The sequence below is a fragment of the Conger conger genome, chromosome 8, assembly GCF_963514075.1.
Source record: "Conger conger chromosome 8, fConCon1.1, whole genome shotgun sequence".
Taxonomy (NCBI): domain Eukaryota; kingdom Metazoa; phylum Chordata; class Actinopteri; order Anguilliformes; family Congridae; genus Conger; species Conger conger.
The window spans coordinates 45,186,852-45,475,209 of record NC_083767.1 but is presented as its reverse complement, the minus strand read 5'-3'; the positions used below and the strand labels follow the sequence as shown (position 1 = coordinate 45,475,209).

At 42.6% G+C, this 288,358-nt stretch overlaps 5 protein-coding genes across 14 annotated transcripts; 2 read left to right on the top strand and 3 right to left on the bottom strand.

Annotated features, from left to right (window-relative positions):
- Nucleotides 1-96,308: 96,308 nt before the first annotated feature.
- On the top strand, nt 96,309-145,543 carry atp2b1a (ATPase plasma membrane Ca2+ transporting 1a). Of its 6 annotated transcripts, none has more exons than XM_061253303.1 (22): nt 96,309-96,419; nt 107,315-107,756; nt 122,174-122,371; nt 123,357-123,614; nt 124,301-124,426; nt 126,380-126,544; nt 127,836-127,874; nt 129,615-129,767; nt 129,861-130,075; nt 130,439-130,681; nt 131,344-131,585; nt 132,087-132,324; nt 133,227-133,406; nt 133,506-133,593; nt 133,859-133,965; nt 134,430-134,621; nt 136,205-136,418; nt 137,346-137,557; nt 137,921-138,028; nt 138,784-138,972; nt 140,197-140,283; nt 142,868-145,543. In XM_061253303.1, the coding sequence occupies exons 2-22, from the start codon at nt 107,567-107,569 to the stop codon at nt 143,228-143,230; spliced, it is 3,807 nt and encodes a 1,268-aa protein (XP_061109287.1). In that variant the 5' UTR covers nt 96,309-96,419; nt 107,315-107,566; the 3' UTR covers nt 143,231-145,543. The 6 variants fall into 6 exon arrangements, with proteins under 6 accessions (XP_061109287.1, XP_061109286.1, XP_061109291.1 ...); XM_061253302.1 differs by lacking the exon at nt 96,309-96,419 and adding an exon at nt 96,434-96,733; XM_061253307.1 differs by lacking the exon at nt 96,309-96,419 and adding an exon at nt 96,434-96,733 and having other exon boundaries at nt 140,197-140,362; nt 142,868-143,049.
- A 1,678-nt stretch (nt 145,544-147,221) lies between these two features.
- On the top strand, nt 147,222-154,355 carry mest (mesoderm specific transcript). 5 transcript variants are annotated; one of them, XM_061252192.1, is made up of 12 exons: nt 147,222-147,482; nt 148,428-148,611; nt 149,045-149,124; nt 149,385-149,462; nt 149,843-149,979; nt 150,139-150,197; nt 150,492-150,532; nt 150,699-150,769; nt 151,258-151,359; nt 151,897-151,973; nt 152,771-152,834; nt 153,265-154,355. In XM_061252192.1, exons 2-12 carry the CDS (start codon nt 148,458-148,460, stop codon nt 153,380-153,382), a joined length of 981 nt encoding a protein of 326 aa, XP_061108176.1. In that variant the 5' UTR covers nt 147,222-147,482; nt 148,428-148,457; the 3' UTR covers nt 153,383-154,355. The 5 variants fall into 5 exon arrangements, with proteins under 5 accessions (XP_061108176.1, XP_061108177.1, XP_061108180.1 ...); XM_061252193.1 differs by having other exon boundaries at nt 147,478-147,508; XM_061252196.1 differs by lacking the exon at nt 147,222-147,482 and adding an exon at nt 147,710-147,731.
- A 109-nt stretch (nt 154,356-154,464) lies between these two features.
- Nucleotides 154,465-166,008, bottom strand: copg2 (COPI coat complex subunit gamma 2). Its single transcript, XM_061251559.1, has 23 exons — nt 165,872-166,008; nt 165,075-165,127; nt 164,547-164,627; nt 164,133-164,204; nt 163,885-163,964; nt 163,453-163,528; nt 163,246-163,338; nt 162,779-162,865; nt 162,407-162,564; nt 161,931-162,064; nt 161,523-161,590; nt 161,017-161,205; nt 160,508-160,603; nt 160,125-160,368; nt 159,487-159,562; nt 159,077-159,180; nt 158,744-158,869; nt 157,715-157,783; nt 157,142-157,453; nt 156,546-156,643; nt 156,287-156,425; nt 156,040-156,138; nt 154,465-155,050 (listed from the first exon to the last, which is right to left on the bottom strand). Exons 1-23 carry the CDS (start codon nt 165,906-165,908, stop codon nt 154,920-154,922), a joined length of 2,622 nt encoding a protein of 873 aa, XP_061107543.1. The 5' UTR covers nt 165,909-166,008; the 3' UTR covers nt 154,465-154,919.
- Nucleotides 166,009-167,502: 1,494 nt separating this feature from the next.
- Nucleotides 167,503-171,645, bottom strand: ucn3l (urocortin 3, like). Its single transcript, XM_061252975.1, has 2 exons — nt 171,509-171,645; nt 167,503-170,230 (listed from the first exon to the last, which is right to left on the bottom strand). Exon 2 carries the CDS (start codon nt 170,213-170,215, stop codon nt 169,772-169,774), a length of 444 nt encoding a protein of 147 aa, XP_061108959.1. The 5' UTR covers nt 170,216-170,230; nt 171,509-171,645; the 3' UTR covers nt 167,503-169,771.
- A 4,157-nt stretch (nt 171,646-175,802) lies between these two features.
- Nucleotides 175,803-264,302, bottom strand: col7a1l (collagen type VII alpha 1-like). Its single transcript, XM_061252619.1, has 110 exons — nt 264,159-264,302; nt 262,508-262,689; nt 253,271-253,451; nt 252,380-252,539; nt 251,059-251,152; nt 249,836-250,009; nt 249,034-249,197; nt 247,297-247,426; nt 246,695-246,811; nt 246,260-246,415; nt 244,465-244,581; nt 243,425-243,571; nt 241,869-241,988; nt 240,407-240,565; nt 239,854-239,973; nt 238,819-238,965; nt 237,273-237,410; nt 236,854-237,000; nt 235,883-236,002; nt 234,118-234,264; nt 232,940-233,134; nt 232,661-232,800; nt 230,993-231,116; nt 230,496-230,639; nt 229,359-229,546; nt 228,967-229,044; nt 228,691-228,708; nt 228,563-228,589; nt 228,395-228,463; nt 226,902-226,982; nt 226,775-226,801; nt 226,519-226,563; nt 226,213-226,281; nt 225,916-226,011; nt 225,764-225,790; nt 225,264-225,317; nt 223,940-224,011; nt 223,593-223,652; nt 223,180-223,215; nt 222,137-222,181; nt 221,828-221,863; nt 220,953-220,997; nt 218,437-218,472; nt 218,142-218,177; nt 218,005-218,037; nt 216,347-216,418; nt 215,503-215,562; nt 215,347-215,382; nt 215,180-215,260; nt 214,682-214,717; nt 214,190-214,234; nt 213,404-213,475; nt 213,190-213,225; nt 212,853-212,882; nt 212,462-212,503; nt 211,956-212,018; nt 211,810-211,848; nt 211,309-211,362; nt 210,832-210,864; nt 209,647-209,703; nt 209,353-209,397; nt 208,881-208,913; nt 208,752-208,778; nt 208,190-208,282; nt 207,793-207,855; nt 207,520-207,537; nt 207,406-207,432; nt 207,243-207,281; nt 207,108-207,143; nt 206,883-207,017; nt 206,481-206,567; nt 205,943-206,152; nt 205,081-205,185; nt 204,281-204,325; nt 203,465-203,527; nt 201,636-201,680; nt 201,500-201,550; nt 201,008-201,061; nt 200,777-200,830; nt 197,518-197,592; nt 196,833-196,886; nt 196,603-196,644; nt 195,828-196,484; nt 195,549-195,584; nt 194,996-195,022; nt 194,794-194,853; nt 193,898-194,023; nt 192,426-192,497; nt 192,250-192,285; nt 192,032-192,091; nt 191,744-191,788; nt 191,486-191,521; nt 190,831-190,866; nt 190,687-190,743; nt 190,212-190,283; nt 189,973-190,044; nt 189,831-189,866; nt 189,449-189,529; nt 189,226-189,279; nt 188,989-189,042; nt 188,311-188,373; nt 185,956-186,018; nt 184,960-185,076; nt 183,434-183,511; nt 182,543-182,596; nt 181,976-182,024; nt 180,616-180,819; nt 178,432-178,497; nt 177,933-178,118; nt 175,803-177,123 (listed from the first exon to the last, which is right to left on the bottom strand). Exons 2-110 carry the CDS (start codon nt 262,581-262,583, stop codon nt 177,110-177,112), a joined length of 9,063 nt encoding a protein of 3,020 aa, XP_061108603.1. The 5' UTR covers nt 262,584-262,689; nt 264,159-264,302; the 3' UTR covers nt 175,803-177,109.
- Nucleotides 264,303-288,358: the final 24,056 nt, after the last annotated feature.

Below are 288,358 nucleotides of genomic sequence, written 5' to 3'. Positions count from 1 at the left end.
AAAAAACAAAAAAAAAACATTTCAAGAGAATCAACAGTTCCATCGTAATTATTTGTTGAAAAATGCATCCGAAACGGGGACGGAAGTAAGCTATTGGGTTGATGGAGCTGGCATTCGTTATTACCCCAAGGAGCTTTAATGGCCCTATTTAAAGAATCCAGGCGTTGGCCCAGCTGTGAAAGTCACGCCTCTGATGCGGGAAGTAGAGCAGGGTGTAGACTGGTGAAACCGCCCCCCCCGCCCTCGTTAGCCTGTGCTGGGCTGCGTCCGAGCCTCCGCTCCTCACCGTGTCTATTTGGGCCGGCCTCCCCGCTGCTCCCGAGAGGAGCCGGTAACGTGGCCCAGTCGCCAGGGAGGCGTGCAGGTGAGGAGCCGCCAGACGCCCGACCCCGTACCGCCACTCAATTTAACTGTGTCAAGAGCACTCCGCCGCGGCCTGGAAACGCCAGCCTCGCAGGGACCCCGGGGCTGCTGATGGATAACTTGACCCACATACACCGTCCCACAGCTAATTCAAGGACTTTTCTGGTGATTTGCATTCACTGCCTTTGCTCTTTGCTCTTGCGGAATATAGGCCATCCATGCATCAATATGATGCTACGCCGCAGAGACAAGTGCAAACACGAGAGATTAATTACCGACGCGTTCTCACCGCCATATTTTTCTGTACTTGAGCATTGATCCAATTCATTATTAACCGAAACATAGAGCACAAATTGATTCGGGCTGTTGTGCCACGTTACACAGTTTGCCACACTGCACTCGATCAGGTCACCTTTAATGCTTTTGGAGACGCCCTGTGGCTTGTGTGCTTCAAGGACCCTGTAAAGCAGGTCTGGACTGTCAGTCCTATAACCTACATAACCACAATCCTGTAGCGCATCTTGATGGTAGCTATGCACTGTGTTTTCTTTTCTTTTTTTTTTCCCCACTTTGCCTTTTAGATCATATGGGTAATTAAAGTTTTTGTGATGCATGGGCAGCCTCTGTTAGTTCATGTCTGTATCGCTCCACCTGCCTGGAGCGAACAGTCTTACTCTGAACACATCCCATGTTCTGAGATGTGGCCACTGAAAATCCCGACTGCTGATTTCCTTGGTGAGTCAGATGAATTATTTTTGATTTACTTTCAAATGCGCCCAGGGGGAGGCGGCACGGATGGTGCAGTGGGTAGCACTGCCGCCTCACAGCAAGGAGGTCCTGGGTTCGAATCCCCGTCGGCCGGGGCCTCTCTGTGCGGAGTTTGCATGTTCTCCCCGTGTCTGCGTGGGTTTCCTCCGGGTACTCCGGTTTCCTCCCACAGTCCAAAGACATGCACGTTAGGCTGATTGGAGAGTCTAAATTGCCCGTAGGTATGAGTGTGTGAGTGAATGGTGTGTGTGCCCTGCGATGGACTGGCGACCTGTCCAGGGTGTATTCCTGCCTTTCGCCCAATGTATGCTGGGATAGGCTCCAGCCCCCCTGCGACCCTGATCAGGATAAGCGGGTTCAGATAATGGATGGATGGATGGATGCGCCCAGGGGGGGGGATCTACATTCATTTACATAATATTGGTGATTGTCACCCTGGATTAATGGTTTCATTTTTAAAAATTTGCGCGAAACTTTCCGACATTAGGTTAGCGTTAGACTCTGAATGCTTATTACTTGTGACTGGAGTGCTCTGAGTGAGTGCGGGCCATATGCCAACTCATCATTTGGGCAGCCAGTCATGCGGTTATGGACACGGGCTGCCTCTATCCAGATGTCATGGAAGTTAATGCATGAGCGATTATTTGAGTGACATTAGGGGAATTGTTTGAAGGCTACTTTGGAATTTCATTGGAACGTCTAATTCTGACTCGCGTGGTCGTTTGTTAAATGTCTGCCCGGAGGAAAAGGGCCTCCAATTCATCGCGGGGGTCAGACAAGGGCTCGGTTGCCATAGAAGTAAAACAAACTTGTGCCAGTTCTGTGAGCGAAAGGTTGCGCTCAGTGTGTAAATAAACAGTGTCATTCCTGCGATTTGGGTTTTTAGGCATTCGTCAGTCCGTTTAACCGTAGACACGAGTAAAGATGACCTTTATGAGATTTTCAGCCTCCCTGACTGCCTGCCCATTGGTGTTAAATGTGTGTACATAATGTCCCCAGAGCCAGACTAGCAACCATGCAATGCTCCGTAAACACACTGACGCTGGGACAAGACCTGGCACAGACAGAATATTTATTTTCTAATTCAAACAAAATGTGCTCTCTGGTAAACCTCTCTAGTGAGTTATTCATGGTGGCTGATATTTGGTCTGTGAGACTGGAATGTAAATAAGGACGTTTCTCTATTCCGATGCTGCAGGTTCTTTATAATATCGTTCCATTTAGTTAAGTTATATATTGAAAAAAAATAAAGTATAGAACTGAAAAAATTCAGTTCATAATGTTGTCCTGTTCAAACTGATGTCATTCATGCAGTATTGATGCATGGTACAGCTGCATTTCCCTCCTTCATTTTTAGTTTATTGACAGATGCTCTAGAATAAATGAGAAATGACAACATTTAAATTCTGTTTCATTTGTTCATATTGCTGCTCTAGAGCATCGTTCCTTTGAGCTGCCTGAAACAAGTATTTTTCCCGACCAACGTGTATTAACCTAACGATGTCCCTTCTGGCTTGATTTACATGCTGTGTATGCCCTATTGTTGATTATCAGTATTGAGACTAAGTTCTGAGAATAGTTACCATGGTGGCAGTAATCTGTGAGAGCTGAATATCCACATTGTTTTTTTTGATGTCGTTCGAGATGATCCTGCGCTGACCTAAAAAAAGGGACAATAGTCATGGGCAGGGGAAAGAGATTGTCGTCTGTGAGAGATGGGGTAGAGATTTAGAGAAATAGAGGTAATATGGATATCATTCACAGGATTGTTTTGCCAAAATAACTAAATGCATTGTCTGAGGTCGCTGCTTTAAATACAATCACTGATGTGAATATTCCAGTCACTGTGGGTACTGTCACGTACACCAGTTATTTGTTGTTGTATGGTCATTGTTCCAGTGAGCGTTGATGCGTTTCTGTGCATATTTATAAAAGTGTGATGTATTGATCTAGACTATATAAAGGATATTTAATGGGGCCTTTCTCTTAAACTGTGCTTATGCCTTCAGAAGATTTTCTCGAATGGAATAATCAGAGAGCAGTAACATAGCCAAAATGTTTTTATACTTTCCCAGATGTTTGTGGATGCAAATGCACACTATCAACAATATTCCCCTGAGCAGCATTATTATGACATACATATGAATATGTAGTATATGAATATGTAATCGCTGCTTTAATCAGACCCATGACCAAAAGACAGTGGGGGAGGGGAGCTGTGAATAAGCTGTCATCACCTCTGTCGCTGGCGCACAGCTAGCTAACCTTAATTCTCCACTGAGTGTTTTCTTCAAATACGAGATGAGCTCTTACAGATAGACACCTCACGTAAAAGTCTGTATGCTACGGGCTGCAAGGGCAACCGCATTTCATCAAAACTTTCACGGGAGTGAGTCTGTCAGAGAACGTTCCGTTAAATCAAACCCAAACAGGCTTTGAATGAACGTCATTAGTTTGCTGTGCCATTATGCAGAGTAATGTCCAATGCTTACGTGTGTGCTGTAAATGGGAACTTTTAGCATCTAGACATTAACGTGTCTCGCTAAAGGGTTCTGCATGTTTGCCCTGTGTAAGGCACATTCCCACCACCCACTGCTCAGTGTTTTATAATTCCAGTATTTCAACAACCTCACTCAACTGTGCCAGCTGAATAGCAGACGGTTAGACATTTATGAATGTTGATTTGAAAATGTATCCATTATTCACAGAATCCTGTCTAAGTCCTATTGCATGTTGAGGTGCTTACCTCAATGCAGTAACAAGCTCCAATATCTTTCTCCACTCAATAGCAGGTGAAATTGGACTGGCTGTTTCCAGATAACTGATCTCTGAAACGAAAAGATTTCAGTGCTGAGAATACTGTATGACCAGCAATTACTGCATTAATGATATAAATAACAATACTGGTACATTATACATTATAACATACACTACATAACTGCCCTTAACTTGATAGAGATTAGACCTTGTCATGTTGCATTGCCTTTTGCCTTACTGGCAAAGAAAAAAATCACTGAAAGTATTTGTTCTGAGGTTTCTTGGGGCATTGCGTCAGTTAACCGAGCTCCACTCTGGGGCTCTGTGACTCCAGGTACATATAGAGGCATATAAAATAACTCAAACGTGGTGACACATGCTAAGCGTGTGCTTATTTTATTATATAAGTAGGTTACACTTGTGCCAAGAGCTGTTTTTATGCGTTCAATTTTAAATCTCATCTGCAGTGGTTCTCTCTGTTTGAATGTGTCCACGGCCAATGTCATGGAAAGGTGGTGGTTAAGGTCTCAGTTGTCATGAAAACGGTACGCCTGTCGGAAGCTCAAAGAAAAGCGTGTATTCTCCTGCGTCCCGGCCGATGACTCATGAGGCAGCCAGAGATGGCTCTGGCCTTCACACTGTATGCGACGGTGCCCTTGACAAGCCGCTGATGAAAACCGACACGTCCGACTCACCGTGAGGAAGGGTGCAGATTCAGAACGTCTTGGCCCAGGAATGGGGAAATGGTGTTGATGTTCCCTGCAGTGGAATCCCCCCTGGAAATGGTACAGGTCCATAGCGTTCCAAGGCCTTTTTTGTAAATTGAAGGTTCTGCCGTTAACTTGAGTGGCTGTGGTAACTAGATGGCATCAGCTAAAGTTTGATACAATTTTTTTTTAAATTAGAATATAAATAATAGGATGTGGTTATGAATATTTGGTTATTTGCATTACTGTCCCCTTCCTGTCAGCTTTGACCAGTCTGGCCCTTCTCCCCCGATCTCTTTTTTTTTTTTTTTAGCTATTCTAACCACCCTGTCTGGCACCACTGATCAATCCCCGGTCAAATTTGCTTGGATCACATTTCTTCTCCATTCTGAAATTTTGTTTGAAAAACAGCTGAACCTCTTGACCATGTCTGCATGCTTTTATGCATTTAGTTGCTGCCACATGATTGGCTGATTAAATATTTGCATTAACAAGCTGGTGTACAGGTCTGCCTAATAAGGTGGTCAGTAAGTGTAACAACATAGAGGAAAAATATATATACCAATTTATCAATGAGGTGGCCCAACCCACTGTATGGTGTGATACTTGATGATACACAACACAGGAATACTCAACCCTCAGGTAATCAAAAATGTCATATTTTCTAAGATATAATTTAAAAATGTTTCACATGGCTCTGTTTGGTGCTGTGTATCCTAGCTACAACAGAACACAATAAACTCAAAATAGCTTTGTGACATTAAGTGAGTTTTCTTCCATTGTTTTGCTCCTAGTTTTTTTTTTTGTTTTGTTGCAGCAGCAGCAGTTAAATGGCTAGGACAATGCAAGGATGACGAATTGGAACATCGGTGATCAACCTGATTCATTTTCACTTGTGATTTTGTTTGGTACCGGCACCTGCACCTGCACCTATACAAAAGGCACCAGCCATTTTCTTATACTTATTTTCTGATGTTGATGGTATTTAGCTGCTGAGTTGGAGCATTCTGTATCCAGAGGGTATAGTGCGTATTGCGTTTTGCCAAAATGATAAATGACAATTTAAAAAACGCATTTTAAATCGTTAAATGCATGCAATTTAAATATTGGAAGCTTGTAAAACTCACTGTAAAAAGCTTGCCCTTGAATTTTTTTTATTTTTTTTTTTTATTAAAGAAAATTGGTGTTTCAGACACGCATGCACACATACATTCCGTCTGTCATTATAAACCACTGATTGAGAATATTAAAGTAAATATGAGGAAAGAAAAATTTCTAAATGTTCAGGGAATGATTCATCACAACTGCTCTACCTGTTAGGACAAAAATGTCTCCTTTAATTATTCTATTTATTATTAGCCTCACAGGCCTATTTCTGAAAAATGTTGTATTGTTCTATTACTAGGCTGAGCGGGGGGCTGGGATGTTGAGGTGTTACGGCTAAATCACTGTCTGAAACCTTAGCTTCCACCTTATAGGCAGAGTCATGACTGATGTGGCATTTAGTTTAGATTTTGTGTGGTTCTGTGCTTTAAAAGATCACTGCAGTCAAGTCAAATGCAGAACCATTTCTGTCCATCTTCTGTCATTCCAGACTGATTTGTTGGCACACAAAGTGCAAGTTTTATTATTGTGTTTATTTTGTTTTTCGCTTTTAAAATAAATATTGCCTTTGCATACATTTGGAAGCAGTAGCTGTGCATGACTCTTCATTAACATCCTCAGCCAGCCATACCGCATGAATCAAATCTCGTTATGAAATTAGCCTCGTTAACCTGGCGGTAATTACCGTCGGCGATGCGGTGCTGATCTTTGCTTTGCAGGGAGTGGGAGTGGTTGGGCAACTGGGGGCTCGACGTAACCCTATCTTTACACAAACAAACCGAGGCGAACGCACGCAGGCCTCGGAGGGAGATGGGCACGTGTCGCGTGAGGTGGAGCCCGAGTTGCCCTCTGTCCGGGCTCAGAATTCTCCGCTGCTCCTGCCGGCTGTCCCAGTTCAACAGTGCACCAGGCACTGGGGCCGCCGAGTCCCGATGCCCATCGCTGGAACTCCAATGTGTGATTCCCGTTACGTTTTCTGTGCGCGCGTGTTTGTCTTTATGTGACGCTCGTTTCCGTCTTGTGACATCTCGGAGCCCTGGGAGCTGTTTCCATGGCGATGGAACAGGGGAGACGTGCTGAGGATGAAGTTTATAAGAATGAGCAGTGCCTGTGTGCGCTTTTCAGCGCTTTCGGTCTGCTTACGTAACGCCACTCAACTACACTGCAAAAAGCAAAACGTTTCAATGCCAAGTATTTTAGTCTTCTATTGAGACTTTAAATCTTATTTCTTTTACTTTTTTGCTAAATAAGACAAACATATTGCCAATGAGGTAAGGCTGTATGACTCATTTCAAGACTTGCCAGTGGGGTAAGAAAATTTCACTTGTCAAGCAGTTGCTTAAAATAAGATCATTTTCTACTTGAGGGAATAAAAGGGATTTTTTCAGCGTAGCTGGCAGATGATTTTGATCTCTCTTCACTCTGTATTGTATTTTGGTAACAACGATAAAACCTGACATACAGCAAGAGGGCTCCAAGTTTGAATCCGGGCTTATATGTTGTTCTACCATTGATGTACTGTAGTAGGTACTCTTTATCAGCCTCAGCAAAAGTGTGACATATGTTGTATTAACTGAGGGGGGGGAAGAGAGTTAATATTAAATATATACATATTATGTACTGTACAACTTACAGACATGTGACTATGTGAGCACAGGAAGTAAACTGAGGAAAATATTAGACTGGCCCGTTTGACTTCCTGTGCTGTGCATTTGGAGGGATTAGATATGCTGACCTATGTCCCACTGGATCTACAGAGTGTCACAGCGTCAACTGATTTGCAGGTGCCATTGGGATATGTCCAATAGATAGAAAGGGCATTGCAGGGCAATGGGAAGTGCCAACAATGTTTTACTTACCTGATGGAAAAGTTGACTAGCGTGTCCTTCCATTGTTCAGTCCTGAAACTGTCGGTGTTGTGCAACCTCAGAAATATTATTCAATGGGGGGTGGGTGGGGGACTGTCCAATTAAGTGACATACAGGAGCTATATACACATAACATTAGATGAAGCTAGCAGTGATTTACTAGTCAATCAATAAATCAATGAGTCGGTCAGAACTGTTGGTTATCTCAGTAAATCCGCCCAGCACATATTGTTCAGACGGCACATTTGGGCTGTATCGCATGAGGTTTGGGAATTGTATGTCACCGAGCCCAGTCGGTACCGGCCTGTGAGATTGGTGAAGGCTAAATAAGACGCAAAGCAATCAATGACTTCCAAGGACAGCCATGCCAACACCCCCCTCCCCCCATCCCTGTGCTGTTGGAAAGGAAGAGAACCCCTGTGGTTATAGATTTTTCTCATTATATGTCATTTATGAACTGTGCAGTTTGACACAGGGAACACAGAGGAGTGTGTGTGCAATAGATTAATTTCTTTTTATAGCTTGGACAAGGGCACAAGTAAAGTAGATGAGAAAGTCAAATATTGTGTGTGTGCGTTTTAGCTGCGGTAGTATTAATTGGCTGATTAGGTTAAAGTAGGTTATTTATTTTGGCTAAAACATGAAAAGAGAACTAAAGACTTAAACAAGATATGGACCTGAAATGCTATGTAACTTTCCAGTGGAAATGACAAATATCTTCATGAATGAAAGTGCTTCCAAAATGAAAAGCAAATTTCCGCATTTTGTTGAGAAGAAAGAAAGAAAAAAAAAAGTCCTGATTTATTTGAATGATTGTCGTGGAAACGTGGTCACGGGCTACTGAAATAAAAGCCCTGGGACCATCTGTGGCCGCAGGGACACCTAAACGCTGGGCTGCTTTTAGAAAGTTGTGGTCATGTGATACAGGCCCGTGTCCTCAGCACAAACCATCTGTGCCCTCTCCTTTCGGGATGCCAGTGTGTGCCTTGGCACCCTTGGCTGGCTGATTTCACAGCGCTGTTCACAGGGAAGCGCTGCATCCCTCCATACCCACATCTGTTCACCACGCCACCGCGTTAGACGTCAGGTGACTGCCTGTCTCAGCAGCTTTTACTGTATATCGAGGTGACGTGGCTTCATCGATAAGAAGTCCCTCCAAAATCATTTGCCAGGGATCCAAGCTTAAACAAACAAAGCTTTAATCCTGGAGGTAGAACAATATCAAACTATGCAGTCATTTGTGAGCTATAGTCAGGGGCAGAGAGCGTACCGTGGTAAGAACACACTTCAGTTTTAGCAAGTCTGTCTGGTACCTGATTCTTTTTTACTGAGCTAATTGTGTCTAATGTGGTAGCGTTATACTGGTACACTTCACATTAAATCATTTTGACTGGAACAGAAAGGTTAAGAGATGGGATCTTGACTTTCAATATTGTAATATTCATTGCACATTGTAATCATCGTTTTAAGTGAAGTGCAGGATGGCTAAACCGCTGTACCACATTAGATGCAATTGAATAGAAAGGAACTTGCTGCTAATGGGTAATATATGTTTAAATTACGGCCATGTTAATTGCACTAATCAAATCATTTAATTTAAATTCAGGTTGTATGTTTTATTCATATTTTAACATGAGTCTCCTCTATTCCAATATTATTATTCAACATGTGCAGATGTAATTTGCAAGAACACAAGCACTCAATGGCAATTTTTACATTTATGTGACATTTAATTCAGTAGCTCATTTTTCACCAAATCCATTCCTTACCTACACACAGCCAAAGATATTCATAATATTCATTAAATATAATGACATTACTGTCGGAGGGTATACACTCACTGAGCACTTTATTCGGAACACTTGTACACCTGCTTATTCGTGATTATCTAATTAGCCAATCGATTCGCAGCAATGCGATGTATGAAATCATGCAGATACAGGTCAGGAACTTCAGTTAATGTTCACATCAACCGTCAGACCGTGGCATGATTGTTGATGCCAGACTGGTTTGAGTATTTCTGTAACAGTCTCTAGAACTTACTCTGAATGGTTTAAAAATTAAAAAAATATCCAGTGAGCAGCAGTTCTGCGGGCAGAAAAGTGTTGTTAATGAGAGAGGTCAGAGGAGAAGGGCCAGACTGGTCAAAGCTGACATAAAGGTGACAGTAACGCAAATAACCATGCATTACAAAAGTGGTATGCAGAAGAGTATCTCTGAACACTCAACGTGCCAAACCTGGATAGGCTACAGCAGTAGAAGAGTCAAAAAATAATTCTAATAAATACCTAATAAAGTGCTCACTGAGTGTATCTCTGGATTATAAGGTGGCATTTTTAACATTCTTGCTTATTTAGAAGTCTGGAAAGCCATAATAGGCTTGTTGAAGCATTGTCTAAACCTTTTTTCTTGAAAAATGTATTCCGAGCAACTTTCCCTTTTTTTGTTCTTGCAAAAGTTGAATTCTAATCTGATTCATGCATGCTGTGTGTTGAAATGAGAAGTGAAGTATTGACTTTTGCAGATTCGCTCTTCCCCATTTTACATGCAATAAATAGCAACACATTGGTAGCAGTAGCAGAGAGTAGATCTGCTTTTTTACATTTAAAAAAAAGTTTTTAAAAGTTACTTTATTCACTGTATTCTGACCTTATTGGAGCTACAGCCCCAACCCGCTGGGCTAAAGCCAGAATCTTCTAGTGGAAATCTAGGTTGAGAGGCACAACATAAATGGACTAGGTCAATCCGAATATAACTTTTAAGTTTTATAGAACTGGGTTTACCCAGATATAGCCTAGCTACTACACATCCTAGAAAAGCCAGGTTTTCACCCTTCTACTGCTCAGCAAATGCAGGAGATATGTGAGAATGAGATGTCATTCCTGGGCAAAATATCACTGGTACTCTCCCCTGCCACCTCCTAAACCCATGTGTCAAATAAATGCAAAATTTAGAATCAAAATGTACTTCTAAATTGCTGTACCCTTGGTTTTACGTCATGACTTGACATCCCGGAGAGAATGCCATTTACTCCTGATTGCTGAAGTAGTCCCTGGAGTGTTTCTTTTGTGAGTGTTTTTCTTTTGTCACGTCTGTGCCTGTCAAGGCCAGGCCTCAATGGCTCATATCGGTTTGTTTTCAAGGTGTCAGATTCAATTGGTCGATTAATGCCATGAACCAGGTACACCATCCCCCTAGTTTTGAATGACAAAAGGCCTGACAACTGTTTTTCATAAAATTTTTAAAAAAGTGTCTGTGTTGGGCGAGGGGGGGTGGTGGTTGAGATGTAGCTAAACAAATTATTTTTCCACTCTAGAACTGGCCGCTGAAAGATGCAGATAACTATCATTATTTTCCATCTCTCTTTGTCTCTCCCTCCCTTCCTCCCCCAGTTGCTATGCAAGATCATAACAAAGCCACTTTCCCTGCCAGTGTAGGGTAAAGTGTTCTGCTGAAACACTTCCTTAGCATCATCACAGGAAGGAAGATGGGACATGCCACTGCTGCCATTAGAAAACATACTGTTTGAGAACTTTGGGTGGCAAATTGCACAACAGAAACTGAGTGCGATTACTACTTAGGACACAAAGGCCATGACCTTGGTTAGTTGCTAGGTGCAATTACATCGGATTATGTTCTCTTGCATGGTTGCCTCGGAGGATTGGCAGTTCATGAAGCTAATGGGCAAGAAGGCCTTACTTGAAAGTATATAAAAATAGACAATTCGACAAAGCTGTGCAGGGAAGGCTGGCAACAATGCGTGTATTGCCAATCAACCATACATAGTGCAAAATGCATAAAAATTCAAAAACTAATGCTTACCACAAGCAATGCATTTTACTGGACTCTGTTTACTCTTTATGCAGCTACGACAATAGTATATGAAGAAAAAGAACATTTAACAATAACAATAAAATCCCATTTCATTGTTAGCCAGTTGTGGTCCAATGTAGAAACAATGAAGCCTTCCTTTACACATATTCTGTGGGACTGTTGCTCTGCTCTCTGTCTGAACAATTTGACCTTTACTCTGCTGACTGTGTGATTATGGAAGGCACATTCACTTAGTGCTACAGAACAGCACTCAAGTAGAGGAGAGTTTCCCTAGGCTGTTTTTCTTCTTTCAGCCTAACTCAAGACTTTAATGGCATATATACAGTATATATTATTAAACAAAGGGGGTTTCACAGGCTGTCCACAGCAGCATACTTAATTTGCATAATTAAGTTGCCTGGCCGCATGTGCAAGCAAGCATTTGAATAAAATATGAGGTTTTCTTGCTCTGTGGTGTTCAGACCTTCGTACTGTATCTTCCATTTGCTAACTGTAAGCAGAGGAGATCTCCAATGTTCTCACAACGTTAGAGAGGGGGTGTGAAAGCATTCTGCATTGGCTGAAAATGAGAGGTGAGCAGTACAAACTCATTGTAAATGCGAGAAATAAAAATATTTTCTAATGCTTACTCAAAATGGTTGGACTGAGAGTAGCTTCCATTTTATGGATGAATCAGCCTGAACCACCGAAGCCGTTCCTACAGTAAAATGGAAGACTAAGTGGTATAAATTGTTCTGGACTGGCAGTGTTGCTTTGACACATTATAATGTGGAGATGGAGTCTTAATGCCTGCACTGGGCTCTGCAGCTATACTGGCGAACAAATAATGAATTTTCAATGGATCCGAATTGAGTGAATATTTTATTTCTCCTCCTCTCGTTCACATTCGCAGAGTCTGGTAATTGCTGCTGGAGACCAAGGCGCCAGTTTAATTTAATTTCATGACTCATCTCAATATTCTCAAGGTCAGGCCTGACAAAGACAACTGAAAATAGATGATTGCATGTGTGCACTTGTAAGAAAATACATATATTATTCACAATGGGAAGGGCTGTTGAATACAGTAATGAAACTTGTTTTCAGTGGGCTGGATTTGTTAATGTGAATGTGACCTGTAGACCTTTAACTGCCTTTCCTTTGATGCTGTCTCACTTTGTGCTACTCTCACAGTTTAGTGGTAGAGCCTTGGTCTTGTGTTCCACCAATGCCCAACACCCTATGAAGTCCCTCTGCTGTATAATCATACCCTCTAATAGTAGGAAAATATGCTTTCTTTGAACCGCCAGAGAGAAGGTGAAAAAAGTGTTCTATACTCTTATCTCGGAAGCTTTACAGACAGTTCTTGCAAAAGAATGGTTGTTGCAAAAAGCCATCTTGACATGCTATCTCTGTGCTACAGGAACACAGCAGAGAGACAACAAAAATATCCCATCCCACAAGAAAAGTCGGTTCGCTATTATACAAGACGGTATGTTATCTGTTTTGTCAGGACATTTTAGTGAGGTGGGTACTCAAATGTCACAGATCTGCAATGATCAGAGATTACTGTTATGTGATAATTTCTGTATTTCATCAAAAAGTAGAAAATCTAAGATGCAGCTGACTAGTCCTTTATTTTAAATGTGGTCGCAACACAGTGGAATCTGCAAGGAAGTCAGAGAAACTGAGAGTGGAATGTAAACCTATGAATTCTGGGAGCTGTATATAAACCTATGAATTGCAGAACACTTTCATGACTCAATCATGTGCATTATATCTTAATGATATGGTTGGAATATAGCGTATATATAGCACTTAAAGCTTGAAGTTCTGGCTCCTGCTGGCCAATAATAAATATGCAGTAGGACCTAAATACCTACGGAATAAGTGTCAGCACACCGCACTTGAAGCAATTATGATGAAGAGGTGAAATATGCTTTTTCATTGTGTTCCTTTTTGTCTTCAACAGTGGTACAGTGTAGAGCATGCAGTATTTCAGGGTGAGAAGTTACACAGTGGGTTCAGTGAATTTCATAGTGTTGCTATGGGACTGATAAATTCAATTGATCTGTATTTAAATGGACAACGGGGAAATAATATATCAACGAGAAGGGTGCTGTGAAATTGTCAAATACCAACAAAAGTTACATTTATATTATTGCAATTCATCACATTTATTCTTTCTCATTGTATGAAATCTCAAGAGGCAAAAGCACAGATGTGTAGGGGTGAGTAAAGCTACTCAAAAATGTCCTATGTGACACAGGGTCAGATCCCTGGCCTTATGCAAGCTTCGTGCAAAGCACTGTAAAATCCCAGTAAGGTATCAGTCATTTTAACAGCCCATATATTCATATATACATGCAGTAAGGCCCATAAGTTTTTGGACAGTGACACCGTGGATGTTAATCTTCTCAATTTGAAGCTGGCAGTCTGCATTTCGGTGGACCATGTAGCGATTACAGCCCTTTACATCCAAATACTTACAGACATCACTGTATTCCCCCTTTGACAATATTTTTGTTCGTGCATCTGGTGTATTTGGAAGTGAATGCATGACTCTGGGGTAGTATACTGTGTGCTGGATTTCTATCAGTGCAGCATTAGTTAGCATTTTTCAGTAGCTGGAGATGTGACCCGGATTCCGGTTGGGTAAGAAAAAGTGAGGTGTTTTCTTTCTTTGCAGCTTATAATTGCCATCACTCTTTTGCAACTTGTTTTAGACTTTGATTTCCCTCTAAAAGCTTGTGCAGTTCAAGTTCAATTTGCCAGCCATGTAATAACACACTGAAGTCACAAGGACTCTGGGGATTGAACAGCACTTGTTATTTGACAGTGATTAGGGTAGAAGTGTGGAGAGCGTCTCTGTCTGACTGATGAGGAGGGCACGACCCCAGAGCTCCTGGAGTGGATACCCACAATAAGAGGCTTTATGTCTGCTGCTCTGAGAAACGGCCAACCCACCCCTACGCCCCCAGCCCATGTCCTGAGGTGTGTCAAGATGAGAGAGAGTTGGTGGGGGGAGGGGGGAGTCTGAGTCATACTGAGCCCCTGATTCATCTCTCTTTGTGGGCAATAGAGAGCTTGTGCAATACAATAACAGCTATACATAAAAGAGCACAAATTGCCTGGCTTGCGTTGAATCTTTTCCTTTCACTCTCTCTTTCACTCTTACCATTTCTTTTTGTTGCATCTATTCATTTATTCTGATTTATGTCTGAAAGAGTTTTTCATTATGTGGCATACACATCATTATAATGGCTGGCTTGCACAAAGTAAAAAATAATGTTAAAAACTATGATTACTTATTATTATACTATAAGCCTTGTCTGTAATTGCTTTAATAATTTGTTAATGAAAATTGAGCTGTTTAAAATGTCTTTTGATCATCCAGATATAATGCGGCGTTGACATTTTTGTGCCTGTTATGCACTAGGGCCTTCTGCACTACACAAAGATCAACATGCTGCTAAGTACTACATGCTACCTGAACATGCTCATTTAGCTGCAGAACATGCATCACCTGGGTACAGTATCTACCCCAGGCTAAGCTCAGCATCACAACGGCATGGAGTTTGTGAAGGGGCACAGAAAAAAAAGGACTCGAAGGCACAGACATGTGGAAGGAAGCGCTACAACCATGTGCTTGCACCAGTCAGCCCTGAACACAGTGTTCCCATGAGAGTTTCGTAAGGCTGCTGAATCCATAATTACATCAGATGCACATATCCTGAGAGGGGGTTTCATAATTAGTTCAAATGTGGACTGAAATAACCTTTTTCTAAATGGAACAATATTTAAAAAATCCCTCACCTTTATTCAATGTTTAAGTCCCAAGCCAATTCTGTTTTATTATATCATTGCAGATTTTGCTAAGGGATTATTAGCAGTCAGCGTCTGATTAAGCAATTACCATACTGTCGACAAGGATATTGCAAGGATACCACAAATTAGCATGTCAGCCAGTGGGTGAGATGCTTTCTATTATATGACATGGTATACAAAACGAGGGTGGCACAACATCTCTAATGAACATTCTGATTTTAATATGCAGCACTGGCAGCAATAGTAGTTTAATTAATTAATGATATATCTGGTCAAAAATGGAATTGTGATTTATGCTACATACCATACAGGAAAATATTTTATGCTGGAGAAAAGGTACTTATATATCATATCAATGAGAATTTTACTGTGTGGAAAGCAAGAAACAAATCCGGCTACTCCACTCACTTAAGCATTTTACCAGACATTGTTTTCCATTACAGGGAATGAAGAAATAAAAACACATCAAATGAAAAGCTTTTTTTCCTTTGCAGGTTCCCTGATTAATTAAAGTTAGGAGAAATGTGTGTATCGATGTTTTGGCATGGTAACCACTTCACTGTTTATGTTTTTGAATCATTTCAGTGCGTGAGGCTTGCTCAAAGAGTAACCGAAATAAATTCACACAGGTGACAATATTATCACATTTTGTTTTGTAGTCAAATAATACAGAATTGAATATTTCCCTCTTTCACACTGGTTGTAAGGTGGCTGTAGCAGCCGCAGCTGCTGCAGTGTGTCTCTGTCCAGGCTCTGTGGATTATAAAATGGTGCGTTTCATATCTAAATGGGATTTTTGGACCGATACCACTGAGAACATTGGGTCCTATTCCAGAGTGACGTAATCTGCGAGTGAAGACAGGATCAGTCCTGTTCGGACTGTTCGTGTTTTTCATCCTGGCCATTTGTCTCTCTCTCTCTGTTATGACTTTTTTTTTCATATAAATTTCTTAACTGTAAGAATAAACTCTATGTCTCCTGTATGGTTCTTCCCTCTGGGAGAGGATATTGTAGTTGGCAGCTGACTCGACTGATTAATGCCTCTATTCCTCCTCCCATCTCCCATTCTTCATAGTTTACTTCTCAATCCTCTCCTTAGTTCCCTCGGTTTTCATACATCCCTCTCTCCTTAGTCTCTGTTGTCGGCTCTCTCTGCCTCCCTCTCTCTCTTTCCCCCTCCCTCTCTCTCCTTCTCTCTCCCCTTCTCTCTCTCTCCCCCTCGCTCTCTCTTTCGCTCTTCCCTTCTGTCTGACTCTCCCTCTCTCTCTCTCTCTCTCTCTCTCTCTCTCTCTCTCTCTCCCCCCCCCCCTCTCTCTCTCAGACCTGCAGTAATCTCTTGGACAGTTTAACCCCAGGTCAATAGGACCTCGTCATCACTTTGATGGCATGCAATTAACAAATGTGCATGTGAATGGATATTAAGGGCTATAATGGTTTGGAATAAGGAGCTGCTAGCAAACGTACACACACTGCCATAATCTCTTATGCTATTTAAACTTAATTCCACAAGAAGCATAGCGACTTTACCCAAAGTCTGAATACATGCTTGGCCCTACACGGTTGCCCTGAGAATGAATGTCCCTGGGGCTTTATATTTACTCTGCAGTGAAAATGCACTTTGAGACACAGACTTAAAATCAATGATTGTCTCTGCCACTGGGGCTGCAAACTGTGGGCTGTGAGAAACGTGGAGCGAGAGAAATAAGACAAATCGAGCTCCCGAGCCTTGCAGTCACTGTAATTGAACATACGTCGAACAGTTCACAAGTGTAAACATAAATCAACAAATAAAAATCAATGAAACATAAAGGAGAGGTAAGCAGAGTTTTGAAACAAAACTATACCATTCTTTATTTGGTCTTATGTTGTGTCAATGGGACTGCAGGTCGTCTAAAATCAAACCAGAGGGCATTTTTGAAAGGGTGTTCACCTGGAAGGTTTGGTTTTGATAGCGATTTAATTACTTGTGGGAAACCTTTAACCTTAAACCTTATTTTCTAGTCTTATTAAGTCTTCTGCTGCTGTAGCCTATCCACTTAGAGGTTTTACACGTTGTGTGTTCAGAGAGGCTGTTCTGCATAGCACTGTATTTGTGTTACTGTCACCTTCCTGTCAGCTCTGACCAGTCTGGCCCTTCTCCTCTGACCTCTCTCATTAACAACACGTTTCACTGGATGTTTTTTGTTTTTCGCAGAATTCTCTGCAAACTCTAGAGACTATTGTGCGTGAAAATCCCAGAAGATCAGCAGTTCCTGAGATACTCAAACCACCCTGTCTGGCACCAACAATCATTCCACAGTCAAAGTCACTTAGATCACAGTTCTTTACCATTCTGAAATTTGGTCGTAAAAACAGATGAACCTCTTGACCACATCAGCATGCTTTTATGTATTCAGTTACTGCCACATGATTGGCTGGTTAAATATTTGCATTAACAAGCTGGTGTACAGGCCTACCTAATAATGTGGTCACTGAATGTATATTGAAGTGTTAGCTTAACTATTTATGTATGATTAGAATAAAGTATGTACTTTGGTACCCTATTGATATGGTATTTAGACCTGTCATTTAATACAACCGAAATATTGAAATCGTTCAACTTTTACATGAAATATGGGAAAGAACGCTAGAATTTAAAGAATAGGTGCACACACACACACGCGCACCTGCATTTACACATCTAAACACACACACACGCTTGCACTTACACATCTACACACACACAAGATGGCGCTGTCAGCCAACCTCATTCTGCGGTCTGGCACCTGATACCCAATAACGCCAAACCACCAGCGTGTAATAATTTATCTCTCTCTCTCTCTCTCTCTCTCTCTCTCTATTGATAGACCGCTCAGTTGTTCCATCTGAATACCACACCATCTGCCTGGGAATGATATAATTTCTGAGCCTCAGTCTTTGTTAATATTTTATGAGGAATCGTTGAGCTGCATTGGCTGCTTGTACACTAGGCTCAAGCTGATCGTCAGGTCTTTGTTCTAGTCCACTGGGTCCAGTTTCCAATCGTGCCACCTTAAAAAAAAAAAGGTGAGTATTTCTGTCACAATCATTGAGCCCTAAGAGATATGGTTGTTCTCATTATCGACGTCCTCCTCTTGAGCTGAATTATTGCTGGAAAACATGGGCCGTGGTCTTCAAGTACAAGCTCCCATGGAAAGAATTAAACGGATTCCACGCCAAACTAGGGGGAAAACACCTGAACCAAAGAAACGGAAGGCCCAGTGTATTATCAGATATGATTGGTCAAAGAGCAGTTAGAGCAGTTAGTCATCGATCAGACATGGTAAACGCATTAGAGCTATGGTTTGATTGGCTGAACTATGAGACACAATATTAGAGATGTTGTAATCGGGCGGAAGGTGGAGGTGCCAGTGGTGTGGCGGCACTCTGGGGCTGGCAGGGAACAGTGGGAGCCTTCTCCATTTCCACAGGCATTTCTGCTTCCTGTAGCGCACAAACACTCATATTTTTAGACCGTCTGGCCTACGTGGCCACTCTCAGAGCTGAGTGCTTCACATTTGTCATCGAAGGAATGTAGTGTGCCCTTACCGGGTCTGTGATGGTACTCGCACAAACTTTGTTTCTTTGGTTATTATTCATCGACAGTGTGAATCATGCACACTGGTTTTGCTCAAATCCGGCAGGACCGTAATATCCAATAAACTTTTTAGTAGAACTAAGCAGGCCCACCGTGATTGTCCCATATTGCGAACGGAGCTGTAAACTTATACTGCCACCAGTCTGCATTGCAGTGCTATCAGTCTATAAAAAATCCCCCATTAACCTACTTGAGGCAGAATGACATCACTGTTGCAGGATGGGTAAGCAAACACCTTGTTTACACCTTGTCGGCCAGCGGAGGATCGACTCCCCCTCTATAGCCGGGTCCTCCAAAGATTTCTTCCCATCGGGGAGTTTTTTCTTGCCACCGTTTGAGGGTTTTTCTCATTTGGGGGTATGTTTGCCTATTTTTCAATCTTCTTATTTTCTGTAAAGCATCTTTGTAACAGTCTTCTTGAAAAAGCTCTTTACAAATAAAATTGACCGGACTTGATGTTTGCTGTTTTTATGCAAATACGCTGAATCTGATTTAAAGCAGACTCTCCACATTTTCCTGTTCCCCCATGGGAGAATGTGAGAGATCGTTGTGGTTGTTGTGTCTGATTGCAAGTTGGAATACAGAGTGGGTGAATGTGGGACCATGGCCTATGTGGTTTGTGGTTGGACCACTGTTTACTTGACTGCTGTTGAAGCATATATTGTTGCTCTGGCTGGCAGTTGGAACAAGTCAATCTTACTGGTGGTGAGAACAACTGGTGCTGCAGCTGAAGATTAAAAGTGGTTGAGGTGCAGTAGTTGATGGTTGGAATAGCAGTTTCAGTCACCGTATGAAGCACCTGTGTGTCAGAGCTGCTCTGCTGTTTCTCAATATTGAGGTAGTTTAGTCATTTGGGTGTGTTTGTGTGATCATGTGTGTATTAGTGTGTGTGTGTGTGTGTGTGAGAGAGAGACAGAGAGAGAAAGAAATGCACACACACATACTGTACACATTCACCGTGTTATTATGAATAATATAAATACTGTGTGAACAATATTTATTACAGACAAATGGAAAAGATGAAAGTATTGCTATAATTGCCTTGTCTGGGCCACAAACCCCCAAAGACGTGGGAAATGACTCGCTCTTTCCTCAGTAAAATGTTTGGTATTCCAAACACCTCACCACACTTTAGCTGTATTAATAAATGATGCCAACTGAGTACATACTCAAACTGCTGGAAGCAACATTATCGCAACCTTTTCAATGAACACGGGCTATTCTGAAGTCCACCTCAGTCAAGTCTCCTGACTCTCATCTGAATGGTCCCAAGCCCATCTGTCAAGCTCTCCTCCTCCCTCTCCTTACTTCTTCTTCTAAATGTATTTTCCTTGATCGATGGAGGAAGGGTCAGTTGATGGAGAAGTGCGGACAAATGGGTCGAGCTCATTTCCCTCCACTCGCTATTAAGTATGGACTCATCGCACGATAGCATCACGATGACAAAATTATGCGGCCAGTTCTGTACAAACAAGACGTCAATCCTGATAAAAAATTAATAATTGCGGTAGATAAGGTGTGGGTCCACGGAATCATTTGTTTTAGTTACAGAGGAGGAAACGAAGTTAGGGTGTAACTCTTGGAAATCTTCTATTTTGATCACAAGCTAACATTAATGTCGACTTCTTCTTAAAAGAGGTGATGGTGGATGCCTCTATCATAAAAGTTGCATCATAAATGTAAAACAAGTTGCACAGTGTCTTTGCTGATCCAGAGTTTCCCAGTCACCAGCATGGTTTTGAACTCGGCCAATCAGATACTTCCAAGTCGGCAGGTTGTTTTAAACAAGGGGCCAGTCAACAGCCACCAGATCAGCTAGATATTTAAGACTCCTAGCCGATCATCTGCCTTTAAATCATCAGGGTATTTTGATATGCTGACCAATCAGCAACCTCCCCATCACCTGAATGCGTTAAGCTACTTAGCCAATCAGAGTTATCCAAGTCGGCAGTACATTTTAACCTTCAGCACTTACAAAGGCAGAAGGGACTTTCGAGGCTGTCGTCGGGGTATATTTTTAGCCGGAAACGGGGGCGGGGGGCATATTGGAATCCCCCTCGACTTGTTGAGGAGCAGAAACCCCCAAATGAATCAGTCCTAAATTTGTGAGCCGCTAAGTCCCCCAGCATTGTCCGTCGGACGAAGGCCTCAAGGATCGTACTGTATTTAGAGCGAGGAGACTTCCAGGGTAGGGTTACCAGATCTGTCGGTAATAAACAGTCGGAGAACTGGGAACGAGGGGGGAGACTGTGTCAGGAATGTGAGTGAATCGGTATCCGTTTGACAGATTCCCTGCCAGGGCACTGAACGTGGCCTCACAGTCCTCAGTGACGCTCCCGTAGGAGAGTATTCAGACATTCCGAATCCGTTACTTGGACCGTACGCACAGTCACAGCTTGGTGGGATGTTGTACAGTACGATCTGGCATGTCCAACCCCCCTGCACCCAACCTACAGTGCGTCATTTGGCAATGCCTCTGACGTGCATGTATAGAAAATGATAAAATGCATTTTCATTTTACAGAACTGCACTTATTCTTAACCTAGCCTGAGCTATGCGGTAGAATGTCCTTGCGTTTCAGAAAGGAGTGGACACATTCCCATACATGCAGCTGAATGCTGTATTGAAGGGCACACACGCACAATAATGGGAAGGAGGTTTTGTAGTGTAAATACTCAGTGACTGATGATCTGTAAATTCTGAAGAGATGCAAAGGCATACAGAATGTGCTGAACTGTACACGTATCGATGAGCTGTACTGAATAATTAAGTGTTGGAATGTACGCATATAGTCTCACAGAGGAAGCGCAGAACACCACCATATACTGTACTGACTCACAGAATGGATCATTTTGTGAAGTCTTAAAGGTTAGTCCGGCTATTTTAATACTGTATTGTTTCTTGCTGCCCTGGTTCCAATGCTTTCATTTCCTCCAATGTCTTAGCACAGGTCCCAACTCCCCAGACAAATGCTGTTCTGTGTGGAAAATAACATGCTCACTCTGGACTCTTTCTTTGTGAAGCCAGACCTCTATTTAACTAATATTATGTTTCCTAATGAGTCAGTTTTGCCACAGGAATAAAGCAGTGACCAAGTGAACAAAAATTTGATGAGCAATCCCGATTTTCCATGTTAGCAAATGGAAAAAGTGACTAACTTATAAGAGCAAAATATTGCCTGGAGAGGCATGTGTATTTTAGTTACATTTTTTCAATGAGCCACCATTCCTGAAAAACTATTATTTGGTTATGATTTGAGTAGTGACATGGAACAGAGGTTACAGCATAGCTACACAATACTCTGTCTTTGTGTTCACTGAGTTCAGCATACAGTCCACTGTCTGCCAGAGTGGCTGATTTGAATGTTTCTTTATTTTATTTCCTCTTGATCTTTGAGCTTTCAATCACGCACCAGTGGCTGTAGAATACCCTCAGGCCCTACATTAGAGAATTCCATCAGATGAAAGAATTTACCCTTCATGGAAAATACGCCAGGGGAAAGACTTTTGCCCCTCGCTAATTCTTTGGCTCTTTAGGCAATGCAATGTCAAGACTCAAATAAAAATACCAGGCATTTCAGTTTATTATAAAAAATATGATATAAATAATGTTATATAAATACATGTTCATGTACATTGCTTGTGTTATTATGATAATAATCCAACATGGATTTCAGCACTTTATCTTATAAAAATAAATGGCAATAGGACCCCAGAGATACTAACCTACGGACTGTTATGGACTGACCATCAACTGGATATATACCCAGGAACAGCATGAAATGCAAAATTATTGAAAGAGTCACACTTTCCGTTGACGATAAACTACAGATATTGACAGAGAGGAATGCTCTAATGAGATCGGGCTCAGTGCATGTTCGGCTGTTTACCGCAAAGTTGGACTCCAGCCAGGGTGGGTGGTGTTGGCCCAAGCTAAGCATGTTATTGGCTGGCACTGAAATTGGGCTCCCTGTCAGTCAGATCTGGCCAAAGTACAAGAAAAGGGTTTTGAAAATATTTAACTTGGATTAAGATTAATGCTTGCAGAAAGCACAAGCATTTTTGACTTCCAAATGACCCTCCATCCCTAATTGGGTATCCCAGGGGACCTACCTTTAAGCAGTAAACAATAGAATTTTTTGCCCTATTTTTTCCTTTGAAGCAGGCTAATACTGCAGCCAGCATATCCGATTGCATGTTCCAAGCATTAACAAATGGTTATGGATCTGTGGTTTATCATATCATTACTGTTACCATGCTGGAAATAGGAATATTTTATTCATGAACATGTAATTGTTATATATATATATATATATATATATATATATATCAGTACAGCTGAGCTGCAGGCAAGCTCCTGTTTTGTTAGGGGATTGTACAGATTGAAAATTGTGTAGGTGCACATTGCAGATAGATATATTGATTCCTGTATGTGAATCAAGATGTTTATATGTATGAATGGTTAGTGGTAATCCATATAAAATCCCAGCATGTGAAACATACCCTTCTCATTTTGGATACGGTTGGCCCTCTCTCACTAAGTGTCTGTTTACAGCTCAGAGCAGGTTTATCCACTCTGACTCAAATTGGCAAATGTTCTGTTCTTAATCCCAAGTTTCCTGGTCTATCACATCCCAGAAGAGGGATGTTGGCAAGTTGCTTCTCTGTTTGCTCGGGTCAGTGGAAAAATGCTTGCCTGCTGATCCACACAATTTGACAGGAAACTTCACACTTTGTCAGGAAACAGTGCTGCATCAGACCCGTTAACTGCAGAGGAGTCAATAGAACTGTTGATTTGAAATTTCTATTTTCACCTCTGAATGAGAATCGCAATTTTATACTCAGTTCTACACTCACTGAGCACTTTATTAGGAACTTAGGAAAAAATGTGATCTTAGTGACTTTGACTATGGAATGATTGTTGGTGGCAGAGAGGATGCTTTGAGTATCCCAGAAACTGCTGATCTCCTGGGATTTTCATGCATGCTAGTCTCTAGAGTTTGCAAAGAATGGAGCAAAACCCCAAAAAAATCCAGTGAGCAGCAGTTCTGCAGACAGAAACGCCTTGTCAATGAGATACATCAGAAGAGAATGGCCAGACTGGTCAAAGCTGACAGGATGGTGACAGTAACGCAAATAACATTAAGTTATAACATTACACATTACAACAGTGGTATGCACAAGATCATCTTTGAACACACACCACATCATAACTCTAAGTGGATAGGCTACAGCAGTAGAAGTAAAAAAAATAAGTCTAATAAATGCCTAATAAAGTGCTCACTGAGTGTATGTACAGATACTGACAATTAAAAAACATTGTTTTCTGAACCTGTGATTGTCTTCTGTGAATAGTCATATTGCAGAACTAAAAATACATAGCGCTGTAAAGAATAATAGTGTTTCTTGTGGGTTTTATGGTCTCTTTCTGTGGTGAAAAGACAGCTCTGTGCCCCAGCGCATTATTCATGTGCCATTAACTCCACAGTGTCCTGTTCTCATTCCAGTCTCTGCTCTGCAGGCACCGGAGACAGGGAAACAGACAGTCCACTTCTCTTCTTGTTATTAGGGAGAAAATGGCTGCTAGTTTGAGTTTTTCCTCCGGCGCGGCAGCGCTCTGCCCGAGTGACGCGAATGAAGGACTTACACCGCGTGTGTGTGACGTCGGTCGGAGGTTTCTATAGCGTTGTGTGATGTGAATAATCAGGCCACCACTTCATGTCTATAATGGAAGACGCGACTGCCAATGAATATCCTCGGGCTGTGGAATTCAGTTTTCTCCTCCATCACACAGTGGTACTGATCAACAAAGTGAGATATAGCAGATATTACTAGAGTGTGTCCCTCTGTCTGCAGAACAAACGGAAGCACTGTTCTCTGTTCTCCCTCGCTCGGGTGAAGAACAAAGAACAAGCACTCAGGGCCTGACCAAAAAGGAACACTGAAATCTTTTTGAAAGGTTTTTTTTTTTTCTTTCTTTCTTTATAGGTTGTTTTATTATTCTGAGGGAAGGCACAGCAGTGCAGTGAGTAGTAAGAAGGTACTGAGTTCAAATCCTGCCACAGTATACAGTACAATGGCAATCCAGGCCACATCGGGTTCTAACCTAACTGTAATTACCTTTGATTCAGAGATTCAATCCACACCTCTGGGGTCCCAAACATACACATAGTGAGCACTTTATTAGGTACTTATTTTTAGACTTATTTTTTAGACTTATTGTTCTTCTGTTGCTGTAGCCTATCCACTTAGAGGTTTGACGTGTTGTGTGTGTTCAGAGATACTCTTCTGCATACCACCAATACCATCACCTTCCCCTCAGCTCTGACCAGACTGTCCCTCCTCCTCTGACCTAATAAAGTGCTCAGTGAGTGCATATCCAATTCTAAACTCAGTCAGTAGTAACTACTCAAGACTTTAAAATGACTTGTCATTGCTCTTGGGCCATTGAATGCGTTGAACAGCCTACAATTAACCAACTGGCTATCTACCTTACTGAACTGTATCCAGATTTTATGAGAGTAGTAAACACACATTCTTCCATGTATTTTTCAGAAGGCATCGCTCCTGCCTTACTAAATAGAAAATACACTATTCAAAATACACACACACTCACACATACACACACAGACAGCCAGAGAGAGAGAGAGAAAGACATCAGCATATCTTTACCCCTCATTTCACCTTTTAATTGGTGAAAAATATTTTAAATATGCATATGCAAATCAGTTGAATATGTTAACATTTGCAATTGATTTTCTAATTTTGCATATGGAAAATGAAACAAATTCAATATTTTTTACACAGGATTAGCTACCATATGACTTATGTTTTCTCATGATAATCCAAACAATTAATTTAACATTCAGCTAAGCATAGTAATTAGAGATCATTCTTAGTCAGAATCTCCAAAAAATGTGGAAAGTACCCCTTTCTAGCAGTGGCCATGGTTTCTCACAAAAGGACATGTAACAGATTTGCATGAAACTTTGTGTGCGATTTGAACTCATCTGTGGTCACTGAAAAAATATAGTGCTGATTGGGGATGTTACAATTACAGAGTAAAATGCTAGTATTTAAACACTACATCTACTGCCATGAAAATACATGCATTCCTGATGTGAAGGGCATGGGGCCATTGGGGAACATCCGGTATGTTAAGATATCTGCATAGTGTTGGCTTCTAGTTTGTATATTGAGGTGACTCATGTTTAAATTACACAATGCTGTATGTTTATACTTCAAGCCATTTAAAAGTTGTATATCAGTATGAACAGTTTATCAGCTTTCATCTACACCGTTGAACCTAAGCAGCACAAAAGTGCAGTGCCTTTTATTCATCCTTTTTTGGCGACTTGTCCAAGTGATATAAGTCAGAGTTGTCAGTGAATAGGGGGTAGATGTTGATGCTCCTGTCAGACCCTGTTTCTTACGGCTGTTTTCTCTCACCTGCACCTGAACGCTCTGTTCTTCCCGCTGCCCCTGAATCGTTGACAGTGGGGTGTCTGCTTTCACGGTCCTTTGGAGCTGGAAACCTGGTTTTTACACAAGGCGGAAATGCAGCGTGCCTCTCGCCCTACTTCGCAGCCATGGCTGTTTGAACCGTGTTTAGATGTGGAACAAGCCGCCAGCGCTTGAGGGAGCTGCTCTGGATTTTAATATTAGATATTGGAGCAGCTCAGGAGGGTCCTTCTCCATCCGCGGCCTGGCCTGTCCACGTCCCCAACCTCCCTTACTGGGTCACCCCGCTGACTTCTCCTCCGTCTCAGAGACACAGCGAGCCGGGCCCTGGCTCTCTGAGGATCACACTGAAACAGACACGAGACTCTGAACCAACTGTCTGAGGAACGCCAGGCATAGGGTGGGAATTATTTCTGATTTAAAAATAATAATAATAATAGGATGTCGAGGGAGAGAGGAATGGACGCGAGGCCAAGACGAAAGTCACCCTGACCTGTATAAACAGATAAAAGTTTAAAAAAAAGTTTTGACACAGTAATAGGTTCTGTGTACATATGAATTAGCATCTCAGGAAAGCTGTAAACACCTATATGCTCAGTGCACCTGTGAGTGCACTGAATGTGTTTGAGCCATAATGGAAATCAATGGACTCCCAGTTCACCACATTCATTCCTTCCTCAATGGAAAGACAACTGCTGTGAGAGTCAGACTGTATTTTGGTGTTCCATTAATTTTCTCAGACTTGGCCGTTAAGAAAATCTGAAATATCAGATGTAGGTGTTCAGGAGAATTGTCATTTTACAGGTGTTGGAGAAATAAGTCAGTTCAGGTACATGTGTTATGATGAGGGACTCAGGTTAGTGTAAGGGGGAGAGCAATCAGTGCAGCCTCCAGGACACTGGACAGTCTCACTCTCTAAGGTACAGGGTCCTGCCCCTCATTATTTCATATAAGCACACCCCAGTAGGTGTGTGTACTGTGTGAACCTGTATTTACATTCAGGTTACAGGTCAAATTAGTCCGATAAACCTGTTTTCCTCCCTGCCACAAAATCCAAATCCTTTCATTAGGGAGAGGGCTAGGAGTTATTACTGCATGAGAGATGGGGTTCTAGTGGGCTGATACAATGTCAGTCAGGTGTGAGGAAGATGATTAACTGTCAACTCCTGCAAAATTGAAAGCATCTCAATGTTGTGACCGGCTCCACCTTTATATCACAACGAGCACCTTCCAAATGTAAGAGGTGAGAATTGTGATAGACTATGACTCAATATATTTAGACAGACAGCCTAAACAATACAACTGTACCACAATATTATCTGTAAATTAAGCTTTCAGTAGCACGGTTACACCAATGCAACATTTCAGCAAACAGTGAAAAAGTAAAGATCAGTACTGCCACAGTCAGCAGACACAGCTGACTATATTGCAAATAAACTGAACAACACAGCCCTCAGCCCACAGTTGATGTGTGCAGTGCAGATTTATTAAAATAAATCATGTTTGCATTGCATCTATGCCCTTTTGATCCAATTAACTGCTGACTTTGAAATCGATGTGGTTCATCTTGCAGTGGGACAATTTAGCATACAATTTACATTAACTGTACAAAGCCATAAATGTTATGGACCCTTCAGGAAAATAGTCATGTCTTGCTTGACATTCTGAATGACCAAAAATCTACCTTTGCTGTGTAATGATTTGAAAGCTATTTACATGTTGAACAATGATGGAACAGGCATTTTGTCCCATTATTTTTTTTGCCTCTTCTGATGCTTTGGGCAAAGAAATATTAATCTTGTAATAAGACTTAGATCTTCTCTCAAGTAGAAAATATGTGACCTGCTCAATCATATTGACCCCAAAACGCATTTTGCATTTTAAAGAGGAGAATGTAAGCTTTCTAATGATAACATTTCTCTACTTCATGTATCAAGGGTGTTGTGTCCCATTTCATTTTGAGTGCCACCAAACCATTTTTTAACATTTTTACATGAACATTGATATATGTGAAATTGGCCTTCGCGTATGACTGACTGTGATAGAGCGGCACATATTTGCTTGTTTTAAGGTACTGTAATGCTTAACAAGTGACATTACTCCCTTGGCAAATCACTAAATTAATCACACTTTCTCGCCACATTGGCAAACATTTTTGGCTTCAAGTATGTTAAGCGTAATTATAAGACTAAAATACTTGTTGAGACTGACTTATTTTTAGTTTTTTGCAGTCCAGCAGAGACAGTACAATGAAGAAGGTGCTTGTTATAGCCTCCACGTGGGTGCGGCAGCCATGTTTGACTCATTCACGCACACTGGCCAGGATATCTTTTTCCCTGCACTCAGATCAGTGGTTATAGTAGTTAAAGCGGACGCTAAATGGGACTGTAATCCTTAAGTACATGTCTAGTCGACACTAGCGACACGTCCCAGGCCCTGTGTGTGGTCTGGCCATCTGTCCCTCTCACTGGGGTGACCATCCTGTAGGGTGACATAGGATTCCATCCATCCATCCATCCATCGTCACCCGCTTATCCGGAGTCGGGTCGCGGGGGCAGTAGGCAAAGCCGGGTATTCCAGGCGTCCCTCTCCCCAGCAACGCATTCTAGCTCCTCCTGGGGGATCCCGAGGCGTTCCCTGGCCAGGAGAGATATATAATCTCTCCAGCGGGCTCTGGGTCTCCCTCGGGGTCTCCGCCCAGTTGGACGAGCCCGGAAAACCTCCAAAGGGAGGCGCCCGGGAGGCATCCTGATGAGATGCCCGAACCACCTCAATTGGCTCCTTTCGACGCGAAGGAGCAGCGGCTCTACTCCGAGCTCCCTCCGGATGTCCGAGCTCCTCACCCTATCTCTAAGGCTGAGCCCGGCCACCCTACGGAGGAAGCTCATTTCGGCCGCTTGTATACGCGATCTCGTTCTTTCGGTCACTACCCAAAGCTCGTGACCATAGGTGAGGGTTGGGACGTAGATCGACCAGTAAATCGAGAGCTTCGCCTTCCGGCTCAGCTCCTTCTTCACCACAACGGTCCGGTGCAACGCCCGCATTACTGCTGACTCTGCACCGATCCGCCTGTCGATCTCACGCTCCCTTCTACCTTCACTCGTGAACAAGACCCCGAGATACTTGAACTCCTTCACTTGGGGCAAAGACTCGTTCCCAACCCGGAGGGAGCAATCCACCGTTTTCCGGCAGAGAACCATGGCCTCGGACTTGGAGGTGCTGACTCTCATCCCGGCCGCTTCACACTCGGCTGCAAACCGCTCCAGTGCGTGCTGAAGGTCACGGTCCGATGAAGCCAGCAGAACCACATCATCCGCAAAAAGCAGAGATGCGATTCTGAGGTCACCAAACCGGACACTCTCCTGACCTCGGCTGCGCCTTGAGATCCTGTCCATGAATACCACAAACAGGACCGGTGACAAGGGGCAACCTTGGCGGAGTCCAACACCCACCGGAAACGTGCTTGACTTTGTGCCGAGAATGCGGACACAGCTCTCACTTTGGTTATACAGGGACCTGATGGCTCGTAACAACGGCCCCGGTACCCCATACTCCCGCAGTACACCCCACAGGGTTCCCCGGGGGACACGGTCGCAAGCCTTCTCCAAGTCCACAAAGCACATGTGGACTGGATGGGCAAACTCCCATGACCCCGCCAGCAACCCTGCCAAGGTAAAGAGCTGGTCCACTGTTCCACGGCCAGGACGGAAGCCACATTGCTCCTCCTGAATCCGAGGTTCGACCGTCGGTCGGAGCCTCCTTTCCAGTACCCTAGAGTAAGCTTTCCCAGGGAGGCTGAGGAGTGTGATACCCCGGTAATTGGAGCACACCCTCCGATCCCCCTTCTTGAAAATGGGGACCACCACCCCGGTCTGCCACTCTACAGGTACTGTCCCCGATCTCCACGCGACACTGAAGAGGCGTGTCAGCCAAGACAGCCCAACAATGTCCAGAGCCTTCAGCATCTCAGGGCGAATCTCATCTACACCCGGCGACTTGCCACTGAGGAGCTTTTTGACTACCTCAGCAACTTCCGCCAGGGATATAGGTGCAGATTCCCCCGAGTCTTCAGGCTCTGCCTCTTCCACAGAGGACGTGTTGTTCGGGTTCAGGAGCTCCTCGAAGTGCTCTTTCCACCGCCCGACAATATCCCCAGTCCGGGTCAGCAGTTCTCCTCCCCTGCTGAAAACAGCCTGAGACAAGCCCTGCTTTCCCTTTCTGAGTCGTCGGATGGTTTGCCAGAACTTCCTCGAGGCCAACCGAAAGTCCTTCTCCATAGCCTCCCCGAACTCCTCCCATACCCGGGTTTTTGCTTCAGCGACTGCCGAAGCTGCAGCCCTTCTGGCCACCCGGTACCTGTCTGCTGCTTCAGGGGACCCCCGGGCCAGCCAAGCCCGAAAGGCCTCCTTCTTCAGCTTGACGGCCTCCCTCACCGCTGGTGTCCACCAGCGGGTTCTTGGGTTGCCGCCCCGACAGGCACCGATGACCTTCTGACCACAGCTCCTGCTTGCCGCCTCTGCAATGGAGGCTTTGAACATGGCCCACTCGGACTCCATGTCCCCAGCTTCCCCCGGGATGCGTGAGAAGTTCTTCCGGAGGTGGGAGTTGAAGACCTCGCGAACAGGGGCCTCCGCCAGACGTTCCCAGTTCACCCTCACTACACGTTTGGGTTTACCGGGTCTGTCAGGCAGCCTCCCCGGCCACTTGATCCAACTCACCACCAGGTGGTGATCAGTTGACAGCTCTGCTCCTCTCTTCACCCGAGTGTCCAAGACATACGGCCGCAGGTCTGATGATACGACCACAAAGTCGATCATCGATCTTTGGCCTAAGGTGCTCTGGTACCAAGTACACTTATGAGCTACCCTATGCTCGAACATGGTGTTTGTTATCGACAATCCATGGCCAGCACAGAAGTCCAATAACAAAACACCGCTTGGGTTCAGATCAGGCAGGCCGTTCCTCCCAATCACCCCCCTCCAGGTTTCTCCGTCATTGCCCACGTGAGCGTTGAAGTCGCCCAGCAGAACTATGGAGTCTCTGGGTGGCACCCTTTCCAGGATGCCACCCAGTGACTCCAAGAAGGCCGGATACTCTGAACTGCCATTTGGTGCATACGCACAAATGACAGTCAGAGCCTTCCCCCCAGCGACACGTAGTCGCAGAGAAGCGACCCTCTCGTTCCCCGGGTGGAACTCCAACACAGTGGCGCTCAGCCGGTGGCTTGTGAGTATCCCCACACCCGCCCGGCGCCTCTCACCTTGAGCAACTCCAGAAAAGAACAGAGTCCAGCCCCTCTCCAGGAGTTTGGTTCCGGAACCAGTACTGTGCGTGGAGGTGAGCCCAACTATATCTAGTTGGTACCGCTCCGCCTCCCGCACTAGCTCAGGTTCCTTCCCCACCAGAGAGGTGACGTTCCACGTCCCCAGAACCAGTCTGCGACGCCGAGGATCAGCACGCCCGGATCCCCGCCTTTGCCTACTGCCCGTTGGGCAAAGCACCCGACTCCGATGCCGACCCCTGCAGGTGGTGAGCCCACAGGGCGGCGACCCCACGTGACCAGTTCGGGCTGTGCCCGGCCGGGCCCCATGGGATAAGGCCCGGCCACCAGACGCTCGCCGACGAGCTCCCCTCCCGGGTCTGGCTCCAGCAGGGGGCCCCGGTTTCCCTTTTCCGGGCGAGGTAACTGGGTCTTTGTGTGGCCGTGTCATGGGAGTCTTTGAATCGCTCTTAGTCCGGCCCCTCCCCCGGGACCAATTTGCCTTGGGAGACCCTACTGGGGGCTAACAGTACCCCCGACAACCTAGCTCCCAGGATCACCGGGACACACAAACCCCTCCACCACGTTAAGGTGGCGATTCCTCGGAGGGGGACATAGGATTGCAAAAAAAATAAAAAAAAAATAAAAAAAGTTTTTTTTTTGACATAGGATTGCAAAAAACAAAAATCACAACGCAAAAAAAAAAAAAAAAAGTCTTTCTTATATAGATAAGAATCTTATTTCTATTTCTTTTACTTTTTTACTAAATAAGACAAAAACATTTCCAGTGCGGTACTATAAAACTAATTTCAAGATATGCCAATGGAATAAGACGTTTTCACTTGTCGAGCAAACATAAAACAACCTAAAACATTTAGAATGCATCATGTTGGGTGACAAGTGCAACAGGAGTTTACATAGGTGAATGAAAAATCCCCCCCAAAAAAAGGTGAGCAATCACTTGCATGTGTCTGGTCTGTCTGGCTTTAGGTGAGGAAATAAGGTGATAAGGTGAGTCATGGGTTTACCTCCACATATCAGAGAGATCCAGTCCACTAGTAGTGCAGAAAATAAATGATCATGGTGTGTTGAAACAGAGGCAATGAATGTTACTGTGACATTTTTCTCTTTCAGATCTGAATAAACATCTGTGTCATCTCATTTCATTTTCTAGTTCAAAGAATCACAAAATGGGGCTTGAATTTCAATTGCATATAAATGATGCAGGATTCATTTATATACATCTTAGGGAACATTTACTGTTGGTTTCACACAGTATGTGATAGATGTATTATCAAACATGTTCAGTCTATCTGATGACATTATACTTTGTAATAATTCAGGACCTCACTGAAACACTTTTTTGTCAGAGAGGAAGATTATTACATAACAAACAACAAAAAAGATTAATAGCATCTGATTAATAATTAACAAGCAACAGAGAATGGAAACAGTATCTGTCTGTTGATTATATGAATGAATATTTAATATTTAAAGTTTGTTTAAATATTAAATACCTAAATTTAGCTTCTGTAATTATGATTCAAATGATGGTCATTTGTTTGGCTGGAATTGTCACATAAATCACTGAATGAAGCTTAGACACACTGTTATGCTGTACCAGTGTAAATATTAGCATAGGTCATTTAAGCTATCATCAGGATTAAAAAACCATCACATTATAACAGGCATGTACAGATCAATTTTGTGGGGGTTAGAAGTCAAGCATATTCTCCTTCACGTTGAAAAAAGTGTATTTTCTACATTATGGCACAGTGTATTTGTGTCATATTTTTTAAATTCATGTCATTTTATTATTAAATAATTTATCACACTCATCACATTTCACCATTGGACTTGTCCAGTGTATTAGCCCGCCATTATTTTGCGTGACTTGATGGAAATTTTCAGTGACTAACCATAGAGTTCAGTGCTCACCCTCACTGGGCCCAAGGCCATGGGATGTAATGACAGTGAGTGGGCTTCTGTCTGTCACCAGTCTATCCATCCAAGCCTGTCCGTCCATGACACGACTGGCGGTGCTGCCAGCCACATGCGTTTTCTAAAATGGCTGGCAGGTGTGTAAGCGGCGTCAAACAAAACACCCAAAGGCCTCCATTGTTGAAGAGTAAATTTACCTCTTCTGGCTGAGGAGCACCTGTCACATTCGTGTGGAGCTAGTGAAGGCCAGTCGCACATAATCACATTTTAAAGGCTGTCTTTTTTAATGACGCATAAACTCACCTACACAGCAGCTGGAAAATGAAAGATGAGCCCTCATGTCAAGGCACAGGCCCATTGTCCTGCTTCTAACCAGCAGAAACCATGAAGAACAAACACAGATGATTTTAATGCAGTCACATACTGTATAAAAGATGTACAGTATACTATATAACACTTTCATTCTCAGTTACTCAGCCTTGGTGAAAAATGAACTCATCTCTCTCTCTCTTCATAAAATATTAACATTAAAGGTGGGGCATAATGTGTCTCCCCTGGATCTTTAAAAACTAACATCTAAACCTTACCTGACCTGAGTTATTCATTAAAATCCCAACCTGCCCTGGTATACAATCAAACCCCTGACAAAAAATTTAATAAATAAATACATAAATGATACTCATCATGCGGGACATACATGCGAGGACCAACTCTGGCAGCATGATTGGGAACGGGGTGGGTGAGAGAGAGAGAAAGAATGAGTCAGCGAGTAAGAGAGACAGACAGAGAGAGAGAGAGAGAGAGAGAGAGAGAGAGAGAGAGCGCGCACAAGGAGCGATAGTGAGATGTATCCAGGGTGTGAAGAGGATCACAAAACCTTTGGTGGATTTCCTTTTGGCTTTCCAGCCATCTCGGAAAAAAGGGTTAGGGTTACCTCGCTAAGGTCATACTATTTATATGTAAGAGAAGCGCGTTTCATTAGACCGGCTCCATGCATTTTAATGAGTGGTGGATGCACACAGGCACGCAGGGCAAGACGTGACACGTCTCAGCGGAGCTTTCAGAATGCGTTTATGTGTTTCCTGCTGCAGACATCACAGATCGTAATTTCACTTTTTACCAGAGATCCCATCAGAGGGCTCGCTCAGTCCCACTTGGGGGGAGAACGAGATGAAGGTTCACAAAAAGACTCCCTTTTAGATGCCATTTTAGCTGCAATCTTCTTTGTCAAAGAAGTCCATGCTTTGAGATGGTTGAAATGTATAATCATAGTGTGAAACCTGGGGCAGGGTTGGCTAGGTCCAAATAGATCCGTATTGACACCCTCACACCCCACCTATTCTTCAGCTCTTGGTTGTATGTGAGTGGATGGATGAAGAGACCACATAGGAAGACTCTCTAAGCTTGTTTGACTGACATGCTGGGGATCCTCAGGTCACACATGTAAACAGGGCCTGTGTGACATGATGGCTCTTTCATGTATCTCTGGATAGCACTTTTCTATTAATAATGTACTCGCTATACGGTTGTAATATTAAATATTAATCCTTCTCTCTCTAGGGTGAGGGATTCAGACCTTCTCTGATATGTAGCATCTTTCAGCTGTTTTTACCTCTCCTCTGGATTCCAGAGCAAACCAGAAATAACATTTAAATATTTCTTAGATGAGTCTTTTTATCCTCCTCGACAAATGTTTGAAGAGTTTAGTGATTGCCTAAATTGACTTCACAAATTAGTAGTTGCATAGCAAAACCTAGCATCCTCAGAAGTCTACACCCTAGGATGCCATGCTGATAGAATCCAGTTCTTACAGATCCATGTCTTCCCCAGCCTGTGTTCAGTCAGGCTCTATTTGCCATCCTTAGAGAGGAACAACACTCACAGCTGGGTCTTTCCCGAGAGAATCTGCAAGTTTTGTACATAACAGTGGCAAATGTGTTAAAACAGCAGCGCCTCACGCAGGATTATAACTCTTGAGGGCTCCCAGGCTCGGAGCTCAATGCTGCATTTCTTTATTCGCCTCTAAGGAGGCATCTTGTTCACTCTTCAGCTCTTAACGCTTCCCAGGCAATAATTCGGATGAGAAGTATATTTCACTGCAAGCTCTATCTCTCTCCGGGGGCCTGTGAGAACACAAACACGAGATAAGAAACTCAGCCCAAGAGGAGACATAAAATGCCATGAAAAATCAAACAATACATTTCCCCCAGTTGCCTGGCATAAGAGGCTAGGTCCTGTTGTCAGAGTGATTTTTAAAAAGTAATTATTCATTTTTTTCAGAAGACAGTCAGAAGAATCAGGTCATAGTGTGTTCTGCATGAAGACTATATGCAAAATGGCCTAAATGTCATAATTTTTTATAGACATGAAAAGGAGCATCGATGCATAATACAGTATAATAAGATGCTATTTTTAGCTTTTCTGCCTCAGGTTGTAGAATCCCTTATTTATAAATAGCTGTGAATCATCGGATGCACACTGAGCTCCTAATGTTTGCAGTTACTGTTTCTTCTCTCCTGCAGAGAATGGACTGTGTTGGGTTTGTGAAGACTATTCTGGGGTGGTCTTCTGAGGGTCTTCTTACCGCTTTAGACCTGTGTAGTGCGCCATGTTTGTGTGGAGAACTCTGCGTGCTTTAAATGGACAGGGTTTGCCTTCCTTTGTGTCCTGGAACCCATGTGTGAGTTCTGCCTGTGCTGGCCCTCCAGAAATGTAAACTGCTTCATGATGACAAATTTATCCTCTGAGGAAATAAAGGTTAGCATAAAAACATGTGGATTACAGTACCTCTGTCCCACTGCTATTCCTTTGAGGGATCCCGTTTTATTTATCCCGAGAGAGAAGGGAAATTGCTAATGTGATGCTGGACTAATGAGCTTTTAACTGGGTATATACTGTGAGCCTCTCCCCACTGTTGCCATTACTCTCCCTCATTCTTCCTCTCTATTTCTTGGTCATGAATACATGGATGAGTTGGTGTGCAGCTGTGCCAGGGAGATAAGTGTTCCATAGACATGATGACGGCTTTGGCAGGATAACTGCCTGCCATACATATTGCAACTTTATATACTGCAGTTACATAATTGGAAGTGTAGAGCAAGAGAGAGAGAGAGAGAGAGAGAGAATTAATTTATAATGGTGGCCTCAGGCAGTAAGAGCAGTCGTCTGGCAGTCAGAGGGTTGCCAGTTCGATCCCCCGTCCGGGCTGTGTCGAAGTGTCCCTGAGCAAGACACCTAACCCCTAAATGTTCCTGACGAGCTGGTCGGTGCCTTGCATGGCAGCCAATCGCCGTTGGTGTGTGAGTGTGTGTATGAATGGGTGAATGAGAAGCATCAATTGTACAGCGCTTTGGATAAAGGCGCTATATAAATTCCAACCATTTACCATTTACCTCCTGTAGTTGGAGCTGGGAATGAGGTTGAGAATTGATGCAGGAAGAGAAGAAGATCTACAGCCCAAGCGGTGGGACCAAATGTAAGAGTCTCCACTCTCAGCGTGACAGGGATCAGCACCCAGTGGCTGGGAAATGCCAAGCAGGTCATAGCCGGATCCATTAGGAATAAACATTCAACTTTGAGGGGTGGAAAGATGGAAAGAGGGCATGAGAGACAGAGGGAGAGAGTATGAGTGTGTGTGTATGTGCATGTGTGTGAGAAAGAGAGAGGGAGAGAGTGTGTAAGAGAAAGAGAGAGGGAGATAGAGCGAAAGAGAGTGTGAGTGCGTGAGAGAGAGATAGAGAGATGTCAGAGCGTCAGTCTGACAGCATTAAGGAAAATAATGGTCTCTAACCAGCTGCCAACTATAACATCCTCTCCCAGACTCAAGAATAGTACAGGACACCTAGAGTTTATTCTTACAGTTAAGCTATTTATAATAATGTGAGGACATTTTACTTGGTGATTTATTCACAAGGGAAATAGGAGAGTCTCCATGCTTAAAGTTCTGATTCTGGCTTTGTTAAAGTTTGGCACTGCTGAAAGATTACTACCCCTGAAAGTCAGACCTCCTGTCCCCATTACCCAAAATGACTGCCCATAACTTCCATGCAACCATGAAAGCCAAGTTTTTATACGTCCATTTTTGACAGTGATGCAAATTTGTCACCCTAAACGACTGAAACTTGCTTGTCAATCGTGTGATACATGAAGATACTGGTGGTAAAATAACGCAAGTACATTCAACCAAATATATTTTGCTGTAATGAAACTAGGATATGCTCTGACAATTGTTTTTGTAATTAAATTGTTTGCATCAATGTGTACCCAGATCATCTTTCTAATAGGCAGATTTTATTGGTTTAGTTGGTTGCAAGGACGGCTGAAAGGACCTTTTACAGACAGCCATCGGGTAGGTCAGATGTATGGTATAGTATCACCTTGATTTTCTTCATTAATGTAACATCGTGTGGCAGTTAAAATTTCCCTCGGGATCAATAAAGTATCTATCTATCTATCTATCTATCTATCTATCTGTTATGAGAAGCCTGTGGGATTTTGTTTGTTTATTTGTTTGTTTGTTTTATTCTTGGATGAGGGACTCTTATCTGACAATTCAAAGCTCAGAAGGTTAAACCTTTTTAATATGAAGACTGCTCGCTGACTTCATCACGGCGAGGCTGTGATGTCACTGTGCTTTCATTGCCGTCAGAGTCCCTTTCCATTTACCTGCCCGTGTCTGCGTCTGCCTTTGACCGCAGTAAGAATGTTCGATTCTGCCAAGGAGAAACCATGGCAACAATACAACCCGGTGTTGATGTTTCCTTTCATTAAATATAACCTTCCATACAATTGTACAACAAGTTGTTCCAGGCCTTCTCAGCAGATTTCTATAAATACGCTCTTTTTTTCCTGGTAATGACAGCTCCTGAGGCTTTGATGGGAGGAGGGAGGAGGGAAAACGCAGAGGTTTCTGTGGGCTGCAGGGCTGTCACCCGGGTCATTTTCATTGGCAGATGAATTAGAAAAATCAGCGAGGCATATTAAATGGGGTTTAAGTGTTCATTATGGGTTCGTTTAATTTGTATGGGGAAGGGCATTATTAGACTGAGAAAGTGCAATAATGTCTAATTCATTTTTCTTATTTTGTTTGTTTTGTTAGGCTGAATAAAAAGATCTTCACTCTGCATTGGATGATGTTAGAGAAAAGCATGAGCTCCAAAATCAAAAGCTGAGACTGGAAAGCGGGTAGATTTATTGCTAGATCATGGGCAAATCACAAACTAAACCTAAAACTTTGACAAAATTTCAGCCTCACCAATTCCTGCCTGATGTTAAATAAATATGTCAAATATATCAAATTAAAATGTGATTGTATCATTGGACAATCATATGAATCCAGCAGCAAATAGCCATCGTCTATTCACTTCACAAGCCAAAAGCCCTTCTGTGCAGAACAAGGGAGGGGCCACCTGCGGAGCTGTTACCTTGCCAACAAGGCCGGAAACACCTGACATTATAGACAGTCCAGCCACAGTATATTGAAACGCACCCTGAACAGGCTGTCCAAAGGGAAATTGCCCCTTCGAGAGCTCCAGGGAGCTGCATGTAGCAGGAGCAGGCCTAGAATCTGGAAGGGGGGAGACAGACTGCCTTGCCACGGTCTCCCCGTCTCCAGTCTTGCTAAAGGCCAGGTCGTCTCCCCGCCGCCTGTGACACACTGCAGCAAAATGCTTCAGCCAATCAGCATTGGGCACACAATGGAGAGTCATTCCTCATTCCCCTGACTCCTGTGTTCCGCATCTCATTAGCGTCTCTGATACTGTCAGGCACATTACCAGTGATAGTATCTAATTAATGACCTTGTGTGGTAACATAGTGTGCATGCTGAGATATGTACAACAAGCCTATAGCTTTAATCAGAGCGGAAAAAACCATCAATCCTTCCATAAAGAACTGAATTTGACTGGGGTAAATATGAATAAAAACTATATCTGAAAGTTGATCCGACATGGCGTGGTCATCACTCAGTCTTATCAGTGACATAATTCCAAATCTTATAATACATATATTCTGTAGTTTATTCTGATTGAAACATTTGTTCTCTGTATGTCCATTGTCACACACTTAAGAGAAATCTCCTCGAACAAGGCACAAAGTAGGTCAAGGTTTTCTTATCACGTATCCCTGTTTTACAATTTTTTTTCAAGAATGTATTTTTGTGCTTTTGTCACGGTCACACTTATCAAGGGAGGTGAAATCATGATCATTTTAAGGTCTGTGAAATAATTTCCACTTAGAATGGTCTTCTAGCCTTAATTTAAGCACTAGATTTGCACACCCTCTTTTGGTGAGGCATTAAGCCGAAGTCCTGACACACCGTGGTCATTAAAGATCCCATGACACACTTTCTCAAAGAGTACAGGGCTCCCCTGTGTCCTGGCTAAATTCCCAACCTGGCTTTTTCAACCTGCCACCTAATCATCCCTTGATTTAATTGGCAAAAAAAAATGTTTCCACGCCTCAGCTGATGTGTGGACAGAATTCTGGCGTGAAATGGCTGTCTTGCATCACCCGGGTGGGTGCTGCACATTGCTGGTGGTTTAGGCGAGTTTCCCCCTCATCACTGTAAAAGCGCTTTGAGTGTGAGAAAAGCGCTATATAAATGCAAATACCTTTCCAACTATGTACTATCATTTTCTCCAGAGATTATTTATGGTATCTGTTGCAGGCTGTGGACCTCAACGAAGGCTCACTGAAGACTACCAATGAGACCTTGCTGCGGACTTAGTTTGCCCCAGTCGCCTGGGCAACTATTCCAATTGTCCTGATACTCATTTTGTCCTCAGCACCCTGAACATAGCTTTCTCATCAGTCTGACATGAAGCCTATTAGCCAAATTATGTTACTGCCTTGGTTAGAAAGTAATGGCTTGATTGTTAGTTTTATCTCAATTATGAATGCAATATAATTGAAGCAACAAAGCAAGACTCTCAGTCCAGAATAGTCACAGGGACTAAATGCCCTATGTTCAATGACGGCTGTCATGTGTGATGTTGGCAGGGAACCATTAAAATCCCTTAGGTGTCATTAGACTACTGGGAGAAAAGGCCGTCTGTGGATACTAGCATCTGAAAGATAAGAGTCAACAAAGACAAAGCAGGCTGGGTTACTGATTCCGTCCTTAAGGTCGAGGTCTTCTCCCATTTGAGTTCTTCGCATTCCACAGGTAGACACGGCCTTTTTGTGTTTTAAAAGCTGGCAGCTTTTGTGAAAGACCTATACGTGTTCCTGGGGGTGGGGGGGTGTGTGCAGGGATTGGTGCAAGGCTTTATTTAGCTCATGATGACCTTCTTGCAAGGCCGAGAAAGGCTTGGAGGTCCTTGAGGAAACTGATAACTCGACTGAATCAACATGGCCGTGCCCTACGGCAAACACGCCGTATCAGAGTGCACCGGTTTAAGACAGAGGCCACCGGCCTGAAGCTTTCAAGGGTTTCCAGACCTTCAGGTGATCCCCTGTTGTTCACGTACACATGAAGAAGGATGAGGATTGGGCAATGGTTGCCACCTTTCTTTAAAAAAACTGACAAAGTCAACGTGGGGTAGAGTCAGCCTTCCTGTGGTTCCGCAATGCGGGTTTACTGTATATGTGACAGTGGACGCGTGGTTGGTGTGGCTTCAAAAAGTGCACAGATATTTACTGTATATTTAAGCAGTTCTAATTTGCTGAAATGTTTTTTTTTTTTGCGGGGGGGTGCATTTTTTAATGAGATCATGTTCAATACAGCTCCCTGCTTCTCTCCGTATTTTAAGGGGAAGCATTCAGCAATGGAACACGCCGAATAAGAAAGCATAAAAGACGAAAATGAAAAGAATTCTCCACTTGAATAATTTCCACTTGAAAATCCATATTGAGCAAGCCACCGGCTTGTAGGGCAAACTGAAATCTGTGCTTTTACATGGTGTGTGGAGTGCATACGAGTTTGATTTAAATACATTTCTCACTTTCTCACATGTTAAGCTGCATTTCGTTCATTTCTGAAGATCCACACAATATCGACTGCAGACACACATTGGTCCTACCATTGCATGGGGGTTTGCACCTGGAGGTGTTTCCATGGTGATTGGACTATCTGTGTCAGACATGTCCCCTGGAGTCTCACATCCAACGGTTATGCTCTCATATGGCTGTCTTTAGACCTCTTTTTTCATTTATTGGATTTCATTTTTCCATTTTTCCACTTGGCGAAACATTCATCCACTTGTGTATTTTCTGTTGCTGTGGTTCTTTTGTGATCATAATGTGTCATCACTTAACGTTTTCTGTCTTTATATGGCAAATTTATATACCGCACGACCATTGCCTCCCTTAACCCATTGTTTGTAATTGCTCCCTCCCATACCCCATTTACTTATCATCAAGTCACACTGCCAGCTCTGCGCTTACCTACCATTACACAGTCCTTACTGTACTTACCATTACCCAGTCCTTACTGTACTTACCATTACCCAGTCCTTACTGTACTTACCATTACCCAGTCCTTACTGTACCTACTGTGACCTAGTCCGCAGTCCACTGTGCTTTTTACCCTTAGAAATCACAGCTGTCTTTGTAGTAATCTTAATTATTCACTTTTAGTTGCATTGTTCAATGTAGCATATGTTGCTCATCGTGTAGGAGAGGAGGAGGGGATGTTAAGAAACTGTGCTTTTTACTCTTTAGAAATCACAGCTGTCTTTGTAGTAATCGTGATCATTTGCTTTTAGTTACATTGTGCAATGCAGTCTCCATACATTGCTCAGCTAACATTCCTCTGCATATTCTTCAACTCAATTTGTTCAAAGTGTGATTCAAACCCGTAATTATCATGTCCAGGGATCATTGCAGTAATCATTTTACCGTGTCCAGTCTCACATACTATGTGTGTTGTATGGCGTACGTAGAGGAGAGCTTCTCTTAGAAGCTGAAACCATTACACAACACAGACATGTGACTGTCGTGACAAATGACAGGCACAGGTCACTCTCCGTGTCTTTAAATACACCAGGCGGGGACGGTTTGACATTTCCAGACCGTGGTATTCCCCTCCCGCGTTTACATCCCCGGCTGGGGCCTCCGCGGGTCCCCCCATGGGCTGATCAGGTCACGTGGTTCTCCATAAGGATGAGCTGTCCTTCTGTCCACTCGCACTCAAACCTGACACATGCCCTCCTCAGCTCGGGTTCCCCGAGGCCCTACATGGTCACACTTCTGGTCTGGGTTCATACTGTACGTTCCTCTTCTTCACTATCCTGTCCGTTCATTCATGAGCTGGTCCGGTGGAATTGAAGCGTTTATTTTTGTGCCTTTAGGATGAAGTTGATTGCTAATTACAGCAGTGACTTCTGCTGCACAGTCCTGTGTACTTCCATTATAGAGTTAGATGGACCTGTGAACCGGTAACTATTTCCTTAAATGTTCTCCATTGCTCTACCCTGTAACTGTTTAATTTGAGACTTCTTCAGCATAGCAGACGTATTGAAATATGTGGTGCTTAGGAGGGGAAATCAGGCCATGTGAAGCGTGATCAACACATTCTGCACACAGATTCAACATTAAAATGAGCTGACACCAAACACAGCCCAAGTGCTACGGCTCAAGACGTATTGAATGAATTCAGCAGCAATGGAATAACTTAACGAATGTTTTTTTTCAAGGCTCCCTGAAATTTTCACAAATAAATGTGGAATCCAGCTCTCAACTACAGCAGCTTCAATGGGTCAGTCTGCAGTCTGTTTTTAAAAAAAATGTGATTCATTCACATCACTTTGTCTTCCATTAATAGATCCTTCATATTTTTATATTAAATGATTAAATATTAAAGTGGGCTTGGGAGTTTTTCCACTTGGGTATTTCCCCCTTAATTTCCAGACCAACGGTGGCCAAAAATGGGTCTCAGCTGCACTGATCACATGACGTCTTGAGATGTTCTGTCGTCCTTTCGCATATACTGCCGAGCATACCAGAACCTAAAGTCACAGCCCCCAGAGGCGTGTGAGTCATGTATTCATGCCAGCGGGTAAACTTATACAGCTTTGATATATCCATTTTGATATTTGCCTTTTCTATGGCAGTGACCCAAATACATGCAATTGAAAGATCAGCACTGATCAAATTATAATACGCTGTATGTATTTTTTGGCGAAGGAACTTCTATCTCATTATTTGAATCATCCAAGCTGCAAGCTGAAGACTATATTAATATCTGTTGACTGACGGAAGAACATTTAAAATATCAACAAACGTCCGGTGGAAACATGAAAAGAACTGTATGTGCCCAAGCTATGACTGCTCACACATAAACTATGAATTAAGAGTTCTCTGCCAGTCAGTAATCTATTATTATTTAAAAATATAAAACCACGGTTCATATATCAAAGAGTTATTATGAGTGGTTGACCACATAAATGTAATTCACATTCATGAATGAGTGCTTTGAGTTCAGTCCTGCTCAGCTGCTTTCCAGTAGGGAAGAGAAGGATCGCAAGCGGAAATCATTGGCATTCTCACCTCTGTTTTGGCGGTTGGGGTGGGCTGTTGTGGGGGTTTCCAGGGGGAACTTCCCCAGAAGATCACCTGTCAGAGAGCTGAGGACATAACATGTTCCAGTGGTCTGGGATAGATCATGATAGGCCACTGCCGTTTGATCTGTGCTAGTTCATCTTTAAGTGTCTCTTTATAGACTAGTGGCTAGCTTTTCAGCCTGTGGACTGGTAATTCTGAGTCAAAGTCTTGTCCTCACACATTGTAAGGTCAAGAATATCATGCATTTCATTAAGACTAACTGGACCGGCGACCATGTTGCTAGGGACGACAAACCAGTGTTTGGGAGCCATTGTCATAGCCTACATGAAGAATAATTTATCTGCGTTTTCAGTGGAGCCACCAGCCGCTTGGTGTTGCCGAATGCCTGCACTGTTTTCACAGCTGATGTCACCAGAGAGCAGGTGTCTGGCCAATCAGAGGGGCAGCTACTGAGTGACAGGCAGGGCTCCCTGGGACTCTCAGCTACAGTCATCTCTGGCTTGAGTCTGTTCCCAAGATTCAGTTTCACACTGTGGGCTACTTAGTCACTGGACTCACCAAAGTCAAAGTGTGAATGAATGGTAATTTAAATCCATAAAAAGAATAGTGATCTAAATATAAAACTGTACATTTCATTGGGTAAATGTAAAACCAGCTATATGCTATTACTATATTTAAAATGTAACTTTTTTCATTATTGCCCTAAAGCGCAATCCATGACTCCTCAGGCTGTAGATGACAGCACACAATGGCAGATAAGAATTCATCATCAAGCTTTCTGTAATGTATTCAAAATGGGAATGTACTATATACTGGCAGGATGATGCAAACGGGCCAAAAATAGACTTGAGGATGATTATGCTAGCCTGTGTGTGTGTGTGTGTTTGTGTATGTGTGCGAATATTTCTTCCTCTATACACTGTATAAAAATGGCTGTAATTCCTACATGGATTACCCAATATGGATGTAAATACCCTCTAATTAGAGCTGATAGTCTGCACTTTAATTAACCTCATATTCATTGTGTAAATGCAATGTGCCGTAGTACAGAAGCAAATCAACGACATACTATATACTGTATAACATTTTTTTAAAACTTATTTTTATTTTATTCTCTGCAATTCATACATCTAGATAAGCAATACAGCAATGCAGATAAGGAGTCATGTATGATGAGGTTTGTAAATGACTGAATATACTGCTCTACAAATGGTTTGTATGCTGTCTTTCATTCATAGTTGAAGTGATGAGGTTGATGACATTTCATATTTATTGTTTTTATTATAATAATATGCTTTTGTAAATGGCAATATTAGCAATGGAAGTATTGTGGTGTTCAATGGGCCAGTAGTTTAGAAAATATTTTGTAAAACAAACAAAAAACTTTTAATAAAGCATTGATTTAAAGAAATTGCATCACACTTAAGTCCAGATGCTTGCATGTATGAGTGTACTGCATTTCATGTTCACGTTTGATATTAAACACATACTTATCTATGAGTCCTGTCTTTCTCCAATGAATGTCAAGAATTAATCTGATTATTTTATCTTGTTCAATGCATTATGAATGTATAACTGTATAACGTCTGCAGAGATTATCTTAAGTCCCTTCAACTTTGTCAAAGAAAAAAGCCACTTATCTCAAATAGGTAGTTTTAAAGGTCCTCTTGTGCCACATGTCTTGTGTGTTTTCCCAGAAATGCAATTAACTTCAGTCAGTGTGACAGGGCAATCTCTTCACGGTCTAGTATTTGCAATAGAAAAACACGACTGTATTATCAGACTTGTCTCCTTTATACCACACACCGTCTACGTCCTTCGTGACAGAATTGTCTTTTTTTATTCCCATAAGTGTCGACCTAAAAGTGAAAATAATGACAGAGGAGTTCTCTGCAATGTTATCTCGCCAGAACAGCATGTCAGATGCTGGGAAATACGAAACAAGATGTGGTAATGTACTCTTGCGGATACTGTGCTAGTTCCCTCGCTGCGATGCTGGGTCACTTTGCGAGAACATGCGTTGTCTCAAGATGTTGAGGGGTTACCCGACTGAAGGTCGTTATGCGAACATATGCAACGCATTTGAAAATGCGACTGAGCACCCAACCGTTGCAGGCCTTTTTCTCCGAAAGGATAAAGGAGTGGTGATTATATCAGCTCTCTGCATACCACCGAAGCCCACTGGCCAGCAGGCACATCTCCGGACAAACCCACAGTCACCTCCACCCTGCGCTGACTCTTTCCTGCAAGTCCTCAAACCTACAAAAATAGCAGGCTTAACTCAGATACGGAATTCGGCTGCTAGGCACTACTAAATATCATCACTGCCTATCGCTTATCTGTTTTTGCAACCGTCAGAAGGCAACGACTTGTGATATTAAAAAGGTTGCATTTGGCAGTCTGCTTAGGCTTACCCACTTAGTGGTGAAATGCGTTTTGTCTGCTGCGCTTGCAGTTCCATCCTCCAGTGGTGTGCCCCCTTGTCTTTAGTTCACCACCAGCCAGGCATGTTGGGTCTGTGCCTAGGCAGGATTACCGCTGAAAAGCAGGCTCTGAACCTCTCAAAGGCCCAGGTTTAAATGTGATGCTGCTATAATAACACATTCTTTTCAAAATCCTGTTGTGTTACCTGAATGTCTGCGTTCTCCAGTCTGTGCTCTCTGAAAGGTGTGGAGCTCCATTCAGTGCTAAGTAGCAGATTGTCAGTTCATTCTCACAGGACAGATGGGTGGAAAGCTTGAATGAACTGCTCTTTTCACAACATGGGTTCATTATTCGGTTATGCCGTCAGCGCCCCTGTTCTACCTCTCTACTGGACACTTGTATGTGTGTGTACCTACAGTCTTATGCAAGAATTTGGGCACCCCTGGTCAAAAAGCCTTTCCTTGAAATGGTACAATGTTAAACATGACACATTTCTTAAAATCTTTAAGCAAGATGACTTTTTATTAAAAAATGTAACAGTTTCAAAATGATTTTTTTTTTTAAGGAAAAAGCCCGTGTGCAACAGCCACTGCAGTTGGATGCTTTAGAAGATGTAAATCACCTGGGTCTGGGCCTTAGTAATCTACTTTTTTAAAAGTAACAGAGAATAATCCAAAATGGTTCCCAAATTTTACCACATGGCCCTTTTCCTTTTTTTAATTATAATTTACAAACAGTAAAAATGAAAATAAAAAGCAATCTTGCTTTAAAATGTGCAGAAAGGTCTCATGTTTACAGTTCAGGGTTGCTTCTGTTCACCAAGATATTAATTGTCAAGGGCTTTTTGACCAGGGGTGCCCACATTTTTGCATACGACTGTATGTGTTTGTGTTTGTGTAAGCTGGTGGGTGATATCCTGAAGGATGGCATGCTACACCTTTTTCAGTTGCAAAAAGCTAGCATAGGACACACATTTGCTTATGTGTAACCATGCAGTAAAAAGGGAAGGTCACTTCACAAATCTCCCCTCCCAGAAGAGAGCCTCTCCATCATCAAGACCCCTCCTCTGCCTCCTCCCCGCAGCGCTGGGTGCCATGTAATCCAGTAGTGCTTAGCCCCAGAGGTATGACCTTCAGGCTCACTGTGAACACACCTTGCACCGTCCATTCACTGCCTCATTGCATTATGGGTCATTGGAAGGGCAGGGCAAAATGAGTAACCCCTGAGAAAGATTTCTGGGTGGATGAGCTACAGTCTGTATGTGGAGTGGAAGGGCTGTTGTATTTTTTCATTCTCCTATAGAACTGGGTAATTGCTGTGGCTCTCTCACCATTGGACTTTGGATCTGTCCCTAGCTGATCATAATGTTTGCAGCTGGCATGTTAGAAACACCACACGTACAGCTCTCCAAACACTGGGATTCCACTGGGAGCTTCTCAACACATTGCTACTTGCATGGACACATGCCCAAGGGAAATAAAGGAAGCAAACTGCATGATAATATCAAAGCTCACCTCACAAAATGCCAGTTAAAACCCAGCTGCTGGGAAAAACTGGACCTTGACCTCGACTGGACCACAAATATCTCATAGAGTAAGAATAAGTTGTTTAGGCTGGACAAAAGAACCAACATAGGCAACAAACACACGTACCAGTACCACCAAGTCCCCCTGTCCCCACTGCAACAGATCTGCAGGCTGCTGATAGGCCAACAGTATCTAGCTGTCGTTACACCCAATTTGCTCAACTGCATGTCCTACAAAGAAACTGTAACCAACAACTGATCCCACATAAAAGCAAGGTTGCGTGCTTGTGTATATATTTCTGTTTGTATGTATTTGTGCGTGCGGCTCACCGGCTGCTAAAGTTAGTCCAGATGTCTCTTTTCTGCCAGCTCCTGCCTGCAGACTGTAAACACCTGATTAAATATTTACCCAGGATGGCTCAGATATGGGACAGTGATATTACCAGGTCACTGAATACTCACCTCCTCACATCGGTCACTCGGTCTATAAAGTTGCCTAAACATCTATGAGAATGTTCTGGACTGTTATGAGTGACCAGTGCAGTATTATTCATAACTCGGTAATAAACCATGCACCATGGGCTACCCTGAGGGCTCAATAAAATATCTCCAGTTATGAATTCTAACTTTTGAATGACAGGTTTAGGCCACAATGGGTACTTGAGGATGGTTTAATGCAGTGTTGGCATACATTTGTCGCATGTTTTTCTCCCTCTCCACCTCATTTGATGTGGAGTGTTCTCGCGCAAAATGGCAGCCATGCATCACCCAGGTGGGTGCTACACATTGGTGGTGGTTTCGCCCTCATCACTGAAAGCGTTTTGAGTTTCGGCGAGTTTCCCCCTCATCACTGAAAGCGTTTTGAGTGTCTAGAAAAGCGCTATATAAATGTAATGATCTATCTATCGATCTATGTTCATTTGTTTTTATTCATTTAAAGATACAAATCTTGGCGGCCTGTTGCGTAGTGGTTAAGGACACATAAGGTCGGTGGTTCTAATCCTGCTGTAGCCACAATAAGATCTGAAAAGCCGTTGGGCCCTTGAGCAAGGCCCTTAACCCTGCATTGCTCCAGGGGAGGACTGTCTGCTTAGTCTAATCAACTGTACGTCGCTCTGGATAAGAGCGTCTGCCAAATGCCAATAATGTAATGTAATGTAATGCTCTTTATTGTGAAGTCATCGTAGTCACATCTGATGTTGCATCGACTGTTTTCTTAATCCAAAATATCCCCATCAGCACTGTGTTTTAGTTACTATAACTGTGAGTCCGATGACAGCCCACTTCGTTATGAAACTGGACCCCTCTCAGCATTCCGGTCGGGGGTTCTAGGTCAGAAGCCGAAATGCTTGTGACGGAAAGGACCTCTATCCTCGGTCCTGTGTAACACAGGGTCACAGCTGCCTATGAGCTGAGTGACCTGTGTGAGTCCCAAACCGTTTCTGCACTTTTTAAAAAGAAAAATATAAAGGAAAGAGAGATACATAGAAGAATAGATATAGTATGTATAAAAGTGGAAAGATTTCTAAAATGTGTATCTGTACCATGTATATGTCTTAAGATAATACATTTAAATTATATGCAATTCAGACAGCCTAAAGTTAATATATATGACTTAAGATAACAAATTTGAAATTATATGCGATTCAGTCTAAAGTGAGCGCAAATCAAGTTTGATTGCCAATAAAGTGGATTATATTACTGTAAAAGTGTGTGATTTATGTCAGGATCAGGTGCTGTTGACATTTCACCTGTACTTGTTAGGTTGAATTCACTGCTCTGGATTATGGTGTCTACTGTATATATATCCATCGTACTTTTCATTTGCAATGCAGGTGCTCTTATTTAAGTGATGTTACTCATGCGTACTGTAATCAGCCGAAACCTGGTAGAACCTTACCTTTAAAAATTAATACGTGGAACTATTCTCAGCAGTAGAACAGTCAGGACTGGGCCCTACAACCCTCTGCTCACCAACCCATCTTCTGACCTGACAGCCAACAACGCATTTATTGGTTTCAAAAAGAACAGAAGATAATGTGGTATTTACACATTATTGATTTTCTATGTTAAATGTGAAGTCAGTTGTATGGTCATGAATGAATCCTCTTCTTCATTCAGCAATCACCCCTCTACCCCTGTGACTGTCAATTACACTGTGCTACAAAGCTGTATTCCCTGTTGCCGTGCAGAAAATTCCTGATAAAACTAGGAGGGCAAGGAGAGGGGGCTGAGAGGGGGAGGTCATTACTCTTTAATCAGAGGAGTCGTGGGGGGAGGTGGGGAGACTGTGATCTATCTCTTTTGGCTATGATATCCTAGCCCCATTGACCTGGGAGCCGAGATAAGCCAGCAAATGAGGCCTGTTTAAAAGAAGAATATGGAGGAGGGGGGTTGGGGTCATTATCTGAACAACTGTGACTAAGGGTTATTCTGCTGATTGAGTGATACACGGACCGTACCATCGCTTAGAAAGAGGAGGGGGGTCGGTTAAAAGAGAAAGCGGAGATAAACGCCGATGTTTTTCTATCATTTCCTGAGCCGCTTCTGGCTGCGATCCAGGACGATAGAACACACCGGGAGGCTGAAAATCCCACCGGCTGGCCCGGCCTCGCCTGCGGATGATGATGTCAGAGACAAAGCCCGGAGCTTAAAGAGGCTTTGCTGGGGTCAAAGGTGAAGAGGCATGCCTGAAAATGAGGATGATGTGGTTGATGATGATGATGTTAATGATAATGAGAAACAAGAATTAACAGTGTTTAAACATTATCCATGTTACTAATTCATTATTTCACTTCGCAGGGATGTCACTACTCTTGTCATGTCCAAATCTGCACCCTAGCCTACTACTGAGTACTGTTGCTGAGTCCACTGGATGAAAAAGTTGATAATTAGGCAGACATTTCTGTAAATGTAGTGTATGTTTTCCCTGGATCATATACTTATTTTAAAGGTTTCTCTGAGTGTGGCCATGTCCGAAACAGCCAACAAAAAATGGAAACAGATTTTTCCAGAAATGTCTTGGTTGTCCTTGCAATTCATGATTTCATTGACCATTGCAAGAACCTCAGGAACAGTCGATTTTAACAAATCTATAACATTAATGATTCACCAACATATTTCATCATAGGTATTTTATCCTTTTGGTATGCATCCTTCCTCGTACACCAAACCCACCACTGCTGTGTGTGGCCAAAGAGCTCTATTTTGGTCTCATCTGATGAAAACATCTGGTTTCCGTTGAAGTTCAAATTTGGTTCAACAAAATCCAGACACTTAATTTGGCTGATTAGCCTCAATTGAGGCTTTTTTCCTTCCAAAATGCCCTTGCATTTTCATGTGCCTTCTCAAACCATCAGCCTCATTGTGAGTGCGGGCAGAATGCCATGGGAGGCCAGAACGTACTTCCAAGAAGTAACAAAGAAATGCTGATTTATTATTTTTGGGTTATACTTATTATTATTTTATCTAATCATTAGGGATTATGACATATCTTTTCGGGGAGAATATGACTTACTTTTTCTGTCAGAAATTGTGTCATTATTTTTTATCACCAGTTGATACATCCTTCTGCGTTTATCTTTCTGCAGGTCCATCCACAGCAGTGACCTGAGGGTTGAGTGGATGGGTTAGTGCATGTCTCAATAGGTAAACAAGCTGCGCAACAGAGATACTGCAGACCTAGGGTCTCAGGCCGAACAGATTAACCGCTAATCACGCTGTTCCCAATGCTCTGACTGAGCATGAAGCTCCAGTTATCATGTTAGAGCCTTTCTTTATGATGTACTGACCCGGCGTATTCAGTGTATTTCTATTTTTAAACTTGGCGGAGGGGGGCTGAAGTCACATAATGGTGTATTAATTCTGCCCGCTTGTTCGTTCTGCTCAGAGGCGGTTGTCGGTTGAGTTTTGGATCACTCCAGAGGCTTAGAGCTTTTATGATGGAACATGTATCTCGTCAGCAGCCCCCTGGAATATTTAGCACAGCGATTATAACAATCACCATGAATAAACCCAAAAATAAAGGCACAAAAACACATTAATATTTGAAGTACATTGGTCTTATTTATTTTATATTTAGAGTTTTGAAGTGCTGTTTTTAAATTGTAATTGATGGAGTGACCCAATGTCATACTTTTGGTTACTACAGCAATGTCCTAAACAGAACCATTTAGTTATGTTTGTCCTGAAAATCCTCCTGAGAGCATTCATAAAAAACATATTTTTCTCACAAAAAAGGTCAGAAAAGAAGGTGAACAAAAACAAAGTGAACAAAGATAGAAGAGAGTTATTCTAACAGAGCAAGTGGTGGCATGGAAAAAAAACAAAAAAAAAACTCCATCTTGGAGAGGAGAATTCTGAGTTTGAGAGGTGAGATCACAAAAAAGATATTGAACGGAAGTCTGTAAGATGTGGTTCTGCAAGATTATACAAGATTGTCAAACCGCAGTAGTGTTGTTGCCCAGCAACTCCACATTTCCGCACCGACAAAAACAAGGCCATTTCATCACGCTACAGAGCGCTTTTTAACAATTGATGAAGGGGGGACAAGTGCTGCGGTTGTATTCTGAGCAGCTCGGAAAGACAGATAGAATGTAAACAGGCCACAGTTTACTGAGTACCAGTGTGATCCACTGACTGCTAGTGTCCTCCTGGTCACTGGCCCCCTAAACGACCTGTATCCCACTTCCATCTTTCCAGATTCTGTTTCAGAGCACCCCGGTAAGGATCACATTACCATGGACATTTACTTAAGGAATGGGCAGCATGCATCCAATATGGTGTCTACTGATCATTCCTATGGCAGGACCCCCACTGGAGAAATTCCCAAACATGCAGGAGGGGTGCCCCCACCCAGGATTTGATCCCCTAAGACTGCTGCTCCTCAGTGTTACCTCGCTGAACCGATGGTTGATAGGTACCAGAGGGCAGTGGAGTAACCCCTGAAGCTTGCAGACACTTTCTGTGTTGGGGCCTCCTGGACTTGAGTCTTTGTACCCTACCAACAAGCCCCCCCCCAGCCACCTCCATCAAAGGTATGAATAATAGATGAAGCCTTGCGTCACCATTTGTACTATAACAATGTTGGCATGTGCAGTCAGGCACTTGATCTGCTCTCCCAGTGACACCATGGAATATGTGGGATGGTGTTGGCTTTCACCAGGTAAAGATTCCTGAAATATTCATGATAATGAGGCAATGTTTCCACTGTCTCAGTCGACACCACCCTCGCCCTCTCTCCATCACCTGATACAAGGCGCATTTGCCGTGGCAGCCGGGTGGTGGAGAGGGCCAGGAAGTCTACAGGTGGGCAGGGCACTGGGTGGAGCCAATTCCAGCATATTTTCCATCTGCCGTGAAATGGGAGCAGTTCATTATAGCGGAGTGCTCTTCATACAGTGCTGACCCAGAAACTCTCCACACACACGCACACTCACACACACACTCACATGCACAGGGCAGTCTCCGGGGGGGGGGGGGTTGTCTGCCGATGACACAATCGTCTGCTGGACGGCTCACAATGACCGCATATTTCTTTCAAGCTCATCTTCGAGGTGCATATCCGGGTAATGAGGACCACAGTCTGCTCTGTGAAGAACAAGAATAGAGACTGCATCAAAGGGTATGGAGGAATGATCAGTTGTCCAGGATCCTCATTGCCCTTCAAGACATTCCTCTGTATTTCGCTTACCCCTGACTACAGCCAGTAGCCACAGCAACAGGGTTAATGTTCCTTATCTCTGATCTCCCGCAGTAACAGAAGTAACATTCCACCCCTGATTCCAGTAACAGGAACCCTGATGTATCCTCTTGCCTAAGTTCAAGTTCAGATCTCTTTCCCCGTCCACAAGAGAGTGCTTCAACAGCAGTTCAATAAATAATAATGTTTATGATACATGCGTAGTTCCGAAGCACTCAAGACCTCTGTGTCTTAAGATCAGTTTTTGCTATAATATAGCATGTTTTTTTTCCCACCCCTGTCTGTCTGACTGATCTCCTGATAAAGGAGCGCAACTCTTATTTGTTGCCATACTGACTGTAATATGTATGATATTAATCAATATGTAGCCTTGGTGACTGTTAATAAACAAATTAAATAATAAATGAGAAAGAAAACAAGGGGGTGGGGGTGGAGGGGGGTACAGTTAACAAGCATATAAAATAAAGTACAGCATGTTTGAAAGAGCATCCATATATTGACTTGACACCCATGTCTCGGAGAGGTTCTGTCATTTTAGATAATGTGGATTTCAGTTGAACCCAATTAGGAAGTGACTCTGTTTCCCTGCGATTCAGGGCTAGAACAACTTCCACAATTGTACTCCATTTTAGTAAGTATACCACTTCAAATTAAAATTTAAAAATGATCTTTTGAGGAACAATTGTCCAAACTTGGTGAAAATGACTAATCTTATAATGTATGCTTTGACTGTGTTTGTCAAGGTTTCATATCTGTTGCATGTGACAGATATAGCAGGAAGTTGTAACTGATTGAAATCACTCAGTACCCATGTTATGCATAGAGTACAATGTCAGATATTACTTGAATGCAGAACGACTCTTCTAAAATGGTTGTAGTGTTATATTGTGCAATACAGTTATACTAAAATGAGGGTAAACATATTCCTTACAAGTATTCCTTAAGAAAAATCATGCTGTGCAAATATTAAAAAATCGCCGGGCCAATAAATAGTTAAAGCCATAGACAGAAAACTAAAAATAACGCTCAGATAAACTAGTTTACCATCCTAGTCGTTAAAAAGTAATCTGCAGTCCATTGTAGCAGTTTGCTTCCCACAGTCATGGGATGCCCAACATGTCTGTGTGAATCAAACATGACCTCTTTCGACCACCAGAGCAGCTCACCGAGGCCAGTAGGTAAATTTTAACCAGAACAAGCTGCCTGATTGCACATCTCCAGTCAGTTTCCATGTCACAAACAAGAGTCATAATTCTAGAGACACATGCTGCCGTAGTGGAAAATCTGTTGAGTTTTCTTTTTAAGCACCTTTCAAAGGTCAGAGATGCTTTTTTACAGCTTATGGAAAAGTAATTGAAGCAGAAAAGCTCACCCTGAGATAAAGGTGTCTCTCCTTAAAAACTCATGTGGATGTTTGTGACCTTTAACCCTGATATGTGATACATTTCCAGCCCACAAAAAGTAGTAACACAATATATGAAAAGAGAGAACAAGTGAAGTGTTGAAGCAGGTCATTGCATTTTATTGCACACTTCATTTTTCTAGCTTAATAAATATCACTCAAATGATTTTGGTAAAATGAGGTGAAATTGTTTTCACACCACAAACTACAGCTATGAAAAGAGTGGAGTCAAGGGTAAAGCTTTCATATGTGACTTCAACACGCACCCAGTTGACCAATGGGGGTAGGAATGAAAACAGGGATGAAAACAGACCCCTAACTGTCTGGAACCTCCCATACCCTGGGCACCGCAATCACCAACTGCACATTGCCTTATGGAGCCACCAGCTGCATCTCACACTGGCGTGGTCCTGATTTGATCTGAGACAGTGGGGTTCATTTCGACCAGTGAAAGACACATCCAAGTTTGATATGGGAGATTTTCAAAGCCATATCATTATCTAACATTTGTCTAACGTGCATGTACTTGAGTGTGCATCCCTAACTGCATGAGAGCTGCAGCACAGAGCCTGTTAGGAGAGCCAGGTCTGCAGCACGAGGTCTGTTCTGTTTGGGATTACTCCGGGCTGTGGGCAGATTGATGGTGGACTTTGTGGATTTCTGTGGATTTGTGGAGAAATGATGATGAGGTGGCTGTTCCTGTCCCTCTCACTGCTGGTTTGGAGCACCCCATTGGGCTAATCTGCGCACATATGTCCTTAAAAGCTCTGCTGCTGTTTTCCTCTTAAATTATTAAGCTTCTTCGGAAGCTTTAAGCAACTGAGAAGGAGATTAGTGAGGTTATTTTGTGCCTCTGTTTGCGTGTGTGTGTGTGTGTGTGTGTGTGCATGGATGTGTGTGTGCGTGAGTGTGCGTGTGTGTGCGTGTTACTACTTGAAGGAATATGACAGCATGCTGATGAATGTATTTGTACACAAATATGTGTGTGCGAGTGATTAGTGTGTCTTGCATGTGTTGGCGTGTTGGGTCCAAGCCCTTCCCTATAATTGCTTTGATTGACAATGGTGGTGTGCGACATGTGTATGGTTGTATATTCCTTACTTCTGTCTAATAAATGTTTTTCATCTTCCAGCAGGGCTATACACACACGCAGGCACGAGCACACACACACATGCACAGACACACACGCGCACACACACTCATCGGCAATTGCCTGCCTGCCTGCCTGCCAGGAAACGCGATTATATTTCAGAAAATAGCTGGGAGCTGAAATGGCAGATCTGAAAATCCTGGGTTGCGTTAGATCCTGATGCATTCACACTGTGTCACTGCCACACTAATGGCATGTTCGGGGGTGGGGAGCTAATCAATATGCAAATCTATGTATATCTATCTCTTTACCAATCTATCTATAGGTATCCAATCTAAACATCTTCTATGGTTTTGTATGACTTTATACCGTACTGTATATACAGTATACTGTATATAGTCAGAAAATAAATGTATCATCCATGTTGTTTGTATGCCTTGCACAGTGTATATACTAACCCATTACAAGACATGTCACATAAAATTACTTTTACATAAAAAACCTCAGCCGCAGGCACAACTTCAAATGCTTGAACAAATGAAATGGTTATTAAGCTCTCCCACAAAAAAAAAAAAAAAAAGCATAGGAATCCTTTTCATTATTCCTGTCTGAGTGAAAAATCACAGACAGGGTATTAAATGAGCGGCGAAGATTGTACCAACAGATGACATCATCGCTGACAACCCTGTGTGTCATCTGTCCTCAGCTTTACCCAGAAAACGCACATGCATTCAACAGAGCAAGCCAATGACACTGTAATCCTACTCTGAGAGAGTGTGTGTCTGTAATCCTGCTGTTTGTGTGTGTGTATGTGTGTGTGTGTGTGTATGTGTGTGTGTGTGTGTCTGTGTGTGTGTGTTTGTACATGCACACTTGTGTGTCTGGCTTTCTATAATCCAAATCTGTAGGTATGTGTGGATGTAGCTGTCTGTAATGCTACAAATGTGTATGTTTGTTTGCATGTGTTTGATTCTGCACATATGTGCATATGTGTGTTCATGAAAGAGCGACATTGACAATTGCCGGAACATTTCGGTTATCTGAAGGCTGTAGTATAGTGGGGTGTGTGTGTGTGTGTGTGTGTGTGTAGAAAAGGGAGGTCACTTGTCTGTCCCTGGTCACTGTCCTGGTTTTGGGCTCGGGCCGAGGTGGATGTGACTGACAGAGACAGAGCCTGATCTCTCTTTTATGTTTTTCTCTGGGATGAGAACGGAGGTTGGGATGGGGTCCCGAATTTGAGATCCGCGCATTCCCTGTGCCAGCATCTCCTAGCTGGAGGATGGCTCCTACGGGTTGTAGCTCGTAGCAGTCGAATCGGTTTAGCGGTATCAACCGCGGTACCGCCAGGCGGCTATGGACCCCTATTTATAGGTAATCCTGTTTTAGCGAAAGCGTGCTTTCTCCTGTCCCTGAGACAGAGCTGTGAGCGTTAAACTCCAGCGTGCTCGCGTGCCAGGAGCCCGCCAGCTGAAGTACTGCTTTTATACTCCCCCAGAGCTCACCCCTGCTTCTTATGATATGGCAAAATATGGCTTTTTTATTGCTGATTGCTCATTTGTTTTTTGTTTTCAAAGGCAGCTGTCTTCCACACAACTACATGACATCAATGTGCATGATGTCATATAAGAAGCCAGCTATTGATTTGGCCTTACAAACTTGATTAACCAGATGACCCAAATCCCCAACTGCCCAAAAGCCCATCATAGCATACTACCCAGTGTCATACAGAGCATACAATTTCATACACCCAGAGCCCTAACCTTACAGAAATAAGAGAACCTGGATGACAATACAGGTATCAAAATGGAAACATGAAAAACCACTTCTCTAAAGCTCACACCTGCAGAAATACTGTAGAATGTGATTCCCACTGCATACAGTTCAATGGTGGAGTGCAAACATAAGTCTGACCTCACATCTAAGAGAGGAGCTCCAGTGCTATGTGTCTGCTTCACACCATGCCATTACAGCGCCTATCATCAGCAGGCCTCAGACCTGGGCCAAGGTAGGAGCAAACCTGCCTTTACCCAAATAAACGAATGTAGACGGTAAGTCAGCTTCTTCTTTCAAAATATAGGCCTGAGAGGCAGCAGGTATTTTCTGTGCTCAGCACAAAAAAGGATAAGGAAAAGTGACAGCTGAGAAGCAGATGAGGATTGCATAACATTCTGTTTTTGCCTTTCTGTGTTTCGTGACGCACCATAGTATCCCTGGCAAGGTGGAGTCTGGAGACACTTTTTCTGTCAAGCTGAAAATGTGTTAAAAACCCGGTACAGATGCTTTTGTCAGGGTTTGCAGTCAGTTACTGTGGCTAATTTGCTAGATCATCCTGTAACAAGACCCTGGGGCTCTTATATGACTATGAACATTTTTAGACTAGCCTCACAGTAGAACAATTAGGTCCCTACTGTACTTTTAATTCGACAAACATTAATGTTTTCACTTAGTTTTTTTATACAAGCTGTGAACCAGATTTTTTGTGTTCTACTGAATATGCCATATGACACAATAATTTCATCCAAATCGCATAAAATTTTTAAGCAATCCAGACTACAAGCTCAGTCCTATCCCCTGTCAGTAAGAGATGCTTTAGAGCTTGTAGCTTATACTCAGTGAAGCTCTCCTTTCATGCAGACATCCTCAAAGTTTTGTGGGCACACTTTATCTCTGTATCTGGGGTTTGTGATATTTATTCCTTTTGGGATTTTCCGCTATCAGCCTGTTTTGAAAAACGCTTTGCTGAACATTTTCTGGCAATGAATGACTCCATGAAGAGGAGCACTGGGGTGTGAAGGAAGTGCATGGATGTTGGAAAGTCCTAGTGGCAACTAATCGGAACTGAATTGGAAATTAAAACAGAGAAAGGTGACGATTGCAAACAATTATATTTAATATTTATTTGAAGAACAATAAAGAATAAAAAACATCCAGTGAGCAGCAGTTCTGTTGGCAGACACACGTTGTTAATGAGAGAGGTCAGAGGGGAAGGGTCAGACTGGACAAAGCTGACAGGAAGGTGACAGTAACACAAATAACACATTACAACAGTGGTATACATAAGAGCATCTCTGAACTCACCACGCATCAAACCTCCAAGTGGATAGCCTACGGCAGCAGAAGACTAATAAGTCTAAAAAATAGGTCTAATAAATACCTAATAAAGTGCTCATTGAGTGTGTGTGTGTATATATATTTATGTATATTGTTTTGGTCTCCATGGGCCAATAACTACAACCTTATCTGGGGATTAAACAGACTTTATATCGCTAGCCGACGCTAGACCACTGAACTCTTTGAGAACTGGAAGGGCTGTTGCTAAGATGCAAGATTACGTACAGCCATTGCAGTTCTCATACGTTTCAGTGGTTTGAATTTGAGGTTTACGACCTCGCGAACCGCCCCACCCACCTCCCCCCTTGGGGTTTAGCAGCTGCCTGTAAGGGTTTTCGGTTGCATTGATGAGCACAGGAAGATCGATTTCATTGACTGGAAACAGAAGACAGCTGAGCTCTGGTGGTGTTGTTCATACAGCTTGTTTAGAGACGCAAGACTTATTTTTCAAAGGAAATATTTCCTGCCGTTACCAGGCAGCAGTGGAATCTTATGCCTTGTGTGTAACAAGAAAATGCCGTAACAGTCCTCAGACTGACTCGTGGCTTCCAGGTTTCTGGTTTTATCTGCTGGGGAACTTTGGTTCTGTCCTCTATCAACACTACTGACTAATGTTGAGTGGAACAAAATGACATAGTATTTCCATTTTGCTTATCTTAGCGGCCAATATAGTCATTGCTCCTAATCCACAAGTGTTTCATAAGATCAAGATTAATATATATATTTACACACTGTATTTATAAACTGTACTGAATAAAAATGAAATGTGCTATTTTGTTAACTTAAATAGGAAGTACAAATAGGAAGTGCACTGCCCTGTATATGACTACCTTATAATCTCCTCTGTGTGATTTAGAAGGGTCACAATTACATCCAGACGTAGATTAATTTGAGCTGAGCACATGCATATTTACATTCTTTAAAATCTAAGTAAATGTATTGAGTGGAACTGGCACATATTGTAAGTTGACGTCTGCTTAGTTGGAAGACCCAGACCTGACACATCACACAAGTTGGGAAAATTTGGGAAGATTCTTGGGAAACAAAACTATGTGTCACTTCCTAGGAAGAATTCATTATTCTGGAGCCATAGCGTGCAACTCACACTGCCCTATAAGGTTATGAAGCTATAACCAGATCTCCAGGATACGCGGGCACCAACTGTTTCTAACAGCCTGCCGAAGTACCTCTTTTCTCGTTCTGTACCATGCTTCTGTTGTTCGCAGCTGTAGCTGTTGGCAGACGGATAAAATAAACCTTCATGTTCCTGCCACAGCTCAATGCATTTCTCATCCTCCACTGCTGCGCAGCATTTATTTTTGGCTCGGTGAAAACACCAAAGCCGTTCACGGTCCATTCACAGCTCATGTGAGGCACACGCGAGCAGTGTTTACAGTCGTATCATAAAATTCTTTGATTTAACTTTGCAATAAAACACTGCCAACTAGAGGAATTATGTCATACTTTGGTTGAGGTCTGACATTTTATTTGCATTTTAAAGTGATAGTTCGCAATACAAGTGAATGTTATTGGTTCAGTTTTGTACCTCAAGAAATATCTTTAGATAATATCTGCAGCTGTCCCCAGATTTGATTAGACTATCATAAAATCTAAATCAAAATGAATGCAATTTTATGGACAAGAACAGTTGCAACAATGGTTCTGTTTGGGGAAAATGCAAAAATAAAAATTAATGTTACTGTTGGAGGCTCTATGTGCGCTTACAACAATGTCCATAATGTTGTAACCTCTTGAATTGTCTTATGTTCATTAGGGAATTGTAAACAAGCTAAGGTGGCTGAGCAGAGCACAAGTAACATCATTATCAGGCCACTCCTGTATTACTTTGCTTTTCCTTCCAAATCTATCGCGGCAACCTTAAAACACACACACGTTCAGGTAATCAATCTCTCTATGTAGTACCATTGACAGTGCTAGGTGCTAATGAATGCGCAAGATACCCTTTCCATGGTTGCAAAATCCAATGCATAGTCCTCTTAATCCAGCTTCTGATGATGTAGCATGAGTAACTGCTCAGCCATTTTAGCTTACTGGCAAGTTTCTAATGAAAACAACATAATTCAAGAGAATATAATTACAGATACGGTTGTAACTGCATACATATACAGCCACCAGAGGTCTTGTTTTTGTAAAACATGCCATTTGTTTTCAAAGAACTGGACTGGACTGAAAGGAAGTGCAACCTGAGAAGCACGGAAAAAACCTTATCATAGACAGAGCTGTGCTGAATATTCAGATAAATCAGTATGCAAACTCTGTGGTATGCAAAACTAAACAAGGCAAGCATTTCACAATTATTACAGGAATTATCTTTCCAGAATCATTACAGACTGCAGTTTTAATCACGAAAACACATTAGAGCAGTTATTTTTTAAAAGCTTTCTTAACAACCAGTGCTGTTAATGTCTAACTAAATAGATAATGCTTCTCTCTCGTAAACAGGAGATGGTTGGCATTTATATAGTGCCTTTATCCAAAGCGCTGTACAACTGATGCTTCTCATTCACCCATTCATACACACACTCACACCAACGTCGATTGGCTGCCATGCAAGGCACCAACCAGCTCGTCTGGAGCATTTAGGGGTTAGGTGTCTTGCTCAGGGACACAGCCCGGGCGGGGGATCGAACCGACAACCCTCTAACTGCCAGACAACTGCTCTTACTGCCTGAGCCATGTCGCCCCTTGAGATGTCCCTTTTCTGTTATTTCTTGTTGAAAAGTCACCATTGGCTCAGTCGCCTCTCATTCTCCCTGAGTCTCATCAATGCTTTGCTTAGGGAGTGACTTTGCATTTGTGCCAGTCATGCAGGTGAAAATGTGCAGGAGCTGATCCTGTGGACCAACTGAAGAAACCATGAGCAGCATTTAGGCACTCATCAAGTCAAAAATCTGAACATGCTGTACATTGAACGATGTCATCATTAAACAGTTTCAACAAATTTAGAAGAGGGGAGGACACAATGGATGACATGGATCCACTAGGACTGAATGGTAGCAGCGCAGGAGGGTACGGGACAGAGAGGGTGAATGCGTTCTGTGGTGGGTAACATGTCCGCTAGGGAAGTCCGCTACAGGACCGAAGCAGCTGCTCCAAAGCTGTGCTAGCTAATAACAGCTGCAGTGCCTATGAAGATGTTCTCAGTCCTAACAGAGGAGACAGTGTTTACTGTAATGTAATGTTATTATGCTAATAACCAGTCTTGGCACAATTTAGGAAATTGAGCATTTCTGTGTTTGTTTGCCCCCCTTTTTGGTGACATGAGTTCAAGCTGTTTGTGTAGTCATGCAATTCCTTTTAGGCAGACAGGAACTTATTTTATTTTCTGCTTATGTATGAGAGCATACAAAGGGTCTCTCTCTCTCTCTCTCTCTCTCTCTCTCTCTCTCTCTCTCTCTCTCTCTCTCTCTCTGTATGCTGCATGTCTGTGTGCGTTTGTGTGTGCTTGTGTGCATGCATGTTTGTGTGTGTGCGTGCGTGTGTGTGTGCTGCGTCTGTGCGTGCATGCGTATTTGTAAATGCAGAATTGAGCTATTGTAATCAGCAGTGCTGGAGGAATCCAGCTGTGCACTCTCCTAAGAGAGAGGGTTTATTTAGTTATGTCACTGAGTACCGCCATGACACAGCTGTTCTGCTTTCTCTCAAAAAGCCACTTTTATTCTGCTGTGTTTCTGTAGTATCTAATTCCCCACAGGCCTCCAGCATTACTGGAAACTCCAACCCTCCATGATCAGCTGAGTGTGTGGATTCCAGCCTCTGGGGTCTGCTGGGCCATGCTATATTTGTCATTGAATAATCTAATAATCGTCTAATAATTCATTAGGATTATGATTATGTTCGTGAGTAGAGGGCAGATGGTAGAGATGCTGACACACATAGTTAAATTCCACATTTCTTTACAAGATCTGATTATATGGCTCTCCCTTTAATCATTTTGTTTGACAGTGCCTGTAGCCTGCGTTCTACCCTTTCTCTCCTGATAATAGCCATTCCTGTGTTCACACTAACAAGACCACAGTCACAGTGGTAAGATAATCTGCTTATAGGGCTGTTCACGATTTACCAGAGATCTATCATATCTGTAGGAGAATAATATACTGTCCTATACAGTCTTTGTCATGCATTCAGATTATTGGAATCCATAGTGTCTTGTGAGAAGAACTGTGTATTCAATACTGTGTCTTGAAATGAATCTCTTGAGCATAGCTTGTGTATAAAGGACTAATTATTTATTAATGCACATCCATTTCAGTTCAGTGGGTATGTATCTAATAGCTCCAGAAGGTCGATGGCTATTACTTTCACTGTCTATACAATGTTGCTACTTTTTCCTGCTTATTATACAATATTATTGCACCTACAGTAATAATATATAGAAAGCATTAGTCATAACTTTCTATTTTGTAATAATGCCTTCATTATTGGTTACAAGGTTACATATTCCTGCTTCAAACATGGTAATGATGTCACCCAATCAGTGCTCATGCCCATCACAGTGGCCAGTGTCTCTGACCAATGGGAATGGCATATGGTGAGAGGGGATCAGTGGGTGATGACATGTAGCTCTGTTATTGGACAGCAGTTACTCTGAGTCCTTCCTGGGCTGTGTGTTTATTTCTCACTGGAAAGAGGTCTGTGAAACACTGAAATCAGTTTCCCTGGGATGTTTTTAATACTGGCCCATGAGGCTTGTGGTACAGGTTTACAGCGGAAAATATTTATTTTCAGGATTGAGGAACCAAAAAAGCCACACTGCTCAGAGGAAAATAACCTTTTCATGTCATTCAATTTCAAATGTAATTTCCCACATTCGACCCCATAGCCAAAACAACATAATGTATCATTCATTTCTTTCCACTGCATACCCTGTAATTGGGAAAAAATCTAAATAAAAATGTTCACAATAAAAAAAGGATATTTACCCAAAGGAAGCATGGAAACAACATCAAACCAATAATTTATTGATTTTCAAATTACTGAGTTTTTTTCTCGCAGAAAATTGCAGGCTCCAGGTAACAGAAATGGCTCTGAAATAAATATTCTCAGAATGATTCCTGTCACTAAACATCATTCTCTGTGCCGTGACATTTCTCTTAATTGCTTTAAATATATTCTGCATGGGATTTGACACTCAAAACGTCTTTTTAATTGTGTCCGCTAGGTAGATATAGATTTAGCCAGTTTCTGTGGCCAGTCTCTATCTCAGTGAGCAGATGAAATTGGTTTCTGACCTGGCAGTGCTGGATTTATTGATCTCTGAGAAGCTGAACATCACGCCCAGCAGTCACACAGACATCTGATGGCTGTATCTTTTATAACTGTAATTCTTCAACAACAAAAAAAAAAAGTTACAAGTTTTCTTGGTTTTCACACACTTCAGAGAAAATAAATTGTACACTCTAATATGTCATTGTTCTTATACCAGTGAAATATTGATATTACAATAGAAGAAACTTAAAACATACTATAAATGACAATATATAACAGGCATATAGTAACTAATGTGAAACAGTTGTGTGATTGCGAATATATATATAATATGAGTATATACTATAATCATGGAGAAACTGTGTTCCACATTAATAAATTAAGATGTTATCTATGTACTGTTGCATAACTGATTCTGATATACTGATATACTCGATGATATAGCTTCTTCTGAACAAGAAACTCAGAACATAATGCCTCAGAACATAAAACCTCAAACTTGGTTTTATGCATTATTTAATCATAATGAACTTTATGAAAGGTACGCTGTAGCATGGATTTGAATTTATAGAGGGATTATTTTATAAATTTCATTCCATTAAATAAACATCCATTAATACAAAATACATATTTGTTGGCATGGCCACTGAAACAAGTATTATATTTATTACATTCATGATGGCTGTAATATATTTGCTATTAAGGTCACCCACTGCTGTAGATGTATAATTTCTGTATACTTGCATTTCTATTTTCAGCGAGCATTTATTCATCTACAGTGTGATATGACATATTGATTTATGTCCTATTTAGATGCACATAGGAGCAATTCATTAGCATTAACTATAAAAAAACATCATAAGTGTTTCACTGGATTACTAGGCATGCAGTTGGCAAGTCTATGTGTTTTTGAATTCTCACATCCAGGAAGCAAATTTTCAGGAAAACTGCTTTTTAAGAATGTTGTCTTCCATGCACAGAAATGAAAACATACGGCTATCTGGTCCCTGTTCTCTTAAATGAGCATATCGTTCTCTTATGGACAAGAGAGCAATGCTCGGGAGACTGTGAACACATATTTTCAAAAAATAAACACAGAACAAAAACACTTGTTCAGATGAGTGCTTACATATCAGCATGAGCAAAGTTGTTGTTTTTTTTTGCATCTGGTCTGTGCTGCAATTATTATTTCTCTTAGCGGTAAAATGAGCATTCGCCTCAGGGGTGAGATAAATAAACTGACACTCACATGCGGTTTGATAGCGAATGCTTTCATTTTGTTGAATATTTGGGGCTCGTTATGGTACTCCGCTGTACGCACACTGCCATGCCTAAACCCTGTTTTTGTTGAAGGGGTTACAGTATGCATAGAGGGCTCCAGGTGCTTATTGCTAACACCTTCAGGTCACGTGTGGTTCACGTCTGCTTGTCAGCATTATTTCACTTGCCACCTCACCACCTTCGTCCTCTTCGACACTTGGTCTCCAAGCTTTACCATGAGGGCTGTCACCAACCACCCCCACTGAATCCCTCTCATTGTTCCAATGTCAAACAGTTCACAAGGGCCCTTCCCTCAGAGCTGCCTCCTATACAGGTGGTCTTTTCCGTAGATCCATCACTACGATCCCTGCCTTTGTCTTGTACGAGTGGAGCTTCATAGTTCTGACACAGTACCAGTAGTGGCGTGTGGGTCTTATCATAAGGGAGGCACGCACCATATAGAAACCTAGTTTTAAAAGGTTGAAACTGAGCAGACATAGGCTGAAATCATATTAAAACATGAATCAAAATTGTACTGATGGGTATACAAATGAATAGTTTATTTTCTTTTTCCCTTGCTTCCTCTGACTAGCTGCCACTGTCTATACAAAAGTATTTCACTCTCATCCGCACTTTTTAGTCATTTCACTTTTAATTGTGGCCCTGCTTATTTTTTTTAAATGATTTTCTCATTAATATCTGGTGTATAGTTGATGGACACCAATGGCATTCAGCTACTTTTCAGTTTGTCATCCTTGTGACAGTACAATTGCCGTAGTTGCTTGATCGTCCCCATTTCTGTTCAATTCAATCAAGCGTTACTTGACCTGCATAAACTAAGGTGTTGCAGCAGTCATTTCTGTCAAAACAAACATGAAAAAGGTGCAGTAATCCAATTAGAGAAGTTTACACAGGTTAAATGAAGTCGTTGATGGACACCAATGGCGTTCAGCTACATTTGGGGTTGTGAAAGAACAATTGCTGTACCTGATTGCCCCTCAGTGTGTCCCAATTCTAAAAAAAAACCTGAAGAAAAGAGGATACATTTCTTGTATTGGGACGCCCCCCCTGCTGCTTCCTCCAGCATTGCTCTGTTCAGAGAGGAGAGCCATTGGCTGTGAAGAGAGCCACTGGCTGTGAAGAGAGACAGGCTCACTTAAGCAAGTCCTGCTGTTTGCTTACATTTAAAGTGCACTGATTCATCTCAGAAATGGATGGGCATAAAAATAGGAAAAATGGCAGTAAAATTATGATTATTATGTTGCATCTGGCACCAAATACAGACAAAACACAGTTTTCGTGACTCTGTTCAGATCCCTCAACAAAAATCGGCCATATGGATGACTGTCTAGAGCTATTTAAGGAGTCAAGCTTCTGTTTTTCATGTGGCTGATAGACTATAATTGTTCACAGCAAACTAACTTAGGGCCTTCTTGGCAATCTAAAAAAAGCCTACAGTGCCTGAGCGTTATTAGCATGAAACTAAGTCATCAAATTTAGTAATTCTTATATAAAAACACAGGTATCCACAGGAAAATAAGCTTTATTATCTGCAAATATAAGTCGGTTAATATTGTCCAATCCGTATGCATTTCAGCTAGATTTGTTTTATGTGACAATAAAATTTGATGATGGCACAAATATGGATTAATTCAAATATGAGCACAATGCACTTATGCTCTTAATTGACCTATGTCATCGCAGTACTTCCTGTTTTCACTGCCTTGCTGACTCAAAAAAAGCTGATTAGCAGAAAATAAAGAGTTCAAAGGTCTCTGACGATGAATATCCTCCCAGTTTCAATGACGTCAATGTACCCTTTTGAACATTTTGGCATTTCTCTGAAAGACATTTAAAACATGTCCTTTTTTCATAATTTCATAATTGTTGATAATCTTGTTAAAAACAAACCAGTTGACCCAACTTACTATAAGAGAATGTGAAAATGCACTTTTGAGGAAAAATAACAAAATTCTATTGTTGGAACCTCAGTGGCCTTGCCTTGGCACAATGAATAATGGGCCTTTCAAAAGTGTGTCCTATGGATGAGAAGAAACTTCTGTGTCACTGAAAAGTCCCCCATCGATTTGTTCTGATCAGTGACTGCTTCCCAAGAGAGTGCAGTCTGCCAGTGTGATTATCATGCTGTCTGGTGAACATTTCCATTTGTTCATGCTCTCTTTTGATTTGTTTTGTGGATGTCCCCCTAACATATTAATGTACCAATTCCATATTTGAGCCTTTTTTAGTCACAGTATATTTGCATGCTGCGACATTGCTGTTCAGCACTGACATTTCGGCAACGCAAGGGCAACATTATAAAGTATAATAAAGTAAATTATGCAAAATGCTCTTGGGGCTGTGAATTCAGTGAATTCATCTTTAGTGCAGTTGTTAGCGCAGCCATTTTTTCCCCGGAGACTGGAGTTAAAGCCTCCCTAGATCCCAGCCATTACATAAAGTAATAATTCACTGCATTTACAGTACTGTATGTAGTGCTTTTCTTACACTCAAAGCGCTTTACATGGATGAGGGGGAAACACAACCACCACCAATGTTTAGCACGCACCTGGGTGATGCACGGCAGCCATTTTGTACCGAAGTGCTCACCGCAAAATAAAGTAAAAATAATAAAATAAAGTAACTTCCAAACATTTTGTTTTCCCTCCAACTGTTCTTGTTTCCTGTCACATTACATTCTTATATCCTGTCACCCCTGGATTTCAATATGCCACTCTTCCAAACAGAACGGCTACTGTATCACTGACAAGTGTCATATTGTGTTAGATTTATTGCTTATCTTGCTAATTTCATGGAAATGTTCTCTCTCCGGTGTACTGATGCTGTTGTTTCCCATGAAGCATCACAGGAGACATCCTCTTGTCACCTTTAGCTGATATTCAGTAATCTAATTGATGTGAGCGTTATTGACTCATGCCAAATCTCTGTGTCAGGAGCCACTGTCCCTGGGTGCATTTTTCAGATTTTTGCAAGCTATATTGCTGTCATAGAGGAAGTGGTCTCTTTCAGGGGATGTAAAGATGACAGCACATGACAAATCGGGGTTTAACTTTCTCATAGCATTTATCTGTGGGACAACGCGGATGCTGTTTGAGTTGCCTCAAGGCCATTACAAAACAATCAGTATAGACAATGTGTAACAACGGTGTTTGTTCTCTAGCTGTGTGTTAAGAGAGGAAGAGTGTGTGTGTGTGTGTGTGTGTGTGTGTGTGTGTGTGTGTGTGAGAGAGAGAGAGAGAGAGAGAGAGAGAATGAGAAAGTATATTACGTGTGTGCGGATGTATGAAACCATAGTCTGTGTGTATTTTATGTACTGCATAGAAGTCCCATGAGTGTCACATATTGATCTAGAAAATGAACCAGGCTGGATTCTATTAATCAAATTTCTTGTCTCCATGGTGACCTCTACCAATCGAGCACAAGGTGTTCTACACCCTCTTCCCTTACAAGCAGTGTTAACAGATTATTTATTGTCCTATACCAATATCTACCACTGAAACATGCTTCATATTTATGTTAAGAAATGTGCTTTGACTCCTCCTGCTTTCAAATGTCCTTTGACTCACAATTAAAAGCTTTATAAATGCTACATAATGTCCACCTAAAGCAAGGAGTTGCCAAAAGGTTCACTTTTTAAAAATGAGTACTAAGTAATGAAAATATAAGCCTTTGTTGGAAAAAACAACATACCAGCACTGGTTTCTTCTAGCTAGCTAGTGTTATAACTAGCTAGTGCAAATCAAGATTCAGGAGCTGGAGTTGAAATGCTGCCTGTACACTGATTAAATTCCTGTTTGTTGGTGAAAGAGAATGTAAATATTGATTTTCCTGATGAAATTGTACAATTAATTTAATGCTGCATATAAGGTCATTGAATTTTAACGAACATAGCCATGAAGCAAGAATTAAGTGTAGAGCCTGAAGAAAAGTCCAACGAGCATTCTGAAGTGTGATACTCGATGCCAATGGCAGTAAGTCCGAAATACTATGGTTACTTCTATAATTACTGCGGGTCTAAACCTAAATCCTGTGCAAAAGCTTGGGCTGTGGAGACTGGACATAGAGGGATGACATTTGTCCTCATCCGTAAGATTGGGAAAGGGAGGGAAGATAAAGCCTCAAACAGAAAAGAGGCCAGTGACTTAAAGCTTAATAAGCCCCAAAGCTGGGGCATGTGTGCTTATGAAAAAAAATTAAATAGCCTAAGTAATGCCAGCTTACAGTAATATGAGAAATTTGCTGTATTTTTAAAATGTATTTTCAGATTTTTTTTTTTTGCACCCTATTTGGTCATTCCGGGATGTGTTGCTGTACTGCCACTGAAGAACAGATGGTGTCGTTTCAGCAGCACAGCGCTCTGTGACTGAGTTGGCATGATGCATCCTGTCTCGCCTGTGTGCTGAGATGGAGGTGACAGGACTGCGGGGTTGAGTCCGCACGAGCGAGCCCAACGCCAATTCCCATTCCCATTCCCACCCGCGCTTGATTCATGCAAGGGCATACCGTATAACCTTAACATAACACATAAATATAAAAAGCACAAGATGTGCCACACCTAGCCTGTCAAACCATTTACCCGGATCATGTCTTAATATACACTCACTGAGCACTTTATTAGGTGGACCCATATACCAGCTTGCTAATACAAATGTTTAATCAGCCAATCGTGTGGCAGCAACAAAATGAATAAACGTATTCAGATGTGGTCAAGTGGTTCGGCTGTTTTATCAGACCAAATTTCAGAATGGGGATGAAATGTGATCTAAGTGACTTTGACTATGGAATGATTGTCGGTGCCAGAAAGGGAGATTTGAGTATCTCAGAAGCTGCTTAACCCCTGGGATTTTCATGCACAGTCTGCAGAGAATGGTGTGGAAAACATAAAACATCCAGTGAGCAGCAGTCCTGCGGACAAAAACAATTGTTAATGACAGAGGTCAGAGGAGAAGTGCCAGACTGGTCGAGGCTGACAAGAAGGTGACTAACGCAAATAACCACACATTCCAACAGTGGCATGCAGAAGAGCACCTCTGAACACACAACACATCAAACATCTAAGCAGCAACAGACCTAAGAGGTCTTAAAAACAAGTCTAATAAATACCAAATAAAGTGATCACTGCCTACCTGAGGAAACTGTTCTTCTGTGGTGGGTGAATATAATGAGAGAATAGCTAGTTTCTCACCATGTTACTATGGTCCTCATTAGCACTCAGTTGTAACCTGTTGTTCTTTAGCCTAGTTTACATTTCTGTGGAATTTCTGTGGAATCCCTTGGGGAATAGTGGTATGTTGCAGAGATCAATGGCAGCTCTGGGCATAGAAAGGGGCAGGGGATTTGGGATCAATGTCAGCTTTGAGTACTGTCAAACCCTAATAATGGCAGCAGAGTGGAGGTGTAATATCAGCACAGTCATGGGGGACCCAGAATCCTCTCTGACATTTGCTCTCTTCAGCATAGAAGCAGTGGCATTTTTGGTGGTGCAGGGGGAGAGGCCTACATTGTAAATGGCAAAGTTTACAGAACTGAGTTCCATGTCAGGGAGATGCAACATTACAACTGAGAGGTGGGGAATTACGGTTGTCGGATTTCAAATTTCAGCATCACGCACAGCTGAAAATGTATATTCATGGGGTTCCCCTGGGAATTCAAGGCGGATTTTTGGGGTGTCCCCTGCCTGGCATTATCGCATATTTCTGGGAGATTGATTGAGATTCCAGGAGCTCATGTTGAAATCCAGGAGACTCCCAGACATTCCAGGAGACTTGAGATGACCACAAATCTAAAAGATTCAAATGACCTGTTACGGTCAAACAGTAAAAATAGTGTCAGTGAGAGAACAGGAAGCTTTGTTTTACTTTTAACCTTAAAGCACATAGTTGGCATCCACATACACCTCACACCTCACACTGGCACACAAAAAAAAAAAAAACATTCATATTTGCAGGCAGGAATCCAGCCTCTTTCGACTTGTGTATTTTAAGCACTTCCAACACAGAGGATATTTTTAGTCCAACTTCCTGACTGGTGTGACCTCTGTTTGCTTTTGACATTAGTGCCCCCCAAGTGACTCCCTTCACCAGGCATGTCCGTGCCCCTGCTCCCTCCCCAGGGTGTGACCTCACACAAACCTGCTGCCTAGTGTCACCATGTCCACTGCCCACCGTCCAGCTTGAACAGAAACCCGCCTGAGGTTAGCGCAGCTGGCACAAAACAGTTGTGCTTGTGAAATCCTTCTTTTGCTCTCTACTCCCCTGCTGTAAAATCCAGCTATGAGCTGGTCAGGATGGTCATAATCTGGTCTAGCTGTGTATGTGCTGATCAACGAGTATGGCCAAGCGGGTCATAAAACTGGTCTGGGTATGAGCTGGTCAACCACCTATTGCTGGTAGCTTGTCTGAGCTGGTAGCTGGTCAATATATTTTCAAAACATAGCTTGAGCTGGTCAAACCATGTCAAATTGGGAGCTGGTCTGAACTGGTGAACTAGCTAAACCATGCTGAGCTCGGCGCTGGGCTGAACTGGTCAACTAGTTACCGGCAGTTTCAAAACCTAGCTTGACCTATTTTCTTCCGCATGGTTGTCCGACTCTGTCTCCCTCATTCTAAGTCTTCATTATTTCTGTGACCATTACATCATGTCTCCATCTTTCTGTCTGCCACCTCTTGTCAGAATCATTACTGTGATCACTGGAGATCATGCTGTTGATTTTTCCTTATTCCACAGATGAGTTTGCGCCAAGAAAGATATAGCGTGCATGTGACAGAAATACAAATACAGCTGCCAGCCTACTTTCTGAGTAGAATCTGTGCAACAAGCCCCCTCAGCCCTCTGTCAGAGCTGTCCTTTAGGACAACAAAAAACCTCCAGAATATTCCATACCCAGCGGGCCTGTCCTACATAAGGCAAATTCATATTCCCAACGGCTGGAAATTCTACTGATGACATTGGAAAGGACTACATTTAAAATTGAACAGCTGAGGTGATTTGGCCACATGTCAATGGGGACCTGTGCAGACATTTTTAAAACCTAGGAGTCCATACCTTTAGTTTCAGCAGTAAATAAGTTATAGCTCCTCCACAGGGATAAATCAGGATGCAGTGGAGTGATGAAATATGATGGCAGCCCAGGAGGCACAGCTAAATTACATGATTTACTAGGAGAACAAGGTGCATCCCCTGGATCACATAAATCCCTGCTTGTTCTTTAATATTTAATCGTCAGGAATGTATCGTCTGTACCGCCTTCTCCTTTCGTACATAAATTGCTTTCCCATGCCTTTGATACAGATTACTTTCTTACACTGACTCTACTACATTAATGTGTTTGCTTGTGCAATCTGAATTCACAGTCCATGCTTGGTGCTGTGTCCCTGTTTATATTGGAAGAATTAGTAGTTTGTGCTGATGGTGTTCTCCCTCTCTGTACTATATTTGACCATGGTCTGTGCTTAGTGTTGTATATCTGCCTGTGCTGATGGTATGCTATATTATACCATTGTCTGTGATTAGTTGTATCACTGTCTGTATTAATGTTGTGCTATATTAGACCATTGTCTGCGCTTAGTGCTGTATCTCAGTTTGTGCTGGTGGTGTGCTATATTAGACCATGGTCTGTGCTTAGTGTTGTATCTCTGTCTGTGCAGATAGTTGTCTGCCACTTTGTGCTATCTCAGGCCATAGTTTTTACTGACAGTTTTTCTCTCTCTCTTGAGTTGAGCATGAACTCCTTCTCTTGATGCGTGTTGACTCACAGCTGGGGCTGTCTCTCACCGTGACACAAAGGTAATGATCGCTGTGATGCTGAGCTGAAGCAGCTGCTGCCCAGCAAACAGCTGGGGCAGAGAAAGAAGTTTCTCCCATCACCTTTGGAAAACAAGCAAACCAAAAAACCAACTATATTATCAGGCGAAGAAGACTCAGGCCCTCTGAATCTCGGTATAAACTGTCTCAGAGAAATGACCTGTCAGACTCCCGGCATTCTCGTTGTGGTATGCGGGGACACGGCAGAGCCCCAGTTCCCAGTGTCGTAAAGTTGCAGCGATGATGTGAAAATGGTGGGTGAGCAGTGGAGGGAGATGTATGGGAAGCAGAAGACTTGTCATGCTGCTTCCCATACATCTGAACTTCCAGCAAATTAACTACGATTGAGAGGACTGAAGAATAATATGCATATAGGCAGGATAGATTCAAATGCCCATAAATAACATAAAAGCAATAAATGATAGCATACTTGGATTGCATAAAATCCGTATCTTCATTCAAATTCAAAGGAAATACTCCATCTCCTGTGCTGTGCTCTTTGCATGCGGACTGTCAAGTAGCTCTTATATCCTGTGTTTATGCCTGCCTTTCAAGATGTGATATTGAGTACCAGGGCTTTACACAAATGCCAGACCCTGAGATGTCTCTGTTCCCCGACAGAAATAAGACCCCAGAAAGGCTGACATAGGATTTTGTATCCTTATAAACAGTGAAACAGCGAGATGGTGTGTTTAAATATTCATATGTATTGGTTCCACAGGCAAGGGAAATTTGCTTTCAGCGGTCTATTATTGACACAGCAGTTTAAATTTTAAATGCAAACAATGTCAACAGTAGGAGGTCTATTCCGTAGCATTGCCTTAAACTGCATATTGGCACTGTGTATTTGTGTTATTTTTTCACTTTTACAATTCATATCGTAATTACATTTGTGAGCCAAACACGAATTTCCATTTTTAACTAAAGCAGACAATAAAAAGTTGAATTGAATGAACTGAATTGCATCATAATTCGATTAAAACATGTTTGTTTTCAGCGCCTCCTCCACATCTCAGTACTTGTTAGAGTGTGCCATTTTGAAGACCCCAGAAGTAAAAGCACAGAAGCAGGGCAGAGCGGCGCTAATTTCAGACATGGTTTAAAAGCTTTCTGGGGCAGAAAATACAGGTTGTCAGCGCAAGAACTCGTAAAACCCTTGAACGGCTGCATCGGCAGGAGAGACATGCAGTCTGCTTTGGGGGACTGGAACTGGACCTGTTGGGATTTTTTCCTCTCGTGATTTTAATTTCTATTTTATAACAACCTTCAAAAAAGAATGTTTCACAAGTACAACCACAGAGCACACAGAGACACAATAACTTTGTATAAATAGAGTGCAATTTCATGTGATGCTCTCCCTTGTTTATGGAAGATAAGGTTAATGAACCATTATGTTCATATGTCACAATTCACAGTCCCAAAAGTGAATGACCCCTGGCTGGAATAGCAGCTTAACAGCAGGTCAATGAATGACGGTAGGACAAATAAATCTACTTGGCTTTGAAATAGTACAGCCTGCCAGCCCTGGGCTCATCCATAATTGTGCTCAGACAAGTGTCTAGTCTATACTGCTGATCTCACAACAGAGGTCAGTTCTTTTCCTGGATTTTGGGTTGGACTTCTTCTCTTGAATCTTCTCTGTTTCACTGCACTCTGTTTCCATTGCAAGACACATTCTAGGAATCTAGTGGAATGCCACACAGCCAATGGCGCGACAGTTCTCTAAGCAAAAGAGTGATGATGTCATCAGTTGTTATTCTAGTTAAATTCCGAACAGGTCAAGTGGACAGATTTGTCTCTTGTTCTATCTTTGCCTCCACACTTTGATAGCTCCTCTCTTATTGCTCTCATTTTTCAACCACTTCCTCTCTCCATTGGTGACTACGGTGACCACAGATGAGTCAGGCTGACCACACTTAACCCAGCATGTTCCGTTCTAATTACACTCCTGTTCTTTCGCTGTGTGCTGTTGGGCAGAGTTTTTCCACTGTAAACAAAATTAACAACATTTTTATAACAGATTAAGGTTGGAGCAATGTGTCATTGGAACAGTCAGAGAATATAGGTGCCACTGTGGCTTAAATGTTTCCTTTGATTCTGCAGCTTGAACACAGCTGAAGAGTGTAGTTTTTACACCTGTCTTTTATGTGCCTATCTGTGTATTTGTCACAGGTCCGGCTTTACTAAAGAGGGGAGAGAAAATGGCTGGAAGTGAAAACTTATTTTAACCTGGCATGTATTATGTACACACACACATGTATATGCTCACACATGCAAATGCACATCACACACACACACACACACACACGTGCACACACACACTCTGCCTCCTCCCTTTCAGCAGCCTGTAGTGGAAAAGTAAACCTTCTTGTGGGCATAATTTACACATTGATTATGTCTGCTCATGGTGTGACTCACCTGGGCATGAACGGTTAGCAGAAGACAGGCTGACAGAAATTCTGTGTTGAGAGATGAGGCCCTGCACGCCTCTTTCCAATCCTCTCTCTGAGGGGCATGAAGCCGTAAAAGTGGTGCCTGGTGGAGACAGCGTCTGTTTCCAATCCCCACTTTAACAGCTAAAGTGCTGCCTTGCTGCCCCATTTTACAGCAGCTCTTGTTTCCTTTCTATTGACGTTTTTCATCAAAGGACTTTAGTTGACTGTAAACTGTGTGTGTGTGTGTGTGTGTGTGTGTGTGTGTGTGTGTGTGTGTTTGGGTGCATGCATGCGTGTGTGAGAGAGAGTGAGAAAGAGAGAGAGAAATATACACTCAGTGAGCACTTTATTAGGTAGACCTGTACACCAGCTTGTTCATGCAAATATTTAATCAGCCAATCATGTGGCAGCAACTAAATGCATAAAGGCATGTAGACATGGTCAAGAGATTCAGCTGTTTTTCAGACCAAATGTCAGAATGGGAAAGAAATGTGATCTAAGTGAATGGTAAATGGTTGGCATTTATATAGCGCCTTTATCCAAAGCGCTGTACAATTGATGCTTCTCATTCACCCATTCATACACACACTCACACGCCAACGACGATTGGCTGCCATGCAAGGTACCAACCAGCTCGTCAGGAGCATTTGGGGGTGAGGTACCTTGCTCAGGGACACTTCGACACAGCCGGGGGATCGAACCGGCAACCCTCCGACTGCCAGACGACTGCTCTTACTGCCTGAGTCATGTCGCCCCCTGTGGAATTAACCATGGAATGATTTTTGGTGCCAGACAGGGTGGTTTCAGTATCTCAGAAACTGCTGATCTCCTGGGATTTTCACACACAACGGTCTCTAGAATTTGCAAAGAAATGCATTGTTGTCTAAAAAAGTGTAAATCTCTGTGCTCGTGCACAGACACATGTTAGTTCCGCAGTACTGAAAACTTACTGTGAAACTCACTCCTATTCTGCTGTTGAAAGTATAAAAGTGCTTTGAAAGCGGTTCAGGGCTTGTGGCACAGTCTGAATAAAACCTTTCATCTTTGTTTTTCTGTTTTGTTTCACCTCCTCTTTTTATACCTTTGAAAAATAACACTTGAATAACATCTATGAATAAGTAAGATCTATAGTATGAATATATTTCTCCTGGTTCAACTATTTATGAGTCTCTATGAAATTAGTCCAAAGTTGATGTGTACATTCCAGAATAAAATGACAAAATATGGGTTGAACATGGGTTGAACAGCCTGTTATTTTCATCAGAATTCTTACTGTACATTTTTATCTGTCAACCATTGTTTTAGCTATGCATAAAGAGGTAAGCGAAATGCTACATGGTGAAAATGCATTTTAACTGATGCAAATGATGTGGATACTGTCTTCACTGGTCTTGGCCAGTATGCCGAACAATGAGCCTGGGTGATAATAGCACATTTTGTCTATTCGCATGGCAGATATGCACGTGCACACACACACACACGCACACTCACACACGCCATATTTATTGCAGCCTGCCTTTGCCAAAAGAAACTCCTGCCCCCTCTCCCCCTCTCATGCTGTAGTATGATGTTTATTAATATCTTGGATGTTTATATTTTCAGCAGGGGGGTTATGTAATTTTAATGAGCTGGGCCTGGGTTTCTCTGTTATTTATAAAGTGTTTTGGGTTTAAGTGTATCACCAGCATCTCTGTAAGACCTCATCATATCCCATTTCACACCTGCCTTGATGAGCTGCGTTAATGCCTCTGATTTGCCATAATCAGAGCTAAGCTAATTTTAAATAGTTTAAAGTCTAAAGACTGTCTTTCTGCTTTTTTCCCCTTCTTTTTTCAATGTCAATGGCAGATAGGGTGGTTTGAGTATCTCAGAAACTGTTGATCTCCAAGGATTTCCACGCACACTAGTCTCTAGAGTTTGCAAAGGATGGTGCATTAAACAAAAACAAAAAAATGCCTTGTTAAAGAGAGAGATCAGAGAAGAATGGCCAGGTCAAAGTTGACAGGAAGGTGACAGTAACGCAAATAGCCACACATTACAACAGAGACCATCTCTGAACACACAACTCTAAGTGGATAGGCTACATCAGTATTCGTCTAATAAATACCTAATAAAGTGCTCACTGAGTGGATGCACACATATACATACACCCTCTTTCATACAAGCTCATACACACATTTAAACAAGCGCATACATGCGCCCCCCCATACACACAACTGTATGTGCGTGTTTGCCAATGTCAAGTTTGTACATGACCGCTGCTCTGATATCAGAGGATAGATGCAGTCTCACTCAAATCAATTCATTATAATGTAAAAGGATATTCTGTCATCAGCTTATAGGCTCAACAAACCCACACTACCATTGTGAAGCTATTGCATTACTAGAGAGCCATCCAGGAAAAATAGGTCAGAATTTTGAGAACCTCCAATCACATTGTGAAGGATTATAGCTGCATATCCCATGATGCCATGAAATATTGAAAAGTGACCTGGGCCGAAACAATGGTCCAATGGTCAGATTGGATCTTGTAGTATATTAGTAGAGACCAGAAAACTGTTCATTTCCTGCATCCTATTACTGTACATGTGTACATATCACTTTCTTATTGGCAGGTGAGATTCTGCCAACATCTGTAGCACATTGAATGAGGATGAGCCCACTCTTTGCTGACCCAAGTCATTATAAAATTGAGATGCACTATAGTGTAGTGTGTACAAGTCCTGATACATTAAAGTGGTACTTAAGCAGGATGAAGTGGCTGCCCACAAATTAATATTTCTTTCCACTGACAGGGACACGGTCCAGGGGAAGTCTGGCCTCTGTCAATAAGAAGATTTGGAGATTACACTGCCCCGTGAACATGACGACATCATCGTGGGCTTCTCCCCGCAAGCAGGCTGATTCTGTGCATGTATCTATCACAATCTAACTTGGTCTTCCAGTGACACATCTGTCCCACCTTAATCTGTTCAGCTACAGTGCACAGCCATGGCTACTGTATTGTAATGCATGGCACATATGGCAGTTTGGTCATGACATCACAATCAACTGCTCATTCTGTACGCTACCTCTTTCTTATCTTATGCAATAGAGTAGTCCCTTCTCTACAGTCGCCCATGCATATACTCACTATCAGTCAAGACAATCAAAGCCCAAAGGTGGTAGAATTGTGAAAGGATTGTACCTTTGACGGTAGTTCAAATGTCTAATCAGGGAAACCTTTGCAGCACCCCTCCCCAATTAGATTAATGGGTGCTGCATCATCATTTTATGACAGTGGGACCTCGCCCAGCTCCACTGTAGTGTCAGCAATTGCTGCTAAGGCTTACTGTGATCATCATCCAAAGGCAGGACCCATCCCAGCCAAAATAACATGTTCTCACAATGCTGCTGCCATGTAGTGGCAGTGTTATAACAGTGTGATAACTTAATAACCAGCTTAATAAAACCAGTGAGAATGTGTTGATGTTTTTTCTGCTATTAACCCTATGGGCTGGAAAAGTATTTTATTTGTATTTTACTTTGTGTTACTGTATATATTACTTAACTTTCCATTTCCTTTTACTGCGAACCCAGAGTTCAAACGAAGCATATACAAGTATTTTGATGTAAAGACTGATGCAAAATATATTAAATTACATACAGTATGTCAGTTCAAAGATGTTATACTGGGTCGACATTTGGTTGTCATCATGTGTTATTTTAAAATCATTTTGTATAATGCATTTATGTCTGTTTAAAATGATTCAGACCTTTTAGAAATTATGCAATAACAGCCATAATCATAACCATAATCATAATTAAACCAAGCATACATGAACAATGAAACAGGAAATATGCAGAATGTGGGTGGCCAATCAGGTTATGGAAGGAATACATTTTTGCCTTTCACATAATAGGTTTTTCAATCTTGAGAGAAAATGTGGTCTTTATAATTCGAGAAAATTCATGGAACAATAATTACATATATTATATGAAATATCTCTCTCCCTGTTTCTCTGTGTCCCTCCCCCTCCCTCTCTCTTGCTTTCTCTCTCTTGCTTTCTTTCTCTCCCCTCTCTCTTGCTATATCTCACACACACACACACACACACACACACACACACACACACACACACACATAGTACTGCTCCCTTGCTTTCACTCATCCTACCCATCAACATCTGTTAGGCAAGGAAGGACAACAGAGGTGGTGTCCACGTTTGGTAAAGAAACTGTCCATCACCATCCACAAAGCTTGCTGTCACCGCTGGCTAATAACACCACTCCGTTTGAAACTGTGGAACATGAATAAAGCAATTCAGGACAGTGCCACAGAGCCTCTGACAGTTGTCCCTATAGGGATGCTGAAAAGAGTAATTTTGACATCTGACAGAAAAGGAATATGATGCACACTCAAGACAAATATAAGAATTAGCTGCTTGTGGAGAGGAATATGTCACATATCTGTAGACCTTCTTCTGTGGTATTGCACTTCCATAAAGTGCTCATAGGATGCATGGAAAGCTGAGGCTCAGCTCAGAGAGACTGAGAGGTCTGCCACACTAAATCCTCTCATTTGTCTTTGCATGAAATGCAATACCTTAAACTCAGCCAAAGCATAGTTATTAACAGCTGCCGAACATGCTATAGAAACAGCCGATCATTACATGTATGCTATTAATGAAATAAAACATATTTTGGCTAGTATGTACCAACAATAACAGCAGCAGTGAGAAAAACTTTTTAAGTGGTACAAGAATTGTTGTCATCCATTTTCCTGTGTTTGCCAGGTGATGTATTTTTTCAGGAATTTGTTCAGCCGATGTGCGAGAGGTCATTGTCCCTCAGGCTCTAACCAGTGGCTCTGGCTTTTCCTGCCGAATAATCCATCCTGTCTCGCCCCCCTCCCCCCCCCCCCTGCCAGTGTGGGTGGCCGGTCGTCTGATGTTTGTCAAATGTGTGCACACAGTAAATTGTGGGGAAACAGTTTGCCTTATCTGCATGGAATTTTAATGGGGATTTTTTTTTGTTAGTTATTTCATTTGAATTTTGTTTCCTGATCTCCAAATTTGGAATGCCCGATCCTACACGTTTACATACCTCATCCCTACATGCTGTCGGTTCTGAAGTGCAGGCAAGACTCTTTATTCTGAAGCTGATACCAGTCAGTGCTTTATATTAACCTGGAGTCCATCAGCTGATCTGTGTGGTTTTTACACTTGATGAGTCGTCAATGGAGCAAGCAGCCGATTAAATAGATACCTGGGCCGAAACATGTCGACTAAAATTCTCCATAACTGTGATCGTATCCCTGTGGAAAAAACAGCTCAAGCTAGGTTCTGAAATTGCTGGTAGTAGGTTGACCAGTTCAGACCAGCTCTCAGCTTGATATGTTCTGACCAGCTCAAGCTATGTTTTGAAACAGCAGGTTGCTGGTTGACCAGCTACCAGCTCAGACAAGCTACCACCATTAGCTAGTTGACCAGCTCATTCCCAACTAGACCGGCTTTATAACCAGCTTGGCCATGCTGGCTAACCAGCACATACCCAGGAAGACCAGCTTATGACCAGCTTGGCTTGCTAAATTTTGAAGCTGGCATAGCTGGATTCCACAGCAGGGATGGCTAATTGTATACTTCCCGGCAAGACTCCTTGCCACTGGTTTGGTCAGGGCTTGATACCAAACTACAGCATGCATCACTACACTAGCATCAGTACTTCAGCAGGGAGGGCCACCAACCAGCTCCCTCTAATTTGAATGCTGTGAGAAATGCACCAACACTCTAGAGACTCTAGATATAAAGAACAAAAGGGATAGATAGAGAGAGAGAGAGAGAGAGAGATAAAAGCAAAAGAAAGGTGTTATGAAGAAGCCTGCAGGGAGGAGACTGCGAGAGGCGCAGAACCCCATGGAGTGGACACATCGCCATGCCAGCAAGCCAGCAGCCCAGCAACAGGACACCTCTGACTCTGACCTTTCGGCTAATCCTTCACTCTGCTGCTTGCTACCTCCCTTTTCATCTCCTCTTCTGGTGCTCTCCAACCGAGACTGAAAGGTTTGTCAGGGCAAGCTTTTATCAACACCTCACTCAGCCACCCTCCACTTCCCTGTCCTCGGGAGGAGTCCGATCATATCTCTGGCCTAGATTCAATCTGATGCCATTTGGCACAACCCAGGTTGCCAACACAAAGTCACACGTACATGGTATCTGACATATCTTCATAGACTGGTATACCCGGGAGTAAAATCCAGCTATGACCTGCTTGAAATATCAGCTACCAGCTGTTTCAAAACATAGCTTGAGCTGGTCAAACCATGTTGAGTATAGAGCTGTCAAGTCATGTTGAGTATGGAGCTGGTCTAACAGCCAACCAGCTATCAGCTGTTTTTTTTCAGCAGGGTAGTATATACTGTAAATGTTGCCTCTAAATCAACCAAAGCAACAGTGAAAAAACGAAAGTGTTTTTGAAACACAGTTTCAGTAGGTGTAGGGTGTGTGGCTGGGGGGAATAGCTTCAGCACGGTGTGCAGAAACCGAAGAGTAACCTAAAAGCAGATTTCATGTTCTGGCTTAAGCCGATTCAAAGAAGGGCACATCAATCTTACTGAGAGGCCACTAGCATCTCACATTGTGCTTAAACACAAGGGACTGAAGTGACTGCTTTATCTCTCTGGGGTGTAATGTGCATGCACATAATAAGTGAAGGAATAGTTGCCCTGGAATAAGCAGATAGACGCAACGGTAATGTATGGCATCATATGGTCTAGTAATGATGCAGGGCATTTGTTTCAGTTTTTTAGTATTCTCGTTGTTCTTCTTTTTTGTTTCTTGCATGCAGGTAAATTCGTTTTGTGTGTCCAGCGTTCACTAACGTCCTCCCTTTATTGAGAACTACAGGGGTGAGAAAAGTGTTCTGTGTCCAATCGCAACCTCAGGTTACTGTCACCATCAATTATTTCTGCCGTCGTCCATTATGAATGAACTGATATAATGTCCACTGTTTGGGGAAACCATTTTCCTTGTGTCTGGCGACTACAACCTTGCTCTGCATCTATGTGACCCCAGCAGGATAGGAGACATATTCAGGTGGTTTTTCCACTGTAGTATTACACAACCCTGTGGCTCTCTGGGCAGTTTGTTTCTGTATCAGAATTACAAGCCAGGCACATAATGAGGGGCAGCCTGTAGCATAGTGGCTAAGGCATGTGACTGGGAACCGGAAGGTTGGTGGCTCAAGCCCCTGGAGTCGCCACAGTAAGGTCTGCATAGCTGTTGGGCCCTTGAGCAAGGCCCGCTTGCCACACGGCGGCTGCCCACTACTCCTAGGATGGGTCAAATGCAGAGGACAAATTACCCCACAGGGTTCGATAAAGCATATCTTCTTCTTCTAATGCACAATGTGCTGCTTATGTCTGATTTGACTGTGGAACAGGGGGTGGATACAGGTGGAAAATGGGAATCATGTCTTTTTGCAATTGGTCTATGCTATTGGAACAAAAGCCCACTGACACATGCTAGCGAAAGGAGAGAAACGCGTCTGAAGGTAACCACTGGACCAGGGTCCCTGATCCCTCACAGACCCTTCTCTCATTACCAAAGAGTGTGATATACTGGATGGGATAGAGAGGGGAAGTTCACACATTCACAGGGCTCTCAGGGTGAGTGTGGAGATTGGGCTCAGGTACTGGCCTAACATTGGCACTTGTAGGGAGATTAACATTTGTCCTGAACCATGCGCGCAGCAGCTGTGACAGAGAGATATTTACTGAGAAATACTTTCTTCTGCAAGGGGGAGCTTTCCTAAATGTGTAACAAATGGAAGGAAAGGTAAACAAACCATCTTTTGCGGACTGTAGCTGCAATTAATTACCTAAACAACAGGACCAACACACAGTTGGCATCTAAAACATGTGGAAAAACGCTATGAAGGAATTAATAATTGCTATTAAATGACAGCTGTTCTGTCATAGTGTGTATGCGTGCGCGTGTGAGTGTATGTACGCGTGCACACGCTTGTCTGTAATTACTTTTCATTTTTCCCCAAACACACGCGCACACACACACACTGGGGAATGTTTGAATGTTTCATCTCAATGGCTGTGTGAGTTATCATCTATCTGACGTCTTTCTTTGGCTCCCCGCAGTTTTAAAACAGGGAATAAAGAGGGTTGTCTGTTTCCATGGTTTCACACATACTGATGTTCGAAGTAAAAATGAGTGAACAGTCTGCCTTTGAGGAAGACATTATTTAAAATATAGTTCTTACCAGTCTCAATACGTCACTGGAACAAGTGGCAATGTGCTGCAAATCCTATAGGATATGTCCTTGTAGAACATAAAACAGGAATCAGCTCATGATTATACAAATCTTTGCCAATACTTATCAAACCCCCCTAAATAAGGTTTCATCATAATCTGGAAAGGGTACCATTTGTACTTCACCCAGAATCCATTGGGCATCAGTCATGTTGCACAGACACAGTTTGATCAATAGAGCCCTCAGGCCTATCCTTAGATCCTGTTTCATCATATCACACACAGGAAGTGCACTAAGGGAAGTTGGCAAACAAGCTTCCCATAATTCCCTGGCCAGCAGCAGTGTCAGAAGCACTCACTGTATTGAGAACACAGGGAGAAGTGCCAAGAGGAGGCTACAGGGAAATTTAACCTGACAGGGTGTAAGTCATACCCCTGGCATGTGTACACTTAGCCCAATAAAAAGGTCCCGTCACTGCAGGTCAGTATTAAAAAAGCTGCAAGACCACAGATAACTCAGTAAAAAGTCTACCACACTCTACCACAGGTAAACAGTAAAAAGATACATCTAACAATAAAAAACAGGCAAGCTCTTTACGGGAAAGTGGGAAAAAACACAGGCATGCGGTGAAAAGGTTGACCCCAGTAAGCTATAAACCCAGCAACATAGAGAGGCAGGAACTCCCGCTGCCCTCAACTATTCCGCAACATTGCGGCAATGTTGTGACGTCTGAGGATGGTGTACATGTCCACACTGTCGTAAGAGTGTCCATTCTGCATAGCAATAACAGGAAAAGATTTCACTCACAGATTCTGCCTTTTGGATCTTCCATGGGTGCACTGGCTGAACACAGCAACCTGAGCTGATGTCCTCAGGGTGACAGGGGTCACCTTCTGCTGTCTTGTCATCAGTCATAGCATGGGGTTCATTTCATGTGTCCTCATTGTGTTCATTCCCCCAGACCTTGAGAAATTGTATTGCAATTTCTGGGATAGCCATTCTACTGAAGGAAAGAAAATTTAGGTTGATATTTTTCATATAAAATTAGAATTGAACTGGATTTTCTTTTGTACTATGAAGTGATTAACAATATTCTAGGTAAAAACAAATGAGACTTAAAGAAGTGTTCCAGTATGTAAAGGCCGGGGCAATACAGTACATTGACCTTTCATGATATATTAGGAATGGCAACATGAACTAAACTAAGATCACTTGGTGGCTATTTTTCATTATGACAGACAGGAGGTTCCTGCCTCCTTGTAGTTGTTAATTGAATGCATTTGATGTGAAAGGTTACTCAGTAAATGCAACCTCTCTATCTGTCTCTGCTGTACATTTTCATATCCATATTGCACAGATCAGGATAATAATAAAGCTCTTGTGATTATTTTGTGAACTTTCGAATGCATCGGTCCATGGATCTTATGTGTGTTGACCTTTGATTTGTCTTTCCTGTCTTTCACTCTTTCAGTACTGCCATACTTTGCAACACTGCAGCATGATGTATGCATTCCCATGGATCTTCTTATGGCTGTCTCCAGACACACTTGTTTACCACTGGTAGGCTACGGTTGTTTTGAGTTTTAAATGATTTCATGATAGCATGTAATCTGCAAATGTAAATTGATTCTGTCCAGACCGGTGTAGCTTGCTTTACTTACAACATGTTACATAAATTGATTTAAGAACGGAGAGTGAGAACAGGCAATTTCATGCATCGTAACCGTGCTCAGGTTTCCATTACTGCTGTGACTGTGTTGCAATTGTAGCTGTAATTGCATTGTGACAGCATTGCGACTGTAGTGGGATCTCAGTCAGAAACATTTCTAAAGTGGCGTAGGCTGCATTTTGACGTATGTTTAGCTGGTCTGTTGCCCCAACAGTTTTCTGCATTGTGTCGTAACTTGCTCCGTTCACAGTGCAACCCTCATATTAATATGAGCTGTGCCATTTTTGTGGGTACAATTAATTTAATTGTGTGTCCCTTAAATGGGTCAGTGAGGTACAAGGATGAATATGTGACTGTAAGCATGTGATGCGGAGGCAAAAACATATACACAGACGCATACATGAACATGAACGTACAGGAGTGTGGTGAGTCATTGGAATCAAACAGTCACCATTTATGGGGCCGTACAACAGAACTGAAACGTGCTAAAAAAAATTTGGGAGTTTTAGAACAATATACTGGTATTATTCATTCTTCTCCATGCACCTGACACACCTGATAGTAACTACATGAATGAAACTTTTCCAAGACTGAATAAGACTGTTAGATTTCCCTCACATGATTGGAGCATGCTCTTGGCCTCAGCTTGCCCCGAAGCTCCCCTGAGTTGCTACGATAACTGAGCAGGAATAATGGGACCTCTGCCTTATGGTGTGACTGACTCCTTACAGCGGCCATTACAGCTCAGAGTTTGGATGAGCTGTGTTTCTCCCTCAAGGCTGCATCAGCACACACTAACTCTCTGTGTCCACATCTAATAACGTTGGAGGCCAAGGCAGAAAATTAAGTGCAACATGAGCCGCTTCACAAAGATCAATCATCACCATCTGTAGCGTCCGGTGACTCTCCTGGGGCATTTCTAGAAGCAGAAACTTTGTATTTGTAATTTTAAAACAAACCTTGCAGTTATAGATACCGTCTGACCTATGGATAGGGACTTTGGTTAGACTTTTGCAATGGTATAGACCCACAATTCCTCTTTGTCAGAGCATTATCACTGAGAGTAGTGTCAGAAGAATAACACTGATGGCAATGTCCATAGAGTAGCACTGCGAACAGGGTCAAAAGTAACACTGAATTACAGAAACATTGAGGACACGGTCGATAGACTAGCACTGAAGACAGAGTCAGTAATGTGACACTAAGAGCAGGGTGAGTGCGGTAACACTGAAGGCACATAGCATTACTTTTCAAAGAACTAAATTCAGTTACACTGTCAGGAGTGTTAGTCCAGGAACACAGGGCTAATTCAGTATAATTATATATCGCACACAGTCTCATTAGGACACCATGGAGTGCAGATTCAGGACAGCAGTGCTGACTGGCAGTAGGCAGAATAGGTAACATTTCTCTTCCACTATACAGGCTGGCATGTGCTGAACTCCCTGACCAAAGAGGCCCAGTACATGAGGGCCATTACCTGTTTGGAGTCAGTGCCTTGGGACATGACCTGGTGCAGTCAGGAAGGAAAGGCCTGCTTTATTACCCCACTGGTCTTCCCCTCTGTGTTCTCCTGCCCCAGGGGGGGATGTGTTCTCTCTGAAAGGGAAGAGGCAGGGGTAAAGGCCACGTGCTTCCCACTGGAAGAGCAACACTTCCCTCAATAATGGACGTATGATTGGGAATATCGCTGCTGCCTCTTTGAGTGTCTTAGTTAAATGTGCGGGATGTGGGTGGAATCCTTCACTGTCATGGTGGATTGGTCAATGCCTGCCTCGGTGAATATTCTTTATTCCCCCCATTGGAAGTCATTTAAACTGCATACTGGGTTGTGGGGAGCTGAGCTCTACGTCTAAATGAAGGGCTAAAAGTGTTGGAAATTGCCTGTAATTATGCGAGTTACAGCCAATTAGCAAATATCTGCCCTGCCAAAATCAAACACCACACCCTTCATAGTAAAATGTTAGATCAACTCTTACGTACAGAATACATACACACACTGAGCACTTTATTAGGTATTTATGAGACTTATTGGTCTTCTGCTGCTGTAGCCTATCCAGGTTTGGCACGTTGTGAGTTCAGAGATGCTCTTCTGCATACCACTGTTGTAATGTGTGGTTCTATCCATTGCTGTCACCTTCCTATCAGCTTTGCCCAGTCTGACCCTTCTCCTCTGACCTCTCTCATTAATAAGACATTTTTGCCCACAGAACTGTTGCTCAGTGGATGTTTTTTGTTCTTCGCACCATTCTCTGCAAGCTCTAGAGACTGTTGTGCGTGAAACTCCCCGGAGATCAGCAGTTTCTGAGATACTCAAACCACTCTGTCTGGCACCAATAATCATTCCACGGTCAAAGTCACTTATACACTTACATTTCTTCACCATTCTGACATTTGGTATGAAAAACAGCTGCATCTCTTAAGCATGTTCAATATTTGCATTAACAAGCTGGTGTACAGGTCTACATAATAAAGTGCTCACTGAGTGTATAGTCGCTATTAGACTCTGTACATGTACTCGGTAAGAGTTGGATTAACACTGGACATTTTGCTGTGAAAATAGCTGAGCTGAGGGTAGTTGCATGTACCCAGGATGAGGGTCAATGAGGGCAAATATTGAGCGATAGTAAATGACTTGCCCTGGGTTCTGAACTAAGCACACACTTGCACTTGTGCTGTGCTGAGGTTAGCCAGAGCAGACAGAAAACTATAGGGTACTGCTGTTAACACTCAGGAAATTACACCAGCCAGGGTCCTTTCGGTCTGGTATTAAAGCCACACGTCAAAGTGGCCGACATTATGCACTTACTGTAGCATTGACTCACAATATCACAGCAAGAGCTTGTGCATACCCACAGACTGTTTACATGTTAAACACTCACATCCTGGAAAGTGGAGGGGAAAAAAATAATACAGAGTAAAGTGTGTAGCTCTATAAATACACATTCAAACACATGGAATGTACATGTTCCTTGCTTCAGGAGAGTGCCTGCTAGAAAAAATAAACCATATAATAGTGTGACTTTTTTAAAAAGTGAACCCAGAACATACACAATGGAAAAACACAGTAATTCATGTCCTTCATGTCTGCCCTCTTCGGGTGGGGTCAGGGTGCAGACGTGTCACTTTCACAGTGGTTACTTGAGGTGAATTATTGTTTGTGAGTGGAAACTTGGCCCGATAGCCATGTAGTAAGAACGTTTTTTGTCTATCCTCCCTCTCTGTCTCTAACTCTTTCTCTTTCTCTTTCACTCTCTTTCTCTCCCTCTCTTTCTTTCTCTTCTTTCTCTCTCTGTCTCTGTCCCTCTCTCTCTCTCTCTCTCTCTGTCTCTGTCCCCCCCCCTCTCTCTCTCTCTCTCTCTCTCTCTCACTCTCTCAGTACAACTGCACCTTTCATCAGATGGGCCGCTCTCACTTCTCATCCGAACCCCGGCCAGCTCCTGTGGTAAATTCCAGGAATAGCTGGAAACACAAACACACTTGGGTGGAGGACGGGTGATGTAGCGAGACAGAGCCCCCCCCCCCACTTCTCTGCTCTCTGAGGGGCCTTTGTGTGCTCTAAGACACTGCCAACCCTCAGTCTTTATTTTCACCAACGGTTTCTCCCCTGGAAAAGAGCAGGCGGGGGCTTCTCTTTGCCCTATGTCAGCAATGTATTAAAGTTTATTGTCAGCTTAATTTGGGAGTCTTACACCAGACAAACCCATGATTGCTCCATCTAGGATTTCTGGAAAAAGTGATTGCTATAATTATGTCAGTCTGATGATAGGTTTGGTATAATGAGTATATTTCATCAAGCTCATAGCCTAAATAACCCTTCACAGCGTAACATTGGTTGTACTATACTACACTGACATCAATCCTTCTTCATTTCTGCACTGCACGACCAGGCTGGGCCCCACTTAACTTTCACTACCCCTATGTTTTCCTCCTGAACTGCCACTCGGTGTTTCCACCTGCATGTCGGTGTCCGTTTGATTGTCACATGATGGAGGAAAGTTGCCCTGGTCTCACAAATGACTGCAACACAAGTACACACAACTATGACTTTGTGCTTGGGGCTTGTCTGTGTGGATACAGGGGGCGCGGTGTGAAGGGAAGGTGTGTGTGTATGCGTATGTGTGTGCGTGTGTGTGCAGGCACAAGTAGGTCTATTACTGCATGTGTTTCAGTTCCTAAAAACACTACAGGCTGTGGTGTGTGGCCTCTCAGCCTATGTCTGAGGGGAAGCTCTTTGCTCATGTGCTGAGACAGTGGAAAAATGTCAGAAACACTGTCACGCTGAAATGGTCATGACAAAAGGAAGCAATAACGCAACATGTACTGCCTGATAGGGCCGAATCGTCCTGACTCATTCAGCTAATGACTGATAACAGAGCCATTTCCACATGTGCACTTTCCACCAGCTCCGCATTCAGCTGCGAGTCACATGACCAGGAAAGTTAACTCTGTCAGGTGCTCTGTGTGTGACGCTTGTGTTTGTTATGCTTATTATTGGAACAATTTATGCTAAATTTGATGGTTTCTTGGTTTATTGCTTTCACAGATCAAATTTTAGGTGATATCTTAATTGTGCCCTGTGTTCACTATGATCAAACTTGCCTTTTTAAATTGTCTCCACTGTCATGTCAGCCAGGTTGACTGGTTATACATAACATTTAACATTTAACATATAACATTTTTCAGTTAGATTCACAATATGCAACCCAAATTTGATATTTGTACAGCGTATTATTTTCACAATTATGAAAATAACAATTTACTATATTAGAAATGCACAGTAAGAGAGCACATGAACAGATTTTTCTTTTACCCAGATGTATTCAATCCTTTCTTGGATTGTATGAAAGCAGTGCCTTGTAAAGGTCAGTGAATGGTGGTAATGCTCATTCCTAAGATAAGAAAGGAGCATTGTCTCAAGAGGGTCTATTATTTCCTGTTTATTATGTTGGCACCAATCCTTCATTGTTTTATTATGGGTTATGTAGTTGCTAACAGGCAGGTGGTAAAAATATACTTGATTTTAACACAGGTTTGTGGTCTCCAATATAATTTTCCACCTCAAGAGGATGCAGTCAATGAATCCACCACTTAGCCCAATTTCTTTTGATGCCACCTTCTTAATAAAGTGACTTCCACAGTGTCACAAAAAAGAATACCACAAAGAACAGATATATGTGAGACATAGAACATGATCAATCCTACTTAGGGGGCAATAACAGTGCAAACATGTCTGGGTGTCAACTCAGACTCCGGGATTTTTTTGCTTCCACTCAGTTTTGTAGGTTTATTTTGGTTTATTGTGTGCCTTGTTTCATCACAACTTGATATTGATAAGGCATAATTACGTGTGCTATTTTTAGTTTTTATGGATTCAGCTGATTGTGATGGACCTGTTGGCAACCTGAGTTCACAAGTGCATCAAGGTTCACAAGTGCATCATCATAGTAAGCTACAAAAAAGTAGTGCAGTCTCTAAACCAATTTAATGCTACAAATTATGATAGAAAAAGGAAAAATGACAAATAATAAATCAATACTTCAGGCTCCCTATCCAGCTAATTTATAAAATTAACATTTAGCAAGCACCATATCTTCCTCCACTTGTGTCCCACCAAACGGTGTTGCGGTTGCACACAGTCTAGTTTTTAAATGACCAAAACTGAGTTGTACATTCCTTAGATTTCTACCAGCAGGAGTTAACACGGTTATAATTGCTCTGCAGTACAGTTCTTGGCTGATCATATCCACCTGGACTTTAAGTACTTCTGTGTTACACACAGAAAGCACACATGCATATGCACACACACACACACACACACACACACACAGGCATGCACTCACATACATGCATGCACACCTACTAATGCGCACACACACACACACACACACACATACGCGTGGCATGCAAGACAAGCAGAGAGCCCAAAATAGATTACGGATAGAAGAACTAGATTGCAAGGTTGTGAGGGCTTCTCTCTACCATCAATCATCCTGCCAGGATAGGCGTGTCCAATGCCGTGGTGATAATGGGCGAAAATATAGCTCCCTGAAACCTCTTTTATTCAGCTACAGCCACTCTGAAGCTCAATGCCAAAGTGTGGGGTTGGCCCAGGACCCAGAATCCAACCATTCTGTTTCTCAGCACCAATACAGCATCCCATTAATCCCATATCCATTTCATCCCTACTTTTAAATATTGTACATCTAGACTCAGTGTGAATATATTTGTATGGATATATTCTGTAGGCACTGTTTGAGAGCATATACAGAATGTGTGTGCTAGGTGAGTCCAACCAAGCTATGAATTAGTTGGAAGTTTGGAAACATTAAAACTTACTGAAACCGTTTCACAAGGACTAAGATGGATTGTATGTCTAATTCAGTTAACAGCTACTGACCAAATGTACATACTCTGTATATGAGGACAGAATCAATATTTACTGGATGCAGTCCCAGCATAAACAAGAGGAAGCAAACAGTACTTTCCTGGTAATTAATGGGGAAAGAAAAACCCCTCTGCTAGAATGGACAGCTGTTGGCATCAATAACAATGAATTATGCATTGTGAGCTACTTTTGATTTACTTACTTAACCTTTACTGAACCATTGCTTGATGTTGCACAGCGCTGAAATCTCTGGGGAAGGCAGGCTTTTCTTTCCAAGATAAAGTAACCAGTAATAGTGTGACGGCTGCAATTTCAGATATGTGGAGAAGTTAAAGGATAGGTAGGCAGAGTAAAAAGCATGAATCCTCGTACTCTAGGTCTCCCTCAATTCAGATTTTGAAACATTTTTATGCTGTCTCGGAGATTGATCTCAAGGGATGAAACTGAGTAATGTGCTGCACAACAGTGCCCCAAAACCCTACTTTCCACTCTCTGAGAGCAGGCGAGGGAAGTAGTCCACCTGTATGAGTAAGAGTAGCTCATGTGACTGTAAAAATCCAGTTTCTTCTCTCTTTGCAATGACTCGATCATTCCGTTGTCTGTGTCATGACTAATATGCCCTGTGGTGTGTTTTCCCTTTCCTTAGCACGAGCAGAATGCTTACTGTGAAAGACAGCAGTGATAGTTGGTCAAGTGATTCAGGGTGACAGTAAATGCAATCAGCATGGTCATTGTTAGTGAAGTGATCCAGCGTGACAGCGACCACAATCAAGCTCATGCTTCTCCTGGGTACTATAACTTTTGACCTTTGATGCACAAATGCAAACATCGCAATGAATATCCATTCATTCAGTGCACATCAGGAATCACTCAGAATGTAAAATGAGATAAACACTTTCTGCATTGAAGGAAGAGGATAAAAGTAAATGATTAATTGCGTGTGGATAGTGCTAAATACTGAATGCATTGTCTTGTTGAAATAAGATGAAAACAACACTGCAAAAACCAAAAAAGGTATTAGTATTAGTCTTATATTATGACTGAAAAGCTCATTTCTATTACTTTTTGATATGCCCTGTGGTGTATATATATATGTGTGTATATATACACACGCATTTCAAGATTTGCCAATGGGACAAACAACATTTAACTTGTCAAGCAAGCAGTAACTTAAAACAAGAAATTTTTTACTGGAGAGAAAGAATTAACTAAACCCCTTTTTGTGTTGCGGACTCTGTTGGAATGCTCTGTGTGAATGCAGCAGATGGGCTATGTGGATGTGATATGTTAAAGGAGAGTGTGTGAATGCAGCAGGTTGGCTGTGTGGATGTGATATGTTAAAGGGGAGTGTGTGAGTGCAGCAGGTTGGCTGTGTGGATGTGATATTTTAAAGGGGAGTGTGTGAATGCAGCAGATTGGCTGTGTGGATGTGATATTTTAAAGGGGAGTGTGTGAATGCAGCAGATTGGCTGTGTGGATGTGATATTTTAAAGGGGAGTGTGTGAATGCAGCAGATTGGCTGTGTGGATGTGATATTTTAAAGGGGAGTGTGCCAGTAGTTCTCTTGGTATTTGAAAGACAGAGCTGCCGGCCTTGAGTGGAACCGATTCAGAAGTGGAAACTGGCACGGAGGAAACTGGGTTACCGTCTTCATCTTCAGCAGAAGGCCTGGAAGCCTGAGAGGAAATATTTGGCTTCTCCTGGAGGTCCAATGTCAACATATTTATTTTAAAATAAACACAAACTGAAAAGATCTGTCTTGGTGGACATCTAAGACTCCAGGGTTTTTCAATCCCAGCCAGAGATATGGCCTCGTGGAACAACAAAATCATTTCTTCCCTTTTGCATGTGTGTGTGTGTGTGCATGTGTTTCTGTGACTTTTTGTGTGTGTGAGTGTACACAGTATTTTTACACATGAAAAACTGTTGCTTTATTGGTGCCCTATTTGTCAGTGAGGTAAAGTATTGCAGAAGCTGGCCACTTAAAATGAGCACATTTAAGTTCAAATTACATGGACTTAAATAACATTAACCTTTGACTGTTTTATCATTCTGGAGGGGTAATCTAAAATCTTCACCCTGTTTGGTGGTGCAGTAATGTTAATTATGAAGCTCATTACGTGAAGGGAACAAGTCAGATGCACCTTGTGACTCCTAAAGAAGAACTGCTCTCTGTTTATCATCAACCGAGAGTCCTGTTTTCTTGGCTTGCAGGTCAGCTGTAAAAATAAGGTACAGCTGTACCTTACACTGTGATCTTTGAACATAGCTGACATAGCTACAAGGGCCTTCACTCAAGTAACATTCATGAAATGCACTAGAAATATTTTGAAAATCTTAAGCTTTATATAATAGATCAAACAGCAACTTAAATGCTAGTAACATACAATAGTTTCAAAACCTATGCTAAATCTGCTAAACCTCTAAGGTGCATGTCATATTTTACAACCGATGCCTTGAAATGATCGTGAGCGATCTATTTGGCCATCATAGTGATTTTAATATAAATAACCTTGATTACATTCTTAAATTATTTGCTTTAATTATGTGGCTTACCTCCTGGTGTAAATGAAAACTAAGACGCATGGGCGCATGCTAAGCTTGGTTTCACTTTCCTTTGTGCGTGCATCTGAACGCTCATTCTGAATACCTGAAGAATTCCTGCTAGTTTTACTTTTGTGTTTTGTGTTGTTTTACGACAACTATCATCTCCTGTCCTGTTCAGAGCCAGTCTGTGAGGCAACATTTATTCACATTTTATTTTGTTTTATATTTTGATAGTAACAATAACAGCAACACACCTATTCCTAGTAATCACGACAAATGAAACAATACATGCTTTTATATTTCAAAGCATACTATGTTTGACCATATCCTATAGCTATAACAATGATAATGGCCCTGAATGCTGATGAGGCAATATGATCGTGTAATAGTGTTTTTAATTGACAGTAATTACAGGTTGTGTTACTTAAGTACATTAATTATGAACATTCAAATTATGAATTTTAATCAATGTTCTACGGTTATACTTTATATATCAGTGTCATGTGAGGCACTTTTCATGTGAGTTGCTTTCAAATGAGATCATGATGAGAAGCATTTATGTATGGACTGCAGAGCCCACGCAAGCTAACTGAATTTTGTCTGAAGCATGGATACTGAAAATAAATTTCAATTTTTACAAAAAATGATATGAGTGTAAAGCCATACAATAATTAAAATGATGTTTATGTGCAAGACTTACAGTCATAGCCTACAGTGTGGTCCATAATTTCACACACAGTGGGGTGTGGAGAGGTGAGAAGTTCACAGGTATCAGTCAGCAACTGGAATGTCTGCTCTGCACAATATCCAACATAGACATATTGCCTCAAACGCTAGATGCATGGGTGCTCTAGGACAATCCCTTTGTAGAAAGAATTATCAAGGGAAACAACTGCACATTGGCTAGTGGGGGAGTCATAGAAATAATTCAATTCCCAACAATTGCTACAGGCTGCAATTGTATATACACATCCAGCTAAAATAAATAAATACATGAACGATTTAATAACGCTCTTAGTAGGTCACAAGTACTCAGAATGTAAATGAACAGAATGGCCGATTCAGTAGCCTACTTCTGGGAGCAAAGTAAAAAAGTGAAAAATCAAGAAAAAAAACTGGACGTCATGGAAAGAATGACGTCATGTTCAATTGGCCGTCGGGGAAGACGGGTGAAGACTGTGGGTGGGGTTTGCATAGTAAAACAAGGTTGAAGCGCGCTTGAGTATGCGCGTCGTATAAGCTTCACTGTAGCGCCAAACACAGTCGAGCACAACGACTAATTTCTATATAAATGACGTTAATACAGAAATCCGTGGGAGCCTCAGAGACAGTGTAGAAAGGGAGAGAATCCCCAACCGGCTATGCGATTGCTGACGTACGCGTTTCCTCCGGCAACTGGTATACTGGCCAAGCCAATTGGGATCCACATGGTCGCTCAAGCCCTTCCTCCGATCTGGAATCACATGTTGTAAACGACATTGTGTAGTGGGTGGGGTTTCACCGCAGATTGGAAGAGAGTGGTAGGTTGTTGAAGTCTTTGGTGAGACTGAGGGAAGGGGAACCAAGGCTACGGTTGGAGAGCGGTGTGAGTGTTACTTCCCTCTTTCTTTCTGTTTTTTTCACTAATATTTTTCAGCTAGACTGCTACGGAGGGCTCTGGTCCCTCCCAATACACACCCATTTTCTTTATTTGGGTTCCAAGCGGCTTTCAAACGCAAGTCAACTAGCAGACTTTTGAGCCACAGCTGAGTGCGTTTCCTGGGAATGAAGAGAGAACAACTGGGAAGTGTTTCTTTTTATGTTTGATGGGTGCTGAATGTAACGGGAGTGACTGGGCATTCGCTGCAAGCAAAACTACAATTTTAGCTAACCAGCTAAAGAGTGTGCAGAGCTCTTCAAGTAAGTGAACGACACGTTGGAAAGTTGGTGACTAGCTAGCCACATTGCATTTTGAAATCGGTTCGACTGCAAGCGCAGCAGTTCCGAAACGACTCGAGTTGAACAGCCGCATGGGCAGATGAGCTGGCTAGCTATATGTTTTTAGGGGACCGGCTCCCAAGTCAGAGCATGTGGAGCTAAACTATCGTGGCTAACATTAGCAGATCTCCTGTCGTTTGGTTTGGAAACGTGTTTGACGCCTCTCCTGTTTTCTCAGTCTAGTTAGAGGGTCATATTTCGACTTAAACACTAATGTTCTAATAATGTTAGCTATTGGGAAGAAAAGGAACGTGTTTTTATTTTTATTTTATTTATTTTTTGGCTCCAACTTGATCTGTCACATGCACATAGGAACCAAAGAAACGAGGTGATGCTATTTCTATAAATAACGAAGAAATCCGAAAACAAGAACAGCGTAATTCCCACCCTGCTTGCTAGCTAACGTTAACGTTCGCTAACATGACACCTAGCTATTAAATCGAGCTAGCTAAATACTAAGACTTTTGACTTGATGTTATTAATTCGATAAAAAAAGGAAAAAGAATCTTGACCTAGCTATCTCAAACGTCATTTGGCTTCCTGACTGGCTTAGCGAGTATGGGAATGTATTAACTGTTAGCTAGCTAGTATGTAACGTTGGGTAGTTGGCTAACGTTAGCTACACTGCTACGTATGAATGGTCACAGTCAGTAACTAACATTAACGAACTAGTAGTAGAATAAGCAGTAAGACTCGATCGCCAGAGCTAGCTAGCTCTAGATCACTGGTTAGTTTATGGTCTGGTTTTCTAACATCAGCTAGGCTGTGTATTGATTATGAAACTTGTATTTTGTAAGATTAACTATTTGGTCACGTTTCCCAAATATCCAACTAACGTTCACTTGGCTAACGTCAACATAGGCTAGCCCCAAATCCTGACGTGTTCTAACCTTTGCTAGGTCGCTAGCTATCAATTTAGTTAGATGGCTAGCTAACTGCAACGCTAACTTATCGTGCCGAATTAATCGCCATCATCAAGCGAGCTTATTGTTTCAGTTTTCATGACATCGAGAACATGCATGGGCTACCAAATGACTACCGTTGACATAACTAACCAGACATCGAACAGTGGGTTGACAAGCTAGCTACCACTAACACATTAACTTGGCTAGCGCACTTCAGCTGTCACGCTTGTTTTTCTAGCTGCGAGACTAGCGAGTTCGATGGAAATGCGCGTTGTAACTTACTAGTATGAGCAATTTTGGATAACTTATCTGGCCACGGTGCATAGTGTTAACCTGTTAAAGCTAGTGACAAGTGAGTTTATTCACTGGAAACTTAACTTACCTTATAGCTAGATATTCACTTAGTGTTCAGCAGATTGTATGGTTTCATCAATGACAATTAGCTAGCTAGCTAATTATAATTATAGCTAGTTAACGTTAGTCTTTTGATTGTCTACGGGAAAGCTCGTGTTTGTTAACATTAGTTAACGGTATCCACCCAGCTGGCTTGGTAGCAAGGTAACGATAGTTGGTTGACAAGATGGCTAATATACCGTGCCGTGTTAAGTTAGCAGGTGGTATGCACGTCAAAATCAATATCGTTTCATTCAGATGGTATACTAGATCACGGGCGATTCATTGGATTGCTAGATGGAATGTCGAACTCTTACCATTTTTAAATGTACCCTAACGTTATTTAAATTTAGATAGTTCGCTAACTCAGGCATATTTCGTGCTAACTGAAAAGCTAAAGGTGAAATCGCTCATTTTAATATCTCGGGATTTCCTACTGTCTGTCGTGAGCTTTTGTCCTATTCGTTTGTTTGCAATATGAGAAGCAACGCGCAGCATGACCTTGAGTAGAAATAGTCCGAAGGCTGTTTCCCTGTAATTATTAAATATAGCCACACAGGAAAAACAATCGTAGGGTGTCCTACAGAAGTACTGTTGATGTTCAGAAGGCTCAATCTGCGTATGAGTTGCTTGCTCGCGAGAATTTTTTCTCGAAGTGATGCCTTCAGCTGCCGGTGGTCCATCCTAATTTCGGTGTAATGCTTGTGAGGGTGCAAAGCTGTATCGTTTTTGAACTCATCGGCTTACCTCTGGTTTATAAATTGACTGAGTTGTGGATTCTATTGCACGGTGATTGAAGTGCATCAAAAAACATTTATAATGTAAGCTTGTCCTAGCTTATAAAGCTCCACGTATTTTAAATTATATAGTTGCTGTGTTTGTACTGGAGCCAGCGTGATTCAGCTAGTTGACAACAAGCCTGTGATGAGATCGACTATTTACACTTTGTGTGGTCCAACTGTGTGTAAAATGTCGAGTTAGACCCTTGCAATCAACGAATCCTTTTTTGAAATTAGCGCTAGCAAATGCTAAAATTGGTTTTAGACCTTGGGAAAAGCCTAATCTCCGTGTCATAAATGTCCGTTTATATTAGCAATTCTTTGACACTTACGCGGTTAGACTTGCTCTAAAAAGCGTTTGACAACAGCTCAATTGGGGCTTATACGGAAAGATGATGGGGGAATTTGCTTTAGTATGTGGATCATTTTGAGCAATAGGCAAATGCTAAAATTGGCTTTAGACCTTGGGAAAAGCCTAGTCTCCGTGGCAGGAATGTCAGTTTCTATCAGAGATTCTTCAACACTTGCATGCTTAGGCTTACTCTAAATGCATTTGACAACACCTCAATTGAGGCGTATACAGTAGAATGGTACAGTAATTTCCTTCAGTATGGTTCATTTTTATAGCTAAAAGAATTGTGCTGATGTACAGTGGAAAGATGATATTTCCTATTGTTGTAGTTGACTTCCTCTTCTTTGCTGCGGTAGGCTGCATATTCAATATCAGTGGTCCTTTTGGAAGACTAACTGTTAATGATTTACCCCATTCATTCGGCAGAATAACCCTTGACTGCAAGTCAGATGAGGTTCTGAGGCCTTTGGACTAGAAATAATTATGCACCTGCCCTGATCGCTCGGAAGCATGAACCCAGGCCAGGTTTACAGTTATCATAAGCTCTCTCTAGCATGATGCATTTATGCTTTTACTCTTGATGAGTAAGAAGAGCAAGATCATCAATTTCTAGATGGTCTGTTTCCAATATGGATCGTTGGATTCCATTACATTTCGTCAGGTGTTTCAGTTCCACTGGACAGAACGGCATTCAGTAATGTCAAGAGCTTACTTGGAAGTAATGCTTATTTGTGAGTGACACAGATCTTAAAGCAGTCTGTGGTCACACGAGATTTAGTTGGCACATGCATTTCCTTAACTTGACCTATATTGAGGTTTGTGGTACCTTTTAAGTTAAAGTGGTCAGCCACAGACAATGGCAGTAATCATGTCATTGCTGCAGAATTTCCAAACATGTATAACTTCCTAAAAAAATAACAGGAGAGGCTTTTCCTAACTTTTGCCACAGGATTTGTTTTTATATTAGTATAAGCCAGTTTTATTTTTTTGTCCAATTCAATCAGTTATTTTTCGACTGAGGCTGGGTGGAACATCTTTAACTCCATTAAATGCTGAACAAGACACAGCCCTGATCTAAGTAACCGATATTCATTATTTATCATATTTTAAAAAAATAAATTAATTAATAATAAAAAATAAAATAAATCAGATTTTCCAATGAACTTTTTTTTCTTCTGAACATTTAAGAATCTTCTGGCGAATACTTGTTCTCTCGAGTAAATGGTCCCACCCCTAATTGACATACTGGACCAAGCAGGGTTTGAATGCACCCCAAAGGCTAAGACCTACACAAATCATTGGGTTAAATTAGCAACAAATAGCGCCGATACAGGAAGTGAAAAATGAAGTAAATCTACTTCAGATAACACCCAAGCCAGTTGTAGTTTGCTTGCAAACTTGCATCAATAAAGGTACATTGTTAATTGCTAGAAGTAGCTACTTTGACTGTGTATCTCAATAATGGTGATGTGAATCACTTTTAGCCAGTTATAACGTACCTGCTGCCTGCATCTTAAAGCTTTCAAAACCTTCTGACAGCACAAACTCCATCGACTTAAGTTAGACTAATAAGCTAACCTTTGTTGCCACGCTAACTAGCTATGGCTAAACTAGGCGAGCAGCTGTTTTCTAACTAACGAGTGAACCCTTGTACCTGGCTATTGATTCTATTGTTACATATCATATAGAAAACCTATTTCATTTTGACAAACCATGTTGGTCAGCTAGCTAATCAACTGTCATGCACAGGGCCAATTTAAGATTCCAGATAGTGTCATTCACAGAAGGCCTACATTGGGAGATTTGCTTTGTTGTCTGTCACAGACACGAGACGGATGTAATCAAAGACGGTTGGTTGAAAGAGCTGAACAGTCATCCTTTGAATCTGACCAGTCTGTGCCTATGTGATGATAGGGGGGAGGTGGGGGTTACCCAGTTGGCAGCTGCTCGTGTTCGGTGGGCTGTGTTTCTAACTATTTCAGCACGTCACAAAGTAGCTAGTAACCTTAGCAGTTTACGGCTAACATTTCACAATTTTTAAACGCAAATAGCTTTATTGGCATGACAAAGGCATTTTTAATAAATAAAACTCTCTTTAACTCATATCACACTGCTGGCTTCTGGTCACTTCAGGTACCGTAGTAATTTAGAACTGTGATTAGGCTTGGATTGTTCAAATTTAATCACCCCCTAGCATCCAATCAGTATCGAGTATTAACCAAGACCGTTATAAAACCAAACCACAAGTGTTTCATCATTAGAAATATCAGTGAATGACGAGTGCTTCTTTGTCCGTTTACCCATTCTTCAAATGAAATCATTCTATGAAGAATTGTCCGGGTTGACTGCCTGTAGCGGAACGGGTCGACTGAAGCCAGGCTGAGGTCCCCCCCAGCAAGGCGAACTGGTGCACATGAAGCAGGACAGACTTACTGTATTTCCACTGATAACAGAGAGCAAAGAGATCTGAGTAGGTCGCAGCGCTCCTGCATTGTACCAGGCACTTTTACAAAGCGTGACTCGGGTCAGCCAAAATGGGGGAGGGGGTAGTCAGGGGGATGGACAACCACACAGGGTGCCTAAAAATACTCCCCCTGCCCCCTCCCCTGTAGCTCCGGAGCAGAGGGATCCCTGGGATTGCTGTCCTTGACTCACGCTGAGTAAGCTGGCATGTAGCAGGGTCACAACTGCCAGCCACCACTAGGAGGATTTCCTTTGATTTTAACACGGAGCAGCGAGCCTGCGATTAGCCCTCGCCCTGTTTCCATTCTGCTTGGATGCTGCATGGCTGCTATCGGTCCTGTTTATTGTCCAATCCTGTTCGCTAATATTAAGCTGTCTATCCTAAAAAACTGCTTTATTTTGGTTTTGCGTGGGGCCACGTATGCGCAGATATAAATGGCCTCCTTCATTGCGCTGCTGCCCCATGCCAGCTGCTTTCCCAGGGCACGTTAACACAATGATTTTCCACTGTTGTGACGCGTGACCTGCCTCGCAACCCGAAACTGTCACTCAGAGAACGCTGGCACTTCCCTGATCTTCGCCGCGCAGCTAGCGACTCTGGGAAAGCTGGCGGTTTGAGCCGTGTCAAGAGGGGCAGAGCGCTCCAGGGCACTTCTGGGGTTTGGAGCCATGTAGACGTAGCAGTTGGAAGAGGCAGGAGAGTTCTGGGAGTTTAGCCTTCAGCCTCATTGTGAGTTTAATGTGGTCCAGTCTGCAGGGTTTGGACAAATGCATTATGCTTCATATTTAAATATGGAAATGAATTCAACCTTTTTCTATGTTCCTTGCAGTTTTTTTTTATTATGCTGTGCTGTACTGTGTTTTTATACCGTGTTTGAGCTGCAACGTATTGGTAAGAATTCTGGTGAAATAGATTTCTGTCAGTGAAACGCACTTACACCTGCGTAACTAAAGGGTAAATAAGTTAAAATATATATACATTTTGGCACCATGTAGAATTGACGCTGATATTTTAATGGGCACACTTTGCAGTTTGCTAGACTGCTTGTAGTGTATGCGTCTGTAACAATGGCACAATGCACATATTGCATGCAGCTTTCTGTTGTAGGCAACCTTTTGAAATGGCACAGCTAGAAGGAACTTCCTGTAATCCTACCAGATGCCAGTGAATTTTAAATCTGTACTCAAATGACCTAATGTATTAACACCGATCCAGAAGAATCTGGAATTGGAATGTATTTTTCTTTCAAATGAATACCATATGGCCATTCATTTCTGAAATGAGTAGTGATATTTGTTGAGCCCTGCTTTCTCTGACCTTTGATGCAAAACAGTCCATTCTAACTGATGTTGTCCTCATCTCATATTTGTTGCTTCATCTAGGCCTATGTAACTGCTGTCAAAATATTGCCATGTCATTAATACTGAGTTTGAATGCAAGCTTGATGCAATCTAGTTACTTGGCATTGCTGAATTATTTTCAAATTTGGATAGGGCATTTGTTCTTTCTATTGATGAGAATGCGCAACTTGCATGGATGCTTTATCTTTCATTTTCTTTTGCTGCATAAATCTGTTTATTTTGTGTATCAATGTTTTGAAAACTGCCATGGTTTAGGCTAAACCCTAGATTATTAATAGCCATAACCATATTTATCAGAATATAATATGCTAATGGCTATGAATCTGCACGGATTATGGATTTCTTCTTCTGCTCAATTACACATGTGAAAATGGACTGCCGTACTGTGTGTAATCACACTTATCTCAATTTCCAAGTAGAAACGATGAAAAGGATTTTTAAGAACTTGAGTGGCATTAATCAGAAAGCCACGGCTCATTAGATTTATTGCGGTTTTTGAATGAACCACCGGGAAAGCGGGTTTTAATCATGCAGATAGCCATTTGAGTTATTGTGTAAACGTCACAACTCAACGCATTGGGGATGTTAAAATAATTTACTGGAACTGGGTGATTTAAATGGATTATATATTTTCTTTTGCTCGCCTAAACAAAATATACACTGTATTGAATAGTGTATATTTATATTGGCCTATAGCTTATTTTTTAATTAAAATAATAATAATAATAATTTTAGGTTAGAATTTTAATTAGAATACTTTTAATTAGAATGTGATAAAGATGGTGGTATCTCCCTCAGAGTAGGAAGTGTGCACTGTTTGCAGTAGTTTGGACCTGAACAGGATCCAAATAACTGTCAGTCAGTGGCTTTTTAGTTTTAATAGTGAGTCCATGTAAATGCATGCACTAATAACATGCATTTCTTTTAGTTTCACTTCACTTTATTTTCTGCTATCTTCATGTTTTGGCGTCCCCGTTCTGGGCGTCCCCACGCTATATTGTCAGTATGGTGTATGGTTCCCTGGTGTTTGTTCTATTGCATCAAACGGAGTCTGCCTTGCATAGAATGGCGGTGCTGTACTGTGAAGTCATGGTGAATGTGAGATGTAGAAATGGGGTAATTGAAAGGGGAAGGGCCGGTTCAGCGTGGGACGGGGGCGGCCCAGGGGGAGGCAGAGGGGTAGTTACTTAACGTGGTGTTACAGTGTGAGGTGTTTGTGAAGGCCTGAGGATCCTTTCGGGTGCTACAGATTACGGAATTAGATTACGGGAGCAGCTTTCCTCAGATAAGCGTGCGGCGAGCCTGTTCCTTTAACTGAGGCCCTGGTGCAGGAGTGCACTGAAGGTCAGACGCTTTTTAAAGGAGAAATGGCTCTTCTCACTATGGAAGTGACTCCACTGTGCAGGATGACGGATGTGCTACAGGAAGTCTGCGAAAAGCACTAGCCTATAAAGGCTGGCCCTCGCCTCCTGTTGCCATGGGGAGAGCAGTTTGGATGCTTCCTGTAAGTTTACTCCTCTGTCCTTATGGCAGAATTGGTAAAGAGTATTGGAGGTCATTTGCTCATCTTCTTTGTATCAAACATTCGTTCTCAGACCACAACAGTTTACTTGAATTTGGTCATGAATGCGTGTGAGCGTTTAGACGTCAGCACACTTCCTGTATGACGTCTGATCGCGTTGGCCGCCTTACAGGCCTGTTCTGAACATGAGGCCCAGAGAAAGCCTGCACCAAACCGCACCTAGTCATTTTACTGAAGTGAAGAACCAGCCCTGCTTTCATTGATGGCTGAATAAACTCGTTTGAGACAAGGCCTGCTGGTCTGTCCTCTCCTTATCGGTGGTCATTCAGTTCTGCTTCCTCAACTTCTGCTCTTCTCCATTTTAGAGCACACGTTCCTGAAACCGAGGAACCGATTTAACCAACACAATGGCCACTGTTTGCTGCCAAGCATCGCTTCAAGGCAGGATTATTGAGAAGTTTGCCAAATGTAAAAATGTTAAAATGTTTTCACTATTTAGATTATACTTTACAGGGTGTTGATTGCCGGTGGTTATTGATGGCGTAATTGCTTTAATAACAATAATTCATGTAGTTGTGAAGCTGCAGAGTGGATCTTCTGGCTCGGAGAATGTGCCATCCAGCGATGTGCCATGTTAGGCCATCGCTGGAATGCAGAACCGTGTTCCGCTCCAGATGGTGATGGGGGAAAGGATGCTGGGATATGGTTTCCCTTACGGATGCCGGTCAGTGGCCTGCAGTGAAGACTTGACTGATTTATCAATATGCAGTGTCACAGATACTTCAGCTGGGGATACCTGATACGGCATTTCTGTGGCTGATATCAGTAACCGATATCCACCTGGCCTTACTGGCTGATGGCGTTACTGCTCTGTTTTACACACGAAGAGCGGCCATGTTTCCCCGTTCATGGTAAGAGTAGATAAGCAGAAACTTAGAAAGGAAAAATCTGATGGTTTTCCAGTGGGTGTATGTTGCACCAGACCCTGATCTGAAATTCCAGATTAAAATGTATAATAAATTTGATTATTGAAATGCTGTGGACTGATTTATGAAATGCCATACATTCTGTCTTGTGCAGCCCTACTTCATGTAAATAAGTATTGTACTGGATGAAGAACAGTAGTTTGAGTCTGGTTTTACCAAGATAAAACTGAATAAACTCATGAAATATGTATTTCTAGGGTTATTGAAAGGTCAATTTATCCAGGTTACTAACACACCTGACAGTGTCATTTCCTGTTATTATGCCAAGAGGTTCTTCTCGCAGGGCTGTATCGATTGCTTTGTCCCTCCCTTGCATTTAGTTTTCTTTATAAAAATACCTCCTGTCCCGAATAGCAGTATCAATCAAGCATGCAATTCCCTTGAGTTGATGTCTTTAGGGCCCATACGATAATCGTGCGTAACGAGGTGCGTGTGTGTGTATGCGTTCACGCAGGCTTATGAGACAATTGAGAGAATGAGTGAGTGCAGTTGTGTGTGTGTGTGTGTGTGTGTATGTTTGTGAGCTAGCGAGAGCATGCGTGCGTGTATGTAAGCTATAGAGAGTGTGTGTTTGAGAGCTCGCGAGAGAGTATGTCTGTGTGTTTGTAAGAGATAGTGTGAGAGAGAGAGAGAGAGAGAGAGAGAGAGAGAGAGAGAGAGAGAGAGAGAGAGAGAGAGAGAGAGAGAGAGAGAGAGAGAGAGAGAGAGAGAGAGAGAGAGAGAGAGAGAGAGAGAGAGAGAGAGAGAGAGAGAGAGAGAGAGAGAGAGAGAGAGAGAGAGAGAGAGAGAGAGAGAGAAGGCGAGAGCAGGCGAGAGCGTGTGTGTCAGAACGTACCTCCTGCAGCCTTGGTGACACATCAGATGAGGCTCTGATGTATTGACTGCTGTCCTGTGTGGGAGGAATAATGGCTCTCCTCGGGGCTTGGGCGGAGGCAGTGCAGCGGCGTGCTTGATTAAGCCACATGTCTGCGATGACCTTTCGCCACCTCCGGGGTCTGAAATGCGCCAGGGCACAGGGCAAATCCATCCCTTTAATGCAAATCAACTGCCCTGAGAAAAGGGCACAGACTGCTCTGGGAACATAAGGGGGGGAAAATGAATGCGTTCGCAAGGAAACGAGCCGTACAGCTAGTGGCACCACGCAACCTAGATTTCAGGGAGGGAAGTTAATTTGCCTTTTCTTATTATGACTTCATGTCATCAACCTTTCAAATGTATATATGTTAAAAATTGACAGGCATCTGCGCACTCAAGACTCACCAGGGGCATATTTGCATGTCGCTCACGAGGATTGTCTGCTTTTTTTATTTTATTATTATCATTATTATTTTTTTTAATGCCTGTCTTGACTGAGTGGTTCCCACGCCGGTCCTCAAATAAGCGTTGATATTTTTCCCCTCAAAAGTGTAACATTTCATATTGGACTCTTGCCAGTGACCTGGGGTTCCTGCTTTCTATTTTGAGATGTAGATGTGCCTCCAGCTCCCTGTGTCTCCACCTGTGCTGTCAAGCCTGCTGTGGGTAGAGTGATTAACAGTGCACCGTGTAACTGTGTGATGCATCGTTTTGGTTCTTTATGTTGACGTTGAATCGGGGAGGCGCACAAACGCTGTCTTCAATGCCATCTGTGGGCCCGGGGCAATGCTTGTTAAGGTTCTAACAGGAAATGAAGTTAGTGTGATTGTAAGAGTAAATTAAGTTTTTCCTTGTGTAATTTACATTTTCTCTTCTGTTTTTCCAGACCTTTCCATGCTTTTTCTGGGGCCGTGGCGGACGTCTGACGCCATGAAAGAATAGGCCTGATGCTGTGCGAAGGAAATGGCTTTTAACTCACCCACCTTCCTCATCCTGGAATCGGACTTGGCTCCCCTCGACAGGATCTGAGCGGTTTATGGGAGATACCCGGTTTGGCCACTGAGGATTTTTTCGTTCTTCTCTCCGGTTGGGACACCCTTTCCCCCCTGTAACCCGCGCGGCGTACGGCAGAGGAGCCATGGCCAAGAACTCGTACAGCGGGGTGAAGAACTCCACGGCTGAGGCCAACCACGATGGAGACTTCGGCTGCTCCCTCAAAGACCTGCGCTCCCTCATGGAACTGCGGGCGACCGAGGGATTGCATAAAATACAGGAAACGGGAGGCGTTCAAGCGCTCTGTTCCAGATTGAAAACATCGCCTATAGAAGGTAATTGTGCCCTGCGTTATCCACTTGCAGCATCTGACGTTGTGCTTTCAGGTCCTTGAGCCATTGATTTTTGTGCGGCTTATTTTAGCCCTTTAAGATGTAAAATCATAAATATGTGATTACAATGTTCTTAACTGAACATTCTGATCCTGATGTAAAAATCACAATTGGTAACTGTAAGCAATAGTTGTAGAACGCTGGCCTAGAATTTTGGGGGTGAACAAAAAAAAACGACTCAAAAGTTTAAAATTCATCTTCACAGGGTTGCACTCAACTTAGTACTTCAAAGGCACATGTGTAACGGAGGCACTTGACAGATACTTGGGTGTAATATATATTCATTTTTATTTGTATGGCTAAATGTAGCTTTACTTAAGACATGTGAATAGGAGGCTTTGATGGGTAAATGTAGTAAGTGTTTATGGCTGAGTGGAAAGAAGAGCAGTGATGCTGTTCCACTCCGTCCTGGAGAAGACCAGCTGACTCTGTATCTGTCAGACCGTGTGTTCTCTGAGCTGTCTCCCTGGGGCCTATGCAGTGGTTATCTAAAGCCAAGAAGCATTCAAGCTCTGGTCACTGGTTAACAGCCGTGAGGTGGACCACTGCCCTTTTAATCACGGCTGGTTTAGCCACCTCTCAGCGTAGCCTTAGCCTTGGTCATCAGTCCTGGTACATTTGAGGGAAACTGACGGCGGAGGAGGCCATTTTGGCTCAAACGTGCTGTGAAACAAGTGGCAATCACTTTGCTTTAATTCTCAACCACACATTCATCTATCATCTATTCAGTCCGTTCGCCCATTTTCATTTATCGAATTGTCGCTTAGTGTTGTGGTGCATTGGGGCTGAGCTGCATGGAATGGGAAGCCATTGACACACACGTACACACGCATGCACAGATGGGCCATTCCCAGATGCCAGTTAATGTAGCCTAGATGATTTTTGGGGTATGGAAAGAAGGGGAAGTTCTTGGGATATCGGCTGGAAAGCAGGTGGCATGCCAACTCCGCCAAAACAGGGCCAGATTTGAGCGGCCATCTTGTGTTCTTTACTTTTTGAGATTAGTTCTGGTTTTTGCTGAACCAAGATCACAGGTAACAAATGTTCAGTTTACAGTGCGTGTGGACCAGCTACAAAATAGTTTAGCTCTTATTTTCTCAGGATGTAGATGCCTTTTCTTGCCTCATAGCCATCTTGTACTTAAAATAATCACAATCTTTTAGTGTCCTGTTGAATGACTGTGATGGCTGTTAGCCCTTTCTCTCTGTAATGGTCAAATGTTGTTACCATGGGAGTGGCTCCCTCCATCTTTCCATCTGGTCAACCACAAGCCAAAAGGGCAAATAATGCAGCTTCCTTCAAGTCCTCACCAAGGACAATGTTCACTTCAGTCAGTTCTGCTAGTAAAATATTCAAGCTCAGTTAACATTTGTGCTTGAGTCAAGTGCCCATTGAGTTACCTGAACTCCCTACATTTCTGGAACAATACCGCTTGATTGTAGGAGAAAACTGGAATATTTATGAACTTAAGAGTTGAAAGCAGCACGGGTGCTTGGGTCCAATGTGCTTTTATTTTGACCAAAGTCCAACACTCACCACTTTCGGTCTTGGCGAGTTGAATTTGATCGCTGAACTTGCCAACCTTTGAAGAAGGAAAAAGGAAGGGTTACATTAAATTGTAAGCCACAGTTCCAGGGAAAGCTGGTGACTGAATTCAGCCCTCGGACTAAAAGCTGCAGTTGGCCAGAGGGCCCGGGACCGTGTGCAGCAGGCAGCAGCTGGGCTGTTCAGCCCTGGACGGCTCCGTCTCCTGTGGGCTGTGACCCAGAGTGCTCTGGCCTGCGCGGGCGGGGGGGAAAGTTGAGGACAGAGTGACTGTACGTCTGGGTGTCGGACCTGACTGTGGAAAAGGAGGGCAGGCTTGTTCCTGCCGCAGTTTTACTCTCTCGCCGTACGGGCTGCGCTGGCACATTGTGTTTTATTGGGTCTTATTGCGCAGTGCTTCCCTAGAAATCTTGCTTCACAGGGTCCACCCCCTGCATCTGTGACTGGCTTCCCGTTTGAGTTCCTGTGCCATGTCCAGGGAATTCTGGTAGATGTCCTGTAATGTACATGTCCTGGCAGGTCTGTGACACCTCTGTGTCGTGATGGTGTAGGAGGCAGCAGGGCTGAAACTGCCGTTCGTTGTGGGGGACTGGATACAGAATTGGTGGGTTAATCTAAGCGTCGCCTGCCTCTGGTTGACACTGTCTTTGCGACTAGTGTACAGCAATTGAAAAATGGTATTGCATGCTGTGATTGGCAGCTGGGCACCACCTCTCTTGTTAGAGGTCTGTACTTCCATATAAGACTGCACAGGCACCCAAAGTCTCGAGCAGGAGATTTCAAAAACTTGAGGTGAAGATTCCACCACATTTCGCTTGCTAATGGAACAATGAAAATAAGATGAAGACAAATTGACTCTTCGCTCATCACTATACATTTAAAGACGAGTACATCAGTGTCTGGTTTTATTTCTTTTTTTTTTTTTTGTCCCTTCGGTTTCAGCTTACTAGCATGCTATGCCTGTGTGTTGCACTACAAATGTGTTTCATTTGAGTCTCTGAGGCTAACCTTGGTTAACATAATGACCTTGTGTAGCTAACCATATGGTGACCAGCATGACTGCTATCAGTTAGGCCAATGATCAGGCCTCAGCCAGAGTAATGCTATCAGCTGTATTTGATGGTTGTTTGGCTCTTTTTGTAATTGTATGCAAATGGCCCTGTGAGCATCTCCGGCATATGGCCAGCTGGGCTGTCCCGTTTCAGTAGTTACCCTCCAGTTGTCCCTGTAGACGCAATGATTCTGCAATCATTTTGCAATCAGTACAGATACGCGACTAATTATAAGGTGCTCATCAGCGCAAACCAATAAAATGATGCTGTTACAGATAAGAATGGCAGAAAGTACAACAGGGCCCTGAACAACATCAAGGGCAATGACATTGAATCGGCATTCTGCTGGTGTAATATACTCCGTTGGATTTTTTAAAATGGACTATATTTTAGTGTAACTCGTCTTTAGAACAGAAGAAACAGATTGCAGCAGAGCAGACGACATGGCTGAGGGTGGAACAGCTGTCAGAAAGCATAAGGGGAAAGTATTTGGGCGGAAATGATGGGAAAGCTTACATGATTCTATTTATGGATGGATGATCAAGGAGCAAATGCTTATTGAAGAAGTGGATTATCCAAAATGACATCTGTTTGATAGTTTTAATGGTGTTAATAGTTGTTCCCATGTGCATTCAAAGTTGTCAGTGTTTTCTTTTTGTACTCTGAGATAAAGCCTGTCTGTGTCTATGAAACACACCCTTAAGATAAACAGGAAGTGGGTATCTTGGGCAGTGCTATAGCGAGCAATTTACCATCAATCTGATAATGTAATACCCAAGACAATTCATCATTTAACCTATTAAGACGTGCTACTGGTTGAAGTTAATTTTATATATTGATGGAAAAGGAACAGGTCACTCAGCATCTGATACAAATCGGCAAAGATATGAAATTCAGCGAACTCAGACAAGCCAGCCCTGGCAGGATTCATGTTTGTGCTTTTCAGCGCGTTGTGATGGAAATGCTAAAAGGGATAAAATGTCAGCTTTACAAAGCGAGGCTGTGGAGCCAGAGAAACTGCATGATAAACCAAGCAGAAATCCGCAATACGAGAATGCAAAAATTGTTGAGTGGAGAAAATTAATTGTCGAGGAAGCAAACATTTATTTCTGTCTATTTCAAACAATGCATCTTTGCACTAGAAAAGCTGTTATGATGGCAAGATTAAAGAAAAACAAGCTTTTGATGACCCAATGCAAAATGGATGTCTGCTTACAACAGTAAGTGGCACTGTGTGACTGGCTTAAAGCTGTATAACCTGGATTGATACCAAGTGCCTATGAGTTCTTTATTGAATAGGCTTGAAAGATCAAGCCTCCACTGGTTAGGAATAGCTTAGCTTACCTACTGTTCATGTATTTCCATTGAGAAAGCCTTCAGTACTGCTAATGGATCGTAGCAAAGCTGCTTGCAACCAGAAGCAACAACTTTTCTTTCTGGTGATATTTTTGGCTTGGAACAATTCCTTGGGTAGATTTTTTTTTTTTTTTTAAAGCTTGATATATTTAGAATTCATCCATATGCAAGCTCCTTCTCTGTTCATTTAATTTCAGTTAAATTCCATTCTCTGCCTTCTGTCTGTGAGGCGTTCGAAATGTAATGTATACAGTATATAATGGTCTTTTCTCGTATAGAACTACCCTTCATTAGTACAGGAGAAATGACATAATTCTTTGTGGCTAGGACAGAAGATTACAAATGCTTGCTGCAGCACTGACAGTCGGTTGCTATACTGTACAGTAAATGCTTTATACGGCAGTCATCTCAGCTCATTTCCTGTAGGCTGAGGCCTGTCCCTTTTTCCTACATCTTTTTTTTTTTTTTTTTTTTTCCCTCTCTCCCAGGCGTGCACAAAGCGATCTAGCTTCCTCCATTTTACGTCTTCCCCATGCTTGTGTGGTGATGAGTGAAGGGAGCTGGGTCTGGTGAGAAGTGTCCGCTCGGAGCAGAGGAGACCGGCGTGGTCCCAAGCTCTGGCCCTGCTTTATTGCCCCTTCCTAGACTCTGTGCTTAATCTCTGCCCCAACCTTTACTGAACTCCTGTGGATGGGGATTTCCATTCTCATCCCAGATTTAACCCGCACCGTTTCTGCCGCAACTCCTGTGACATTAGCACACGAACTGCGCAAAACATGGCCATGTGTGTGCAATTTCCTGCAAAGCTACTGCAGTCGCTTTAAATGGCTGAAAAAAAGAAGAAGAAGTCCATTTTCATTTCAGGGGAATTCTTGCGAATTTTTGTTTTGAACCAAGTCCAGTCATTGGAGCAGTCTGCAGTATGCTGTGCTCAGTGAATAGAAGTATGTGTGGCTATGTTAGCCGTTTCTGTGTGTGGCTTACACATGTGGTGCTGTCTGCGTTGAAACCGTGACTGTGCTGATCAGTATTTAGCTTGTTACATTTCATGTGGCAGGGGTGTTTTACAGTGTGTGAGACGTGAGATGAGAGACTTGTTGAAACAAATGAAGAATCTTTTCTGCGGTCACAGGTTCATGCCTTAGGTATTAGAATCTCATGTCTGCGAGTAGTGTTTGGGTTTGTCCAGACTTGTCTTCACAAACCTGGTTTATCTTGCACTAATATAACCAGCTGGTTGACAATTCAATTAATATCATGCAGTATTTAAGGAGGAATTCACCAAACAAGACAAAAAAACAAGCTTCAAACAATGATAAAACCACAATGCCCTGCTTTTAGAGGGTGTGGATAAGATTATCCCTGATTATGTACATGGCAAGAACTCATTTTATTCCAAAAATAGCCATTTTTTGTGAACATCTATGAGAATGGACATGCCAATGTATCCTCACTCTAGCTTTTTTATTTTCACAACAGAGGCCTGTGCAGGAGGTAAAATGAATCAATACAATGGATCAAATAATTAGTCTGTTTATTGTGAAACGTAACTCTTGTGATAGCCCTATTTGCCAGTAAGCCTTTAGCACCTTCTAGGTGAAAGAAGTACAGGAATATCCGTATTGGTGGCCAGCCAATCTCCTGCCACACTGCATACCAAGATCTTGAACAGTGATCTGCGCTCGCTCTATCTGGGTGTTCATTTCCTCTTGCATTTGTGCAAAGTAGCCAAACCTGTCATGTACCACTCAAAACAAATAGATACTAGCCTGTATTCTTTTGTACCAATGTACAACAATGCATTCTATTGTATTTTCATAGTGTGCCTCAGAAGCAGGACAAGTTGTGAATGGCTGGCAGAGATATTTCCTGCATTCACGTATGGCTGCTCATGCCTTAGATGTACCATGCACTGTCTCCCTCTTGTATGGCGGTATCTGGTGCGCTGGTTTGGCTTGTTCTCCAGGCTCGTTATCTTTAAGACACAGTTATGCGTTTTGTATATCACAATCAGAAAATCAAATGTATTTGAGATTTTCATGTATTTGGTCTTGACTCCTTTTCACCATATGCTGTGTCTTGTGTGGTTGAGCGATGGTTGTGGCCTACATGTCCGCCATCTTCTATACATAACCAAAATTGCACAATCAAAATGATGCAAAAGGTATAAATGTTTAATTAGACGTTAGTGTTGTATTGGAGCATAGCTTTTAGCACTGACATTTATAGTGGCACAACACTCTCCTGCTGACAAAGCCCCACGTGGAAGTCCTGATTATCACTGGACTTTAATACTTTTTTATTAATCGGTTCCAGCTATCAGCATTGTGATACGGTTGCAGCTTGCAGGAATGAAAAACTGGAAGAATTTGCATTGCATAACCGCACGCAACCTTAGTGTTCTCGCATTGCATGTAGAATCGATGTTTCGACCTGTTCTGTGTATATGCTGTGTGCGACCTATGCCAGCTTGGTGTTCGGTTGCTCCTTCACTTTGGTTAAAACCTGCAGGTTGAATCTTGGCAGTTTCTTGAGGCTGTGCGTACATTTAAACCGCCTTCTCTCACCCTGCCTTCCTGACCCCTTTCAGAGAGCAGGGCTGGTAAAATGTCACCCCGCTGAGGGTTTCACTACCTGGGGGAGGGGGACATTTCTGTTCCTGATTTTCTCTTGATTTTTTTTTTTTTTTTTTTTTTTTTTTTTTAATACATTTTTGTCCACCCTGCACGTTGAGTGACAGGTGGAAGACCGGAGCTCCAGGAACACTGCTCTTAATGGCGTCTGCTGCGTAGAAAGGTCCCATCAGTACATTTCTGCTGAATGTCAGAGCCTTCAACGAGCTGCGCGGGGCCCCAGGGGCCGTGGATCTGAACCTTTCATCCAAAACCGCTGCATTGTACAATACTCTTTCAGCTCTGGATAAGATAAGCCGGTGCAGGGCACCATTGTTTCCCCGACAGTGCCGTACTGACGGTGTGCTTTTATGGCTCTGACGCGTTATAAATGAGCTAATTCAATTTTTGGTGTGTGTGAAGCGAAGCAGTCATTCAAGATTACACAGGCTTTAAAAAGCGAAAGGGATTTATAATTAGGTAATAAGTAGGCTATTTCTTAGATCGTAAGCAAATCCTGTGCTAATCTCAAGTGTTTTACAGTGCCTGAGATTTCAGCCATTAAGATCAGATTTGGTAACGTTTGACCTTTTCCATGCTGGTGTTCTTAACCCTTTATAGTCTGACTAAACTTTTTGAAATCCGGGCTATGTTTTGTATTTTGTCTCAATTTAAAGTAGTAGCATAGTTAAGCAGTATTGGCAGCAGATTTTTTTTTTTTTTTTTTTTTTTTTTTTCAACCAAAGGATCATTTACATTTGTTCCCCTATCCACCAACAATATACTTTGTAATTGGCAAGTTCCCAATTTAAAGAACAAATGTGCTTGAGGTTGTCCTGGACATATTAAGCTGATTTTCCTCACATTGACAGCATTAATATAATTGGGCAAAATGTTGCCCAAAATGGAGGGTAAACTATTCTTTCATTTCATTTTCCCAGAATGCATTGCAAGGATTTGCATAGTTTTAGGCATACATCATGGTAGACTAGTTTCAGTAAGCCGAACAGGAAAGCATGGAGAAATCTTATTTTATAGCTGACATTAATATACTTTTTGTTACTACTTCATTTATATATTAACGGAGTAAGAGTTGTGGGTCAGAGAGGCTAATTAATAAAGCTGTGCATTGTTCTGCTCATAATGAGAAACTAAGCATCATTAACTGGAGAAGGAATTCTGTTAAATAATTGTATAAAAAAGCTCCAGCCCCATGGTATCTGGAGAAACTTTAAAAAAAAGAAAATGGCCTGTAGACTGGGGCTCTGTAGTGAATGTAGAGAGCTCGTTGATTTACTGTGCATTTACTATAAGAATATGCCAGCCTACTCCCAGCCACTGAACTCTTTATCAGTGCTACTCTGCCCACAGTCTCTGTATAATACTTCTGTAAAATGACTTGTGTAGTTTATGCTGTTTTTCTCCCTGCATGCTGGGAGATGGATCATTCATCATCATCCTGCCATTGACATTAGTTGACTTCAACATTGCTCATGACATTGCATTGCACAAAACGAATGGTTACCGAAAGTGAAATGTTCTTGGTGTGAATATTTTCCATTAGGGATGATGCATGCACCCGGATTCACCAGTTTGGCTGGTGCCACACACACACACACACACACACACACACACACACACACACACACACACACACACACACACACCGGGCAGTGTCTTTATGATGACAATTACATTGACAGTCCCAGCTAAACTGTCCCAAGCAAAGGGGCCGGGTCACGGTATGCACACTGGAACCCTACAGGTTACCTACCCTTAGCGCAGTGGCAGTGATTTTGGTTTTAAATTAAATGTCATTATTCATTAAAATCATGCTGTTTGTGTTCCATGATGGAAACATGCCTCGGTCATTCACAGTCTTCATGTGTTGCATGAAATCTGCATTACTGAAATGAGCCGCACATTGGTAACGGCAGATCATTTCATTCTGTACGAAGGAAAAGGTGACTCACTTATGTGAATGCTAATGCTGTCGGTATTTAAAATGCTGGAATTGAGCCCAGCGTGATGCACACGCCCTTATTATAGTATAATGGTGTTGTGCAGAAAATTGAACGTGGTTGTGTGCTGACAGTTTCCCCTCCCCTTGCCGATGGTGCCGCGAGTCACGCCAAGCCAGGCCTCCCTGCATTTCTTCATGCACAGCTTGGAATGCCCAATCGTATTAATCGGGACTCGTTGCTGGAGCCTCCCCTGTGGATTTTGGGAGAGCACAAACAAGCACGCCTTCCCCTCCGAAGCACGCAATGTCAGCTGCTGCTTCTTAGCGCACCGCGGTTCCCGAGTCAGGCTTGCGCAGACGGTCACGGGCAATCGTAGGTGCGCGATATGAGACCCTCTTGTCCCACCCGGTCGAGGTCCTTCCATCTCCTGCTGCCTGTCGCTAACACTGCCCTTGTGTCCCCCCCGCTGACCACCTGTTCTTCAGAACAGCCAGGGGCCTGCTCTGCCAATAGAACATTGTTCTGTGGGTCAGAAATGTCCGTTCCCTGTGAATTTGAGTTCTAATGAAAAGAAAAAGTTTGGTTTTTTTATGTATATTTTCCACATTTTTATAATCTAAATCCATAAGTGATACTTAGTTCTATGTTCCGTGATTTTTGTTCTGGCTAGATGAAATCATTGGATGAGTAGGTTGAAGGTGTCGTCATTTGCCAGACCCTTGTGTCACCTGAGGCCAAGCAATAATGTATGTTTGTTAGTTTGCAGGTGTGTTTGGGATTACTTGCAGTGTTATAAGAGAACGTATCACTCTGTTTCCATAGCACGCTCAGACCGATGGAATTTCACCTTGCCACTGCACTGCATCTTGAACAACCTATTATTTACACGTGATTTAACTTTTTAATTAATTCCTTTTGTCCATTAATAGGGTTTTCAACGTCTCATCTTTCAAATAATGTTGAATTTCTGTATTGAGAATGTGAGGTTTAGCACTCTCAGTGGGCAGGACCATAGATGGGCCTGATGGTAAATTCATATAGTATTTTAGATTGTAGGGGTTTTCCATAATTAACATCTGTCATATTTCTGTCGATCAGAGTCACGCTGGCTCTGTTCAGTACTAAACTGACTCATTGGTATGTCAGTGTGTCTATTCAAAAATTGGTAATTGAGCCAAACCACTTTGGTTTTTGCCTAATTGCCCTGTGGCAAGGCACTCTACAGATACAATTTTTAGTGTTGTTACAATTGGAAAGCAGCTTTGAACCCCCTTTAAACACAAACTCACAGCGTGGTCATTGATGTGTGAAAAGGTTCATACAGGTTTTGAACTGTATCTTGTTTGTTAAACTAGTACGCAAAACGGCTGCATTTACAGGAAGTGATGCAAGCTCAGATGTGAACCTTTTCATACACCCTGTTATGCAATATGGTCCTCAAATGACCAGTAATAAATCCTATTGTACTGTGTGGTATAAAAAACATTTTTAGGATAAAATCACTTTTAGATTAAAAAAAAAAAAAAAAAAATCTATTTTTTTTTCTCCGTTGTTTTAAAATAGGCTGAATATCACATTCTTTTATTTTCTTGGGTCAACCAATGATAAAATTATTTTGATTGAACAAAGTCTAGTGTAACTGCATTTTAATGTATGAATGCAGAAATCAACAGGGTCAAGTGCCCTGTGGAATTTGACCCTTGATTTTTCCGTTTTCAGTGATGACCAAGTTTTGATAGGCTGTCTATGCAGAGAGGTTAATATCACTGGGGCCCCTTTCAGCGGGAATGTGGATGGAAACTGCCTTACTTTACCTCCATAATCCCTCTGTCCTGAACCCAGAGAGCCACAGATGACGGCTCTATTGCGGCATTATCTGCCTGCTCCTTATTTTCTGATGTCTCCTCCATCTTTTCATCCTCACACTGACCAGACTGCGCTCTAGTGCCGCACCCTGAGGGCAGACGTGACCGGTGGTAATAAATGTATATTGTTAATGATTTTATTATGAAATTTGTAACGGAAATGGGATGTGCTTAATAGTTTAGGCTTTGTGATCAGAACAAATTTTTGCTGCACATGCGCACAGTAATGAAAAAAAACAGATGATGATTTCAGTTTAATTACTCGTTGAGCCAGCTAGCAACAGTGAGACATCTCATTTTCGACTTCATTCACATTCAACTCTCTTTGAATCTCGCATGACTGTATTGGCTGTGTTTTAAAAAAATGTCACACACCGGAAGACAGTTGGCTCAAAAAAAGCAGTAATTGTTTTGTTGTGGTTCAAATCTGGGTCATCGGCCATTGTAGTCCATTGAAGACCTCTGAATATCTGCGTTTATAGAGCATAGTGTATTTTCCCCCCTGCATTTTGGCTTTTCTGTATATTAAACACATGATTCTGCATGTGACCACTGGTGACACTACAGACTGCCAGTGGCAGTAACCAATAGATAAACAGGGCTAACTGACACAGTTTCTGCACAGTCAGTGCTTTGACCTGACTCCGGCAGGATGTTTTATTTCCGCATTTTTGTTCTGATTACCGAACAGGACACTTTCACATCTAGATGTGTTTTTCCTTGATAAGCTTCCCCTTCAGGTTCATGAAAGGTCATGTTTTCAAGGTTTGGGGATAAGCAAACCAGTTGCTCGATAAGTCGCAGTCTGGCGAATGGCTTTAAATTTAATCAATGCAGTTTGTAAATTTAACTTGCGTTCGCATTGCGTGCGCCATACATCTCCTGAGTGTGGTTATTTTTTTTATTTCTTTGATAATCTGTTTATGTTCCCTCCGTAGAAAAGCCGTTTGACAAATTAAATGTTTTTTTTTTTTTTAACGTGAGCGTGTTCATTAGATCTTCTGGGAATCAAAGCAGACAGCGAGAAATGGCAGCATGGCCGCGCAGGATAAACCTGTGGCCTTTGGTTCAGAGATAAGAGCTGAATCATCAGTGTCATCTCCACGGGGAGGGAGGAGTGGCTGTAATCACTTTCAGCCTACGACATAGTTACTCTGCATCTCAGCCTATGACATACAGTTACTCTGCATCTCAGCCTATGCCTTCACCATACAGTTACTCTACATATAAGATATACCCTGCACCCCCGTTTACTCAACCCTCCCCTCCCCACACACACAAACACACGTTACTGTTAGAACCTCGACACAGGGCTGAGGGAGTATGAATTCTAGCCCCAATTTTCACAGCACATAGTCTGTAATATGCACGCTAGTACGTTACCATACATGTAGCCTGTTTCACTTCATTTTAATGCACATTAAGTTATATGAGTCATTTGTTGCTAAGCAGGAACATTTGTTTACATTTCTGTTAGATCTGAGTTCAGCAAAAGTTCCTTTTTTTGTCAGTGTGTACAAAGGATAATTTGAATTACTGTGTGCATACTTTGAAATGGAAATGAGATGGCAAAATAAATAATACAACGCAAAATTGCTAAAATGGCATCTGCAATACACAGGACATTTGAATGGTTCTGTTGAGGAGCGGCTGAATTTAACCCACACACTGCAATTTTCAGAGGTCCAGATGGGCCTATTTTTCAAGAGCGTATAAAGAGGCTCCTTTTGTGCTACTTTTAGTTCTTCTGGTGCAGCTGCCGTTGCCAATTTCTCCATGGCCCTGAGTGTGCTCTTCAGGATACAGACGCAGGAGTCGTGACTCTGCTGGCTCCGTGGCGCTGCCTGGTTCTGGCTGAAAGCGTGATTCTGTTCCTGAGAGGGGATGTCCGTGCTCTGCTGTACTGGCCTCAGCCCACTGCTGCCCGTGACATGGCCACTTATCCGTGTGTACAGGCTGCAGGAGCAGAACTCTACATTAGTGTTCGCAGTATTTGTTCCTAATATATTAAGCAGTCTGTAGGCATTGTAATGTATGCTGATTTATGGAAGGATTTATCTTTGTCAAGTGAAATGTATTTGAGGTTGTCATTTTTAAATAATAAAATATACTTCATCTACGAGTGCCTGTATTAAAATTCCATTTTGCAGATGGCTATATGACAAAATGCTGAATGCTAATAGTTAAATTGCTTCATAATGTTGTAATACCCCCCCAGTGCTAGAAATTCGGCTTGGCAGTGAGCCTGTGCAAACTAGTGTACAGAATCCAATAGAGCCTTGGACTCTGAGAGGCAGGGAGATTTACTATGGCAGCCACAAAGAGCCAAAATACACTACACAATCACTGAGCGCATTTACTTTTCTGGTTCCGATGCTTGTTTTCATCAAAATGAAAATGCACTGTGTGGTGTCTGGGATGGGAATTGTCGTCTGAAATGCCTTCACGGGTCGTTTAGGATGATGTGTGCCAGTAAATTGCTAGGCCTTTGGACTGTGAGGTTTAATTCCATTCTGATGCTGCCTGTGCCAGTGTTGGCAGGGCTGTTGCAGAGCAATGCATGGTTGGCCACAGGGATTGGTTGAGTTTCACCTAGCAGGTTTTCCCTGGCCTTGCGATTGAACTCCCCCAGCCGGATGAGTGCAGTTTTCCTGTGCTAGCTACAGCTGAAGTGTACTCCTGTACTGTAGCATACACTTCCCACAGGTGTGCTAGCTTCTGTTCTCCCAAGCCGACAGGGGACATTGCTGTAACACAACATGCACACGAATATAGACGACGTCCCATATTTGGGGAGTGCAAAAAAGAAGGACATTACAAATATTGGTTAGGCCTAAATTTAAAGCAATGGATAAATATGTGCAGTACATGTTCAGTCTGGATTGACTCCAAGAAGCCGTATATATGTGACTGTCATTGCTAACGGGTGCCATACAGTATATAATAATAAAGACTGCTGAGTGTGAACCGTGTTTCACGGGGGGCTTTCCCAGGTGTCTGTGCTGCCGCGTGCTGTTGTGTGCCTCTCACACAGCCCACTTGAGTATAACTAGGTGGTCCCACTCACACCTGGCTGAAGCCGCCACTTGAATCAGGATAACCATAGCATTTGGAGTGAGGGGCAGTCCTGCTTTCTGCACTTGGAGATAATCATTCGGTAATCCCTTTTGAGAGGACCTGTCCGCTCGGACGAGCCGGGCGCTGGAAGAGGGGCCTGGCGACGGGTGGGAGAGGCCGCGGTTGAGCGTGTGGCCTGTCGATGTTTGGAGTGCTTATTCTGCTGAAGTGCTTATCGCTCTCGCGGTGTCCGGCATTTTGCTTTTGAATGGGAAGCAAATGACAGGTGCCGGTCATGTAGTTGGGAACCTATTTCTGGGTCTTGAATAACACTACACCACTACAATCCACAGTGCAGCTTTTACGTGTCAGCCTGGGCAGCAGATTCATGGTGGGGCCCTATGGCAGCACACGCTGCTTTGGGCTTTGTGTGAACGCCCTGCTAATCCTGTTTTTCCCCCTATGCGTTTCCCCCGTTGGCAGTGGGAACACAAACCGCTGGCCCTGTTAGCATAGCGGTGGCGGGATTTGCATTCGCAGCATTAGCATTAGCGCAACAACAACCATCGGTGCTCATGTACTTGGGAATTAAGCTTCAGCTTTTTTAGGGAAGCTTGCTGACAGTAATGCACCTCTTTATCCTTTTTTTATTAAAGTATGTAGGCTATTCTTTCCTCTCTAAATGTCTGTTATAGGATGAAACCGAGTAAATTTTTCTGTGTGGCTGCTTACCCGTTCTGCTTTTTGGCAGTGTGGATTAAGCTTTTGTTCACAGAAGTTGATTAATCTCTGTATCTCTGAGTCTCTGTTGGGCAGCCCTGAGTCTTTAGTGTGAATGTACAAACGCACTGTAGATACGATTTCAAAATGAACAGCCACTAACGTGACCTCTTTTCTCCTTCTTCCTAGGTTTGAGTGGCCAGCCTGCAGACATCAGTAAAAGGAAAGAAGCATTTGGACAGAATCTTATACCTCCGAAAAAGCCAAAAACCTTTCTCCAATTAGTGTGGGAAGCATTGCAGGATGTAACACTAATTATTCTAGAAGTGGCAGCCATAGTTTCATTAGGCCTTTCTTTTTATAGACCTCCGGAGGCAGAGAGAGACCGTAAGCATCTTTTTGTGTCTTGTTTTGACTGAGATGTGATTCTTCACTATGCAATTTCATTTCAAGGATGTGGGCTAAGTTAGGCCTTCTGAATTGTATTTCATTGAATGAGTGTGCCTGGGACCAATGGAGCTATTGAATGGATGCATTCAGGCAGTAGATCAGTTCATGTATTCCACATTAGGTAGGCCTATCTGTATTTATCTGGCATTTCTGTTCTCTGAAATGTCACCCATTAATAGTGTGGATCTTTTATATCCACTTGTTCTGCCTACATTGCTTGATCTGTCAAATCTCTGCAAACATTATCATTTTTTGATGAAAGTATGACGTACTGTTCTTCAGTTTATTTAGTTCATAGCATTGAGGTAATGACTTGTAGTGTTTTCTCTGATCTAAAACGTTTTTGACGGTCAAATCACGGCACTGTTCTAATTGTGATTTATCTATTTTTTGGCTTACAAAATGTTGTTCCAAAAGTCCTTCACCAATTAGGGACATACAGTACACAAGTGCTCTACAGCCACTGTTGTAACCAATCGATTTGAATTATAATTACTTGAAAACACTTGTACTCCGCATGTCACATAAGTCAAGCTCACACAATAGAGTGTTGTGTCATGTATGTGAAACACACTAGTTGACCTGGGTACTGTGTCAGGGGTATACAAGACACCGTGGTAAATGCTTACTGTGTGCTTCTGTATGCTAGGCTACAGAGCAATCAGGGAATGTTATGATTGGTACAGACCTGGGTCAGATATGTAATCGTGTTGGATTCAAATACTTTTCTGCGCTGGATTGATCTTGCCTGGTGCGATTGAACCAACTAAGAGGACCAGTAGGTGGGGTTTTCCCTCTTTGAGAGCATTTCGTAGGTTCCCATACCCCAGACTAGCTCAGTAAACCCTGGGGAAGTATGTGGCCCAGGTCTGGTTGGGTACGGTCAGGCCGGGCCCTAACGCGCTGCTCTGGTCTGCTGCAGACTGCGGGAAGGCAGCTGGAGGCGTAGAGGACGAGGGGGAGTCGGAGGCGGGCTGGATCGAGGGCGTGGCCATCCTCCTGTCCGTCATCTGCGTGGTGATAGTGACGGCCTTCAACGACTGGAGCAAGGAGAAGCAGTTCCGCGGGCTGCAGAGCCGGATCGAACAGGAGCAGAAGTTTACCGTGGTCAGGGGGGGTCAGGTCATCCAGATCCCTGTGGCCGAGATCGTCGTCGGGGACATCGCCCAAATCAAATACGGTAGAGGCCCCGCTCCTTTCCCGTCGTTCAGCGCTCTGAGTGTTCTGCTTGAAGACCGTACACCAGGGATCATCGAGTCTGGCCCTAAAATCCAAATCCAACCCTGCCTTTATTTGCTTCTGTGCAATTAACTGAAAGATTTGCGCTACCAGTTGGTCAGACTGATTTCACACCTGATTCCCTGGTTAATGGAGGGTGCCAACCAGTAGTTCTCGGCCCCGGAGGACTTAATGACTTGATGATTCCTGCTGTGGGTGCTTTTTGTTTGTATTATTTAATAAATTGTTATGTCTTGTGTAGTTAATTAAAATATTTAAATGAGTGATTTGTACTGAAGTTCAGGTTAGTTTGGGGCTGGGTGGAGCACTGCTCTGTGAAGGTCTGGTTCTTGTGCTTTGGTTGGGCGATAAGAGTGTGTGTGTGTTTGTAAAGGGCTGGTTCCTGTGCGTTGGTTTTTCTATAAGAGTGTGTGTGCTTTCCATGGTCTGGTTCCTGTGTGAGTGTGAGTGTGAGTGTGAGTGTGAGTGTGAGTGTGAGTGTGAGTGTGAGTGTGAGTGTGAGTGTGAGTGTGAGTGTGAGTGTGAGGTTCCTGTACGCGCGTTGGTTCGGCTATAAGAGTGTGTTTGTTTGTAAAGGCCTGGTTTGTGTGCGTTGGTTCTTCTATAAGAGTGTTGTGTGCTTTCCAGGTGACCTCCTGCCGGCTGATGGTGTGCTGATTCAAGGCAACGATCTCAAAATCGATGAGAGCTCTCTCACAGGGGAGTCCGACCATGTCAAGAAGTTGCTGAATAAAGATCCCATGCTGTTATCCGGTAAGGAGCCTTTATTTACCAGGACACACAAGGATACTGTGTAATGTCCCCGTGTAGTTTCATTTTGCTCAGGGATATGGGAGCAAATAAATTTTGCAGTGCCACCTCTGACTAATCATACACCTTTGTAGTAGTCCTACCAAGCTGCTGAATCTGGTAGCCAAGATTGTGTGTATGTGAAATGTGTTACAAATGTGTTACATAGTGGGGTGTGTCTCAGACATCGGTTGGGAAATGTAGTACATTTCTTGGCAATAATTGTCATCAACTTAAACATGTGGCTAGGCAACCTGCTAAGCTGTGATAGCCAAGTCTGGCAAGTTACTGTGGTTATCTATGAAAAGTAAGGGGTTTGATAAGTAGCCATGAGACATTTTATTCGGACTCTAAACTCTGCCAACTGCATTATCATAATAGGCCTAACCTATGGATTAAAAATTGTATATAGAGCTTGCAAACCTTGCATTCACTACAATTCAGTTGTGGATGTCTCCGGCATGTGAATATCACAGTTAAAAACATCGCTTGGCGCTGCTGGGTGGCTGATTTGGTGAAGGCACCGTCTAATTTTTAGTGCATGGATGAGTCCAACGATCAAATTCCGATCGTACCACTGCCCATAGGGTGGTTCATAATTGGCCGTAGCATCACCCATGGTTAGCGAGGGTTTATTGAGCTGGGATCCACATCTCATCTTTCTCCAGTGATCCCTGCTGGTCGATCGGGTGCCTGCAAGTCTGTCTGTTACATCACACACAAAGAGTCTCACTCACCTCTACGCAAGCCCTGTTTGTGAGCTGTAGTGTGATGAGAAGTGGTGCCCGACATCACATGCTACAAAGGGGAGAACGTGCTTGTCGGACAGTAGCTGGAGATCAGGCTATGAGGGTTGATCTATTATTGGGTATTCCAAATTGGGAATATATGCTATACTCAGGGCCTGTCTTGGCCTCTCACTAATGATGATATTTTTGTCATAATTTGGTTGTGCTGAAGGCCCAAGGCTGCTGGCGTGATAAAGCATGGAGCTGCGGAAATTCAAGCTGCTCTCTCCCATTACAGTAATAATCAGTGCTTTGCACAGTGGGGAACCCCCTACAAATCTAATCAAGGGGGAACCAATTGAACAGCATCCTACAGAAATTACTAGCTTATCTCAGCCTATCAGGTTTCAGTTTTTTTTTTTAAACCACATTCATCCTGGGCCAGAAGCTTGTACTAGTTTTCCCTGGGGCTTTGAGGCATAACAGTTTGGCAGTCTGCGAGATAAAAAAAAATGTCATTCCACGTGTCTGGGCAACAAATTGTTCACCCCTATCCAGGAAACACAGACTTTGTGTGCCTCTGCTCTTGGCCCAAAATGTTGTCTTGTGTAGTCCTTCAGCATTTATTTGCTAAATTTTAAGTTGTAGCCACAGCCAGGCAGTGGCACTGCTTCTCTCTCAGACCTTGAAGCCATGTTTTGGACGGGCAATACTGCGGCTCTCTGGTTAATCCTGCTTTGCAGCACCTAGTTGATCCTGCGATAAAAGGCCTGTTCTAAGTCGGATCCCAGCCCGTAGAGATGCTCTCTGTGGAGAAGTGAGGGCTTAAGGGCTGATGTTTGCCTCCTAGCCTAAGAGGTCATGCCCGTCTGCCCATGGGTGTGGCGCCCTCCCGCTTGCCCTATGCCCAGATCTGTCACCCAAGGGGAGGAAGTTAACTGAGGCCTCTAATAAACAGATATAGACTAGCTGTCTTCTAAGACTGTTGAGTTCACTTTAAAAGGAAGTTGCAGGCATTATGTGGCTGTACTGGCTGCTTTGGGCTATTACTGTCCAGTCTCAACAATACCTCCTCATTATCTATTAGATCATATTGAAAGGGAGAAATTATGATTTTAACCTGACTGGAAATCTGAACTTGACATTTAACTTTTTAAGTAATGCTTCATCTTCTCTCCTCTGCCTCCAGGCACCCACGTCATGGAAGGTTCTGGAAAGATGGTGGTCACTGCTGTGGGGGTGAACTCTCAAACTGGAATAATCTTCACTTTACTGGGGGCTGGAGAAGACGATGACGACGATGAGGAAAAGGAGGAGAAGAAGAAGGAAAAAGAGAAAAAGAAAGAGAAGAAAAGTAAGTGTGAATGCCTTGGGCTGTTCTGTTTCTACCCACCCATTTGTTCCCACTTCAGTATCTTCAGCCAATCCAGAAAGTGATGGCAATGTTTCCTTAATTAGGCTGCAAGTATTTGAATATGAAGGCGTTTGCCTTCATAAAATTGTGGAGGATTTTAATGCTTTTGATCTCCAAATCATCTGCAAATCTTACCAAGTTTTATTTGCGACAAATTAAAATGTTTGTGTTTGTGGTCAGGCAGTTTGCCATGCAATCAGGCTGTTTTTCTGTTTGGAATATTGTGAAATTGGCTTTGTCCAGCTCTCGATGGGGAGGGGAGGGGGTGGAAATGAGGCCTGCTTGCTAATGAGAAGCGAGTGGAATGGTAATGTCTCAGTAATTATTATGAAGCGTTATCCGGGGATTGTGTAGGCAGAAATCAGTTTGTTTATGAAATGGCTCTTGCCTAATTCTTAACTAACCAGGCTTCCTTCCACGGTGTTCCATGATGCCTAAAGATGTTGATTGTGGAAAAGGGTCAGCTCTGTGTATATATAACTTGGTCTGTTCCTTAGCTTTAGACTGTAGTTGTTATAGTATGTTTGCTGTGAGGTTTGTTTGGGCTCATATTGGAATCCAGTGTCGATTTTCCTCTCGCTTGCACTGATGTTTTCGCTGCTGCTCACTCGTTTTAGCAGCAGTCGATGAGCTGACACTTGGACTCATTTTAGTGTCCCGCCTTACTCTACGTTAGAAAGGGAGATAATCTTCAGATGAACGCAAGCTGCAATTCTCATATTGCTGTGTCAAGTACTGAAAAAGCAGAACACATCCAAGTGTGATGAATGGGAATTGATTTAATTAAAGAGATGGAGGGGATGATATTTGCCAAGGCTTTCCTTATTTGCGGAGCCGTGTGTGTGTGTGTGTGTGTGTGTGTGTGTGTGTGTGTGTGTGTGTGTGTGTGTGTGTGTGTGTGTGTGTGTGTGTGTGTGTGTGTGTGTGTGTGTGTGTGTGTGTGTGTGTGTGTGGTCCTCACTCCGGTTGTTCTATACTTGTGGGGATGTGAAGTGGCCCCTGTGCTGAAAAGGGCCCTATGGCTGGAGCCCTCACAGCAGGCAGCTGTGCATACATCCGTTTGTGTTCTCCGAGACTCCAGGGCCTGACTCGTGCTCTGCTAACTGAAAATGGAACATTTACATAAGGGGAAAACGGCGTGAAATAACTGCAACTGCAGACACGTCCCTTGCATTATGATGACTAACCAATGAGGTGCTGAGTTCAGTCGTTCGGTTTCTTTCCCCCACAGATAAAAAACAGGATGGCTCTGCTGAAAACCGCAAAAAAGGTGAGCCCCCGCAGCTTCAGTGATGTCACTGTAGGATGTTTGCTTGGAGGAAACGGATTTGCATGTCTGACATGCATTAGCTTACCCATTACTGCAGCTAGCGGGTCTTTGAGGCAATTTGTGATTCAGTTGCAGTACCTCGATGAAGGGTAAACCGATTTAAAATCCTTAACCTTGTAGTCGTATCTGTTTCCAAACTCCTAGTCGCTCCCTAGGGTTTCCCCATGCGTCCGTGCTTTGCAAACGGCCCGGTGTGTTCGTGCAGCACAAAATGGCTCCGCCTTAGCAATGTATGTGTCCCGGCCATGTGCGTCAGTCCTAGAGAACTTGTAGCGCATAGGCTCCTGTGCATTGCAGCGGTGTTTACGCGTTACTGCACTGCGCATGGCCCTACGCGTTTCCCACTGCCCTGTACTGTAGCTCCACACGCTCCTGCTGCAACGATAGCCACACGCATTCCTGTAGTGCCTTTAGTCCTGAGCATTCCTGCTATAAATACACAATTCAGGAATTATGCATGGGGGAATATGCACTTCTGAATGGTTCTGTCCTGCGCACTCTTTTTTTTTTTTTTGTGTTTGTGATATGACCTTTGACCCCATACGCTGCAGTGCGTATGGCCATGTGTGTATTCCAGTGCATCCCTGCAGTGCACATGGGCTTGTCTGTTCCTGCAGCCTGTATAGCCTGTTGTGTAGGAAGGGAGCAGCAGGTGCTGGTGAATCCAGTTACGGTGATTAGTGAGATTATACATGGGGGAACAACAGCTGCTTCGCTCCCTCCTCTTACTCTCTAATGGCTTCCTGAGCTCAGGTATAAAGCCTGACTGAGAGATGTCGCTCTGGTAGGGATCATTGCTGGACCATCAGTGTACAGCCTTACTTAATGTGCCTCAGGTATAAAACCTCGCTGAGTGATTTAGCTGTTGTATAAAAGCCTGACTGAGAAGCTGTGGTATATTCAACACCTGAGTTACTCATCTTTGAGATGGACTTCAGGTGTAACACCAGTCTTTGTGAGGGAGTTCAGCTGCTTTACCTGTCTAAGATGGAGTAGGTTTAATTGTTTGAGAAGGAACTCCTGGGCTAAAGATTAAGCCAAGGCCTACAAAGCCCATAGCCGCGGTGGCCGTTTGTTCTCTGGATGGTTGAGTTTGAGCAGTGACAGAATGTGTGCTTGCTGACCAGGGCAGTGTGGTCCGTGGCACAGCAGCAATCCCAGGCACACATTCTCCACCCGAGCATTAATCCTCTGTCTGGGATTACAGACCATGTAAGTGCACAAAGCCAACCCCCCATCATACGCTCGACAATAAGAGCAGTTAACCGCTGTGGCAGACCACCGCTGATGGGAGAGAGGAATAAGTGTTACGTTTCAGTGCCGGGCTGACTGACTGCTGTTTGTGAGTGCTGGGCAAAGAATCAACCGTCTGACCTGCTGAGGGTTTTTGTTGCTATGGTTACTCAGTCACAGAAGCTGGTGGTCAGGTGGGAGGGGCCTTGGGCCTACAGCCTAATGTGACCCTGGGCGTTATAACATGGCTGTTCCAGTTTGGGTTTGAACATTTGTTTGAAAGCATTGCTTCTAAACGTAGCCTGGCTTCTGTGTGGCTGTGGCACACGTGGTGATGGTTTTGGTTGAAGAGATGGGGGGCGGTTAAACGCAAGCGGGCTTCCCCCCCCGTTCAGCACCGGCTCGGTCTGTCCTATCAGCACTGGCATGGTTCCCCTCTCTCCCCAGGTAAAGCTCAGGATGGAGCAGCTGTGGAGATGCAGCCTCTCAACAGCGAGGACGGGGGCGAGCGCGAGAAGAGGAAAGCCAACCTGCCAAAGAAGGAGAAGTCTGTTCTGCAGGGGAAACTCACCAAACTGGCGGTGCAGATAGGCAAAGCAGGTGAGTGGGGGAGACCAGTAACCTGCTCTTCAGGTCTATCCTGCCCTCGGGTGTAAGCGGCAATGTCATTTCCTGTTCCCGTCTTCGTTTCAGGTCTGGTAATGTCGGCCATCACGGTCATCATCCTGGTGGTCCTCTTTGTGGTCGACACCTTCTGGATCCAAGGCCTTCCGTGGGTGAAAGACTGCACCCCCATCTACATCCAGTTCTTTGTCAAGTTCTTCATCATCGGCGTCACAGTGCTGGTCGTGGCGGTGCCTGAGGGTCTTCCGCTCGCCGTCACCATCTCCTTGGCGTACTCCGTCAAAGTAGGTCGTCCCCCCCCACCACCACCACCACAGTGCCAGGCAGTCTTTCTGCAGCATTTCATTGGATCCCTCCTAATATCTGTGAGCCAATAGGGGACCCTGGAAAGAGGAGCTCATTGCATGTGTAACGAGCTAAATGAGGGAATGGAATTCAGCGGGCACAGAGCGCCAGCCCTACAGCTGTTGCTCCATTAACACAGTTGGGAGTTTTTTTTAATTATTGAAAATGATTATCACTGGTTTGGTTTGTAATTTCAAATTAGAAACTACAACAAACTGCCCTTTGGACTGTTTGAATGCTTGTTTAAACCATTTCCGCAGGAAAAGTGGTTGACATTCTGTTTTGGTTCGTGTTTCTCCCAGAAAATGATGAAGGATAACAATTTGGTGAGACATCTGGACGCCTGCGAAACCATGGGCAACGCCACCGCCATCTGCTCGGATAAAACCGGAACCCTGACCATGAACAGGATGACCGTGGTCCAAGCGTTCCTCGCCGAAAAGCACTACAGGAAGGTGCCGGAACCAGAGCTACTCCCAGGCAGCACCATGGACCTTCTGATCGTGGGGATCGGGGTCAACTGCGCGTACACCACGAAGATCATGGTGAGCCGGAGCCCGTCTGCCTGCCCTGAACACCAGCATCACTGCCTTTGTTTGTCTCACAGGAAACTGAATGTGGGTTTATGGGGGGAGGGGAGGACTCATTAAAAAAAAAAAAAAAATTCATAAAAAAATTCTAAATGTGTTTTCTCTGCAGATGCATTCATAGCAAACAATTTATACTCTACACCAGGGGTGTCCCATCCCACCTGTAAAGGGCTGGTGTGGGTACTGGTTTTTGTTTTAGCCCAGTGCTAATTAACTTCTCATGGTCTTCGACCAAGACCTTGAGAATTTGATGATTAGAAACAGGTGTACTGGGTAAAAACCAAGACCTGCACCCACACTGGCCCTTTGTACAGATACGACTGGACTCCCCTGTTCTAGTCTCACGAGCAAGACTGTCCATGGAAATAGAAAATGTCCCATGTCTGGTTTTTACTGTAAAGTCTAAAATATTAGAGAAACCAGCTCATCAATTTACTGTCCACCAAGTGTCATAATGCATAATTGTGCGATCTGTGTGTGAGGCTGAATATGTTGGGGTATATTTGGGAGTTCAAAAGCATCTTATCCCATTTGTACTGCCTGAACATGTATCTTTAATCTCAGTGTAAGCCGCGTTGAAGCGGCGCTGTGAATAATAACGCGCTTTTCTCTCCTAGTCACCGGAGAAGGAGGGCGGGCTGCCTCGGCAGGTGGGGAACAAAACTGAATGTGCCTTGCTGGGGTTCGCCTTGGATCTGAAGAGAGACTACCAGGCGATCCGCAATGAAATCCCTGAGGAGAAGCTCTACAAGGTCTACACCTTCAACTCCGTCAGGAAGTCCATGAGCACGGTGCTGAAGAACGCTGACGGAAGCTACCGGATGTTCAGCAAAGGGGCCTCTGAGATCCTGCTGAAGAAGTATGCAAATGCAGTCGCGTGTTCCACTATCCCCACCCCAGCGCCTGAAGCTTACATAATATTACATTACTGGCATTTGATCCAGAGCCACTTGTACTTTCCAGCTTCTTTTTTTTTTTCTTTTTTTTTTTTTTTTTTTCCTCTTCCCTCATCGTATCCATTTATACAGCTGGATATATGCTGAAATAGTTCAGATTAAGTACCTTACTCAAGAGTACAACAAACAGTGTCCTACCTGAGAATCGAACCGGCCTCTTCACAGTGCCTTCACAGAGCCATTCTGTTATGAGTAAACCTTATTGCACATAACTGTTAATATTTCGTCTTTATATGTTGTATTCAAGTTAATGGGACACTTGGAGGGAAAATGAAACTTGGAAAATGAAAGCCTTTAACATGAATGCGCACACAGACACATGCACCGCAGATGTAGTAAAGCTGTCTCCCTGGAGTTAGGTGGAAAGTCTCCCGCTCTGACGACCTGTCCTTTCTGCTCTCCAGGTGTTGTAAGATCCTGATGGCAAACGGTGAGTCCAAGGTGTTCCGACCGCGCGATCGGGACGACATGGTGAAGAAGGTGATCGAGCCCATGGCCTCCGAGGGCCTGAGGACCATCTGCCTGGCCTACCGGGACTTCCCCGTCTCCGAGGGGGAGCCTGACTGGGACAACGAGAACGACATCGTCACCAGCCTCACCTGCTTGTGCGTGGTGGGCATCGAGGACCCCGTGCGACCCGAGGTGAGGGGAGGAGCTGCTCCTTTTCAGATGGAGGACATTTTGTTTTTTTGAGAAGATGAGCTTGTGCACCAGGCTTTCCAGAAACCCCTGCCTAAGCTTAGTTTAAGCTTGACACAACATATCATACTAAGGGGTTTTTTGCGCTTGCCATAGTCATAGCTGCGGCAAAGGTTTTGTACGCCGAGTAGATTTCGACAGGAGTATTTTGGTTTTTTTTGTGGTCCGTTATGCATAACTATTCATCTGTTATACTTTTAGTCATCTTATTTATTTATTTAATCCACAACAGTGCTTTCTTTTTGTTGTAGAAGAATAGAACCTTTAGCAAGGCCCTGCGTGATTGCATGTTTCATTTGGTAACCTGTGGGGTGGATGTTTTCCACAGTCGGGGGAATTATCTTCTGTAGGAGGGATGTGGAGGTTATTATCCAGAGCCGATGAGTCTTGCTAGTTTTTGGCGGAGCATCCTCTTTCATGTGGAGATTGAGTCTTCAAAGCGCCCGATAAAGCCTGTTGTTTCTCTCTCTTGGTGGTTAATTAATTTTGATTATGCGTACATCTTCAGCGCTTTCTGCACTCGCCCTCCTCACTTGGGGAAAACAAGTGATTAAAGCAACCAAAGTTTGGCCTTCTGCGATCTCAGTTAATTCTGTTCGTCACAGTTTACGGACTTAACGATTCTTTGGAATTGAGGGCGATGTAACGACCTCACAGGATCCCAAAACAGAGGTACTCCTAGCTAGCCCGGCCGGTGGAGGAGGGAGCGTGGGGGGAATGTAGGCTCCAGGGAGCATGAAGGCAGGCGACGCGGTCCAGTGTTCCCGCTCCGGGGAATGTGGCTCTGGAGCGCCGCAGTGTCGTGTTACCCGCCAGTGACCGCTTCCCGCCCTCTCCCCACGCAGGTCCCAGATGCCATCAGGAAATGCCAGCGCGCCGGAATCACGGTGCGCATGGTCACCGGGGACAACATCAACACGGCCCGCGCCATCGCCACCAAGTGCGGCATCCTGCAGCCCGGGGACGACTTCCTGTGCATGGAGGGCAAGGAGTTCAACCGCAGGATCCGCAACGAGAAGGGAGAGGTGGGCCCAGCTGCCACGGGGGGGGGGCGGAGAACGGGGACGATTGGGGACCCCCGCTCCAGAGCCCAAATGACCTAACCCCTGCTCTTCTCCTTTCAGATCGAGCAGGAGCGCATTGATAAAATATGGCCCAAGCTCCGGGTGCTGGCCAGATCCTCTCCCACTGACAAGCACACACTAGTGAAAGGTACGGCTGCCATTTTGTCTTGAATTACTCGTTTTGGTGCCAAGTATTTGATGTTATTCTTGGAGTATATTGAACTCATTAAAAATGTGAGTGCCCTTCTGAAATGCGTGTGATACGCAAAGGGGGAAATTCTGGCTGAAATGTTTATTTTCGTCTGTATGAGGCTGAAATATAAGTGGTATCTGAATCAGTGTCTTAACTACAGCAGTAGGACTGAGTGGATGTATTACTGTGGTGGTTAAATGTGAGTCTCCCTCTCTGGCAGGTATTATCGATAGCACAGTCATAGAGCAGAGGCAAGTCGTGGCCGTTACGGGAGACGGCACTAACGACGGCCCTGCTTTGAAGAAAGCCGACGTGGGATTTGCCATGGTACGCGTGCGTCTCTTTACAGCCCCTGGACTGTTTTTCCTCGACCTGACCTTAAGTCCTGACCTTATGTTTATGCTTCTACTTCGTTTATACCAAGATGGGTTTCTAGGCAGAAGTGCAGTCTGTTTCTAAATGTTGAAAGATGCACTCTGTCTTACTGTAAATGCAATTAAAAATTATTATTTGTATTTGTTCAGCAAGTTTACAAACGTTTGCCGTTTGTTGCAGTTCAGCACATTGTGGGTGTGTGATAAAGGTTCATTTCAGGGCATTGCAGTTCTGCACTGCTGAGCATGTGGCCTCATTGGTAGTGGAAGTTTCATACAGTTGCTGTATGAAACTGAGCGAACGGAAACGGAGCGTTGCTGTGTGCAGGGCAATATCTGCCCTGTCATGGTAAGGATATTGTGTGCACTGTTGTGTGTATTGTGTTCTGCGTGGCTGACGCTAGTCTGCGCTCACAGGGCATCGCCGGCACAGATGTGGCGAAGGAGGCCTCGGACATCATCCTGACGGACGACAACTTCAGCAGCATCGTGAAGGCGGTGATGTGGGGGAGGAACGTGTACGACAGCATCTCCAAGTTCCTGCAGTTCCAGCTCACCGTCAACGTGGTGGCTGTGATCGTGGCCTTTACCGGAGCCTGCATCACACAGGTGAGAGTTCACCCGCAGCCAGAGGTCCCCATCCCTGCAGAAATACAACACTAGCGCTTTCACAAATTGCACCTGCTCCCTTTTTTTATCATTCAGCAGAGACATGGTAAACGGCCTGTTTGGAGTACCTTCTCCGTGGGTTTTTATTATGTCTGTTTTCACAGTTGAAAATACAGTAATAAACACACACTCATATGTGCATATGTATTCACTGAGCTGGGAAATGAGTGTCTCGCTCCAGTGGGAATTCAGCGCTTTACCCCTGGGTGAATTTACGCACAAAGCGCTTCCGTTGTGTGGAAGCACAGCGCCCTCTAGGGACCTTAGCTAGTAAGAGCCGAGATAATCCCAGGCATTTCGCACCGCGCTGCCAACATGCAGTTCACACGCTGGTACAGCACGTCCTGTTTGTGAGTGACATCAGCGCACTGGACTGTCCCTCTATAGCTGCTGTTGTGTGCAGGTGTAGTGAAGCTTGGATGTGCGTCTCTGCAGTTCTCACAGTGGCAGTGTGTGTATACAGTGCTGTGGGGAAGACTGTCTGTCTGCAGTTTTCACAGTGGCAGTGTGTGTATACCGTACTGTGGGGAAGACTGTCTGCAGTTCTCACAGTGGCAGTGTGTGTGTACAGTGCTGTGGGGAAGACTGTCTGCAGTTCTCCTCACAGTGGCAGTGTGTGTGTACAGTGCTGTGGGGAAGACTGTCTGCAGTTCTCCTCACAGTGGCAGTGTATATACAGTACTGTGGGGAAAACTGTCTGCAGGCCTTTGTGTACAGCAGTCGTATCTGTTCCTGGTTTTCATGCCAACTTCTGGCCTTCTTTTCTTTGATTAGCCCTAACATTCACACCATCTGACATTTAGTTGAGTTGATGAGTGCATGAATGACTGCCGAAGATTGTTCCTGTGTCTCTATATGAAATGCTTTACGGTGATCTAATGGCATAAACGCCCATTTAGCTCATTTAGCCAGGGTAATTAGTGAAAACAAAATCGACACTGGCCTTCCAGGACCCAAATTGCTCATCCCTGGTGTATAGGATAGTGAGGGTGGACTATGTTTGCATTATACTGAACTCTTTATAGGTGAGTGGGCTGGTCCTCCTTGGTACTCTGATTAACTGGTACTTTTTCATTTTATAAGGCCCTATTGAAATTGGTCTGTCTTATCTGGTTAAATATAAATTAAAAATTAAAAAAGAATAGTACCGGATGTACAGTGAGTCTGGGTTCTGGTCTGTAGGTCTCTCTACTCGAAGCAGGGCTAACCATTTAGCCAGGGTAACTGGTGGAAACAAAAATCAAGTATAAATAAAACTGCATACACCCTGGCCCTTCAGGACTGGAAATGCCCATCTCTTGTGTACAGGATAGTGAGGCTGGACTGTATGATTGCATTATTCATAGTGCGGGATGTTCAGTATATATGTACAATAGAATGAGTCTGGTCTGTATTTTTGCATTTCCAATAGTGCAGTGTGTATATATGTGCAGTATAATGAGACTGGTCGGTATGTGTACATTATTCATAGTGCAGTATGTATACATGTTCAGCATAACGAGACTGGGCTCTGGTCTGTGCAGGACTCTCCACTCAAAGCGGTGCAGATGCTGTGGGTGAACCTCATCATGGACACCTTCGCCTCTCTGGCCCTGGCCACCGAGCCCCCGACCGAGTCTCTGCTGCTGAGGAAGCCCTACGGCCGCAACAAGCCCCTCATCTCCCGCACCATGATGAAGAACATTCTGGGCCACGGAGTCTACCAGCTCACTGTTATCTTCACCCTGCTGTTCGCAGGTGAGGCCTCGCTGCGCTAACGGCTTGTTTATGCTTCAGCAACGTTGTTGCACTGACGGCACGTTGTTGAAGGACATTTTGCGTTTATAGTTCACTGACCGTGCATGTGGTTACTATGGCAACCTCGGGTCTTCTGACAGCTTCTCGTCAAACCTACCCCTTTACCTAGCTAGCTATGTAAACTGAAAATCTAAAGTCGACAAGTACAAGTAGTAGTAAACTAGCATTCTCGCCATGGCAACTGTTTGTCTTTGTTTCAGCCAACCAATCACCACTGCACAACAATTCTGACGGGTGCCTATGACCTTATTAAAATCTGCAGCTTATTAACACTTGGCAAAAGTGTTGTAGGCTTGACTAAGTCTTAGTTCCACAGATATGTTACTTGACACTTTAGTCCTGTTTTTGTCTTGTGTCACTGAAGCATAAATTGGCCTAAAGGGCTTTACTAACTACACCACTCCATAGCCAAAGCTGTTTCACAGCGTATGACAACAGCCACTCCCTGTGTCTTTATTTTCCGTAGGACCGTATGTAATAGATGCTTCACACGGGACATTTTCCCAGGAATGAAAAAAAAAAAACGGGCCCAGGTTTTGGCACAGGTTTTTGCGGGCTCTTTGTTGGCGGTGCGCGGTCAGTGACCCGTTCAGAATGGGAGGATGAAGGGGCGCTTTGTCTCCTCTGCTGACGGGCTGCTGGAATGCTACGCGCCCGTTTCACCCCGCTGCAGTCGCGCTGTCCGCCCACCGCTAGCCGCCATTAAATCCCTCTCCACAGAAATCATTCATCGGCCTACAGGCCGTGTTACCCATGTAGTATTTCAGTCTGTGGGAGTCCTGTCCCTGTCCATTGAAACGTGTCCAAACTTACGAGTGAGAGAGCGGTCAGCTGTAAAGTGATGCCGCTCCTCTCCTCTCTCCGCAGGGGAGAAGATCTTCGACATCGACAGCGGGAGGGACACCCCTCTGCACGCCCCCCCTTCCGAACACTACACCATCGTCTTCAACACCTTCGTCATGATGCAGCTCTTCAACGAGATCAACGCCCGCAAGATCCACGGCGAGAGGAACGTCTTCGAGGGCATCTTCAACAACCTCATCTTCTGCTCCATCGTGTTCGGGACCTTCATCATCCAGGTGGGACCTTTCACACGTTTGAGTTCTGAGGGCAGCGTGCCCTTCCTCCGAATACACACCGCGTGGGCCCTGTGTGGGAGGGCTGTGGCGAGGGACTGGAGCAGTGATGACCAATTACTGGCCACAGCGGTCCCAGAGTATGCAGGCTTTCATTCCAACCGATCAGTACACCAGCTGATTTATCTCATTAACATGCCTTTAACCAGAGAGGAGGGAACTAATGATCACATCAGCTGGTGTAGTGATGGGTTGGAAAAGCCTGAATTCTCTCGGTCCCGGCACGTGATTGGGCGATCCCTGGGTTAGAGGCGCGGCTGCATTGCTCTCATTCGCTAACTGGCGACGGTGACCTTTGCCTTCCAGATCGTGATCGTTCAGTTCGGAGGGAAGCCGTTCAGCTGCGTGGGCCTCACTGTGGACCAGTGGCTGTGGTGCGTCTTCCTGGGCTTCGGCTGTCTCCTGTGGGGGCAGGTGAGCACCATCGGAGCGACTGTCTGTGAAACATAGTGCCCAAGCTTCACGGTTCCTCTGCCGCTGAAATGAGACCAGAGGCTTACATTAAATGGTAGAAGTGCGCCCTCTTGTGGTGTGAATGCTGTGAATACATTTCGGCCTTAACCTTTTGTGCCGTTGTGGGGGATATCAGGTTATAAAGTGTTATTAAAGGGAGGTTGCGTCAGTCATCTCGGCAAGCGCATAAGCTCTTGACAGGAAATACGAGGTAAACAGTGTGCTTGGTCTCAGCCGGGCTTTGAAAGGCTACCAAAGAGGCTAATATTACTTTACACCCGTTATTTAATCCATTACCGAGCTGGCTGGACACCTGCTGCTGTCAGTGTGTGCTGTGCCCTTGCGCTCCATTCAGTCTATATCCGTCATAAAGGTTTCTGTGCTCCTCCTCTCGCAGGGTGCTCCGCTAACAGTTTTTTCGAAGGAGGACGTGTCCTCCTTAGATAGGAAATTTTGGAGCACAATAATATATTCCAATTATTTAATTTTTCAATTTTTATAATTTTTCCAGTTAGCACACGTGCATATTCAGGAGTAAATGCTCCTAAAATGGGAGTGCTGTCAAGCCCTGTGTACACCACTGGCCTGGAATTTGGCCTAGAGTTTGTACCCCAGCTAACACCAAACGTTCTCAAAATGTTGCTGCAATGTAGTTGCAAGGCTGTAGCACTGAAAAAAACACTCCAGTGAGTGCGCGCCTCTCCCCTCCCCGCCAGGTGATTTCGTCCATCCCCACCAGCCGGCTGAAGTTCCTGAAGACGGCGGGCCACGGCACGCAGAAGGAGGAGATCCCCGACGAGGAGCTGGAGGACATGGACGACCTGGAAGAGATCGACCACGCCGAGCGTGAGCTGCGTCGCGGTCAGATCCTCTGGTTCAGGGGGCTCAACCGGATCCAGACCCAGGTACGGTCACCCCCGCCACCCCCCCTCCCCTCCCCTCCCCGAGAGCGGCCTTACACTCGAACTCCTGGGCTTTCCTCTGACTCTACCTGCCCTCTCCTCTTCCAGCCCGACGTCTGGGGCCTCTTTTGTGCTGTAAGCCCTGTACCTGAGCTCTGTCTGCCCTGTCGCTGATAACCCCAGCAGGACCCGGTCCAGTACCCTCCACCCTCTCTCAGGCTGGGGCTTCCGGCTCCTGGGGCTGACTGGGGGAAAAGTTCAGATCAGAGCAGCCTATTCAGTTCAGACCGGCCATGCTAATCTAGCTATCTGGGCGTCTTGCTATTCCATTTCTGTGATCCTTGGGCAGGAGTAGGAAGGATGCTGATGGCATAATGCTATCAGTTGTAATGCGCTACTAATGCTAAGCTAATGCATGCTACAGTTAAAAGTAAAGGAACGTTCGCAGGGCCAGGAAAAATAACGTATATAATAATTTGGCTGTGAATTGCCAATATACAGCGTGTTCATCTTCTGTGTAGCAAAGAAGTCCCTTAGGTGCTGTGAACTGTCAGGAATCAGAATACGTTTGAATCAAGCTGTTAACGAACTGATTTGAGTAAAGTTGTCAAACCTAAATGTTGCTGTTAAACATTGTTTATGAAATAACTGGTAATCTGGCCTGGGAATCGCCGTTGCTATGTAGCCTCTCGACCTTCCATTTTCATAACCAACAAAAATTGAGAGCATTAAGTAAGTCTGTAGTTAGGGTAGTCTAGTGAGTTTCAATAGAATTGAATCACCTCAAAATTTGCTGTAATTGAAGGCTCTTAAATGACATTTATCTGTTTTTAATGAAATTTCCTGTATCACAGCTGTACCTGTGGGGAATTAAAGCACTGCAAGCTCATTCCTTAAGAGCTTTTCATTAATGGGATCCAGGTTTTTGACTTATTAATATTCAGTGCGAGTTGGTGATAAGAAACACGCCTCAGCACAATTTAATTCAAACTCGTTTAGCCTAAGTGACCCGTTTATCACACTGCACCAACGTCCGGCCTTACACCTCTCCGTCGCTGTGGCAGTGAGCCTGACTCGGTCCTCCGAGGCACTAGCAGGAGGTGGCGGTAGAACAGGCGGTCCAGGGTCCGGCCCCAGAGCCCCCCCTCCTCTTCTCTGTCCTCTAGCGTGTGTGGCCTTCCCTCTGTTCTCTCTCCGACGGCTGTCCTGCTCTCTGGTTCCTTGCAGATGGATGTAGTCAGTGCTTTCCAGAGCGGGACTTCCTTTCAGGGGGCCCTAAGGCGGCAGCCCTCCACCGCCAGCCAACAGCTCGATGTAACCAATGTTTCTAGCCCTACACATGTAGCCTATTCTCCTGCTGCTGCCGCCAACACCGCTGCTACCACTGTGGGGTGTGAGTGCGTGCTCCTTCGTGCATGACATTAACGTTTCCCGTTCCCACTCGCCTAACCTTCTCTCATTCTCTCCTAATGTTCCTCTGGTCAAAAAAGAGAAACTTACGCACATCTTCCATACCGCTGCTACACATTCCTGGTGTGTACTGTATCTTATACATGTGGGTTTTTAACAAGGTCACACGTCCTCCAGGTTTTTGTGAGTTTTCTTTTTCTGTGGTTTTTATTTGGCTTTGGCTGGTTTTTCGACGGCAGTGTTTGGGACCCCCGCGCCTGTTCTGCTGGCAGCTGCTACACTGTACCCCCCCGGCCCCCTGGCTTTCCTGGGTTTGTGGCAGCTAGCCTTACCAGTGTAAATTATTTGAGTATACGCCCATGTTCACTGCATTTAAACACACTGTGGGTCGCTCGGAGGTAAAACATGTTTATCCATCACTCCGTGTCTATTAACTTGTGTAAACGGTTTGTACCACAGGGACTGTACAGGCCATGGGCTGAATGGTCTGGGTGTCTTTTCTAGCAGATGATGTCACTTCCTTGCTGTGCGTTTACCCGAGAGACCTGCTTCAGCAAAGGCACACTAATCAGCTCTGACCTTCCTGAATGGATGAGCAATGTTCTGTCAGCGGTTCAACAGGAATGCACAAAGCTTTTCTCTCCTTTCCCGTTCATCAGTCTGATATCCATTCTCTGTTTTTGTCAGTATGTCCTCCATTATCTGTTGTAAGTAATGCAATCCATTGTTTGCTGCTGTCAGTAATGATATCCATGGTCTGCTTCTGTCATTACGACATCCATTCTCAACTGTCCATTCTCTGCATGTTCTCTGTGTGAATTTTCTCTGGTAATCTGCATATTATCAATTCTGCAATGTTTTCAGTGTGGCATACTCTACCTGTTGCTTTGTGTTTCATCTGTTGGTGTCAATGTGATATTTCTATCTGCTACTTTGTGTGTGTGTGTGTGTGTGTGTGTGTGTTTGTGTGTGTGTTACTGTCTTATCCAGTATCTTTATTTTCCAGTGTGAAGTCCAGTATCCGCTGTCATCTGTGTGATATTTATGGTCTGCGTTGGGTGTGATATCGATTCTCCATTTTCCCTTGTCTGTGATATCTGTTCTTTTCCAGCTCTGGTAAAGCCCGATAGGCCCGGTCTCTGGCTCAAAGCGGCTCAGGCCGGGTGCTTTGGGTCTAACTACGTCAGGCTACTGCAGCGTTACTGTGCAGTGTAGTTCTTAAACAGACTTTCACCAAGCCAGGCTTTCAGAAGACATTTTGCCTCAAGGAGGATACAGGCACTCAGCTAGCCAAAAATGATTCCAATTAATTCATGGTAGAAATATGGCAAAAAAAAAAAAGAATGTTCTAGAAAATGGTTCTAAATGTCTAGATATTTAAGACTTAAATATATGAACACATGCATGCACACACTAGATACAGACATTGAGGTAGCAGAGATATGCAGGCAATATGATCTGAAGACTTCATTAAATCCACTCTGCCTGCTTTTGGACTTGAGAATCACGAGTGTCCATACTACGAGCAATACGGGCGAAAGTGCTAAATAAACGCCACATGGAAAAAGCCATCTTAACTACGCTGTCCTTCTCCTTTAGGGTCTGTTCCTATGGAGTCATATTAACCATACAGGCTGATTTTCCTTTTGATTAACACCTTCTATTTACAGGTGCTGAGCAGGCGTTTTCCAGGTTGAAGGCTTTCACTTGTCCTGCAAACGTGCGCGTGGCATTGACACTGTACAGAAACAACCCCAAAACTGACTGAAACATGTTCCTCCTTAGATTCTGTGAATTGTGTCATGGGCTATACTCAAAGGTTTACAGCTATAGAAGCGAAGGTAGTTCTTGCTCTGCATGGGTCAGTCTCTGCTCAATGTGGGTTTTACTGAGCTGCGAAGCTTCGTGCTGCTTGGCTTTTTCCCCGTTTTGGTTTTTTTCCACAACATAACCAGTGACTGACCCCCCTTCCCCGACTCCGAGCATGGTGACCGGTTGACCTCATACGTTCCACTCGTCTTTTGTGAATCTGCTTTCTTTTTGTTTTTTTTTTGCATCTTGATTTTTGCACTTTGACTAACAGGACCGAGGGTAAGAGGTTTTGTGCTTCTGCTTTTTGCGAGATTAAAGGTTATCGGAAGGTTGCAGAGACGCTGAGTGTGCGTGTGCGTATAAAGGCCTGTGGTTGTGCGTTCGGTGTGACCCCTGTCGGAGGAAGACGTGGACTAATGCGTGCCGGTTTCGTCTCCCATGTCCTCGCTGGTCTGTGTGCTCGTTGCATACTGCACGTCTCACCAGGCTTCACGTGGCTCTGGTGCCCAAACTCACCGCAATTTCCCCACTAAACCAAGCCCATTTGTCCATAAATAGTTTTTTATTTTTTATTTTAAGTTTTGGTTCTTTTTAATGCAGTTTGTCTGAAGCGGAACCTGCCGCCAACCATGGTGTTAACTGTTTCTCTGTCACACCCCCCTCCCCCCCGGAACAGATCCGAGTGGTGAATGCATTCCGCAGTACCCTGTCCCCGTATGAGGGCCTGGAGAAGCCCGAGTCCCGGAGCTCCATCCACAACTTCATGACGCACCCGGAGTTCCGGATAGAGGACTCGGAGCCGCACATCCCCCTCATCGACGACACGGACGCCGAGGACGACGCCCCCACCAAGCGCAACTCCTCCTCGTCCCCGCGCGTGGCCACGCCCCCCACCCCGCCCTCGCCCAATAAGAACAATAACGCCGTGGACAGCAGTGGCGTGCACCTCTACCCGGAGACGGGCCAGTCCGGCAGCACCCCGCCCTCCCCGGCCCTCGCCCCGGCCAGCCCCCTGCACAGCCTGGAGACCTCACTTTGATCCGGCCGCGCCCTCACCCCGTGGAGCAGGGCCGGAGCCGGAGGGGAGGAGGCGGGCGGGCCGGAGAACCCTCCGGAAGCCCAGAAGTACTGGACTTGAAACGAGAAGCGGGCATTCGTCAGAATGTAGGGGTTTGATTTTGCTGTAACATTTTTATTTTTTATTTTGTTTTATTTTTTTTTTTGTAATTACCCTCCTTAAATAAAGAGGGCACTTTGTTTCATCCCTCTCTCCCTGATAAATATTTTCTGGCAGAAAGAGGAGGGATGTGTATAAACTTGGATTAAAAGTGACCGGTTTTTGTGTTGTGTTTTAATGAAGATGGGGGGGGGAGGGGCGTTTGTTCTCATGAAGACAGCGTCCGTCTCTCTGTCTGGATGGGTCGGGGTGTAGGTCTGTCTGTCCAGACCCTTGCTCATTGGAACACTTTAATTTCTTCTATATTGCCTGTTAATATTTTTTGAATTATTTATGGTCTCACAAAAGCAGGTCTGTTTACATGGTTTGTAGATACTTTTTTTTCATGCGTTTGTAGGTGAAAAGGCTGAGGTTTGAGGCAGAGGGAATTATGGGGGGAGGGGGGGATTGTATAAAAACGAACGATTAATTGTCTCAGATACTGCTGTATTTTCAGGAAAAAAAGGGTGTTTCTATTGAAACTGAACTATTTTGCCTGCAAGTTATATTTGTTAAATATTTGTAGATAAATAGATCCTTATAGCCAAATAGATGACACTACGGCTTGTTTGAGCAGAGGTGTTGTAGTCTGTTTGGGTGGGGTGGGGAGGGAGAGAACGGGGATACTGGCCTCTGTCCGTTTCACATTTCTATAAGTATGTCCTACTGCATTGCTTTAACACATTTTTCAACGTTTGGCCTGGAGCGGCGTTCGTGGGAGAACCTCCTTCTCATATTTTCGGTTGGTTGATTGAGGAGCTGGGCAGTAATTGTTTAAACCGTGATGCTGAGCTGCAGTGAAGTCCACCGCTGGAGCCTCCGTCTTGAAGGGCCCATCACTGGAGAAGCAGAGCTGTCAGCTGGCCATCTCCCTGAGAGATCATGAGACAATCCCTTATTTTTCTACTGCGAAGATGGAGAAACGCCTGCAGGCTTCCCAGTGAAATGGACCAGCTTTCACTCAGCAGTGGCGGCCTCTGCCCATGGACAGTAAAATCTAACGTTTGTTTACTCAGGCTTAGATTACGGATTAAGATGAAAATGGTTTAATTGAAACCCGAAAGAAAAAAAAGCATTTTAACCTCAGATTTGTCTCTAGGTAGTCATGTCGTCTTGGTCAAAAAAAGCGAGTGGATTATTTCCTTTTTTTTAATTTTTTTATTTTTTAGTAACTGAATACTTCCTTCAGAGTTGTGGGTTGTTGACATTTTCAGAAATCAAAAACAAAAGATGTTTGTATTTTTTTTTTTTTTTTTTTTCTTCTTCCTCTTGGTCCATAAGACATTGTTATAAAATACTGCTGCATAAAATTTGTAAAATTGTGACACCTGATATACTGGAAACACTAATTGATGTTAATTTTTGCAGAAGAATAGGTATACACTGGTATCACTGCACAGGGTACTTTATTTCATAATGCCTCCTGTTGGGAAACTTTGATACACACGACCATGTAAAATGTACCTTTGTATTTTTTATGGAAACGCAGATATTAACTTGCAGCCTACAGAACCAGAGCCTGGGTAAATCGACACAAATGCATCTTTTGGTGAGGTTAGGGACGGGAAGGGTTCTGCTAGTTCTGCTTAAAAATATATTTCTCAGGGTGGCAAATGGTATGAGTTGGGCTTTTATACAAGCCTGAACTGAAAATATAATTTTTTGTTTTTCTTGTGTGAATTGGGTTGTTCACCATGTCGGTCGCATTTGTTTATAACAACAGGTCAGTTGCTGATGGTGCTCCCCTTTGAACCTGGTGTTAAACAGGGTTCACGTAGGGGAACGAGTAGCATTGGGGCCTGGGTTTCAGTAGGCTTAACCACAAATTTATACTTGGATTCAACTGTGTTTTCCTTGTATTACAGATAAAAAGCAGCTTGAGTTTGCATAAGAATGAAACTGAGGGAAAAAAAGAATCCATAAAAGCTCTATTATTTAGCATCTTCCTCTAAAGGGAAAGAATGTTTATCCATCTGTTTTATGGATTATTATTTTTTTATCTAAGATTTGGAAATAAAGTACTTCATGTCTGTTTATCTTGAGCAATGTAAATGGTTATCGTGATTCGATTTACATTTGAAACTTGTCGAGTAATGTGTATGGTTTTTAAAAATAAAAAAAATAATATTTAGCCTATCCACAGGGCCGTGGGTTTTGTATTTGTGGCATTTTTTCTGAGTGCTTGGATGAACACGCCCTGAATGTGGTATTTGCTACTTACGGGACAACTTGCGCAAACTCCTTTGTAGAGGCATTTCAAGCCACTTCAAAGTGGGTTGCTTCATGGGGGTTCCTAGGTGCATTGTGAGCCTGTGCACGGCATGTATCATGTGTATACCCTCTTTCCGGTTAGTGTGAAAGGCTCTGCTATTTAGAAGAGGAAAGAACAGCCAGGAGAAAGACCCGTCTCTTAAAAATGGCTGAAATGGGTGCAATTATACCAATCTTTTTTTTATTATTTTTTTTATTCTACTTCCCTCTATTTTGGACTCTAGGAGGAATTTGGCAAATGGAACCTAAAATGGCATACTGTGAACTCCCCATCATTGAAATCTCTGTAGGATTGCCTGATTCTCAACACTGTCCAATGCAAGCTTTAGTGGTTTTGGTCTCTGTATTGCTCATGATTCTTTTCACACTTACCCAGTTCTAAATACACCAAAAACATTTAAACATGTACAAAAGGTGCTGTCACTTCTAACCGGTTAATATGATATGGATGAAAATACCCTCATATTAAAGCTGACAGTCTGCACTTGAAAGTGCAGAACCAAAATAACAAAAATGTGTCACTGTCCAATGAAATACGGTGCCTATTGTATGGTATAAAGAAATACAGATGCATGTATCTGGAATAACAAGAACTTGGTTTTATTTATCTTTGGTATAAATAGACATCCTGAATCCTCTTATTCATTCATTGTTTGCTATAGCTGTCCAACACGTTCAGCCAGTGACTACCTATAGGATGTCAGGTAGGTTGTCCTGTTGAATCAGTGGGTGTCAGTCTAGTGCAGTCTGTAAGTATTTGGACTGGTACAATTTCTGTTCTTTTGGCCCTGTACTCCAGCACATTGGATTCAAAATGCAACAATAATGAGGTTAGGACTTCAGACTCACCTTTAATTTGAGGGTATTTACATACACATTGGTTAAGCTGTAGGAATTGCATCATTTTTATACATAGTTCCTCCATTTTAGGGGACCAAAAGTAATTGGACAGCTGGCTTCTCAGTTGTTTCTGATTAGGCAAGTGTATTCAATTGCCTCCTTAGTAAAGGTATAAGGAAGCTTTCATTATCTGTCCAAATACTTAGGGAGGGCACTCTACCTGGCTGTATCATTGCCCTTGATTGTGAGGCAGTATTGCTCTGACTCAATGACCAGATGACTGGACAGGTCAGCAGTAGGACCGCAGAGTGAAAAGAGAGTGTGCCAGCCGTCAATGTTGTGAGGAATTTCAGTAATGAAACAGGTTTGGGATTAAGGTTTGGTTTTAAATACGGTTTGTTTTTCTACCTGTACACCCATGGTCCTCCTTGCAAGCTGCAAATTACTACCTATAAGAACAATAGTAAAAGTGATTTGAAAAAAACCATGCTCTCAGCATTTCAGTTCATACTGTATTACTTGTATTATTGTTTATTATTGCTTTAAAAGAGATTCAAGAAACATACTGTTATAAGATCTCCTGGCCCACAGAGGGCTCTTTCGCATTGCAAGTGCCCTTCACACTGGCACCGAATTTCTAGTCGACGGGGCCTAAGAATCCTATATTTCTTCGATACGTTAGTAGACACATACACCGTAGGCTATATATTTTGATAGATTTTTTGATAACGTTACGTTCCATTACCGAAACTCCTTTATGGTTGAAGTGGCAACGAGAGCGCTATCAGAAAAGAAATGGGACTCAAATGTGTGTATTCTGTTTATACTATTATAATATCTGGCAATCCTTCACCTCCGCGCCGTGCCTCACATGAAGAAAGATCCTTGTTGTACCTAGAAGTGCCCTGTATCTCTGTGGTGGCGTCTGCAGGAACTCCCCGGAATGACTCGCCGCCCATCCTGTGTAAGTACCTTATCGTAGCTAGCTAGGTAGGTTTATATTGAGTTCCCGAGCACATTTACATATTTCCTTCCATTTAATATATGAAATGGTATTATTATATTGTGTTCGTTACATGAATTCGGAATGTACTTGGACGGGAGCTAGTTAATTCTAATTTCACAGAACATGTTTCGTTTCAGTTATTAACGTTAGCTAGTTAGCTTCCATGGGACAAAGCTGAACTTAATCTGACAGGGACAATGCTGACAGGTTCTCCCAAGTGGTTTGCGTGCTGCTATTAGTAAACTAATGTGATTTGCATAGGGGTAGCCATGGTGGCAATTTTAAAACAGATTTTGCATTTTAACGATGAATACGTGCTCTTTTGCTTGCAACGTTAACCAACGTTAGGTTATATGTCAGGTCCTCGAGTAAACTATTTCTAAAAAATAAATAACCGTTAAGCTAGCTTGATAGCTAGTTGCTTGCTACGGAAATGACTTTCATAGCTGAATGCTGGATTTACTTGGCAGCAAACAAGCTATCCGTCCTTCATTGACACTGAGTTGTTGGTGTACTGTGTGGTATAATTCTGACTTTCTGTGTTAACTTGTAAAACACCCTGGTTACCTGAACTGAGCATTCCCCGGTAACAGATGTTGAAAATTATAAAGACTCAAAAGCAGTTTACTATATTGCGAGATTTACCGAGTTTTATGAGGCGATGCCTTTGCATAGGCATACGCTCAAAGTACTCGTTTAGGTGTGGACACCCTTTCTTTTTGTTTGCAATAATGTGCCAACTCTGAGTGTTTGGCTCTGGATGCAATTTTGGACGCCTCTGGCTTAAAACACCTGCTGATACATTTTCATGAAGACTAATTATAGCTGGGTGTGATTTCGGTATGCTATGTGGTACTGTGTTTCTGCCTGCTCTGAGAATGACCGCAGTTTCTCTGTGTGTAGAGGTAGGGGTGCAGCTCTTCTTCCTGTGGGATGAAGGAATGGTGGCTTCATGTGGGGTTGCTGTGCGTCCCGCTCATCGCCGTTTACTTGCACATCCCACCACCGCAGCTGTCCCCCACACTGAAAACCTGGAGCTCTTCCGGCTCCCTCTTCCGTTACAAAGGACACAAAATCTTCTACAAAGGTACAGATAACAGGCGTGAACATTGTGGCTGGTTTTCTTCCCTCGTCCTACCCAGGGTCAATATTAGCAGAATTATTTAGGCGCAAATGGAAACAGCGCTATTATGGTCAGCAGGTATAAAACTGTTGCTGCAACGATAAAAATCCAGCTATTCGCCTGGGTAATTGCATTAGTCACAATCACATGTATGGATTAAGTCTTGTAAGGATTTGAAAAGTGTTGTAATACTATCCCTGTACATCACTTTAATTTGATGTTACTGTGCTGTTATATTCCCAGGCATATTTTTTATATTCCTGCAGATATACGCTTTGTGTAACAGTATATGTGAGAAAGAAGACCACAGAATTAATACAGAATTTAGTTTTTACTGTACTTTTTCTAAAGTAGGTTATCAGAGAGTTTGATATCATTGGACATCTTTTTTTAACAGATTCAGCAGGAGCTCTTGGGAGCACAGATGTGGTCATACTCCTACACGGGTTCCCTACCTCCAGTTATGACTGGTACAAGGTAAGCACCACACTCACAGATGGCCTGAATCATTTGGTGGCACCTAGTGATAGACTGGAGAAAACCACACTCCACCGTGTAGAGAATAACATTTAATTTAATTGTTTCTGTGTATTTGCTGTAGTCGGATGCTTAGAAGCAAGAGTGTTTCTCTGTGAATAGCCAAAAATATAATTTCAAAAAAATATTTTTTCACAGTATGATGATGATAATGTAAGTGCTGGGGTCATGGTGACTGTTTCTGAATGCTGTGCACACAGATCTGGGAGCCTCTGAGTCAGCGCTTTAACAGAGTCATTGCCCTGGACTACTTGGGCTTCGGCTTCAGTGACAAACCCGTAAGATGGCTCGCTGCGTGTGCGTGCGTGCGTGCGTTGTGTGTGTGTGTGTGTGTGTGTGTGTGTGCGCGTGCGCGTGCGCGTATATGTGTGTGTGTGTGTGTGTGTGTGTGTGTGTGTTTGTGTATCTGGTGTGCCCTAGGTGGCATGTCTTTGCAGTCGCATGTGTTTATTTCACATGAACGAGTAAGCAAGCCCCAAGTCATTCTTCTTGCAAGTTAAGTGACCTTGTTGCAAGAAGAATCGGGAGACTCAGTTCTGATCAGGAATGAGCTGAACATTTCACAATGGGGTGAACAATGCTTTGTCATTTTTAATTGACTCATCGTTTGAGTTGTCACAGCTTGCCATATCAGGCTAATCCTTTTTTTGTCTCTCAGAGGCACCACCGATATTCCATATTTGAGCAGGCCAGCATTGTTGAGGCGTTAGTCTCTCACCTGGGCCTTCGACATCAAAGAGTTAACCTCCTGGCCCACGATTATGGAGACACCGTGGCTTTGGAACTTCTGTACAGGTGAGTGAGTGGCGTCAGTATGGCTGGTTTCCATGTCAACTCACTGCCCTTCAATCAGAGTCTGAGTCACTGACTGTTACTTATATTATATAACAAGTAAAGTAGTTTTAGTGTGGAGGAATTTCTTCACTACCTTGAACCTGTTCTTTCAATGTGCAGGCGTGACAACAACAGAACAGGACACCTCACCATCAACAGCCTCTGCTTGTCTAATGGAGGTATAATACGGCAAATGTGTAAATAGTTGATTTTGAAATTGTACAGATAATGACAAGTAGCAAGTATGTGTAGTATGAGGCAGGGGGGGGCCTGTCTGTTATTATTTCTGGTTTATCATCTGCAGATTCTAAAAACAATTTACATATGAATTTAATCAGTGCTTGTGAAATTGCTCTATTACTGATTAATACAGCAGACATGCTTGTATACTTTATTAGTAGCTGTCATTTTATTTTTTATTGTGTGCCGTCTCTGTCACTAATTAAGGCAGTGTGTTTGTTCTCTGCAAACAGGCTTATTTCCAGAAACAACCTATCCACGATTTCTGCAGAAGGTTTGTAAAAGGGGAATTTATCCTCATTAAAATTTCAGGATGTATCACAAATGCATATTTAATTGGCAACAGGAAAGATGTAACTTTAAGTTGTTGGCAGCTGGTAATGTAGCCTCCCTTGTAGCCGCAGAAGTGAACATTGCTCCTGTGTGGTTCTCGCACACAGCTGCTGAAAGACTCGGGTTTCCTCTCCTCCGTATTCACCAGACTCATCAACTTCATGCTCTTCTCCAGAGGGTGAGGTCCAGCTCTTCCACTGAAAACTGCACATCACTCTGAAATGGACAAGCTCACAAGTGTCACTGCTTTTCTGACTCATGAGCCCTGAACTCCCTCATCTCCTTTATCAACCATGAGCCAAAGGCCACAGTTTTATCTTGACAGAGATTATATGAGTTGAAGTTAGTTGTTCCATAATAGGGTATGCCTGTCTGTCTTAAGTCCATAAATGTATATGCCTTTCAATAAAGAATAATATTTTTTTAAACATGGAGGAAAAATGATGATTGGCTAGATATGCCTTGCACGTGGTATGTTTATTTAAATGTCTTGAATGGTGTTGGAGCCATCATTTTTCAGCTTGGGCTGACATGCCTCTGTAGCTGTGGTATGCAGACCTTACTCTGTGTATATATGGGACCTCGATCCCTGTGTAAACGGTCCTTCAGCAGGACTAACTGCCCTGAAGGCTGTAGTTAATGCGGCTGTGCTTGGCCCTGCGGCAGGATCGGGGAGGTCTTCGGCCCCTACACCCAGCCCACGGAGGCCGAGCTCTGGGACATGTGGATAGGAATCCGCTTCAACGACGGAAACCTGGTCATGGACAGGTAAGGGACCGAGGCCTTCTCCCTGTCCACTGCACAAACCAGAAAACAAGTCAAACAAGTTTTTTTTGTCCATTATTTAGACTTAAAATCTTATTTATATTACCTTTTTTGCTAAATAAAACGATTTCCCTTGTAATGTAAACTATGGCATTGACTGGCTGATTCAGATTCACCTTCACTGTGCTAAAAGTGTGGAGTCTATTACATCCATTATATATAAGTTTAACAGCACTGTTAACACAGTCCACTGCTGCTTTTCTGGGTAGCAGCCAATGTACTGTACCTGACAAATATTTGAACTCTAACCAAAGTACTCCAGTCAGTTAGTTTTTTCTTCCTGTGGATTAAACATTTTTTTGCTTCTAAATTATACATAACCTTGACCCTCGGTTATTGAAATGCATTTCAGAATGTTTGCAAGTTCAGTCATTGAGTGTTTATCCTATAGAGCCATTGAACATCACAACACTGAAATGATATGAAATGCATATTCCACTCTTGATAATGCTGATTGAAAGTGACAATTCTCTATCTCAGTATTCTGCAGTACATCAACCAGAGGCTGAAGCATAGGGAACGCTGGGTAGGCACACTCACCTCAACTTTCATTCCACGTGAGTATAGCGGCGATGTCGCCAATGACATCACACATTCCATTTCAGTGTTACAGGAGCAAGATGATGTAATACAGCAAATTCAGAAATTGTTTATCCCACAACTATTTTTTTAAATATTGTTTTTGAGTACCAAATCTGTGCTTATGTGAGGCTTATGAGTCCTTGGGAGCATAGCGGCTTTAACACGGGGCATCCAATTGGTCGGATTCATACCTCACACCCTGCAGTCACCATTCTGGAATTCATCCAGTCAAAAGGAGGGGACTCGTGAGTGGGCAAAATGCACAACTACGTTCTTCAAAAGCTTGGCATGGCAAAAACAAACGTGCCCAAATTATCACAGTTAAGCTGCATAATCCTGATTAATACTTAAAGAGGTTTATTTAAATTTGTATCAACACCTCAGTGGGGCAAGTAGAATAGGGTAGTGGTTTACCACTGGGATGTAGGAACCAGGAGTCTGTGTCAGCAGAACTGAGTCAGGGGTGTTTCACGATACTCCTGAAGAACTACTATCCATGTCTTTCTTTATGAATGGCTATGCTGAATGAAGCGCAAACTATACACAATTTCCACAATTACTACTTCTCAGTATGACCACAACAATAACAATGTCAAAGGTTATTTATATTAATTGGAATATTGTTGTTGATAATATAAGATTGGAATACAACAATCATGTGGAATGAAATAAATATGACCACCATGATATACATTATATATCATGGTGGTCATATTTAAAGTGTGAATTATGTAGAGAATAGTTATATGCATAACTTCCCCCTGTCTTTCAGTGCATATGATATACGGACCACTGGATCCAGTCAACCCACACCCCCAGTTCATCAGACTGTACCAGTGAGTGTGCGCTCCGTCAAAATCTTCTTCCCCAGGGCTTGCTTGCTGGCTTTGATTTCAACCTGCTTGTTCAGTCATTTCTAGCATTTTACTTTGACCAAAAATGTAGGGCTGGTTTCTTTCAATGTATTTTTGTTTAGCATTTATCCATGTTCAACAGTGGGATTTACATTGGTCAGCAATTATTTCAAGATGTAGCAACTGTGAAATAATTGCTTAAAATGTATGGCTTATTCAATGAGTACTGTGAGGAAAAAGTGTACCCAGCTCAACATACTGTATTTAACACAGTATGTAGCATTCACACAAGACCATTATAATGTAATGTAACATGGTAGAAATTACTAGCCCTGTCCACTACCCTTATCATTGGCAGCCTGTGTGGGTGTTATTAATTGAATGTGACCCCTGTACTCTTCCTTATTCCCAGGAAACTGGTGAAGAGGTCCACAATGTCTGTTCTGGACGAACACATAAGCCACTACCCCCAGCTGGAGGACCCCACGGGGTTCCTGAACTCCTATCTCAACTTCATCAACTCCTTCTGAGCTGAGCAGCTTTCCCTCGTCAAGATGGCCGTCTCTTCCAGCATCAAATCTTTCTTCCAATTTCTATTTCATAAGCACATGTCCATGCCCTCTGATTAGGACTGTCATCATTCATAAATCAATCATCATCAATCGTCATAAGCAATGCGAGCAACTCCCTTTGACTGACAGCGGGGTTTTTAAGTGCAATTTGCCAATCGGCTTGGTTTCTCCACATCATCGGACCTACAGTGCTCTGAACAGCTAAAGATGCCCTTTGAAAACCAAAACCCCAGGAAAAAAATGCATGTCTGTAGTATGCATACAGATGTAAAGTGTACCATTGCTGAGTTTTTCTTTTTTACATTACAGTAAATTTCATGAGCTTCAAGAATTTCCAATGAGGTGCTAAAAGTTCTCAGTTACCATTGTGTTGATGGGTGTTCCATTCAGTTAACATTACCTATAGAGGTGTTGATAGCAATATAAAGTATCTAGAGGTACAATTCCATTGACAGCGGTCTAGTTTAACAGTATTGTAAAGATCTGTGTATGAAATATGAAGCCAAATACTGATACCAGCTGAGCAGTGTCCAAAGGAGAATAATATCTCCCTCATTTCTTACCAGCAGAGGTGGAGTGTCCAGATGTCAGAGTAGAAGCCCTGCTATGTGTTTCTTCCACCTATGAACTCATGATTTCACTAATACCCAGAAAAGTCTCTGCCTCTATAACCATGACCTGGCAAGCAGTTCCACCTACTGACAACTGATATTTGTGTGGATAGTCACGCCACATACGAGAACGCTCACTGCTGTAACCTCATTATGGTATCAAGCTGGTCTTTCATCAACAGTTCTCTGTGGATTACCTTCCGGAACAATAATGTCACCTTTGCTGCCAGCTGTGCGTACTGTATCTGGTGAATAATGCACTGAATTACAAGCAAAAAAAAGAAAAGTATTTTATGGAAATAAAAATAGTTTTTCAAAAATGTTTGTTGAAACTATTTCAAATCTGAAGCCTACACTCCAGAAGATGCATAATCCAATTCCACATTCATACCCACAACAGAGTGGAATAATTCTCGTCTTGAAACACTGTACAGGAAAAAAGGATTTATTGAAGACAAACTGACAGAACTGGATTCAGTAATTGGTGCAGATAATTTCAGGAATAGCGCCATGATTAAATGAAAAATTACATTTTGCATGTAACATCCTGAACCAATAGCAGACTATATCAGAGAAAATAGAATGAAAAAGGTTACATATTTACCTCAAGTGATGTATTACTGCTGTGCACGTCATTCAGACAAAGTTAACTTGACATTAACATGGCAAAACTCAAGACAACTCGTGCAGTTAACAAAACCAAAGGCACACTTACACCTTGGTGATATTACAGCAGAATGGGTTTAAAAAATACAGATATTTTAAATAATTTCACTTTTCAATATTTGAATTCTAGAATGTGCGGCAGATGTTTATGAATATCATAACCACCTCTGAGGGGGTTTTTTACTGGCGTTTGGCCCGTTTTCCGGAATGTGCCAGATTTAACCGACGGAGGCGAGGATCACGTCCACGGCGGTCTCCTCTTTGCTCCGTACGGTCACCTGCATGGTCACGCCGTCAGCCAGGGCGAGGCGGGACCGCACCAGCACGTCATGACCGCCCCGGAACACACCTTCACAACGACATCACACATGTCAGTCTAGCTGAGGCACGACAAACCAGGAAGCCTGGTGGACATTACTGGCTAACAAATAGGACTCAAAGACCCAGAGTGCTTCTCTTCAGAGCCACAACAATGAGTTCAATAATGAATTAATGATTCCTTCAAGGGAATTGAAAGTTTCTTATAACCTGCGCATATAACATTTTCGCATTTAATATAGTGTGTAGCACTCACATACTGCACGCTACAACAAAACCAGGATCCTACAGTGCTTCTCAGGGAGCCCAAATGATTGGTTCAATAATGAATGAATGATTCCATTTGGCTTTAAGGGAGTTGAGTTCCTTTCACCCTGTTCTGTGTTAAGAACTGCCCTTCATAATGGCTGTGTGGTTTCTGCAGCAATTACGTCACCTCCCAGGTATAGCTTTGCCTCAGCTAAGAGTTGTTTATGCGGCTCATTTAATGGGTTGATGGGGAATGCGCATCCTTGTGAAACATTAACTGCGTCACATTAAGTAAACAGTGCAGAAAGTAAAGCGCATCACATTTCATTTCACTCTGTGAGAGGGAAACATGGCTAATAAAACAAAGGTGTAAAAAGGGGAAAAGAGTCAAAATCACTGGAAAACCGCTACCAATATGTGGCACGTTTTTCAAAGTGATCTGTGGATATGCTAATTGATCCAATCTTTGGGGGTGTAACTTGGTGTGCAGGTGTAACACTGGCTGCACGTGGAAGTCTTTTACTCTGGTTGCATAACTGAGATTATGCAACGTTTAATCAAAACTTTCAAGCCCATTTCAAAAACTCTTGGCTATCTTCACCTGATCTTTAATTGCAATACCACCATTAAATTACCTAGGAGGTCTGGCAGCAGTGATGGACTGAAGCAATACCATAATCTCTACGGTTGTCTCTTCAATGGACTTATGACAATGTGAGTTTACAGTACGCAGGTACGAAAGCAGAAAGCTGAGGGGCGAGCGGCTCTCACCTGCCAGGAACAGGACGTGGGAGTTCTTGTTTTCGGGGACCTTGTCTGAACGCTCGCAGGGCTGCATGCCCAGGAAGCTGATTATGTTACCCACGGCCTCTGTGGGGTGAGGACGCACGACAGTCAAAACATCACAGAACCGAGCAAACAAAAGTACCGCATGCAATTTACCCTCCTGAACACAGGGGAATAATGTCATTTCTCTCATTTCTTCACGTTCGTCAAATAAACCCGTAAGAAAAGTTACCGTCTAGAGTGCGGACGGAAGCGAGGGCGAACGTCTCCTCTTTCTCGAAGTCGTCTCCCACTTCGTCCCAGGCGGCGCCGAAGTTTGGCTTGAGAACCTTCTGGATGTGGTCTGCAACCGTCACCTCTAAGTCTTCCAGCTGGAAAGGGGCGCCAGAGAGCACACACCGTGGAGGGAATATAAGCAACGTTATGACAAAATCAAATGAATCAACCAATGAGCCTGGTCCCGTTAAAAACGTGAGAACAGGAAGACGTACCACATATTCGTCTTCGTAGCCGTCATCGTCTGGCTCTCCTGTGTTGGGGTCGCAGTCGCGCACTAAGTACTTCATCGTACAGCTGAACGTACAGGAGACTAAAGGACACAAGGAAAGAGAGGATTTCTCAGGGATATTTGAATATTCTTCAATAAAAATGATTCATATAATCAGACACCGAACACGTACAAAATGGCAATAAGCTAAGTTTTGATGCATTTCAGTACAAGTGCAAGTGGGAATGGGAGGGATGGGTAATGTGTGAATTACTATGGCTGTATTGTATTTTGTTGTTTGAAAAAAAAAAAAAAATAATGAAACAAAAAATTGATCACAAGAAAATGTTCATCAAAATATTAACGCATTTCTGTACAAGGGCAACTCCTGCAGAGGACAACACATTTCAAAGAGTCCTGAGAGCTCTGCGTCCCGTGAGCAGTGTGAGGGGATGCCTGAGGATGAGTGCGGAGCGCTCTGCCACAAAATGGCCGCCGTCGCATCACACAGGTATGCACTGGTGGCCATTGAGGCCTGATCACAGTAAAGCATGATAAAAGCGCTGTTTAAACGAGGCAGTATGATTGAGGAGTGATTACCGGCGGTGGGGTCGTCCTCGGGCAGCCGCACCAGGCTGTAGCAGGAGCCCGGCTGGCTGTAGGGCAGGCTGGCGGCAGGGACGTAGTGCACCACCTCGTAGGCCTCCGACGGCTCCATCTGCACCAGCACCTTCTGCAGCAGCTGGTCGTTGAGCGTGTTGGTGCAGTCGAACTGGAACACCATGTGGCCGGCGAACGTGTGCTTGATGCAGCGCACCACGTACTCCGTCTCAGCCTCCGTCAGCTGCACCGGCTCCGACGACTTGAACAGCGGCCCCAGGCCCTGGAACTCCGGGATGGCCGCCAGTTGTTCTGCGGAGCGGGCAGGAAGAGGGGGGTGAGAATGAGGGCCGTGAGACCAAAGGCTGGTCTTGTGAAAGTCAAAAATGTTTACCCGTGCTATTTTAGGTATTTTAATTTTTATTCACTGCACTATGTAAAGCATCTCTGCACGAAAGGTGCTGTACAAATAAAGGTTATTATTATTAAAAATGAAACACCCTTTTTTCTGCTGAATCTGCAATTTCTGAACATTGCGGTTTGCCCAAAGATGGCGGGGTGGTGGGGGCATACCTTGGTAAATGTCTTGCCGCGATGGTGCCAGTTTCTCTGGGAGCTTACTGGTGGCAATGGGTGCAATTTCTGAAACAAAGCAGAACAGATGGTATAAATCTCATGCTATTTTTGCATTTTTTAAATTACATTGTTCATATATTTTCACAAACATACAGTAGCTCACATGAAACTTTTACATACTTTCTTGTCTGAAGGTTGTAGGTTGAGATTTGAGAAATGAAATACACTTTGATTCTTTGGCTAGCTCAAGGCGGAAATGTCCTTGAATGGCCTCACACACAACACTGCAGTCTGCAGCAGGAATATGAGCAGCACATTCCACGGTCCGTGACTTGGGCGAAGGGGAAATAACTGGTTTAATCTTTCAGCCGTGGATAAAGCGTGCCCAAGGTTTGGCCTCACAGAAGCAAAATATTATTCATTCCATCAGCCCCATAAGAGCCATCTGCTTGATGTGTGACAACTCAAATACTTCAGCCAAGAAAAGCCCAGACAAATACATTATTCTGAAGCAGTGTGAAATGGGGAAAAAATATGACTAGTAATACATTTGCTTAATTAAAAAAACAAACACAGCTAGGGTTCTACAGCGTTCCCAATTTGAAATTTCATGTGTCAAAGATGCTAACTGAAAACTGCATAAAATAAAGTAAATAGTTTACCGCCACATTCCCCCCAATGTCAATGACACTGACATCAAGGCTCAAGCCTAGCTGCTCATAGCAGGCCTCAAAGTGGATATTAAAGGCCTAAAACAAGGTGCCAGACTAAGGAAGAGCAGACAGGGTTTCCAGGCTCCTATCATAAATATCTCCCAGTAGCCAGCTGAATAAAAGAGAAAAGCAACAGACTGGTAATAGAGGTGAACAATATGATCACTGGAGTCACAGCAGGCAGCTGATCTCATGGACACAAGTCCATTTGCAAATCGATTGGCTTTACAATTAGTGACACCATGAATTTCACTCTGGAAAGCACTAGGCAGACCACTGTGGATGTTCCGGCCTTTGTTGGTAAAGGAGTCACCTGTCTTTTGCTCTGTGATGGGCGTGGTTGCCAGGGGAACAGTCTTCATATCGAAGGGCTTCTCAGAAGGTTCCAGAGTGTACTGGTGGAGAGACTTTTCCAGACCAGGAACGGACACGGTCAAACCTGGGGGAACACGAAAACAGTCATCAATTTACAGACCGTCACTGTTCATTCTCTGAGAAATAAGACTAAAAGTAATATCTACCAAAATAAAAAAACCAAACAAACCCATCTGCTACAACTAACTAAGTTTCTTCCTGGAATTTAAATCCAGACACCATTGGGCACACTCAAGCATAATTAATTACTCTATGGTTCGAGTGGCTTTACCGTTAAAGATGTAGGCAGCATTCAGGGCCTTCTGTTTCTGCTGCAGGACGTTCATGTAGAAGGTGGCTCTGTCTCGGACCTCATCATCACTGTCCATCATGCACCTGGAGGGTACAGGAGCCTGGCTGTCAGTCACACCACTATACACCACTCATGTAACCAACAGCAACCACTCAGGATCAAAAGCCCAAAGTCCCACCCCAGAACTTGTTCTATAACAGACAATTATTTAAAAGTTGTTTTCGTTTTTTTCCATGCACTACAACAGTGCCAGGTGGTGTTACGCATGGTTGGAGCAGATATCCGGAGTCACTGTGGCCTGCAGGACCCGGAGTTGAGCAGTGCTGCTCTAAAGTGGCAGTATTGCCTTCTCACCCCCACCCCGAACCCCATGAGACCAGACCACGCACCTCTGCATCAGCACCAGCACACTGGGGAGCAGGTCATCGTTCTGCGCCCCAAACTTGGCCAGGGCGCTCACCGCAGCTGGGACGGGGAGAGGAAACGGGTGAGTGACAAGGAGCACGCTAATATTAAGTAGGACGCTGCCACTGTACCCTGAATTGGAACCATACCTTAACCGGAATTGCTTCAGTATCTAGCTGCATAAATAAAATAAATTAACACTATTGTCTAAAAAACATGCAAAAATGTTGCTCTGCGTAGGAGAGTCAGCAAAATGGCCTGTACAGACACTAATGTAATGTAATGTAATGCAATGTAATGAATTGTAATGTAGTAAATAACATGTACAAGATCATTTGCATGACTGCCATATATTTCTCATTGGAATGCAGTAATGTGGAACACTACACTACTACCGGTGACATCAATCCTACTCCACTGGGGCTGGGGCTGGGGCTAGGGCTAGGGCTAGGGCTAGGGCTAGGGTTAGGGCTAGGGCTAGGGCTAGGGCTAGGGCTAGGGCTAGGGCTAGGGCTAGGTAAGTAAGAAATCTTCATTTCCCAAATTGTCCCATATTAGGGCCTCTTGGGAAATAAAAGTTTAGGGCTAGGGCTAGGGCTAGGGTTAGGGCTGAGGTACTCACCAGCGCGTACAGCCTCGCTCTCCAGCACCACGCGGTTGAAGATGAAGCGGATGTACTTGGAGGGGCAGGGGGTGCGCGGGCCCTCCTTGCCCAGCAGGTGGAGGATCTTGGTGGCCAACACAGTGTGCTCACAGTCCTCGATGAACTCACACAGGTGGGCCAAACCAGTCTCCTTACTGTCAGGATTCTCCTCGATGATGCTGATGATGCAGTCCACGATGGCCCGCTTGTACTCGAACCCACCCTATCACACACACACACACACACACACACACACACACACACACACACACACAGGTTATTCTCCACAGTGACGCAGGCCACAAAAGGCTGCTTCTGTTCAAAACCGCAGCGATTATGTAGATGCCTGTACAGACACTCACATCATCCCTCAGCATGTTGGACAGGAAGTTCATCATGACGCTGTGCTTTCTGGGATACTTCTGGCAGAGGGCACTGATGGCCTGCACCACCACCACCTGCAAAACCAACAGTCAAAATCAGCATGCGTTTCTGCAAGCTCTTCATGTGAAAGCAAGTCAGCTAGACTAACCCTTTCAAGAGTATTCCACTGTTTTCAACTTACCTCCAGTGATTGTACATCAGCATTAGAATAAGAACATTCTAATCACATATTTGTGATTGTATTCCTTAAAGAGTTATGCAATTTACTGTGATCAAACCTCACAAAATATGCCAGATCTGTATTCCATCTCATAGTACTCTTGATTTCATCTCTGCTCAATTCCTTGAAGCCCTAGTTCAAGGTATAAACTGAGAATGCGCCACGTGTTTTCCAGAGTGCTGGTCAGACACCTCACACAGAGGTGTGAAAGCGATTCGCACTGGTGGGGACCGGGCTTGAACCGAACGGTCGGAGGGACGCGGTCACCTTGAACTCGTCGGAGATCTCGGACACGAAGGAGGAGATCTGCTTCATGAGGCGGTCCACGCTGCTCTCGCTGCCGGTCTTCAGCAGGGTGGTGATGGCCAGGGTGGCGATGCTGCGGTTGGAGTCTGTGATCAGGTTCTCCAGGTCCAGGTTACAGGCCGTCACTGCTGAAGGGTGCTTCATCGCCACCTGGTGGACACAGAACGTACAGCACAGACTCAGAAAACCAGGCAGGGGCACCTCGAGTAGAAGTCAAAGCAGTCATATTCCAATTGAATGTTAGAAAAGGTATTTTATGGCCTGTCCAACAGTACTGACTGATATTTGCCAGCTGAGGAACTTTTATGAAGAAAAGAAAACTTTAAAACCAAAACCTACAAACCCATACAAATTCTGAAAGTTGAAAATCATACAAAGTCATTGTTAAATATTGTGGTGGTGATCTGATTTCATATTCAGGTAAGAGACAGACACAGGAGCAGCTCTTTGGAGGCTCTGGGGCCCACCTTGTTGAGGGTCCTGACTGCAGCGTACCGCAGGGCTGCTTTGGGGGAGCTGCAGAACAGCTGAAGAACTGCAGAGAAACAAACAGAAACATATTTAATATTCACACACACGCTCCGTAAACATGGTGCACACTCAAAAGCTGCACAGGAGATTAAGTGATATTTGATGTTGGGGTTCTGGTCTAACCTGAGCCCCTCTCTCAGAGCCCCAGATGAGACGACTGGGGCAGGGGACTGGGGCAGGGGACTGGGGCAGGGGACTGGGGCAGGGGACTGGGGCAGGGGTCTGGGGCAGGGGTCTGGGGCAGGGGTCTGGGGCAGGGGTCTGGGGCAGGGGTCTGGGGCAGGGGTCTGGGGCAGGGGTCTGGGGCAGGGGTCTGGGGCAGGGGTCTGGGGCAGGGGACTCACCAGACACAGCAGGGGCCAGCTCGCGGGCAGTGCAGTTGGGCATGTGAACGATGGCAGAGGCCGCTTCGTAAACCACCATCTCGTGCTTGTTCCTCAGGCAGCCCTCGATGAAGTCAAACAGCGGGCTGTCATGTCTGGAGAGGGAGAGAGAGATTAGTTTCCAACTGTGGAAAATGGTGTTCCTCACTACAGTCTTTGACACTCTGAAAAGCACCAGGCACAGCAACAGGGGGCAAAGGAAAGCTAGCGATATAAAAAAAGGCTCATAACTTAACTGCACAAAAAGATCATAGACAGCCTCCACATTCCACAGAAGAAACATATTTTTTCAATTTGTAACAGAGGACTAGACGTGGCACACACAAATACACACGGGTAACACCCGCTATACAGACATACAGACATACAGACAGAACACAGACACACAGACAAACAGACACACAGACACACAGACACACAGATGACCGCGCACACACCCGCCCTCGGTCTCCTCCAGCAGTCTGCTGGCGATGCGGATCAGCATGCAGTAGGCAAAGGGAGACTTCAGGCCAGACTTGGTGAACTTGTTCAGCATCTTGGACACAGCCAGTCGGTCGTTCTTCCGCAGGTGATACAGCAGACCCAGGGCGTGGTACTGTCAGACAGATCACAAAAAAATGAATTATCTTACATTCATATGAGCACACAGATAACCATTTCTGAAGTGAATTGTTACTGGAGAAGATTTCATATCTAAAATTGCATTTAGTCTCTATTCTGGAGTCCGAATCCACTGCAGACATCTGTCACTCAGGTAAAGTTAAATACAAAAATCACTGTTATGACTGACAGCAGTTAGCCACACCCACCTGCACCATGATGTTGTCACTGGAAGCAGCTTCCTGTGCCTCGTTCACCCAACGCTTCACCACGTCATAGCTCATTTTCACCATGTGCTGCACACACACACACACACACACACACACACACACAGTTAGGCTTCCATAAACACACACTCCAGTGCTTACTTTACCCACAAACCCTTTCTCAAAGCTAGGGGTGATGACTGGTAACATTTAAACAACGAGACGTCATATTTTCACAAAGGTTACTTTACATAACTAATTTTAGACAAGCATCAACCCAAAATGTAAAGCCCTAGTTTCTTCACTGCAAAAATGGGTTCAATATATGGCTAAGGCTAGCACAAAAGCTAGCCACTACAGTATCCTTAATTAGCATTTACAAGTATTTTCTGAAATAAATTGTTACAGAAGGCAGTCTTTACGGTTATGACATGTGAGCTATGAAGCAGAGCTGGAATAAGCAGACTGACCAGTGAGGAGACCAGGGCAGAGCTGGACACACTGGGCACCTTGTCCACGATGGCCTGCTTCATGTAGCGCTCGATAGCCTGGAGCATGGTGGTCTACAAAGGGCAGAGTAAACACAGAACATACATTAACGTCTCTGTGATATGGTATGGGCTCGTCAGTGAATGACACTGGCAAACTGCACATGCGTGGAGAGGGACAGCACTCACGTCTGTGATCCTGCACAGGGCTCGGATGGCTGGGCCCCTGTACACATCCTCTTTGCCTGTCATGTCCTTGGTGAGGCTAAAGATGAAAACACACACATTCAATAAAGAAGAGACAGGATCTAAGCTACATAACACGTGTAAGTTAAATTAATTCTACACAAAATACAATCTTAAATCACATTCAGCAAAACAGGTTGACCCTAAAAATTCTCTTTAACCCTTTGAAGAGTATGCTTTTAGGAATGATTTTTTCAAAATTCCAACACCACTGCTTCTAGAACAATCACATTTTTGGACACATAGCTTAGAAGGCTAAATGCTACTGATATATTCAAGCCAATTTTAGCGTGCTGTTGGAATGCAAATACACTGGGCAAAATGAAAGGCCTGCATCTGTGAGCACTCAAACCGAAAGCTCTCCCTCATTCCTACCTGCTGGTCACAATGATGACATCCTCAGAGATGTTGGCCATTTCCTTTATAGTCAGGTAGCACATTCTCCTTAGTGTTTGCTGCAAAGAGACAACATGAAGTCACTGAATAATATGCCAACCCAGAGCATTCGGATCATGCCACGTTTCATGTTCAAACTGAGTTTCAGCTTTCAAATTCATAATAGAAAGCTCCTTCATGAGATTAATGTTATATATCTGCTAGGTAATTACAAAATATGGACTTACATCATTGGACTGGAACAGCCTAGTCATGGCAAAGAAAGCCTCCGTTGCCTCGGTGGTCCCAAAATGTTCCCCCTGCAAGGAACGATAGACAGGCTATAAACAGGCTATTCAGAACCAACCCTAGAGCTACAGATTCATCCCCCTCCCCTCTGAACTGCATACTCTACATCCATCCATGTAGACTCTAGATTACCTGCTAGTTTAATACCTGAACTGTTACCATCTCAACCTATAGACCAGCAGAGGATGGGCGTCCATTCGCCAGTTTTTAAATTAAACATGAAAGATAAGTAATTAAAAAATGCTACAATCTGAAATGTTCAATGGCAAAGTGTACAGGGATGAAATTTAATCTGGCCTGACAAAACAACTAGGTGAAAAAAATGCGCACACACGCCATAAAGTGCACCCTACCTGATTAAGGAGGTATATTATCTTGGTAAGGATGTGGAGGCATCTTCGTGGATTGATGGGCGTCTCGTTGAAGATCCGAGCCTATGAGTAGGACAGATCACACAAAGAATTAAAACAAAAGTTTACCTCGAGTACTGCAGAAAAATAAAAAGAGCAGCAAAGCAAATGTATTGCCGAAAAACATTTTACTTTGGGAACTCGCTAACTGCACATACTGACCATTCTGTTGCCAGCTGTGGATTTCTTAGCAGGCTGACCTGTCACTGATATTACACTTGCGTCTCGGAGCTGGCAGCCAATAGGATTTTAAAACTTTCTTTCCAACTAAAAAGCATATTACCATAAACTGGTATGAGGGACGCCTTTAACATAAACAAGCATGAGTTTTTAGCGCGTTCGGGGGTGGGAGCGTCTTTGAAAGACAGAACACGTCACGTCAACTTAATATTTAGACGTTAGCCTAGCACAGCAGTGGCAACATTAGCACGGCGTCGGTCACACACAAGCACTTTATCATGCAGACATTACCTCCTGGAGAACAGCGCTCTTCTCCAAGTGCTGGAAGGGGTTCGAACCACTTCCTAAATAAAACAAATCATTATGTATTAGAGCCAGTGGTAATAGACACCAACACAGCAATATAACCCTGCTAAAGAAACCGTATTAAATTATCAACGATTCAATTATTTGTATAAAGTTACATCAATTATAAGAGAAGCTACAGTTGAACGTTTAATGCACAAACAACAACTAGCTTACATGCTAGTTAGCCAGCTATACAAACTGACTTAACTTAGTAAGCAAAGTTCCTTCCCGAAATCTAACGTTACTGTGATATTAACGTTAGCCAGCTAGTCGAGACCAGTCAGCTTACATTTAGTAACGATATCAATTCCAAAAAAAAGGGACAGCTTGCTTTTTTCGTTAATGCTAGATTTCTGCTAAACTAAATTCGTCTCTATCTTACTAGCATAGCTGATACACTAACCTAGCGAGCTATGACTGCTGGGTAGCTAGCTAGCTATATGTCGTACAAGACTGTGTGTCAATGTGTCAATATGATATTGCAAAATAATATATTTGGTTACATTGCAAATTTCCCAGCTATATGGATGAACCAACACCTACGTGTCCCTACAGCTGTTCTGGATGCATTTCATAGCGAGCCGAGCTAGGCTAGCTTGCTAACATTAGCTATGCGAGGCCTGCAACATCTCTTCCTGGAATGAACTGACTTGACTTGACTTGACATACCGTCTTTCACTATGCGGTTCACTCTAAATTTGCCTTAATTAATCTACAGATATCGCCTCTGGCGATCTTACCAGATTCTTCATCCTTCTTGTCAAATTTCTTTATCATTGTTGCAACTGTTTTTTCTCAGCAATCGTTTCCACCGCTGCAACAAAATACATACGAACTCACAGTTCTGTCTATGAACTCCACGTCGACGGAAATTACGTCAAGGGCCACGTTACAGATTTTGTGAAAATTAGTTGGACGCTCCTCCTTTGACAGGGTATCAGTGAGATTGTGTATGTGTGTTGCTGTTCACAGTGCTGAAATACATACTAATTTACGACTTACTTACGTGAAAATAAACAATGGAAGAATATATTTGGTTAGGCATAGATGATTATCACAGGAAGTGATGAAATGGTCATTGAAACAGCGAAAGAAAACTAGTTTTTCAGTAGTTTTTCCGTCCATGCAAATTTAACAACTCAGAAGGCAATTCGGTTTTAGGATTCACATTAGCGTTCAACTAGGGTGATGGTTACGGGTAGGGTTAGGAAAATAGTACGTGTTAAGGGCTGTGGTAAGATTAGGGATGTGTTTCCAGCTTTGGGTAAGGACAATGCTAGGACTGTTTTTACAATATGCGATGCAGCATGATTTACATATCTGGATTTTTTTCAATGAAATACTTTTTACAAAATAAATGAACTTTTCATTTATTTGAATTGATGCTATTGCAGTTGTGTTTCTTTCATTTTAATTGGAAAATCAGACATTTAAGAGAGCTCCTAAGGCTAGAATTTTAGTTTTAGGGTTCACATTAGGGTTAGGCAAGGGTTATATGTCTCCGTCTCCCACCAAACCAAAAACTATTTAATTAATATAATGCTTATGCTCCTGAGCATTTGTACAAAATCTACCAATACTGGTAATCGGCTATAGGTGAATCATGGAATAATCTTTTGCACCTTTTACATTATTGTGTATTACGGACACTTGTAAATAGTCTTGGCATTCTTTTTTTATGTCAGTGCCCCATAAATATTGTTTTGCACTTGCTGCTCTCTGATAGAATTAAAGATTTGTCAAATGATTGCCTTTGCATTCGATGCCTTGAAAGTCTCCAGAGCATCCAATATTGATGCTTGCATTGAAAGGAGGACCTTTGTATGATAAATAATTGATCCTTCCTTGTGGACATCCACAGAGACTGTTGTGACAGGAGCATACCCTGTTTGAAGCAAGCAATGTTACTTCAGGCATTGCTAACCCGTGATATGCATCAGGATACCAATGGTGTAGCATGGTAGTTATACTTTCATTATTATGTGTTCATGCCGAATCCGTTGGAGAGTTCATTTGATTTAACTCAGGTATTACCTGGAATGTTTCTGTGATTTTACCATTTATGGTTACTGTGTATTGTGTTTTCTGTTGACACTCACCTGCCATCAGCAGCTAAAAAATATGAATTTACCTCAGAGCCCCTTTGCATCCATGTAGACCTGTAGATTAAGTTCCATTTGGGATTTGAACCTTGTCTGATCCTTGTTCTGAGTCAGTGTCATTTTTGCTGTTGTGTTGCGATTGTTGTTGTTGTTGGCGTTGTCTGTAGTGCATTAATTACACAAATATAGGTGGGCACTTAAAATGTTTGTAATGCTTGAACACATGTACGTTTTTAGTGTGGCGCATAGCCCCAGGAAAAACACAGACAGTCCATCTGCTTTCATTTATTACAGAAAAAATAATGACTTTGAATATAAAAATATTTTTGCAGTATATGTATTGAGATAACCACAGTAGCATGTATTTGATATATGCAATACTGATTTCTTCCACAGAGACACAGAGCAAAGTTGATATCTACAAAGTCTGCAATTAACTCATACGTTACAATGTCAGCTCAAGGCTTTCAATGCATATATTCCCAGTTCACTATTAGATTTGGATACCAACCCCTAGAAAATAGCTATACAGTCAAGTCCAGAATACTGGCAACCTTTATGACAATGAACAAAAACCTGTATTAAATTAACAACACATTGAATGAGCTATATTCTAGACTCAAAAATGAGAGCTATATTCTTTGATACTAATATCATTGTTTAAAGTTTTGTTTAACAGGAGTAATAATGATTTTCCACAAAGATATTGCCACTGAGTGATGTTCTATTGTGTTATGACATCTTTGATAGTATGGGATTGTTTTGCCATCAATTCTTGTTGGCAATACTTTTACACTCCGCAGCATGTCCTGCAGTAGGCCTGCATACATTGTTAATGGAGATCATGGTTATGGATATTTATGAAAGATTCAGGCTATACGGCTCACAAGCAGAGTATCCTTAATCCTTTAGTATCATGGGAACTCAAAAATGTACCCTGTTTTATTCATCTGAATACATATTTCTTTTCAATACATGGGACCATACAAAAGCTCATTTAGAACATCATATACAAAATAAGAGTGTGTTTCCAATATGAGGGTTCCATACAATATTTGTGAAGTCATTCCGTTTAAATTTCAGGTATTGGAAGAATTATAGTCACATGCTTGGCCCATTTTGATAAATAAACAAAGAGTGCATATAAATACTGAATAGAAAAACTGAAAACAAACTCAAATACTGTATATAAGCTAGTCACAATTCGTTGCAAAAATAACTGTCAGGCAAAGATAATATCTTCAGGCGAATAGCAGAGAAAATATGACACCATATTTGTATGATCAGTATTTGGGAATAATCTTCTGCTTTTCTTTAATTGTCCATGCGGCGGATATCTCTATAGGCTATTAGCTACTGCAAAATCCCTGCGGATAGTTTTAGAGGAAGTTCCATGACTTGGTATATTGCACTGATACGCGGTCAGAAAAAGTCATTATAAATTATTATGACCGGGATTTTTGTTGTGATCTGTGGTAAGAGTAAAGCAGCCGACCTGGAGGCTAGTTTGATATGATTTGAGATTGTTAGCGAAACTGTTTCAGTTTCTTTAGCTTCGATGTGCTAGGATGTTAGAATAGTCTACGAGTGCGCTGTCCTGTTAAGATTTTATATAATTTAGCACAAACAAAAGCAAAACTCAAATTTCATATCAAAAGCAAAATATACTATATCATATAGATACTGGGGAATAAGTGGTCTTCACAACACAATGAGGTTTCAGTTCAGCCCTTTCTGAATAATTTGACATGTTCAATTACATCAGTGAATCGTCATGTCTACTGTAAATTGTCATGTAAAGCTACAAATATTTTCTTAGAGATCACACATAATCTGCAAATTGCTAGTGTCCCCACACATTTTCAGAAACCTGCCAGAAGTGGGGCTATAGGGATATTGTGTTTCTTTCATACACTACGAACGGGATATTAACGGGAGTTGTCCTTGCTCGCTGGACACTAAACATAAAGTAGCAACGTGTTGCTTTTATGTTCACTCTACAGTGCATTTTACATTTTGCATGTAAAAATAGCTAATTGTGTCTGTGGAATAAGGAATTGATGTCAATAATCCACGGTGATGGTGAGGCAAACGTGAGAACAGAAAAATCTCCATCCGAATATACATTATGTGTCAGAAAGAAGAGAAAACATGAGCTTGCTATTATATATGATTGCAGCCTACGTACAGTATGTGCAGATCTTTCCCTGGTTATATCTAACTTTGAACGTTTGAGCAGGAGAGTAATAGCAGAGACTAATTTAATCATCACTCATTTTACTTTATGTATTTTGTTTGTTTGATTTTAAGCGCTGATGTGTTTCATAAAGGAAGTGACACATGAAAACATTCACATGCTACAGCAATCACAGGGCTTGCACCAACTGCAGTGAGTTTGGTATTGCTTACTTGTGAAGCATTGGAATTTAGTCTGTAAAAGCTTAATTTAAACAAGTGACGTTGAGGAATGGCAAGTGCAAGCGTGGATTTAAAACACGGAATAATAAAAATGCTATGCACAATTTTATGAAGAAGAATTTACTTTTTCCCAATCTGCGCCATCAAACGTGCGTTGTCCGCAGCCTTGGCGCGCAGGTTCTTGGCTTTGGCAATGTTGAAGAGAATGTTCATGATGTTGGTGGGGACGTCGAGGGAGAGGGTGAACTTGCTCCGTCGATCGCTCTTCGCGCTGTTGTGGTACATCTTCCCCCGCAGCTGTGTCTGGGAGAGATACTTGTATCTGGATGCGGGAAACGTCCTTTTCTCTCGCGTTTCCACAGAAGAGAGGTCGTCTTCGGGCAGGTAGAGGAAGCCCCGCTCATCTGGCAGTGAGTCGTTGGGCAGCTCGCTCTTTTTGGCTCCAGAGAGAACGTCGTTATTACATAGGAAGTTCAATTCACTCTCGTAGATTCTGAAGCAGAGGCTGGATGTTGGAGCGCACAGGACTGCGAACACAAGCAGGGTTCTCATGTATGACATCATATTGTCCCGTTCTGGCTGGGAATAAGAAAAGATCCGTTAAAATAAAGTTAACGGGCACCATGGGGGAAAACAGTTCTGAATTGTTTGAGGCTTATGAATTACATCATGTTAAGTCCGTGCTGAATTCTCTATAGGCTGGAAGCCTGTATTTAACCACTATTTTTGCGTCCAGGATCTAAGTGGCATGATGATTGCCTTCTAATCATCTTGTCTGTTTCATTCATCAAATTGGTTGTACTTATTCAGAAAAGCAATTGGGGCAAATGTGTAATCTCATACGCCTATCAGTGGTACCTTCATTAACGCTTATCATTGGGTGTTAATAGATTCGAATATAAAACACAAACATCCCTAGATTCATAATAAATTACGTTTGAGAAAAGTTGTGGTCACCTGCTGTGCCACGAGAAGGTGTACGTTGACCGCCTGCATCACACAGAGGAACACGTGAAAAGCTCTAAAGACAAGTTGTGGACTGGTTTGGTGTTTTTTTTGTTTTTTTTTGCATTCATGCTAAGATTGTAGCCATCTGTTCCGACATTACTGCCGCTCTGCTGGCTCGACTGCATGCTGACCGGCTCTACCTGTGCGATGTAACCCCGACACGCTTCGAGAAACAAAGCGCAAAGTCAAAAGAACGAGAGCGAGGATCAGTACAAACGGAGCTATTTGTTAATTCCTCGGAAGGAGTGGCTCTGCAATTGTATACAATAGTCCATGTTGAACTAAGTAAGTAATATAAAGTTTTAGGACGAACTAGCCCCTCGTGAATGGAAGATAGCTATGCATATGTGCGCGCCAGATCTCTGCAGGGATGAATAAAACGCGCTTGTATGCGTACATTCAGCGGACGAGACATTGTTCAAGATATATAGGAAAAGGAACAGTACGCATCGTAGTCGTCTCTGAAAGCAAAACGAGATCCACGACATACAATATGGAAATATTCCATATCATATGGAAAAGGGAACATTGTTTCGTTGTATTTTTTCAAGAAATAATATTAGCATTAAAAGTGGAATAATGGGAACTGAAGAACGCCGAATTACACGTGGTAAAAATTCTGCTTGTAGAGTTGCATATCAGAAAGGAATACATCTCATATACATAAAAACAGAATATAAGAACGTTTACCGTTAGATGCACACGTTGATGCACTGTGAGAAACACTTGTGAAGTTATAGCGAACGTTACTATCCAGAGATAAAAGTTATTTTTGTTTGTGTGAATATCTCAATGAAAGGGTTCCTGAATGTTGGATTCACGTATGAGAAAAAGTAAAGTAAGACTTACCCAGTTCCTGAAGTTTTCGTGGAAGAAACGATGTTAGTCACACAATGTTAGAATGATCAGATTTTAAAAGAAAATTTGTTTATTAATCCCGTCTTTGTGAAAACCTACTATTTGCACCAGCTCTTCTCGTCTATACTATATAACCGGTCTGATCACGAGATTAGACCGTAATTCCTTACGAATGCAATTCATTTAGAATGGTCCCGTCAAACTGTAATCGGGAGTGCGCTCTTACGTCATAGGATTGACATGTTTGGTTCCTGCACTCAGATGTGGGTTGGCTCTTCGTGCATTGGAGAGTGGACAATGCAGCACTGCCGTCAAATTTTCTATTCGCTGTTTCAGAACTTTAACGAACCAGCAGAGTTCCGTGACTTGAAGAACCACGGACAGCTCCTGTACATGCCGATCATGGAAAAGCACACACACACACACACACACACACACAGACACACACACACAGCCACTTGATGTACAATAAATAAACAACATAATTGGGCATTCATTTGAACAAGTGCAAATACATTTTCCTTTTAACAACAACTAATACTTTGGTTGTTTATCACAATGCCTCATTGATGCATGTTAATGTAACAAAGGCACTTTAAGTGGATGAGTACATACTGCACATAATTACAGATGAGAAAAAGGCTTTTAAATGCCGTGCCTTGCTTCTCATTGATATCAGACTGTTAGACTGGACAGAGCCAAGTGAGAGAACACAAATATCTACATATCATTTCTTGCCAGGAAGTTTAGTAAAAAAAAATGTTTTTCCCGTGTTATTATGAGGACACTCCCCAGATGTTCTTTACAAGCCAGAATACCTTATCAGCAGTGTTCCTCTTCCATTAAAACCATGGTAAAAGCTTCATATCGCCTTTCACACATGGAAGTAATATAAATGTAATATCTGTAAAAGAGAGGGGAACCAAGATTTAGTATCTTGCCGATCAAATTACAAATTTTTGTTCTCTATTAGGTAGTTACTCTAAATTGGCATACCACTACACAATCAGGACTGCTCCTCTCCACTTGCACAGAGCTGATCATAGATTTTGTTCCATTGCATCAAAGGAAATATTTTTAGGACGAACTAGCCCCTCGTGATGATGCAACTGGCCCATGAATGAGCTGCGTGCATGTGGGAAACATATCCGTTATTATTTTAACCCAGGGAAGTACAATAAACACTCTGGAATGTCTTTTTATTGGAGGAAAAGTTCGTATACTGCTATCATAGTCTACAAATATACTATCCTAAAAATGTCTAGCTTGATGCTTTGATTTACAGGGGACACAAGTTCCAACATATCTTTTGTTGTTTCTCAGGTATTGATTTTTCAGTTCCAGGGTCAACAAATCAATGAATCAACCAACCAACCAACCAATCAATCAATGAACCAACAAACCAATCAATCAACCAATCATCCAATCAATCAATCTTCATTCTAATGTTGACATATATTTCTGCATCTATTTCTCCATTGAGAGAGATGGACAGACAGCTACTGTAGATAGATCATAATATGGTATTAAGTACACACTACACAGCTCTTACCTGCTCTACGATTCTCTGTGAAATGTCCCTGCAGACTAGTTTTACATACAAGAAAAATTACATGAATTTTTCTGATTTGGATCAATTGGGCTTGGAACATGTCCAACGTGTACAGGCATTACTGGATGAACTAAATAAAGTGGGAGCACACACACCCTCTGGCAGGATATTAGAATAGATCATTACATTCTTTCACTTGTCCCACAGATACAATCATTAAATGTCAGAAGCATCTGCAATAAGTTAGAATACAATATATCCCTCCTCAAGGTTACAACCTGTAAAAGCAATGCAGCTTTTTGACTATGTGTCAATTGTTACGGGTCCATAGTAAACCATGCTCATTGCACCGGCTGTGCCTTCAACCAGAATGTAATCCTTTTAGACAGCAAAGTTTCCTTGAGGCAGATGGTCATTTTAGTATGTATTTTAGGAGTTATGTCATAAAAGGAGCAATTCTTTACAAACAAGTGTAAAACACAGTTCAGCCGACTGGTGACACTGCTCATACAGCTGTTCAAAACTGAAATAATATTTGAAAAAACTCCAGAAACTATTCTTTAAGAGAGGGAAATAACCCATAGCACAACATATCACCTTCTGAGAAATATCACAAGCAATAGATTACAAAATTCCCTTCATTCCAGAATTAGATTAATCTCAAGGAAAGACTACTGTATTATGAATCATGTATTGTAATTTTCTCAAATTGAAATTGCGAGAGCAATAAATATGCTAAAGTCGCCTCTCTCCTCTTCCCCTTTAACTCTTTGAGAGACTAGACCAACATGGATATTTATGTCATGGAGGTGCAGGCTTGGGGCAATTGGAGTGAAGTGAGCATAATGAGGATGTACCACAGCAGAGAGTAATCGCTGACCTCCCCATGTACTCCCCTTGAAAAGCACTGTACTTTTAACGACGCTGCTTCAATATCTATGATAATTGCTTTGCAGGGGCCCCTGTCACCAATTAACACATACTCATTAACATGCTATTTATTCCTCCCTGTGGCATATTACTTTGTTGGGAAGTAAGTAGCTGTAATGGACGTCATAGGTAGGTAGTGGGCACAGTTGTGTGGCTGTCAGAGTACTCTGACCACGAGGGGTCAGCAGTCATGAATGAGCCAGATGCTGACGCAGTTTTGTGCTTTTGGAGGGAAGCGGACCTCGTTTAAAAATAGCCAGATAAAGCGTACTGTAGTGGAAATTATGAGTCTTTACTTTTTCCCACTGACACACTAATGCAGAAAACTTAAAATAAACATCTAATACCAAATTTATACATAAAATACTCTAGGGTGCCTAAGAGTTTTAGATCACATGGGAAAAGAACGCAGGGGTTCCCTGGCAGGTGACCATAAAAGTAACGCATACTGTATATTTGTTGCAGAGACGCAGCTATTAAGATTACTTTTTGAGACCTCATTATAAATGACTGGATTGTTTAAGATCCATGTATGCAAATGAGCAATTTTAAAGACTAATTATGAAGAAATGAGTGGGCGGACAGCTTTGCGTGGCTGGATTCTGTTAAAAAAGAGCATCCCCAATGAGTGCAGTGGGAGGAATAGATAACGCCACCTGACACTAATGACTCATTACTTATTCTCACACTGCTCAGGTTATTGATGATCATAGTAGACTGGGGACTGGAAGTCTGGGTATACCTGTGAGTGTGTGTGTGTGTGTGTGTGTGAGGGAGAGAGAGAGACAGAGTGCGAATGAGCGAGATAGAGACAGAGAGAGAACGAATGAGCGAGAGAGGGAGATAGAGAATGAGAGAGAGATAGAGAGAGGGATAGACAGAGACAGAAAGAACAAATGAGTGAGAGAGGGAGAGAGAGTGGGAGAGAGAGAATGAGTGAAACAGAGAGAGAATGAGAGAGTGAGAGATAGAGAGAGGGACAGATAGAGACAGAGAGAGAATGTCCTTCTCTCTCCCCTCCGAATGAACAGTAGACTTAGTGAGGAATCCCCGGCCAGAGTGCCTGTCTGGCAGTGTGATTTTGGAAATGCCCCGACATGTCCTGCTGTTCCTTCATCTGGACCGCAGCCTGTTCTACAATGTCCCTTGCTGCTGAGGCATGTGTAGCAGTGTGAAGCCCGCCAGGGGGGAACTGGACCTCCCAGTTTTCACAGGACTGCTGTGTGTTCACTGACCAGGTTTGATTTATAAAGAGAGACAGGAGAGAGGGTGTAATCACAGGAGAGAGAAAGTGAGGGCAAGAGAGAGAAGAACAGGATGAGAGATATATGGAACGATCCAACAAAAAAGGAAAATAACAGAAGAAATTGAGAAATTATGGTCTTCAAATTTGTAATTCTTTGTTTTCCAAATTTACTTTGACAACAGGCAGGACTGGCGGGAGACAGGAGAGAACTACCCTGCCCTGAGCATGCTCCAGTCTAAGATCACGACACCGGAACACTACGCACCCACTCATACACCCACTCACACTCACAAACACACGCACACACACACACATATGTACAAACACACACACACACTCACTCACTCACTCACTCACACACGCAGACTCACAAACACACACACACACACACACTCACACCCAGACTCACAAACACACACACGCACACACTCATTCACTCACTTACACATGCACAGACTCACAAACACCCACATACACACATGCACACATACACACACACAGACAAACACACTCACAACCACGCATAAACACATAACACAGAATCACATCCCAAAGACTCAAAAGAAAGTGAATACTTTATTTCAGTGCATTTCATTACTTTTCTTTTTTTGTTTAATTAGTACTGGAAAGTGGATGAGTAAATCTTAGGTTATGAAGAGACCACTGCTGCTCGTTAAGAGCAGTTCTTAACTGCTCTTAATGGCTGGAGTGGAGAAGTTTGTTTGGCTCAAAGTTCTGAGTTCACAGTCCACATTTTAATTAGGAATGAGATCCACAGCACAAGTTCAGCCCTGCCACACGTATACGGGCCCAAGAGCTCGTCACAAGCTGTTTTTTATAAGTCTCCACCCACATTGTGAAAATCAAACCAAAAACATGCTCTGATCTATTATTCAATTACCTTCAACTTTTTAACTTTAACACTCTTCAACTTTAATTCCTCTTCTCCTGTGAAGTACCGCAGAGATCTGTAGAGGTTTCATGATCAGTTCACATTTATTTTTTGTGTCAGTGCTAATGCTAATACTACATGAGTAAGAGAAGAAGAAGTAGAAGCAGAAGAAGTAAACAGCGAGGATAAATAAATACAACAAGATGAAAAAGAGATACAGGTAACAGCATTAAAAGCTCATAAAACAAGTGAAGAAGAACAAGAAGAATAAACAAAATGGTTCTCTTTATAAGAAGAATGTAACAAAATTCTCATCAATTCTCGTAGATTTGAGCAAATTATCACATGTAAATGTTCTGCGCTTTGGTCCTGACATCATAGTTCAATACATCTCAATATTACTTGTATTGGAGTCAAATCTGTGCACTCTGAATGGCTACTAATGGACACCAAATAAATACTCAAAGGCTCAATGATATGATATCTGGACAGTGTGCACATTCTGTGGCTTTCTAAGGAGTGGGATGCCAACTGAATCAGCCTCATGATTAAAAATGTATTTAGGCACATCGTGGAAACTTATTTGGTAACTGACAATCCAAGGTAGAGAAAAACCCATGGAACCAATATACTACTACCCATGAAAGGCATGTTCTGGGTTTAGTGTAATGTTGCTTCATTTCATATCTGTACCTTCCAACACAGTTTGGATGCTACAGATTTTCTTGCAACAGAACACAAAGGTATTTTGATATCATGATTAATAACATTAAAATTGGGCTTATTCATAATCTGTGTACTTTTCAGGTAAAATCTGCCTATAAAGTGTATGTACTCAAATACTGTTACCAAATTCACTGTATATAAAAAACAATAAAATAAAAAAACAACAAAATATAAGCAAATACTGCATATGTATTTTCATTTACAAAAATAAAAGTTATCTGAAATGTTTTCTTGGCAGCATCTCTTTCACCTTGCAGACTCTGTGAGGAAACACAAAGGGTTTAGTCAGTTAGTGCTTTTTGTCCTTATCTGCGTCCTGTATGATAAAGCAACTGAAGTACTGAAGAAAACCGAATGAATCCCAATGACTGAATACATCGTAAGTTGAAATGGTGCCAACGCTGTTGAATTTGATGCTGTCTACTCAAAGTCTAGATTTATTTTCTGTTTGTGACTAACAGAGTAATATGTGCAAATCACACTTAAACTGATAATTCACTGTCTATTATATTATTTCAGTGTTAATGTATGTTTTAGGCACAGGTGGTTCTGTGTGAAAGACATTTACATCAGAAGGTTCTGACGACTTACAGCTTTATAATTGCAGGTGTAGAGAAAAAAGATGCTTGTGGTCTAAAGCAATAAAACACTTCAAGTAATTTCAAAGCATCATCTACAGTACAGTGACATTATGCCTTCAGAGGCTGTACATGTGTATATTACCCAATTATTCTTCAAAAATAATATTTCATCTTACATTTCTATCTTGCTATTCCATGCAACCTGAGGGGGAAAAGGCCAGCACATTATGTTATGTTGTAAAGGCCAGAATATTTATGAATAAAAGCTGTAAATTAATCTGTTCAGATATCCAGACTCTGGATAGACTGCTGTATAAATTGTTTGCTTGATTATGAAAAATTTGGCCTAGATGAATGTAAAATATTCATCTAGTCTCTCCCAATATAGAAGTGTAAAAAGTGTAAAATGAATAGCTCTCTGTGTGTGTGTGTGTGTGTCTGTGAGAGAGAGAGAGCGAGAGAGAGAGAGAGAGAGAGATTTTTCCTACCTGTGATACCTGCCACACACCTCCTCTGACATGCCTGTTTGGTGGAGAATCGGTTGTGATTGCCCCCACAGCCCCCGTACAGGAAGGGCCTGCACTCCCCCGACCGGCTGTGATGGTACCACCGCAGGATGTAGTCAGTGCATGAGCCCTCCACCATGGGCGCCACGCAGGGGTCAGAGGTCAGGTCTGTATGGGGGGAGGAGAGGGCATTCAGCGTGGCTGTGAGCAATACACAAAACGAGAGCCTGCCAAAACCTCGACCTGTCTTCCAGTGTCAGAGTGTTGCAATGCACAAGTTTATTCATAATATCTGTCTTATTCAGTCTGCATATCATTCACTAATGAATCCAATCCGCTGGACACAAACACTGGTCCTGTGCTCCGATGACTCTTTCCCCTCCCCCGCAGAACTGTGCCCCTCCCCCTGGTGAAGCGATGATGTCATGGTTATTACCCGCCCCCCCCTCCTGAGCAGCGTGTTCGTCATTTGGCATTTTACCTGGGAACAGGGCCGGGGGGAGCCGCCTGTACCGCCGCCTCCACTCGCCCCCCCTCCTCTCGCCGCCTGATTGGGCGAAATAAAGGATTCCATTACAATGGAGCTCAGCTCCCACTGGGAGGTGGGGAGGGGCGGGGCCGGATCAGTCAGCTCAACGTGCGGCACAGCGCAGTCCTCTCACGCCTCCCCTCACCATCGCCAGGTCTCGTTAAATGTCAACAAAATGGCTGCCGTACCTTCACTTAGGCATCAACGTCTCTTCTTCGGTAGACGTCTTTCCCCTCTCACAAAGTTAAACTCTTAGGCAGAACTGCAGGGAGGGCTTTTTGGGAAACCATGTCAGGAACTGCATACATGGACTGTGACCATGATACAGTGTACGCATATACAATTTACAGAAGTGATGATGTCAACACTGTCACCTTGGCACAAATAAAACATTTTTCTCACCACAAATTCACATATTTTATCACATACACATATTCTCAAAGAGAGTAACACATGGAGCAGCTCAACACATAAAGCAGTTCATTAGATGTTAATAAGCTGCATTATATCCATGTTTCCAGTGGAATGTCCGAATCATGCCTGCCACCACGTGAGAGACATTAATAAGTGATGACATGAGCTGGTAAGCAAGGTCTAGAATACAAAGTGGATTATGGAAAACTCCCTGCAGAGAATTACAACAGGGCGCCCCTCTAAACTGAACCTCCTGCGTCAAATTCTAAATCAAAACTCCGGTAATAAGGTGCTTGATGAAGTGAGGCTTCAAATGTTTTCCCCCATTAACGGTTTGGATACAGGAGGCCCACTGCTAGCACGGCTTTGATCATGTTGATTTCCACCCAGCACTCCACAGTTTCCATCGAGTGCGAGACTGCCTCAGTGTTCATATGCCTTGCTCTGACATTTCTCTCCCTTTCGTAAAGTTTCCTAAATTAGAACTCCCTGACGGCTTCACCCTAAATGAAATAACGTCATGCTCAGAGGATTATGAGACAGACAGATGGCAAAGGTGAAGCTAATGCCATCTGATGATAACACAATCTGATTAAAGATGATAAAACACATAACAATATAACTAATAAACATGAAAAACCCATTATGCATAATAGAAATACATTTCTGGACATTTATAATTCAGTATTAATTAATAAATGTTATTAAATGTACTAGAAGAAGCAAGGATGGAAAATGCAGCAAAAGGTTATAGTTTATACTACTTAAACTGCCATCTACAAAGTAGCTACAGTACATATTGTAACACTGCATGGAATTCCTCAGTCCTCAATCACAGGATTCATTAATAACATATTTGCTGAAATCGATTCATGTCGGACTGAACACCAACAATGCATTCAATCACGTATAATCATGTATAGGCTTTATTAAACTTTTAAAAGGAGAACGTATCATACATTTTACCAAGACTAACTCCATTAAATATTGCTTGCAGTTCATGTCCTCTGATGAAGATGAAGATCATGTTGGAATTTGGAAGCTCAGATGAAGAACATGCCTATGCACATCTGCACACATTTATAATATCTGTGACATCCATTCATGCATATGAGATTGGACCCACTGTGCAACGTTAAATTAGCATATTACTCCCAATACACACATAAAGACATATCATAACAAACTCACATAGTTATTTCTGTCGTGCTTATTTTATCTTTATTAACAGCATTTGATGTCCAGGTTCAATGCCTCTTAAGCGCTGGAAGGCAGTATTGGTTAGTGAATGCCACTAATACGCTGGGTTCTGATGCCTATGGCCACTTCCTCCTTACTCTCGGGGGAGTCAGCGCTGGCGAGGGCGAGTTCTTGGAGATGATTACACGCAGTCTAATTTAATTTCCAATCAAACCAGAACAGATCTCTCAGAGGGGGGAATGGTTCTGTCAGCATAGTGTATAGAGGCAAGAGAAAGACAAATTGCCACCCTTAACAATATCCCACAGGATATTACCCTCAACAACATCCCACAGGATATAACCTATACCAAAGGTCAACATGATATCACCCTCGGCAATATACTACAGGATATAACCTACACCGATATCAAATAGGTTATCACCCTCAACAATGTCCCAGAGGATATAACCTACACCAATACTCAATGATGCTGATATTGAGAGGAGAATCCATGTGCATGAACAAGGGAAAGTGACTTACCTGTGAGGTTGTTGGAGGCATTGCGGGTTGTTGTGGTTAATTGGGTAGTCGTGACTTCCTCTGCCTCCTTATTCGCGCTGCCCATGTCATCAGAAGGGCTGTGAGGGAGGGCAGGATCTTCCTCCTCATCTTCCTCCATGTCATCTCTTATAATGCTTTCAGCATCCGGGTCCACAGAGTTCACCGTCAGCAGGAAATCTTTACCTGCGACAGCCAAACACAGTCCTTACCCCCATACTACCCACAATAAATACACCCATACTCTCTTTCATCGGCAACCACCCATGTTGTTTATTAAAGTACGTATGTATGGCCACAACTTCACATTTCATTTCATTTCTCACATTTTTGTGACGGGACCGTCCAGAAGTAGCATATGAAAAACAAACAGTGGCATGCACTGATGACTATAGGTATCTATATACATATCAACTAAAGACATCAAATGTGAGAGTCTGAATTCCTGTTGAAAACAAAACCATTGACCATTTCTTTCACGCCTGTTCTTATGAATAAGTTCAGTGGCCCCTGTCTCATCCCATAAGTCCGCAGTGTTTCACACCAGAACATGACAGATGGTGGCCCTCGCAGGGGTCTGTCCACTTCAGTGGGAGTTTTTGAGAAAAAAACGCAGCTGAGACACACATTCTCTCTCAGAAATACACAGACACACACACACATGCTCTGATTAAATGTATTATAGTGCAGACAATGGTGCCAGGCCCTTGTACCTTAAGGGCACATAGACCCTTGTTTTCTTTGCATCTTCACTGCAACGACAGCACTTGGTTTTACCCAGGGCATTAAGCAGAGCTTAATTAAATGGTCAATTCCATTTGGACTACATACTTTCAAAGGAATGATTCCTCTTAAAATATAAGATATGAGGAATATAAGAGGATATGCATCAGAAAACAATGTTTTTGAGGCTATATACGTAAGAGAGTGGAATGACGTCAGCAGATGCTTGGATGTGAAGTTCAGGGAGTGTTAGAAAAATATTAGAGTTTGGGCCCATATCAAAGGGCCAAATTGTGTTTAGTGGCAAAAGGAAATTACACAAAATGTAATGTGCAACTGAAGATCCACCCCTGCAGTAAGATAAATTTACTGCATTTTATTTTTAGTGTGAGTATTGTGCTCGACTTGTATTACATGAGGAAGGCAAGGCACATTCATTTTGTATTATAAAGAAAAGGCTTATTTGTATCTGGTTGAGTCATAAATGTATCATGCAGATTCACACAAATAAGATAAAAAACAAAATTATGATGACGATGACGATGATGATAATATAATAATTATATAAATGATATAATACAACGATGATGATGACAGTGCTATTCTTTGCATTACTCACCGCATTTCTCTGACAGCTCCTTGTTCACTAGCTCCCTCACCTCTTCTACCTGTCAGACAGAGCACACAGAAAGACCCCGATCCCCCGTTTGGCTTGCATCCCACAACACTTCTCTCCTGCTAGCCCCACGCTAATGTCCCATCATCAGCACTGCTCTATTCAACGAGCTAAGCTCATATGAGAGTTCAAGTTACAATGGCAGGTTAAGTGCACATATTGGCCTGGCAGATCAGATATTTGTATTCATTTCTTATTCATTCAAATAAGTTTGAATGAATTGTTTTTCATTATAACCGGGTCGACCCATCAGTCATTTTCACAACTTCATCACAATATTTAAAAACAGCATGTTTCTAGCATTGTGGGACATACAGAACGCATATTTTAGTCAAGTTTATTTAGGCAGTAACAGAGTTACAGAGTTTTAGCCAACTAGAATTTGAGTTAAAAAAACAATGTCTTAAAGTATGACTGATACCATTAATTACTTTTGAAACCCGACTTTTGGTGTTTCAAAGCCTATTAGTGGTTCAATGCACTGTTTAACCATCTGGAGAGAGAACTTACAGACAGTCCTGGATCTCCTTTCTCCCCTTTGGCTCCCTCTGGTCCAAGCTCTCCCTGTAGATGATAACGATTTATCAGTATCCAATTTCAAATCCTTTATGTTGAAAGCACTGTCATCTGATCATGAAAGTTTGAGGCCGCTGCGGAGAGGCTAGTGTCGAGACACCATTTCTTTCAGTCCAAAAGCCCCTGCTGAGACACCAAATGTTGAGTTTCAAGGGTAATAATTGGTGTCAGCTGTGGTCAAAACATTATTTTTGAACTCAAATGTTAATTGAACCAGTAATTTTGAATGGATGCTAAAAGAAACATGCACAAATCTCAGCATGCCTTTCTGTGAACCTAGCTAAAACTGCTAAATTGTTAGCAGGTTAGGAATTTAATAGTGTAGAAGGAGGTACTGATGTACACTGATGAGCATGCTTAATACTAATTGAGATTTATCATGGCATGTTTGAGCAACCGCGGGAAGAAACACAGAGACCTGTGCTGCGTAAAACCTTTACGGCACATTAAAATCAGACTGTTAAAAATGAAGACCAAGTTGGAACCTACAGCAGGTGTTCATTACGACACAATAAATTACACATAAGGTCATTGTGACACAATTCATTATACACAATGTCATAAAGAACCCAAAATCTAACTCTCTTTGGAGTCTAACGACACAATCTCCCTGTTTACAGGGATGTCTCTTCCACAGTGACACTAGCATCTCCTGGAGAGACTTCCTATTTCCCATTCCTGTTTCAGTTGCAGATCTGCATCTATAGGCAGGGGGGTCTGAATGCTTCAAGTTGTCAGAGTGGGCTACAGGGTCTCCACTAGACTTTAATGCTGAAAAGCTTCGGTCTGTAAGGATGTGCCATAGATGAGCCTGCAGACTCTCACACTTTCTCCACTATGTCCTGGGGTTCCAGGAGGACCTCTGTGGCATGGCTTGCTTCGTCCTCTCCTGCCTCTTTCTCCCTGAATAAAACACAAACCTCAGTCTCCACACAAAATATAAGACACACACATAAGTCATCACTTTGATTGAACACACTGCAATACATTTGAAATATGCGTGAAATATAATGACACGGTTTCACAACAAAAGAACATATTGGAATATTTTGAGTTAAAGCAGTAATAATATGTAAATTTGCCAATATATGTAAGGTGATGCAATATATTGAATATATTTTAATATATTTTCAAATATATTGCATTCTGAAAAGGGTTTATAGATATCTAAACAGACCAAGAGCAGAGTAAATATTTGATTATGAACGATTTCTCTGCAAACAAACAAACAAAAGAGTGTAAATTCACAGGCTGCATTCCACAAACTGTGTCTTGATGTCCAACCCCGTATGCTATAAATAAGTGACACAGTGAGGGTTTTTATAGAAAATATTTCTCATTAAAAGTTGGAGGACTCCAATCCAATCAGCATCAAGTGAATATTAATTGTGGTTAAAAGGAGAAATTTGCTTGAGATGTATTCAGAAAGTTGAGATTGCGATCGGTTTAGAAATAGCTCCGTCTCGCAGTGTTAATTAAACCTTCCGCCCCCAGATCGGCTGCTATACTTAGGGACGGTTACGATGGAAATCCTACCAATTACCCAGCATGCACTGTACCCTGGCTGCAATTAAACTCACCGGATCTCCTGCAATTTCTATGTATTTCAGTGTACAATAGCCTTGCCGTCCACCGTGTCAGCAGTGTTGATGTTACAATATGATATGTTTCTCTTTCTTTTTAAGAATGTATTGATCAAAGGTGTCCAGTCAGAGATCTAAAGGCCTGCAGTCAGACCTTGTTAAATAGGACAGTTGATGGTATAGGATATGGGTGCACAAGTCCGATCCTGGAGAGACGACCCGGGTGCTGGTTTTTGTTCCATCCAATTACCTTTTTTTCTGACAGCTCTATAAACTATGCTGGTTCACTCCTGTACTTGAACAGTAAAATCTTTAGGATATACTTGCAGTCTGTGGCTGTGGCTGATGCTTATACAAACGGCACAAAATCCTGAAACGGATCATCCCCGGATGAACACTGATGTATAGACATAAAAGCATTGCAACTCTCAGGCCAGACACTACTGCTGCTGAATCTTTTTCCAGACAACTTTGCCTCTGTTACCCCAGCACAGCTCCACCTGCTTGAGTGGGTTACAGGTTATGCAAGATGCAAAACTGGAAGCTAACAATTTTGGTCTAGGTAAGAGTACCCAGCCTAGAACATGCAGAATGTAAAGTAAGGTAATTATAGTGGACAGTTTATGTCACACAACACTCATGTTCCTAATGCTACCTGGGGGTCCTGATGCAGACTACCCGTTCATGGAACATTAGCCTGCAGGGTTTACCTGATAGGTCAATGAGAGAGGAAGTGAACCTTGACAGGAAGCAGACCACCACCCCTACCTTGGGTCCCCGGTCTCCTTCAGCACCATCCAGACCAGCGGATCCTGGGGCTCCATCAACACCCGGGGTCCCAGCCGCACCCTTAAATCCAGGAAACCCAGCAAACCCAAAATTTCCCTGTAGGGGAGAAGGAACACTGGTGCATGATGGGAATTGTATTACATTAACATTTTAGACATTTGGCAGACACTCTTATTCAAATAGCTTTACATAAAATTACATAAAAATGTATACAGCTGGATACTCAGGTCCCAGGTACAACAGCATCTGGAAATCACACCTACAACCTCAGAGATGCAAGCCCAGGTACCAAACCCTTATATGGAGTTTATGAACTATATTTATTTACTTATGTCCTAAAAGGATAGAAATACATCCCCATACATCGGTATTTCTGTCTGCCCTACAGCCAGAATTAAAGTCACAAATGCAAATGGACTATTTATCCAAGTGAAACTTTTATATAAACTTTTTTTGTTATAAGACATATCTGAGACATGGACGGTGCAGTGGGTAGCACTGCCGCCTCACAGCAAGGAGGTCCTGGGTTCGAATTTGGCCGGGGCCTCTCTGTGTGGAGTTTGCATGTTCTCCCCGTGTCTGTGTGGGTTTCCTCCGGGTAATCCGGTTTCCTCCCACAGTCCAAAGACATGCAGGTTAGGCTGATTGGAGAGTCTAAATTGCCTGTAGGTATGAGTGCGTGTGTGAATTGTGTGTGTGCCCTGCGAAGGACTGGCGACCTGTCCAGGGTGTATTCCTGCCTTTCGCCCAATGTATGCTGGGATAGGCTCCAGCCCCCCTGCGACCCTGTTCAGGATAAGCGGGTTAAGATAATGGATGGATGGATGGAAGACATCTGCACACTATCTGCCCGAGATAACTTACTACATACCATCAGAACAAATAGTGGTTCCTCCATTTTCTACACCTCCACCATACCATAACTTCATGGCATAATCATGGTGTAGGTGATCTTGAGTGTTTAACCCTACCCACCTTCACTCCTTTCTGACCTGGAGCTCCGTCTTCTCCATTCAAGCCTCCATCTCCTTTGTCCCCCTATGCAAGAGACAACAACATCATCTTAGCTGTACATTTAAAAAAGATATGCACTTGTATGTTGCAGAGGGATACTGCAGGGCACAGTTAGCACTGCCTTGGTAGGGGTTTTAACCTGTACTGTGGGGCCACCTAAGCACTGGGATGGTGTCTTAATCAGTTGAGCCACCCAGAAGAACCATCAATGCATTTGAACAGTAAAGGTGTAACACTAAATGCAGAGGCATTGTAAAGCAATTACTTCGTCATCACTGATGATCAGTTAACAATAAAATTCATACAGCTGCTGAAAGAAAAACTGAGAAAACAATAATATGTCATTGTTTCTGAGCTGGCTGCCATATGTTAAAACAAAATGTATTATGGGGTATATTTTATTTGCTGGAAAACCTACCCAAAATGTGATTGAGTTAAATATATTATTTTCTTGTACCAGCTGGGCTCAATAAAATGAAATGGTAATGGGATTTTCTCAACGAGATTCTGCACAAACCCCTCCAAAGGTTACATGCGTTTTCCATTTAGTTATATTTTGAAATATATGGTAATTATTCTAAAAGCAAAGAGCAAAATTTACATGGATATAAAAAGATTCATTTATAACTGTGTTTGTTCATGATTTGTGCACAACTGATGACAAATCTGTTATTATTCGTGCAGCTAAAATGAAGGCTCCTGATTTATAACAACAATGAAGAAAAATGTTATCACAAAAATGGCAAGAGCCAATGTATGGATTATATTTCCACAGGAGAGCTATCGCATGATTGATTAATGCATAAGGGAGTAGAACTAGCAGCATGAGGATGGAGGGTGTAGGCATTTAGCAGGAGGTGTGGATGTGTCTTATTCTGTCTATGACATACATGTAAACTAGGGCTGGCCAAACCAGTTTCTGGAGATCTACTGTCCTGTAGGTTTTGACACCTCATTCAGTAGCTAGAGACCTAGTTGAGCTGCTAATTAGCAGGAACCAGGTGTGCCAAATTTGTGTTGCAATGAAAAGCTACAGTAGAATCTCCAGGAACAGGGTGGGGCACAGTGTACAATATCTCCAGGATTTAACAGTAATATTTAATAGTAAAAAATTGTATAGTGAAACCAATGCAGGTTAGGCCACCTCCTGTGATAAGACAACAAATTACTGTGAAAAAACGAATTACTGTAAACGTCCCTGCACCACGGTTGATGGCATTACCACATACGACACCACATGTGGACAGATATGGTGAGCATTACGCATATTGACACTAGCTTCCCCTGACGTAAACATTACAAAATCTAAATAAATAAGAAAGATTGTATATCCTTATTATACCGTATGATGATTTTATTACATTATGAAGACTGATAAACTGGCTCAGCGTATTGGACTGGATCTAGGGGTTTAACTTATCTTTCGAGGAAAAATGTAAGTTGCAGCTGGACTGACTCCCTGTGAAAACTCTTTTAACAGCACACAATTTGACAGAGCCTTTGAAGTTTGATTGAAGCCTCTGATGTGTGTGAAGGCTATGTTTGTCCAGGAGGGCTCCTGAAGAACTCATATACAGCTCCTGCCTAGAAGTTTGAGAAATGCCAAAAAGCCTGTTCTGCAATCAAAAGGGAATCCCTGGTGCTTGTGTTAGCCTTTCAGTGCTTTGACATGAGGCTTGTTTGTCCAGAGAGAACCGGGTTTATGAAGAAATCATAATCCTTTTTTCCATACACAGCACATTGCAGTGAATGAAGGCCAATAATCGATCCAAATCTAAAAGGATGCAGGACACAGGACAAGGATACGGTGCAAAGACATGCAGGTTAGGGACGACAGATGAAAATGAGCTCAGTATCTAACTCTGGCGTCTATCTATTACTCCGCGTTTGTAGATCACCGTTATCTACTTTGTAATCGAAATTAACATAAGTTAACGTTATCAGCATCTTGCCTCTAACTAGCCTACCAAAGTAAAGTAAAATAAATTGAGTGAGTTTAAAGTGTCCTTTGATTTGGAAAGGAGCAGGAAACAAAAATACAAATTTTATGCAACAGATCGAAATACCAGCATGACCACCAACTTGCAAGCTAGCTAACGTTAATGCAGTGGGGATACATTATTGCAATAGCATTGCTTAGCTAAAGTTAGTGCAGTGGGGGAGTACCATTGCTTCGATAGTGGAGTGGGGATACATTATTGCTACATAAGGTTAGCAATACTGTTGCTTAGCAACCAATAAACTAGCCTACTGTTTAGCGGAAGAATACATTTACCATAAAAGCGTTATGGAATTGAATGCTTGGGGGCCACCCACCTTCCGTCCAGAAAGCCCATTGAGACCTGGGGTCCCGGGTATCCCAGGGGCTCCGGGGTCACCCTATAATGATACAGAAGCCAATGAGGACTGGTAAATCATTTCTGTGTTTAATTCATTCTGAATTATTAGGAATGTGGATTAAACTGAGCAGAATTCATTCAAGCTGGGTAGAGGAATGACAATTTTAAGTGTGGGACAGTCTGTAGTGTAGTGGCTAAGGTACATGACTGGGACTTGCAAGGTTTGTGGTTCAATCCCCGGTGTAGCCATAATCAGATCCACACAGCTGTTGGGCCCTTGAGGAAGGCCATTAACCCCGCATTGCTCGAGGGCAAATTGTCCCCGGCTTAGTCTAATCAACTGTAAGTCACTTTGGATAAAAGTATCAGCTAAATAACATGTAAAAAGTGGAACGTATTTTGCTATCAACCACAGCAAATTTAAGGAGATTACATTAAGATTCGCTGTGAATTGTAAGTGGAATTATGTGGATTGGTGCCACAATAAGGATTAATTGATTTTAATGAAGACTACACTGATAATGAAGTTGAAGGACCTTAATTAAACAACAGGCAAAATCTAGAGTTGTCCTTGAGAATGATGTGCCACTGCATTACAGCAAAATAACAAAGCCTACTGGTGATCAGGGATCCAAGGCTGTGGATCCCCTTTTACCTGCACACCATCCATGCCTGTAGTGCCCATCCGACCTGGAAAGCCACGGAGTCCCTACAGAGAGGAAGGCAGCCATGAGGTATGACACAGGTCAAGAAGTCAAATACAATTTGCCGTATCCAAGCCAAATTGTAACTAAAATCCACCAAAACATTTGATTGACAGTTACAGTATGTTACATTGTCCATGACTACACTTTTTCTCTGCAATTTACACAGAGATTTTGCTAACTCTCACCTTCTCTCCCATTTCACCCATGTCTCCAGGTAAACCAGGCTCTCCTGGGTCACCCTGGAGAAAAAAAAATATATATGGCTGATCTGAAGGCTGTGAAACCATAGTACTGTATACTAATCTATGGGACTGTGATACAAAGTAGTGAATAGAAACAGGAATAAAATCAGAAAAGAAGAGTTGACCATTTGCTTATGTAAGTTTTAAAGAACCAATCATGACTCACCTGGTCTCCCTTCTGACCCTGCAGGCCCCTGTCCCCTTTAGAACCCTTGGCCCCATTCATTCCGTCATTTCCATGACGACCCTGTGAGACAGGCCAATCAGGACTCTCAGATCTGGGCTCCTGTACATTTCGCCTCATTGACTTTCATTACAAGTGTGCCGTAGCTTGTTTCCAAACCAAAAATCCATGACAATGCTATAGCAACTGTCAAAAATTTATTTTTCATAAAGGACATATACATAAGGTGCCATTGCTGTTGAGAAAGAGTGTAAAATTACGAATAACATGTTTACCAACTGTATAACTCTGGTGTACCTTATGGCATAAGAAAAATTACTGAAACATAATATGGCAACTATGACAGAAGAGGATCTAAACCTACCACTTCTCCATTGTCACCAGCTTCTCCAGGGTCACCCTATAACCACATACAGTAAACCAGTGTCACACAATCACACTTGGCTTTAGCCAACACTGAAATCTGTTATTTATTCCTGTTTTAAAGTCGTTTTTTTTCTCCTTACCTTCTGTCCTACTGGCCCACGAGCCCCAAAAGGTCCCACTGCACCTTTAGTACCATGCTCCCCTTTGAGTCCCTTTGAGAGAACAAAAATGCAGAATCATATCTGACATAACTTCAGACATAAAGAATAATATTTTCAGATAAGTCTACTGCTTATTCGAGTAACAGTAACAAAGTTTTGTGGTTGTTTGATGTACCATGAACAAACAGAGATAGAATTAAATAAACACGGAGGTTTACCTTCACCCCTGTGGGACCATCCTCACCCTTCTCCCCTTTATCTCCATCAAAGCCAGGAGGGCCTTGGTCACCCTGAGGAAGATACAAGAACCAAACGCACAAGTTCACCCGAAGAAACACACAACACAAAAACCCCACATTCCCAGCCTGAAAAACACAAAATATCACACATACACTGCAACACCCATTTTATTGTGATAAAATACAGAACATCAGAAACCTTCTCATTCAATGCCAACACATCGTGATTGGTATGCCAGAAACACAATGGCATCTAAAAAAGGTACTGTCAAGACATTGAAATAAAGACCCTCTCAACAACAAGAATACACAATGCAAAAAAACAGGTCAAAAAGCATATGACTTGCATGGTGATTAAGATGAAGATGGCTGTTTTATTCGTTTTTTTAAACTGAAAGAGAATGGTTCCTGTCTGTCTGACACATGGTGGCTTAAACCGGCCGCAGTTTCTCACCATTTCACCCTTGTTGCCTTTGTACCCATGAGGCCCTGGGACAGAGAGTGGACTTCCCTGTGGAGAGAACAAGTTCAGCACTAAACACACTCACTAAACTAAGTTAAACACACACTTTATCCTAAGAACTGAGAGGCCTTTTACCCTTTCTCCTCTGTTCCCGGGCATACCTTTGTCCCCCTGTAAAGAGAGAGAAGTTTTAAAGGCAGGGATTAAACAACACATTTGTGGGGTGATTGGCCCTTGTTGGGCGTGTGGACACACATCACAACATCACCCTGTCAGTGATCTGGGCTGATGTTAAACTTGTGAGGTGTGATGCTTCTTGATCATCTGACATCAGTCAGAGATATCATAGGTCATACAGTATAATGCAAGTGCGTCCAAGTTACTCACTTCATGATCAAAAGTGACATCACAAGTTTCTAACCAACGTGAGACACACCATCACTCCTCCTTATTGCACTGACCGGTATGAGCCTGACATTTTGGAAAAGGTTGAAAGAGAGTGGCTAACAAAAGGAGTTTGCATAGAGAGGGCAGGAGAGACATGATGACAGCTCGAGGAAAAGTAGAGAAGCTTCTGGAAGGATATGTCAGAGCCCCAGATCCTTCATCAAAGAGGAGAGAAGCTTGAAACTCTGAGAAGCCCAACACGGATATTAATATTTAAAACCGTGGTCAGATGCACAGTACTCCAGCAGTGTCAAGACACTACTCAGTCTGTATTTTTTTAACTATCCTCTCTCCACTAATGACCCGGAAAGGACCTGGAAACTGCAGAGGAGGTCAGGCTCACCTTCTCTCCTTTAGAGCTAGGGAGCCCTTTGGGACCCTGGATGAAAAGAAGGAGAAAACAACAGAATAACAACACAATACATGCGTTAGCTACACAGCATATTTATATACTGCACTCTAGACCAAATACCAAGCATCAACAATTTTGATGTATCTATGCATCAATACATTGATTTTCTTTCTGACACGAGTGGGATGCTAGCTCTGAATATGAATAGAGCTGTAAATAGGATGTAAATGTGATATAAAACAGACTCACTATATTTCCATCAGGGCCTTTTGCACCAGCAACTCCCTTTTCACCCTGTATTGAAAAAAAGGAAAAATCATATAAACAATTTCAAAGAGGTATGACAAGTACTTCAGATTTCTATGAAAACAGGTGGTTTATTCAGTAGCAGCCTATGAAGTGACTTCATACACTGTACGTGTTTCAATGTTTCTGTTAAACTAGCATTTAGGCTAAATGGTAGTTTTATGAGCGCTGTTGGACATTTATTTCACATATTCCGGCACAATCCCATGCCTACAATTCCAAGGATCTTACCCTTCGACCTGGGAGCCCGGCCACGCCTCTTTCGCCTGGTTCCCCCGGGACACTCTCTCCCTGGTGACCAGACAAAGGCAGAAATGAAGACAGGTAAAGCTCATAGCTGCAGCATGAAATGGTATACTGTATGGACTTGCATACTGTATGGCAATGCATAATGTACACACAATTCAACAGTTGTGTGTACATCATGGTACTGTTCTAGTGCATTTTACCTTGTCACCCTTTGACCCTGATGGTCCAGCCAGGCCCTGTCGAAAAGTATTACCAACGAAGTCAAGCATATGATAAAAGTCGCATGCATGAACACACACACACACACACACACACACAGCAGAATAATGAGAACGATGGTGATGGTTCAGCTGAATACTCAGGTGTACTGCTGTACCTGTTTTCCAGGAGGGCCACGTGCACCTGGAGGTCCCGGAGATCCGTTCTTTCCCCTCCTCCCCCGATCACCCTGGAGACGTGGGAGTGCACGAAAGTGAGAGACAGATAGAGTGAGTCACGCTATATGGCATCGCTGGGCTTGTTCCTTTATTCAACATGCCTTTAGTGCATAAATTAATTTCATCACCATTCCAATCTTGAATGCTCTGGAGCTGCTGTCCTCCACTATCCATGATCTGAATCTGCTAATCCTGAACAGGGTCGCAGGGAGGCTGGAGCCTATCCCAGCATACATTGGGAATACACCCTTGGACAGGTCGCCAGTCCTTCGCAGGGCACACACACGATTCACTCACTCACTCATACCCACGGGCGAACGTGGGGAGAACATGCAAACAACACACAGAGAGGTCCTGACCGACCGAGATTTTAACCCAGGACCTCCTTGCTGGGAGGCGGCAGTGCTACCCACTGCACCGTCCATGCCGCCTGTCCTCCCCTAATAAAAAAATAAAATAAAAAATAAAAAGAATGTATTCTCTCTCCCTCCGTCCAGTGTTTCTGAGATTCATGAGAGCACTAGAACATGGTCACTGTAATCCCAATCTAGCTATCCACACGTTTATCTGGTAATAATAATGATATTTAGCCCCTGCAGCTGCTGAGCTAAATGTCACAGCAAACTTTTGCTATTGGAGAAAGACAGTCATCACAGGAAGACCACGGCACAAGGGTTTTGAGAATCGCTCCAGACTTTATGTCGTCTCTTTGTCAAATTAGCACAGCAGAGTTAGCCTAGCTGCTAATCACTGGACTACATTCTTAGTCGCTCTGAAGAATAATGAGAATAGAGATTACACACGATATTTCAGTTTCCATAATAACAATGTGTCATTATGCAGTATCATATGCAGAGGAATTACAGGCAATTTATTCATGTAACAGGACTGAGTCACAGAAATCTGTGCGTGAATGAAGGAGGTTGGATGAAAGTTTAAATTACTCCGACCTCCTGGAATGACCCATTTGAATTAAACTGACATATCCTATCCCTGAATTTTGGAAGTGACCGTATAATATGCAAATATAGTTTTTATATTTATTACTGCTTATATGAATATTTAGTATACATTGTAATATGATATTGACCCAGTTCCAATTGTACTGACTTGCTCATGAACAGCGTTAGAGATGACCTGAACACAAACACACAGAATTTAACCCAAAAAAGGAATCATTAACAAGTGATTCATTACAGAAATCCTAAATAATAGAATGACACCACAACAAAAGAAAATGCTGCACTTTGGCACTATGAAACCAAAATAAGAAGAGAACCCCCACAGGTCAAACTTTGGGAGTAAAATATGGAGTGCATCAGCAGTCACATAAACACAAGTCATAAGGAATAGTTTTGCATCGCCATGGTAACTGGACCTTTTCTGAATATACACAGTTGGTTTGACTCACTACTGTTCCAGGTTGCCCAGGGTCACCAGGTAGGCCCCTCTGACCCTGAAAGCCTGGGATACCCGGGTTGCCACGGATACCCTGGATACCTTGCGCACCGGGTGGTCCTGGTTCTCCGGGCTCCCCCTGTCCATTCACAAAAAAAAAGATGGACAACCAGAACAAAAGAAGGAGACAAACAGGCAACAGCTTCAGAGATATCAGTATTAACTTTCTCCTCTCGTGTCATAAACCCGACGTGCTTTCGACAAGATGGACGTTGGCTAACGTTAGCTAACATTTGCAAACATAATCAAACTTCATCGTGAACTTTTGCTAAGGTTAACTCGAGACCTGAAAAGGTCATGGGTGCTGAAGCGGAAGACACCCCTCAAGCCACTACATCTGTTCTGTGAGTGTGCAGTGTGGACATAGGCTGACCAAACAGTTTTATTTACCCAGAACTTTGAAGATGAGGATATGAAATCAGCTTCCTAGCCTTCAAGAATGTTTATTCTTTTCTCCCAAGACATACCCACAGAGCACACTGGGTTACAGACAGCACCTGCCAGTCAGGTTAATTTACCTTGGTCTTGCTTATATGAAGAAAAGAGTGAAAGATTGTGGAGTGGTGGTTCATTTCCAGTAGTTGGGTTGTTATAGTATGTAGAGAGCTTATCTGAGCTTGCGAGGCAAAGCACTTGGTTGTTACATGATTGATAGAAAGGTTATCCTATTCAATATGTATTTTCATTATCTAGGTCTGTGCTATAGGATATTAAGTGATTTGCATTTGATAGCATACAGCACATGAGTATAAGGTCAAAAATTGAGGGTGCATGCTTCAATAGACTATATTGTGGAGTAAAAGCTGTTAGTTATGGTTTTGAGTCTCGTTTTGTGAGAAGTAACTTTACCTTGTGCCCTGGGGGGCCAGCCTGTCCAATTGGACCCCGATAGCCTATCCCAGGCTCCCCCTAGAAAGAAAATCTCCTTGGTAACACGCAAATACAATGCTTCTTCCAACCACTATTGGTTATGTAATGTCTTGCATACTAAAAACACTTGTGAAATTGATAAGGATTCAGAAAAGAATGTGAATATAGCAAAAGTAAATACCTTTTGTCCCTTTTCTCCAATTTCTCCCTTTATTAAAAACAAAAATGAAAAAAATATCTTTCAATTACTGGCAGGAATACCTCTTATGTATGTTTCCTGTGCAAATTTTCCAAATGTACAAAGCAAAAGAAGTGATGGTGAAAAAAGTACAATGAGTTTGTGAATACAGTGTATCTGGTAGCAATGAAAAAAAAAGTAATTAATATCTACATTAAGCCCATCCGTCACGGATGGGTAAAAATAGAACGCTGTGCACTTCAAAGGCGGACAGGACTTGTCCAAGGAATATTTCGTGGTTTCCATTTTGTTGAGTGACAGAAGCAATTTCTCAACATTGTGAATGGGAACGTGTGATGTTGTGGTACGCAGCTGAGAGGGGAGGAGTGAGTCATTCATGACAGCAAGCGATGTGGAAGGGTTCTCTGTACCTCCCAAAGCCATGACTCACAGTTTGTCAAAGTCTGTTTGATTCTTTATTAGCTGAAGACAATCATATATCCCTTACCAGACTATACACACTATAGAAGACTAAAGCTATAGAGACATGACACACCTTTTCTCCTGGGATTCCGTCCTCCCCAGGAGCTCCCTGTTCAAAGAAACATAGATGAACACGTCCACACGCAAGCACACACACATACTATACCCAAGTATATATTTACACATCATTTGTTTGCAGGCGCAGGCCCTGTATTTGAATTGTGAATATAGAAACAAATTTATTGTATGATAAATATATACATATAAATACTAACATAAATATGGGATAAATATGCATGCCCATAGCTCATATGTTTATGGAAATATGGGGAAAGGGATATAACATCCCTACCTTTAAATAATCATAAGGTGTCTCTGCATCTGTCCTTGTGTGTGGGTCCCTCTCCCTCTCCATTTCCCTCTCCATTTCCTCCAGCTCCCCCTCTCTCTCTCTTTCCCACGCTATTCTCTGTCTCTCCATTTCCAGCTCCTCTTCCCTTTCTCTCTCCATCTCCATCCTCTCTCGCTCCATCTCGAGCCTGTCTCTCTCTCGCTCCAGGTCTAGATCATCCTCTCTCTCGTTTTCCAGTTCAGAGCCTTCTCCCTCCATCTCAGTTCCATCTTCCTCTTTCTCTGTCTCAGTCCACTCAGTCTCTACCTCCCCGTCTGTATAGATCTCCTCCTCTGTCTCTGTTTCAATCTCCTCCTCATCTATAGTGTCACTGTACTCTGTATCTGTTTCCATCCCTGTTTCAGTCTCTCCCTCTATCTCAGTCTCTGATTCTCTCTCAGCGTCCCATTCTACCTCAGTCTCAATTTCTCTCTCAATCTCATCCTCTCTCTCAATCTCTTCCTCTCTCTCAGTCTCTTCCTCTCTCTCAATTTCAGTTTCGCTTTCTATCTCTTCCCCTATCTCTGTTTTTCTCTCAGTCTCTGTCTCCCACTCCATGTCAGTCTGTGTCTGATGTTCAGGGTGTTGATGATCTGGTTCCGGATCCAACTGCTTCTTCTTCCGGGACCAGGCAAACAAGATTAATAATATTGCATCAACAGGGTATACTTTCAGTATATAAAAATGTTTAATAATTTGTTAAGATCTCAATATAATCAAGAATAAACTGACTTACATTCAGCTCTTTCCATCTTCCTGCCCCAGACTGGGATGCAGTCTAAATTTAAAACAGAAAAGAATGTTTGATATACAAGAGTAGGCCATCCAGCCTATTTAGTTTAATTATTTTAACATGTTTTGGTGCTCTATCAGAGTTCACCTCTACACCATCCACAAATTAATTTTAAGACTTTCCAGAGGGAGGAACACAGTACAAAGCGTGAAAAAGTGAAGACATTTGTTTACTTGTTGTCCCCGCTGGTATCGATTTCTTCCTCCACGTGCCCCAGGCATGTAGCCCTGGAATAGATGGGCAAGTGTCATGGAGAGTAACCAAATTCAACAACTCCTTTGGTGTAGAGAGGGATTTAGATCTAAAGCAGATTCCCAAACATTCCCTGTGTATGCAATTCATAAATTCGCAAGCATGTATACTGTATGTTGGACAAGAAAAAAGAAAATCCAACCTTTATATGTGCACAGCATAATAAAATGAATTGGTTCTCAGAAAAAATTTCACTATTTTCTGAATTTTCCCTATGCTAATGCAAATCTCCAGCATGTGACCATAACGGGTGGTTGAGTTGACTTTTGGCAGTTATCTCAGTTGTTAGTTGCAATTATTTAGTAAAGCATAGAAAGTTGTGTATTAATTGTAAGGTGTTCATTAGTGCTATTATGGTTCATTGTGGAGAAGGTGAAGCATAGACACAGAAACAACATGAAAATAATGTTGATCATAGACAAAGTCAAACAATATCCTAATGGTACATTTGCAAGGTATCTACAACAATCTCATTTTGGACTTATCATTTTTGCAATTTACCTAGCATAAATTCATGAGAGAGTAAGTTTGTCACCTTTAAGCATTGCTCATAATTACTGTGTAATCCCATAGAATAATATTCCCATACACCGGTTCTTCACTTACTCTGTACTCTGGCCAGGGGGCACTCCTTCTTCCTCTAACACGGTTCTCTTTGCGTCCAATATTGACCTTGCTTCCCTGCTCAATTGCATAGAGGCCAAGGGTCAGTCCATTCTACAGAACTCACAAGCTGTATCAATTAAACGTTTCAATCAAAACCATCACCGATCAGTGTGTGGATAAGGCTTGTGTGGGAGAGGTGTCATTACTGACACATTAATGCAGCAAAGCAGGTGTGGGCTTGGTTAGTACTTAGATGGGGAAACTACTCCTGGGAAAACTATGGTGCTGCTGGAAGTATTGGTCAAGTCCCAATGCCCCTTCAGAATGATGGGGGTAATTTTCTGTAGAAGATGCTGCTGTTTGGATGTGGTATTGAAACGTGGTATTGAACCAGGGCACTGATTTCAGCCTTCACTGCACAGGTTCTAAAGCTATTACCTGCCTTCTGGAAGTCATTAGAAATGCACAAACACTAGCAATTATTCCATCTCTTTCCATTTTAAAATCTTGTTTTACTGTTTAATCCATTTTTTACCTGGACTATGTTGAATTCTGTGTGGAGAATCTCCTGGAGAAGTCCTGGACTCTAGGCCTAATCTGTGCCTGTGAAATTGGTGAGTATTTCAGAGAGTACTTTAAGCACACTGAATCGAAAGCCCCATTTGGATAAATTTGCTCAATATTAGCATTATTACAGTATTACCAGTACCTGGCTACCTAATAATTTCCTACTTCTACTTCATTACAAGTCCTTTGTATTCCTAATAACATGTACAGTGGTCCCTATTGGACCCATGGATATTGTTAATGTAAATGTAAATGGATGAGATTTTTTCACATTCCACAGCTCCAACTCTGCGCTACACCACCAGATCTCAACAAGCTTACTTCCTGAATCAAGGAAGTGAGATAATCAGTGAAAACAGATGGTATAGTGCATCCTGCAGACATTGCCAGAGGTCAAAAGTTGAGGGGTCAGAAAGTAAAAGTCCCGCCATGTGTTTCTTCCACAAATTAACATAGCCAGTTGATTTAACAAATTAGTTCCACTTCCTGGTTAAAAATACCAACAAAATACAGGGGAAGACTATTATTTCTGAACCTGGATTTTCCACCTCTGGTAGTGCTGGAGTAAGCCGAGTTTGGAGTCTGAGACTAGGTTTTTCCTCAGGCTCAACTTCTCCCACCCTGACAATGGCAGAGCATACCTCCTGGCCATTCCAGAGATTAATTCGCATATATTATTGATTGGCAGTTTATTTTAAATTAGTGTGTAATGTAATTTTATTCATACAGCCTGAAGGCACAATGAAGACTTGTGAATACGCTTTTCCAGTAAAACTGTAAGAGTTTTAGACCAAGTGACTTATGGTACTATTATGTAGATTATATTTCATTCACCATAGCAACCATTTTAAAGTTCTTTTTTTCATTTAATTTTTAAAACTGATGTTAATTAAGGTTGGTGTAAAATATTACCAATGTTGAATAATTCATATAGGCCTTCAGTTCCCCATCGTTCATGACACAATAAAGAAAGACACTTAGACAATGTGTAAGAAACAAGATCATATTTACTCATTTCATGCTCATAGGGGTTAAATACAAAAAAAAAGGAATTTATGCAATTTCACCAGTGAAAACAGGTAATAAAATATACAGTGATACATGTTTTGAATGATACGTGTTTATAAACATTTTTTGAAACAATTTATTTAAGATGGGAAAAAACAGTTCAATACAGACAGTAAACAATAAACAATATATTTTCCACCAAATTTTAATAAATAAGGTCCAAGTTCATTAAGGATCATTACTGATAAAAATATTACTAATGACATAAGAATGGTAGTCTAAAAAAATACTATTCATTCATTGTTCCAACACTTGACTCTTAGGAGATAGCAGAGAAAGATAATTATTTTGAAGTTCATCTATTTAATGCTAATGGCAGTTTACTTAATGGTTTACTCTAATGGACTTCAAAATAAGTAGAATTAATTTTGATAAATAACTTATGGAGAATTAAAGGCACTCTATTGTACTGTTTTCAAATACCTAACCCAGTATTTGGGATCGGTATCTACTGTTAGTCATTTCAAAATCAGGGATTGCTTCACTCATTGTTCAGATGTGCACGAAACATCCTCTCAAAATGCTTTGATTGGTTCCGGATTCAATTTCTCTTTTTGTTGTTTTACTGTTTGTTTTCACAAGAGTAATTCAAACGTTTCTCTTTCCAAGGCAAAGAGGAAGTGTCTTGAGCGTATGACATCATCAGGGTGCGACGAAATGGAGTCCCTCCCCCGTGTAATACTGGCCATGTTGGAACGGACAGTCTGCTCCCCCAGCAGTATTAGCAAACTTCACAGTATATAGAGACAGTTCTCAGGAAGCATTTACTGTATGCTCACTTTCCTACTGTTTCAATCTGGCTGGGTTAAGGACAGTGCCTGTGTTAAAAATTAAAAAGAGATTTTTTTTAGTCACATTTCTTTCCGTTTTACTATCATCACAAATCTACTTTACATCACAACACTTGCTCTCAGGTTCCTGAGCATGAAGCTTACTTCATCCTGGTGTGCACAGTTTATGGTTAAAGCTGGTATGGTCATGCGTAGTACATGCTGGGTTGTTCACTAGTTTCACTGTCATTTTATGTTATCATGAGTGAAATATTTTCAAAAGGATTTCATGGTGTGGTCACCCACTTTGGTTAATGTTTAATTTATTACACTAATTTTTTTGAAGGTTACCTTTTTGGTGGTTTAGAAGTTCAGCACTGAAAAGTCACATTAGTAACTGGAAATATTTGGTCCCCATTTACACTGGTGAAATTTTCGAAGAGATTAGAAATCATAGAGGACAGAAATAAGTCAAAGTTGATTAAGTGCTTTGATCATCAAGGCTAACAGAAACACATTAGAAATACATTTAGCAGAAATAAATTTTAAACTTGTGAATTTGAAAGAACATGTCCAATTGTGGCAGAAATTAGGTAAAAAGGGGGTCAGATTTAAAGGTGTTCTACCAAAATAGCTGATCATCAGAGCACTGGTATAGACCATTCATGCATCCACCTGTTCATCAGACAGTCAAAGGCAAGGCTAGAGACCTCCACTTCTGACGGACGGCAAGCGGGAAATAGAAGGGTGGTTAGTATGGAAAAATGCACCCACCAACCCACCCAGAAAAACTTCACAAGCTAGAGAAGAACAGAGTAAAGAATACAGTAAACATAATACAGTGGCACTCCTACCTCCTCTACGCCCTCCTGTGAATAGAGGCTCCCTGCTGTATGGAATTCACCCTCCTTTTAAAAAAAGGAAAACAAGTAAAATTCTCCCAACCCTTCCCAGATCTGCAAAGCCCTGTTTTGGATGTACTTTTGGCAATGAAGATTACAGACTTGGTATATGGAGCCCACCGATTCACCAGGACAGTACAGGGGCATAGACAGTGCTGCTATATACAGTATCTAAAATATTACCTCCTCTGCCTCTCCCTGTAAGTGTTGCAATTCAGCTGTTGGGACATCCTCCTGCTTTGGACAAATATTCACAAAACATTCATCAGTTGTTTTGCGCTCTTACTACTGGCCTGTTAAACTGACAGAAACAGAACAAATGATAATTTGCCAGACTAAAGCTACAATCAATGAACCCCCTGCGGGGAGGTGTGCTGCCCTTGGTGTGCTGTCAGGGATATTCTACACAGACACAACACAAGCAGCTCATTCACCGCTGCGTGCAGATATTCATCAACACATTCCCCACCTCTTCTGCTCCCGCATTCAAATGGACAGGACTGCATGTCACCAAATATATCTTATGTATAAAATATATTAATTATTCAAAACACGGATTCATTTTACTACTAATGATATACAAACCTCTCAATTATAAACTATAACTATTTTTTTGGACATGTATAAAGCCCAGGCGAGTATGAAAAGGAAAAAATAAATATCATGCACCCCTACCTTTTCAATTTCTCCCTCTAAATGTAGAGGACTATTTGCTGAGAATTTCACCTGCATAGAAAAAAAACCCCATTATGACCGTATCAGCAAATGAGCCAGTACAGCCAACAAATTATTCAACTTCTTCGACTCCTACCCTGTCTGTCTGTGTCAGGAACAGATCCTCTGACGGAGGTTCATCCTGGTTAAAAAGATTAAAGGATGGGTTTTGTTTTGAGAGTGAAATGATTACTTCTGTTTCTTCACTGATCACATCGCTGTGGTAACTCAAACATTCAGAAAAGAAAGTAGTACTTCTGCCTCTCTATCTTAAGTAAGGAGGGAAGCAACAGTTTGTCATTAACCAGTTTAAAATATACAAGTATGTAAGAGTAATACACAGAACGTAAGAAATATCATTTGCGCATCAACTTCCTCTTGGCTTGTTTCAGAAAGGACTCAATAAAAGCGTACTCCATTTCCCTGGGAGTGGAGAGGGTTTTCAGCTTGAAATTCACCACGTAGTAAAGCAAATTTAATGATGCACAAACCCAACATTTATAAGGAAATCTTCCCCAGCAGTTATTTGCTCATTGAGACTATAACAGGATTCATTCAGATTAATTCTCCAATCTTTTAAATGGCTGCATACTCCAGTGCCGGGTCTTATATCAGACCATAAAACACTGTATTATCCCCAAAGGTACATGTAACTTTGTGACTTTAACAGAAATGTCAGCTCTAATATGTGTATGTGCTAACTGAATGATTTAGAATGGAAGTTGGAATGAAATCCAAAAACAAATGGGCCCTTGTCGTCCACTGCTGGTCTGTACCAATACTGTAATACTTTCTGAATCAGTAAATGGGCAAATGATTCAAAAAGGTATTTAGTTATGAATTCTGTGGGAAGAAAAACCCTACACTGTAGAAAACTAAATTAATTACTGTATCAATTAAGCTGCACACACTAGAGCAATTCATGGTGAAAATAATTATCATTATTTTTTCAAGAAATTAATTATTTTTTGCCAGGAAGTGGGCGGAATGTTAATCAGTGCAGCCCTAACGGGTCATGCATGTCCCACCCCCCTGGGGTGCGACCCCTACGGGGTCGGCAAGCAGCCCTCACTCCGTCAACCACTCTTGTTAATTATTTTTTTCTTGCTATGACGCAATTAACATATTCTTATGCAAGTGCAGCACCAAAATTAGCTGGGTCTCACCCCAAACTTTTACATTTTTTTAACAAGCAACTGTATACAAAAATGGAACATTTTGAAGTTTAGCTCCTTTATTAACAAGAGTATTTACAGAAACAAAGTCACTAGCTACACTTTAGAAATTATATGGGGATTGCCTCCAATTAGAAAAATCCCATTGATGTTCAGGTATTACAAGATGGCTGATCACGCACTCATTCTACAACAGGGTCTGCTTATAAAGTCAGTGATGCCTGAAGGCAGCACGAGGTAGGGTCTCCAATGTTCTTTTTATAAGCCCTTATGACATACAGAACTCCTGTAACAGCCTAATTGCACCGCCCAACAGCAGTACTATAACACGTTTACACTGTGTAATGTGTATGCATAATGCTGATTTATAATTAAGCGTCTTTCTACAAATGGCCTTGCACATGGTTCACCACATCATTAATTACTCTCATAAACACCAACGAGTGTATGGATGAACTTGCTAAACAGTGACAGAAGAGCATGAAAACTTTCATTAATACAGCAATGTAGTTCAGATAAAGTCTTTGAAATCCACTATGACATTCATACAAACTTTCTTATGATTCCTAAATGCTACTCTAACTTTTTGGTGTACTGTCTGTGATGTTAGGTAAAAAGCTTGATGGATTCCGTTACGGAAATAACTAAACAAATGCCCTAAGAATTCATGTCCACTTGGGAATATACCATGATACAGTACTGAAATTTGGGTAGGGCAGCTGACAGAGAACTAATTGCATCCATGGCTTACCTCATATTCATAAACGTCTTCTTCACCGTCATAAAATGGCTCCTCCTGTGTTTCCTCCTCTCCCTTAGAAAGAGAAGAATCGCTGTGAAATCCAACATTTTCATTGCCAAATTTAAACATCAAACATTCATGTTTATGGTTAAATTTGAACATGCATTTCATGAATTTGGTGCAACAGTCGGATTCGGATGCAAAAAGTAAAAATATATTGAAATACATTCAACATGAGCCCAAACATGCACATATCACTCATGTGAAACAAGTATGTTAGAATAACCATGCTTTAAGCAGTATTTTAGACTGAGCAATTAGAACTTATTAACTTTGTCAATAGTATAATAGCCTAGTATATTTCAGATTATTCAGGTTATCATTTTTAACATACAGCAATCCTTCAAACAAATTTGCACAGCAACCTTTAATATTTTGTTACTGGTTTTTTTCTTTTTTTCTAAATTCAAAATGGATTTTTCCCAGAATTCAAATATAAATCTTGCCAAAGCATAGCATTGTGAAAACATTGCGGGTATGCTGTGAAGGGAATTGCTCTGACCGTCATATCCCCAGGGAACAGCTATCTCTTTAGCTATCCATTTGTACTTAGACCGAAGGTCCGGATCTCCATTTCATTTTGCACTGAAATGTCAGATACAGCTACAGAAATAAGGCTGATCAGCCTTTCATTCATGTTGTGCTACGCACAGCAGGCAATAGTCATCCACACACACAGATTTCTACAGCAAGACACAGTTAGAACATTTAGACTGGACACGTGTCATAGCGATGTCAGACCGCTTATTGTGTAAAAGTCTTTACCGAGTGCTGTCTCCCTCTTCTATGTCTTCCTCTGTTTCCCTTGCCCTGGTCAGGAATTTCACAGTAAAGAGTGGTCATAATAAACAGTTCAGACCAACCTCAAGCTTTTACAGTCAGTCAAATTCACTATCAGGGTTGAGGCTACGTATAAAGAACAATGAGGTGCAATGAGGAACACAGCTGCACAATATCTGGAGAATCGTACACATATGCATTTAAGCATGCTTCCCTATACATTTGTCTGCATGCAGTTCCTATTTATCCCACTACGTACTGTTATACATTTTGTTGTCTCTTAATTTATTAAGTCTGCTAACAATGCTCTATGAGAAATAATGGTAGCACCAATACTGCCGGGGGCGACATGGCTCAGCCAGTGAGAGCAGTTGTCTGGCAGTCGGAGGGTTTACTGTGTCGAAATGTCCCTGAGCAAGACACCTAACCCCCAAATGCTCCTGACGAGCTGGTCGGTACCTTGCATGGCAGCCAATCGCCGTCGGTGTGTGAGTGTGTGTATGAATGGGTGAATGAGAAGCATCAATTGTACAGCTCTTTGGATAAAGGCACTATATGAATGCCAACCATTTACCATTTACTGCCAATGCTATCAAAGCATTATTTGCCTCAATATTTGTCAAATTCTACTGGTAGATGCATACAGATAAAGTAAAAGTGACAAGGGATACCTGTTTAAATATGAGTACAAATGCTAGGATAAGAGTTAGCTGACAGATGGTGACATCAGAGAGTGAGGTCTGCATGTACGCCATCAGAGTAAAAGTAATCAGGAGAAGCTGTACCTTCCCCCGGTCCTTTCCCCTCTTTTTCTCGCCGGACTTCTTCCTCAGTGAGTCCTCACTGCTGGGCGGGAGAGTCTCCATTCCAGCCACTGCTATATCAGAGCCCTAATAAACACGACCAGAGAATGCCACAGGGTTTCAGAACCAACCAGAGACAGAGAGTAGTAAGCATTATCTAGCTATGATATTTTTCGCACAAGTACAGTTGCAGATTTTTGTAGACTACAACTAGATCAAGTCATCAAAAGTACTGTACTGGTCAAATACAGAGCAGAGACCGATATTAGATTATGGTGTAACAGTAAGTAAATGTCACATTTACAATTATGTATCAATTAACCACCAACAACAGTACTGGATGATAAATCACAACAATATTTATCATGTTTTAGTGCAACATAGTCACTTTTTTTCTTCAATCATACATTGAGCAGTTGTGAACTTCTAAACCTCAAGAGGCCAAAGTAAAATTCCAGGAATATAAAGATAAACAATCTTATCTAGTGGGTGTTGATGTGACAGCCCATCAACTGCAAGGGCTCGCAGCTTCCAAGAGGGCAGGTGATGTGATCTGTCAATCATGTGCAAGATGCAAGGCTGTGCTTCTGACTGTCTGACATATAAACACCCAGATTTTTTACTGGAAGCATTTCAGGAGTATTTATGTACCTTTATATTGCCATTTCAATTCAGGAGATTGACTGTGCAATTAGTTCCTCCTTGAAAGGTCAGAAGTCCAACATATAATGTGTCAGCAGTGTTTTTGAAGGAGTTATGTCATTATTATGAACTTGGCATGTAGTCAAACCAAACAAAATCAAACCTTGATTTCTCTAAGCCTGTCACCCGGGAGCAGTTATACCTTGTCTGAGGTGACCACCTTGTCAGAAGATTCCGGTATCTCATGTATAGTCCTGGAAGAATGTGTCATGATGTATCGCTCTTCCCCCTCCATAATCTCATCGGTTTTCATCCGGGTCAGATCCGATCCCGTGGCATTCCTCCTGTGGGATTCATCCGCTGTGACGCCACTCCAGAACGCAGGATCCTCCTCTCTCTCATACAGCAGACCCTTCACATAGACAGATATGGAGCATCACTACATCTTCACAAGCAGCCATCAACTTAAAAGGGCAGCTGGGCATGGATCATGATTATGATTCAATATTACCCAGCCCTACCAGTCTAATAAATCAGGCTCATCTTGGAACAAATACCAACCATGACCATTTTCATACTTTACTATTATAGATTGACTTTGAACTTTGAACTCATGCTGAGTATGTATGTTAACTGGTCACAGTTATGTTTTCAAACACAGCTATGTGGGAAGTGTGAGTAGATTTTACACTATGCAAACACTATGATTTGTTGAGTAGAGTAGAGAGGGGGGTACGTACTGTTTCGCCAGTCTCAGGGTCAATGTCTCCATCAATTACACCCAGCTCAGACAACGGATCACTTGAAATGTCGTACTTCACAGAACTCTGTGCACAAACACAGTCTGTCAACACTGGCTAATGGCACATGAATGTATTATTACGTCTTTCAAAAGGCTGATATCAAAAGTATGGTTTAGTTTTTTAATGAGATATGCTTACGGATTGGTTGAGTATAATAAGCTTATGAAAAGATTGTTAGACAAAGAAGAGGCAGTCGAAAATGAGACCAGAGTAATGTAAGCAACCATTATAATTTATGATTCTTCTCTTTATGTTGCGATTATGAAATAAAAACGTCCTATTTTAGCATAGAATGGCAATTAAATTGTTGGGAGTAGTCGGAGAGGTTAGCATGCTCACCGTGTATTCAGAGATTACATTGTAGTCATGCTCCTTCCTGTCACTCTTCTGTCTCTTGGAGCTGGTGATGTCATGTAGCAGATCCTCCATGCCATCTTGCAGTAACCTGTCAATCAGTGCCTTCAGCAGAGGCAGCTGGGAAATAGAGTTTTTATCATATATCTGTCAATGTACTTCCTCAATAGACACAAATAATCATAGTAAGAGTAAGAAGAGGATTCTTACCCTGATGCCATAAGATTCAAATAATACTTCAATATCCTGTGTAATCGAGGGGGGATATGAAGCACTGGTCAGGTTATGCATAGTCTTTCATAAAATAAATGTGTGTATATATTATAATTTCTATTTAATTTTTACCTTCATCTCAGCTGCTTTTCCAGGTAGGCCTGCATCACCCTTTAATGAAAAAAACATTACACAAACAGCTTAGTAGGACTGAACAAAGTATTTATTGACTGTAAAAATGGTTTAATGAACAGAATTAATATCTGAATTTTTTCATTGATAAAATGTGCGGTACCTTTTCACCCTTTTCACCTTTGTGTCCCTGTAAAGAAAGAAAAGGAGCTGAATCAGAACATCTGCCACAACACAGGCGACCTCTCTTCTCTTAAGAGACAGGAGCAAGGCTTACCTTCATACCCGGAGGACCCTACAACATACACACACAACAGGAGCAGACAAAGGGACATGCATCATGAATGCATGTGGGGCACCAACAAACATCTGAGCCCCACTTCCAGACTATGATGTATCTTTAAGTGATTGTTATGTATGCAAGACTTATGAATATCATGCATCCCTGACAGAGAACATATCCAGGCAGCGTGTCATGCTTGCGTTGTTGGCTGGCACTGCTGTTAGCTAACAGGCAGCCTCTCCAGCATGCAGTGATCTGTCCACTCACCATGGCTCCTGGGGGTCCCATCGGCAGAGGAAAGAGCTTTCTCATGTCCTCCAGTTTTGAGCCCTGAAACAAACCATATCCATACAAATGTATGTTTACTCATCTCACACACAATGTGGGTTATGTGAGGACATGATACAATGGCCCATACTAAAACACCTACCACAACTTTTTCCTAATTTGAGTTGCATATCGCTTTATTACAAATTTACCGTGAATATAGAAACGCAAACCCTTTAGCTTTGTGGATCATACCAGTTTTACAATATGGCCAGATTCTTAAAGGAGTTTAGTCACACTGGATGCACATTCATACTTTCAGGAAGACTACTGTGAATATGTTAACTGAAAACAGAAAGTTCTTAAGCAGGAAGTACTTGACAGCAAATGTCCTTACCTCCTCAGGGGTGAGGACTGTAGAGAGGTTCACCAGAATGGGGGAACCTGGAACACCTGGAGCACCCTGTTCTCCTTTATACCCCTGTATTCCCTGGAGGAAAACAGCACAACCTAACCTTACTACTGCAGGCTCATGGTACAGTCCAGAAACACAGAGGAGGACTTATTCTGGTAATTTTATTATTATTCTTTTTTTTACTTTAGAAATGAACATGTCTGATGATTCACAGAAAAAAAGTAAACAGGAAGACAATAATTTCCTCTCAAGTTAGGATGTACTACATATTTCTCTATAAACCTGGGTGCTTGGTCAGTGTGTTCTCTATAAACCTGGGAGTTTGGTCAGTGTGTTCTCTATAAACTTGGGTGTTTGGTCAGTGTGTTCTCTATAAATCTGGGTGTTTGGTCAGTGTGTTCTCTATAAACCAGAGTGCTTGGCCAGTGTGTTATCCATAAACCTGGGTGTTTGGTCAGTGTGTTCTCTATTAACCTGGGTGTGTTCTCTCTAAACTGGAGCAATGAGAAGTTCAAGAGTAAGCAGGAGTTACAATCATACTTACGTCCTTTCCTGATTCTCCCTTTTCACCCTGTACGAATAAAAAACCGTTACATTTACATCTAGGTCTGATTTACTGTGTTTTCACTGCTGCATAAGTGTGATAACAAACAGAGGAAGAGGAGGATTATACCTTCCCATCGACACCGCGCAGCCCAGGTTCACCCTGAGAGAAAAGAGAAAGAAAGACGGCCTCAGACGCTGCTTTGTTCATTCTTCTCATGTCATGCTGTCCATGGCCTGCTTCTCGTGGGCCATTAGCTCGGCTCACAGCTAAAAACAATGATACCCTCAGCACTGGGCTCATCAATATGTGGTCGTAAAGAAAAAGAAAATTGTGTACGAAACATTTTGAACTGTTGTTTCTGTTTCTATTATGTTTCGTTTTTGTATAGCCTAAACCTAGTAGAGAAAGGGTTGACTATTAGAATATGCTATGTAAAAAGGGTAGGTATAATAAGCTAAAGCTTCAGCCTACACCTTTTCGGTCAATATTGTTAGCCATTATTTCTATGTGCATTCATTCTGTAAAAATTTATAATAAGGACCGAAATACATTACTACTACTACTACTAAAAACATTATGGAGAGAAAGTAATTTTTACGTCTTTTCCAGCGACTCCTCGTTTTCCATCAATGCCAGGTCTGCCCTACGCATCAGAAACGAGAGTGAGAGGAACAGTTAAGAGTTTGAAGAACCGCATTCTGGAATAAAATAAAACACCCAGGAGATAACAACGCAGACACTGCCTCCAGCTACCTACGGGCGTTTGTACACCTAAGCAAAAACAATTTGCCAGTCAAGTTCAGCAAACCACTAATTATAAGTGTGACCAGATCTCATTATTTCAGGTGGTCAGAAACAAGCTTAAAATGGCAGAAATGGCAGCCAAACTCACTGGGGTTCCTGGCAGTCCGGGCATCCCTGCTATCCCCACACGCCCTGTTTCTCCCTTCTGCAAACAGACACACAACACAGTATTAGCATTAGCATTAGCAATGCAGCAACCCGCACTGCTGAAGCACTGTTGAGGTTGAGGTCACGACATGGACAGTCCACTCAACTGCAACTGTGCACAGTAAGAAGCTACAACAGTGGTTACCAATGCTGCTCCAGGAGATCTTCTGTCCTCTACGGTCGGCTTTCACTCCAAACCTAACAACACACGAGTCAGTTGTGCCAAAGTAGGGTTGAAATTAAAGCCTACAGGATGGCAGATCTCCAGGAACTGGGTTGGTTACCACTGAGCTACAACATGTGTAATGGTGTAGAACATCATTCTGTAGCTTGATTTATCCCTCTATAATTTATTAGTTCTTACAAGCAGGCTTTTCAAATTCAAAACCAAATCTTATTTAGCTAAACTGCTCTGGAATACAGTACATCTCTGCAATCAAGCAGAATTCAGATGTCAATCATTCTAAATAAAAGCATAATATAAAAACATATATTTTTAAATGTGCTGAATGTTACTTTGATATTTTGGTAATTTCCTTCAAGGTAGCCTAGAATAGTAATTAGTTGACATTGTGTTGGTGATTATAGTTTAATCTGAAATGTCATCCAAAACTGATGGGAGAAGACAGCACCATAATTCCCATAATGTGTAAAAACCCACATGCCAATCACTGACTGTCTGCAGGAGAGACAATATTACTGGGTCAGCAATAATGCTTGATAGCTCTCTGCGACTCATTTGGGGATTCACTCTTTCATCACTCCTGCACAACAAAAAAGGGTGTCTTAACAAGTGGTTTCATCTTGTAATGAGACTTCAAATCTTAAAATCTCAAGGAAAATTTCCGCTTGTTTTGAATTGCTGTGTGCTTGACAAGTTACATTTTTGTGAAATTGTGAAATGAGTCAAACTGGCTGACCTCATTGGCAATATTTTGTCTTTGCAAAAAAGAAAGTAATAGAAGAATGTCTAAATATAAGACTAAAATACTTGTAGAGATTGACTTCTGTTTTTTTTCTGTGTATCCACACCCTTTAAAATTAAACTGGTTGAACTGTGCTTCTTCAACTTGTAGTTACAATCAAGGAAAAAGACTGCAGCTTCCACAGGAAAGTGAATACTCACAGGGCCAGCTTCTCCATTCATTCCCTTCTCACCCTGGGGGCAAGAATCCAAAACGGAAATAAATTACATCACACACTGTAACAAAATTAAACAGAAATTACATAAGCCAAATTGTGCAGAGGGATGGGCAAGGAGGCCGTATCTATTTCTGGATTTCATGTCAGCTTCTGCTCTGTATTATTTCATTATCCCAGTCATATCTGTGATCTGACAATCTTTACAGCTGATAACTGTTTCAATATGAAATGTTTTTACTGAGGGTTTAATCTATGAATGAGCCAGCACTGATGTTCAGAGATAATTAGTTAATTTAGCCTGGGTAATTGGTGGCCTGCACGACATGAAAAGCATACCAGCCCTCCGGGAATAGAATCACCCTACCCTGGTCTCTTGAAAAGAGAGAGGACTTTAATTTAGTCTCATAGAGTAACAGAGACACCCTGATGCAGCTGATCTAGTGCAAGGAAGTGACCTCACCTTGGCCCCCGGCGGACCAGGAAATCCATCCTTCCCTGATTTTGAAGATCCTCCCTGTGTTAACACAGGCAGAGTGGGTTACACAACTAATGGCCAGTGACATGGGGGAGGAGAGGGAGGACCAAAGTTGATGTGGGCAGTCCAGGGCCAAAAGTATTTACATTTCAAATATGTGAAAATCTTCAAAACTCTTTAAAAAGTATTCAAATAAAAATGATTGCCTCAAGAAAATATTTGTTTTAATATTAAAATATTCATCCAAAAAACAGACAAATAATATTTAAAATTATATTATTATGTTTGTCCATATACATACAGTACAGCGTATGCTTGCTGCATGTTTACCTAGTTTTGTGTGTGTGTGTGCATTAGTTGCCTTTGTTTTGACTTCAAATGATTCACCCCAGAATGAGTGTGGACGTTTCTGAGTAACAGCCCGTTTTGGACAGCGGTACAGCATGAGCTTTGAGGTTGCATGGCCGGAGTTTAATATTGACATACCGTTCCACTTCCTGGAGGGCCTGGCCTTCCCTCAGGTCCCTGTAAAAGACACACGCCTTCAATGCCACAAAACCGCAATCTGTGGTGTGACCCACGACCCATGACCCGGGTCTCAGTTTGCACGCACATGCTGCCATTTGACTCACTCTTGGGCCGGGGGGTCCGATCTCGCCTTTGGGGCCCGGTCGGCCAGAATCTCCACGGTCACCCTAACAAACACACAACACACCGTGTGACCCATAACCCTGAACACACATACTGTGTCCACATACGCACAAATGAGCACAAACTTCAAACATGCACACACAACAACACAAGCACGTTTATTGTATGCATAACCACATACACTATAAGTACGCATTCATGATCAGTTACAGTACATATACAAACATACGAGGAGAAAGTTGTGTTTTCATCACCAGGCAAGGAAGGTGCATTGTTAGTTGTCTTTTAAGTTTCTTGAGGTCAGATAAATGCTGGTAACTGTTACCTTTGCCTCTTATTCAATAATTAAAGTATATCAAGACATGGCTGCATGCTTAGTTTAGTTTAGTTTAGTTTAGTTTAGATCATGTCCAGTGACAATTACAAAGGACTCAAATGGTCCACTGGCAGTTTAAGGGGCCTACTATGTGAATGCCCAAAGTGTTACCTTGACAACTCTGGTTATGACACTGTTGTCTGATACTGTCAACTGGAACACAAAGTTTTCAGATATACCAAAGTGAGATTAAATATTCACAAAAAGCAAGTAAACCTGAGATTTCCCAAGCTCATTTTATGGGCATGTAATGTACAGGGCTGAAAGCTAAACTTTTTAAAAGATATTTTTCACATAGAAGTGCAAACGATTACAAGCTGTTTATTTGCTGATGCACAAATTTACATTAGTTTCAAACTTAAAGTTGTGTCAATTAAATGGTCAATGGCTTACAATACATTTAGGTTTACCAAAAAAAATTTCTTCCAAACTCATTGCATATGAAAAAAACATTATTATGAATACATACAGTAACTAATGATAAAAATGATATAAATGTTACCTGGCTGGGCCCTGGAGGTCCTGGCTCGCCCTATATAATAGAGGAAAAGCAGGAAAAGAGGACTTAAATGCAAGAGGACATGAAGTGCATTACCGCAGGTACATACAGCACTGTACTGATGATGATGAACAATAACATGCCTCATAGGTCCATAGGCAAAGCATGTGTCATTTTAATTCTGCTTAGAAAGAGAATGGGAGTTTTACAATTAATATGGACAAGCATCCCTTCTAATGTGAAAGCATCACATATAAATAATTACCAACAATTCAAACAATGCCACTGAGCTCAATAAAACATTATTAAAGCGCATAATGCTTTAAATTAATAAACTTACAGGGTCTCCCCTATCTCCTTTGTGTCCCTGTATACCCTGAAACACAAATGAAAACCGTTTATACCTGACTCAGAATGACAGCCGTGAGAATCAAGCAGACATATTCACAAGAACACTATTAAAAATATTGCCAGTTGAACAGGTGAATTGGCAAAATAATGTGTTCTCTCTCACAATTACACAATGTTATGTCATAAAACAGTGTGTTACCCACTGTTAAACCAATTTGCCCAGAATCCCCTTTTTCTCCAGGGTCACCAGGTCGCCCAGGAAGACCTAACGGGCCCTGAAATCAGAAAAATAATTTTATTCAAGCATAACTTCAAATGACCAGTTTCAGTGGCCATAGTTCTCCCTTGAACGAGCCACTGGTTATATAATGGAAAGGAAACTTGACCAATTCTAAATTGCACAAATGTCAAGAAACATGTAATTCCATATTAGTTCTGTATTCTATTTAATATGTTCTATATTAAGTAGAATACAGGGGCGGCCTGTAGCGTAATGGTTAAGGTAAATGACTGGGACACTGCAAGGTTGGTGGTTCTAATCCCGGTGTAGCCACAATAAGATCCGGACAGCTGTTGGGCCCTTGAGCAAGGCCCTTAACGCTGCATTGCTCCAGGGAAGGATTGTATCCTGCTTAGTCTAATCAACTGTACGTCGCTCTGGATAAGAGCATCTGTCAAATGCCAATAATGTAATGTATATTTCCTTTGCATTTCCTTCTGCATTGTTCTTCATTGTAGCCACCACACCAGCGACCAGCATCGTCAGCACTATGTGAAACTTTTAGGCAGACATTTTCTTAGAAAAAATTATTAATTTCAGCATATTGAAATAAGCCTATCAATGATTATTCTCCACATAAAATGATGATTTACTGTAAGTGCTATTGCAGGTATTTTGTTATCTGAGAAAGATTGGCTTTCTGTTGAAAATGTAGTAGATTCAATTGAAAATGGGATCAGTAAAAATGAAGAGCAGAAAGAGATGATACCCTCACTCCTCTCTCCCCCGGCTCGCCTGGTGGGCCGATATCTCCCTGAAGAGAAAACACTCATCACACACAGACAAGACAGAGTACCTCTCATATACTACACCATTATATATGTACAGTACAGCCTAACTGATGCAGTTAAGCATTCTCCCAGGAGCTGCCAACTCATATTACACTTACATTACACTTAATTTAAAGCTGACTTGTGGGATTGAAAGCAAACAACAATTTTGATATGCAATATCAGGCATTTATTCAATGCATGTTCATTCTTCATGAACCATTTAGTTTGTATTTGTTTATTGCTTGCTTTTCAGCTAATTTCATTCATAATCTAAGATGCAAGATTTTTTTGGTCTTATGGGTGGTTGATACGTAATTATGACATACACACCACTGAAACTACTATACAGAGGAACTCCAGTCTTAACAAAGATATAGCAGGGGCCATTTTGCCTGCTTAATTTATCCTTGCTATCCTCTGGGACTTACCCTACTTCCTGATTCCCCTTTGACTCCCTGGTCACCCTATAAAAGAAGCACAACACCTCCTCATTCCCACAATGCACTGTTCCAATTCACTTCAACTCCAATTAAAAAGACTACCAGAGGGATTTCAGTTTCCAGTATTGATATCATTTGTTAATTTTGTAAACTACAATGATTTGTTTCAAATATGAAGAGAGGGGAAAAAAATTTTTTTTTTTAGTAATGTAAGACAGATTTAAGTCATGTAAGACTGATTTGGGGAATACTTAAATACCATATTAATTTTTTTCTGCAACTAGCTACTATGTGGTTTGGAAGCTTCTGTCCTAGCAACCGTAAGTATACTGTACAGCTCATTCAAACAGAAAATAATGTCCATCTCTGTATGTGCTGCTTGGAAATATTAATAGAACTGCCAATCAAATATATGGTAATGATACTGTCAATGGCAATCACATCTTCTCGTTTCATGTGAGTAATTTCTACTCAAGATTTACTTACATCTTTACCTCTTAGTCCGGCGAGACCAGGGTTCCCTGGGAAGCCGAACTCTCCTTTGTCCCCTTTAAAACCATCGTGCCCCTATAAACGAGTCAGGTGAGAAGAGTCTCCATGAACGTCAGAGATGGGAGCGTACATGGAGAATGCAGAGGAATACGCACACTCACCTTTGGGCCAGGTTTTCCAGATAACCCCACATTACCCTGTGAAGCAAAAAAAACATGTTTTTTTTAAGAGGAGGAATATAAGTTTCCTCCGACTATGGAGGAAATTCATCCAGATTTGAAACGGTCTTATGCTGTATGTGTGCAAAAATGTCTCACCCGTTCTCCGTTCTCTCCTTTTGGGCCTGGTTGGCCAGGAATACCAAACCCAGGACTGCCCTTGAAGACCAAAGAAACACTAACTCACCATCTGTCAAACTGCAGAGCTGATGCCCACACAACAGACATGGCAAGATGACCTCTTTCTGAATTTCTGAAACTTGCAGCAGAGCTCACAAGTGCAGCACCCATGACAGAATGTCAAGGCCACAGCCACAATCATGGCCACAGCCCAATTATCAGCATACTCATTATTATTATATTAGATATATTGTGTTTAATATTACACTTATTACACTCATGTTTTTCCTTTAGTGACCACAGGCACTTCTGTAGTCACTTGCCGATAAACAGTGCTTTGGAAAATGCACAGCTGCATTCTTTGTAGGCTAAACACAGCCAAAGACATGTGTTCATCTCCCAGACAGACCACAACTCCCATTGAGCCACATTATGAAAGTGGCTTTAGTCCCTCACTTGCATGTTATGACAATCTATGCATAACAGAGAAGTCCAAACAGTTAATGACAGTTGGAGACAGATAGGCTATCTGCCATCTTTCACTTCTCGGGGCCTTCCACCATTTTATGCATTTGAATGTGTGATGAGCCAAGTTGGGTTGAATCTTTTGAGCTCTCTGGTATCAAGATACATTATCCTACTATCCTGACACCAAGGCATTGGCACAACCCAAAAACAATAAGGCCAGTAAGCGACAGTAACATTTTGTAGCCTTGTTCCATATTCACAAAGCGCATTTCATAATCTACAGTTCATTTTCAGTTAATTCTAGTGAATGACGCAATTGGAGTTTGTGTCTGAAATGATCCAAGGTGGTCTCTACCTTCTGTCCTTTGTCTCCTTGGTCTCCCTTTATTCCCTGTGGCCCTTGCGGACCCATTGGCCCAATATCACCCTGAATGGAAACGGACAGACAAAACCAGTCAAACTGCAGTCATCACCAGGGAAACACACAGATCGACAGATGAACTGATTCACAGCACTTAGAGTCAGATGGAAGCAATTAAACAGCTATGGTTAGAGCAGGGAATACAAAGTGAGTGGGAATCAATTGACCTGGGATACAAAACATATAACAGGAATAATTAAAAACAAATAAAACATTCTTATACTGCCCACTGCTTGAGGACGGCCTTGTTTCCTACATCATAATCACAGCTGTGGTAAATAAAAGCTTCTTTTTTTTTTCACCAATATTAGCAATGAGGGAAAATTATCTCAGTGAAAGCTATCTGTCTATCTAGTTTGGTTTGGTTTGGAAATGTAGACAAGCTGACTGAGTTTCCAGATATCAATAGGTTCTTCAATGACAGCTTCAGACCCCGGTATAGACATGGAGGCCACAATGATCCTGTCACCGGGATACTAGTACTGGCTCTGTAGCTAAAAGCTGAATCACTGATCCTAACACTGACTGGGTTTGTTTCGGGGCCATAAATATCAGAGTCAGCATTGCTTTCCATAAAAATGTATTGTTCTAGTATTGTTCTAGCTAGCCAACAGAAGTAAATGAGTCTATTTACAGTAGTTGGCCGTCATATGAAAAGTATCCATTACAGGAATACACCCACCCTCTAGCTTTCCATTTCAGAAACTCATGTGAAAAGGAAATGCTCTTATTCCCACTTATGAAGGTAAATACTCGTATTTTTTTCTCATGGTTAATGAACCCTTTAAATTAAAATGACCACACCCTCTGAGAAAAGAAGTACAGTCAAGCCATAAGAAAATAACATGTGTATCTTAAAGGGAAATAATAAAATGTCCTTTTGCGTAGTTAAAGTCTTTGAAACAACACTGACATTCTCAACTGATAAACACTCCTAGACTGCCTACACACTGAGAAATACAGTAACTTGAAAGCACCGTTTCTTCAATTGATCTCGTACTGTTACCTTTCCAGCTAATGATGTAAAATATATTAGGCATGAGGGGATCCCTGTGGTGTGTGTGTAGACTGTGATTCTTGGATATCCAATTTGAGGGCTCACTGAGGGGCATGTTAATTAGCTACCTCACTCTTTAAGTGTACTTAAGTGATAGCAGCCAGACCACAGGGATGTCAGTCTCACTCTCTCGCTCTCTCTCTCTGAATACCCACATGCAATTAGTAGCATTTTAAAAGTCAGGTTCTAAGACTCATTTCCCTATTTTAAGTAGACAGATGTGTTGAAAATTGTGTTGAAACACAGCTGCAAGTCAATATTCAATATGAGAAAGACCCTAAAAATTAGAATGCCAGAATGCCCAGAAAATCATTAAAATATAAAATCACTGATAAAATCAGTATGGGGGAACAGAAAATCAAGGCATTCAATAGAATGAAATAACTGCATGTATGAATGAATAGCAAATAAAATAAGCAACTAGATAAATTATTTACAGCACGTTTTTGTTATATATACCAGATATACACTCATTCTGGAATATACAGTATTAGGGTCTCAGAGCAGTAAAGTACAAATATGTTAATAAACTCACCCTAGCACCTTTCTTTCCAGTGGGACCAAGTATCTATGTGAGAGGAAATATGTATTCAGATCACATATAGAAAATGTTGTGCTATGCATGCACAACTATATCTGCAATTCATAACAACAACCAAAAAGGGAATGTACCCCTTTTGCTGGATCCCCAGGAGGTCCTTGCAGTCCCTGTAGAATACAAACGGGAAAACCGATTTAATCAAACAAAGCAACACACACACAAACACAAACACCTGCATACACAGTGTAAATGTATAGAGCATTATTTATAATTATAAAAAGAAATGCTATGTGAAAGTGGAACTGTATTAATAAGTGAATGAATTAGTCGAATGCCTCATGATATAAACTGCGCAGTAGGTCCAGATCCAGCTGAACAGTACAGAGCACAGATACTTCGGTAGGTTACTGTGACGGAGTCACTCACTTCATCTCCCTTGTATCCCTGGGGGCCTGGAAGACCCTACGAGAGAGAAACAACAGCTTAGGTCACATATGCCTAATGTAACGCAATCTCTTAATCAATAACAATGTTAACCAACTTGCACAAACAGTTTGAATATATGAAGAGTGGTGCTACTAACAGCCTCTTACACTCACTGAGAACTTCAGTAGGTATTTATTAGACTTATTTTAGAGGTTTGATGCATTGTTCAGAGATGAATACCACTATTGGTTATTTGCGTTACTGTCACCTTCCTGTCAGCTTTGACCAGGCTTGCCCTTCTCCTCTGACTGCTCTCATTAACAACGCATTTTTGCTTGCAGAACTGCAGCTTTCTGTTTTTTGTTTTTCGCACCATTCTCTGCACAACTCTAGAGACTGCTGTGTGTGAAAATCCCAGGAGATCACCAGTTTCTGAGATACTCAAACCACCCTGTCTGGCACCAACAATCATTCCACGGTCAAAGTCACTTAGATCATATTTCTTCCCCATTCAGAAATTTGGTCTGAAAATGAGCTGTACCTCTTGATCATGTCTGCATCCTTTTATGCATTTAGTTGCTGCCACATGATTGGCTGATTAAATATTTGCATTAACAAGCTGGTGTACAGGGCGGCACGGATGGTGCAGTGGGTAGCACTGCCGCCTCACAGCAAGGAGGTCCTGGGTTCGAATCCCCGTCGGCCGGGGCCTCTCTGTGCGGAGTTTGCATGTTCTCCCCGTGTCTGCGTGGGTTTCCTCCGGGTACTCCGGTTTCCTCCCACAGTCCAAAGACATGCACGTTAGGCTGATTGGAGAGTCTAAATTGCCCATAGGTATGAGTGTGTGAGTGAATGGTGTGTGTGCCCTGCGATGGACTGGCGACCTGTTCAGGGTGTATTCCTGCCTTTCGCCCAATGTATGCTGGGATAGGCTCCAGCCCCCCTGCGACCCTGTTCAGGATAAGCGGGTTAAGATAATGGATGGATGGATGGAAGCTGGTGTACAGGTCTACCTAATAAAGTGCTTAGTGAGTGTATATTGTGTATTGTATTTCTAATGCAGATTCAATTTCAAGCACAATGGCTGAAGTGGGGATTCCTTACTAAGTTACACTGACATCTTTTTTTTGTGACTGTCAAACAATCATGCCATGAAGCAATTAAATTAATCTCCCATAGTTTTTAATTAAAAGCTATCTGATGGGTCGGTTTTCAATAAACTGCAGTTATTCACGGCAGAGGCTGTGCTGAAATTCATCACGGATCCTGACCAGCCGCTGTTTTCCCTGACTCAACTCAAAGTCATTTCCACAGGGCAACCCCAATATCTTTCACCAACATCACCGCAGAAAATGTCTACATAGGACAGGCTAGAGAAAAGTTCAGGTTTTGGCCCTGAAATAAATTTGTCAATGGCAATGTTAGTTAGAGGAGGATGTTGATTTAACCACTGAGAGGGCGGAATGGACACTTGGATTCAGAAGTCTCATTGGTCATACTTTACAAGAAGGTTACTGAATTAACTAATGTATGTAGTTGTTGACATGAATTAATGATGATCACTTTTCACTAGTTAATGCATTTGTTAACAACTAACTCATGTACTTGTTACATGATATTTATACATTAGCAAACCATAGGATGAACTTATAATTAGTTAACCATTACCAAATACATTAACTGACTTTTTCATTCCAATATGTATTGGCAATAACTAATTTAGTTGTTAACATGAATTAATGATGTCAAAATATATTAATAGAGCTGTACAGATTAACCTCGCATCAAATTTTAAACTTTGGTGCTCGCATACCAGGCAGTTAAGGGATCAGCCCCTGTATATATTCAATCCCTTATCAAGACCTATACACCAACAAGACCCACTTCGTGCCGTCCGGCGCCTCCCCCTCGCCACACCTGCACTTCACGCTCACGACTGCTGTCTGTCCTGGTCCCACGGTGGTGGAATGACCTCCCGATGGATGTCAGAACGAGTCTCTGACCTCCTTCAAGCGCAGACTGAAGACTCATCTCTTCAGGCTACACCTTTCCCTCCCTAACTCACCACCATGATTAGCCTTAGACTGTAATGGCACTTATGCATAGATTGTATAGATATTGTAACTTGTATAGATATTGTTGTTTTTTATTGGCTGTTGTATTGTTGTACTCAGGTTATTCTAGCTGCCAACTGTGGTATGCTAGTTTGGAAGTTGATTGTACTCTTCAAGGGTTCTGATTATCTGTATGTTTACACTAGGACTCAGAACTGTACTGTCCTCTCAGGTCCTCTTTGCACTTGTGTTTGATTTGCACTTCATTGTACGTCGCTCTGGATAAGAGCATCTGCTAAATGCCATGTAATGTAACGTAATGTAATGTAACTTCTCAGTAGCAGTTAGTTAACAACTACATTAGTTCATGCCGGTTCATGGAACCTTATTGTGAAGTGTTACCATCTCATTTTCTACTGTTCTGTATTGGGGAAGACGGCTTCATTGCATGCTGGTACTCACCGCTATTCCCGTAGGTCCCACTGGGCCAGTATCTCCTCTGTCACCCTGCCGAACAGGCACCACCGATGTGAACACGTGACCACAGACGCTTTTGTCATTTAATGTGTTCTACCGTACTGTCTTTGACCCATTCTCCCAATAGCTCCTTGAGAGCTCAAAATGTCACTGGTAATCCTAATGGACAATGACTATGTACTGTATGTAGTGTTGTACATTGATGACCCTATATGAAACATCAGCTGAAGCATGGAGCCTGGAGGTCATACGGTCAAAACATCCAATGCTGCTATGTTTGACTTCATGTGAAGGGAAGCTGAATATTATTAAAGTCAACTTCAAGGTTTTTTGCATATTCAATACAGTATAGACTTGTATTGATGACTATGATCTCCAATGGAAGGATTTAGCTGGTACACAGTTTGCAAAAAGTGCCTAAAAAGGTATAAATGCTCGTCGCTTTAGAACTGCACTTTAGGTGCATAAAATGACACTTATTGGAGAATAAAACTAAGACTGCACTAATCTGAGCAATAGGGGCCAATCCGTTTCAGGATTTTGAGCCAACTTCAGCTCTTAATTATTTAATTGACATATCTTCTCTGACATGCGTATGAGTACTGACTACATCTGCAGACTGCAAGTGCATCCTAATGATTTTATTGTGTTTAAAAACAGACTTGAAGCAGGGTAATTTATAGAGCGGTCAGCAAATTAAAAACAAGGTAATTGGTTGGGGAAAAAAAGTATGCAGACGCAGCCTCTGCATTTTGTGTACTGAATACAAAGAACAGAATGTACTGTAATACAGCATTTGCACAGCAAACCAATTAAGCAACTTAATGAGTATGAGGCTTACCTCAGAGGACTTATCTTACCTTATCCCCCTGGTCTCCTTTCAATCCCTTTTTCCCCTGCACATAAAATAATCATTATCTCGCATTGTACAAGTAGCCACCTCAGACACCACATGCTTCCTGTTGTGTTATTGAAGCCAGGAATAACATACTAAGTACTGTCTTTTTACACATTGGGTGAAACATATTCAAAATTAGACCTGATAGCCCAGTCAACTTCAATAGGATTCGTATACACTGATATTGCTGGATGACTGGATTGCTTGGAGCTGAATGAGGGTGGGATGGCTTCACATTACAGTGACGCAAACAATGGCATCAGATCCCTACCCGTAGCCCGAGCTCTCCTTGGATTCCTTGCAGTCCTGTCTCCCCCTGGAGAGACAAATATCGCAGATACACAATCTCATACACATGTATGATATAGTTATATACAGTAGTATACACAGTCATTTCCACTGGCTTCCACAGAACATACTTGCAACAGCTTCCTTCCCCTGTATGTAATGTATCTATAGCTTTCTGGAGCCCCAGAATATACCATGCCATGTAGCATGTTATCTCAAAGTTCATATATACATTTTGTGGATATTGGCACAGCTAGCGGTGTGGCCGTTACACCCCCTAGCTGTGTCAATACCCACGATATACCACAGGTTCGAGTTCCATAATGCTTTAGACAACGGTTACCACATATCTCTTTCAAAATTACCCTAAATAAAGACAAGACAAACTTTAAATGGAAATGTTTAATGGAACTATGTTTTATGGTAAATGTATTCTTCCACTGAACAGTAGTTTATTGGTTGCCAAGCGGTTTTGCTAAGGTTAATATCCCCACTGCACTAGTTAAGAAACAGCACTAACGTTAGCTAGCTTGCTTAAGTTACACCCGACAACACTGACGCACAAATCATTTGTCTGACACTGCCAGATAACGTGCAGTTATTGAAATAACTCATAGTGTCTTTATGACTGAATATAATTTTCTTCGCCGGGGTCTGGCGGTCTTGCTGGTATTTCGATCCAAGGACGTCGCCTTAGTTGTTAGTTATTTTCTTCGTTCCTACTCCTTTCCAAATCCCGAAGAAGGTGAAATAACATTTTAAAATCACTCATTATGTTTCACTTTGGTAACGTTAGGGTACTTGCGGCGAAATGATTATAACGTAAATGTTGGTTACAAAGTAGATAACAGTCGTCTACAAACGCGGAGTAATAGGCTATTAAAATATGTGTGAACATTTCATTTAGCCGTGCGTATATCATGGATATTGGCACGGCTGGAACGCAAACCGACCAATAAGGACTGGACCTATCCGTTGTATACTATCAGTTGTAATGAAGCTTGTGCAAAACAGATGTCTTCTTACCCTTGGGCCGACAGCACCTGGCATACCAACCATTCCCTGAGAAAAGAGTCATATTGCATAATCAATATGTGCCTCTGCAGTGCTGGCGATAACAGCTATGGAACAAGTGTTCTGCACATCATTTAACTCAGCTGAAGAAGGCAGTATGCTCTAGCACAGGGATTATCAACTGAAATCCAAATCCAGCCCTGGTTTTATTTTACCCAAGGTAATTAATGCTACTGACTGGCCAGGTAAAAGGAAAACCAGCAGTCTTTGGTACAGTGCTGCCTGTTATTTTTCCTCAAACATAATTGCAAAGATATTTGTAATAGGACACATCCACGTCAACCGAGACTAAAGGCATAACTTCACTGAATCAGGTTAGCACAGGTGAATGTCATAAATATGTGAATCCCACCCCACCCCCCTACCTTCTCGCCAGTTATCCCCTTTATTCCCTGGACACCTGGAATTCCGATGCCAGCCTCACCCTGGGAAAACCACAAATGATGATACTCAGCATAGGTACAGTGACAAAGTCAACACAGATAACTTAATTTCACTTCAGGAATAACATACACCAAGACGCACATTAATATGCAGAGATTACACATTTTGCAGTTTGTGAGAAGGAGGAGAGAGGAGAAGGTTGCAGAACTGACACACGGGGTAAAAATAAATTAATGTGGGAGTGGAAATGACACAAAGGTCACAGGTAAATGAATGTGGGGCGAAAATAGCACGTTACATGCTAATAAGCGTGTGAGCGAGAAGGCACCTTCTCTCCCTTTTGTCCCGGAAATCCTGGAATGCCGTCCATTCCTTCCTGCCCAGGCAATCCCACCAGGCCCTGCAGATGAATAATGACATCACCAGTTTCATATGCCCAAAAAAAGCCAACCAGGGATAATCACAGTGGCGTAGGGACAGCTGCGACTACCATGTCAGCTGGTGAGAGGTACAGTACAGTACACTGTATTCTTCTTTTATGGTTGTAGCAAAAAGCAAGAAGCATAGATTCATATAAAGAAACATGTTACATTTCCTTGGTGGCTGTGATCCTCTGGGGTCCTCCTCAAACTATTTTTTCATTAGATTTTTTATTTTTTATCCAGGTACTGAGAACTCAATTCTCCTTTGCCGTTATGGCTTTGGGTTATCAAATTGGTTAGGAATGCAAGGGATCGTGTAGCCAATCAGATACAGGGGATGATTAGGTCTGTTGTAGAGAGCCAGGTTTCACATGAATTTGGCCAGTACACTGGTGTTAACATCCCTCCACTTTCAAAAAATGCTGCGGGAATGACCACAGTGGACCTCAGCTTACTGGATTTCTGCTTTGTCCAGAGAGAACAGTGCCTCCTACTGGCCCAACCAACAGCTCATCAGCAACCTAGTTTTTCCAGGAGGACTCTTCATTCTAGTACTAAGCAAGCAGACCTATAGACAGGCCTGAAGGAGACAATTAACATTTTGGCTGATTAATTTCCAATAAACCCCAGCAGTCTGTAGTCCTGCTAGAGTTTGGAAGACAGTGGTGAAAATGTGGCAGTGGCATTAAGGGAAGAACAGGGCTTGGCTGCTTTTCACTGCATCTATCCCTTTAAAGTCGCCTCATGTGTCATTGTGGAGAAAGTGTGGCACTTTAAAGTGTGAACTGTGGAAAGGTGAAAGCTGCCCTGTCAACCCTCCCTCACAAGCCAAAGATAGTCATGTCTTATTTATTAAGCAGGTTCAGAAGTATCTGCTCACCACATCATAACCTCATCATGAAGCTGTGACAGACAGTATGTACACTGCTGTAATAACATTATGAATATAGATGATAAGATTATGTTTTGTGCTGTAACATCCCATTACCTTAGTGAATAATGTTAAGGTTGTAGGGAACAGTACATACACTGCTATAATAGTATGTTAGTGCAGTAATGTAATATTACCGTAGTTAATAAATACTGCTCTGATGTTAATGTTGTAGGACACAGTATATACACTGCTGCTGCTGTAGAGTAGTATGTTAGTGTGGTAATATAATATTATAACAGTAAATAAACACTGCTGTAATGTTGAGGTTGTGGTATACAGTAGTATAAATCACTTACATTTAAGCCCTTTTCTCCTTTGTCTCCTTTGATTCCGGGCTTACCGCGGAGACCCTGAGAATTCACAAACGTCTCTTTTCAGGGCAACAATGACAAGTTATTTTCTCCAAAATTCTTATCTTTCATTCATGAAGGAGAAAACTCTTGTATGTATTCTCAGCTTTTGCAGAATCAAGGTTAGATGGCATGTGATGAACGATCACAGCATACCTGATTATTAGTGCAATTATAATTACCACCCTAGACACCAGGGGGTCTTAAATACATACTAAGGAGTGTTTGCTGGTTTCTATGGTTTTCTTTGAGTCATCTGCCAATTTATGCCCTGGAAACAAGGCGTGTGGACTCATTAGCCAATCAATGACTTAACCACTTACAGTGTGGGGACAAATCATAATTTGAATTTTTTTTTATAACTGTGAAACTGAATGTATCAGGAAGTCCACTGGAGAACTTCTCTGACATTTGTGGTGAAATCTGCAGTAGAAGCCGGCACTTACTCGGAGACCAATATCCCCTGGTTCACCCTGCAAGACAAAGAGCATATATTCATGGAGTTTTTCTCCCCTTTCAACACAAGCAGTCTTTATTCTCCAGACAGTGGATTGCATAGTAAATGCAGCTCTTGAATAACCCTGATGTCTGTCCTTGCCTTGATGGTGATTCCTACAGGGCCGGGCGGCCCCAGCTGACCCGGGAGCCCAGGTGGTCCGGGCACCCCTGGCACCCCTGGGGAGCCCTGGGGGCCCTAACAGACAAAGAACAGTCTATCAATCCACAATAATGAATAATCAGTGGCTTCTACGATGCCATCTATCTGTGCCATTTGTACACAAGCATGTTGAAATATAACAGGTTAAATGCACAGAGATGAACAACTAATTGAAATATTGTCATAATATAACAATGGAATGACAGTGCAACCATGCTAACGGTATGAGCTACCTACCGAGGAGCCGGGCTCCCCCTTTCGCCCAGGATGGACGTCTCCGCCCCCCAGCACGAAGCCTGGCTCCCCCTGAAACAAAGGCAATGCAGTCAGCCGGGCCTAAACACACACTGTATTAACACTGGCTGCTTCAAAAGCAGTTGACATAACCTAAAATGGCTCCTATCCAGATTAGTGCTTTCCCAGTCAAGGTAAAAACCAAAAATAACAGGTCTAAGTTTGAGATAACCAGGGAATAACTGAATTTAGTTTTTATTTTGGACATTTGGACATTTTATTTTGTCATGTCAGTAGTGCAAAACTTACCCTTTCACCTCTCTGACCTTTCGGTCCTGGTACCCCAGGAGGTCCCTAACAAGTATAAGAGAATTTACAAAGCTGTCAGGTGGAGTTACCACCCAATGACATGAGAGTTGGAAAATGTTTTTCTCATATAGCTACACTCAAAAACAAATTAATCATTAGATTTACTTTTAAAAAATACAGACGGTGGTAGCACATAAAGTTATTAAGTATACATGACTTCAGCTGATGAAGTACTTGTGCGTTTGTTGTCACTTACAGAGTCGCCAGGAACCCCGGAGGAGCCCTGGAAGAAGGAGCAGAATTAAACCAGTTTAATTGGGCTGGAGCTTTCATTCAATGAAGCATCTGTCCTATAAAATATGTATAAGATTCAGCCATTTCACCCTCTGTCCTGCTGAACCCGGAGGCCCGGTTCTTCCTGGTCGTCCAGGCAACCCTGGGACACCATCTGTGCCAGGGAGACCCTGCATGAAATTACAGAGATAAGCCAGGTTAACACTATTTTTTGTGCTACATGGATATAGTAAACACTGCCTTATTACTGTCTTATCAAGTGTTTTGATCTCGTAAGACTCAAAATGTGGAATACTTAAAAGTTTCTGTGAAGTATCAGCTTATTTTAAGTCAACTTTCTGCTTGTCAAGTGAGATTATCTTACCCCATTAACAAATCTTGAAATGAGAACCTCACTGGCAATATTTTTGGCCATATATGATAAGAGTAAAATATTTCTTAAGATTGTCTTAATAGTCAGATAGCCAGAATGATCATGTTTTAAAAGTCGTCATTACGATGTGTTAAAGAGCTTGAGGAAAGCAGAAGAAGCCAGTGTTGAGCCTGTCATGCCAGTGTGCCAGTAATGTGTCATATGCTATCCCAGTGAGGGGCAGAGAGCAATTACTGCCCCATAGGGGGAGGGACTGGCACAGGGTGGCATGGGAGACCTGCTGGGTGCGTCGTGTTTACACGTTACATAAGACCTCAGCGTTCGATGGCATTACGAAGGTCTGTCATCTGTTATCTGAAATCCTCTGACACGCACAGCTACTTTGATATATCAGTGCCTTATAGCTTCAAACATGCAGTATATCATAAATCTGCAAGAGCAAATCACCATTCTGAGAATGTCTACTGTACGTGGATATATGACAGAGAGCAACCTCTAATTACTGTACGGAAAAGGCCTTTGAGCCATTCGCATGATGGCTGATCTGACACAATCTGTCAACCCAATCTACAGCATAGATTAATGGGGTCAATATACCTGCTGTGATTTATGAAATGTGTCATATAGAAGATCATGGTTCTTTTTGACAGGAGCTTCTCTTGGGAAAAAAAGAAGCAATGAAATCATAAATAACCCGGAAAAAAAATGAAAATGGGTGGCACTCTGGGCTAAATCAATGGTGTTCAGGGCATTAATGTGACCCCTCAGGGCAGTGCATTATGGTCCAGAGTCAGCCAGGAAGGGAGGGTTTTAGTCTCCAGGGTTTTAGCCTCACAGCACAAATCAAACGCGAGGGCAACATTGCTCAACTGACAGTGGGCAATAGAATTCCACATCAACAGTGCACTACATAAACACGGGCATTCTGAATTAAGAGCAAAACAAAGATGGGGCATGGACATCTCTTTCAAAAGTAAGTTATCAAGGAGACCATGTGACACAGTCTGTAAGGGTCCGACTCTCAACCGGTATCAGAATCCCCCCTGGTGCTTCCTGCACTGTTATCCCATTTCTATCTACTGTGTAACCCTCTCTGCTTTCCTTCTGTCTGAATAAAGTGAAGGGAGACACATGGACGGTGGACTGTTAGCAGTCGTTGGGCAGGGGTGAGGCTGAAATGCCAGGCTGCTGGTGGGACTGTGTCCTTACCCTCTCCCCCTTCTCCCCTTTGGACTGAAATCCGAAAGAGCTGAAGTCCCCCGACGGCTTGGCCAGTCTCTGAATGAAAGACAAAAGACACAGCCTGGCTTACAGCGGCCATCACAGCAAGCAAACACATGTATGGCAGAAAAGTCATGAATGTAGAAAACAGCATACCAGTCCGCCGAGACCAAACCCATCTCCCTGGGGATGAGAGAGAGAGAGAGAGAGAGAGAGAGAGAGAGTTTCAGCACAGACACAAATGCTTATGTACCAAAAAGACAAAAACAACAAAAACAATTTACCTTTTCCCCTTTTTGGCCCTGCAAAAAGAAGGAAGGAAGGAAAATCTTTCAATAAAAATGCACGACCGTGCCCTTCGGATTTTGATATTAAATCAAGAGGACAGAACGGGATGGAAAAATACAGGAAGTCAATGACAGGTAGACACACATATGTGCATATACAGTATGAATATTCACAGTTCCCCCACTCTTTCACAGAGAAGACTGTGGCGGACTGAGAGAGAGAGATTGATGAACGGGTCACAGAGAGGGGGAGAAACAGGAGGAGAGGCACACCTTCGTACAGGACGAGCAGGGACCCTCTGGTTTGGTGAAAGGTTCTGGATCTCCAGTGGGCGTGTCCAGCTGCGCAGACTGAGTGGAGAGTGGTCAGAAAGTTAATAAACGTCTCACCCACTGAGCGTCGACAAGTGCCCCATCCTCTGCTCATCAGACAAGCTGCGTCCATGAGCTCCTCTCCCAGTACTGTCAGTGCTGCACGAAAACCTTCATTTCGTCCAGAAAATTGAGCTCTCACGGATAACAAAAAACGTTTTATCTTTTACATTTAACACCAGAACATCATAATTTAGGCTTTGAGGCAGCTGACAGATTCAATATGTGAACTCAGCTCTGACACATCAAGAGAGAGCACATTATTTAACACTACTGAGCCCTCTGCCTCACACCTCATCCAGCGCTTTGTACTCCATCTGCAGAGCTTCACTGCAGATGCTCCCCATGAATTCCCTCTCCACGGACGGGAGGTCGTCGAACGTGCTGGTGTAGAACATGCTCTTGTAGTCGGCTGGGGAGGCGATCCTCCTCAGCTCTTCGATATCAGCGCTCGCTACACCGATTGTCAGAATGCTGACACCTGTTGAAGAACATTAGTCAAAATGACGAGTGGGAATGTGAAGTTTCTAGAACAGCAGTCGGAAAACTGAAAAGAGGTCTTGTTCCTGGTGATGGGAATGTACTTTGCACTTTCCTGTACGTCGCTCAGGATAAGAGCGTCTGCCAAATAACAAAAATGTAATGTAATGTAATGGTTATCACGGGACAAATTCAACTTGCTGGATGTGTCACAGTATTAGCCAGTAAAAGTTCCATAAGAACAGGTAGCATAGCACAGTACATCCAATGGAGCAAAAAGATTCAGCTCTCAATCTGCCCAGCCCAGGTACCATCTCAGAGTCAGTTCCCTCCACAAAATCATGCTCCCCCTGTAGGGAGCTGTTCAGCTTCGGACTGACCCTTGCACTTGTCTACTCACTCACACTCAAAGTGTTGCTGCCATTGCATGATTACATCGTATTTTCTTTGTTTCTGCCATTAGTGTACATCTATCTATATATTTCTCAGCTGATAGTATGCTAGATTTTTGAAAATGTACAGTTTTACTGTTTAATAGCTGTTTTATGAATATTTTTACAGCCCTAATTAGCCCGAAAGTGTAAAATAAGCCTATCATCAGACAGGCATAAGGCAGCACATTACAATTGCAACTTTTTGACAGCATGCTACAATTGGAACTTTTTGACAGCACACTACAATTGGAACTTAAGTGTGTGGGGGAACGGGATCAGGACAGCACTATGTCTGGGGTGTCACTGGTCATTTATTTATAATAAGTTCTTCTGAAAAATGCAGTTCTATACTATACCCTAAATAAATATAATTTGTAAGGTTACAGTAAGTAGGTAAACGGGCTGTCACCTTGTGATAAAGGTTCATTGTAACTGACCGAGGAAATTAACTAAGATTGTTTATACGAGACCCAGAAACACTGACTAGAGTTCAGGTGAGAGGGCAGGATGACTGACCCAGGGCATGAGCCACTCTGGCAGGGGAGACCACGTCATCCTGGGCCTTGCCATCCGTGATCAGTACAATCACATGGGGCACGTCCTGCCTCATGCCCAGGGACTCCTGGAAGAGCTCCTTCAGCACGTAGCTGATCCCTCGACCTGCGGAGGACCGGAGAACTGTCACCTGTCTGGCTGTGTACCCGTCTCTTACACACTTCAGACTGTAAATGTTCACGTCATAAGAAACCTTCACTTTCTTTGTGTACACATGAGCACCACACATTTAAACACTGCTCCTACAATCTTTAACCTGTGTAACACTTGAGAATAAGGTTACATGATTTGGCATTCACTAATGTAGTTGTTAATTACTGTACCTAACGACTGAAAACCTTTACAGCTTTGTAAATGTATTTGTACATCATTAATTAATGTTGAAAACTACATTAATGCCACAACATATAACCTTATTGGAAAGTGTGATCTTCAACCCTGCTGTCCTGCTGGTGTACCTGTTCTGGCGTTTCCTCCTGTGTAGTGCACTGCTTTCAGCGCCCGTAAGACGGAGTTTCTGTCTCTGAAGTCATTCAATCGGAACTCTATCCTGGGCTCGTCGCTGTAGTGGACAACTGCAAACTATGGAAACAGATTAATATCCCACCACTGTGTTGCTCTGTAATACTCATAAATAATAAAGATATTCACGCTGTTATTCTGTCAAGCTGTGACGCCGATATTAACACCTTATTACTGTCACGACTGTGCAACATTACAGGTATAAAGCATTTGTTTTTCTGATAAACTCGGCATGATGTACAAATAAATACTGCAAGCAGTGTGTGTGAGAGTGGAGCTGTTCAGTACTAAAGATATAGCCCCACATCATTGCAGGACTCTACCAATGAAAGATTATCCCTTCCAAATTCAGCAGCAAAGCTATAAAAACATGATTCTACTGCCAAGCTGGGGGGGTTCATGTGAAAGTGCTTTATCTGGTGAACACAATGATCACAACAACACCTCAAGTTAATGTCCACACACCTATCATGAGTTATTTTGAACACTTGACATAAGCCTGTCTCAGCAACAGTGAATGATGAACCACGGGAAAGGAATGGAGTGTTTAGTGGTATATAACCCTTTTTCTTTGGTGAATGAACATACATTTGTGTACAGACAAGCAGCCAGATTTATCAACGTGTATAAACTACTGCAAAATATTTCTCTTACCTACCAAATGTATTGGTGTACTGTATCTGAAGTAGGTGTACGTATGACTCAGATATGCACACATTTATTATTAGCTTTGAGAAATAACACATTATCCTACCACTGATTGCCCATGAACACATTTCAAGATTTGGCATGAAATAAAAATAACTGTCCATATGTAGCAGACACAATGCTTCTAAGGCTTCATCGCCTGTTGGACAGAAGGACCCGCTAATGAAAAAGAAAAAAAAACTTTTAAGACTAAAAATGGTATAATTATGTCCAATCTGCACAAATCAAAGATATGCAGTACCTTTCCCAGCCCAAAAATATTTTTAAACTAATGGCATAGAATGACTAATGAACTGCCTTAAAGATAATTATATCTGTATGACCCATCATGTGGCCAAAGCATTATACCTGTATGTATGGCCATATGAGACCAAACACATTTGGAGAGATATTTAAAAATGTGATCTTCATCTAATCAAGAACAGAATCATAACTACAAATGATAATGTAGTGAGACTGAATAAATATTTCTGGAGATTGACTGTTTGAATATTTAGTTTTTTGCGAAAAATGGCTTTAAAGATTTTCTTGCACAAAAGCACCTCAAACCAGGAAATAATGTAAGAAGTTGTTATATTGTATTTACGTATCCTAAAGTGCACTTAAACGATGAATTCATAAAGATATTTCAAAAAGAGAAATCTCTCTAAAAACTCTTATTCTTTATTATTTTACTTGTAAAACAGTGACAACTGTGCTCCCTATTGAAAAATTCCTCTGGAAATGGTTCACTCATTCCTACACTGAATTCAGCCAAAAGGTTGCTGTTCAGCTGAAATGCTGTATGCATGGATATGGGGCAATTTTCACAAAACAAAGGGAAAACAGGCAATACTTTAAAGGTAACACTGCTCAGGCTGGAACCTGTACATGTGATATTAAGATGGAGCACTCACCTGTGTTCCCTTGGGTCCAACGACAGGGAAATACGTCACCACCCGGAACAGGAAGTCCTTCAACTTGTTGAAGTTGCTGAAGCCGATGCTCGAGGATTCGTCCACTAGAAACACGATGTCAGCCTTGATCTTCCCACAAACTGTAACACAAAATGCACAGACATGTCACCCTACTCTCACCTTATGAAACACAAATACAGGACAGGTGTGTGTGATGTTACCCTCACATCCAAGTTATTCATAGGGTGAAAAAAGTAACTGTTGCATGCTGGGACATACCTGGCCCAGGTCGTGGGGTTGCCTCAGCGTCAGTTGTGATTACGGCTGTTTTGGTTGTCATCGGACTGGGCCTTGTGTCCAGTTTCTGCACTGTGGCTGCGGCAGTTTTGACGGTGGAGGTGCGCAAGTTCCGGGATGCCAAGCGGGTGGTGGCAGGAGCAGCCGTAACAGGCACGATGGAGGGAACCTTCCCCACTGCAAATCAACAAACACACAACTTCCACCTGACACAACACTGCATATACCCCATGCCCTGGGTAAAAGACTGAGGCCATGTTCCAAAGTAGGCTCACAGTGCTTTCATGTAACTTCAGTCCACTGGATGAGAAAGTCCTTAAGTCGTTAAGTACACAAAAGGTTTCTCTAAATGTAGTGTTGATGATCAACATATAGTATTTCCATGGTTTCGTTGGGGGTGAGCGTGCCTGAAACTGCTGTGTCCTTAAAATAAGCATAAACACACTGCTGACTGTCCGACATGTCCGCCATACTATTTTCCAACAGCACAGCAGAAGTGTTGCAAGATGTCCGCCCCTGTAATAAACCACCTCTTCCTCTACGATCTATTTGACTGTGATTGGACCCAAAGATGGCTCGGCCTCTTCCTTTCTTTCAGAAATGTTTAGTGGACACAGTAGTTAGCAGCCTGTTTCGGCCAGAGCCTGAGATGAGGAACACCCCGCTGAACTAATGTACGGGTGGGCAAAGAGCCACAGGCTTTTGTTTCCACCGATTAGCCAATTAGCCTGGCTCAATTAGCTAATTAGCTGCACACCAACAACAGTTAATTCGTAGTCCACACAATACGGTTTTAATGAAGGGAAACAATGACAGTCTTCAGCTGTCATTCATAAACATTCCAAGAAATTGAGCAAAATGTCAGTTCGCAGAAGTAATTTCACTAATTATATAATTAGGAGGAGATGTTAGCACGAATCCCAGAAACAAATTATGGCCGCCCATGCTCACCCATCTACTGTATGGGTTTCTCAACCTCACTCTTTATTTCTCTGTCACAAAAAGGATCACATACAAGCTGTTCTGCTATTCTCTGAAATAATATTTTGAATTATCTCCTTCATTCAGAAAAGCCCAAACGCATTGTAAGTAGAAGCACTTATCATATCAAGTTAGAGGGAGAAGTGAGAGTTTTGTTTGAGAGCGTAACAATGTCTTACCTATCCTCCTGTTAATGGACGTTATGGGTCCCTTCACCTCCCCGTAGAGGGGCTGGATGGTGAATATGTAGGTTCTGCCATATAGCAAGTCGCTGATCGGAAAGGAAGTGAACGTCGGACCCAACACCTCATTGGTGGTCTTCAAATCTGAAGAGAAGAAACACCTTTATCCACATTCTGTATAATTATCTGTCTCTCACACTCATTTATTCTGAATTCCATTCAATTCATTATATTCATTACTGACATGAATTAGAATATTTATTTTAAACTGCCAATGTATTACATCCAGTGTAAAATAAATCCCAGAACAATTATACATATAAACCAAGAACCATGACCACGAGGAAAACACCGTAATTGTAATAGTGATTATTGTGCAACAGCTGTAGACTGAATACGTATAATTGGGGATATAATCAAGTTTACTGTCTCTTTATTACTCCATTACACACAGAGCGGACCCGTAAAATGGAGTTTTTCCGCCTGCTGTCTAATACTGTGTGGGATGAGAAGTACTTTTCACGCTCCCGTCTCCTGCTGTCGCTCTCCCGCGTCTGCCCGTCTCTTCTCCGCACACAAGCTAATACGTCGGAGGCACGGGGGAAACAAGACTGTCATTAAAGCCCAGTGGTGCAAAGGCAGCGAGCACGCAGGGAAATGACACGCAGGCATAGGCAAGCCCTGACATTTCCTCAGAGAGCGGGAGAAACTCTGAGCGCCTAAAAAGGTAATAACATGAATTAGAGGAGGCAGGCCTTTCTGAAAATAGGCCTCGATTCGTGTTTCCTCAAAGGACAGGGCCATTAAAGCCAAGCGCTCCTGCCTCGCTGCCGTCGTCGGTAGCCAGCCGCGATAACGCAGCAACGTGCAGCATGCGGCCACAGACCTGCGCTTCAGAAATGCAGATTATTTCAGATCAAATGGCACCCGTGGGCTGCCCATGGATCAACTCTACTTCGACACATTTCCTTTTAAAAACCCATCTAGCTCTCTTTCAGTGTTCATTTGGAGAGAACAGTCGAGTATGTGCTTCTTCTGAAATGTATTCTGACCAGCCCCTATTCTCACTGGTCCATCAGCTGAACTGTGGAGTAGTTTCTCTCAAGGTTTCCCAACATTTTCCTTCCATGGCGCACTTTACAAACTTACAGAATCTCAGGGCACTGAGAAGCGGGCAACCTGAGTGACATGACATTGATGTGATGTCAACAGTAGGTCTAAACCTACTTTCTGGGTTTTACTTACAAGTGATATGCCTTTTAATTGCATTTATTTGTATTTTTCACACGGCACACTTGCCCTCGCCTCCCGGTACACTGACGATTGGGAAACACCGCTCTAGAGGACTGTAAGCACAAGCAGAGTACAGGTGCACGATCATCGGAGTTACCCCAGTGAAATGAGGTGGGAAGCACCCTTGCTTTTGGGGTGACAGTTTGGTCAAACCTGCCCTACCTACCCAATCTGCTCTAAGCAGAGCAGTAGACCGCAGCCAGACTGAATAACAGACACTGAGGCTGTCACTGTGATAAAAAAGATAGCTTTGGCTTAACACACAACCGTGAAACCACATCACTTAGCTTTCTAAAATGGTTGCACTAAATTTGCTGGCATTTCGTTGAGACGGTTAAACTCTCACACAGTACAAGAGTGAAAAGGCCGAAGACATAAAGCGGGACTGCTGGGTGCTTACATATCTATTCTTCTTTCACAGCCCACGTGGAGCATTGCTGCCCCGGCGATAGCTCTTCACCGCTCCTACCTGAAATGTGTCTCCAGGACAAAGAGTACCCAGAAGCCCCTGCAACCTTGGTCCAGTTCAGCTGAGCGCTGTTGTCCGTCACCTCCACCGCCTCGAAGCCAGTCACTTTGGGCATATCCACTGAAATCACACACAGGACACGTCAACAACCTCACCATCTGCTTCTCATTCCGAACTAATGCTGCACATATGGTATACTGCTGCTGTTGTGTGCAGTAATGTCTGATGAGTAATTTTCAGAATATAAGTTGTACCAATTTCACAAAGGAGAATGTATCGCTGTCATTCGAAGAGCAAACTTAATAAACACTAAACCGAGCGTCAATATAACATATATGGCATGCTGGCTATCAGATGTAATTAAAAAATCAGTTCAAATGTAATCAATAAATCCAGAGATCGCCAAACTGGTTTGCAGTAGCAGGCTCAAATATGTTACCGAATTAAATTCTCTGAGAGGAAGTGAAAGGGACACAGCACACATACCAAACAAGGAAATTCGCATTTTGGAGCTTAATCTAACTTAGACTCTCCTCAGATCACCCCTCCAGGGAGTTACAGCCCCCTCTCTTCTTCGCTTGCAAGGACATGTCCTTCATTTTAAGCAGGATGCCTGCCTTTAAAGCATTCATTTAGACTTTTTCAGACAGGAAACAAATCTCAAGGAAGCTAAAATAAGCTAATTAAACAGCCCCTGAGAGAGCAATGTAATTTACATGCACAGCTATCGGTACGGCATCTTTCAAAGAGAAGGTTCGAAGTGCAAATCAGTGTAAGCTGCAAAGAGGTGACAGGTGTAACTCACAGCAGACAAATAGGGGACAGGTGTAACTCAGTAGGGAAGAGTCGTGGCAGGTGTATTTAAGAATGGAGGGACAGACAGGCAAGCGTTGCCAGGTGGACGTGCCCAGAGTACAGTGGGTGACAGGAGATGGGTGTGTATGTTCGACCGTGTTTACATTTTTACTCACAAGTGCGGGCGGTGAGCAGAACTGGGCTTCCTTCTCGGTCCCCAACGGCCGGCGACACCTGGATCTTGTAGGCAGAGTTCTCCTGGAGTCCGGTGATTGTGAAGAAGTTTGACGTGGAGGGAACAAGCTGGCTCTTTTCAACACCACCTGACAGTACACACAAGACCAGAGTGCGATAGTTATCACAGTCCAGTATATTACATTTTAAAAGTTCATGAAGAGAAAGGTGAACGATAAATGAAACCCGTAAGAGATAAAGAAGACTAGTGAGAAATAAAAGAGACAAGTGTGAGACAGGGGAAAAATATGATGATGGAAATGCAGATAGGTAAGAAACGCAGGAAATAGCTGAGCACTGAATCAGACAGGTGAGAGGTACAGGACACATAAGAGATATGCAGTACTCCTATGATCCCTACCATAGAAGGGGCTCCAGGAGATCTTGTAGCCAGAAACCCCGGGGGTCTTCTTCCACACCAGTTTAAAGGTGTTAATCCCGACATCCTTCACCTTCACCTCCTTAACTGCTTGCATCAGCTCCGAGTCCTTCAGTGATGCTAACACAACACAACACAACTCCGGATCTACAGCAGCATTTCATGCACATTACATTTAATACAGACTTTACAGTAATACCACTGACATCTGTACAAGTAACATTCATAAAAGACTGACCTTTCATGTGAAAACATCTAAACTCAACACTTGCAACTTAAGAGCGTGTTCGTTTGACTCAAACACTGTCGCTGTACTCTTGAACAAGGTACTTCATCTGAATTACTTCAGTATACACTCAGTGAGCAATTTATTAGGTAGACCTGTCCACAAGCGTGTTAATGCAAATCTTTAATCAGCTAATCATGTGGCAGCAACTAAATGCATAAAAGCATGCAGATGTGGTCAAGAGGTTCAGCTACTGCTTAGACCAAATTTATTTCATGTTCTTTGACTGTGGAATGATTGTGCCAGACAGGGGGGTTTGAGTATCTCAAAAACGGCTGATCTCCTGCGATTTTCACCCACAAAAGTCTCTAGAGCTTGCAGAGAAAAACAAAAAAAAACAACAAAAACGTGTTGTTAATGAGAGGGGTCAGAGGAGAACCTCTAAGTAGGTAGGCTACAGCACCAGAAGAACAATAAGTCTAAAAAAGTAAGTTAAAAAAAAACCTAATAAAGAGCTGGATACCCAGCTGTAAATGGAATCAATGTAAAAATGCAAATATGTTGTGTAAGTCGCTATGGATAAGACTGTCTGTGATATAAGGCTAAGGTCCTTAAATATTATGAGATACAACTTTAATGGGACTGTCATAATAGGCCTTCTTGGTGTTGAGGGTATGGTTGGCTAAACTTGGCCTGTGTTCAGTGCTTCTATCTCTGGTGCAGTAACACACTTGGCAGGAAAGCCTGTGCCAGTGGTTACATGTTGTCCTGAGCCGTCAGCATGGCGATGAGATGATAACAGTAATAACAGCGACAATCATTCTCACACTGAAAGCTGTGGTTAAAACATGTGAACATTCGAGGGCAGCTGTCATGGCAGGTTAAAGATGGAAGTGCAAACTACAGGACCTGCCAATCAAACCCTGGCAGCTCCACGTTTCCCGGAGACAAAAGAGCAAACTGGCACAGGTCCATTGTTACTGTCTGCTACTGTTTTACCAAAATCACATTCATAATGGTCTGTAGTCTGTGGGTCAGCCACTGATTTGAATGTCAGAGAAGTACAGGCTGATAAGAACATGCTATGCTATGGACTGCATACAATATAGGAAATTACAGTACTACAGTCAGAGAAACATCATACTCCTAAGGTCTCTTCTCTTGGTGACGTATTACATTTAGATAAGTTATCAAGTGTTTTTACGTGATTGTGCTGCAACAGAATCCAAATGATGTGCCTGGAAGCACACACACACACACAGCACTCGTGTGCATGTGTCCAGGACGTGGCATACACTGTACCTGTGAACTGTGACAGAGAGATTTCTGGCCCTTCGCTGTTTCCGTACACAGCGTTAATGCTGACAGTGTACACTGTCTCTGGGTATAGTCCTTCGATGCGGTAGAGCAAGATGCTGTGGTCGAGGTAGTGGCTCTGGGCGGTGGATTCTGGGGTGATAATGACACAGGAGGGCTAAGTGTGGTTAAACAGGAAGCAGGGGAAGAACCTAAGAATATTCCCACAGCACAGCCATAAAATAAACAAACAAAAATAAGTTTCCTGTCACAAGAATAGTCAGGATTACAATTTAAAACTTTAAAAGCTATATAAAAATAACATATCAGACTGTTGTTTCAGATGCTGCTGATACAGAAACAATGGGATGAAGCACATTTGTAGAACACTATAATTAATTGAATTCCTGTTTCTGGAGCGAAGACAAACGTTCATGCCTAACAACACAATTTGGGGGCGACATGGCTCAGGAGGTAAGAGCAGTCATCTGGCAGTAGGAGGTTTGCCGGTTCGATCCCGCCCTGGGTGTGTCGACACGTCCCTGAGCAATACGCCTAACCCCCAATTGCTCCTGACGAGCAGGTTGGTGCCTTGCATGGCAGCCAATCGCCGTTGATGTGTGAGTGTGTGTGTGTGAATGGGCGAATGAGAAGCATCAATTGTACAGCGCTTTGGATAAAGGAGCTATATAAATGCCAGGCATTTACCATTTAATTTCATAATTGTGCACGTTTTAATAATAAGTTCCATGTTACAGTAACATTTAAAACACAATACTGACAGGATTCTCGGTTCACAATTTCCACTTTATTTAGATTTCCCGGAAAAGTATGTGAAAAGTGAGCTGTGCTAGGTGACTCTGTATGTCAGTTTACACTCAGTGTCAGTGCAGTTATATTTGCGATCAGTTTCAGTACAGGTGACAATACAAGTGACTGTTTCAGCTTTCAGTTGAGCTTGTATACTGGATGTCATCAGTTGTGTACAGGTAAGTACAGAGGTAAATGCACAGGTAAGTATTCTAGTGTAGGTGAGTGTACCTTTATCAGACATCCAGGTGAGTTTGTACTCTGTGGCACCCACAATGGGACTCCACTCCACTGTGATGGAGGTGCTGCTGACGGATGTTATCTTGAAGTTGGACACATATCCCAGAGGCGCTGACATGAAGGGGAAAAAACATACAGTGAGGTCCATAAGTATTTAGACAGTGACAGAATTATAAAGCACTGCACTACACAGTGCACTTGATATGGATGTGAATGCCAATTAAATTTGACAGGCTGCACTTATGTTTGAGTGAATCGTGTAGTAAACACAGCCCTTTCAAATTGTGTCCAAATACTTACGGACTTCACTGTAAATATAAACTTTGAGGCTACAAACATAGCAAGAGTTGTTTGGGGTACTGACAGCTGTGTTAGCGTAACCACGGGGTAGCTGAAGAATGGGCAAGCCTGGGGTAATCGAATGTGAGGTGTTTGGATAGGAAAGAGGTGAAATGAGTAGATAGATCAGGGTGAGTGTTGCTCAGGTGAGTGAAGGGTAGATGGGTAGGGCAGGTTTCAGGGTGGTGAGGAGACCCATACTCACATGTGCGGACAGTAGCAGTGATCCCGGGACCCACTAAGCTACCGAACAGCACGTAGAGGGACAGCACGTACTCCGTGTCGTGGGCCAGGTTCTTCAGCAGGTACACCGTGGTGCTCTCATTCAGAGCCATTTGGCGGGGACGGTCCCTCCCCGTAAACTCTGTCAGGACCAACGCAAGAGCCTGCACTTAATTCCGGCGCCCAATAACCATCCGCCAGCCTGAACCAAGCTTGCTGACCAATCACTGACCACGGCACTTTCCTCAGTACCCCTCATTCTCAAATCACTAAGAGAATTCTCACAAATCACTGATATATTCTTCAAAAAAACCATGTCACGTAATATTTTACTTGTATTGACCTGCATCAATACATTGAACATCATATTGCATCATTCCTAGCTTGCACATTCATTTTACATTTTACATACTCACCAGACCAATGTAATGGTCACATTTGCTCATTAATTTCATCAAACAGCCACAGTTCAGTTTCTGCAATTGCTTGCTGTTTCTCTTAAGTCATCCTTACGTCAACTCTTTTTATATACAGTCACACCAAATTAAACTTAACTTAAAGAAAAAACTTGCAAAAGGTAAACTAATCCTAATAGTAATCCTAATGACCATGAAATCAAAAGAGACAGACTGAATTGATTTCCCCTATTCTTTCATCTCGTCCCAATCAATTGCAGCTCCCGGACATGCATATTGCATCTGTGGTATCTACCAACTTTGTGGAATAGAAATGACCCTCCTAAGTAAAAAAAAAGACAACACATCCGTATTTATTGACGTTTCTTTTGAAAAGCAACACTGCCATTGTCATTCACACATTCAAAGGCCCTACACACCCCAAGAAAACTCTGAAGTGACTTCAAACATCAACACCCCCTTCCCCCCAATATCCCTGTAGCTCTGGCTGTGACCCCCCTCTGAATGAGTCACTGGAATCATGGTCAAGAGGGGGGGGGCTACAAAGCTCCCACCACAGCCCAGCCCGTGACTGACAGGCTGAGTGGCCGTATCTTCAGTAGGCACCCGGTTGGGGAACAGGTAAAGCCTCTGCTTGGGTCCATGATTACACCTCTACTGGCTGTGCTTTGAGAATGTATTCCAGTCAGGGATGGATATGGCACTCCCAAGGGCTGGCAGACTGAGTCACAGGAGCAGGTTAGTGTAGCTACCTGCTGGTGCCTTTAATTCAGCATGTAAGCCATTACTGCTTCTAGGAGGACAGGGGGTGGCTATCACAAGGCAGCATTACTGGGTTAGCTGGATAACTGCACTGAGTAAAACCCAGAACAGCACTTTTCACTTCAGACCATGTTCCAGACTTTGGAAGGACTCAGCAAACCTTCTTGGTGATACAGGCCCCTGGAATCGCTCAGATTGGGGGTGGGACAGGTGTGCAAGTTGTCTGTATGTAGTGTTATGAGGGGTATACAGTACAGGAAGGTTTACCTGGAGTGGGGCCCCAAGCCAGCCTGTATCCTGTAGCCCCTGGGACTGAGTTCCAGGATATTAGTGCACTGTTGGTGCTAACACCAGAGGACTTCAGAGTCTGCACTGCACTATTCTCCACTGAGAGAGAGAGAAAGAGAAAGAAAGAGAGAGAGGGAGAGAGAGCATTAATTAATGAGAACCTAAACATCACACTATCTAAAGACACTTTACTGCATCAGTCACACCTATCTGCAGACACACAGATAGGGAAAACACAATAGTACATACTGTCACATCTGTCCACACACACAGACCAATGCTCCAACGTTCTCTCCACTGAGACACACAGAGGATGTTAATGATGTGTTATTGCAGTCAGACTGATTAACTTATTATCAGTGGCTGATTAAGATACTTTAAGGTGACTTTGACTTTGATTGGACACAGATGGTGAGGTCATCTGTCACACTGTCACACCTGATCGAATTCAATAAGAAAAAGAGATATAAACAGACAAACACGCCCCTCTGAAAAAAGATATTATTGGACACTGACCTACATCACCCCACACCTGCCTGTTATTTTGGGCATTAACGGCAAGCAATTTCTCACCTGGAAAGACGTCATGACATGAGCCGTCAATGTTAGGCCATGGTCAGGGACATCATAAATCACAACACCATTTCTATATTGAGGCATCATTGTCTTTCATTAACACAATCATTTTACTGCAGTCAATTCCACTGCAGCTAATTTTCCAGCTCGTAACAACGCACATCAACAGTCCAGCTGTGCAGAGGCCATTACACAGTACAGAGTCCAGCGCTCTCCAATGCTCGTCAAATGACTCACCACCAATGGAGCCAAAGTTCTTTTCGGCAATCAAAGTTTTATACAGACTATCACTAGCATTAGCGCTTAAGACATGCAGAAGATTTAATGTTGAGAATAGACAATGGGGACCACCGGAAATCGTGGGGGCAGTGTAGCCAATAGTTCAAGCGAGACACGACCATAGGAATGACGAACGGCGGAACTTCACGGATATTAGTGAAAATAATGTATTTAATGGCCTCACAGACCACCGCCGCCTACAAGCCTCCGCTTTTGCGTCTTTCTTAAGAGGTACATTTTTACAACCTCCTCCACCATCGCCATGTTTGCTGTTATCATTTAGAAAATTTTGATGGTGCCCTCTAGTGGATGCATTGCTTAATATCCATGCCAATATAAAGGATGCATGGAAGTATGTGGCCAGTGACTGCTACGTTTGAAATGGACGAATCAATTTTCGTACAAAAAGGGAGTATGAATAAGCCTCTATCCAGACATGAGGACGTGATTAGCAGGACAGACTCTATCCCTACGCTGCAAATAGCACCTCTCTGTGTGGAGTCTGCATGTTCTCTGCATGGGTTTCCACCAGGTACTTAGGTTAGGCTAAATTGAGAGTGTAAATTATCCTGGGTGTGAGTGAGTGTAAATTATGTGTGTGCCCAGCGATGCATGCTGGGATAGACTCCAGCCCCCATATGCTGTCAGAGTGCTGTGCAGTTTTTTCTGTGGACACTCACATGTTTTGGCTGTCACCGTAGTGACAGGGCCCTCGATGTCCACAAAGATGGGGTTGATATTCACAGTGTACTCTGTACCAGGGTGGAGACCTTGGATCATGTAGAAGCTGTACGCCTCACCCAAGTTCACGTTCTCGATGTGTCCCTCTACAAATAAAAAAGACATTGTTCATCAAGAAAAGCAGGCAATAAAACTTTGGCATGAAGTCCCTTATATATTAATTCTTTGGGTAAGAAGTTTGTTCAGAACCCTGAAGTATTGAAATATGTCCCTAAAAATATGTCAATTTGATTTAACCTTACTTTATGTCACTGTTGGTTTTTTTGCAAATACCACACAATATTCTTTAGCAACACTGGATGCTCTGGCTAATTCTTAGCAAGCATTCTGTTTTTATTTGTATTTTATTAATTTTAACTTATTTCAGTTTAATGCTACTTCTGGTTTTACACTCAAAAATCTAAATCAAAAACCAAGGATTATCTCACTGATGGTCAACTGTTTTCTGTTAATTTCTCTAAAAATTCCCATAATGTTTTTCATGGTCTCTCTGCGGAAGAGAGACACCATGTTCCGATCTTTCTATAAGACAGATGCCAAAGCAGTCTCGGTTTCATGTCACACACTCAGTGTGACGGTGACAAAAACAGTCTCAGTTTCATGTCACACACTCAGTGTGATGGTGACTAAAACAGTATCGGTTTCATGTCACACACTCAGTGTGACGGTGACTAAAACAGTCTCGGTTTCATGTCACACACTCAGTGTGACGGTGACTAAAACAGTCTCGGTTTCATGTCACACACTCAGTGTGACGGTGACTAAAACAGTATCGGTTTCATGTCACACACTCAGTGTGACGGTGGCAAAAACTGTCTCGGTTTCATGTCACACACTCAGTGTGACGGTGACTAAAACAGTCTCGGTTTCATGTCACACACTCAGTGTGATGGTGACTAAAACAGTATCGGTTTGATGTCACACACCCAGTGTGATGGAGACTTTGGCCCCAACAGGAGGTCATTGGCTCATGGCGTACCTGAGGAGGACCAGGTGAGGCGATACCCGGTGGCCCCCTTGACTGCCTGCCATCGGGCCTGCACGGTGTCTGTAGTGGCATTCTGAACCAGGATATCCTTCACAGGAAGCAGTTTCACTGCAGCACACAGGGAAAGAGAGGACTCACGGTGGGGCAAACAGATAGCACCAGAAATAAGGGACGTTACACTGTCACACACAGACAACAGCCAAATTATGACATTTTAACTGACACACAGACAACAGCCAAATTATCACATTTTAACTGACACAGAGAAAACAGCCAAATTAGTGTGTGATTTAACTGTGACACACAGAGAACAGAAACATTAGCACATATTTTAACTGTGGCAAACATACAACAGCCAAGTGAGCATGTTTTAACTGTGACACAAAGTCAACTGCCAAGTTACTGTGTTTTAACTGTGATCCACTGGCAAAAGCCAATTAGCATGTTTTAACTGTGAAATACAGACAACAGCCAAATTAGCACATTTTAACTGACACACAGACACAGCCAAATAACTGTGACATACTGATAACAGCTAAATTAGCATGTTTTAACTATGACACACATGCATCAGCCAAATTAACATGTTTTAACTATTTCACACTGGCTACAGCCAAATTAGCAAATTTCAGACAGGAAATAAATTACTGCATGTCGTAACTGACACTGGCAACAGCCAAATTAGCATGTTTTAACTGACACACAGACACGGCCAAATAACTGTGACATGCTGACAACAGCCAAACTATCATGTTTTACTGTAACTGACATAAAGCCAACAGATGAGTTAGCCTGTGGTTTCACTTAGGCTGACCAGACTTCTTTTTTTTGGACATATCTGATTTCCAGTGGGATTTCAAAATTACTAAAAGTGTCTGGTTTTCTTCGTTCCATTAACAAAATATAAACCAAACAAATGTGAATATAATGTTCATAAACGTCTGCCCGCCCTGTCCGCGTTTTTTGAAATTCAGAAGATATGGTCACCCTATTTAACTATTACACCATTAGGGTCTAGGAAGAAATGCCGCTATAACACAAGCGATTGGGATAAGCAGTGAAATTATCACATAAAGGAAAAGCTCAAAATCTGAGTATTTATGCATTTTCACGGGGAATAGTATCTCAACGTACAGTGAGAGAACAGAATCGACTTTAATGAAATCCTGCCACCTTGTGGACAAATCAAGATACACCTGCAATGATCACGATACAGACATTATTGCACTCAAAGTATCAGCCCTCGGCCTATTTCACGTAGGACGATCACAGTTCAAATAATATAAAAAAATGTATATAATGAAATTTGTAGCCTGTATTCAGGGAAAATGGAGGGTGCACATTTCTGAAAATAGGAACGTAAATATTTGTGATACAGGGTCATTTAGTGTAAAGACAGGACTACATGCAAAAACACACACACACACACATAGAAGGACATACAGTGGCATTGATTCATGACTCTTATACCTCCCAAACAAGGATAATTCATAAACATGTTGCCTTTTTCAACCCAGTAACAGAGGTGGAAAAGATGGGGTTAGATAGTTAAAGTCCTGCCATGTGTTTTTTTCCAACCATGAACTAATTCACAAATTATTCCTACCTCCTGACTAAAGAATTGTGCTAATTAGCAAATCCAGGCAAGTGAAACACGATACTGGGGAGACTTTTTATTTTCAGAATCTGGATTTTCCACCTCCACAGTTAATGCATACATAACTAAGGCCGTAAACTGAACCACAGAGAATGTTCAGTATTGGTCTTGATGACAGAAGACACTTACGTGTTCTGCCCATGATGGTTATGGTTTCACTGGGGCCCTGTGGGTAGACAGCATAGATACTGATGGTGTACTTCTTGTCCTGTTCCAGATTTTCGATGAAGTGGGTAGAGACATCGCCACCCAGCACCTGCTCGTAGGTCAACCCTGGTCTGTTCGCTGGAGAACAACATCACAACTGTGAACTGACATCTTCATCACAAAAGCCCAACATCACTGAAACCACCACAAACTGAAACAGCACTCCTGATGCTGCAGTTACCATGCTCAAACTTACCTGATAAATGCAAAATAATGTTCAAATGGTTCAGTGTTAAAAAATTTAAAATAAACACAGCCTATCTAATATAAATCATTTTCTTATACTGCAGGTGTCGTTGAATGAATGAACAGATATAGTGCACTGTGGTTCTGTTACAACCATAATTTCATACGTACACCGAGGAATAAAGATTTTGTATCCATTAATTCTCTTTAGAGGTGCTGTCCACGCCAAACGCAGGCTGAAGAGGCCCTCCTCAATCACACGGAAATTGGCAACAGGGGGCACGGGAGCTGCAATGGTCACACACACAACACACAAACACACACACACAGACACACACACATTACATTAATGGCAATACAATCAGGCTGAACATTTCTGTGTGGCGGAATGTTAGTATGTCTGCATGTGTGTGCATGGCACGTGTGTGCATGTGTGCGGGTGTGGGTCTGTGTGTCCATGTGTGTGCGAGCGCATGTGTGTGTGTATGTGTGGGTGTGGGTGTGGGTGTGTGTGTGTATGTGTGTGTGCGAGCGCGTGTGTGTGTATGAGTGGGTATGTGTGTGTGTGTTTGCGGTGTGTGTGGGGGTGTGTGTGTGCATGTGTGTGCGTATGTGTGTGGGTATGTCTGCATGCGGGTGTGTGTGTGTGTGTGTGTGTGTGTGTGTGTGTGCGAGCATGTGTGTGTGTGTGTGTGTGTATGTGTGTGTGTGTGCGAGCATGTGTGCGTGTTTGCGCGCGCGCGTGTGTGTGTGTGTGTGTGTGTGGTACACACTTGTCCGTGCGGTGACAGTGGCTGAGTCCCCGATAAGGTCAGGGTAGATGGCGTAGGTGCTGAAGGAGTACTCCGTGCTCGGCGTCAGGTCTGTCACCAGCACAGAGCTCACATCGCCCTTCAGGTCAATCTGTCATAACAGCCATCAGGAGAGAAACAGAGGTCAGGGGTCAGAGGTTAACTCCCTCAGAAACCATTACTCCCCTTTGTCACACAGACACAAGGGAATTAGAAAGACTGGCAGTCTGAATTCTAGAGAATAAATAAACTTATATTTAACCATTAAATTAGGAGCATTGGCATTCATTAAATAACATTAAAATACAGTATGTGCTTGCTGTTTCCAGTCCTAAATCCTATAGGACAGACTTTCTTCGGAGAACTCTCCCACTCACTCTCTCTCTCTCTCTCTCACACACACACATGCACGAACACACACACACACACACACACACACACACACACACACACACACAGCAGTGGCTCTGTGCCGAGTTTGGGGGCAGTTCCGGTGACCTCAGCACTTTCTGTAATTACAGTGCCAGTTTGAATCTCTCTTCCTGACTCCAAAGTTAATGAAAACCTGCCATATGGTTCAGAAGTGACCAGTGTGCCCGGGAGAGCCATGTTAACCTGGACCCACCGTATGGCTTTCCAAACTGGCGGGGGTGTTGGGCACCCTGCCCACCTCCTTCACACCTCCTTCACATCCCTCGAGTGGGAGTGACCCCTCCCCCCCCCAGGCCCCTCAACCTCCGAATCACGCCACAGGCAGGGAGGGGGCACCAAACTGCACCGCACACTCCCCGAGCACACCCAAACGAAACAAGCTCGCCAAGAACGGTCTCTGCCCGACGGCGGTGTGCTATAACAACGTCGACGAGCGCAACAACAACACACTCCGTCCGCCTGGATTAATCCTTTTATTTTTCACACCGGCGCTGAAGCCGACACTCCGCATTACGCTGCTGTGATGTTATGCGGGGCGACTAACAAAGCCTCCCGCCATCTGTTACCCGCCGATACAGCTGCGTTCGCACCGGAGCTAACGAGCTACCGTACGGCGTGTCGGTCGCACCTCTCCCATGCCCGCGCTGGGATTTGAACCCAGAACCCTCGGGTGAGAAGGGCAGCACAACGAGCATATTGCGCGGCGCACACTTTCACGTTCAGACAGCGTGGAGCCTGACGCGTTCCTCGGGGACGAGCTGGAGAAGACAGCAGGCCCACAGCAGGACAGGTACAACAATAGCTTGTTGCTATTCACTGGGCTTAGCACACACGCACACAGCCAAGGTCACTCTTCTAAAGCTCACACTCCCCATTGCGCTCCCGCATTCTGGAAACACATGGCTCTATGGACCTCCCTGGAACTGCCCAGCCCTGCACTGCAGAAGTCTTCAGAAGTATTTTAGTCTTCTAATAAAACTTCAAATCTTCAAATCTCAGTAGAAAATATTAAGCTGTACACTGAAGTGAAATTGTCTTACCCGATTGGCAAATCTCGAAAGGAATCAAACTGTTAGCAATATTTTTTGTCTTATTTAGCAAAAAAGTAATAGAAATAAGATTTAAAGTCTAAATATAATGCTCATGTTTGAGATTGATTTCTTCTTTGGTTTTTGTAGTGTGACACCTGGTGTTCGTCGCTAACACTAACACCCCCGTCAGAGCACATCCCCCTCAATGTGCCAGCCCACATCCCCAGAAGACCCAGTGACCGTTACGTCCTCTTACCTGTCTCTGCTCAGCTGAGTCCAGATAGCCCTTGGGGGAGATGGGGGTGACCAGTAGCCGGTAGCCCGTCACATCCCCCGTGGCAGGGGTCCAGGTGAGGCGCAGGGAGCTGTACTCCAGCTCACTGACCGTGACGTCCCTGGGCCCAATGATCCGTTCGGGCACTGCAGCCAGAACAACACACACAGGATCATCAAATCTGGCCCTACAATCCAAATCCGGCCCTGGTTTTCTTTTCTCCTGGATAATTAACTGAACAGTTATCAGTGCTACTGATTGGCCAGACTGTCTTCACATCTGACTCCCGGGTAAAGGGAGGATGGAAGACCAGCAATTCTTGGCCCTCCAGGACTGTGATTTGAGGATCCCTACTGTACAGGAACTATTACAGGCAATAGCATTTGAGGTATGTTATTGTTGAGGATTTGTCAGTGTGTGTTATTGCTAAAGATGTACAGCATACATGTTTTAGAGGTGGATGTTGACAAGGACTTTTTAGTGCGTGTACAGTATACTGGATGTAACGAGTGAGGATAAGTCAGTAAAGTGTGTAATTAATTGATGGATGTTGTTGACGTTGTGTCAGTGTGTGATTGGTGGACAGCATTGAAGACTGTCAGTGTGTGATTGGTGGATGTCGTTTGAGACTGTGTGTCAGTGTGTGATTGGTGGACAGCGTTGAAGACTGTCAGTGTGTGATTGGTAGATGTTGTTGGAGATCGTGTGTAAGAGTATGATTGGTGGACAGTGTTGGAGGCGATTGGTGGATGTCACCATATAGGATGTAGCCAGTGAAGCTCACCAGGCTCAGGCTTTTTGACAGGGCGGGGGGGCTCGGAAGCGGTGAAGCAGATTCGGCGGGAGATCTTCATCAGCAGGTTGTCGAGGTAAGCGAAATCTGAGCTCAGCAGCAAGTGCTCCTCATACGGTGCAGTCACAATCTTCCTCAGCTCTTCTTGGTCCACATCTCTGACCCCTTTGTCAAAAAACAGCACTTCAGTTCACCTAGTATGGACATACACAGCTCCACTTTTCTGCTAGCAGTGTTACAGACTTCGAGCTGTTATATGATGAATACTATACTCAACACATCCTTGAGTGTCTGGTGCGCAGCTCAGCCATACAGACAGTGTCAGAAGTGAGTGATGAGACAGGGAGTTGTGTGTTAAACGCTCCTGTGTTTGGCCGTCCAAAGATGCGTCACACGCAGTTTAAGCAGACAAGATTTACGACGGGTTTGCGGGGGCTGATTAATAACGAACCGGACTTCGATGTCAAAAGTGCAGTGGAAAAATCGTGATGAAAAATTACCGCAATTAACCAGCGAATGGCTAATGAGCTGTAATTATTTCAGCGCTCTGGGACAACAGAATAAGAGATTTCATATCTCTCACACGCACAGACACACTTGCGTGCACACTGACAGAATATATAGTATAATGCATATGTGCACACAAACACTTAGATGCACATACACACATGCATGTACACACTCGCATGCTCATACATACAGTATGCTCACAACTGGGATGTGCAGTATACACATGCTAACAGGGATGTACAGTATACACATACGCTCACATGCTAACTGGTATACACAGTTACCTAGGCACAGTACATATATGCTCACTTGCTAACTGAGATATACAGTAACTGTGTACATACATTACATGCACATGCTAACTGGGAAGTAGTATGTACATACGCTCATGTGCTAACTGGGATAGACATTAACTATGTAGCTACAAACGATAACATGCTAACTAGGATATATACAGTAACTATACATTACTGTACATATTACTGTACATACACTCACATGGTAACTTGGATGTACAGAAGCCTATGTACATACGTTAACATGCGAACTGGGCTGTACAATATACACACATGATAGCATGCTAACTGGGCTGTACAGGATGCATATACGCTAACATGCTAACTGTACAGTATGCATTTTATTTGCATTCAGTGGCACTCAGAGAGGCTTGTGTGGGGGATGGGTGCTGGGGAACAGGAACATACCTACTGCATACAGAGAGATCCCGCTATCCGTCACAGCCTGCGCTGGTCCGTCAATCGCATCAGACGACCTCCCGTCGGTTATCAATACAGCGATCTGAAAATATACAGCAACACAACGGTGACACGCAGCTAGCGACAAGTAACTAACTCCAATATTGTATAATAGTTAAGAGTATGTAACATTTAGCAAATGTTCTTATCCAGAGCATAATGCTCAGATTTCATGTTTGCACACTGTGGTTAGATATTTAATGAGGCAGGTAATTCAGGCGTTCTGGCACACTGGGTTGCAGCTTGATCCTACAACCTTCAATTACAAGCCCAGTTCTCAAACTATTATACTACAATGCTGTCCCTTCATAGACAGGGTGTATGGAAGAATACACAGCTGGACACACGAAGTATTTCCAGGTAAAAATATTAATTTTCCCAAAAGGGCTTAATTGGGATTTTTTTTTTTTTTTTTTTTTGTCTCCTCTGTCTGCTGTGAAGAACTTCGTGAGATCGTTTGAGCTATAAATAAAGCCTGTTTCAGTAAGTGATCAATTTTATTTAAAAATATAGCTTTAATGTATACTTTCTCTCATGTCCAAATTACAGGTAGGCTACTGTAGGCCTATATATTTATCTTCAGGAAGTACAGAATAGCATAATGTTCATGAGCTTATGCAGTCGTGATAAATCAGGGGCATTACCATTCCACAGAAGCAATCAGTGACTCTGAACGTGGTCATAGCAAAACAACGAGTGCATTAATATATGTGCTGGATATCTATTATACTTCATTTTCAATCAGTCTGACATAAGTGAAATCCAATATAAAAAACAATTCCTCCTTTCCACATCTCAGTGACTAGTCAGGTGCTTTTGAATGTATGGGTGAAGAGATGGTCAGAATCGAAATCAGTTACAGAAACCAGTCTGCTCTGGTCTGACCAGTAGGGGGCAATATGGTATTTCGAGACAGCTCAGTAGCATGATAATGACTATGGCTAGTCAGACAGTTTGGAGTCAGGTCTTTGTGATATCTTATGTGTCCAATAAGGTATAGTCCTATTGTTAGGCACAGTCCTTCCCTTCTATAAGACCCTGTCCTTCTACACAGTAAAATATTCAGTGTAAAGTCAATGCTTACAGTGTAAATATGGTGTAAATGTGGCCGCAATTAATTAACATGTACAGAGTTGAATTAACTTATGTTAGAGTTAAATAAACACTGTACATTTTACTGTGTCGAGGGACTGGACTATAGGACACAGCCCTTCTGAGGGAAGCAGTCTTCCCCCCGTTCTTCTCCCTGGCACAATCCACTGTGACGTACCTTAGGGGCTTCATCTCGGACGATGGCAGAGCTGAAGGCGGACTCCACCAGGAACTCCAGCGCCTCTCCGGTCTTACTGCTCCCCCCCTCGTAGGGGAGGTCCCGCACGGCCCTCAGGATCTCCTCCATGGTGGCGTAGTCCGTCAGCGCTATTCTCATCCTGTGGAAAGAGGCAGGGGGAAAAGAGCGGTGTCCGACACAGCCAGGGACGCCCAAGAGAAGTGTGAAATCTCCCCGGGTGCAATCACTGTGACCTCATTGTGACAAACACACATAATACAAAATTCAAGGACTTTCAAAAAGAGTTTAAAAAGTTTGACAAAAGTTTAATTCAGATAATAAGGAACCTTATTCCTTATTCCTTATTATTAGGGGTGGCCTGTAGTGTAGTGGTGAAGGTAAATGACTGTGACACACAAGGTTGGTGGTTCTAATCCCAGTGTAGCCACAATAAGATCCGCACAGCCGTTGGGCCCTTGAGCAAGGCCCTTAGTCCTGCATTGCTCCAGGGGAGGATTGTCTCCTGCTTAGTCAACACAACTGTACGTCACTCTGGATAAGAGAGTCTGCCAAAAGCCAATAATGTAATGTAATGTAATGTATTCCTTATTATCTGAATTATGTAAAGGGAATTTTTAAAGCACAAATAGAAATTCAAGCACCTTCAAGTAAATCAACAAATACCAAAGCCCTGAATTTTCCACAACCAATAGGAAGTACTTTCATGACTTCAAAGGGCCCCTGGGAGCCCTGCTTCCTGTTCAGGCCAGCGGTGAAAATCTCTCAATAACTGTTTTGGCCAAAGAACAATATCACCTCAATCACTGCCTAAAGCTGCAGTTGTGACCCCTGACCCTGGAAGACGGAGCCTCTCGCGCGACGCAGTCACACCTGGGGCCGTCGCTGTAGACGGTGACTCCAAAGCGGATGCCCTCCTCGCCCACGGCGTTGTCTTGGAAAGATTTGATGATGTCAGTAATGAACTCCTTCACCAGCTGGAAGTTGATGGGACCCATGCTCCAGGACTCGTCCACCAGGAATACGATGTCTGCAGCTATGGCACTACGGCATTCTGGGAGGGACAAAAACCCCAGCTCAAGGTTACACCACTCAAAAACTAAATTCAGTAAACTGTATAAACTATCATTCATTAATTAATTCATTATCCGAACACTCTTAACCTGAACAGGGTCGCAGGGGGGCTGGAGCCTATCCCAGCATACATTGGGCGAAAGGCAGGAATACACCCTGGACAGGTCGCCAGTCCATCGCAGGGCACACACACCATTCACTCACACACTCATACCTATGGGCAATTTAGACTCTCCAATCAGCCTAACCTGCATGTCTTTGGACTGTGGGAGGAAACCGGAGTACCCAGAGGAAACCCACGCAAACACGGGGAGAACATGCAAACTCCACACAGAGAGGCCCCGGCCGACCAATCCCAGGACCTCCTTGCTGTGAGTGCATCCGTGCTGCCGTGTATAAACTATCAGATAAATAATATTCATTATCCCAGGCTCGCCATGATTGTGAAATGCATCAGGCATTAAAAGTTTTTTTTTCGGCATGGTTAATGTAAAAGTTATTTAAAATAAAACGTTTTTAAAAAGTTTTATGGATAGAGGAGCTGAAAAGTAATTGACGGTTGCCATGAAAACCTGAAGAAATGAACATCAAAGTCCAGCTAACTTGATGGAACGTCAAAGGGTTTAATGTCACCCATCAGCACTTCCTCTGAAGTGCTACACACTATGCATATAGAGAACATGACCAGGATAGCAAACACATCTTTCCTGTAACAATGCAAAATATATGAAAAGCTGAAACAACCACTACAAGGTACAAACTGGACACAGGAGCACGTATTTGTCTTCTTTCACAGTCTGGGGCAGAACATTATTGACAGATTCAGGCTGGTTTATTGTGAAAGAACATTGCCATTCAGGGAGGCAGGCTTGTCAGATTGATTGAATAAACGCCATTTTAATCACTTTCTTCCTCAGTACTCAGATAGGTACTTACTGACCAGGCGGCAGGTCATTGTTGGCACACTCGTGGTGAGGAGCAGGTCAGACAGTCACAGCAGGGGGCAGTGTAACACCGTGAGAAACAGAGGTTGCGCTCTCATTGGGCACATGGGCAGTGCCACAGCCAGCCTGCCTCAGTGTGAGTATGAATGTTTAATGGAACACAAGCGGAGCGATCAGGACGGGGGAAGCAGACCATCAATATTCACCGCGCTGAATCCCTACAGCTTCAGGGCACAATGCACTGATGAGGATCGCTTTGAATGAGGAGATAAATATCCCAACGCAAACATCCACTTCACGCTCACAGGCATGCTCTTTCAGATGCTCACAAACAGACAAGCGCATTCACTTTCTGTCTGACCATCATGCGCACACACACACACACACACACACACACACACACACACACATAAATGAGACTCTCTCTCTCTCTCTCTCTCTCTCTCTCTCTCTTCACACATATACATACACAGTATTATACACACATACACACAAACTCTCATACACACACACATGCACACAAACTCTTCGATACACACATCCACAGCATACTCTCATGCACACATATGCACACACACTCATAAATGAGTCTCCCGCTTATTTAACACACTCATAAATGCTGTTGCTCTCTCACTCTCTCTCTCTTCACACATATGTATACATACACAGTATTACACACACGCACACAAACTCTTAGACACACACATGCACAGCATACTCTCATGCACAGACATGCACTCACATACACACTCACACACATGCACACAGATGTTCATACACACATACACACTCTCTCATGCACACACACACACACACACATGCTCATGAACACACAAGCACATCCTCTCTCTCACATACACACATGCACGCACACACACTCATAAATGAGTCTCCCCTATGCAGACTGAATGGAGAGGGGGAGGGAGAAACACCATTGATTACACTGGTGTGCTGGAGTTAAAGGGCAGTTAATGGGCTCTGCAGTGATGAATAGCTGGGGGAGTGTGAGAGACTCCATCCTCTCCTCTCTTCTGGCTGCCGGCCCAGGATGGAGCAGGCCTGATATACAGCAAGAGCTTAATGCACACCTCTCCTCGCCTCTCCTAGCACTCTCTCTCACTCTCTCTCTGTCTCTCGCCCTCTCACTCTGTCTCTCTCTGTCTCTCTCGCTCTCTCACACTCTCTCTCACTCGCTCTCTCTCTGTTTCCCTCAGTCTGTCTCTCTCTGCCATCTCCTTGCCCCCCTAGCATTCTCTCTCTCTCACTCTCTCTCTTGCTCTCCTCTCCCCTCTCTCTGTCTCTGTATCTCCTCTCATCTCTCTCTCACTCTCTCTGCCCTCACCCATGCTCTCTTAACATTGCCTCTCTCTCTCTGTCTCTCTCTCTGTCTCTGTCTCACTCTCTCTTGCTCTCTCTCTATCTCTATCACTCTCTCACTCTATCTGTCTCTCTGTCCCTTTCTCTGTGTCTCTCTCTGCCCTCTCCTAGCTTTCCTCGCTCTCTCTCTCCTCCCCTCTCCCTTCATCTCATAGCATTCCTCTAGCACTTTCTCTCTCATCCCTCCCTCTCTCTCCTTTCTGTTTGTCTGCTTTCCCCAGCTCTCTATTTCTCTCCCTCTCTCTCCCTCGCTCTGCTCTGCTCCGCTCACCTCCCCGGCTCCTGGACGCAGGCCCTGTGTGAGACGGGCCGGGGGACGTGGGGTGGTTTTAAATGGCTTTTTGCGCCTGGCTCTCTTCCTCAGCAGAGGCAGCAGCTTTTCAGCATGCACCTGAATGTCACGGCTCCATCTGACACGCGGTCTGACGGGTTTCCAAGGTCACGCGGTTCAGATCCGCGGGGCGGGGCGATCCGCGTGCCTTCGGCATACACAAACTGCTCCGCCACAGATCGGCTGGCGTGAAGTGTGCATTGTGCACGAACAGCTGAGTAACATAAACCAGGTTACAGAATGAAAGCAGCTGCGTAAGAACAGTTGAGACCACTATTTCATACCGTATGTGTGTGTGCGTGTACGCATATGTGTGTGTGCGGGTGTGTGTGTGCATGTGTCTGTGTGTGCATGTGCGTGTGTCTGTGACTCTGTGTGTGTGTGTGTGTGTGTGTGTGTGTGCATGTGCACGTGTCTGTCTGTGTGTGAATGCGTGTGTGAGAGAGAGAGAGACAGAGTGATAGAGACTCAAATGTGTCGCCATAGTCGATCAGTATTTTCATTGTCTTAAATAATTCTCATGGTATTCATGCATGAAATCAGGAAGAAGAGAGCAAGCTTCGGTGATGTGGTACAAAGGTACAGCTGAGATCTCATAATGAACAGTGGCATTGGCATTGTGTTCACATTTCATCCACTGAAGGGCTTAATCACACAATATCACACAATATCATAACCACGTGCCAAACAATGATACTGTAGGACATAGCAACCAGAACACAAATAGAGCCACAATGTCTCATACATACAGTATACAATACATATAATAATATCACTGGGTTCAGCAGAGATAACGCCTCCTATCCAGCTCTCTACGGTGTATCGTATTATCTCTCCCCTCTGTATCTGACCAGCACTAACAGTGTTATAGGAGGTTCCAAGGGATAATTAAACTGGCTTAAGATGGCGAGTGGGAGGAGAAGTCAGTTAGCTGAGCGACCTTAACTTAACCAGCACTGGAAAATTGAATATCCAGGCTCCAACCTGATTTTATACACGAGTTGCAAGCGCATTCAAACACGCAAGCCGATGTTGAAAGCTCCATGCAATCAAACCATAACCGTAAAGCGTTGTCTCACGCCTGAAAGATGCGTCACAGAAAGGATAAGATAGGATGAAGCCCCACTTCAACATCTAAATACTTTGTTATCTATTAATTGTGATGATGTAATGACTAAAGGTATCAACAACATTAGCACTTGACATTCTTGACATTGGCACATATGTAATCAATCATACATGCTGCTACCATTAGCCTATTAGCTATGCTTATTAAGGCTCCCTCGCATGCTTGGTTAACCAGCTAGCTTGATGGGAAAATCATATATAATTCAGAAAACATTATCTTTATATCATTATAAGTTTACATACCTTATAACTGTATAAGTTCAGGTTATAAAGTTCGGGGACGCCTATTTAATGCATATTTAACTACCTGCCTCACTACCTTGCTGATGTCACCAAGATAATCTAGGCTTTTTGGCTGCCAATAGAACCAAACTATTACATTTGAATATTGGGGATATTGTATTTAAAATAAATTAATAGGGATTTTGTTATTGTGTCATATTTAATACCGAATTTGCATCATTATTGGACTGCCATAAAAAATAGGATTTACTGTAGTGCTTCCTGTTATGTGTGTCCAACAGGGAATGCAAGAAAGGACCACTACAAATACGAAATGTTCCACTTAAAGATTTGACATAAATTGTTGATGGATAGTGACAAAACAGAAAGCAGGGTTTGTTAATCCTTATTTAATATAGAAACAACAACCTGAAGAAAGAAACTGTGTACAATTGTGGCGTAAGATAAAAACATATTATGCATTTTTAACATAAGAATTCCTTTATTTTATATAGATATTTTCATAGGTCATATTTTTGACCAGTGAAATATTTTAAGTGTCCGAGAACATAAACATATGGTGTAAAAAATGCTCCCAGCTAGTCAGAGGTTTAAGATGTCTCGAAGAAGAAAAATGTAGAAAATGTAGTAAAATATGACAAGGTAGTAATTTGTAAAGCCATGTATATGTCACAATTTAACACAGCAGGAAGATATGACAAGATAGGGGAGAAAAAAAGCACACCGGTATGCAAACAATGTATGTGCAAACGTAAATGGCCAACAGATGGCAGCGTGTACATTATACACAGTATATGTTCAGGTTTAACTACACTGTCAACATTAAAGTTATTTATCGTGCCAAAGGTAATGTTCATGTACACGACTACTCAAATATTCTGACACGTCCCTGTTTGGAAACAACCATTCATTCAGATCACCGCAAAAAAGCAGTGCCAATCATTAGCAAGAATGTGTAATGTAATGACCATCATCATCATCATCATCATCATTATCATTATCATCATCACAAAACTGCAATACTGCATACGAGTAACTGGTGCAGACACGGGTGTGCTCTCTGCACTATCTCAGTTAAAGCAGTTCAAGCCCTGCAGTGACATGTAATCCACATCTTTGCCACACTCAAACATCCTCACAGCCCTGCCCTCAGTAAGGTCATCCCCTCTGCCTCATGATACCCATCAGTCCCAAGGTTACAGGTCTCCAGTCTTTTATGAAATTGCTTTGTTTTACTTGTTCAGATTGTGGGGAAAGGGGTGAGATAAAAGACAAAAGCAATAAAAAACACGGAACATGAAAAGACAAGACCTTAAAGATCACATTCCTACAGATTTTAACACCCGACCGTCAGTCAAAGAAACGACTAGCTCATAATACGTGTGGAAAATTACAGGGATTCTTTTACTGTGGCTCAGGTAATCAGGACAAGATCTCTCCCACCCAGCCCCTGTTCAGCCCAGAAGCTGCTTACGCAGGTCACAGAGCTGTTGGCCCATAATATTTCGCCCTGTGAAAGTTTACAACTGTCCCGTCCCCCCAGGGGGAGAATGCGGTATGCAGTGGTCACAGGAGAGAAATATGAAGAGTCCGCAGTCCCTCTTATTCTGTGATGCAGGACTCCTTGAGACGTGCCTCTCCATTGACAACCAAGACAACCAACACAAATGGTTGGAGTTAGTCATGACCTGCTGAAGCACTACCAGTAGTGTCCGCACATTGCCGACAATGTGCAGACACTGTATCTGTAGTTCTGTATTGCATGCATCGTAATGATCACCTGCAGATTTTTTTTCTGAATTTATTTTTAAATAAATATTGGAGCATGGTTGCCCCTATTGCCCCTATTGCCCATCAAGAGAGTGAAGAGCTGTGGGTTCTCCTCATGCAGTGTCATCAGTGTGCTACTTTTCACACCCCAGACCACAGCTACGCTTATATAGAGTTGAAGGGTACGAAGACCTATTATAAGCAGCTTTGGCACACAGTCCACGGTCACACGATTGACCAGCGGGGGTCACTAGAGGGCGATGAAATGCAGATCCCCTAACTGATTGAACCCTCCCGTACCCAGGGTGATGCAATTGCCAAATGGTGGTACTAGCTGGCTGGCTCTGGCATGGTATGGATTCAAACCAAGACAGTCATCCACAATGTACCACAATGTTGTGCTTTAACTGAATGAACCACAAACAGCCCCTGTATAGACCCTTTCTGACTCACTGTGGTGAGACCCCATGACACTCTTCTCAAAGAGTAGGGGGTTCCTCGGTGTCCTGGTTAAATTCCCAACCCTAGCTCTTTCAACCTGCCACTTAATCATTCACTGATTCAATTGGCAAAAACAATGTTCTTTCCCTGTCCACCTCAGCCGGTGTGTGTTGAGCGTTCTGGTATAGAATGGCAGCCATGCATCACCCAGGTGGGTGATACACATTGGTGGTGGTTGAGGCCAATTTCCCCCTCATCACTGTAAGTGCTTTGAGTGTCTAAAAAAGTGCTGTATAAATTGAATGATCTATCTATCTTTAGTTGCAGTGTCCTGACAGTTGTGATATCTTCCAGACACTACCTGTATATTGCACAGAAAACTGATAACCTTCAGAGACCAGACCTGCAGTATCCACACATTACTGATAACCTATTGAGATCTATCTGCAGTGTCCACAGAGTACTCATAACCTGCTGAGATATACATCTGTCGGGTCAAAAATGCGCATAACCGACCAAGATGCACCTTCAGTAGAGTCCACTAAATACTCATGACCTGCAGAAACACATGTGTGGAGATCACACAGTGCTGATAACCTATAGAGTTACAGTATACAGTGCAGCATAAAGCTCATGAATGAAGTGGCAGAATAGATACAGTTTAGATATAATCTGTAGCCTAAAATCTGAATTATTTTCTTCGCTTGATTACCAGTGAAGCAAATAATTGGAAAATAATGAATGTTTTTTCAGGTGCATGTATATAAAATTTAAAACTTGGTATTCTGTGCCCACAACCAGGACATGCTGACAAAGCAAAGACAAAGTAATCTGCAGTAAACAGCATGAAACGGCATTTTTCTGATGAAAGTTTCTGAATGGAGTTTGTTCGCTAACATATAATAGGATTTGCCTCTTTAGTGCTTTGTCTTTGGAACAATTAGGCTGATTTTACCGAATGAAACTGTGTCTCAACATTTTAATAAAAGTGTCAAAATAAGAGATAGAACTAGGAAGGAAATTATATACCAAAGAGTATAAGATTATTCAGCTGGCTTGTTAATCAAGAGAGACGAAACAGGTTGAAAACAATGAGCGGTTTGAAGGTAAGAATTCAGCCTCCTGCATTTCAGGCTTGTGAGCCGTTACTGACAGACACGCCATACCTGCCCCGCTTGCGTAGCGCAGAAGGTATGCAGATGTGCACTACCTGAAGGATCCAGGTGTGCCACAGATTTCAAACTCAATCAGGTTTAGTCAGGACAAATGCTATGGTTCATTCCACTTCAGTGACGCCAGCAGTTTCCATGCATGGCCTACAGAAGATCCCTATGTGCAGATGAAAGCAAAAGTACCGTAGCTCTTGTATATTTTTATATTTTGCATGGAAAGCTGCCACTGATTTTATTGTAGACTTCCTCAATTGAGCTTGATACAAAAACAATGTAAGTTTCTGGTTACTCTCAGACTGATAAATGATTTGACCCTACAGACGTGCTGCATTATTCGCGGACAAACCCTTCAGTTATCCAATAAGAGTCTGAAAACTCTGAATCTGGAGTACTGGAAGACAACCGTTTCCAGGTCAGGAAAAAGATAAAAGCCGAACCCTCAGATGTCATGCTTTGCCTTGAACCTCAACGTGGTTCTTGTTACTTCCTGACATCAGAAGAATTATTAAGAGGGTTAAAAACTTTGGATGTTGCCTGGACATTTTCCAGCTTCCAGCTGGATAATTTACACGCACAGTATAGCGTACCTCTGAAAGCATTTAGTCGGAAAAAAGCAGAATAGCATTCTCCATGCCTGCATGGACTGGAAACACGATTTCTCACAGATTCTTGTGCCGTTCACCAGACTGCAGGAGTCTAAATCTGAGACGCCGTGTGGTGAAACAAACAGCGGCACCAAGGCTGCAGTTCACTTTGGTGCAAAAAACAACACAGATTAATGAGGCTTTGCTGAAACGCACGGACCTCTTTCATTGGCAGGCATCCAGCTGATGTGGCAGAGGGAACAGCACCAGTATTTACACTATTTTAAGTGGATTTATTTCCACACAACCTAAAATTGTTACAAATAAAATTAACAGTGCTGACTATATACACACATTAGGGATGTGAATAAATAATCTGATAATAGGAAATTGCCCATATAAATCTCTGCTCGGAGAGTATTCAGACACGCCTGGATCATTTTGCCCATAAATTTTAACACTGTGCATTTACATTTTGCACTTTACATGGTCACTGTTTATGTGAAATAATTCTACAATGTGACACAATGATGGAGCTTAGCATGCGGCAAACACAAATGCTACCAGCAGGAGCGTAGCTTTCTTCACAAGGATGTGTCAACCACGGATAAGTCTATTTGTCGGATATCCCCTTCTTGTATTCAGGAGGCAAAGCATCTATTACATTACAGGCATACCACGCTCCAACTAATAATGAAACCCACAACCACTGAGTTACAAGCGCATTTACATTTTTACTTATTAGCCATTTTAGCTGATGCTCATATCCAGAGTGACAAGGTAAGGCCTCCATTCGTAAATCACCAACATGCCAAGTAGCCCCGTTCCTTAAACATTACACTGACGTCCCTGTCCAAAATTATTTTTAACAACTTGGAATATTATAGAAATGATTTATTCATTATTCAACTCTTGAGTTTAAAATTTCAAACGAGAAACATTCATATCCTCAATACACAAACAATAGCCTGCAAGTAATCACTAAAGCTCTGAACTCATAACCTTGGCTGGTTAGTGAGTGAGCAGGACAGGTGGGGAGTGCGTACCTTCGGCCTGGGCTGAGACAGTGCTGTGCGTCAGAGACAGAGACAGGATGAAGACCCACACACAGGAGCAATCCATACTCTCTTCCGCTTATCTTCCGTTCCAGGTCCTCCCCGGCACTCTTATCTTCTGTCAGAGTTCCTCTCTGATTTGTGCGCCCAAAATCTATTTATTCCCCAGTTATCTGAAAGAGAAATGAAAAATAAACATCACAATACTACTGTATATGCATATTAAGTATTTCCTCAGCGTGTCTGTATATTGACTTATAAACTAAATACACAGCTAAAATAAGCATTGTATTCATTTCTTTTTGCCTCGGTTGTGATTATTATGTTATTATTTGTGTTGTTCATAGGTACCCTGTGTTACTGCCTACCTGCTCTCTGGCCTTGGGATGGGAAAAGAGAGAAAGGCTCCCCATCTTGTCAACAGACTTATAATAAGCACCCTGTGTTCAGCTTGGACACAGCTGGAGAGGCGTAATGGATTGGTAAAAGATTGAGGTCTGGTATCAGGTCCACACGTTTTCACTCCACTACAAAATGGATGAGCTGCACGAGGCCCCACTAATATCCACTTACATCAAAAACGTCACTAAAACAAGGCTTAAACAATGCCATAAGCGCAACACGGCACAGAGTATCAAATAAGGAAACAGAATGAATAATAACTCTTAGAAACGTCACAGATTGACATAGTATTCCTAAGGGGAATTTCATGAAGAAGGATTATGGAGTTAGGTGGATAACTGCACTGAGTGAAACCCAAAACAGCTCAGCTTTTCTCAGCTTTTTTACCTCTGTACATGTTCCAGATTTGGGAGGGTTCCAGGTTGTACTCAGTACATCTAACCCAGTAGTCCTGCTCTGTGAAATACCCCCCTGGGCTCAGCTCATTTAAATATATATTGAATGTTGACTGAATCGTAACTGCGTCTGAATTCTAGGTAATGAAATCCTATGAGATCTTAATACAGTGTACCAATGCTCTATTTGAATATAGCATTGTTCATATTGGCAGGAGCGGCAAAATGATTCTGCGTTTACTTCAGGGATTATTGCACATGGTAATGTTCACAATGTTCACAAGCCCAGGCGAGGGTGCTAAAAGTCCTAAAAGCTGTAGATGTGTCCTCCAATGCCAGGGAGAGACGGTACCCCACAGGAGGCTGCTCTGTGAAGATCTCCTGGTACCTGGCACCTCGACATCGAGTAATGCAGCAGTCAGAAGACAGTCTTTGAGGACAGAACGTGAGCAGAGGAAACATTACAGTCAGGAACCCTGGGAAGGGCCTAGCAGGCCCTGTCGTCTTAACCAGGGTCAGACTGCGCTACTGTGCAACACCACAGACAACTGCGCACTTCCGATGTAAATGAGAAGCATCTGTAAACATTCAACCACCGCTTCAGTGTCCTGTCCCACATAACACCAACATACCAAATCACTGCCCCAAGACTGATTACAGACAGCAATGACAACTTAATGTGTGAAGCAGCTCTTTGCAATATAAAAAACGGGAAAATGTAAGTCATTCAGCAGTTTGATTCCAGTCATTTGAGTTGCAGTATTTATATGCAAAGCGACCTCGTCAGCATGAATGTTCAGTGGTTAAGTGAGTTTTTCAGCTTGAGTACAGCAGCAGCGTCCTACCTGTGGAAAACCCTGCTGGGAAGCTACAGTCCCCCCGCGTCCTCCAGTCCTGCAAATTGACCACTTTTCCACCCCGCCGCCATGACTTGTGCAGTTAATTTCCGTTGAATGGAGGGAGCCGCGACCGTACCTGGATCCCACAGAGCAGTCTCCACGGTCTGGGCTCCACGGCTTCACTGACAGCTGCTGGCTCCTGCAGCTCTCACTCTCTCTCCCTCTCCTTCACCCTCCAACGCAGACAAGCTGCCTCATGTTCCTCTGTGTAAACTGTGGCATGCGCTCCAGTCCTCAGAATCACCCCTGCTGCATTCTCACTCTTTCTTTCTCTCTACTCGTCCTTCATTCCTGTCTTCCCGAGTCGCACCCTCTTCCCTCGTGCTCTTCATTTCCTGTGCCGATATTGAGGCTTAGCATTTTAAAAAAGTCGTTTTTACCACTTCGCATTGGTTGATGCATCCCTAGACTCTGATGAAATACTGCAATGAATATTAATTTGTGGCATTATGGAGAGTCCTTTAAATGGTTTAAAATAGGACTTGGACATTGAGTCCGCGTTGATAACAGTTTGTGTTGCCGGTCTTCACAGCAGCTGCACCGTGACCTCTTCCTTCTGTCCAATGTTCCAGAACCTTCTTACCCACTGAGACCAGGAAAGCTTCAGGACTAATGGAGTGCAGATAACTGCTGTCTGGTGGGCTTGTTATCACTCAGTCATGACTGTTTGTTAGATGTACACAAGCAGACATCTCCATGACACGCAACTGCATTTGATACTGAAGAAATTTTTTGGGGGGGCCTGCGGTTAGGTAACACTATCATTCCTAACAGCACGGTGGAGCGATGAAAGACGAGGTCAAATCGTCCATGAAAGTCAAGGGCATTCCCTTGCTTCCTAAACTCCTCCCAGCTGGGGATGAAAGTGGGGAACTTCTGGGGCAGTGATAAAAGATCTTACTCCAGGCGTCAACCTTTCCCGTCACTCCAGTGTACAGCTTGCTACATATGGTACAAGCACTCCCTCCCCCTCCCTCTGTCTCCCCTCTTCCTGTCTCACAGCAATATACTGTATTGTATGACATGTTTACATAAAATAAAAAGCAACTACAATAGTGATTGTAGTTAACAACAGTATAACTAAAATTATACTATTATTTGCCTGCATATTTAATGAAACGTGACAATGATGTTTAATTTGCCAAAAGAGTCTGCCAAATGTGAATATATTTCCTTTAGTGCCTGAATGTGAATCACTCCCTGGTGATGACAGGACTACAGCTTGTCCTATTAAAATGGCCAGATTGGGATGTCCTGGGTCGGCATTTGGTTCAGATCCAGCTCTGATTTTTATCTCTGGTGGGGAACAGATATTATGCAATGCTGTAATGTACGTTAAGCTGTCAGTGAACTTTTATTTGCAATTACATTTTACTGTCAAGCTTCAGAAATAATATTTACAGTGCTTTTTTATTACTTAGTTGCAATAATGCTGGAGCAAGGAAGACTTGAAGCCAATTACAGCTGAAATTATTAGTCCGTAGCTGATTTCAGGGCCAACTGACAGATTGAAGCAATTGGACACCTTGAAATAGGGTTTGTAAGGAAAGCGAAATTTGGTTCATTTTCTGAAGGTGTATTCACAGAGCATTCATTTTGGAGGGCTGATGAGCAGCATATTGCACCCTGTGGGTGGTGATTACCATATCAATGTCCACTTGAAGCATGTCATATCACTACAAATTTAAACCAGTATGCTTTCCAGTCGGGGTCTTGTACTATTTTGTGAGAGTAATGTAATGAAATAATGAAACCCTTGAGTTTCAGCCAGTGAGGGTTTTTTTGCTTTTATTCCTTTTTTCAGGGTGCAATTTTCAATCACTATGGTCACAGGATATACCATTTGAAAGTGTTAAAAGTTATGTTATCTGTATAACTTATTTTAACATGCCATTGCTTTAGCAACAGAAGTTCCCTATTTTGTAATGTCTGGATGGTTTTCTTTTCACAAGTGTACATTGTTACCTTAGAATTTCTCGGGAGGAATTACCATTGTTTCGCCGTTGTATACTTCTACAAAAGTACTTGTACATTGAAATGCTATTATCTACATTTTGTATAGGCTCTCTTGAACACATTGAGCCCAAGTACAACCATCTCTGAACAGTATTTGTAAGTTTAGTTTAGTTGCAGATAAAATTCATTACCCCCATCCGTGTGTAAGAAAATGCAATTCAATTCAACATCAGCTCATCCAAGAACCAACTACAGGATGTTATTGAAGTGATGAATAAAAACTGTATATAATTTGATAGGCTTGGATGAAACAACAAAGCATTTTTAAGAAAAGATTGCCTGCTTAATGAAACTGTAGCATTTTCACTACGTACACATAGTCTGTTGTGCATGTGTCCTTTTGGAGTCTCCAAATGTCCTTTCTGGAAAACTGCCTAGACATACTGTAGATTAAAAAAAAACATGCAGAATGCTGATTTATCACCAGATAAATTTGAGGTGATATTGTCCTCAAATTTGAAAGGGGATTCATCCAGTGTTGTGCCAGATCTACAATAATCTGTATTCAGTCAAAAACAGAAAGTCTTTTCAGCAAGAAAAAAAAAAAACTACTATTTCAGCTTCTGTAACTTTGACTTTGTACTACTCGGAGTAATTATGTCTTTTTGAAAACAAGCCCCAAAGGGTTACCTCTCAGAAGAGACCAGGATTATGCCTGTCATCAAAAGGGTTCAAGAATAGTAACTATTTTATTTTGGGTATGCCATTTTTAATTTAAGGGGTTAAACTCTGTAGGGAAAAAAGTACAAACTTTTCATAAAGCACAATCTACTGTGAGACATGGGCAACAATTATAACCATAAAATTGTGACTTAATGGTGCGTTCCATTTGTACTGGGAAGTCGGAATTTCCGAGTTCCCAGTCGGACATTTCAACTGGAACGCCCCCTGAGGTGGGATTTCCGACTGGGAAAGTTGGAAGGACCGAGTAACCCCGAGTTAGAAATCCAAGATGGCTGCTCCGTGCGTCAACGGTAAATGAAATCTCTCGTAATGTATTATTTAGCACTTCTGTTTTGTTTTTGTGTAATTAAATAAGTGGTATACGTAGTACTGTCCAACGTCTATCTGTGGACATGTTACTACGGTGTTTGTATGTATAGAATACCGTGTAATGTGGTGTTTTCAACTGGTATTGCTAACAATGGCTACAACGATAGCAACAATAGCACTGGAGGCGTCCATCTTGGTTATCCGAGTTGTTTACTGGAATGCGGTTAACTCGGGTGTGACGTCATTCCCAGCTCCGACTTCCGACTTCCGAAGTAAATGGAACGCGCCATAATTCAATAATTAAGGCATATTACGCCTATAGTGGAATAGTAGTCAAGACTACAAGATTGTTTAATTTTCTATCCGCTCCTATATTTTGCAACAAAAGTTGAAGATCCTGCCTTTTTCATAAAACATTTTTTCATTTTTCAAGTTCACAACCAGGGCCAATAAATTGGCAGTATATCTCAAACACAGGTTCCCCTGTCTGTGATTGACAGCAGCCAACAGCATAAAAGCAGGGATGTAATTTCAGTGTCATCTAGGGTGAGATGAAATTCTACCTACTTTTCCAGCCGTGTAGCCACTTAATTAATTCGTACAGATGTCGAACAGGGCTGGAGTCAGCTTTGCTTCCTCCCAACCCTAAACGTGTCTGACTCTCATTTTCACTCTCACTCTCCCTTCTCCCAGGTGTGCAGAGGGTAGGAATTAGAGCTAAGTGCTCTGCGTTCTGTCACGCCTCTGCCCTTAGTCAGTAAAAGTAGTTTCCAAACTACAAATCTGACCCCACCACCACTTTTTCAAACTAAATGCAGCCTAAATTGATAAGCCTAATCATTTTATCTGATGCTAAAAAAAGATACTGAAGTTGTTTCTTTCACTTCCACATAGAGGGGCTATGTTGTATATAAATCCATGACTGCAATCACCTTTACTTTGTAACTATGGTGCATATGGTGCATAGTCAGACCAGGGCAGGTTTTTTCGCTAGCTAACAGAGACAACGCTAAGGTCAACACTGAGGATCAGGTCAATGAAACCTACCTGCATGCAGAACTGATGAATATAAACCAATTTCAAACTAACACGTATTTGCATTATCCTATTAGCCATTGAGACAGAAATGTGCACACTCCACAGACTTATAAACGAGCTAAGTGCCTTTAAACAAGTGGGCAGTTTTGCCATTGTGTCAGCTGACAGAGTAAATACGTGACTGTGCCTCTGTTACAGTTACTGGGGTGACTTACACCAATTTGTTTAAATTAGAGCAATGCTGCTGCTTCAACAGAAAAGCCTACTGTCAGCATTACCCTCAGCCACGTTAGCCCAGCAAAGTACACTCTCTCTTAAACACAGGCGTTTTTCACACATTATCCACAAAAGGAAAATACAGCCCATTACAAATTGGAGTCGTGTAGACTTCACAAGCAGACAAACAAATGTGAGCTGACCGTACTGTACATAGCTATGCAGAAGTGCGTGATGTCAGGTTCAGCGCTGATTTACCGCTGCACAGTGGTCATTATCGCTTTGATTAACGGCCTTCCTCACACCGGTTTCTTCTCGGGTTTGACGAGCATTAACCTGAAAGGTGGAGCAGCAGCTGTTGGGACTAGATTTATAGACGAAAAGGGCAAAGTGAGAGGAACAATGATTCCTATAGGCCCCACTGTACCATATGACCCACAGGCCCTACTGTACATCCTGCAGTGCATACTTATACTGGACAGTGTTTCCGTGGAGACGCTTTGGAGACGATCGTTCCTGAGGATGGGAAGCCAGGAGCTTTGGTCGCACTGTCCCACATGCTGTCAGAGCCTCTGTAAATCTGGTTTATCAAAAAGAATTCTCATTCCACATTTAATATAATTCATCTTTTTTTTTAAGCATTTACCAGTGTGTGTAAATCTCTTGACCAGATTCAAGAATATAGTGACACTACAGCAATACAGCAACACTATGACAATGACTTGTATGACAATGAACTGGCACGGATATGTATGAAATAAGAACTTTTGGAACCACGGTGGTGTAGTGTCGTATTTTATAGAACATGCTCACTTATATAATAATAATACCTGTAATATGAATTTATTTTGAACGGGCGTATTCTTGTGTCATTGGTATCATTTACCCCTCTAAATTAAGCCTGAAGTCATCCATACTGTAAATCTTTAGAGCTTGCATGCACAGACCAAGCCTCCTAATGGCACGGTTGTGAAAGAACGACACCGTTATCAACAGATTTCACTGCTCTTTTACTGCATCCCCTCAGAGCTCAGAACAACAGCAGGCAGGACAGAGAAGTTTCAGAAGCTGTTCTTCTGTTATCCTAACGCAACCCGTCAGTAGTAAACCCGATTCTCTGTGCAGTCTGTGAGACCATGGTGATCACAGGCAGTCTGGCTGTCCTAGAAGTGGACAGGTCACACTTTACAATAGGGATACATGGACTGGCACTAAGTAATGTAGTTGTTGACATGAATTCATGATGCACAAATACATAAACAAAGCTATACAGATATATCTTTCCAGTATTCATTTACTTAGTAATTTAGTTACTTACTACATTAATTCATTCCAATTTTTGTAACCAAATAGTGAAGTTGTAGCTGTGTTCTGTGTGTAGTCTAACAGCCACCATCTCACGCTCACCTCTCAGCAGTTTTCTCCTCAGCCCTTCCTCCCGGTCCAGGTGCAGGTATCCATTCAGACACTCCAGGTGAGCTCAGATAACAGGTGAACAGAATAAGAGCGGTATTCCTTTAGACGCTGGGTCCTGCCTTCAGCACGCATAGGTCAATCCCTTCCGTCGACAGGAGCTGGGATTCTGAACAGAGCGGTGCGGGAATCTGTGTGAGAGTTAGGAGAGTGGTAGGAAAGTGGGTGTGTGTATGTGTGTGTGAGAGTGTGTGTGCATGTGTGCGAGTATGTGTGTGTGTGTGAGGGAGGGGGAGTCTCTCTTTTCCAGGGGCCATAAAGTTTGGAGGGTGGAGTTCCCAGCATCCTTCACTCCAGGGAAGAGGGGCGTTATTTATTTTTATTTGTAGCCTGACCCTGTTCAGGGGTATGTCTGCAGCCTTTTCTCAGTCAGACACTGCCCTTCCCTTTCTATCCTGTTCTTGTTTCTGGCAGTAGAATGACAGTTTGGCTCACGTAAAATGCCTGCAAAGTTGCAGACGCGTAAACATATTCTCTGGAGACCATATATCCTCTTTTGGCACCCAAAGGGGGCAGGAAAGATTTGAGGAGAACTCTGTATTTGACGCTCTGAGAACTGGCGAGAGGAGTCCCAAGAGGAGAGGGCTGGACGTCATGGCTGACACAAACTGCAAACAAATGGAGAAAGCTGCCAGGGCAGCGGGGACCAAAAGCCAAACCAACACAAGCACCGTCCCGATGGAAGAGACTCCAAAGGAAGCACAATTTAAATAACGAGAGCGCTCTCAAGCATTATACGGTGCTCACGCATTGAATAATACATAAGCAGACACGGTTTAAAGGATGAAGCGAAATGTTGTAGCAGATGCACAATAGCATGCATGAGTCTCCCTTATCTTCCGTGGGCTCAAATCCCAGCCATCGCTCAGAATGCTCTGAGCCCTTAAGTCTTATGTAATTTATTGGTCGCCCTGCGCCAGAATGTAACCTTAAGTTGAATGAGAACAATAGAGCTCTTTTCATGGTAGGGGTGAACTGACCTACAGCACGCCGCCCTGGGCTAGCTAGGGTAGGTAAGGGTTAGGTGTTAAGAGGGAGGATCTGGATTGGGGTGAGGGTCACGGGTGACAAATAACTCCGACAAGCAATCCGCCACCTGCCCCCCATACACACACACTCACATACTCACACATTCACATGCAAACACACATACACATACTGTACACACACACATGCACACACATACATATGTACACGCACACTCTCTCTCACATACAGTAACACATACTCTCACTCACATAAACACACACACAATCAGACTCACACAAACAAGCTCATGCTCACACACACTCCCAGACATACACACGTACGCACACATACACATACACACACACACATCCTCACACTTGCTTTTTCAAACACACACAGACACACACACATCATCACACTTGCTCTCTCACAAACAAACACACACACGCATACACACATCATCTCACTCGCTCTCTCACACACACACACACACACACACACACACACACACACACACAACCTGGCTCGCAGGTGTTTGGAGTGCTGGTGGGGCGATGCTGACCCCTTTGTTTCAGGGAGCTTTCCCTGCTGGTCAGCAGAAGTTTTGGGCGACAGCAGAGGCCATATATCTTCTGGAGAAGACTAGGCCCGGGTCCAGGAATGCTGAGTATTCCCAAGGGAATGGGGGGATGGAAATCTGTTGTGATTCTGCTCAGCACACTTACCTGTGACTGTGCTCAAAGGCTTAAAAGACACTGAAAGGCCAAACATAAAATACAGAAGATAAAACATTTATTTCTATAGTCATTGTCGCTGGGTTTATAAGAAACAAAGGTGCGTTGACTATCTCCTCTAATGTTCCCATTCTTGGGCAAACAGCAAAAGAAGGGACATTTAAAAATACATTCTGTATATCATACCCTTTTCCAGAAGATTTCATTTCAACCCTAATTTGGCACACCCGATTCTACTAATTAGGAGTTTCTCTAGCTGTTCCAATTAGGTGTAGGTTTGTTAGGGTTAGAGTGAAAACCTACAGGACTGTAGACCTCCAGGAACAGGGTTGGGAACCACTGCTGAAATACAGTAAACTGGGCTCATCTATAAACATTCGACTGTAGTTCACTTTTTTTATCATCCAGAAAGAGCTCATATTTAAAAGTAATAATGTATAGGGTCTGCTCAGCGGTTCACCCTGTTCCAGTTCATGGATTGGCCCCATTGGTGGGTCTATAGCAGCTCATCTGGACAGTGCTAGTGTGGACCATGGCCGGTAGCCCTGCAAAGGGACAGACAAATTGGCTCTAGCGTCGCCCAGGGGGATGATGGGAAGGTTTTAGTCAGATTGACAGCATTTCACCCACGCTGGTCCATCAGGGGCCAAGTCCAACTGCAAAGCTGCTCACAAAGTGTCTTATGCAAACTGTGAGGGAAGACGCCCATCTGTGCAACCGTAACAAAAACGCAGTGACGTAAAAAGCAGAGACTGACGTCACATGTGTCAGAGGAAAACACGCTTGCCTGTGCTCTCCTGAACTAATAGCAGAGCTAACAGGAATAAACACTGAGGGGCATACGACTGGCCATGTATTAGAGAGAAAGGCTGGAAAATTGGGTATTTGTCATCTATCTGAGATTTCCTGGATTTGGCTGAATGTTTAACAGAGCTATGAAAGCATCATCATGGATAATTGCACATTTGGTACAATGGCCCGTTATTACAGCAGCCTGGCTCCATCCTCACAGCTAAAGACCACTGAGCCAAATAATGACCCATGTTACGGCAGGCTCCGGATATACACTCAGTGACCACTTTATTGGTAGCCCTGTACACCAGCTTGTTAATGCAAGGACTGCATCTAATCAGGTGGCAACTCAACGGATAATAGCATGCAGACATGGTCAAGAGGTTCAGTTGTGGGGGAAGTAAGCTTACTTAGATTGTTGGTGCCAGACAGGGTGGTTTGAGTATCTCGGAAACTGCTGATCTCCTGGGATTTTCATGCGCAACAGTTTCTAGAGTTTACAGAGAATAGGGCAAAAAAACATACAGCGGCAGTTCTACAGGCAAAAATACAGAGGTCTGACATGAAGACGACAGTAACTGAAATGCCCACACGTTACAACAACGGTGTGCAGGGGTGCATCTCTGAACACACTACACATTAAATATACTCAAGAACTTTTTTTCAGGAACAAAGATCACACTTCAATTACCAGCATACCATGTGTACACTCTGTTTAATACATAACCCCCAGCCACAGCTCCTGAATAAATGAAATGAAGGTATTTGCACCAATTAACATTCCAATGGAACACCTTGCGTAAACAGAATATATGCCTCACAGGATTTTACAGAGCATAAATATTTTATTTAAATATAGAACATCTGTTTTGTGACTTTAACCAGTTAATTTGAGCTTCACAAATGAGTCGGGCCTAAAACCTCTCATGTGCAACAGCTTCAGTTTAATAATGATAAGAAGGTACAAAAACACACACTCCACACATGCAGTATGTTCACTTTAATTATGAACCATGGTCTTTACAACTTGGGAGACCGTATTTCCGGTAATGCATGTTATTTTAATTTTGTTGTCACACAGTTGCCAAGCAACAGAAAAGTGCCATTTTGAACGCGTTTACACTTTCATTATATTGCATGTCACATCTTATATCAAAAGTGTTCTTGTTTGGGAATAATCGTTCACATTCTCTGCATGAGCTGTGATTTCCACTACATTTCTGCCACCTTGGTTGTTGACAGCCATTCATATTACTGATCAATACTTTGTCACCCAAATGCCCAAACATTTCTCACTCATTCTTTCACTCTGTGATTTTCATCCACACCCTTTGTAACCACAACAATAATTATGTTACTGCACATCCTCTTAATGTTTCATTTACTTTTCAATCACAGTCCTTTTAACGCTGTTCTGTGTCATTCTGTCACTGTTTTATTGACTCGCCAGTTACATTCCTTTTAGTATGGTTCCATTCAATATCACGGTTTAAACATGCCACTGGTCCATTCACTGCCACTATTCCATTCATTGTGACTGTCACATTCTATCTGCCACTGTTCCATTCACTGCCACTGTCACATTCTATCTGCCACTGTTCCATTCACTGCCACTGTCACATTCTATCTGCCACTGTTCCATTCACTGCCACTGTCACATTCTATCTGCCACTGTTCCATTCACTGCCACTGTCACATTCTATCTGCCACTGTTCCATTCACTGCCACTGTCACATTCTATCTGCCACTGTTCCATTCACTGCCACTGTCACATTCTATCTGCCACTGTTCCATTCACTGCCACTGTCACATTCTATCTGCCACTGTTCCATTCACTGCCACTGTCACATTCTACCTGTTGCTATTCCATTCACTGTGACTGTCACATTCTTTCAGTCACTGTTCCATTCACTGTTAAATTCTACCTGTTGCTATTGTCACTGTTCCGTTCACAGTCACTGTCACATTCTATCTGTCACTGTTCCATTCACTGACACTATTCCACTTGAACTGCTCGCTTTGTAACAAGACAAACTGCTTCAGTACATGACCCCAGAAAGTGGTGTGCTGAATACTGATCATCTGAAGAGCAGTGCCAGAGAGGCATAGGCCCGCAGCATCATTTATTTAGAGAGACCCGGGTCATCTGCGGGGGCAAGGTGCTCAAGGTTTAATGTTGCCTAGCTCCCAGACACGGCTTTTCTTGAATTGGATCCATCATTACAAGTTCAAACAGAACCACTCATGCAGTGCCAACTTCCATAAAACAACTAAAGGCTCCCAGCAATACACTGTGCCAGCCCCATCCAACCGCTTCTGAATGGAATCAATCAACAGCCAATGTAGCACTGTTGTCATCCGCACTCCTGCCAAATACTATGATTCACAAGAATTATAACTTTGTCCATTGAAATTTTTTTTTTCTACATTGTTTCACAACCATGGAAGAAAAACACTAGATATGTTCGGGATATGCTTTGGTGACAGCAACATTGGACTGGGATCACAAAAGAATTAATGATTGGTTAGTAAGAAAAATGTTTGCAACAAAGCTAAAACATCAGAATATTGTTTTAATAGGTCCCTAATTTATCTACGATCACTTAGCCAGCAAAGCTTTACTGCGTATTTTCTGCGGTTTGAAAAGCTTCAGTATATTGTTTCAATGTGCCTCATCTTGCTTTCATTATTTTTTTCCGTTAATAAGGATTTGGCTCCAGTTACTGAGGGAGAGAGAGCGATACAGACAGACAGACAGACAGACTGACTGACTGACTGACAGACAGGCAGACAGGCAGGCAGACAGGCAGGCAGGCAGACATGGAGAGACATCCTCATTGTAATAATTGATAGCAATTATCTGAGCCTAGAGCAATTGCTGCTCTGAATGCAGATCAGTAATACAGTCCCCTTACATTTCAGAAACTTAAAGATGCACACTCACACAAAGAACAATGACTGACAGCTACTTCCTCTGTAAGTGAGCCTCCATCATTCATCATTCCATCAAACATAGATCAGGTTCCAAGCCATAGACATTTAGGCATCCAGGGTCACTTGGTCATGTGGTATAGGCCACATAAGGCCACATAAGGCCACATATTTAACTTGTACAGGCAGGTGTTATCAGGGGTAGAATTGTACACCACTGTCTCCACCACCTACGCTAGAGCAGGAAACAGCAATGATTTCTCGGGTTGCCTCTCCTTCAAACAGCATCTTACTAACATTTCTGGTTTATACTCACAACTCATGAGCATTATACCCTCTAGCGTTTACAGAACTATCTGACCGGGCATCCATATCAATGTGCCGGTTTCACTGGAGTAAAGAAAGGAGTCAGTGTTGTCTTCCACACCAATCATTCCGCTGCCATGATAGGAGCCTCAGAGAATATTGGGACAGAGGTCAGGAGTCTGAGACTCTTACATACAGTGCATTTTCCTCAGTAGAGCTGAGTTAAATTTTTGGCTGTTTTATTTTTATTGTGCTGGCCTGATTCCGCTCAGGAAACGACCTATATAAGCCATAGGCTACGTTTACAAATGAGCTCTGCTTGAAGTTAACAGCAAAGAGTTAACTGCAAAGCCATATTCCTTCCTTCAATATCAGTTGCAAAAAACAAGCTGATGAAATTTGGAGCGAATGTGCAAGCTGAAATTACTGACAACAGAAAATGCCCAGAGGTAGAGAAAGCAATATGGAGTCATGCTCTGTTGGGGAAACTCCAGTCCTGGAGGGTAGGCACAGAACCTCAATAATCCCAGTCTAAATAGATGCCAGCATTCAGTAGCTACCACATGCTACATTTCAGGTAACAGACAAAATTACAGCATTACAAAAAAGCTTTGTTTTTACAGTGCATGTACAGTAAAAATTAATTTATATGTAAATTACAGGAAGGCAAAATTTGGACGCTGCTTATTTGAACCTGGCTCTAACCCCACCATGGAAAAGGGGTAGTTAATGAGAACCCAACAAAGGAGAACCGAGCCTCTGAGAATGAGAATCAAACCAGACTCTGAGAATGAGAATCAAACCTGACTCTGAGAATGAAAATCAAACCAGACTCTGAGAATGAGAATCAAACCAGACTCTGAGAATGAGAATCAAACATGACTCTGAAAATGAGAATGAAACCAGACTGAGAAAAGAGAATCAAACCAGACTCTGAGAATAAGAATCAAACCAGACTCTGAGAATGAGAATCAAACCTGACTCAGAGAATGAAAATTAAACCAGACTGAGAAAAGAGAATCAAACCAGACTCTGAGAATGAGAATCAAACCAGACTCTGAGAATAAGAATCAAACCAGACTCTGAGAATAAGAATCAAACCAGATTCTGAGAATGAGAATCAAACCAGACTCTGAGAATAAGAATCAAACCAGACTCTGAGAATAAGAATCAAACCAGATTCTGAGAATGAGAATCAAACCCAGTACATACCGAGACTCTGAGACACACAATGTGGTCACCATATCACCACTGTATAATGTAATGGAGTGAAATGTAATCAAAGCATCAAGTTATACCTATTCCATTATAATTTCTTGTTTAAATCTACAACATATGCACATTGACATTCAATAGAAGGACTAGAAAGATTGAACACCAATATTTCTGCAGTTATCCAAAGTCTTGTGCATGCTGTGGAATAGCAATACTCTTTCACACGGGAGAGAGACGGTCCTGCCTGAAGGAATGCGCTATCTGTGATCAGCACTAACAGCAGGGTGTCACAAACGCCAGCTGTAAATCAGCCCAGCCAATAGCATCACTGGCAGGGAGAGAGAGGCCCGGCCAGGCCAGGGGAGGAGGTGCGGTGGTGTCCCATCACTCCTCGGGGCGAGCGAGAGAAGAGCCAGAAGCCCACCACCTGAACAGGCAACCAGGTGAGAATCTGCTTTTTAATCGGCAAAGTGAAGCTCCACAAACCCCCCAGGACCCCCAAATCCTCTGTGAGTGCCATCCAGACCTGGGTCAAATACGTCATTGTTTTGGATTCAAATACTTTTCGGTGCTCAAGCGATCTTGCCTGGTGCAACTGAGCCAACCAGGAGGACCATAAGGTGGGGTTTGCACTTTTTGTTCGTAGTTCATAAGTTCCAATACACCAGATAAGCTCAGTAAAGTGTAGAAAAGTATGTCCAACCCAAAACAGTCATGTATTTGACCCTGATCTGGTGCAGACAGTGGGAAAGCACGGCCATTTTGAATATTTTCCTCTCGCCCCAGTGAGGAACGTGACTGTGGCTGTGGCCTGCACCCTGCTGAGCTCCGAGATAGAGCCAACGCTCAGCCTGCAGCAGGATACAGCTAGATTAATTACAATAACACCTCAGGTAAGAAATTAATTGCAGTCTACGTGCTCCAGTATTGCTTCTGGTTTTTCTGCGTTTTTCTTTTGAGGTCTGCTCAGATCCGGTGAGTTATACGCTTCCCAATCCAAGAGGACGCTGTGGAGGGAGGAGGGAGGAGGGAGAAGACCACATACTCATGCCCATACGCATTACTTAGTATTCTAACCCGATCATTATTATTCTCTGAATCCTCCACAATTATGTGCCATATGTGAATATCAAACTGTGCTTCAATGCAGACAGACAGAACTCATTTGTAAAAATAGTCCATCTATTAAAAATAATCTTTCTAATGATAATGTCATTGTTAGGAGCATTATTGTATTTGAAGTGGGGTCTGTCGAAATTAACAGGATGAACAGATTTATGTCAAAGAAATGCATCTGTAAATGATGAGCATATTATTAGTCAATAAAGCCAAGCAATTTTTTTACATGGTATACAACTGTATAGTGAAACAAGAATCTAACATCAGTTATTTAGGAATTTTAATTTCTTGGGCACAAACCACAGTGCAATGGTGTAATGTATTAGCCACATGATGGCATAGACCGTTGAACTGAAACATAAAGTGAACCTGTCACATGTCAACCTCAGTTGTCATTAAGAAGGTGAGTTATTCTGCTACACTGCCTGCTTACTCTAAATGTATGGCTAACAATGCTACCACGGCCGACTGATCTCCCGAATGAAAAATAAAACCTCACGCTCATCTCCCCAAAGCTTTTTAACAGCTGCGGTTCAACTGTGGATTCGGCATTAATTATGGCCTGGCGCTGAGGTGACGTGTGAATCGCTGTCAGGGGTACCGCTTCCAGCATCTGATTCCCCAGCAAGGTGCAAAGACGCAGTGCGTACTGGGAGGCTGCAGCAGTGGATGTGTAAAGCCAATCAAATTGGAGGGATACTGGAGCACTGCTCCTGAACTGCCAGGATAATAATGAGAACATCAACTCCACCACTTCAGCTTCTCAGCAGGTTTCTCATGAAACAGAGATAATTTGACTGGTTATTTCTGTATGGGCATGGTTGAACCTGCAGTAATAGCCTCCAAATGATTCTTTTTGCAAACAATGGCATTCGTTGCAATTATCTTTGATATTTCAGAGGTAATAAGCAGAACCTTAGCTGAATCAAATGTGAAAAAGAGAGATATACTGTAACTGTCAGGTAGAAATATTTTCCTCAGCCTGGGAAAATGATTTTATTTTTTTATTTTTTTATCCTTTTAACTTGAGAACTCAGACGACCCCAGAATTTGTGTGAATGCACATGACTACAATGTACAGAGGGGAAAGGGATCAGTAGCGTTTCCAGTGGAGGAAGGAGGGGGAAGACGCCATGATGGAGACATCATTTAGCACAGATATGAGTTAAACAGGGAAACTTAAACATGGGTCATGCTCCAGCTTAATTTACGACTGGCTGTAAATATCAAAACAAATTCTGTTTAACTGAAACTGGAATGTCTACATGATCTATATGTAACATTTTTGCTGAAAGCAAAGGGCTGGACGCACAAGCACCAACACGTTTCTCATTATCCAATATCCCCTCCCCACAGGCATAGACATAGGTATAGACATAGGTACAGACACACACACACACACACACACACACACACACACACGCAAACACACATGCACGCACACACACACACACACACACACAAACACACACACATGCAAACACACACACACATGCACACACACACACACACACACACACACACACACACACACACGCACACACGCGTGTACACATGCATACACATGCGCACACACACCTTTGAGGAGTTAGATTAACTGTACTGGGTCAGGGGTCTACATGGTTGTTAAGTAGCATTTGAATATATACTCCTGCCTCCTTTTATAAGAAGATATACAGTAGAGATTGCTTCTCTTTCAAGCTGAATTTTACTGGAGTAAAGAAAGGACTCAATGTTGTCTTTGACACCACTCACTCTGCTGCCATACATCTCTGTTCTAGCCATAGGAAGCCATATGATCCCGGTTTGGGCCTCACACATCGTCATTTGAATTATATGATTCTGGGCACAAATCCGTAGCAGTCATAAATTATATGCAACAAGCCAACTTATATTAGTGTTTGGTATGGTTACAAAGCCTCGTAAGCTATGTTTCATATGATTCATATGCATATGGCACACATGATAAAATGATAAAACACACAGAAACACTAACAGAAGATTAACAGAAGAACCCTATTTAGGATTAATGGTGTGGAGTAGCAGATCTTACACATGAGGGTTGAATCACAGATGAGAGAGTTGCTGACACACGACAGAGCATCAGTGATTCATCAGATTTGTACTGAGGTTAAGAATGGAATGCACTGTGTACAGTCTACAGTCCTGAAGGACATACAGTTTGACCAGAGGAATATATAAAAACTATGGTTACAGTTTACAAGAAGGTTCAATGAATTGGGATGAAATAATGTAGTTGTTAACTCACTACTGCTGAGAAGTTAATCTGTACAGCTCTATTAATGTATTTGTACATCATTAACCAATGTTATTAGTTATTGCCAATTCATTTTGGAATGAAAAAGGCAGTTTATGTATTTGTTTATGGTTAATTGATCCAATGGCATGCTCATGTAAAAATATAATGTAAGAAATACTTTAGTTAGTTGTTAACAAATGCATTAACTAATGAAGTGTTAATTTTATGCTTAACTCATGCATTTGTGCATAATTAATTAATGTTAACAACTACATTACTTAATGCCAATTCATGAATAGTATTGGAATGTGTGAACAAAACTAGTGGTCTGTTACTCTGGTCAGGCACTCTGGCCCTTTAAGAAATATGCTGTAGTACTGGTATTATATGTCAGTGAAAGATAGAGTGTTTTATTTAGAATTTTGTTGAATTGTTGCAAAAATAAATTCATGCATAAAAATATGGCAAAATGTCAATTGCAAATGCAATGGATTATTTAAGTCTGCTGGGGCATAATTCTCTGCTTATCTTGTGTGTATTTAATTCTGAATTGTCATGTTAATGTAGCTTCCAAGGAAATTAATGAAAGCGTTAGAAAGGAAGAAAAATTGAGCACATTACAGTAACAGTGTGCATTCAATGAGATACGTGCACTGTTGCGCTGATGGCACAACACAATAATAATAATAATTATAATAATAATAATAATAATAATAATAATAAATGTTCACATTTCAGAAGAAAGCAGTCCTGACTCAACAGAGTAGAGCTGCAGTGAAAGTTCTGAGAATAACAAATATATATATATATATATATATATAGGTCCTGGGTTCGAATCCCGGTCGGCCGGGGCCTCTCTGTATGGAGTTTGCATGTTCTCCCCATGTTTGCGTGGGTTTCCTCCGGGTACTCCGGTTTCCTCCCACAGTCCAAAGACATGCAGGTTAGGCTGATTTTTTTTGTGTGAGTGAATGGTGTGTGTGCCCTGCGATGGACTGGCGACCTGTCCAGGGTGAATTCCTGCCTTTCGCCCAATGTATGCTGGGATAGGCTCCCCTGCGACCCTGTTCAGGATAAGCGGGTTAGGATTAAAATAATAATATTGTTTCATTATGACAAAATTGTGCAGTACCTGCTGAGCCGGTGGCAAATAGTGTAGACTTGTTTTCTACAGAAATTATACTGTATACAGGTGGTGTAGAGGAAACAATGACACTTCCAGAACCACAACTAAGAACTTTCTAGCTACGTCAAGCTAGGCAAACCTCTCCCTGTGAACTGTGACCTATTGAGGGCGAATAGAAAGGGTGCCCCTGTGTTGTCTGGCATGTCATCACAATAGTCAGTTTAAGAGGAAAAAAATCAGCGCACTCAAAGCCAAAGTGAGATTACAAACACATGGGTTGTGGTGTAGTAATGAGAAAAACAGAGAGAAGGGACCATGTGGCGAAGCAGCCATGTACATGATCTGAGAGAGAGAGAGAGAGAGAGAGAGAGAGAGATGGCATATATGACATGACATGGAGCTGATCAGATCTTGTGCATCTGCCTTCATCAGAACTCTAATGAGGCTAAAAATAACTTTGATCTAAAGGGCAGTGAGAGCACTGACTTGTAACTACTGAGATCTGTGATGTGATGAAGCAGTGGAGCATAAACAAACATCTGCAACAATGAGGCCACATATAGAAAGACTAGTGCAGAAGGCAGAGAAAACTCTAAACGACAAGGAGTGCCAAGAGAAGTGGGGAGAAAACTGGGGACTGGTCAAGAGCTGAAACAGGAAGTATTAGCCAGGATGAGACAGAGGGTGTGTCCCAGTACTTTAAAAAGTGTATCCTCCTTTCTTCCACTACCACCTCGTCTCCGGTCCAGGGGGAGGAGATGAGTGGAGGAAAGGAGGATACCTTTTTTTTTAGTATAGGTGGTTGTAGGAGGCAAGAGAAGGCAAATATAAATGAATAATTTCAGAAAGTTGCTAATAATAGCCAGACATGTGATACAAAACGTGTGCAAGGTTAATGAAAGGATACACTCCGACCACAAGCCTGAGAGTGAAGCTGTGACGTCTTTAAAACTTTCCTTTAAAGTATACACAGAAGAAGAGTGTGCTCTTCTCCCATTTTAACACTCGAATGCAGTTCACTGATGAATCATATCCAAAACCTAAGTGCTCTTTTTAATACAAAAGTACAAACTGTAGAAAAATGCCCACCCATGCAGCTAATTTTCCAGGCAGTGTAACGCAATCGCGAAACATCTTTCATTTGAATATGGATGCATTCCAAAGAGCAGGAGAATGACTGCCAACTCCGAACATGTGAATTCCTGGGAATGAAAAATAACCTGACCCAACCCAAACCCAACACATTCCCTTTGGGCCTACCAGCTCTTAATAGCAATTATAGGTCTACATTAACTCCATTAAACAGAAACAACCACACCATCAACAATACCTGCACCACTGAATATACAGTGCAGAGCTAAGAAATCTCATCACACATCTCTCTGGGGACGACCCCAAGACATCGAGCCACATTTCGCCCGAGCGAGATTAGGCATTCTTTATGAGACAGGATGTTGGCCACAGGGAGCCTCATTAACTGCCGGTAGTATTCTTGGATGGTATTCGCAGGTCAGATGCCTTTGTGGTTGGAGAGTTTAACTGTCATTAGGCCTGTACAGGCTTGTGTCAGGTTATCAGACAGACAGACGGACAGAGATAAAGCGTAGCATAAAAGGCAACAGCATAACAAGGCCTTCCCTGTGTTTCTACAAGTGTGGGTCCCTGCCCTGCTTTCAGGGAAGCTGTCCGTGTGGCAGCTGGTTTTCTGTAAATCTTAAAGTTGTCATGGAGTTATTGAATGCGATGGCCCAGGGCCAATTCTTTGCTGCAAAATTTGAAATGCTGACAAGAAATAAAAAATGGTTTAAGTAGAGTATAATGTATGTTTACAATTACCATTTAAACTATGTATGGGGCAACAGTATGGAGCCAGTACTACCAAACAACAACATACACAATCATTATTGTAGGTTATTCAAATTATTGCTGCAAATTATTAATGCTGCCAGCTAAACAAGGACCAGGTACTTTCGCAAAACAAAATGTCCACCTTCTTTAGTTCACAAGGCTCCTTTCCCCTGCGGACCATCCCCTCTGCAGTACAGGAGGAGCCCCTGACTCTTCAGACTGCAGTATGCCAGGTTGCGATACTGATCAGCCACATTTTGGTCTCCTTCCATGCAGTTTAGCAGCTGCTTCATGGCGCATTTTGCATCAGTTATGGCATAAGCTGCTTCCAATGACTCGGACAGCTTACAGTAAGCATTGTAACTGGTGAAAAGCCACTGTCCTTTTTCTCAATATGAAAGGACAATTTTAACATTGCGTTACATTATGTTAGATTCATTTTGCACAGACTTTTGTAAAGTGCTACTTACAATGTATTCCACTCCACCTTGTACTTTCTCCTCAATCTCTGCTTTCTACACCACCATACATCCTGTTCTGTTCTGTTCTTCCTTCTTGCATTGTGAAAACTTGAGCCATCCCAACTCGAACTGAAGCTAAGCAATAGTATTAATATGTTGTCATGGTTACATATGAAAATAATTATAATTTTGGAATTATTAATTAAGAAAATCTGAGAAAATGTAGGAGTTTCCTAGTTTAAGGGTAGGGATGTAAAATTATATTTGGGTGAAATTTGATTAAATTTGATCAACAAATGTATTGGTAATAGCTGATAACCTAAGATTATGGCCCAAAATGAGGACTCAACAAAGGCTATATGTTCCAGAAAGGTGATGCATTTGATCATGGCAATTCAGGAAGCAGGTTCCATCATTCACACCTATTAAATATAAATCCCACTTTGTTATGCTGTTCTGTCATTTTGTTCAACCACAGAACTGCCTGAAAATAAATTAGAAGGTCACTTTTTCTCAATCCCAACTCTCATGATTTACATCCTGAATGGTGTGATGAGACGTGTTGCATCTTAGTTATGTTCAGCCAGCCACTACACACAGGTCTTGTAGGTTTTTGATTGGCCAAGACTCTCACCACAAGCGCCGGGGGACAACATATGATTGGCTTTGCCATACCAGAGGTGTTACAAGATGCCAAAGCATGCTGTATAAAAGATGCAGGATGTGAGTTCCCCGTCAGAAACAGGATATTCCTATCTTTATGTCCCGCTCTTAGTGATGACTACATCTGCATAGAGACCCTCCTGAATCGCAGACCAGCCTCAGGGGAAATGCAGTGAGAGCTGTTTTGCATTATGCTGACTCGGATATTGGGAAGGGACCAGCATATTGGACAGATCTATCACACAACAAGACACAAAGCTGTAATGAGGAGTTACATTCTATGCAGAGCATGGTAATGGAAATCAGATCCACTGTAAAGACAAAAAGAAAAAAACTTTACAGTGCATGAAGAGGTTACATGGAAGATTAAGTAAAACTGACGGGTTCACCTGCAGCATGTGCTATCAGCTACAAAACAATCCTGCTCCAAACAATTCATTTAATCCACTTAAATGAATGTGTGCCTGAGACATATGGTTTAAAATAACACATTCTAGGGTGCATGTATTCTGGACACAATTTGGGGCATGGTGATGAAACGAAATGTTCAAAGCACTTGATATTATGATGATCTGGTTATAAACTAAATTGAAGCTTATGTGAAGGATATCATAGCTACAAGGCAAGCCAGTGAAGGCGATGGTAGGTGTGTGGAGCGAATGTTGGGAAGATGCATTCAGAAGGATAAAGTCAGTGTTTTAACACTTTCATTCTGTTTCTGTAGGAATAGAAATGATATTCTTCTTCCATACATTTACCTTTAGCTGTGCTTACCCCAGTCTGTGCAGAGAGCTGATCATCTCCACAGTCTGGGACCAGGGGGACAGCTGGCTGTGGGACCAGGTGCTGGAGGACAAGATAGACACAGCTGGAGACAGGTGGAGAGGGAGAGGAAGGGCTTCCATCAGCTTGTGGAGTTCCTGCAACAGAACTCTACTAGAGCTCAACTAGAACCTGTTTCTCCCTACTGCATACATACACCTCACAATGACAACGTTTAGGACCTAATAATCAAGAGAAGGATACTGGTTATGCCCATCAAAGATCTATGAATAGGGATACTACATTTGGGAACAGAGTTATTCTGTGTTATATTTTCTGTGAGCACAACCATATGCACACTTCCCCAGAAAATAATTTGAGTTATTTTTTTATTTATTTATTTTTTCATAAAGCATTCAAATAATTGTCTCCAAAACAACAAAAGTTAAATATTGACCATTTTCCAGAGCGAGACCCGAGGTGCTCTTTAAAGATTCCAATAGACCAGATTATATTAAAGCTGTCATCACCCTAGACAGGTAATTGTCTCTATTAGACATCTTTGGTCAGAGCTGGGACACAAGCTTGCTTAAATTGCAGTCAATATCCGAATATTACCTCTGGTCCAATCTAAGAAAGCTGCACCTAAGCTCTTCTAATTTGAGAATTCTATTAATTATGCTGGGATGTAGTTAGAAATAGTATCACAGAGTGATAAGAAGCAAATGGATTTAGTTTTAGTTTAACAGAAAACAATTTTAGTTTTTGGATGTCATAATAGCAGGCAGATAGCACTTCATATGCATAGTGGATTGAATAACGCAATTAAATGCCATTAGCAGTTCGTTATTCTAAATTGTATCTTTAATTATAAGAGGTAAAACACCCACAGAGTTGGCAGAAAGAAAGTGACTCAATTCACTAATTAACAAAGTAACTTTCTTTCATCAATTTGACAGGCAATTAATCTCCAGTCTCTGGAACAGAGAGTCGAAATGATACATCGTGCCTCTTCGATATCACCAAACAAGAGGTGCAGTGCTGTTGCTATGGCTACAGCACCCACTGCACTGATGATGGAGGAATAAAGCTCACCCTTGTGGGTGAAACACACAGCGGTGGAGCCTTTCATTCGCTAATGAGCTCAACTGTGAGTGTTTGACTTTCAGGGTATTCTCGGGATTCTACCTGCAAAACCACAAAAAAGTTCAAAGTTAGCACAATTTCAACTGCTAAGGTGTGATCCACGGTGCTGCTATATCTGTAGTCTTCAGACAACCATTTTTCTGTTCTTTCTATTGTAATTGTTATTTGGTGATATGCTGATCTTTTATTATTTATATTTTTTTTGGTAAATTAAAAAGACCACCATTTGCATTGTTTTGATTCTTTGTAATGGGATATTTCACCTCAGTTATCAGATTTATTAACCCTCCAATTATGTTTGGGGTCAATTTGATCCCATTCATTGTTTGACATCTCTTAAAAAACCAGTAAATCTTTTTTTAATCTTGATACTGTATGATTTTTCAAATGTTCTATTTTGGTGGGATTAAATGGTAAATGTGCAATAAACACAATGCAGGTTTTTCAGAACTTCTCTACCAACTTTGCAAGAGTTGCATGGGCTTATTGCCTACACCATATAAAATATTAAACATGAAAATAATGCAGAGCAAATTCTAAATTGCAATGTGCAAGTAAAATAAACTGTGATCTTAGTACCTTTTCAATTAATTCAAAGAGGCATTGTGTTCACAGAGGGAGAGGGAGATTTCAAAGGGGAGAGACAGAGCCTTTATATCAACACTCCCCAGTTCATTCCAGGACACATCTTCCTTTTGCACCCTGATTGTCTGGAACATGTTGACAGACAGCCCATAGGAAAGATAGCCGGGGATACAGGGAGATGTATGGGACTGGTGGACAGGTGGTACCTGCTACTGAAAATCTGTGAAGTCATACTGTGAGCTGAAACTTTATCAACAGCATGAAACACTGTTGCAAAGAAGGCTATAAAATAAAAGTCGGCCACGTATTGCCAAAGCTGTTTTTGGACAGAGCGATCATCTCCCTTAATCCATTTTTTTGCATAGATGAAACTTGTTATCTATTGTTCAGTAACTGGTCTACAGTGTTTTTCTATTGAGGAGTGATGGGCTACTGCTTTCTGTAAAAACAAAGAAAAATACTTTCTCTAAAAGAAACAAGCTGGACACTTTCTGAGCAAAAGAAAGAGAGAATCAGGCTGTGTCTATGTCCTATCCCTGTTCTGAAAATGATGGCAGAACAAAGATCATGAAATCATTCAAAGTCAATAATGCTGTTTTCAGCTAAAGCCACAGCTTGACATCAGACATACGGTACATTCCAATTTAAACTACATGGCTTAACTTTACTGAATTCTATAAAACATTAAAGAAATAACTATGTGTAATGTCAGAATATACTATATGTTTATTCCTTATATATAATTAAGGAGTATTTTACATTTACAAGAACATTTTCACAATATGAATTGGTGTTACATTGATTATTTTGTAATTCGTTCTACTAGAGCTGAGCTGCTACTGGCAGTAGCCTGCCTGTCTTTCTTCAGCTTGTGATTTACTGTATTTGTTATTTGAACCATTAATATGTCCTGAGCTAGCATAGCTCTAGTTCTGTCGCACAGACACTAGCTATACATTACACAATTTTCATTTAATGAAATCCCTCTGTATTTTCTCCTAGGAGGTGGACTTCTTTCTCTCCAGGCAAGATATTTTTGTAAAGGCATTCAGTCCTTATTTTCAGTAACACACTACTCAGGTATAAGTGTGCTATTGTGTTTAATGTCGATAATCTTTCCGCTTCATGTTTTGCCATTATTCAGCTAAAAACAGACATGTGCCATAATTCAATAGTAAAAAGCTAGGGTTATGTGTACACTGCTCACTGGCTTGCAAGAACAGCAGCAACAACCCCCCAGGGCTATGTCTGAAGTATGTAACAGCACGTTCTGCAGGCTACAGTTCATTCCTTGTCAAAACCAGAAACTCTGCCAATGCCCAGATACTGTTTCATTTTGGGGGTTTTTTTTTTAGATAAGATGGATTGCAATATTTGGTTTCACTGGAATGCTTTTTTTATCATTCATTATTTTTATTTGCCATCTCCAATCCCACCCAAAATTGGAATGTCAATGTGCAAACAATGTACAAGCATACACGCCTCCTGTCGCC

Excerpts from the sequence above, each read along its gene's own strand:
- atp2b1a (XM_061253303.1), top strand. The coding sequence starts at position 107,567 with ATGGCCAAGAACTCGTACAGCGGGGTGAAGAACTCCACGGCTGAGGCC. Across the intron at positions 129,768-129,860 it reads GGTGCAGATAGGCAAAGCAG|GTCTGGTAATGTCGGCCATC; the intron begins GTGAGTGGGGGA and ends TCTTCGTTTCAG. Across the intron at positions 140,284-142,867 it reads CCGCCAGCCAACAGCTCGAT|ATCCGAGTGGTGAATGCATT; the intron begins GTAACCAATGTT and ends CCCCCGGAACAG.
- mest (XM_061252192.1), top strand. The coding sequence starts at position 148,458 with ATGAAGGAATGGTGGCTTCATGTGGGGTTGCTGTGCGTCCCGCTCATC. Across the intron at positions 150,533-150,698 it reads ATCCACGATTTCTGCAGAAG|CTGCTGAAAGACTCGGGTTT; the intron begins GTTTGTAAAAGG and ends TCTCGCACACAG. Across the intron at positions 150,770-151,257 it reads TTCATGCTCTTCTCCAGAGG|GATCGGGGAGGTCTTCGGCC; the intron begins GTGAGGTCCAGC and ends GCCCTGCGGCAG.
- copg2 (XM_061251559.1), bottom strand. The coding sequence starts at position 165,908 with ATGATAAAGAAATTTGACAAGAAGGATGAAGAATCTG. Across the intron at positions 163,529-163,884 it reads GTCATCATTGTGACCAGCAG|CCTCACCAAGGACATGACAG; the intron begins GTAGGAATGAGG and ends TTTCATCTTTAG. Across the intron at positions 160,604-161,016 it reads AGATCTCCGACGAGTTCAAG|GTGGTGGTGGTGCAGGCCAT; the intron begins GTGACCGCGTCC and ends TTGGTTTTGCAG.
- ucn3l (XM_061252975.1), bottom strand. The coding sequence starts at position 170,215 with ATGATGTCATACATGAGAACCCTGCTTGTGTTCGCAGTCCTGTGCGCT.
- col7a1l (XM_061252619.1), bottom strand. The coding sequence starts at position 262,583 with ATGGATTGCTCCTGTGTGTGGGTCTTCATCCTGTCTCTGTCTCTGACG. Across the intron at positions 241,989-243,424 it reads TACGGTGACAGCCAAAACAT|TGGAGAATAGTGCAGTGCAG; the intron begins GTGAGTGTCCAC and ends TCTCTCTCTCAG. Across the intron at positions 210,865-211,308 it reads CTGGTCCGCCGGGGGCCAAG|GGTGAGAAGGGAATGAATGG; the intron begins GTGAGGTCACTT and ends TCTTGCCCCCAG.